This window comes from Choloepus didactylus, chromosome 8 (assembly GCF_015220235.1).
Source record: "Choloepus didactylus isolate mChoDid1 chromosome 8, mChoDid1.pri, whole genome shotgun sequence".
Taxonomy (NCBI): Eukaryota; Metazoa; Chordata; class Mammalia; order Pilosa; family Megalonychidae; genus Choloepus; species Choloepus didactylus.
Genome location: NC_051314.1, coordinates 111,104,009 through 111,392,366, shown reverse-complemented (window position 1 = coordinate 111,392,366; position 288,358 = coordinate 111,104,009). Strand labels below are relative to the sequence as shown.

Genomic DNA, 288,358 nt, shown 5'->3' with positions numbered 1-288,358 from the left:
AGCCCAATAACCAATTGTTCAATAATTAGAACTATTATGATTACAGTATAGAGATACTGAGAGAAAGGTCAGGGAACAAGTAAATCAAATTTTTTAAAAATGCACTTAGTGTAACAGCACGGATTTTTCTTTTATAGTTAGTGACCATCCCCAATTTATCTGTTTTATAAATTCCTATTTTCAAAAATTATTTTTTCTTAAAATTGAATACACTACCATGAGTATTATATTATCTCTAGTTCATTGTCTTTCTCTCTAGGGCACCTACACCTGTATAAATAGTAGCATTTGAGCATAGTACTTCCCAGTACATTTATCTATATCTTCTATGTCAAGCTAATCTTTCTATCCAGTTGGGAAAATTTCTCTTGCATTAAATTTACCATGGCAAAATATATTTTAAACAATTGCTCACATGCCAACATTTTTATTAGTGAACTTTTATTATTCAAGGATTATAAATTTTGAAACACACAGAATCTGTTGTCTTCCACTATTGCTTTCTAAACAGATATACTCATGGCCTAAGTGATAGATTCCTGGATCTGAGATTCTTGTCAAAACTTCTTTGATATCTCAGACACCAGCTGGCAAATTTTTGGGCACTAAGTGGTTTCCCCAGTCCCTGAAATAATATGGATAGCAATTTTAGGAAGCTATGTTTATAACATGTAAATACTATGAATATAAATACTATGAATATAGAACATGAAATAGGACAACCCTTGCTTTTGAATGAATATCTGGCCTACCAAGAAAACACCACCTGCCTCTTGGTCCACCCCTTTGTGGTTGGAGAGGTGCTGCACTTTTCTTATGGTTAAGCTTCTTTATTTTTCTTTCTGGTCATGAGAAAGTGAGGCTTGTTCTCATTCTCCCTCCCCCACCCCCAGGTTCCAGTAAGAACGTGTCGAGCAAATTTTCCAAGGCAATGAAGCATTACAAGATATTTCCTCCCTTTGGAACTGGTTCTTTGTTTTGTACTCTTTCTAGAGTTCGTGTCTTGGATATCTTAAAAGTGATTAGGGAAGGTTAGTTCTGTGGATCTGGCCATAGAGCTTTATAAGGTTGTCTTTGAGTCTCTGTTCTCACTTTTCTACTTCTGCCCTGTAATTGACGAAAGCTGAAGGAGCATCTCTGAGTCTGGTATCCCTGACAGGTTATAGTTTTCCAGCCTAGGCTACTTTACCTGACACCCAAATCTAGTCATCTTGAGAATCTCATTAAAGAATCTGTTCTCATATTTCTAGACAAGTTGTTGTGTATTAAGGTATCCTCAGTAAGTGTCCTGGTCAAAGTGATTTTTGCATGACCTCAAAAGGAGGCTAAGATTGTATTTGCAGAGACTAGCACTGGAAGGCTGGCCATCAGAAACAGAGTGACTATAAAGTGTCAGCTTGGTGGTCTGCATGGTGTACCCTAGGTAAGATGAGACCTAGTCTAATTTTGTCTTCAACGTTTTCTTATTCACCCTTCTCCCTCTTTCTTTTATTCTGGAATTGTCTTTCTTTGTCTTCCCCTTCCCCTCCTGCTCTCTAGGCACATGGATTTCTGGGGATGGTGAGACCATGGCTTACATCCATGTTTTGAAATCCTCCCCCTAAACCTTTTAAGGAGTATCAAGCCAAATGCTCCAAAGTTGTCCCTCTGGTTAGCTACCCATCTAAGAAAAAGTTGTAAAATTAAATAATGCAGAGAATTGTGTTGATGAGTGAGATAGCATAATGTGCTGTCGTCCCAGCAGCGTATGCTGGCTAGAAGTGTGTGCTGGGAGAGGCTTGGTTCCTAGCTAAAGGCACCCATTTGCAAACGCCTGTTTAAACTCAGAAGCAGGAGGGGGCATTCCATAGTGAAGAAAGGCTCCGCGTTCACATAGATCAACTGAAACCTGCTTTCTGCCAAATGCCCTCATTGTTTATAGTGGGCCTCATTCTCACATTGCTTCACACCCACTCAGGATTCATGTACACACTTCGCTTTCCTTTACTGGGGTTGTTACCCATATTATATCTGGGACACAAAAAATACAAATGAATGCAGAAATGCGGGTAACATTGAGCAGTTCTCAGCTGTGATTTAGGACTGGGGAGGGGGCAGGGTTAAATTTTTCCAATCTTCTTTTTTTAAAAAAAATTGAAAGTTCTGTTAATAAAGTGAGTGAGATGATAGTAGCTGAGTAAAGGCTGTAACTGTTGTTTTTCCAGACACACTCTAGAATAAGATTCCACAGTATAAGGAGCTTCCCTTGGGCCTGAGATGAAAACAAGGTCATTTTCCCAGGGGAGTAACCCAGCGAGCAAGTGTTTAAAATAAACAAACTGCCTGGCTCTGGCTTGAAGTGAGCAGTAGTTATCAAGATTTACTGCAACTGACTTTGGTCGTCATCCAAATGTCAAATTAATTCAAACTTCTTATTAACCAAAATGGAGTCTCACTTTTGCCAGATGCAAGAGAAAAGCTCCTTTTCTCAGATGCCAGGAGATTCAATTGTCCTCTCACCCCCAACCTGGGTCACTCAATCCCATAACAGAAGCAGCACGTACTTCCTGTTTGCATTGCATAAGAGGTCTGATTTCAGTACTCACAAAACAAAGTAGCACAATTCATTTATAATGTGCAGCATTAGGACAGCCTTTCAAGTAAGTTTAAAAATATGTAGCAACTCACAGTTAAAATCATACCATAAATATAGTGTGATTTAAATATTTTTGTCTTTTCCCAATAACTCTGTTTTACAGTTGAAAGAGAAGCGTACTGGAAACCAGGAGAACAGGTTTGTTCATCTCCTGAACAATTTGTCCTTTAGGATCCTCACCAGTAAAATAAAGAGGGCTGGCCAAGAAAACCTCAGCTTTCTTTTAAGCTTGACATTCTAAGAATCTATAATTCTTCATTCTTTAGATGAGAAATGGCTCAGCACTTCTAAGGAGCCATGGTTCTATTCCTGCACTACTAGTGAGCATCTGAAAAGAGGGATATAAAGATGAACATATGATCTGGGCTTGCGGCTTGGGTTTCACAGTCATCTAACAAGTGAGGCCTTTGGAAGTGGGTGACATTGCTTTGGGAGAATGAACAGATGCAGGATAGAGAAGGAATAACAGAGTGCAAAGCCTAAAGCTCACTGGAACAATGAACAGAGTGCCTGCTTTTTTTGTTTTGTTTTGTTTTTCTCAATGTCAATTAAAGAAGGGGTATGGTAAAATGCAGTTGAAGTGGGACTAGTACTTGGAAGGATTACAGGGGTTCCAGATTACAGAATGATGGTATGAGGAAGATTCTGGAATATCCTCACCTAGTGTTCTCAGTCTTGCTTGTGTAAAAGGATAATTAGAGGGACTTTTCTGTTACCCCAGAATTGGCAACTAGGGGTCAATTCTTGCATCAAACACAGGGTATCACACATTTTATAGAGTGATATAAACTCTGTAGACACTTTCCCTTCCCCTTCCCCAACATTTATAAGAGATGACAGGACCTGCTTCCCACCATTAGCCACAGCCTTGACCTTTCCTGTACTTTCTGTGCTTAATTAAGAACAGGGTTAATGGTTGGTGGCAGATGTCATCAGCCTAGTGGGGATTTCTGTGGCTTCCCACCCCTCTCCACCCTTCTATGAGACAGGTCTCCAAGGAAATCAATCCCTATGCCTGAAAAACATAGTGACTGCCATCTCATTCCTGGATGGATGTTTGCCAAGTTCCAGAGCTTACAGCTTCTCAGAATGGGACAGGTGATAACTTTTTGACATAGATTTACTTGTGCCTCCTGGAGCCTGCAAGGCCTATATGAATATAAAGTCTAGTATCTGCTTGTGATTCAGAGATGTCTGAATGTATGAGGCTTGCTGGAATTGATTGTGACAGTAGAGAGAGAAGAGATTGTAGTACAAGGTCCCTGGGAAAATGGGGACAATTCCTCACCCCAGACAGACTCTCTTTACTGTTTGGGGGATGCAGAAAGGGACTTCAGCTCTTTCTGAGGCTCCAAGTGAAGGAACAGGGAGGATAGAAGATGTGCCAAGAAAATGGGAGCGATTCAGGGAGACCATGGCATGTTGGTTCTAGGGTGGCCCCAATGACCTTAGCCTTCTAGTATTCACACCCAGAGACTCAATCAATAGAATATGGCAAAGGTGTTATGTTTCTAAGATTGAATTTATTCTTACTAGATGACTCTCTCTATTGCCTTCTTGGCTTGTACACTGTGATGAAACTAACAGCCATGTTTGGGAGACCCATGTGGCAAGGAACTAAGGTTAGCCTCTGGCCAACAACCAACTAGTAACTGAGGCCCTCAGTCCTACAGGCTCCAAGGGACTGGATCTTGCCTACAACCACTCAAGTCAGGAAGTAGATGCTACCTAGCAGATCCTTCTGTATTGGCTGACATCTCGCCTCATGAGAGACCCTGAAGCAGAGGACTGAGCTAAGCTACGTCTGGTTTCCTGACCCATAGAAACTGTGAGATAATAAGTGTGTTATTTTAAGCTATTAGGTTTCTGTAATGTGTTGTACAGCAATAGATAGTTAATACTGAGACAGTGAGGACAGACCACTGGCAAAGGATGAAGGGAGACTGGGCAGCTTCTCACTGAAGGGGATACTCAGGAATGTAATAGCAGAGCTGAAATCACCCCAAGAAAAGTCATATACATCTTGTGGGTAGAGCATGACCTTGGCAGAGGCTACTAGCCACAGGTAGAAACATACTGGGCACCAGTTACATAAGATATTTTCTATCATCTCTTGTATTCCCTCTTGTCTCTACAATATCCAGAGTGTCAAAAATGAAGAAAGAAGAGATGCCTCAGTGACAGACCATTCCTTCAAGGTGAGGAGGGGGAGAAGGATGAAACAAGCAGGCTCCATTCCCCAATCACTTCAAACCCCCAGGGCACCATGCCTTTCCAAAGATATGGGAGTAGAAAGCTTTCTATCTGATATGTGATTGGAATTTTTATTAGGACAGAATTTCTGGAAGTAGCCCAAGAAATCATTAAGGCAACCAGGAAGGGAGATTTGACATAGTACACATATGACTGTGCTTGTAGAAAAAGGAATCTGCTTCATGTTTTTATTCCCACCAAGTAAACTTTTCATTAAATAAATTACACGTGACTATAGCTTAAAAGGAGTTTGAGTCTCTGAAAGCTGTAGGATGCCTTAGGGAAAAATGTGTAGAAATTGCTTCAACACCTGAGAGGCACCACAAAATACCAAGTCCACTAATATGCAATTAATTATTTAACATAGAAATTCCCAAATATTTGACAGCACAGTTTGTCTATAACTCTTGTATATGCCTGCCTAGAACATCTCTTGAGTCATATACACTCAGTCAGATCAGGATGTTGAATCATCTTTAAAGAGGACTTGGAAATAACCGTAATGACAAATGCAGATTTATTTTCCTTAACTCTGTCACTTAAATACTATCGATCACTCCCATCCCTTCGGGAAGTTCTCGTCTTTTAGGGCTTCTGCAGTACTTTTCCCAGGTTTTTTTCTTACCTTCCTTATTTCTTTTTCATCTTTGCAGACTTTTCCCTCTTCTTGTCTGTTTAAAGTTCAGCAAATTTCTTGCCTGGGTCTGCTTCACTTTCTTTTCTCTTCCCTGGCAAGCCTGTCCATTTCTGTGGTTTCCTTTGAGCTGTCTATTCAGATGCCTCCTAAATACACACACACAAACATACATCAACATATGCACATATGTATATACATACATGCACATACACATACGATGTATATATGTATATATGTGTGTATTATTTATATCAGTTCCTACTATAAAAATCTCTGTTGGAGATCACATTTAATATATCCAAAACCAAATTTACTATACTTCCTAGTACTCTGCTCCTTATCCTGAATCCTTTGAATGATGAAATGGCATCAAATTATGGTTACTCTTCTTTGATCCCTTGTTGTTCCTTGCCTTCTCTTCAATAAATCAGTTTTCACATTGTATAGATTTCCTCTCCCACAATGTCCTCTGCTTTGTTCTCCTGCCCACTCTCTTTCTTGAGGCATAAAAAGAGGAAGTTTATAAAAATGGGACCATACTTTACATACTGTTTGGCCATTTTTTTTTCCCCTTCACAGGGTATCTTGGATATTATTTTCTACCAGTTTACATAATTTTATCTCATTCTGTCTAGTGGCTGCATTATATTTTATAGCATGGCATACTTAATCATTCTGCTCTAGAAAGGCATTTATTTTTTTCTAATTAACAGATTTTATTTTTAAAGCTGTTTTAGTTTTACAGAAAATTGAGAAGTACAGAGAATTCCCTTATTACCCACCATCACCACCACCACACCCACAAGCATAGAGTTCCCCTATTATTAACATCTTGCATTAGTGTAGCACATTTGTTGCAACTGAGCCAATATTAATACATTATTATTAAGTCAAGTCCATAGTTTACTTTAGGGTTCACTCTTTGTGATGTAAAGTTCTATGGGTTTTGACAATGTCACCATTATAATATCATACAGAATAGTTTTTGCTCCCCTGAAGATGCTCCGTGCTCCACCTGTTCATCCCTCTCCTCCTTCTCCCTGAACCTCCAGCAACTACTGATATTTTTACTGTCTCTATAGTTTTCACTTTAGCAGAATGACATATACCTGGGATCATACAGTCTGTAACCTTTTCAGACTGTCTTCTTTCATTTAGCAAGATGCATTTAAGGTTCCTCCATGTCTTTTTGTAGCCTGATAGCTCAGTTCTTTTTATCTTAGAACAATATTCTCTTTTATGGAAGTACCACAGTTTTGTTTACCCATTCACCTATTGAAGGACATCTTGATTGTTTCCCACTTTTGGAGATTATGAATAAAAGTGCTATAAACTTTTGTGTGCAGGTTTTTATGTGGGTGTACGTTTTCAACTCATTTGAGTAAATTCCTAGAAGCATGATTGCTGGGTTGTGTGGTAAGACTATGTTTAGTTTTGTAAAAAACTGCCAAACTGTTTTCCAAAGTAGCTGAACCATTTTGCATTCTCACCAGAACAAATGTGAGTTCCTGTGGCTCCACATCCTCACCAGGATTTGGTGTTGTCAGTGTTTTGGATTTGAATCATTCTAATAAGCGTGTGGTGATAGCTCATTGTTGTTTAATTTGCAATTCCCTAATGACATACGATGTTGTGCATCTTTTATATGCTTGTCATCTATATATCTTTTATGGTGAGGTATCTGTTCAGATCTTTTACCCACTTTTTAATTGGGTAGTTTTTCCATTGTTGAGTTTTAAGAGTTCTTTTTATATTTTAGATACAAGTTCTGTATCAGATATGTGTTTTTCAAATAGTTCTCCTAGTCTACGTCTTGTTCTTCATTCTCTCAACAGATCTTCCACGGAGCAGAATTTTAAAAATATTAATGAACAACAACTATTTTATTCTTTCTTGGGTCATGCTTTTGTTGTTATATCTAAAAACTTGCTTCAAACTCATGATCACCTTGATTTTCTCCTGTGTTATTTTCTACAATTTTTATGATTTTTGCATTCTACATTTAGGTTCTGGATATATTTTGAGTCAATTTTTGTGAAAGGTGCAAGATCAGTGTTAGATTATTATTATTATTATTATTATTTTGCATGCAGATGTCCGGTTCTTTCAACACCATTTTTTTTTTTCTATTAAAGAAGTTGTGGGTTTACGGAGCAATCATACATAAAATACAGGATTCCCATACACTGCCCCACAATCAACACCTTGCATTAGTGTGGAACATTTGTTACAATTGATGACAGCACTTTTTATAATTGTAATTTTTTTAAAAATAGTAGTTACCTTTGCTACAATTCGTGAAAGATTATAAAAATAGTACTATTAATTATCATCCATAGTTTACATTAGTTGTATTTTTCCCATATACCACCCTTTTATTAACACCTTGTAGTAGTGTCATACATTTTTTATAATCCGTGAGAGAACATTCTTATACTCATACTATTAACTATAGTCTGTCATCTATAATAGGGTTCACTGTGTTATACAGTCCTATGTTCTATCATTTAAGTTTTACTCTAGTGACAAATACGACCTAAAGTTTCCCTTTTAACCACATGCATCTATATAATTTGGTGCTGTTAATTACACTCCTAATATTATGTTACCATCATCACCATCATTTCCAAACTGTTAAAATCAACCCAAACAGAAATTTTGTACAATTAAGCATCAGCCCCCCAATTCTCCAAATCCAATCTATACCCTGGTATACCTTAATCTAGATTATAACTCAATGAATTTCCTTATTATAGTAAGTTCATATCATTGAGATCACACAGTATTTGTCCTTTTGTGTCTGGCTTGTTTCACTCAGCATAATATCCTCAAGGTTCATCCATGTTGTTGCATGCATCAGAACGTCATTCCTTTACACAGCTGAATTACATTGTATCATATGTATATGCCATATTTTGTTTATCCATTCATCAACTGATGGACACTTGGGTTGATTCCTTATTTTGGCAATTGTGAATAATGCCACTTTGAACATCGGGAAGCAAACATCTATTCAAGTCACTACTTCAATTCTTCTGGATATATACCAAGAACTGAGATTGCAGGGTCATATGGTAATTCTAAACTCAGCTTTCTGAGAAACTAACAAACTGTCTTCCGCAGCAGCTGCCCTGTTTTACACTCCCACCAGCAATGAATGAGTGTTTGTTTGTATTTCTCCACATCCTCGCCAACACTTGTAGTTTTGTTTTTTGAATAGTAGTCATTCTGATGAGTGTGAAATGATATCTCATTGCAGTTTTCATTTGCATTTCCCTAATAGCTAGTGATGTTGAGCATCTTTTCATGTGTTTTTTAACCATTTGCATATCTGCTTTGGAGAAATGTCCATTTTTAAATTGGGTTGTTTGTCTTTTTATTGTTGAGTTGTAGGATTTCTTTATATATTCTGGATATTAAACCCTTATTGGATATGTGATTTCCAAATATTTTCTCCCATCATGTAGGTTATCATTTTACTTTGATAAAGTCCTTTGAGGAACAAAAGTTTTTAATTCTGATGAGGTCCCATTTATCTATTTCTTTTGTGCTTGTGCTTCTGTTGTAAAATCTAACAATCCATTGCCTAACACAAGGCCCTGAAGATGCTTCCCTAAGTCTTCTAGGAGTTTGATAGTTCTAGCTGTTATATTAAGGTCTTCGGTCTATTTTGAGTTGATTTTTGAATATGGTGTGAGATAGGAGTTCTCCTCCTCTCTCCCCCACTTTTTTTTGCAAACGGAGATCCAGTTTTCCCAGCGCAATTTGTTGAAGAGACTATTCTTATCCAGTTGAGTGGTCTTGCCACCTTGTCAAAAATCAATTGTCGATAAATGTGAGGGTTGATTTTTGGGCTCTCAATTCTATTCCATTGGTCTATATGTCTGTCCTTGTGCCAGTACCATGCTGTTTAGATTACTGTGGATTTGTAATAAGTTTTAAGGTCGGGAAGTGTGAGTCTTTCAACTTCGTTTTTCTTTCTCAAGGTGCCTTTAGGTATTTGGGGCCCCTTACCCTTCCATATAAATTTGATGATTGGCTTTTCCATTTCTGCAAAGAAGGTTGTTTGAATTTTTGTTGGAATTGCATTGAATCTGCAAATTGCTTTGGGTAATATTGACATCTTAGTGATATTTAGACCTCTAATCCATGAACACAGAATATCCTTCATTCATTTCGGTCTTTAATTTCTTTAAATGATGTTTTATAGTTTTCTTTGTACAGTCCCTTTACATCCTTATATTCCTAGATATTTGATTCTTTTAGTTGCTATTGTGAATGGAATTTTCTTCTTGATTTCTTCTTCCAATTGTTCATTGTTTGTGTATAGAAACTACTGAATTTCGGATGTTGATCTTTAGCCCTGACACTTTTCTGAATTCATTTATTAGCTCTAGGAGCATTGTTATGGATTTTTCAGGATTTTCTATATATGGAGGATAATGTCATCTGCAAATATAGAAAGTATTACTTCTTCCTTTCCAATTTGGATGCCTTTAATTTCTTTTCCTTGCCTAATTGTTCTGGCAAGAAGTTCAATACATGTTGAATAACAGTGGTAATAGTGGGCATCCTAGTCTTGTTCCTGGTCTTAAAGAGAAAGGTTTCGGTCTTTCACCAATCAGTAGAATGTTAGCTGTGGGTTTTCATATATGCCCTTTATCATGTTGAGGAAGTTTCCTTCTATTTCTAGTGTAGGAGGTGTTTCTAAGAAGAAAGGGTGCTGTATTTTTTATAATGCCTTTTCTGCATCAATTGAGTTGATCACTTGGGTTTTTTTCTTTCATTCTGTTAATGTGGTGTATTACATTAATTGATTTTCTTATGTTGAACCAGGATAAATCCAATTTGATCATGGTGTATAATTGTTTCAATGTGCAGTTGGATTTGGTTTGCTAGTATGTTGTTGAAGATTTTTTAATCTTCATTTGTAAGAGATATTGGTCTGTAGTTTTCTTGTATCTTTTTCTGGCTTTGGTCTGAGGGTGATGTTGGTCTCATAGAATGATTTAGGGGGTGTTTCCTCCTCTCCAATTTTTTGAAAGAGCTTGAGCAAATATGGACTTAAATATTCTTGGAATGTTTAGTAGAAATCCCCTGTGAAGCCATCTGGTTCTGGGCTTTTCTTTGTTGGGAGTTTCTTTTATTCCTGATTCAATCTCTTTACTAGTAATTGATTTATTGAGATCTTCTATTTCTTCTTGAGTCAATGTAGGTAGTTTGTATGCTTCTAAGAATTTGTCTGTTTAATCTAAGCTATTTAATGTATTGGCATACAGTTGTTTATAGCATCCTGATATTGTCCTTTTTATGTCAGCAGTATCCGTAGTAATGTCCCTCTTTTCATTTCTGGTTTTCATTATATGTATCGTCCACCCCCTGTTTGTCAGTCTAGCTAAAGGTTGTTGATTTTGTTGATCTTTTCAGAGAACCAACTTTTGGTCTTGTTGATTCTCTGTATTGTCCCCGTGCCCCCCCCCCCATTTCATTTATCTCCCCTCTGTTCTTGTTATTTCCTTCCTTCTTCTCACTTTGGGTTTAGTTTACCCTTCTTTTTCTAATTCTTCCAGTTTTGGGGTTAGGTCGCTGAATTGAAGTCTTTCTTCTTTTTTAATGTAAGCATGTAGAGCTATAAATTTCCCTCTCAGTACTGCCTTCACTGAATCCCATAAGTTTTGGTATGTTATATTTTCATTTTCATTTGCCTCAAGATATTTCCTAATTTAGCTTCTGCTTTCCTCTTTAACCCATTGGTTGTTTAGAATATGATGTTTAATTTCTACAAATTTTTGAATATTCCATTTCTCCCTCTGTTATTGATTTGTAGCTACATTCTGATCTGGTTAAAGAGAATACATTGTATGATTTCAATATTTTTGAATTACTGACATTCGTTATGTGATCCAACATACTAATAATGTGGAACTGTCAATTTCTGCTTTCAACTCTGTCAGTATTTGCTTTATATATTTTAGGGTTCTGTTGTTAGGCGCATATGTATTTATAATTGTTACATCTTCCTGTTGCATTGTCCCCTTTATCATTATATAATGTCTATCTTTGTTCCTCATTACTGTTTTTTACTTAAAGTCTATTTTATCCAATATTTGTATAGGCAACCCTGCTCTCTTCTGGTTACTACTTGCATGGTATATTTTCTCCCATCCTTTCATTGTCAACCTAGTTGTATTTGTGACTTTATGATGAGTCTGTTGCAGGCAGAATATAGTGGGTCATGCTTTCTTATCTATTCTGCTAATCTCTACCTTTTGACGGAGTTTAATCTATTTACATTTAAAGTTGATACTGATAATACAGGACTTTCTTCTGCCATTTTGCTATTTAGCCTTTTCTTTATAAGTCTTTTACGTTTTTTGTCCCTCACTTCCACTAAAGCCTACTTTTATATTTATTTGCTTTTTTGTGTTGTTACATATTGATTGCCTTATCATTTCTATCTAGATACATTTTTCATCTATTTTCCTTGTGGTTACCATAGTGTTAAAATTTAACATCCTATTGTTGCTGATATTCTCACAAACATTGAGGACTGACGGCTTGGTATGCTGAGCCCTCTATCTTGGGGCTTGCCCTTATGAAGATCGTTACTGAAAAGGAGAGGCTAAACCTGCCTATAATTGTGCCTAAGAGTCTTCCCCTGAGTGCCTCTTTGTTGCTCAGATGTGGTCCTCTCCCCAGCTAAGCCACCTCAGCAGGTGAACTCACTGCTCTCCCCGCTATGTGGGACGTGACTCCCAGGGGTGTAAATCTCCTTGGCAACACAGGATGTGACATCTGGGGATGAATCTGGACCTGGCATCTTGGGATTGAGAATATCTTCTTGACCAAAAGTGGGATGTGAAATGAAATGAACTAAAGTTTCAGTGGCTGAGAGATTTCAGATGGAGTCGAGAGGTCACTCTGGTGGGCATCCTTATGCACTATATAGATAACACTTTTTAGGTTTTAATGTATTGGAATAGCTAGAAGTAAATACCTGAAACTATCAAACTGCAACCCAGTAGCCTTGACTCTTGAAGACGATTGTAAAACAATGTAGATTACAAGGGATGACAGTGTGATTGTGAAAATCTGCTGGATCGCACTCCCTTTATCCAGTGTATGGATGGATGAGTAGAAAAATGGGGACAAAAACTAAATGAAAAATAGGGTGGGATGGGGGGATGATTTGGGTGTTCTTTTTTAACTTTTATTTTTTATTCTTAGTCTGATTCTTTCTGGTGTAAGGAAAATGTTCAAAAATAGAGTAAGGTGATGAATGCATAACTATATGGTGGTACTGTGAACAGTTGATTGTACACCATGGATGATTGTATAGTATGTGAACATATCTCAATAAAACTGAATTTAATTTAAAAAAATTTAACATCCTAAATATATACTAATCATAGTTGGTTTATTACCAACTTAACTTCAATTGCATGCATATATGCTTTTCCTATACCACTTCTCTCTCCTGCCATCATTTCTACCACTTATTTCTTTGTACATTGTATGTCCAAAAACCTAGATTTATCATTTTTATGCATTTGTATTTCAGCACCTATAGGAAGTAAGAAGTGGAGCTCCGTACCAAACAATACCATACAATAATATGTCATTTATAATACCCAAATGGTGACCTGAACTGCAGAGCTTTATTTCTTTATGCTGCTTTGAACCACTGTTGAGTGTACTTTCCTTTCAGTCTGAAGAACTTTCTTTTAGCATTACTTGTAGGGCAGGTCTAGTGGTCATGATCTCCCTCAGCTTTGTTTATCTGAGAATGTCTTAATCTCTCCTTCATTTTTCAAATAGTCTTGCTGGATATAAAATAAATTCTTGTCTGGCATTTGCTTTCCTTCAGTCCTTTAAGTATCTCAGCACATTGCCCTTTTGCTCCATGGTTTCTGATGATAAATTGGGACTTAATCTTATTGGGATTCCCTTATATGTAAAACATTACTTTTCTCTTGCAGGTTTCAGAACTCTCTTCCTGTCCTTTGCATTTGGTAGTGTAATCAATATAGGCTGAGGTATGTTTTTCTTCATGTTTACCCTGTTTGGTGTTCTCTGAGCTTCTTGGATGTGCATATACACATCTTTTACTAAGTTTGGCAAGTTCTCTGTCATTATTTCTTTGACTATTCCTTCTGCCCCTTTCTTTCTTCTCCTTCTGGGACTCCCATAATGTATATAGCTTGATGGTATCCCATAGCTATCTTAGGTTAGTTTCACTTTTAAGGTTTCTTTTTTCTTCTGTTCCTCAGCCTGTCTCATTTCAAGTGTCTTATCTTCAAGTTCACTGATTCTTCTTCTGCCAGCTTCAATCTGCTCTTGAAACCCCTGTGGGCATTTTTTATTTCAGTTATTGTGGTCTTCAACTCTGGTAGTTCTGTTTTGTTCCTTTTTAAAAATTCTATTTCTTTACCAAGTTTTTCATATCGCTTGTTCATTTTTTTCCTGATAGCCTTTAGTCCTTTTTCTGTGCTCTCCTTCATCTCCTCAAGCATTTTAAAGATTCTTAAAAGGCTTTGTTTGGTATGTCCGCATTCTCTTCTTCTTCACTGGTATTTTCTGTATTTTTATCCTCTTCCTTTGGATGTGCCATCATTTCCTGTTTCTTAGTTTGTCTTGTACTCTTTTGTTGCACACTGTACATTTTAATATTTTAAGATGTTAACTCTGGGATTTACTCCTGGAGATGTCTATTTCACCAGCTGGGGATGAGAAAGATTTTCTTGAGCTTCAACCCTCCTATCAGGAAGGACTGCTTAAGGTGAATGCAGTGTTCAGGGTTTTCCCTGTCTTTCTGGGCCTCTGTCTTGTTTGGGCTTTTGCTTGTTAGTTGTTTGAGTTCCCCCATTTACAAGAGTTTGGTTGTCCACCCTGCTTCCCAGGAGACAGAATCCCTTTCCCAAGCAGTTGAAACTGGCAGGCCTTTTTGTCCCAGACTTTCTGCCTCTTTAGTTTTTTACAGTCCATTTGTTGTTTCATGCTGCTTTTGCCTGGAGGGAAAATTCTGGGAGGAGGGTAACTCTGGAGAGAACTTTCCTGAGTCAGTCTTTCACAGCCAATACAAGGTCAGGGACCCTTGAAGGGGGTGCAGACCGTCTCCAAAGTGCCTTGGGAAAGGGATAAGGAAGGGCACCAAATTCTTCCCTGATAGCTCCCCAAAGCTCAGTTTTCCTGGCCTGCTCTGCAAAAGCAGCCCTCCAGCTAACTGTCCCCAACAGCCCTGAGGAAGTACTAAGTGTTTAAATGTCCTCTGCCTCCTCCCCTGTCCAGAAAGGGTTGAAACAATGGCTGTTGTCACCTTTTTCAGAGCAGATTGAAACAATAGCTGCCCTTAGAGCCAGGACCCAGGAATCTGAATTCATTAATCAAAAGCCAAGATCAGTGATCAGCCATTCCCACCCCTTTTCTTGGGTAAGAGGATATTTATGTCCTTTTCTGACACTAGCAACTAGCCAGGGACTGGACCCTGAAGTGGCCTGCCCCAAGTGTGGAGAAACTGTGCTGATAGCCACTGTGCAAAAAGAGAAATTTACGGGTTTTTTGTTTTGTTTTATTTTTAACCATAATTTATCAGTCGCGTCCTCCCATTCTTCCCTGGATGCCGTACAGTGTTCTTCTGTCCTCTGGGTTTCACGATGTTTGTTAGTTACTGTCTGTTTGATAGTTGCTTGGTGGAAGGACTGAGTCCTGAAGATCCCTGCTCCACCATCTTCCCTGGAAGTTGATGTGGTATTTCTTGTTTGTTTGTTTTTATCCTGGTAACATATACAACCTAAAATCTCATATGTTAGCAACTTCCAAATATACAATTCAATGGTGTTGATTACATTCATAATATTATGCTACCATCACCACTATCCATAACCAAAACCTTTCCATTACCCCAGACAGAAACACTCCATTCTCTACCCCCACCCCAGAACATTAATTGATTTTTAAATTGATTTTTGAATAATCAAACCCAGCATCAAATCATGGTTATTCATCTTTGACTGCCAGTTTTCCCTTGCCTTCTCTTCAGTAAGCCAGATTCCAAATTCCATAGATTTCTTCCCCACAATGTGCTTGGCATCTATCTTTTTCAACACTCGTCTTCCTCTAATGCTAGTCCAAGCTCTCCTTATGTGTTGCTTAAGCTATACTGGAACTTCATATCTGATCTTTGTGCCTCTCCTTTCTCTGACCCATTCAACATATTGTTAATGAAATAATTTTCATTTCAGGGAAACCATGATCATGTCTTTGCTTTAAAAAGTTCAAGGGCTTTCTCTTACCAACTAAATCAAATTCAAACTCCCCATCTTGTTCATCAAAGCCTTCTATATGACTCCGGATTGATCTCACTCTCTCCACTCAATTTTTTTCTAATCAGACATCATCATATTTTACCCCTTTGCTGTCTCAAGCAGACTACTTCCTTTTCTACTTTGTTCACAGCTGCCAGGATGGGAAATATATATATTAATATAGATAGATAAATTAGATCAGGATAATCTCTATTTAATTCTTTTCAGTAGCATCCCATTGCTCCTAGAATAAAAGAGTCCTACGTGCTCTGACTGTCCACTCTTCTCCTCAGGTACGATGGCTTTGTCCTGTTCCTGAACAGTGTCTGTCTCAGGCTTTTGCATTTCTCATCTCACAACCCTGGCAACTTCTTGTTCTACAGACTTAAATTAAAATTACACCTTTTCAGAGTGGCTTTCCCACATCATCTCCCATAAAATATTGCCCATTAACACCTGCCTCACCCAATCAATCACATTACCCTCATAATTTCTTTCATCATTTTTTATTTCTATCGAAAATTATCTTATGTTTAAAAATTATTTTCTTTTTTGTTCTTTGCCCTACTTCACAAAAATATAAGCTTTGTGAGCCCTTGTTCAAGCCCCGTTCCCTACATTTAAACACAGGTCATTCCTTGCTTAATAAATAATATTGCATGAATGAATCAATGCCATTTATACCATTTTGGTTATCCTCTTGCCCCTCTTTGCCTGTTGAAAATTCCTCCTGTCTTTCTCCAGATCTTCCCATTCTTTGGTCTTGATATCTGAATGTTATTCCCATCCTAAAATTTACATAGAATTTTTTTTTTCACATCGCTTTAGGTCCTTGCCAGTTCTACCTTATTTTTTTAATAGACTTTATTTTTTATAGCAGTTTTAGATTTACAGAAAAGTTGTGCAGAAAATACACAGAGTTCCCATATGTGCTTTGTTATTTGTAACCTCTGTCATCCTTTCTTTAGATCACAATTTTCTTTAGCAATAAGGGTTTGGTTATGTTCATCTTTACATCTACTTGCATACCAAAAATATGGCAGTTAAATAAATAGTTGATAAATCGAACCGAACACCAAGAAATAATGCTAAGATTTCAAAAATGAATTAATAGTTTTGTTGGTTTTTGGGCTTAAAGGATGTGTTTGTCTCTAGAACTAATTATTGATAAAGGAATTTATTTTGTGATGTTCAGGGTACCAGTTAATAGTTGTAAAAGACATAATATAAATTGCAATCATTCCAAGGAAAAATCAGTGGTAAAGATTTACTTGAATTTTTAAAATAAAGTAAGCAGCTCCATGCAGGTGAACATCTAATAAGGGAACCATAAAGTGAACTTGATTTGAATCTAAAAATTAGACGTGAATAAATAGGATCTGACCATAATTTGTTAGAATCCAATCAGTGCCTGTTTCTACAGGTGTCTCTTATGCAGATATGACATGTTCTATTTCTGCCATTTCCTATTCTTTTTTATGCAGTTATTTTATTTTTCCCTTTCTTGACTTTCACTGGATTTATTGACTAGTCTTTATTCTCTCAATGTCTTTTTTTGGTCTGGACATTTTGCATTCTGTTTCTATTCTAATCTACTAGTTGCTACCTTACAGTTTAATCAAATATTAAACTTTTGTGTTCTATCAATATTTCTAATTACCACTAAGGGTGGGCAATACCCTGGCTGTGGTGATAATAACTCTCAGAGCATATTAATGACATTAAAATGTTGTTGTTAGATTTGTTTGGGTATGACAATTTTTAAAAAGATTTTGTATCTTTTGGAATGTAGTAACATATTTAGAAATGAAAGAGTATAATGGCCTGGAACAGCTTCAGAATCATCAGAGAAGGAAATAGGAAATTGATTGGAATTGAGATGAAAAAAGATTGGCACACATTGGTCATCATTAAAGCTGGGAAACTGATACCTGGATTTCATTATAATCTCTCTACTTTTGTAAATGTTTGTCATTATACTCTCTCTACTTTTGTATATGTTTGATATTTTTCTCTTATAAAAGGTTAAAAAAAAGTCACATTTTCCCCCAATGAAATATAATTGGCTTTAAATTGGTGATTTGCAAAAGAAATTCAGTGACAGAAATAATTTTAGTTTGGATAGTCACACAGAAAATATTTTATCCAAATGTCAGATATTTTATTTATATTTGATAAGCTCCCCATGTTACTGAACACTTGTTCCTTAGTGATATTGACTATATTTGCCGTTCCAGCACTCCAGCTTAGCTTCACTATGTTCACACTTTTCTGTACACTCCCTCCATTATGGTGCACATTTCCACAGCTACTGCATTGTCCTGCCCTTTCTTCCAAATCCAGAGTAATCACATTCAACTACAAGGACTAAAGGCATGCCAGAATTCATTTCTTTTTAATGTCAGTTCTACCTGTGATGGAAATATTGTAAATGGAATATATTCCTAGGTGGTTTTAAAGATTTTATGCCTGTGTCAAATTTAGATCTTTGAAGAAGGCTAAAATTGTGATTTGTCAAAATATATGAACACATAATTTCAAATCATAAATTATGGTTCACTGTTAAGATACTTCAAAGGGCACTGAATAAACCTTAATTCAAATGCTATGCTCAACTGAGATCCACCTCTTTTTCTCTATCACTTTTGGTAGCCCAAGTTATCAGTGGGGTCCAAAGCCCTCTTGGCCTCACTAGAAGCCTCAGGCAGTAGATCCCTACTGTTCTGGTTTGCTAATGCTGCCATTATGCAAAATACCAGAAATAGATTGGCTTTTAAAAAGGGGGTTCATTTGGTTACAAATTTACAGTTCTAAGGCCATAAAAGTGTCTAAACTAAGGCATCAACGAGAGGATACCTTCACTGAAGAAAGGTTGATGGCGTCCAGAACACCTCTGTCAGCTGGGAAGGCACATGGCTGGCATCTGCTGGTCCTTTAGCTTCTCCAAGGGCACACCCTGGGATTTATCTCTGAGCTTAGCATCTCTAAGCATTTCTAAGCATCAGTGTCAACATGCGTCTGGGCCTGGAGCCCTCTTAAGTAGTCCAGTGAACTAACCAAGACCTACCCTGAATGGGCAGGGTCAAATCTCCATGGAAACATTCAACCAAGAGGTTGCACCCTAAACAAAAAGGTTAATACAACTGCCCCGACAAGATTGCATTAAAGAATATGGCTTTTGGGGGGACATAACATATCCAAATCAGCATACCTATTATAAGCTGTTCTCATCAGACACAGCCCTGGGGCAAATCCCAGAGACAATGATTGCCAATTGCAGAGCAGGTCATTTGCAAAGCCCCCATAGCCCTTCAGTTTCTCTGCATTAAAGTTGTCTCCTGCTTCTGTTCCCAGTCCCTATGATCTCTGAACTTTGGGTATTTCCTGACCTTTATTGCAAAACCACTTATCTAGCCACTCTCTACCTCCTTTTGAGTGAATCTGGGTAATAGGTTTTTCAGCTCTGATTGGTTTTCCCAGCAACTCAATTCCATTTTTCTTTTATTTCCCAGAAATTCCTCAGAGTTTTATTCCCACTGATGAAAACCTTTCTTGTTTACTGGGGCTGCTGTAGATTAACCCTGATGTTAATTTTTTTGATTGTTGTTACTTCAGTGACCAGGAAGCCAGCTAAAGGTGAGGACAGAGCTTGCTTTTCTGAGCTGGAAATCCTACTCCCAACTGGTTTTCAATTTACTAATGATTCTCTGATTCTAAGTGTTTAACCGTTCAATGTGTGTGCGTGACTTCTACTATAAAAGAGAATGGTAATATCAAAGAAGAGGGGTTTAAGAGCTTCTTTATCTTCTTTTTTGCCTGAAAATATACCATTCTAAGATATTCGTGTTGTTTGTGAAATTAGAACATGATATGGTGAGAAGGAAGACTTTGGGAGCTGATAACCTGGTAGCAGTCACCCAGGTCTTTGCTAGAAGGGTGAGGTCCACCCTTTATCATCTTCCTGTTGAAGTCCAGTAGTAGTTTTAGGAACCTAGAGCAAATCCACTGGTTCTTCCCATTTTCACTGGTGTCTGGGTGGACCTTCTCAGTTAAAGAAACTTTTTATTCTCTGCTCTTTAGTTGGCAGTGCTGTAAGAACACCACCGTGATGCTCCTCTTGTAGCTGCTGCTAAAAATAACAATAATAGTCGTTACAGTGATGAGAGTTAAGATTTATTGAGAACTTACTATGTTCAACATGCTGTGCTGAACACAAATTCTCACTAAATCCTCAAAATAATGCTAATATCCTAATATAATAAGTAAACTGAGGTTCAGTAAAGTTAGGAGCTTATTTAGGGCTCCCCATCCCCAGCCCCCACCCCCGCCTCCCCGCTGTAAGCGGCGAAACTGGGGCTACTAGTAGCCACTAAGTTGTAAGTCTCTCCGCAGGCATTGTATAATAAATGTCTGTCTGTGATAGCTCTGCTAGGCTTGTAGGCACTTTGCGGGGTTATAGTTTATAATTTGTACTCCCAGCGTTTAGCACTTTGCCTGGCACAAAGTGGTTGTTAAATAAATAACTATCAAATGAATGATTTTACTCATGTGTCAGCATAAATTATAAATCTAATAGACTGTGAGACTAATGGGAATAAATGTATTTTAAAATAATATATTAACTTCATAGGGTCTTTCAATAGCCAACCAATCTAGTAAAATTTACTGCAGTTAAAACATGATTAGAAAAGTGATTTTTCATCAATGTTCATCAGTGTTAAGGGATTCATTTTTTACCCCTGATTTTGTTTCTCTTTAAATTTTGTTTGCTTAAATGCTTTTTAAATTTTATGTAAGGACACTATGCATATAAAAAAGTACACAAACAGCTCAATGAATTTTCCAAAGGTGAATCTGCCTAAGTAGTTAGCACTCAATTCAAGAAAGAGAACATTACCAGAACCACAGAAGCTCCCTCATGCTGCCCTCCAATTTCTATCTTTTGCCTTCCAAGGATAAAGGATTCCCTAATAGGTAACTCCACAGAGTTGTATTGCCTATTTTTATCTTTATATAAATAGAACCATATATTATATACTCTTTTGGTTCTGGTTTCTGTTAACATTTTGTTGTGAGATATATCAGAGTTAAATTATTATTTCTCATTGTTTTATGATATTTTGTCATATAAATATATCACAATTTATATATCCCATTTTACTGCAGATGAATGTTTGGGTTGTTTCCAGTTTGGGTCTAAAAGAAAAGTGCTACTATAAACATTCTTAAGTATAGACCTAGGAGTGGAATTGCTGAGTCATAGGGTTTGCGAATATTTTATTTTCAAAGACCCTGCCAAACAGTTTTTCAAAGTGGTTACAGCAACATACCCTCCCACTAGCAATAGATGAGCGTTCCAGTTGCGCCTCATCCTCTCCAACACCTGTCTTGTTGCTGTTTTCAGTTTAACCATTTAGATGGTAAATAATGGTATTGCATTATGGTTTTAATTATTTGCAGTTCTTGGGTAACCAGTGAAATTGAGCACATTTTGATATGTGTGTTTTCCTTTTGGATTCTCCCTTTCATGAGGTGCTTTTTCATGTCATTTGCTAATAATTTTCTATGTGGTTGTCTGCATATTTCTTACTGATTTGTAAGAATTCTTTACATATTGATGACACAAATCTTTTGTAAGGTATATGGATGGTAAATATCTTCTGCCACTCCTCAGCTTGCCCTTCTTTTTTATTTAATTTAGCACTGTATTAGGATATAGGTTAAGCTGTAGTATAATAACAAAACATTCAAATGAATAATCACAAACACTGAAATAAAACAGAAGTTTATTTCTCTCTCATGTAATTGTCTAGAGGTGGGCAGTCCAGGCTACGTGGCTATACGCCACAAAGTCACACAGGGTTCTGGTTATTTCTTTTTGCTCCATGGGTTTTGTCCTCATCAGCCTGGTCAAAGCTAGGTCTCTGTCACATGTTTTCCATCCATGAGAGGGGAAAGGAGATGGAGGAATACAAGCTTAAAATTTTAAAACCAAGAATTGGAAGTGATCTATTTTGGCTATAGATTTAGGCACAACCCCTCAGGTAAGCATGTGGCTACATCTAACTGCAGCAGAGCTAGGAAAATGTAATAGTATCCCTAGCTAAATGTTCATGTCCCCAGCTTAAAACTCTGTTGATATGAAAGAAAGGAAGAATGGACTTGGGAGGATAACTGACAGCTTACTATGATCATTTATTTTAGGCAAGCTCTGCACTAAATCTTTTGCGGAAAAGACAATCTTTTGAGAAGATATATATATGATACCAAACATTTATATAATATGAGTATTATGAAATAACCAATAAATAAAAGTACACCTTGAGGATGAGGAAGGAGTGATTGATTTAGGTGGGGGGTTTGGGAAGGTTTTTGTAGAAGCAGTAGTTTTGGTAGTTAAAGCACAGAATTGCAAGCTCAGTGACTTGCATGGGAGGATATATATGAATGAAGCATTCAATGAACTTGAAGTAGTGTAAGGTGATGGGAGGAGAGTTGAAAATCAGACTGCAAAAGTATGTTGGAATCAAACCATAGAGAGCCTTGACTATCATCCTTAAAGAACGTGGACTTTTTTCCAACAGTCCATGGTAATAATTGGAAGCTTTTTAAAAATCTGTTAATCTGTACAGTTTCAGGGAAAAGTATATTTTAACTTCAATTTACAGATAATTATTTTAACCTCCACTTTTTCAACATTTATTCAGTGAACACTGAAGCAGTCCAAGAGTATGTGGGAATCCAGCCTTAATGTTTCTTGTTTTGTAAAGTAATTAAAATAATTGTTGTGCAAAGTAATAGTTTCATTTAATTCACCCTGGGGAATATTGGAGTGGGGGGAGGGGTACCATATGGAACAGCCAAAAAAATCTTCATGAGAACTGGGACAATTGAAAAAGAGTACCAATGAAGACATAAATAATCTAAAAGGAAATCAGGCTCCACCAACGTGATAGTTTGATCTGAAGTTAAAAGCCAATTAAGGTTTTTATGAACTTAAACTTGACTGTGCAGTAAATTATCAAGGGGTGTAACTGGAACCACATCCTTTGCTCGGTCTGTGGGGAATTTCCCATCACTATTGATGAGAATTATTCCTAAAGATCATGGGAAGAGCATGGCCCTTGGGTTTCCTCTTAAACAGCCTGTAGGATTTGTTATGGTTAGTTTAATGCACTAGTCCTTAGAGACTCTAATTTCAGTTCTGCCTCTACCTTCCACATGCTGAAAATAACAAAAGCTGGGGGTGGAAGCCCTGGGAGATGGTGATATCTTTTCATTCTTTCTTCTTTATCTACAATTGATTTATTATCAAAGAGAAGACTTCTTGCTCCATAAATGCCAAATCATTAAAAAAAAAAAAAAAAGAAAAGCAAACAGCAACAACAATAACAATTGCAACTAATGGAGGGGGAAATGCTGCCCCGTATCTCCTAAGCGGCTAACTTCTTCTCTGGGAGTTCAGCTTTCTTTGGGAACTAGGGTCATTTCCTTAGGGCACTGTCGGTTCTGAGACACATGCAAGTTTCAGAACTCTGGGCCAGACATATTTATTGGAGTCAGTGGCTAACAGGATTTTTACTCAGAGAAAGTCTTAAGCCAAATGACAAATGATGAGGAATTGTAGGAGAAAACTTCAGGGGTTAGTATAAAGTAAAGTGGGGAGATGACTGTGCTAGGATGACTAGAACCCAGGCCTGGCAAAGCTAGATGCTCGTCCGTTCTGAGTCTCCCGCTGTCTTCCCATGCTCGCTCAGGAGCTGGGGTAGGGGAGCTTTTGATTTGATTTTGAGGTTGAAGTGTCTCTCTTCAATTCTATCTCAGATTACTCGGAAACTGCATCAGCACCTAGCCTGGCAAGCAATTTTGGTTTTTCTTTAAAGAAAAGTATCAAATCTAGTAACTATTGGCAGATGGTAAATGTTCAGACTTAGTAGATGTTTAATGTATATTATTGAGTAAAAAAATAGACATATGAAACTAGAAATGTCCTTTGTATCCAAAATATTTCCTCTTACACACTATAGTTCACTGTTTGAAGAAAGGCAAGTGGCAGGTGTCAAAGAATCAGGGAAAGCAACCAAAAAGTAAGTGGAGGATAGAATGTCTTAGCTGCAATTTTTGAGAAATTAGATTCAAGTTGCAGTTGTCTTTTACCTCTGTCCTAGAGAATAAATCTAATACATAGAATCAGGCATTAACTAAGAATCTAATTTATTTTAAAGCAGTTCTTTATTTCAAGTTTTCATTCTGTATCATCTGAACTCAGAAATCCTGCATCTCAGCTCATTAACTAAGTGCCAACATTGCCTGCCCTGCAGCCGGTACCTCCACAACTTCTGGGCTGCCACTGAGCAGCAGGCAGGCACTGACATGTTGTCATTGCCGCTGTGGCGGTTGCCTTCTACGTCTGCTGTGCTGCCATGTGGGGCCCTCACCCCATCTGTGCCAGGCTGCTGAGAGGTTATCACCTCTGTGGTTGCTGTTGGGTTAAATCTCATTAAGATTGATTTTTCTCTGTCAACTCCTACTGAAATGTTTCCATGTGCTAACACTTGGTATAGCTGCATCACAGTATACTGTGTCATGAGCAGTTCTGCTTGGCCTTCAGAGGAAGTGGTGGAGGTGGAGAGAATTGGTCATACTTTGGATATATTTTGATGGCTGAGCCAACAGATTTTGCTAATGAATGGGGTGTGAAATGTGAAAGAGAGGTATCACATAAGACTTCCAAGCTTTCGCCTGTGATTGGAAGAAAAACTTGGGGTAGGGGAGAAATAGGTTTTGTGAGTGTGAATGGAGCATTTGATTTTAGACATGTTTTAAACTGTTATTAGAAATGCAAGTGGAGCTCCAAGTTCCTGTTTGATATGAGTTTGGAGTCCAAAGGAGTGGCTAGGAATTTATCAGGAGTGATTAACTCTCTCATTAACCTGATAAACAATTTCCAATTCTGGTTAGAATCATAAGTCTTCTGTTTAAGACAGGAATTGAAAATATTCATGATTACCTGTCTATTGCAGTGTTCATAACTGAATAAAATAAAAAACAAACCCCAAAACCCTGTGTTAACTTCCTGGCATTCAACTATGTGAAATGTAGGAGTAAAGCCATTAGCTTGTCAACTTACTACTTCTCTCTACACCCATCCCTTCCTTGAAGAAGTAAGGATAAGTCAAGCTTTGAAAGCAAGTTTCCCTTTGGCAATTGAGATAACACTAAACCTAGGTATGCCAGGTTTGAAGTCACTATGAAGGAAGGAAGTGAAAATCTGGAAGGTGGGAGATTTAAAGAAAAAAATTTACAGGATGTTCATGATACATCAGGCTCAGGTAGAAAACTTAAGAGAATGATTAAAAGCCTGGAATGAAATTAACTCAAAACAAAAAATAATGTAGTTCTTTTGGAGCAACAGATCTTAGAAAGATGGAGACCCTCAGGGAGCAGAATCTCAGAAGTGAGCGCTCTCTCTTTGGGTTGTAGGACATCTCTTTCACTTGCCTCCAAAAAGGTTTTTTTTTCCTTGAGTTTTAACTAGGGATGATTTTGTGAAAGAGAAATCACAAAACTACAGTGCATACAAATGAAATGTTTTAATAAAACATTCAATACAGTATTTCCCTCTGGGAACTCTTAAGAAGTGAAAAGCTTAAAGCAGCAACTGTTACTGTTGGGAATCCATTCCTAATTGAGACAGGAATGTTCTTACCTTGTCTCTAACCGTCTTCAGTCTCCAAAGACTCCTTGCCCGATTCGGCCCAACTGGCTGCCATGAGCAGGACCAGAAAGCCACTGGGAGGTAATGATGAAAAACCAGGTGAACAAAGAGGATCCCATTATGAGCAGTTAGAGCTAAGCAGTTTTTGCCTCCAGCTTCTTACCAGGTAGCCCTGTCAGGGGCAGTATCATGGAGAAAGGAGAAGGCAGCACACTGGTTGATATACAAAAGGTGTAAGTAATACAATTTTTCCCCCTTCCTATTCCATTTGCATTTCCAGAGTGAATAATAGAAACAAGTGAGATCTGTGGTTTTATCAACTAAGCATTTTAAACAGATCATTCCTTGGCCAACTTTTTCTATCCAAGGTCTATTACTATCAATGTAATTCTTGTGTTTCAAATGGACGGATATGAGAGGATATGGTTTCCTCTATATAACTTAAGCATGTCCCAGAAAATACTGTATATATGAAACAAGTGTGAGCATGATTCCTCCATCTTATGTGTTATTGTTTATTGATACAGAAAGTGCTACTGTCTGAGTACGAATATCATTTAGTGCATTAAAAAGTAGGACACTTTATGTTCCAGCTCTTGTTCATTCTAAGAGTTTCCAACGTGAACCTCCCAAACTTGATAAAAGACTCTCTTGGGGTTGTCTTCCTGTCATGATTCCGATGTGTTCTGATTTCCTTCTGGAGTCATAAATTGTACCTTTGGCACAATGAGAGAAGAGTTGTTTCTTCGGATAGAGTTGCTCCTCCTCATGGAATTGTTTCTTCTCATGGAATTGCGCTTCCTCAATGAATTTTGATGGGACAGTTCACTCTTCTGGAGGGTCTGAATAAGGATGGAAGGCTTCTCATCCAGCTCTCGGGCACTGCACCGTGGGGCAGCTACCTTGACAGTGTTGCCAAATTTGGAGTAATCTACAGAATATACTCCTTCCTCCTCAGTCACAATAGACACAAAACGGTGGCCCCACTGGATCTCCTCAGCGATGTAGGAGGTTCTTGCTTGTGTGGTAATGCCAGTGGTTTCGACCACTCCTTCCAGAATTACTATGACCTCCAGGTCTTGGTTGACGATGTCAGCTGCTGAGATATCATACAGGGGGCTGCGCTTGTCAATCACATGGCAGATGATCAAAGGGGCCACCAGGAAAATGTTATTGCTGTCGATTGGGTTATCAACAGGAATGTCCAGTTGGTGAATAGGCACCACCTCCCCCTCAGGCGTGGTGGTTTTCTTGACCACCTGGATGCGTACTGAGGCGCTGATGATCATGCTTTTCCTTAGGTCACCGACTCGGAACATGAAGCACAGCTTGCCATTTCGGACAGCAATCACAGCATGGCGGCTGAAAATTAAAGTCTCTGCCCTTCTGTGAGCCTGAGCTGTTTTCATGAAAATGCAGCCCAACATGACTGCATTGATGATTAAACCCACAATGTTCTGGAGAATCAGAACTGTGATGGCCAGAGGGCATTCCTCTGTCATCATTCTCCCTCCAAATCCAATGGTCACTTGAACCTCAATGGAGAAGAGAAAAGCAGAGGTAAAAGACCTGTAAGGAATGATATTAGAAAACAATGCCATCAGAGCAAATTTTGAATACTGAAATAGTATCCTAGATGAGTGTTTCATTTTCTTCCCTTCAAGGCTACCCAAAGCTTTTACCAATACTTGCCAACTTAACCTGCCAAATGTCTAATTACCTGCACAAGCAATTCCACCCACCCCCCATATGTGCACTACCTCTAGACTTCCAGGGTTTAATTCTATTAGTTTTTCTAGGTCTTTAAGTGATGGGCCTACTCATATGAGCACTAACACAATAAAATAATATGCATTTCCCTGGCAGAAAATTCCACAAAGTAAAAGTTAAACATGCCTGTTCCTTGAAGAATAGAAACCTAATGACATTTTCATTATCAGCTTGAAAAATTATTTGTCAATGTAAATAAAAATCCATAATACAGAGACTTTACCAAAAAGCACTTACTCTTGTATATTTGTGTTTAAGTGACTTGAGTCATATTGAAGGTACTGAGTAATGAGTGAACTTTATGTTATTTATAGCTGTTTAAATCATGTTCATTAGCTAACCCTTACTGTGTAGCTTATATAGTCAATGCACAGCACTATAAAGTGGTACAAAACACATCATTCAAAAATAATAGTATTTTTAAAAATAAAATTTTGCATTGGAAAAAAAAGTATTTTCTAGTAGATTGTCTCGTTTTGTCCTCTAAGTGATCTAGAGAATACTGAAGCTGCTAAAGGGAGAATTTCAGGCAGACATTAGTAAATGACTGTGACAAGATCATATAAGAACCCAAGTCTTCCCAATTCTAGCCTAGTACTCTGAAAGAGGTAAAAGGAAGGGGCCAAAAGTGTTAGGATTTTCTTGGGGAGTCAGAGGATTGACAATGATTTGGTGGGACCTGGGTAAGCTTCTTTCTGTAATTCCAATTCACCTTCTGGTTGAGAGGTACCACATTTGGTTATTAATATCATTAATTGATTGACTTTCTATATTCCTGATACTGCTGCAGCTTCTTAATAGAAACACTTTTGGTCCCCTCTTCCTCTCCACACCCTCAATTTCAGACTTCTCTAATTTTACAGAAGACAAGCCATGCATAGGCCATCTGTCAAAAATATCATCAAAAGATAGCATATATTCATGCCACACACAATGAGTGAGAAAAATATTTAAACATCTGAGTTCTTAATATATGCAGTGCACTTTGCTGGGACAGCATGAGGAGTAGGCAAGCATGCATAAGTGACGCTCTCTATAACTTTTTAAATGAAGTGTATAAAAGTTGACATTTTTTCTCTTTCTGCTGTAAGGATTCATGGAAAACCACATTAATTATTTCTTGCACTAGCTACACAAAACAAGATATCTCGCATGGTCAAAAAACTTGACAAAGAAAAGGAATGGAATAGAAGATGGAGTGGGGGTGGGGGATGAGATATTTTGGGTGTTCTTTTTTACTTTTATTCTTATTTTTATTTTTTTGGAGTTAGGAAAATGTTTAAAAATTGATTGTGGTGATGAATGCACAACTATGAGCATTCTGTGAACAGTTGATTGAACACTGTGGATGACTGTATGGTATGTGAATATATGTCATTAAAACTGAATTAAAAAAAAAGAATGGATCTTGGGCATGGAAACAACAGTGATTTCTAATAATACATCCATACTTCATGGAACAGTATAATGATGAATATGCCAAAATGTTTTGTTTTAATGGCTTGAGAATATTCATATGCCATATTTCATATATTTTTTATTGTATAAAAATTCAATTCTAAACATTAGATGGTGCAAGATCCAGTCTTTAATGGGCTCCTATCGTACTAAACAACCTCAACAGATGAAAATGTTTAGCTGCTTTTTTGTTTTGCCAAAGAATCATACAGATAAAGGAAAATATGCTGGTTTCTTTTCAGATACATATTAGAAAATCTATATGAAGGCGAAAGTGAGCCACCCTGAAATGAGAGTGGTAAAACATTATTTAGAAAATCTGGTGAATAACCACTGAAAAAATTGTTTCTGATTCTGACAATGCAACAGGACACTGAAGTGAAGAAAGGAAAGGGAATACAAAGAAATATTACCAGTCATATTTTAAATTCCCTTTGGAAGTGAATAGTGATTTTTTTTGTTTCTATATTTTTGGTGGAATTATTTTTATTATGTGAGATTAAACTGTATATTGAAATTAAAGTGTAAGTGGTACCAGACCATGAAAATAAAATCACTAGGAATAGAACAACCTTAAAAGATGTCAAATAAGTTTTCTTAGATAGGAAGTGCAATTTAAAATACTGACACTGTTATACTGATAAGGTCAACTTTGTCCAATTGTATTTTCAGGATCATTTCTCATAGTTGATTTAATATTCACACCAGGAGGAATACATCAGGGGAACAGACATGCTTCAGACAACACGTTAGATGACAAACATGAGCTAGCAGTAAAACAGCTTTTAATAAATAATGGAACCTCTAAATTTCTTTTTAAAAATCCTTGAAAGGATATCACTTTTGATGATATATCTTTAATGAAGTGCTTAATGAATTCATTTTCATGGAAGAAGGCAATATATTTATCTTCTGAATAAAATCTGTCATTTATTTTCAAGGATTATCAGTTCCTTTAATCTCTTTTTATGATTGGCTACTACATATTTATTGAAAACTTCTCTTGTTATGAATATGACTGTCCAATAGCAGGGCCAATGAATTTCTTAAAAAGAAATATGATAGAAAATGATTTTCACCTTTAAATACCTGTTACACACAGTATTTTAATTGTTTCCTTTATATCTAGTGCTCTGATGATCACCTACATTTTTCACTTACATTGTTCTTTGAGATAAATTTTGTGTCGAAAATACAAGAATATCCACTCAATTGTAAAGACAATGGGTTAATTCAACATAGTCTTCCCTTCTCAAAATCTGAGCTGAAATCCGTGGTGTACTGTCTCTGCACACAAATGCAGCATCCTTCTTTGAGGTACTAGCATTGCAGTTACTTAGGAAATAGAAGGATGGACAAGTTCACAGCCTTGCTTTCTGCTTCTTTCAGTGGTGCTAATTTCATAGGATTCCAGGGCCAGTAAAGGTCTCATTCTTTACAATTCCCTGGCAGTATGTTGCTTGTTCAAGTTTCTTTGTAAGCAAGGGATATATATATATTTATTATATATAATATATGCAGTATGTAATATAGTATATAATGAAATATATAATATAATATTCTAATAATTTGGAATGTTCAGAAAATGTTCTGGAAAATTTTCCATTATTATTGTATTGTTTTGCTTCAGAGTGAACGTTTTGCAATTAATATAAATGATCTCTTTCTATCTGCCAACAAAACAAATACACTTCACGCCAACTAAATGTTCTTAGGCCATCTGAAAATATGAGAAGAGAATCACTGAAAACAAATTTACTTTACTGAACTTTGAAATACTTATGAATAAGAAAAAGAAGCAAAATTTAGGTAATCTAGCAACTGTCTTGTTCCTATTCTATCAAGACGTAGAAAGAAGACTGCAACATTAAGTCTCGTCTACATAATTTCTTCCACAAAAATTTTGGAAGAATTTCCATTAAAAATGAATTGTTTTATAGTTCTGAATCTTAGTGTACTTTTAATTTTGGAATCCAATGCAGGCAATCAGGTTTGTTAAGATAGTCTTAATAAAGAAAGTTTTATATTTACTACACTTATTTCATTTTTAGTGAATTTTTAATTGATCCCTCCTCAAAAGTGACTTCACATTTTTCTCATTATTTCTGAACATTTTATGGGTAATGTAAGTCATAGGAAAATATTACTAAACATTTGCATAATATTTTTTGATGATCAGAGATATTTATTTGTGGACATTGGAACTATGGACAGCAGCTTTTCTTAATGAAAACTAAATGTGTGCTTTTTTTTTTTTTTTTGAGTAAGACATTCTGTGGAATTCTCTCCAACCACAACAATTTTTTAATAACTTGTGCTATTTTAAAGTCTAGCCCATGGACTGAAGCTCCACATTTTCAGAAACTCATCATCTATAAAGCGGCATTTAAAAAGATTTGTAATATCTTAGATTAGTGGTGTGTGTGTGTGTGTGTGTGTGTGTGTGTGTGTGTGTGTGTGTGTGTGTGTGCTTTGTTTCTGAAGGTTCAAAGCAAAGCTTTCGACAAAATTGAGAGACGGGAGAATCAGCAGTTTAATGTTTTTCTATATTACTTTCAATCTCTGCCTCATTCCACTGCATCCTTACCTGACATTGGTCACACACACTGTGGACTCCAAACCACTTTTCTCCATTCCACTTTTTTCCATGTAAGCATAAATGTCCCCATGGGCAAACGCCACCAGCCACCACATGATGGCGAAGAGTAGCCAGCTGCAGAGGAAGGACATGGTAAAGATGACCAGAGTGTGGCGCCATTTCAGGTCCACCAACGTGGTGAAGATGTCCTGCAGGAAGCGTCCTTGCTCGCGGATGTTCTTGTGTGCCAGGTTGCAGGCCCCGCTCTTGGCGATGAAGCGGGCTTTAGGGAGTCGGTCTCGGACGCGCGGTTTGCGCAGGTTCTCCGCGGCGATGCGCGCCAGCACATACTCCTCGGGGATAATGCTCTTTCTGGCCAACATCCTCCTGTCACCATAGCCAGCCTATCTGCCGACCTCTGACCTGCCTCTTCTTCCTCCCAGACCCGTCCTCCTGCGTGGAATAAACGATGGTTAAAACCATATTTAAAAGAAGAAAAACAAAAAGAAAACACATTTCCTCACCTCTTCAGTCCTTGATTCAGGAGCATATGTGTACATGCAAGGTGGCAAGCAAAGCTAAAGTATGATTTTTATTAATCTAAACACGAATTCAGCTTTTGTTTGAGTTCTGGGATCCCAGAGAAATTATTTGGTCTGAATCAGGAGAACCGTTTCAATTTTCTTATCATTCTAAACACAAATGGACATAACCTTAAACACCACCAGGAGCCGTCATGTAAGCAGCAGGCTAAAAAATAATTCTCTGATATCAACCGCGACTGTAGATCAGTGCGAGGATACAAACACGCAGTGAGGAAAATAAGGCCAGCTTGGTATCACGATCTATCTATTAAAATATTTAAATGATAGAGCAATAGTAAAAATAAAAAGGGAAAATTCTTTCTCCGTTATTTTTAGAAGTAGGCAAAGAAAAGGCCTTGATCTCTTGAGCTGTTTAGTGTAATCTGACAAAGTAATAAGCGCTGTGCTATGTAACTTGAATTATTTTAAATTGGAAGGAAGTTTGAGTTGCTTTAAAGAGAAAAGCGAGAGTTTCCCATGGAACTCATAATATTATAAATTGAAAACTTTATGATGAAGGGCTCAAGCACACACACTGAAGGAAAATCCTAGGCAGTAACCTGCAGGCAGCAAAGAGAATCAAAGGAGATTGCCCCGAAGAGTCTACCAGACACTGCAGATCTTTGCTGTGTTTTAAATTTTAAATCATTTGCTAGGACGTGGAAAGCTCGCCCTCCCCTATCCTGCTGTTGCTTTGAAACTTACAGGCTCCGGGCAGCGGGCGCCTGGGCTGGACCTTCCCGCACACGCCGGCTGACCGCGGGCAGGTCCCTTGCTCTCCCATTCCGCATGCGAAGCTGGGGCCGCCAATGCCGAATGCTGGAGGGACTGATTCAGGGGCCGAGTGGCCTGAAGAGAAGAGTTAAAATAATAAAAAGGTACAATTGAATCTAAAGGCGGGGAGGGCTAGGAGAAGGGGGATGGGTGTAGATCCTCCCCCTCCCCCTGCTCAACCCAACTCCCTTGGCAGATGCAGTGGGCGGAGGAGGGGCTGGGGGGAGAGGAGTTTGGGGTTGATGCTCCACAAATCAACCTCCCAGTTAGGTTTTGACGCGCGCCAGACGTCTGAGTGCCGTGGTGGAGGCTGGAGCGAGAGTGGTGGGGCTGCAGAGTCGCGTTCTAGGGAGCTGGGGAGGGCGGGACCTGTAAGAGCTAGCTCTTTTCCCAGTAGCGGCGACCCTCCGCTGCAGAGTGACACAGCCGTCTTTAAAAGGCTCGCTGCTCTGGGAGAGAACCTTCTGAGTCCAAGTTCACTGACGTAAAGAGGATTTATTTTATTTTATTATTATTTTTTTAGTAACCTGAATAGATAACTGGGTTGTTTCAGATTTTTTTTTTCAGATTGAATAAAACCAGATACCATAGGCGTGCAAACTGTATCTGCCCACATATTTATTTATATTAAAGTTCCGTCTAGTGGTGACGACACAGGTGGAAGATGTCTTGCAACCCACTAGAGTAAGCTGTGTCTTCGTCAGTCAAAGTCAGTTCTCGTAAATGAAACACATACACACCGCAACAAAAACAACAATAAAAAATCCTGCAGTCTTTTTCGACGAAGGAAGTTTACCCCCAAACAGGGACCCTGTCAATACTTCAGCACCCAAAGGGCCACTCCTCAGCAATCGTTTGCTTTCTGAAAGGCTGCAGCTTCTCTGTCTTGTCTAGATTGTCTGAATGATAAAACAGAGCAGTTAACGCACGAGGAAGGTTATACAGTAAATATTTTTCTATAGCTTTTTGAAAAGGAGCCAGCAAAGACAAATGTGCTTTCTCCCTCAGGTCAAGCCTTGTGATTTTTGGCACTTGAGTTAATGGAAACTTTAATTCTTGGAAATTTCATATCTTTTCCAAGACTCAGGGGTGAAAGTGTATGGAGAATAAACAATATGTTCATTTAATTACCAAAAGACCTAATATTAGCTGTAAATGAAGACAAACACATTTTTTTTTTTTCTCTCGTGGATAGATATGCTTTGCCCCTTCAAGTCTGGGGGATCTACTGTGTTAATGACAGCTCTCCTCTCTACTGTTCTTAATTTGTGCAGTAACTTGTGTAGTAGTTTGGCCACAAATATGACAGGATCAATTTTTGTCATTTCCCTCCTTGTTCTATTTTGCAGTTGTGATTGGAGTGCTATTTATGATCTATTATTTTAGCGCAGAGAGCATTCATGGGACACCTGTTTGGGAAGGAGTTTTTTTAAAGGTTTATATCTAGAGATTTAAAAGTATTTAAATCATGGTCGCTGCCCTTAAAAGGTCTACATGTGTAATAAAACATAAGGCATTGGTAATAAATTCTAATACAAGCAATTATGTGATGAAAATGAGAAAGGAAATACAACTAAAGTGCCATGGGAATTCAAATGAGAGATATTAGGGGACTAAGGAAGGCTTCATGAGTTGTTTGGAATCTGATCTGGTTTTTATTAGAGAAGTTTTAAGTTTACAGAAAAATTAAGCAGAAATTAGAGTTCCTGTATACAACCCCGCCCCACAAACACATTTTTCCATATTATTAAAATTTTGTATGAGTGTGGACCTTTGTTACAATTGATAAAGCAATATTATTTTAATTATACTATTAACTGTAGTTGACATTAGGGAAAATTGTGTTGTACAGTCATATAATTTTTAAATTTTTATTTTAGCATAATATGCCACATAAAATTTCCACCTTAACCATGTTCAAATATATAATTCAGTAGTGTAAATTATATTCATGATGTTGTGCTATCATCACTGCCATCCATTACAAAATTCTTCCATCACCCCAAACAAATTCTATACCAGTTAGGCATTAACTCCCCATTCCCACCCCACCCTGGCCTCTGGTAACCTGAATTCTAGTTTCTGGCTCTATCAATTTGCTTATTCTAATTACCTCATATCAGTGAGATCATAAAATATTTCACTCAACATGATTTCTTCTAGGTCCATCAGTGTTGTTGCATGTGTCAGAACTTCATTCCTTTTTATGGCTGAATAATATACCATTGTACATATATACCAGTTTGTTTATCCATTCATTTTGATGGACATTTGGGTTGCTTCCACCTTTTGGCAATTGTGCATATAGTCACTATGAACAGCAGTGTACAAATGTCTTTCTGAATCCCTGCCTTCAGTTCTATTGGGTTTATTCCTAGAAATGGGATATCTGGATCATTTAGTAATTCTAGACTTTCTGAGGAATCACTAAACTCTTTTCCACATAGCTGCACCATTTTACATTCTTACCAGCAGTGAATAAGTGTTCCTATTTTTCCACATCTTTGTCAACACTTGTAATTTTCCATGTTTTTTTTTTAAATAGTCAATCCACTGTGTGCAGAAGGGTATCTCATTATAGTTTTGATTTGCGTTTCTCTAATGGTTAACAATGTTGAACGTCTTTTCATGTGTTTATTGGCCATTTGTATATCTTCTTTGAGAAATGTTTATCAAGTTTTTTGCCCATTTTTTTAGTTGGTTTGTTTGTCTTCTCCTTATTGAGTTGTAGAATTTCTTTATATATTCTGTATAAACCCCCAGCAGATATGCAGTTTCCAAATCTTTTCTCCCATTCTGTAGGTAGTCTTTTCTCTTTCATGATGAAGTCCTTTGATGTAAAAAGGTTTGAATTTTGATGATGTGCAATTCATCTATTTTTTTGTTGTTGCTGATACTTTTGGTGTGAAGTCTGAGAAACCATTGCTAAACAAAAGGTCCTGAAGAGGCTTCTCTTTTTTTTTTCCCTAGGAGTTTATAGCTCTAGTTCTTGTATTTAGGTCTTTGATACATTTTGAGTTAATTTTTGGATATGGTATGAGTTATGAGTACATCTCACACAAGGATATCCAGTTGTTGAAGAGTCTTTTCTTTCCCCATTGAGTGAACTTGGCACCTTTGTCAAAAATCAATTGGCCATAATGTGAGCGTTTATTTCTGAACTCTTAATTTGACTCTATTGATCTATATTTCTGTCTTTGTGCCAGTAGCATGCTGTTTTGATTACTATAACTTGTAATAAGATTTAAAATTGGGAAGTATGAGTCCTCCAACTCTTTGTACTTTTTCAAGATGTTTTTGACTATTTGGGGCTCCTTACAATTCCTATAAATGTGATGATTGGCTTTTCTATTTCTGCAGAAAAGACTATTGGAATTTTGCATGGGATTGTGTTGAATCTGTATACTGTTTTGGGTAGAACTGACATGTTAAAGATATTTAGCCTTCCAATCCATAACATGGAATGTCCATCCATTTATTTAGCTCATCTTTGATTTCTTTTAGCAGTATTTTATGGTTTTCCTTGTGTAAGACCTTTACATCATTGGTTTGTTGATATTGAATTATTTTAGTTGCTATTGTATATAGAATTTTTCTCTTGATTTATCTTGAAATTGTTCATTACTAGTGTATAGAAACACTGCTGAGTTTTGCATGTTGATCTTGTACCCCACCACTTTGCTGAATTTGTTTATTAGATTTAGTAGTTTCATTGTGGATGTCTCCGGATTTTCTATATTCAATATATTGTCTATATATAACTAACATGTCAGTTCTATATATAGAATCATGTCATCTGGAAAAGGGAAAGTATTATTTCTTTCATTCCAGTTTTTATGCCTTTTGTATCTTTTTCTTGCCTAATTGCTCTGGATAGAACTTCTAGTACAATGTTGGGTAACAGTGGTGACAGGCATCTTTGTCATGTTCCGGATCTTCGAGAGAAAGCTTTCAGTCTTTCACCATTGAGTTCGATGTTAGTAACGGGTTTTTCATACATGACCTTTACCACGTTGAGGACATTTCCAGGTATTCCTATTGTTCTAAAGTGTTTTTATGAGGAAGGGTGCTGGATTTGGTCACATGCCCTTTATGCATCAATTGTGATGATCATGTGCTTTTTCCCTTTGTTCTACTAATGTGGTATATTACAGTAATTGATTTTCTTATGTTGAACCACCCTTGCATATCAGGGATAAATCCCACCTGATCATGACATATAAATAATTTAACATGCTGTTGGCTTCAGTTTGCAAGTGTTGTGTTGAGGATATTTTGCATCCATAGTCATAAGAGACAGTGTTCTATAATTTTCTTTTCTGTGGAATCTTTATCTGGCTTTGGTATTAGGGTGATGCTGACTTTATAGAATAAGTTAAGGAATCTTCCTTCCTCTTCAATTTTTTGGAACACTTTGAGAAGGACTGGAATTAATTCTTCCATGAATGTTTGGTAAAATTCACCATTGAAGCCATTTGATCCTGTGCTTTTCTTTGTTGGGAGATTTTTGATTTGATTCAAGTTTTTCTTTTGCTTGTTATTGCTCTGTTGAGATCTTCTATTTCTTCTTGAGTCAGCATAATTAGTTTTTGGGTTTCTAGGAATTTGTCCATTTCATTTGGTTATCAGATGTTTTTGTGCACAATTGTTCTTATGATCCACTTACAATCCTTTTTATTTCTGTGGGGTCAATAGTAAAATTTCCCCCTGCCCCTTTTTTTTTTTTTTTTTTTAGTTATTTGTGTCCTCTTTCTTTTGTTCTTTGTCATTCTAGCTAAAGGTTGGTCAATTGTGTTAATCTTCACAAAGAACCAATTTTTGGTTTTGTTGATTCTCTTTTTTTTTTTTAATTTCTGCTCTAATCTTTATTTCTTCTTTATGCATACTTCAGGTTTAGTTTGCTCTCCTTTTTCTAGATCCTCCAGTTGTGAGTTTATGTCTCTGATTGGAGATTTTTCTTGTTTTTTAATGTAAGCACTTAAGAGGTATAAATTTCCCTGTCAGCAGTAACTTTGCTTTATCACATGTCTTTTGGTTTACAGTGATTTCATTTTTCTTTGCTTAAAGATACTTCCTAATTTCTTCTTTGACCCATTGATTGTTTAAGAGTGTGTCGTTTAATTTTCATACATTTGTGGATTTTCCAGTTCTCCATGTTATTGATTTCTAGTTTCATTCCACTGTGGTTGGAGAAGATCCATTGCATGATTTCAATATATATATTTTTTAATTTATTGAGGCTTGTTTTGTCACCTACCATATGGTCTATTCTGGAGAATGATCTATGTACTCTGGAAGAGTACGTATTCTGCTGCTGTTGGGTGAAATGTTTTACATATGTCTGTTAAGTCTAGTTGGTTTATACTATTGTTCAAGACCTCTATTTCCTTATTGATCTTTGCTCTAGCTGTTCTATCCATTATTGAAAGTTGTGTATTAAAGTATCCTACTATTGATGTAGAATCTTCTGTTTCTCCCTTCAAATCTGTCAATATTTGCTTCATCTATGTTGGGGCTCTGCCATTAGGTGCATATATATATTTACAATTGTTATGTCGTTTTGTTGAATTGACTCCTTTTCCAATACATAGTATCCTTCTTTGTCCCTTGTAGCAGTTTTTGACTTAAAGTCTATTTTACAAGATATTTTTATAGCTACTTCAACTCCCTTTTGGTTACTAATTGCATGGTATATATTTTTCCGTCCTTTCACTTTCAATCTACATGTGTCCTTGAATTTAAGGTGGGTCTCTTGTAAACAGCATACAGTTGGGTCATTGTACACATTCTGCCAATCTGACTTTTAACTGGATAGTTTAATCCATTATCCATTAACATAACTACTGATGATACAGTTCTTTCTTCTGCCATTTTGTTTTTGTAAGTCTTATACCTTTTTTGTCTCTCAATTCTTCTGTTAATGCCTACTTTTATATTTACTTGATTTCTTTTTTTTTTGCATTGTTCCATTTTGAGTCCCCTTTCATTTCTTTCCACATATATATTTCACATATTTTCTTTATGGTTATGGGGCTTAAATGTAACATCCTAAATCTATAACAATCACATTTGATTTGATACAAATTTAATTCTATGGCATATGTATACACTGTTCCTCTACCACTCCATCCTGCCCACCTTTTTTTGTTAAAAATTATATAGATTTATAATTACCTTTTATGCATTTGCATTTTAGAAGCTGTAAGAAGTAAAAAGGGGAATTACATACCAAAAAATACAGTACAGTAGGGTTGGCACTTATCATTACCCATATAATTAACTTTTTCTGGAGGTCTTTATTTCTTTAGGCCACTTTGATCCACTCTCTAATGTTCCTTCCAGTCTGAAGAACTCCCTTTAGCACTGCTTCAGCAAAGGTCTAGTAGTGACAGTCCTCTCAGCTTTTGTTTATCTGGAAATGTCTTAAGCTCTGCCTCATTTTTTTTTTTTTATTAAATTCAGTTTTATTGAAATACATTCACACACCATACAGTCATCCATGGTATACAATCCACTGTCCACAGTATGATAACATAGTTATGCGTTCATCCCCACAATCTATCTCTGAACATTTTCCTTACATCAGAAAGAACCAGAACAAGTATAAAAAATAAAAGTGAAAAAAGAACACCCAAATCATCCCCCCATCCCACCCCATTTGTCCTTTAGTTTTTATCCCCATTCCTCCACTCATCCATACACTAGCTAAAGGGGGTGTGATCCACAAGGTCTTCACAATCACACTGTCACCCCTTGTAATCTACATTATTATATAATTGTCTTCAGGAGTCCAGACTGCTGGGTTGGAGTTTGGTAGTTTCAGGTATTTACTTCTAGCTATTCCAATACATTAAAGCCTAAGAGGTGTTATCTATATAGTGCATAAGAATGTCCACCAGAGTGACCTCTCAACTCCACTTGAAATTTCTCAGCCACTGAAACTATTTTGTCTCATTTTGCAGCCCCCTTTTGGTCAAGAAGATACTCTCAGTCCCACGATGCCAGGTCCACATTCATCCCCGGGAGTCATATTCTGCACTGCCAGGGAGATTTACACCCCTGGAAGTCGGGTCCCACGTAACGGGGAGGGCAGCAAGTTCACCTGTCGAGATGGCTCAGTTAGAGAGAGAGAGGGCTACATCTGAGCAACAAAGAGGTACTCAGGGGGAGACTCTTAGGCACAGTTATATGCAAGTTTAGCCTCTCCTTTGCAGTAACGAGCTTCATAAGGGCAAGTCCCACGATAGAGGGCTCAGCACATCAAACCACCAGTCCCAATGCTTGTGACAACATTAACACCAGTGCAGGTGAGGATGTCCAACACATCTGCACCTTCCCCCAGATCCTTGGGGCTGGGGAGGGGGAGGCTGTAAATATATTTTTTATTATCTGCCCAAATTAATCTGGATGTGTCACTATTTCACTCCAGCCTATACTAACCTACCGTATCTCACTTCCTATTCAAAGTTCCATGCAATTGTTGTGTTTGAACAAATCGACTGTAGAGTTGTACCGTTTAGAAAATTTAGATCCTGTACCAAATAGATATCTATTCCCTTGGTCTCATATGGAAGTTGAAGTTTTAAAACACAATCAGTTTCAACCTTTACCCTTTGGCCTGGCTTGCCCTGGTCTTAACCAGACCCGCTTCACTCATATCACTAATTGAAGTCTGGGCTCTTTTTCAGTTTTTTTTTTTTTGTTGTTTTGTTTTTTTTTTAAAGTGGCTGTATGCACTAATACTGACATTCATATCTGCCGAGCTCTAGCTCTGAGTTTCAGGTGTCTCAGAGATATGCATTGTTCCAGAGACCAATCAGGTTATACACTAGGGGATCAGCATCTCAAAGTTTAGAGACAGGCATTACAATTCAGGGATAGAGTTAACTGCTGTAAGAGCTTACAATCTAGGGACTATTACAATTATTGTGTCCACGTTAGGCTATGTTCTAAGATTCAATTCTGAGTTTACACATTGTAGTTAGTCCATATTGGTGAGGCATCATCCCTCTCACCATGTTTTCTCCAACACTTTTACTCCTATATATATATTTTCCTACAATTTTATAGAGTTACATTCACATACCATACATTTATCCACAGTGTACAATCAGTTGTTCATGGTATCATCATAAAGTTGTACATTTATCACCACAATCAGCACTTGAACATATTGATTACTACAAGAAAAATTGTTTTTTTTAGCAATAAGAAAAAAATGATAAAAAGAAAAATAACATGTCATACAATACAATATACTAGTAAGGACAGCAAATAACACCACTACCAAGAATCCCATATTCCTCCCCTATATTCCCCTCTCATATACATTTAGCATTGGCATATTGCCTTGTTACATTTAATGGAGGTATATTACAATGTTACTGTTGACCATAGACTCCAGTTTGCTTTGATTATGTTTTTTCCTGAATACCATCCCCTTTTCAACTCTCTACATGGTTGACATTCATTTGCTTTCCCACCTGCAAAAACGTTTTTATATTTGTATATTTAGTAACAGTCATTGACCACTCCAGTTTTTGCCACATTATACAGTCCCAGTCTTTATCATCTATCTTTACCTCTGGTGTCATACATTCTCCTATCCCACCTCTTTCAGCTTTACTCACAGACATCTTTGTTCAGTGTACTTACAATACTGTGCTACCATCACACAGTATTATGCTATCTATTTCTGGATCTATGCAACCAATCCTAAACATTCTGTAGTCCTTCAGCATCAAATGGCTGGTCTCTGCCCTCTTTCTATCTCCTGGTCACTTGTGTTGTCAGCTTTTAACTCCCAAAGTTTGTTCATTAATGTCTGTTCATATTAGTGAGACCATACAGAATGTGTCCTTTCGTTTCTGGCTAACTTCACTCAACATAATGTCCTCAAGGTTCATCCACATTATTACATGATCCATGTCTTTGTTCTGTCTTACAGCTGCATAATATTCCATCATGTGTATATACCACAGTTTGCTTATCCACTCGTCCTTTGATGGACATTTGGGCTGTTTCCATCTCTTGGCAATTGTGAATAATGCTGCAATAAACATCGGTTTACAATGTCTGTTTGTGTGTTAAGTTTCAGTTCCTCTGAGTACATACCTAGCAATGGAATAGCTGGGTCATATGGCAAATCTATATGTAGCTTCCTGAGGAACCTCCATACTGTCTTCCAGAGAGGCTGCACCATTCTACATTCCCACTAACAATGAATAAGTGTGCCTCTTTCTCCACATCCTCTCCAGTACTTGTCATTTTCTGTTTTTTGGATAATGGCCATTCTGGTAGGTGTGAGATGATATCTCATTGTGGTTTTGATTTGCATTTCCTTAATAGCCAGTGAAGTTGAGCATTTTTTCATATGCTTTTGAGCCATTTGTATTTCCTCTTCAGAAAAATGTCTGTTCATGTCTTTTGCCCATTTTTTAATTGGATTGTTTGTCTTTCTGTTATTGAGATGCAGGATTCATTTATATATTCGGGATATTAAACCCTTATCTGATATGTGGTTTCCAAATATCATCTCCCATTGTGTAGGTTGCCTTTTTACTTTTCTGACAAAGTCCTTTGATGTACAAAAGTGTTTAATTTTGAGGAGATCCCATTTGTCTATTTGTTCTTTGGTTGCTCACGCCTTGAGTGTGAGGTCTAAGAAACCACCTCCTATCACAAGATCTTTAAGATATTGCCCTACATTTTCTTCTAAGAGTTTTATGGTCTTGGTGCTAATGTTTAGGTCTTTGATCCACTTTGAGTTAATTTTGGTATAAGGTGTGAGATGGACATCCTCTTTCATTCTTTTTGGAAATGGATATCCAGTTCTCCAAGCACCATTTATTGAACAGGCTGCTCTTTCCCAGTTGCTTCAGCTTCACTGCCTTATCAAAGATCAGTTGTCCTTAGATGTGAGGGTCTACTTCTGATCACTCAATTTGATTCCATTGATCACTATATCTGTCCTTATGCCAGTACCATGCTGTTTTGAGCACTGTAGCTTTGTAATATGCTTCAAAGTCAGGTAGTGTGAGACCTCCCACTTCATTCCTCTCTCTCAAGATATTTTTGTCTGCCTCATTTTTGAAAGACTGTTTCACCAGATATAAAATTCTTAGTTGTCATATGTTTTCCTTCAGCACTTTAAATATTTCTTCCCACTGTCTTTTTGCCTCCTTAGTTGCTGATGAGAAATCAGAACTTAATCTTATTGGGACTCCCTTGTACTTAAAACATTACTTTTCATTGCAGCTTTCAGAACTTTCTCCTTCTCCTTGGCATATGACAGTTTGACTACTATGTGTCTGGGAGTGGTTCTTTTCAAATTTATCTATTTAGGGTTCCTTGGGATTCTTGAATGTGCATATGTATGTTTTGTTTAAATTTAGGCCATTTTCTGCCATTATTTCTTTGATTATTGTTCTGCCCCTTTCTCTCTTTCTTCTCCTCTGGGACTCCCATAATGAGTATATCAGTATGCTTGATGGTGTCTGTGCTGGTTTGGATGTATTTTGTCCCCCAAAATGCCATTATCTTTGATGCAGTCTTGTGTGAACAGGAAACATATTGGTGTTGATTGGGTTGGAGACTTTTGATTGGATGTTTCCATGGAGATGTGATCACTGAACTGTGGGTGAGATCTTTCATTGGATAATTTCCATGGAGATGTGGCCCCGCCCATTCAGCATGGGCCTTGATTAGTTTACTGGGGCACTATATAAGCTCAGACAGAAGGAGTGAGCTTGCTACAGCCAAGAGGGACACTTTGAAGAATGCACAGAAGCTGAGAGAGTAGCTGCAGATAAGCGACAGTTTGAAGATGGCTGTTGAAAATAGACTCTTGCTCTGGAGAAGCTAAGAGAGGACAAACACCCCAAGAGCAACTAAGAGTCACATTTTTGAGGAACTGCAGCCTAGAGAAGAACTGCAGCCTAAAGAGGAACGTCCTGGGAGAAAGCCATTTTGAAACCAGAACTTTGGAGCAGATGCCAGCCACGTGCCTTCCCAGCTAACAGAGGTTTTCTGGACGCCATTGGCCATCCTCCAGTGAAGGTACCCGATTGCTGATGTGTTACCTTGGACACTTTATGGCCTTAAGACTGTAACTGTGTAACCAAATAAACCCCCTTTTATGAAGTCAATCCATCTCTGGTGTTTTGCATTCTGGCAGCATTAGCAAACTAGAACAGTGTCCCATAGGTCTCTAAGACCGTTCACTTTTTAAAATTCTTTATTATTTCTGTTCCTTAGCCTGAATCGTTTCAATTGTCTTTGATTTGAGGTCACTGATTCTTTCTTCTGAAAGCTCCAAATCTGCTGTTGAAACTGTGTAGGGATTTTTTTTTTTTTTTTTTTCATTTCAATTATTGTTGTCTTCAACTTCAGTTTGTTTCCTTTTAAAAATTTCTCTCTTATTGTTCATTCATTGTTTTCCTGATACCCTTAGTCCTTTCTCTGTGTTTATTTCCTTGAGTATATTGTTGATCTTTTTTAAAAGTCTTTGTCCTATATGTCCAAATTCTTGTCTTCTTTGTTTACGGGTTCTGGATTTTTATTTTGTTACTTTGGATGGGCCACATTTCCTCTTTATTTGTTTGTCTTATAATCTTTTGTCGCACACTGTACTTTTTTTTTTTTTTTTTTTTTTTTTTTGATTTTAAAGTCTTAACTCTGGGATATACTCCCTGAGTTATCTGTTGTTTAAGTTTGTATCCAGCTACTGATGTGACGGAGATTTCCTTGAGTGCCAGAGCTAACAAAAACAAACAAACCAATGATAATGAGTTTAGCCCTCTTATCCAGAAGATCAGCCCAAGGCAAAATGAATTGCAGGATATTCCTCTAGTTTTCTGAGCCTGTGTCTATCCTGAGCTTGTCCTTATTGCTTTTGGAATTCCCCAAGTACAGAAATTTGAATGCCCCCTAAGGTACTCTCTATGAAATAGACTTTCTCCCCATCCTGAGTGCTCTATTGTTTGATTTAATGCAGGTAATCCTTTGCATCAGATCACTTTGACTTAATTGTTTCTGATACTGCTTCAACTGTCTGCAAGCTGCTTCTGCCTGTTGGGGCAAGTTCTAGGGGAGTGAGCTAGAGATGTGCTTCCTGGTTCACCTTTTCAGGCTGCCACCAGATAGATTGGCACTGCTCTACAGGCACCCCATTATGTGCATAGGGATTACTCTGCTCCCTCTGGAACAGGACCAGGAACCAACACTGGGAGCACAGGCTGCTCCACTGCACACTCGGACTGAGTGGGAGAAGGGCCAGCAAGACTACCTCAAGCTTCTCATACCTTTTTTAAAATCTGCATTGTTTTGATTTGGCAGTTGGGCAATTACTGAAACTTTTAAATTGTTTTACCGAGTTCTAAGGAAGATGGCTGTGCTGGTTTGAATCTATAATGTACCCCACAAAAGCCATGTTCTTTAATGCAATCTTGTGGGGGCAGACTTATTAGTCTTTTGATTAGGTTAGAATCTTTTGATTGTGTTTCCATGGAGATGTGACTCACCCAACTGTGGGTGAGACCTTTGATTAGATTATTTCCTTGGAGGTACCCTACCCATTCAGGGTGGGTCTTGATTAGTTCACTGGAATACTTAAGACAGTTCAAGAGCTGCCATAGATGCTGATACTTGGAGGTACTTGGAGATGCAGACAGAAGGACATTTGGAGATGTTAAGCTAAGAGATGAAGCCCAGAGTTTGCCCCAGAGAAGCTAAGAGAGGACCCCATACACTTAGAGAGAAATGCTCTGGGAGAAAGAAGCGGGACACACACAGGAGCTGAGAGAGCAGAGCAAAGACAGAAGCCCAGAGACATTTTGTAGAAAGCCATTTTGAAACACAGCCTGCAAAGGACCAGCAGGTGCAGTCACGTGCCTTCCCAGCTGACAGAGGTGTTCCGGATGCCATCAGCCTTTCCTCAGTTAAGGTGACCTCTTATTGAAGCCTTAGTTTGAAAACTTGTGACCTTAGAACTATAAATTTGTAACCTAATAAATCCTTTTTATAAAAGCCAATCCATTTCTGGTATTTTGCGTATCAGCAGCTTTAGCAAACCGGAAAATGGCTCTGCCAGTTTTTCCTAGGTTCTGTGGGAAAATGGTATCCTGGCCTGGAGTGTTTTACAATGTTATCTTGGTCCTGACTTGCTACGACATACTTTATATTAGTCAATTATTTAAATTGATTAAATATTCAAAATAATTGCACTGAGTATCATAATAAAGATCAAATTTTAAGAAGTTACTAAGTAAACTATTTGATAATAATATGCCTGAAAAGAAATAGTGGCTTTTAGAGAAAAAATGTGAAAAATATGTACTATGAAATTGCACAGATTTTCATTTTCTTTTCTTTTTCTCTTTCCATCCTGATCTTTTTCCTTAATCAACAGTGTGTGTCTTTGCCATTAACTAGGTTTTCTGTACTGAGCGGAACCCATGAAGGCACATTGTTGTTATCTTTACACACTTGTAATTGTTCCTAGCAGCCAGTAGTAGACATTCAATAAATATACAGAGAATGAGAGAGAAGGACTAATGCCCACAACACTGTTTCTCTTTCTTTCATTTATTCTATCTCTCATCTTTCCTCTCTTCTTGTATTTGCAACCATTTCTCACAATTCACATAGGCGATCACAAGTTTGGAGTGCTCGGTGAAGTCTATGGCCATACCTGTCTGCAGAGATTCCCTTACTCACCACCTTCCCTTCTGTCTTTCCCTGTCAGTCTCCCTTCCCCTTCCAACTGTTCACATCCTCCCCTAACCACTCCAGGCCAGTAATACTTAAACTTGTTTGGCATTTGCTAGCTATGTTTCTCTTTACAACTGGATTTTGAATTCAGTAGGGACATACCTAAATCCCCAAAAGGTCTTTCTGGCACATGGAAAGTGTTTAAAGAATATTTATTTATTGATTGATATCTAGATTCCCTTTTTGGACTGTCCTCTTCTCATCTTATGGTTCAAATAATGAGCATTTAAATTTACCTCTGATGAAGTAATTGGCTAAGAAAATTTATTAATTTTCAAGAGCACTTAAGCCTTATTTTATTGGTATTCTTATTTAATCACAATTTTGCTTTTGTCTACTAAAAAGTTACCTGTGTTTTCTTAATTGCCCTAGAATTTTCCTAATTGTACTTGTAGAGGAGACCAGCAATAAGTTGGAACAGAGTTGCCTTTTTGAACTATTATGAGTTTGCTTGATTATTTAGGAATCCTGTTAGAATCTGCTCATTTTCCAAAGCAGAGATATTTATGCAATTGGGAAGCAATCCAGGGATATCTGTTCACTTGTAAATTAAGAATCAGTCTGGTTCCCCTTAGGCCCTATGGCCATTTTATTTTGGGTTAAAGGAATTTCCACAACTCTCATTCTCCTAAGACACAAAGTTTAGCAGGTGCCTTCAAACAGTTGCAGAAAGAATCACGCTGATGTTTTCCCAAACTATCTGGGCTACTTTGATTGCCAAACACAAATCGGTGAAGTCCTTGAAAGTACTCTTGAGATAAAGGTTGAATTCCTTGCATTTGATGACCTTGCCTTTCACTCTACTTGGGAATATTGAACTCTGAGATTTCCTGAGCCATATTAGGCTTTAAGAATTTGGAGAGTCTTCAAAAAGACAGTGGAAATGATTCCTGATAGCAGCCCAAATAATGGTTGGTCTGTTTGCTTGGTATGCTGCTTTATTTGTGTCCTCATATAACCACTTTGGAACATATTGCTTTGGGATCAGCTTAATAAAACTGTTATATAAACTAGTAATCAAAACAGCATGTTATAAATTCACTTTTATGGCGTTATCATGAAATGGGAATGACAAATATAACTATTCTCAGTTATCTGTTCCAATGAGTTCAGAGAACATTTCTTTTTTAAGATATTTATCTATTTATGTGGGGAAAATAATCCTTACTCTCCTTTAAATTAGATCACCCTATTTCTTTAAAGATATCCATCAAAACTATTAATGAAAAAGACCTCCATTCAGCTCACATTCTCAAATCCTCAAACTTGTGCTAGCACATGGGTGTGAGTCAGCAATGTCAGGAAGGGTGGTATTAATAACAGTCACTACCTTTTAATTTGCATTCAGGTGAACCAACCAAGTCCCTGCTCCCTTGGAGGAGGTATTCTTGGGGAGGAAGCTGATAGCAAACCCGTAGCTGAGTAATATATAACGTGATTATCAAGAGTGATAAGAGCTATAAAGAAAATAAAATAGGATAAAGTTTGAAAGTAACTGGGGTCAGGGACTGGCAATTTTGGACAGAGGGTTTAGAAAAGACTCTTTGAGAAGGTGAAATTTAAGTAAAGAATCAGGCAGGTGATCAACTGGGGAAAGAGTGCATCAGGTAGCACAAGAGCAAGTTGTAAAGCTTCTGCAGCAGGAAAAACCTTAGTGTATTGGAACAGCAGCAACAGAGTCAGTATAGTGGATGGACAGGAGGAAAGACAGGGGTTAAAGTTGGAAAGGTGGGAAGTGCATTCATGGATCCATCTGTCTCTCAGTTCTACCTAGTGAACTTCGATTGGGAATCTGCCATGTAGGAGGCTATGAAAAACATTGACCTAATCTTCAGGGCAGCGATGTGAGAATTAGGTTATTTTCCTCCTCTTACACATGAGTCAATTTGACTGTAACAAAATGACTTATCCAAAATTCACATACCTACTAAGTAGGGAGCTATGACAAACTCAGAATATCTGATTCCGAATTCTGTGCTTTCCTCACTGGACAGCATCTTTAAGGGATGGTTTTTAATCCATGGCCCAGCTATATCAGTTAACACCTGGTGACATTTTTTCTGCCCCTCCAGGTTTTTATGGAGCAAAGATAGCATAAGACATAAAATTTGGGCCCAGAAATTAAAATATCGCTAATGAGAAGGTGTAAATGCTCCCAAATTTAACAATTCCCCTGGAGATTCTCTTGCCCACCCAGGTATGAGAGCCTCATAAAGTTGGTATGAGGACAAGATAAGATAATCCATATAAAGTGCTCAGAATAGTGTCTGGCTAATGTCAGGTCTATTAATATATTAGGGCTGGTTTTGGTTTGGTGACGGTCAAAAAGAATCACAGTGAAGGGTGTGGGGTGGGAAAATGGGTAAGTATAGGCCCACAGATTCATTTACTAGTACTTAACTCTGTTTCTTACTCTAAGACTAGGAAAGTAAAACACCATATCATTCTATAAACTTGTGTTTTTTTTTTGTTTGTTTGTTTGTTTTTTGAGACCTTATAAACCTCTGAGCACTAACGAATACTTGTACTGGCATCGCTTCAACTCTTGCATTTAACCAAGGCACTGGGGACTGAAAGGGAGCCAACCAACGTACTGGTGATAAAACAAGGACCCGGGAAATCTATCCATGTGTTTCACTGTAATAGTGTCTCCAAGAGAAAAGTGTTCCTTCAGTCAAGTAGAGAGTATCTGTGGTAATTATTTTCTGCTAGTAGGCTGCAGGAGGCTAGTAATAAATAAAGCTGGTAAGTTCTTTCTCAAGGGAAGATAAGGATTAGCTGCTGCCACTGTTGATTTTTCCAGGCTCTGAAATTATGTCTTAATATTCTCGTGCCAAAGAAAGGCAGGTTCATATAAGCCTGGGATCTGTCCTGCTGTAGGAATGCTGCACAAACTTTTCTGAAGCTCTTATAGAAAGAGCCCTGATCCATTGCTACGCTTTAACGTCACTGTTTTGCAAAATCAGTGACTCATGCAGTGCTTGGAAAGAGAAATCTGACATTTTCCAGAATTCTCTGTAGGGTAGCTCCTTATTGCCACCTTTCAAAAATGCCAGATGCAGAAGGCATTATAGAGATTGAAAGTTTTTAAGTGTTATTTAAACTCATTGGACCCAATGAGGCCAGGATTTTTTCCTGCTGTAAAATGATCTTGTTTTTCCTTTAAGTAAAAAGTATCTGTGACGGAAAAGCTTTTACCAGGTCATTTTTCTAAACAGATTCACACTGGAATTAAATATATGATATTTGTCACAAATTTGAAATGCCCAATTACCTCATTTATTTTAGAATAAATGGGCAATAAAATAATCTCTCCCTGAAAACCTACAGAAATTTATTATGCATCTAAAAGTCAATTTTTTTAAAAAAAATTGAGAAATTGTGGGAGATAAATGGTATATACCATAACCTTCTGTTTAAGTTCACAAAGCTTTAGAGTGAAAAAATCGGGGATCAAGTACCAGTTCTGCCATTTACTTGGTGGGCAACATTGAGCAACATAAATCTCTCTAAGCCTCAATTTCCTCTTCTGAAAAATAGAGACATTAATATCTATGTCTCAGAGCTGTATGGATTAAATGAGGTGTGAAAAAGATTTAACACAGTGCCTGCTAGGGAAGGGACAGCTATAATTCTTATCATGATGAAGTTTGACATTTCCCAAGGGCAGGAAAGTTCTCTTTGAGTCACAATAATTAACCTGTCTGCCTTAGAAACAAAGCCCTTTAACCGGTTCTGTTCATTGTTATATTTGTTACGTATTATTGCCTAACAAATTACCCCAAAATTTAGTGACTTAAAACATGTTTTATCTCACTGGTCAAAAATAATAATTCCTGTGTCAGGAATCTGGGAGTGGCTTAGCTGGGTTCTGGCTGCGATCAAGGCATCAGCAGCTGGACTTGGGGAGGGTCTGCATCCAAGCTCACTCGTGTGGTTGTTCGCACGATTCAGTTCCTCATGGATGCTGGACTGAGGAGATCCCCGGCCAGCATCACCATCCATTTCCAAACTCTTCAATCACCTAAAACAGAAACTGGACCAATCAAGCATCAACTCCACATTCCCTACACCCACCCAGGCTCCTGGGAACCTGGATTCATTTGCTTATTCTAATTATCTCATATCAGTGAGATCATGTGATATTTGTCCTTTTGTGTCTGGCTTCTTTCACTCAACACAGCATCTTCACGTTTCATCCATGTTGTCACCACAGGTATTAGACATTTTTATGACTGGCTGAATAATCCATTGAATATTTGTAACACACTTTGTTTTTCTGTTCATCTGTTTATGGGCACTTGGGCTGCTTCCACCTTTTGCAATTGTGAATAACAGTGCTATGAATATGAGTGTGCAAATATATGTTCATGTTTCTGCTTTTGGTTCTTTTGGGTATGCCCCCGAAAGTGGGATTGCCAGGTCATATGGTAATTCTGTTCTTAACTTTCTGGAACCGCCAAACTTTTCCACAGCAGATGCACCATTTTACATTCCCACCAACAGTGAACGAGTGTTCCTATTTCTGCACATCTTCTCCATCACTTTTTATTTTTTTCTTAATAGTAATAGCCATTCAAGTGACTAATTATGTTGATCATCTTTTCATATACTTATTGGCCATTTGTATATCTTCTTTGGAGAAAGATCTATTCAAGTCTTGCCCATTTTTTAGTAGGTTTGTTTGTCTTTTTGTTGTTGAGTTGTAGAATTTCTTTATATATTCTGGATATTAAACACTTATCAGATATGTGGTTTCCAAATATTTTCTCCCATTCTGTAGGTTGCCTTTTATATATATATATATATATATATATATATATATATATATTTATTTATTAAGATATATTCACACAACATACAATCATCCAAAATATACAATCAGTTGTTCACATTACCATCATACAGTTGTTCATTCATCACCCCAATCTATTTTTTGAACATTTTCCTTGTACCAGAAAAAGTGAAAATAATAATTAAAAAAAAAAAGAGTAAAAAAAGAACACCCAAATCATACCCCACTGCCTGCCATATTTTTCCTTTAGTTTTTTTGTCCCCATTTTTCTACTCATCCGTCCATACACTGGATAAAGGGGAGTGTGATCCACAAGTTTTTCACAGTCACACTGTCACCCCTTGTAAGCTACATTGTTACACATACATCTTCAAGAGTCAAGGCTACTGGGTTGGAGTTTGGTAGTTGCAGGTGTTTGCTTCTAGTTGTTCCAATACATTAAAACCTAAAAAGGGTTATCTATATAGTGCATAAGAGTGCCCACTAGAGTGACTTCTTGACTCTATTTGGAATCTCTCAGCCACCAAAACTCCATTTCATTTCATTTTGCATTGCCCTTTTGGTCAAGAAGATGTTCTCGATCCCATGATGCCAGGTCCAGATTCATCCCCCAGGAGTCATATCCTGCATTGCCAGGGAGATTCACTCCCCTGGGTGTCAGATCCCATGTAGTGGGGAGGGCAGTGAGTTCACCCGCCGAGTAGGCTTAGCTAGAGAGAGAGGGCCACATCTGAGCAACAAAGAGGCATTTGGGAGGAGACTCTTCGGCACAATTATAAGCAGGCCTAGCCTCTCCTTTGCAGTAACAACCTTCCCAAGGGCAAGTCCCGTGATAGAGGGTTCAGCACATTAAACCGCCAGTCCTCAGTGTTTGTGAGAACATCAGCAACCATTCATGTGAGGAAGCCCAACATGTAGGTTGCCTTTTTACTTTCATGATGAAGTCCTTTAATGCACACAAGATTTTAATTTTGATGAAATTCCATTTATCTGTTTTTTCATTGTTACTCAGGCTTTGGGGGTGAAGTCTAAGAATCTATTGCTTAAAACAAGGTCCTGAAAATACTTCTCTGTTTTCTTCTAGGAATTTTATAGTCCTCCTTCTTATATTTAGGTCTTGATCCATTTGAGTTAATTTTGGTATATGGTATGAGGTAGGGATTCACCTTCATTCTTTTGCAAGTGGATTTCCACTTTTCCCAGCACCATTTGTTAAAGAGACGGTTATTTCTCCAATGAGTTGACTTGGCACTCTTGTCAAAAATCAATTGGTCATAGACGTGAGGGTCTGTTTCTAAACTCTCAGTTCAATTCCATTGGTTTTTATGTCTGCCCTTGTGCCAGTACCGTGCTGTTTGACCAGTGTAGCTTTGTAATAATTTTAGAATTGGGAAATGTGAGTCATCCAACTTTGGTATTCTTTTTCAAGATGCTTTTGGCTATTTGGGACCCCTTAACTTTCCTTATACATTTGATGATTGGCTATCCCATTTCTGTAAAGTAGGCTGTTGGAATTTTTATTGAGATTGCATTGGATGTGTAAATAATTTGGGGTAGAATTAACACCTTAATGACATTTAGTCTTCTAGTCCATGAAAATGGAATGTCCTTCCATTTATTTGAGCCTTTTTTTTTTTCTTCAGTGTTTTGTAGTTTTCCATGTCTAAGTCCTTTATATCCTTGGTTAAGTTTATTCCTATATACTTGATTCTTTTAGTTGCTATTATAAAATTATTTTTCTTATTTTCTTTTCAGATTGTTCATTAGCAGTGTCTTGAAACACTGTTCACTTTTGCATGTTAATCTTGTACCCCACCAACTTGCTGAATTTGTTCATTAGCTCTACTAGCTTTGTTGTGGATTTTTCAGGATTTTATATATATAGGATCATGTCATCTGCAAAAATGGAAAGTTTTACTTCTTCCTTTCCAATTTGGATGCCTATTTTTCTTTTTTTTTCTTTTTTTTTTTTTTTTTTTGCCTAATTTATCTGGCCAGAACTTCAGTACAAGGTTGAGTAACAGTAATGACAGTGGGCATCCTTTTCTATTTCCTCATCATAGAGAGAATGCTTTCGGTGTTTCACCATTGAGAATGATGTTAACTGTGAGTTGATATGCCCTTTATTATGTTGAGGAGTTTTCCTTCTATTCCTAGTTTTCTAATTGTTTTAATGGGGAAGGGGTGCTAGATTTTGTCAAATGCCTTCTTTGTATCAGTTGATACGGGGCTTTTTTCTTTCATCCTTTCATAGTATATACATTATTTTCTTATATGAAGCTACCCTTGCTTACCTGGGATAAATTCCACTTGATCATGGTTTATAATTATTTTAATGTGATGGATTTGGTTTGCTAATATTTTGTTGAAGACTTTTGCATCTATATTTATAAGGGATATTGGTAATATTCTTTTCTTGTGGTATCTTTGTCTGGCTTTGGTATTAGGATGATGTTGGCCTCATAGAATGAGTTACGGAGTTTGGTCTTCAATTTTGGGGTAGATTTTGAACAGATTGGTGTCAATTCTTGGAATGTCTCTTCAAATTCAGCAGAGAAGCCATCTGGTACTGGGACTTTATTTGTTGGGAGGTTTTTGATTACTGATTCAATACCTTAATTTGTTATTTGTGTGTTTAGATCTTCTATTTCTTCTTGAGTCAACATAGGTAGTTTGTGTAATTCTAGGAATTTGTCCATATCATAATTATATAGGGTATATAATTTGTTGGCCTTTGGTTGTGCTTAGTATCCTCTTGCAATCCTTTTTATTTCTGTGAGGTCAGTAGTAAGCTTCCCCTTCATTTTTTATTTTAGTTATTTGCATCCTCCTTTTTCGTTGTGAATCTAGCTAAAGGTTTGTTGATTTTACCGATCAACGTTTGGTTTCTTTGATGTCTCTTTTGTTTGTATTCTCTATTTCCTTTTTCTTCACTCTAATCCTTCTGCCAATTTTGGGTTTAGTTTGCTCTTCTTTTTTTTTTATATCCTCCAATTGTGAGGCTAGATCTCTTATTTGAGATGTTTCTTCTTTTTCAATGTAAGCCTTTAGAAGTATAAATTTCCCTCTCAGCTCTTCCTTTGCTGCATTCTCATTAGTTGTGATATCTTGTGTTTTCATTTGCCTCAGGATATTTTCTAATTTCCTTTGTGATTTCTTTTTTGACCTATTGGTTATTTAAGAGTACATTGTTTAATTTTCACATATTTGTGAATTTTTCATTTTATTGATCTCTAGCTTTGTCCTATTATGGTCCAAGAAAATAGAGTGGATGATTTCAATATTTTAAAATTTATTGAGACATGTTTTGTGGCCTAACATATAGTCTATCCTAGAGAATGACCCATGTGCACTAGAGAAGAATGTGTATTCTGCTTCCATTGGGTGAAGTGTTTTATGCATGTCTGTTAGGTCTAGCTGGTTTATGGTATCATTCATTCTTTAATTACCTTATTGATCATCTGAAAGTGGTGTATTGAAAGTGGTGTAATGAAGTTTGTTACTATTAATGTAAAATCTTCTGTTTCTCCTTGCAAATATTTTGATATTGGCTTCACCTATTTGGAGCTCTGCCATTAGGCACATATATATTTACAAGTGTTAGGTCTTGTTGAACTGATCCCTTTATCAGTAATAGTGACCTTTTTCGTCCTTTGTAACAAAGTCTATTTTGTGTGATGTTAGCATACCTCCAAGTTCTCTTTTGTTTACTATTTGCATGGTATATATTTTTTCCATCCTTACATTTTCAGTCCACATGTGCCTTTGAATTTAAGGTGTCTTATAAATAGCATGGGATTGGGATATGCTTTTTTGTCCATTCTGCCATTTTTTACCTTTTCATTGGACAGTTTTATTCATTTACATTTAACATAATTACTGATAATGCAGATGCTGGGCTTTCTTCTGCCATTTTGATACATGGTCTTTTTTTTTTTTTTGTCCCTGACTTCCTCCATTAATGCCTGCTTTCATATTTATTTCTTTTTTTGTGGTGTACCATTTTGAGTCCTTTCTTATTTCTCTCTGTATATATATATTTTCTTTGTGATTACTATGGCACTTAAATTTAACATCCCATATCTATAACAGTTGTTTGATTTTATCCCAATGTAAATTTGAGAGCATACACCTACACTATATTCCACTGTCCCCTTTTTTGTTGTTCTTGTTACAAATTATACATTGTATGTCTAGAACTATATATTTATCATTACTTTTTATGCATTTTAGAACCTGTAAGAAGTAAAAAGTGGAGTTACACATAAAAAATACAATATGATCGTTTTGGCATTTATAATTAACCCTACGGTTTACCTTTACCAGAGGTTTTTATTTCTTTATGAGACTTTAATCAACTGTCTAGTGTACTTTTCTTTCCCACTGAAGAATTCCCTTTAGCGTTGCCTATAGGGCAGATCTAGTGGTGACAAATTTTCTTAGCCTTTTTTAATGTAGAAATTTCTTGATCTCTTCCTCATTTTTGAAAGACAGTCTCACAGGATATAAAATTCCTGGTTGGCAGTTGTTTACTTTCAGTACTTTAAATATTTCTTCCCACTATCTTCTTGCCTCCATAGTTTCTGATGAGCACTTAATCTTATTGGGACTCCCTTGTCCCTAACATGTTACTTTTCACTTGAAGCTTTCAGAACTCTCTCCTCATCCTTGGCGTTTGACATTTTGACTTCTATGTATCTGGGTGTGGTTCTTTTCAAGTTTATCCTGTTTGTGGTTTGTTGGGATTCTGAAATGTACATATTCATGAATTTTGTTAAACTGGGAAAGTTTTCTGCAATTATTTGAATATTCCTTCTACTCCTTCTGTCTTTCTTCTCCTTCTAGGACTCCCATAATGCGTATTATTGGTATACTTGATGGTGTCCCATAGGTCTCTTAGACTCTATCTGCTTTTGTGTGTACGTGTGTGTACATGAATGTTCATATCAACTTTATTTGCAAAAGCTAAAATATAAAAATGACCTAAATACTCACCAATAACAGGATAAACAAATTGTGGTTATATCCAAACAATGGAATATGCCTCAGAAATGAAAAGAAGTGAATTCTTCATATAGGCAAAAATATGGATGAATCTCAAAATATTAATGCTCAGTGAAATAAATTACTTCATACTGTATGAATCCATTTATAAAAATTTTATGAAACACAAACTATTTCAGATTTTTCCCAAGTACTTGATTATACTTATAAAGCTCTTAGAATAAATATGATCTAGAATATCATGACTGTTCAATATGTGTTAGTTATTATCTTTTCATCAAATGTTTAATGAGATTCTGCCTGCAATACATATTCTAATGCTATCTGAATTGATTTTGCATTGCTTTACTCTTCCCCAGTGATTTCACCTCTCTTATGTTGTTTTATATAAGATGGTACTAGACATTACAGATATTATATACTATTTAAATCATAAATCATTATATCATTGCCATGATTTATTAGCACATATAGTTAAGTTTTATTAAAATATTATTTAAGCCAAAATTTCCCATGAAATATTAGGCTTGCTAATTTTTTTCCCTATGTGTTTTGGCCAAAAGCTGAGATGACTTGTGTTTCCAATATAATATTTTACTGCATTTCTTATATGCTAGAAGTTTAGTCAAGTAGGGATAAAGAAAAGCAGCTCATATTTTCAAGTGAAATCTTGTCATCCTAACTCACTGGCTTTTGCCATCCTCTCCTTCTTGTTTGCCAAGACATAGCAAATGCAGTGACTGGTGTCAAATACTTGGCAATTGTAAGGGCCTGAGAGTGAGAAGTCACTGGAAAAATGAATGCCTCTATCTGAGTTATGCTTGTAATTGTCTTATGAGTTAGAGATCCTAAAATGGATTGGATTGTACATTTCTAGGTGGGGATTACTGCTTGTTTTGAGTGGGCAGTTGTGAGGAAATGTCTCATAGGCTGTGTGTGTTACATAGTCATTTTCACAGGGAAATAAAACTTGGGCTTGAAAAGTCAGTCTTTGGAGGTGATTACTTATGAGAGAAAACTTCGCTTTGTTTTGTTGTTTTAAAAGAAAATTACATCCCTTTTTGAACTTTCCCTCCCTCTGGAGCAAAGGTAGGTAGTGAAACATGTTAAAAAATGGCCAAGGGTTTTAGTCATCCAGCTCATTTCAATGCTCATAGGTTGAGGAATGGTTTCCCCACCACCTTGATTTTTTTTTTTTTTTTTTTAAGGAAAATAATCAGTAGCCATCTGTCTCAGTCTCATCACTCATTTTCTGGAACTAACAGTTGTGTTTTGGATTTGTAATCTTGCTTTCATTTCACTCTTCAGGCTGTTTTAGGTTCCTTGGCATAAGACATCCCTTCCCTTTAACATATGCTACCTGGCCACAGTTTTTGGGCCAGTAGTAGATGCCTGACCCAAAGCAAGACAATGCAAACATTGTCCAGCCATGTGTAAGGTATAAAAGATGAGCTGGACAAAGCAGATTCTTTCTTTGATACTTTGAAATAGATAATCTGAGAAATGGATGGTTAGCTGTGGGCCCAGGAGCTTGAAGATAAAGCCTCAGAGACAGGAGTAGCTCTTAAAAGTTGCATGCAAGACGAGAAAGAAGTGGACAAAAGGATAGAAATTGGCCAGAAGCGGGGAAGGAAACTAAGAAAGTAGAGACAGACAGACGGAGTAGACGGAGTGGTCTGTCTCTAGCCCTGCCCCGGTCCCTGCTTTTCCTGAGGGATGATAGTTCTGCCTTCCTAGATTCCAAAGCAGCTGTCTCCTTCAGCACCACCACCATACCTCCACTTCCACCACCTCTCCTGGCCTTTATCTCAAGGGTTAAGTGGACCATGTCCTTGCAACCAAATAACCTTTGTTGTTTGCCTTCTACGTGCCAAGAACCTTATGTACACATAAGGTGTCACAATCACATTTATGATTTATATAACAGTCCTATGAGGCAAGTAGTATTCCCATTTTCCAGATGAGATAACTGATGTTCAGAGAAGTTAAATCACTAACAACTAGTAAGTGGAGTCATTGGAATTAAACCCTATCTTTTCTATCTGTAAAGTGAATGCCTTTTTCGCTATATCTCATTGCTTTCCAAATCTTTGGTTTCACATGCCCTCTCTTCCCATTCGGGTGAAGTTGCTATTTACTGGAGCATTCCATCTTGCATGGCTTGGGGTCCTACTTTCCTTTTTTTCATTTTGTGCCCACAGAAAGCACAGTAGTTTCTGTAAAGTTCTACTTAAAGGTAGTTAAGTTTTCAGTTCACGTCCCTTCTTCAAACCCTATGAAAGACAATCACCACAAAACATTAGAAATTTGAGGGAAGAAGCCAGCATCTTAAACAAAACAAGAAAGTGTAACAGCCACTATCCATGAACTCTGAAACACACTGGCCAGGCACTGGAAAGGTAGACCAAACTAGGGTGGGTCAGGAGAGCCCTCGACTCCTCAAACTCTGAGCCCATGTATCCTGTGATTTCCCTAAAAGTGTCACCATCCTGAAAGGCATGTCCAAAGGTTATTTGATCAGAGGTCTCAGTTAAGGAGGGGCCCTGGGAAAATGGACAATGCTCGTGTAAATAAGAAATGCTAGAAAGTGAGGGATGAGGAAGAGGGTCATAGAAGGCAAATCCACAGTGAGAAACCATTTTGGTTTCTCAATATGTAACCTCCTAGTCCAGGACACTGCCCGAAGAGAAGGCTGACAAAGGGAGAAGAGGCGCTGGATGCCAGATCTCAGACCTGAGAGCCTGACTTAAAGGGTTTCACTATGGAGACATAGGAGACCTCTTGCACTGTGGCCAACTAAGGCAGGCATGCCGCCAGAGTAAAGGACCTAACAGAGACACCACCAACTCATTCAGTACTCCCCTCTCCACCCTGAACATCAGTACTCTGATACTGCTAGAAACCAAAGCAGCATAAGGTAGTATGATAGAGAAATTCAGGAAAGGGATTATTTGGTACAGACTTTACAAAGCACATTCTTCTTGCACTATAGTAAAGATGAATAGGATTCTTTAGGCAAATAAAGCTTTCCAATGGTTATTATGTGTAAGGATAACCACAGACTTGCCAACCTTTGCTAAATATTGAACTAAGAGCCTGCTCACTGTAACCAAGTGACTTGTTTCCAGTGTTATCTTAGAAACTGGCAGAAAATAATGGTGCTGAACATTCTATCACTGGAAGCACATTTTTGTTATCTATTTAGAAGTGAAATTTCTTTCCAAGGTAGCTGTAGGTCTGGAATATATACTTATAAATTACTGTGATTGTAAGAAGCATCCTCTTTGTGCCAACCATTCTAATCACCTGCATTATATTAATTATGTATTATATTAAAATGTAATGTAAAATATAAACTATACAATTATTTAAGGCAGAAAGCTAAGTTAAAATGTGAATGTACACTTGTGAGGGGTGTGTGCACACACTGAGGAATTTGAAGATAGGTTTTAATCTGTGAAAAAGGATTAGCAGTACAATTTAATGGAGTCAAACATTTGGAGATTCTGGTTATGTCTAAATTCAAGGAATGAATGAACATTTTGGGTATCTAAAAGAAAGAGATTAAGAATTTTAAAAATTACTCTTTACTCATCTAGAGTTGGAACAAAGCCCAAACTTCTATGAGTGGAAGAGCAAATACCTAGATATGGAAGGGCTGGCCTAAATCCATTTTGCTCTGATAATATTAAATGTCATTAGTCTTTCAGTTAATAACTGATAATTTGTATAAACAGTACATTCTGTAGTCTTCTCTTAGAGAAAAACTGGAATGAAGTAGAATTGAGTAGTGTTGCATGGTTGCTATATATGAACAAGTAACCATTTTTTGCACTGGGCAGATGAAGTAATAATCTGAAAACTAAGCTCTTCATAATTCATATGTAGTGTATAATTTGTCATGGTCTGTGTTAGTTGGCATGCATTCTCATTAGAGCCATTTAATTTATTTAGCCAGGTATGGCTCCCTTGATCTTTGTCACTTTAGAAATGGGTCAATGGTGATGAGATTGGGAATGGCTTAAGGGCATTTTGGTATTGCCCAGAGAAAAAGAAATAGTTTAAATTCCATGTAATATATATAGAGAATGAATATATCACCCTTCATATATCAGCAATGACATAGAAGAAAGGTGACTAATCATCACAGATAGTTACCTTCCTTCCATATTTTGAAATATCAGTAGTGAAATCTACCTAAAATGGTCATATTTATATACTTCTAATATTTGTAAGTGTGAACTCAGATTCAGCAGAATAATATACAAATATTTCAACAACTAATTCAGATGTGGAAACAAAAGCTTTTTATCTTTGTGAAAAAGTTTCATTCTTGGCTTACTTTTGCTGATTAAGCCACAAAACAAACAAAAATAGTGTTCAGAGTCCCTGGTGATATCTTGTTAGCTATGTGACTTTTGTGATGGAACCAAGACAGCTAGCTCATCCAATGGCACCGAGAGGCTTGTTTTAGCAGTTAAGGATAAGGTAATGCCAGCAAAGACAGGAGCATGTGAAAATCAGTGTTCTGTGGCTACATTTTCATGCACAGCAGAGAGAAACTGGGATGATGACCGAGGTAGATCAGTATTTGCCAAACTTGCCTAGTTAGGTGTCTCATGAGGAGGTAATTGTTAGAAATACAGATTCTCAAGTCATTTCATTGGAGAGTGTGATCCAGGTGAATCTACTAATGCTTGAGCAACTGGATGTAAATTATGCATAATTGCTAAAGAAAGAAAAACAAACATAACTTACAGAAAACATGCCCTTGGCTGCTGTTTCTTATGCCCAAAGGCTAAGTAAGATTAGAAAATTCCAATTAATCTTGGATAATGGGCCAATAAGGGAATTGCCATAGTACTATAAATCACAGACTTACAACCGAGGAGAGTGAAGTGATAAAAGATACACTGGAAGGCAACCAATGAGCAATTAAACCTTGGGAAATAATCGAGACATCTAGTTATTTAATTAGAGATGTAATAAAATTTACTGATATAGCTGTTCCACTTAGTGGAAAACTACCCTGGAGTCTCTATATAAAACTAATGAAGTGCATGACTCGGCTTTGATGAATTTGTATCTATTGACTAGTCCTGGGTACCCACTGGTATTATATATGAAAGAATAATCATTCTCTTTAATCAAGCAGAGTAATTTATTCTATAATAGCAAGCCAGCATATTTTCAGAGTAGACTAAACAGAACACAGAAATGGGAAGAAAATAACCCAGAGTTACATGTGCATAGCTAGTGGTAAAGCTAATGAATGGACCAAATGACTATATTTATTAGGCCTGTTATGAACCCAAGCACTTGTATTTAAAAGCCAAGGGGTCAAAGACAAGCAAGATATGGTCCCAGATGTCAAGTCTCAGTTACTAAGGAGGGTTTCCTGATATCTACTCTAGAGCTAAGCAGATTGTAAATGGGTCATTAGTAGTTTAAATATAGAGGATGCACAATCCTTTAAGAGAAATATTTTTTAATACATCAATAACCCTGGGATTTTAACATAAAGCTTTATGCATTTATTGCTTTTTATAAATATTAAGGAATTAAAAAGGGAAATGACTGGTTTGGTTAAATTTTTTTTGTAGATATACATACCTATTTAGAAAAATTCTTACAAAATGAATAATCTCTGTATTCAATAAGTAATAAATAGTACATAAAAATGGTTAATTGATTTAAAAAAAATCACTGACTTTTTCCTGTCAATTTAGTTTTGTAAACAATTATGCATTTATTCAAATTGAGTGTCTAAAAAGTTATGAGGGGACCAATGATCACTTGGGTGCAAGACTGGTAAATTTACTTTGAGAATTTAGTGTAATTAGACTTGCTTCTGCTGATGTTGGTTTTATAGCAATTTTAAAACATTGTAAGGGATTATTTCTGTCAAGAAGTATTATTCAAATTCAGCACTACAAAGCATTTGCATGCCTGCCATACCTATAGAGGACTGAGTACATTTTAAGAAAATATTTGCAACATCGAATTAATGGTTATTGATTCCATTCTGTTTAGCTGTCAGGAAACAATAAGAGGATTATTTTTTCCCAATGATTTTTTTTTTGAGCATTAAGAAAAATACTTTTTTAAAATATATTTTTTATTGTGAAATTTAACATATATACATAACAGTGAAATCTGCTCCCTCCCAGTCCCCTTCTCTGTAGAAGACAGGTTCAAGTCCTGACTCTGAGGCTTGAGACTGTTAATGTATTTTTCATTTTTTAAATATATTTTTTATTGTGAAATATAACACGTACATAACAGTGATAAGTTTCAAAGTACGATTTAACAAGTAGACAGCAAATTTCAAAAGACTGCTATGGGTTATAGTTCCATAATTTCAGTTATTTCTTTATTGTGAAATCTAACATATATACAGAAAAGTGATAACTTCCAAAGTACAATATAACAAGTAGTTATATATGTAATTTCAAAGAATGTTATGTGTTATAGTTCCACAGTTTCAGTTATTTCCTTATTGTGAAATATAAGACATACAAAGAAAGGTGATAACTTTTTAAAATACAATTTAACAAGTAGGTATAGAGCAAATTTCAAAAATGTTATGGGTTACAGTTCCACCATTTCAGTTATTTCCTTCTAGCTTTCTAATACCTTAGCATCTAAATGAAATATTTATCTAAAGATTCAGTATTCGTAATCCTTGGTTAAATCATATCTTGCCTGTTGCTACCCCTTCCTCTGGTTTAATCACTTTCTCCATCTTCAGGGGTGTCTAGGCAGTGAAGACCTTAACTTGATCATATTGGAAAGGGTGTCAATATTATGGAGAAGGGGGCTGCTCTGGTGGTTGTTCTTAAAGAGGCTGTTGCCTCTGGGTTTTAGGACTTGTCTGGCATAGGAACACTCTGGAGGATTTAAGTTTCTGAAAAAATAAATTTAGTAGGACTACTGTTTGTTAGGGCTTGGCATACTGTGGCCATTTGGGATGTCTAGCTGGAGCCTGAATAACAGTAACCTCCAGGTTACCTTATTTTGTTACCTTTCTTTTCCTCCTTTTGGTCAAGAAGCCATTTTCAATCCCTCAATGCCAGGGCCAGGCTCATTCCTGGGAGTCATGTCCCATATAGAGGGGGAGGTTAATAAATTTATTTGCTGAGTTGGGCTTACAGAGAAAAACGCCACATCTAAGCAATAAAAGGTTCTCTGGAGGTGCCTCTTAGGCATAATTATTGGAAGACTTAGTCTCTCATTTACAGCCCCAAGATTCACAAGAGTAAGCCTCAAGATCAAGGGCTTCACTTGTTAAGTAGGGGGTTTCTAATTCCACATAGCATATATTCTGTCCAAGATAAACAGTGTCTCACATTATCTTCACTTAGTTATGCAGTCATCATCACTCTCAATTTTAAACAATTATCATAACACAAAACATCTGAGCTCTTATCAGCCACTATTTATTCAACCCTAGTATTAGTGTAGTGCTGGGAAAGTATTCCTATTAAATATAGTCTATAATATGTAATGGGGAGTTTTTCCATATAAACTGTTGTTAACTCTTTGTACCAGTGTCATGCCTTAGAAGTGTATCATGCAAACACTTATATATTTAGTATTTCTCTGTGGGTTACATGCCTTTAAACAACCACTTTGATCATGTTCACCTTCAATGCAGCACTGATACTTATAGTCCTATTAGCGAATCATCATTGCCCCGTCCCTTCCCATACCATTAAGTTCCTCTTCATTATCATGTACATATTAGGTTATCATGCCCCCCTCACTAGCTTCTGTCTCTCTCTAGTCCCCTATATTCTACATCACAAAACACTGATTTTACATTGTTCAGGGAGTTCTTATTAGTGAAAACATACAATATCTCTCTTTTTGTGTCTGACTTATTTCACTCAGCATTATGTCTCCTTTAGTGTCTGACTTATTTCACTCAGCATCCGTGTTGTCATACATTTCAGAACCTTGTTCCTTCTTGCTGCTGTGTAGTATTCCAGCGTTATATACCACAGTTTGTTTATCCACTCTTCTGTTGAAGGACACTTGGATTGTTTCCATCTCTTGGCAATTATGAACAATGCCACTATGAACACTGGTGTGCAAATGTCTGTTCGTGTCACTGCTTTCAGATCTTCTGGGTATATACTGAGAAGTGAAATTGCCAGATTGTAGGTTAAATAGATGTTGAGTTTTCTTAGGAACTCCAAACTGTCTTCCACAGCAGCTGTACCATTATACAGTCCAACCAGCAATGAGTAAGAGCTCCAATTTCTCCACATCCTCTCCAGCATTTGTAGTTTCCTGTTTGTTTAATGGCAGCCATTCGTATTGGTGTGAGATGGTATCTAATTGTGGTTTTGATTTGCATTTCCCTAATAGGTAGTGAATATGAACTTTCTCCATGTTTTTTTTAGCCGTTTGTATTTCCTCTTCAGAAAGTTATCTTTTCATATCTTTTGCCCATTTTATAATTGGGCTGTTTGTTCTATTGTCATTGAGTTGTAGGATTGCTTTATATAAGCAGGATAGCAGTCTCTTATCAAATAAATGGTTTCCAAGTATTTTCTCACATTGCGTTGGCTGCCTCTTCATCTTTTCGACAAATTCCTTTGAGGTAAAGAAGCTTTTGATTTTGAGGAGTTTCATTTATCTAGTTTTTTCTTTCATTGCTTGTGCTTTGGGTGTAAGGTCTAAGAAGCTTTATATGTACAATGAAGTTTTATATGTACAACAAAGGGTGACAATTTTAGCTAAATAACAGCATTTCTGTCCATGTGGAACTTTATTTTTTATAAGTATGACGAGTCTATATTCAGGTTATATATGGATTGTAGAGGACTGCTAGAGCCTTGTACAAGTATTATCTATTTTACAAGAGTGACTACACAATAATAACCTGAATATAAGGAGGGAGCATAATTTCTGTTTTTCTATCCATCTTAAGTCTTCACAATCTTACAATGCCTGGGGGTGCTCATATGTAGATCAATGAGATTTATACTGGATGGCATAGATCTGAGGTGGCAAGTCTTAGTGGCTAGCATGCCAATGAAGTAACTTTTACTATTTGTGAAGTTATTAATGTACAGTTAAGCAAAACATAACACTGAAATCTAATTTTTGAAGCACTCTTCACATACAAATTAAAATTAGAATAACATTTTTTTATATATTGTTTGCATTCAGTTCAAATTAGAACTGAAGCAGATGGACATGTGTGAGCATAAATGTCTAGAAGCAAATTCTTCCCCTTGAAAGTAGACACTTGTTACATATATATCCTGTGACCAGTAAGGTCATTTGCTCTGAACCTTGTATAATGTGGCACTTAAGACCTGAGACTCACAGCCACAGCCAATGATGACTTAACCTATAGAAAGCTTAGTTGGCTTACCACTGAAGGAATGAACCCAGTCTCTCACTGAACTTCAGTCTGGAAAGGGCATATTATCCCTGACATCTTGAGAACTCTCTCCATACTAGCCATCGAATAAATGGAAGCTTGAGTATAACTTTTCAGATAGCCAAACTCTTTTCATGATCTTTCTAGTCTCTGGCTTTATAGAACCACCATAAATGTGGTAACTTCTTGGCAACAGGAAACACTTTAGAGGAAAAATGAGACTATTAGAAGAAACTGTGGTAATACTAATGTTAATGAATGCCAAATAGTTTCTCATACAGTAGATAATGAATTTGAGTGTTTTATTTACCAACTAGTTAGAAAACCTGTTCTTCATCTAATCTTTCCCCAATAATATCTGAGGACATCAACAAAAATGAAAATATATTCTTACAAATAAGAGTATCATAATACTGAATATTCATTGCAACTTCTATGGCTGCAAAATATTTACCAGACTTAAAGTTAGAAGAGAGTATACGTGTTGATCTACCACTTAAAATACCTTACATGTTTTAATACAGCCTGCTATTCTTAAAGATAAAGCAGCTTAATCACTAGAAAAAATCAGTAAAAACATATTATGCAGGAATATCTGGGAAAACTGTAAAAAAAAAAAGAGAATATATCAAAATGTGCATAGGAAATATATTATTCATTGGTAAACTGAAATTGTTATTAATTACAAAGTTCCACAACATAATGAATAAACATTACAAAAATGTATAAAAGCTTAAGATGCCACTTTCAAAGGCAAAACCAAAGTTGTTCCATTGAGTAGGTTATGACTTTTAAATACACATATTCTATTAAGATAACCCTTCACATGTCTGCACGAACAAAAGAAGCAAATATTCCATCTTCCTGAGCCAAGAGGCTTTCTGGAGTGTCGTACTCTAAAATGTTTCCTCGCTTCATCACAATAACCAGGTCTGCTGTCAGAATAGTGTGAACCCGATGCTGTGAGTGAAAAGAATACATGTAAGCATTAAAAACTTCAGAGCACAAGTCAAAGCAATGCAATAGGCACACTTCATGGATTATTTAGGGACATGTCCTCATCTTGGGGTGGCAGAAGATGAAAGAGGCACAAAATTTTTATTTTTTTACTTATTTAAAATATCATTTGTTTTTAATATCATTACATACTTTTACATACTGGCACATTTGGCCAGGTCTCGTAAGAGGTATATGAACTTGAGTGTTGCTAGTGTAACAGTTTTATCACTTTTATGGAACCTTAAGTATAAGGCTAAGAAATGTACGCCAAACGATTAAATGATAAGATGAGCCATCATGAACCAGTTGGGCCATATTTTAGTCTCAACTACAATGGTCACTTGTGTAGAGTCAACTAATTCCAAAGGCTGACAACCTGAACCCTGGAAAACAGTTGAATTCTGGGAAGAGGCAACATGGGGAAGTCCATTCTGCATGCAACATTAGAATGTATTATCCAGGATTTTAGACATGCATAGTCTCTTAGTCTGTAGAAATCACTGCCACTCATTCATTCTCTACTTCCACGTGTTCCCCTTTGGAGACAGGCTTTGGTGTTAGAAATTAATAATAATAAAGACTAGAACTTATTGAGCAATACCACACACAGTCATTCATACATACTTGTTAATCATCAGAACATTCCTTGAATGTGGCTGTTATCTCTTTCCATTTTATAGGTGAGACACTGGGATGCGTAATGATAAAGTAAAATCGAGCAATCACATAGACAGTAGGTAGCAGAAGCAGAATCAAAACCAGGCTTATTGGAAATGAGAGATATTTCCACTTTGCTAGGTAGTATCTAGGACCAAAGGGAATGATCACCTGCCATTCTTAGCTTTATGGTTAAGAGTGCAGGCTCTGAAGTTAGACTGGGCTTGTATTTCAGCCTCACCATCTGTTAGTTATGCAATCTTGAGCAACATACATAACTTCTGTATGCCTCAAGTTTCATATCTGCCAAATGATGGTCATAATAATACCTGTCTCAGACGATGGTGGTGAGGATCAAATGAGATAATCCATGTAGAAGAACTGAGTACTTTGTCTGGTACATACACGCAAATAATATCAACTACTATTTTTTATTTTTATAATTGAAACAGGAAAAATGGTGCTGTAGGCCTGTTCTCTACCCTTGCTAAGATCAGGGCTCTCCAAAAGAAATGTAATCTATATAATGTGAGCCACAATATGAGACATATACAATTTAAAATTTTCTAGTAGCCACATTAAAAAGTACAAATAGGTGAAATTAACTTTAATAATATATTTTAACCCAATATATCCAAAATAGCAGTTTTTTTATGTAACTGATGATATACAATTATTGAGATATTTTACATTCTTCTATTAATATTAAGTCTTGGAAACCCTGTGTGTATTTCCCATGAAAAGCACCACTCAACTTGGACCAGCCACATTGCAAGTGCTTCAGTAGCTGTGTGTGGCTTGGGGCTACCAAACTGGACTGCACAAGTGACGAGCTCAGCATGCTGAAGGAAGTTACCCTCCAGAGGCCAAATTTAGAAATTCTATCCTGTTAGTTGATACAGTTTTCTAAAACGCCCTCTCGAACAATTACAGCCATCCCCAGGGACAAAGGCCTATCTTGCGCCCTGGGCCATGGAGGTGGTATAGTTTCAATGTTACATGCTTTCAGAAAAGCAAGCAGTCATAATTATACCTCACAATTACAGGGGAGAGAAATCTGTATATGGAGTGTGCCAATGATGCCAGCTTAGAACATACACCACTATTTTAAAAATCCACAGACAAGTCCATCATTTACTGAATATTGGTAACAAATAATATATATTTTAAAATCAGAATTTGGGGAAAATGTTTATCTTTCAGAAAGAACCAGATCTTCTAGTATACCCATGTATTTAGAAAAAAATAAACTTGAACTTCTGTGCATTCTCCATCCAGAAAAATATTAATTCTTCAATAACCATATCACAGATGTTTAAAAAAAAAAGAATTCGGCCTCCAAATCCATAAATAGATTATTGAAACACTGCCTTGATATATTAAAAGAATGTTTATTTTATAAGTAAAAATAATAACGTAGAAAAATCTTTGCCAACAGAAATAAATATAGCTGGTATTTACTCAATTATTCGAAATTACTTTTTTTCTTGAAAAAGTATGGCATCAACTGTAATAGTGTTGATGAAATTTTCAAAATGCTCCAGAGGAATTAATCTAATCAACAGTGAAAATAACTCACTTTCATACATAAATACCATTGACTATTTGGTGCTTGAGGAAGCCAGACAAAGTATCTTTTTAAGATTTCCACAATTTTCACTGCCGCTTAACAAAATTAAGAAAATAACTTTTAGGCAGGGAAGGAAACATAGTTAGGCTTAACAGAGCTGGAAATCATTCTACAGCGTCTGCCACAAGTGTGGAGGGTGTCTTCTCTCTTATGAACCTGTTAGGACAAGGTGGTCCCATGTGACACTCCCTCCCCCCACAGCTTTATGTGTTTTGGGGGGAGAAGCCCAGGTATGCTAGAGCCCCAACACTAGTGGTCTTGAAATGCAGAATGAGTAAAAGATACTTGAGTCTATGGAGACTATTCAGTGAATGTAATTGAATGGCAGTCAGGTAAGAGAACATAATTTTTGATTAAATGAGTAAATATGCTCAAGTGATCTTTCAAGTGTAGACTAAATAGGGCCACACCAAAAACGCCATGCTTCATGCAGAGCGGAGGACTAGTCTTTTTCAGTAGGCAAGGAAAATCTCTCTCCACCTTCTCCAGTGTGAAAATTCTTGAAAATATTAGAGAACTACTTTCCAAGTTAGCTAATTCTCTCACCTGTTAAAGCATTAACACCTTGTTTATGTGTGTGTGTGTTTCCCTTAGGCAGTTTGCAGAAGGTGAGCCCTGATGAGGTACCATTTCCTGCTTTCTTGAAAAAGCTGCACTTTAAAGCCTGCACTTAAAAAGAACTTATGAAGCACTCCATACATGCAATTCCCATTATTCAACAGTTAAATTTAACTAATTATTGAAATTAAGCAATGCAGTTTTCAGGACAGTATTTTTAAGGTTACCTACAAAACATCCCCAAGGAATAGTGAAATTGGTTCTTAAGATGGAGGTAAATCTGGCTCTTGGGATCTCTAAATATCATCTCTTGCATGGATACCTTAAAAAATACATGCATGTGCCTCATTTGGTATTGAACGTATCTAAAGAACATTTCTAAAATGTTCAAATGTTCAATTGACCTGAATTGTGTACTAGTACCCCCAGGGTGGGTTTCCTCATTCCCCACTTCCCCTTTGATCCGAACATTAGCCTTGTTTTACTGAGGGGGTCCCCTAAGATAACTACCAGAGAATGGGATACTTGGCAGAGTGGAGCATGGCGGTTTACTTGTTGGTCTTCACCAAAGTGAAAAAGAGGCCATTCTTGTGGGCGAGCAAGTTTGGAACTGTATCACACTCCACTAAAATACCCTCAGAAAAGACTAAAACAAGGCCTGCATCCATAATAGAAGAAACACGATGCTGGAGAGAAAACACAAACGGAAAGAAGAAGAGAGAGAAGAATCAGCGAGAAGGAAAATGGCGAAGTGTTTCATTTAAAAATAGTTTTTGTTAAGTAGTAAGCCTAAATGCGAGCAAGGATTGTTTCCATCCATCCACAAAGTGGAAGGGACAGAAAACCATGCCTTATTTTAAGTAAGCAATAATATGAATTACAAAGATTTAAACAATTCTTCAACCTGATCGGCACTACCTAAAATCAAAGTATCTGACTCTGCTGCAAGGCATCTCACTGTTTGTTTCTATTTGCTTATGTGTGTTTACACATAATTTCTATTTTTTTTTTTTTAAAACAGTAGTAGATTTGGCAATCAAATTTTGGCATTTTGCTTCTGAAACTGCTCATCAGGCCATTTGGTAATACTTCTGGGAAAGCTAGTAGAGAATTATTAAATGAACGACCATCTGCATGGGTGAGAAAGCAAAGGCCATACATAACCTGCTTGGATCCTGAGATTTAAGACATCTCATAACTGTAATTTAGGAGAGGTAGGGGGAAGTAGACAGTTTGGAAAAGGACACACATAGCTGCTTCCTCCACCCCCAACCCCTGCTTTTTTGCACAGATATAGAAACACTGGTAGAGAAATACATAAATCAACATGAGTGTATTTTATTTGCTCACATATAAAGAATATTGAATCTTGGAACAAAAACCAAAAAGTAAATTAACTCCATCTCACATACTTACAGCTATTGTAACAACAGTGCGGTCTGCGAAGGCCGTCATAACCACTTTCTGCAAAATGTTTTCCTGTCAAAAAAATAACAATCTGAATTTTCTCTGGACGACTTTCTGTTGCCATAATATTTTGTCCCTAAGCACCATGTTCTACTGTGCCTAATCCATTCTGAAAACTCTCACACCTGAATCTTCTGCAGAAAGTCTCTATCAGGGAGCAGTCTCCAGCAGCAGGTCACACTAGATTCTGCAGTGATCTTCAAAATGCAAATAACACTAAGTGATCAACTGGCAGGATGAAATATTTATTGCCAGGAAACTCAAAGAGGAAAGTGAAATCAAATGAGTATCAAAACTCATTTGTGTTATACCACAAACAGCATGTTTTCAAAACTAACAAAACCCTAAAATGATGCTAACCTTCGAGTCAGAAAAGGGAAAAAAACTGAAATCCACGCCACAAATTTGGATTTTGACCCATTAAAAGACGTTCCACGTAGGAACCATTTTTATTCCCATCACAAACCTCTGCTGTCATCATCGTTCTAAAGATGCTCATGGGTAAGGAGTCTATCTCTCTGCTTGGGAAATGCTGGAGATGACCTAAGTTTTAATGCGAAGAAGTTCTTTCTTCCAATCAAATGGCTACTTGCCACTTAATTCATATTCATACCCCCCATCTCTGTGGAGTTTATGAATCTCAGTGGTGTAAAACCTTAGTAATTGATACTGATTTTGATGTAGTTACGGTTACATAGTCTTTAATCAAGCCATTTTACTATTTTATTGCTTTAAAATAAGAAACTTTGAGAAGGCTACATAACTGACAACAGGTTCTTTGATTAGTCTAATTTAATAGAAATGGTGTCAAACTAGCATGTCCGTATCTTAATAGTCTTGAAACTATTTCATTTTTTGGGTAGTCTACCCAGTCTGAAGTGTGGTGTGGAACAAGAAAGTAACATGAGGTTGTGGGTGTCTTTCTGTTTTTGTCCTTTCTGATATCAAAATTTTAATATCAAGTTAACTTTTTAAAAAGCTTCCTTCATTGCTAGCTCATACACAGTTTGTGATTAAATGTGACATTTTCTTCACTGAATCACAGCCTTATAGATGGATTTTTCTTGAATATATCTGACACTTTTTAATAATTTCTTTCAAAAAGCAAAGTTTCTGGTTTGTTGCCATGAACACACTGTGATGGCCATTAGTAATCCTAGCCATTACTAATTCTAGTGAATCCTTCTTCAAACTGCTTTATAAAATGATTGGTTTTAGTTATCAAGAGATTCTATTAAATAGTGATTTGTATCCTTCATTTTTAGAACTTCCATGGATTAATATTTGAAATCCAGGACCATACTCTCATCAACTACACTCTGAAATTTTACTATTTTGAGAGCTTATGGGAAATAATTGTGAATTTAATTCATTTTTACTGGTAACAGAAACTACTTTAATGTAGGCATTGTGTCTCAGTTATTGTGAGTCTCAGTGTGCTCTCACATGTTGATCAGGAAAACAAACGAGAAAACACTCAAGAGTACTGAGGATTCAGAACCCAATCAGGAAAACAGAAAGTATTTTCTTTCAAATTTCTCATCCTTGGCAATTTTAAAAGCTCAGTGCCTGCACTCACCGTGGCCATGTCAATGGAAGCTGTAGCTTCATCCATGATGAGAATGCTGCTCTTGCGAACAAAAGCCCGAGCGAGGCAGAACAGCTGTCTCTGTCCAACGCTAAAATTCTCCCCACCTTCGGTGACAACCGCATCTAAATCAGAGGAAGAAGCGTGGATTTCACTGGAGAAACGCTACGAACAGTTTCCTTTGGCAAAGTCATGAAAAATACATCATTTTGTCTTTTAACAGTGTGCTGGACATCATTTTGTGGTGATGCCATGACTTCATTTTGGAAAGGTGAAGAGGAGCTTTACTTCAGGAAAATGAAGGTGAACCTGGGCCTTCCTATTTTTGACAACAGATGGTGAATTACTTCCTTTTAGTAGGATATAAAATTTGCTAAATATTTTAAGACCTGGAAGACCATGGAGATTACTTAATGTAATTTTCTAGAGCCCAAAGAGATCACATAGCTAATTCGTAGTAGAGCTTGGTAAGAAACAGACTCTCTCAACTCTAATTCCAGTTCTCTTCCTATTATACTATCTCACTAGACCATAAGCTCCAACAACATGTTTGTTTTTGTTCATCAACATATCCTAAGCATTTAGTATGATATCTGACATAGTGGTAGAATAAAATGTTGCTGCCCAGATAAATGAATGCTATATCCTCATTATCCTTTCCTTTTTTTGGTTTCTATCCACATTCATAACCTATACTATTGTGAGTTTAAGGTATATTCTTTCTTCAAATGTCTCTTTTATTAGAATTCTAACACTTTTTAGTAGGGTCCTTAGGGAAATTTCTGATTATATTCTCACAGCATCAAATCATTTCTTATAATTTTTCATGTTTATGGACTATGCATTTATTTTCCAAATTTTAATTTGAATAATAAATAACAGGGATGCTGGTGATAAATATTTTTCATCACAGTTAGCCTGAACCAGAGCTTCATCAAGCAATTGGTGTGATCTTCATTAACTATGAACGGTGTTCCATCAGTACAAGCTTAAATACAATCCCCTGTTGCTTTACTATCTGCACTATATTCTTACATTATAGTCCAAACATTATGCACACAATTCATGTTAGTGAAGAGAGAGATTATAAAGATGTATTGACTGTCTTTGCAACCATTAATGGGGTCTCTTAGTGCCAAAGGCAGGTATCAATTTCTCAGGTAGACTTGCTGGGCTCTCCAGAGGAGACATCAAAAATTATTATATGAACAAGTTCACCCAGACCTCTGTTACTCTCTCAGTCTGACACTGGCAACATCAATAAAATTATACCTAAAAACATGCTCTCTCACTTTTTGTTTGTATGATGCCTTCTCCTTAAGACTTAATTAAAATCCTAACAAGATAATTGTTTTTGAGTAGGTTCCCCTTTCCAAATAAACTAACAAATAAACATTATTTTAACTAGATGCCAAAACAACACCATGTGGCAACTACATATTGTGTGTTGAAATTAGCCTATCAAAAACTATTATCTTTCATATTGCTTTCTTAAATGAAGTCAGATTTTAAGGAAGTGAAAGTCCAAAACTTTGGATGTTCATTTCTGTGAATTAAGGATTATATCATGAATGTTTTGTTATACATATGACTCTTTTATTCTGTCATTTATCAGAAATTGTACTACTTCTGGGACTGAATTTATGTCAGTTATCATTTGAGTACATGTTTAATCTTTTATGCAGGTGGCCCAAACTTACATTACAGCAAGCAATAGAAAATAATGTCTTCAACAAACTGACATTTATATTATACAAATGAAAGAAATATGCCCTCCTCACAGAGAAGAAATGGCTGCCCTGGTGGAGAGCTGCCTGCTCTGAATGGTTCCAAGTACTCTTTGAGCCTAACAGCCTTGCAGTCTTCTTATCCACCCACTGAGAGTGAGTGATCACGTAGGCCATGCAAACAGGGATGACTATGAGGAAATATTCTGATTCAATTCCCTACCAATGATGAGAAGGCTGAAGAGACAAATCTACTGATTGGACTATTTCAAAGTGCTCACATGGAACAGAATTTGTTTGTAGGCTCATCCTCTTGCACCTGATGAAAAAGCATTAGCTTTACAAATACTCCAATAATGTTTAGGAGAGTATTTTAAATACAAGGGGATTTGATGCTAGAATTATGTGATTCTAGCATAAAATGTAGGTAGAGATATGTAGAATTAACTGCATATGTAAAAAATAACTATTATTTAGAAAATTTACCTAGACCTCCTGGTAGGGATTTGACCATGTTCTTCAGCTGAGCAATTTCTAGAGCTTCCCAGAGTCTGTCATCTGTGCATTTACACTCCGGATCTAAATTAAATCTGTAGGGGAAAAAATTTAATTAGTCTGTAAGTAAAAATAGAGGAATTGTTATGTGCATTTACTCACTGTTTTTCTTTCTCTAGAATGTAAGTTCAATGAGAACAGAGACTGTTTTGATTACTGCTGTATCCCCAGCTCCTAGAACAGTGCTCAGGAAAAAGCAGGCACTCAATTCAGGTTTGATGGATAAATGAACGAGTGGATGACCTTAATAACCTTAGCAGCAATGTGGATCTATTTTAAAAAGTGCTTATTGATGGTATTGTTCATAAGTTTATATATATATATGAGATGATACAATCAAATTCAATACTAGGATTTATCCACTTCATATTATGGTTAGGAAACTTAAATAATATCTAGGAAAATATTTCTGCAGAACTGGTGCTAAATACACAAATCTATATGGCAATATATATTGCCATTTTAATGAGCTGTGCAGCATCAATGACAACAGAAGTATTCACAATGCTTCAGAGATATAAATTCACTATGGTCTTGCCAAATAACTTGATACACCTGGAACTTTCAGTTGAAGTTATCTGACGGCTGAAATAAGCAATCATACATGTATTTTCTCTTTGCTATAAGAAATAATTACTAAAAGGAGGTGTCAAATACTTAGATATCAAATGGGAGCAAGAGAGAACAAATTAGATGGATGACAGGGATGATCTGGTGGATACTGGAGTCAGACAAACTTCCAGTTGAAATCACAGTTGTACCACAATCTAGGTTTGTGAACTTGAGCAAGTTGAAGGTTCTCTGAATTTTGATATCCTCATCTGTAATATGGATATATTAATATGTATCCCAGAGAAATTCTGTGAAGATTTAATGAGATACCATATTTAAAGCACCTAAAAGCTAGTACATAAATCCATTCATTTTTAGAAGAAACCATGAACCAGGCATGGAGAAGATTGTGGCAGCTTCTTAAAGGCAATTTTGGCTAATGAAAGGTTGTGAAAGATGGGGAGATAATTAAAGGTATTAAGCAAACTCAATATCTGCTGAGGCAAGGCCAGAAACACTAGAGTTCGGAAGGACAGTTGTAGGGTGGAACACCTCAGGAATGTCTGCCAAGAAACACTGCTCCCCAAGTACAGAAAAAAAGTGGCTTTTGTAGGATCAACAGAAAGGGAGGAGTTCCTGGAGATATAACAGGATTTCCCAATGCAAATCATTGGACGAAATATTTGATCTTACCATTTTGATAATGTCATTTCACACTCCGCTGGAAAACGATTGAGTAAAACCCTCCTATAAGCCAAAGGGTAAAACCCTCACACAAGTTTTTCCTGATACCATCACCTACCTAATAGAACCACTGAATAGTATTGGGTCTTGCAGAATGATTGAAAGTCTAGAACGTAGCGTGTGCAGTGGTAGTTTAGAAATGTCTATCCCATCAATGACAATCTTTCCTGTTAAAGAGAAATAAAAATTACAGGCATGTAGTAAAATCACAAGAAAAATAATATTTGTTTACAAATTGTAAGTATTTAGCTAGTTCAGGCTTGGAATCCAGAAGAGGAAGATTTCCATTTAAGTACCAAAAACATGCCTACATGTCTCTAAGAAAAATATGCATTTTGGTGATAGTTTGTCTCTTTCATGTATTTTCTTCTAGAGGAGTTTTCAGTTGGTATTCAATTTATGTGGCTCTCATAATCCCAAAGTAAATTTTCCCCTTAATAGGTCTTCTTCCTTCTAATATTTCTTTATCTTCCTTTCCTTTTTTTTTTTCTTCATAGGTATTGTCATATTTGACATTCAATATACTTTTACTTATTTGTTTTATTGTCCTCCCCCAACTGGCATATAAGCTCCTTGAAGACAAGAGATTTTTGTCTGTCTTTTCATTGCTGTATTGATTGAATAGTATAGTGCATTAAAACAGGAATGTAAATTCTGATATGGTTTATCAAAGTTTAATAATTTTCCCTATACTCTGTGTAGACTTATGCAATCTTTAGGTCCTTTTCCAAACTTGTGAATTTCACTGTATCATATCACTTTTGTGCAAGGGCATCATTGCCCCGTAAGTAAAGTGTGCCAGGCTCGGAATGGCATCTGCAGTCCCTTTTACCAGCTAGACTTAGATTCCAGAGCAGGCAAGCATGGTTAGCTTAAACTGTCTTTTAGGAATAAGGTATTATCTATTAAAATTTTGATAGCCTAATGCTATTAAAAAAAGAATAGATCTTTGATAGTTCACATGGGCCTGAAAACATGTGCTTGGACCCATGAAGATCAAACTAACCTAATATGATCAGTTGTAACTACAGTTATTTAATGGAAAGTGTCAATCAGTTAACTTTGGATCATGTAATTGCTTTATAACACAATCCCATTGAAAATCGTTAACATTTCTGTGTGTTATATATTTAGCCATGGAAAGAGTAAGCTGCTAACCCAGTGGTAGATGCTTATCCTGTTCCTAAATCTAAACCCCATAGGTACTTTGTTGTTGATAAACTGACCTCTTTTATCTCACAGAGCTGTTGGGTAGATTAAATTAAATTATATAAACTGTCAAGCACAAGAAAAATGCAAAATATCATAATAGTCATAATCACTACAGATAATAATTGTAAGCACTTTCTTGAGCTGCTGGTCAGATACTTGGCTGTGGATCCCCTTTCATTCAAGATTGCTTATATGCTGGCCTATTTATAGACCATTTGATAGAACTAAATAATGTGACTGTTTTTCTTTGCAAAGATTCAATTATTTCCATGCTTTTATGTATAATATTATTAATAATTTTGCAGATGGATACATATTTTTCCATATTGTTAACATGTGCTTGGCACTTTACACCAAATATTGGCTCTTTGTAAAATGTTCAATGTCATTATGCCATGATAAGATAAAACTTAAGGGTCATGCATCAAAATTAAGAATGTAGATTACTCATCTCCTTGTAGTACTTTATTTGATGGGAAGAAATATATTTTTAGCATGAGGGAAGCAAGGCAGTCTAGGAATTCCTCTCTCTTCCTTCCTCTTAAAATGCCACCTCCATCTGCTGCTATTCAAAGTGGGTGGCCTTGTTTCCATTTTACCTGTTTATTAGGATTCTTTAGCAACAATCTCTAGAGCTGAGTTTAGGGCTCAGAATTTTATTCCTCCAGTTCTATATTCTGTCTTTACTTCCAGGTTGTTTATTTGGGATACTTGCCTCAAACCATGCCAAAGTTCTTAAAAATATTTGCTTTTTATTTCTGCAAAATTTGGTAAATTGGTGGTGGTATATTTTTTAAGGAAAAAAAATTTAGTTCGTAACTCACCATCAAATATATCAACCATCCTGAAGAAAGCCAGAGATAAAGATGATTTCCCACTGCCTGTGCGACCACATATGCCCACCTAGAAGAGCAACTGGGACTCAGAGAGGAGAGGACTCAGACAAAGGATAGAGACGGGCAGAAGAATTTTTAACTCAGACCAGATGCCATGATAGAACCACAATTCTATTTAACTAGTCACATTAAAATCACCACACAGAGATAGCCCTTTCTTGTCAGATCATCCTTAATAAATGACCATTTTAAGATAAAAGCATGAAATCTTCAATTATTTCATTCTAACTCTTCTGATTTCCATGTGTTGTTTTTCTTTTGTGGCTTACTTTTTGCATGTAGGTTATTGTCAGTCTCATAAGTAAGAACTCCACTTTATCTTAGTAGTGACAATTTTGTAACAAAAACCAGAAAGAATACATTTTTTTCTGCACACTTTTTCTTTTTCAATAACTAAAAATAAATCATTTTGGGACTCGAACTAGTAAGGATGCAAAAGTTCCCAAGAGCATGTCAGGTATGGCCGTGAGCCAGAATTCAGAAATTTAAAAAAAAAACAAACATGCATGCTGTTGACTTTTCTGATCTTTAGGGGAGACTAATGAATGGCAGTCAGACCTAGAGAGAAAGTATTTTACTCTGATCCATCTTTTCCTTTTCTCATTTATGTAGATAATTTGACCTGTAAAGCGTAGGGAATATTACATAAGCCCAGTGAAAATACACTTGGCAAGATGTCTGAAGAGCTTAGGTGGCAGCAGAATGGATCAATCAGAGCTTTCGTGCATGAAATAAATCAAATGACAGTGAATTCCATACCTTTTGTCCTGGTTTGATGTAGGCCTTGACATGTTTAAGAACGGGTTTCAAATTATTTTCATATCTAACACACAGATCATGAATCTTGATCTCCCCTTCCTGTGGCCAATGTTCTGGAACTTGAGAAGGATCTGAGGGGTGGGGTGGTGATACATAGATAGATAGATAGGTTCATTGATAGATAAATAGACAGAAAACATGCATGCTTATATACATATGTGCATACATATATTTAAATCTTTTCTAAATTTAAACTCTGATGTTTTTTATTTAAATCATATTCAAAGTGAGAGCCTCTTGATTCAAAACCATTATCTTTCTGTTTTAGGAACATTAACTAGTATCATATCTCTTCTGTATTCCATTGCTAACTTCTCTTCAAGGTGAACCCAGTTCATTTGTTAGTTGATTCATTTGTTCGGTCAAATATTTAGGTGTTTAAAATGTGAGAGATACAGGGCTGTGCTGCTGGGAGCCCTCCAGGTGCCCACTGTCTTGGAGGAAGCATACAAGTAAATCAGCATCTACAGGGCTGTGTGGCAGTCACGTGTTGGAGGAGAACCCACCATGCTCTGGGTGCACAGATAGTAGTAACCTGGGACTTCAAGGAGAATTTAAAGAGGAAATGGGGCCTGAGGTGAATTTTAAAGGATGAGAGACGGGGAAGTTCGTTTCAGATATATATGGAGAGAGGAATGGAGATGAATGCATAGCACGTTAGTGTGGCCAGAGTAAAAGTTGTGTGGTGGGTGATAAGAAATGAGACAATGTGGTCGGCAAGGGTTGACTAATGAGGGGTCTCATAGTCTTAGCAAAGGAATTTGAATTTTGTCCTTGAAGGCTAGAAAGCTGTTAAAGGATTTAAGCAAAGGAATGCATTTTTTTAGCATGAGGTTTGCATTTAAGAAAGATTACTTTGTTCTCAGTATTGAATTTTATGCGAAGATGAGACACTCAGTATTTTAAGACGTAAGTTTCTCGACTTCTATGTTAATAAGGTCTTGAGAATGAGAATACAATACAGTTCAGAGTTTAAGTCAGTATTTAATAAAGCCCAAATATCTTCATAATTATCATTAAATATTATTAATTAATATCCCCTTGGACACTGTATCCAAGACTGTTCAGGCCTCCATAATCATATCTTTTCAGGTATACATTATCAAGCAAAATCAAGATGAGTGGGGATATTCTCTAGATAGTGAAGTGGAAAACAAAAGCAATGTGCTTGACACATAACAGATATTGGTTTAAAAATAAACATATAAACAAAGTAATATTCAGAACAATACCCATGGTGCCTTCATAGTTCTCAGACTCCATTGTCAAGAAACTGTTCACTTTCTTCACTGCACCCATCTGGACCTCCAAGTCTGCCAAATTCCTCACAACCCAATTCAAATAATTGGTTATCTGTATCAGGTGATAAGAAAATCAATGCACTTAAAATTAGGTAGTGTTTATATAATCAGCAGATATTTTTGGATAAGATGACACTTGGACAGTAAGTATACAGCATTATGTACAATTCGAAAGTGCTACAGGAGATCAGAGACCAGAGAGAATATCATGGGATAAAGTTGGCAGAGGTGTCTGCTCATCTTCAAGGGTTGCTAAGTTTCAGTTTTGAGAACTGTCCTCTGATTTGCCTGCAAAATGAGTATTTGAATTCACTTTTGTTCTTGCACTTATTTCATTTACATTCACATTTATTTTAGTGAATTTAATGTTCCCAACTGGGTTGTCAGGACAGGGATTCCAAACAGCCTTGGGAGTGCTCTGAGCATGTGATCTGAAGTTTTTAAAATTTGTTCACAATATCAGAAATGAATAGAAGCTGTCCTAAAATGTTGGGTTTGGGCCCAAATCTACTATTACTTGAAGGATTATCTTGTTATGAATTTCAAACTTCTCTCCCAACATCCATGAATAAAAATTGTAACTATGGAAAGTACCTCCACCACTGCACAGAAAGTGAGATATTTTCATTCATACTTACTGTAAGTGCATACAGAAGACCTAAGCCCACCAATCCTGAATTGGAAGACCCACTAATGGATGCAATAGATGCAGTGAGGACAATGCAAGCTCCCAGATAATCCTAAAAGGGAGCAAGAGAAAAAGTTAGTAAATTATTCCCAAGTGCTTAAGCCAAAGATCACAATCAACTCAGCGAAGAGGCTATTGAGAATGCATGTCATTCCATGTGTGTCCCATAAAGTTTCAGAGGAAGGCTACCTAAGATATTGAAGAATGACAACTCACAATATTAGATGTGGAATGGAGACTGATGCAGTGCTCTCATTATATACATCAAGATATGGGTTCAGAGAAGTTAAAGGCTTTGCCAGAAATTAAGCTGCAATTTGTGGCAACCAGGATCCGACGTAGGGTCCTCCCACACACACACCTTTTACAGCATTGTGTTGTCTACAGTATGGATCACACAAGTAATTACTTTTGGACATAGTTTTCTGGTTTAGATTTCATGGGTGCTTATGTCTAGGTTGTAATTAGCTCCCCTGAGTGCTGTGGCAAGGCTCTTGCAGGAATCCGACACTGGTTAACTTGATGAGATTTGGATCTGTAAGAAAGGAAACTGCTGAACTTATTGTTAACTATCTGGATTCAGAGTCTGGGACATTAAATCTACAGATTTCACGTAAAGAAGAATGAAGGTTATATTTGTTAATAAATTATAACTAGGCATAACTTGGAGTATCTGAATTGTCTGTGACTCAATGAGAAACTCTCTTGCAAAATTTTAAAAACTCATCAAGGCCAGGCTTAGACTCAAATAAGAGGTAAGGGCCATCTGTCCATTTTCTAACTGAGGGGTAGGGAACACTTGCCCATTTCCTAACACCTATTTTTCTCTTCCATTTTCCAGCATTCATAGATTACTGCTTTAATCTTAAAATGCTTCATGCTGATGTGTTATATGTCCCAGAAGCAGATAGAATTTCAGGCATTGGCACTTTCTAGAATTACTTCAAGTCTCACCTCTTCTCCACCTAGATACATCTCTGGTCCCTCAGATAAACAGGTGCTAAACAAATGATGAGACTTTACTCACATCAATGGAGTTTAATATGCTGAAGTAAAAGAATAAAATTTCTCAAATTAGTTCACGTACATATATTCCTGCCTTTTCAAAAAATAACTCCGAAGATCAAACTGTTAGAACAATCAATGAACTCTGCTTTGGAGGCAGAGATCCACATTCAAAGGCAGCTTTGCCACATACTAGGTACTGAGCTTGGGCAAATAATTTATCCCTGTTGAGACTCAGTTTCCTCTGCAAAACAGAAATATCTAATTCACAGGGGTGTTCAAGGAAATGCAAAATTAAATGCTTCCATGTGTTAGGATGTATTTTTTTCCTCCTAGATGACTTTCACATGTTTGAAGCAAGCTTAAAAATTTGTGTACATCATAAAACATGAAAGGTTGAAAAAAAGCCATAAAAGTTAATTCTGTATTAATTCCCATGATCTTGGAAAAAAAAAAAATCATGTATTCCCTCGAAGCAATAAATTGTATGGAGGTAGTAAAAACTTCTTTGATTGCTTCTTCTGATGTATACATTTGTTAAGAACTGGCATGTCCCAATCAGACAGTCCCTCTTCCTCCTTTATTTGAAGCAACTGCTACACAGATATAAAATCTAACCAGTCTGGGCTGCTCATTTGTAGTTGATAAATGCCAACATGCTCCCAAATACTTCTAAAATATTTACAGCAATATCAAATTTTCCTTTCACCCCTCTTGTATAAAGTTAATAATTTATTTAGTTGTTTTTATAAAATTTATTCTCCATCTTTTCTAAAATGACTCATAAAGAGTTTCTGTGCTAAGTCCCAGGAAGTACATTAATAACAAGATAGTTCCAGCATGGTTGTTCCTGGCTTGATCCAAAAGAATATGCCTTTTAGCTTTGGTGAAATTTATATGGGCAACATATATGTAAGGCTTTGAAGCAAGGCACCTCATTTATCAATTTCTATTCTCTGCTTCCTCCCACAAATGACCTCATTGGGAAGAAGAGCTTCATTCATTATTTATTTTAAAACTACAAATCAGGTCATATACCTTCACTGTTTAAAATTATCAATGCTTTCCTATTGCACTTAATCATAAATTCAAACTGGTAGCTGACAAGGCCTTATATGATCTAGAGTCTAGATTCTAGATCCTGTCTACTCTGACCTTATGCGAGATTCCTTTCTTGCTTCTTCACTCTGCTCTGTCCATCTGGGCTCCTTCCTGTTCTTGGCAACACCCCAACTTTGTTTATGCCAATGATTCTGCCTGAAATTCTTGTCCCACAGATCTCTGAACCCCTGGAACCTTCTCATCATTTAAGGGTCAACTCAAGTATCACCTCTGGAGGCCTTGTTTTCTGGATTCCCATTCCCAGCCCTGGAACTGTTCCCTATCTGTTATCCTTTTTAATTTTCTTCAAGGTTCTTAAAGCTTCTGAAGTGATCTAGTCTTCTTATTTGTTTACATGTTCATGGTCTATCTACTTATTCTCACTAGACTCTAAGTCCCATGGGGTCAGAGTCCTTGTTTGAGCTTTTACCACTACTATTTCCGGGACCAAGAATAATAAAGCTAAGTACGTTGCAAAGGCTCAGTAATTCTCTATTGAATAATAGATTGGATAAATTCAGCCCTTCAGAAAACATTCCCGGAGTTTTACTGTGGGCCAAAAAGCTCCTAAATCAGGACTTCTCCTGACTTTGCTTTTAGGATTCCTATGAATCATTTAATTCTCTACCAATCCTTTTTCCACAGACTTGAAGAGTTGAACATGTAAAAACATTACAAGGATGCATGTTTGATAAGGTGGGAAGTCCATACCAAGTTTTATGATCTTTTTTAGCCCCCACTGTTTTTTATTTAGGGCACTTTTCTTCTCTAAAGTGAAGCCAAATTATGTTGGCTGTTATTATTTTTTTACTATTTCAATTATAAGGAGAAAAACCTCATAAAACTGTTTTCCTTTACAAAAAGCAAATCTGAATAGGATGAGAAGAAAACAAGCCCATATCTGAGCTACCAAACAACAGAATAATCATTGGGTCTAAATAAACAAGAGATTAGGCAGCAGACATAATAAAAATGTTATGTGGGAAATGTACACTCGTTTTCTCTTTTTTCTCCCTCTCTCTCTCTTTAGTTGAATTTAGCTTACGATGGAAGTCTTTGTATTTTATGTTGGGCTCCTGGATTCACCAGTTGTATAGAACTAAATTGTAGGTTATAATTAGATGATAATTTTCACCATTTTCTATTGAATTAAACTGCTCAAATCAGTGGTGATTCTGGTAACATGCAGACAGTGTTTTCCTAGCAGTAGACCCATCAATAGAAGTGAAAACAGATGAAGTGAGGTAAGGATAAAAGTTGATCAATAAGTTGAAATCAATGTAACTTTCTTGGCTTATTTCATGTGGCTAATGTTTTCAGAACTACTCATTGATTTTTCAATTTGATCATCCAACATAATTAATTAATAAATTAATAATTAACCCAGTAATTAAAACATGCCAAAATTCATATATATAGAGGTGACTTTATAGTCATAATATTTTGACAAATCAGCAATAAGGCATAGCTTTTTAAGTACACTTATAGCAATTTTTATACACAATCCTCCTTTTGGAGATGTACTGATTTTCAAAATGAAGTACAATCTAGTAAATTCAAAAAGACATGAGAACTTAAATGCCAATGTCTGTACTTGAGTATAACAAATCTATTTATCATAAAAATGTTATTTTATCCTTTTTTTGTTGTATTTTAGAAAGTGTTATTCATGCTGTCTTTTAGTTATACCAACTAAATACTTTTCAATTCATTCCTGGATTATTACCTCTGCTCAAATTTTTTTTCCTAGAAACTGGAAATTTCTTGGAGGCATTTCATCAAAATTTTACCTTGATCTGCATGAGGGAAAAAGTTCCTTTTTGCACAATATTTATCATGAAATTTCATAGCAAAATCACTAAATTCCAATTATTTCCCTTCAAATAGTACAGTAGAGAAGTGTGAAATTGATAGTATAAAAATTTCATGTTACCTCCTCAATTTCTACATTCCTTACCATTCAACTCAACAAGTTTAGTGAATTATACCTGTTCCTGTAGTTACACCTTCTTTCTTTTCCTCTGCAAATAAGTACATAGCAAAATGGTTTAAACATAAAGCAAATTAACACAGAAGCAGATAGTCTGAATAACTCACACACAGGGGTCACTAACCACACTTATTCTACTGCTAGGGCCTCACATACCTTAACTGATAGACTCAATCATGAAAGACTTCATCCAGAATGACACAGTAGAATAGAAGATTCAATTCAGGAAACAGAAGTTAATACATATATGACTTACTCTCTTTCAAAAAGGGCCCAAACACAGGACTTTTCATCTATATAATGCTGAATTTTAACTTCCATCAACTTTGTGAATTAAAAACCCTCCCGTAGAAGAAAAGCGTTTGATTCCCAAGTCAAGCTATGTATAAAACAAAAGAGAGGCCTCTTATCAGACTTCTAGTGATTCAATGATTCTATCTTTATGTGGGATTACAATGAAAACTGTAATTCTCTATAAAACAGACTTAGAAAGAGTTAATGGCAACCAAAATATACAGGGCCCCTTTCCTTCACATAGCCCCAGGAGTACATATTTATGTTACCACCGAGTATCTTGGAGAATATACTAGGGCTTCTAAAGTTATGAGATCAGCGTACACCTGTTTATTGTGGCATTATGGATGCAATCAGGGTTGTCGACAGTGCCAGTTTAGATGTACTATGTCTCCCAAAATGCCATTATCTTTGATGCAATCTTGTGGGGGCAGGCTTATTAGTGTTGATTAGATTGAAATCTGTTGGGTCAGTGTTTCCATGGAGATACTGCTCAATCAACTGTGGGCGAGACCTTTCATTGGATAATTTCCATGGAGGTGTTGCCCCACCCATTCAGGGTGGGTCTTTATTGGATCACTGGAGTATTTTATAAAGAGCCACACAGGCCCAGACACAATGCAGCTGTGAATGACATTTTGGAGAGCAACTGAGAGTGACATTTTGAAGAGGAGCTGCAGCTAAGAGAGGACAAAACGCCCCAAGGCAACTTTCTGGAGAATGCCATTTTTGGAACACAACCTGGGAGCAAGCGGACACCAGCCACATGCCTTCCCAGATGACAGAGGTTTTCCGGATGCCAATGGCCATCCTCCAGTGAAGGTACCCTTTGTTGATGCCTTACCTTGGACACTTTATGGCCTTAAGACTGTAACTTTGTAACCAAATAAACCCCCTTTATAAAAGCCAGTCCATTTCTGGTATTTTGCAAAAGGGCAGCATTAGCAAACCGGAACACCGACAAATGTGCTTACAAGGTAAACTCTTGTATAGTCTCACTTTTAGGACTATTTTCACTATAGCCTGTTGACTCTAAAGACTTTTTTTTTTTTTTTTGGCTTCATATGTGAATTTCCTTTTATCCTTTTACCACACAGCAAGACAAAGCCTTGGAAACAGTCTTTATATAGCGTTACACAAGTTTTGCAAATGGGAACACTGATGCCAAAGAACTGGAATTGGTTAGTGCCGAGGGATGAAGAGAAAACACAGTGCTGAAGAAAAAGGAACATAAGCAGCATTCAAGGGTTAGCTGTAGTGACACACTGCACACTATCTCAGCCCACTTCACTTGGCACCCAGAAGGAAAACACTCCCCATTGCTGCCAAAGCAATTTGGGTGGTCACAGGCTAGCTCCTTTCCTACCAGCCAAATTAGTTTATTCTTTTGAACTCTTATCCTTTTTTTTGATTTGAGCTTGTTATGACCTTTATTTATTTATTTATTTTTGTCTCAAAATGAAAAGAATATGGTGGGCAAAGCTAAATCTTCCATAGGGAAAACTGTTTACCCGGAGAAAGGGGGTAACTCTTGATTGTCTTAACTCTTACTTAACATGACTAGGAAAGAAGCAAGAGCCATATATTAAAAAAAAATGATAAAAATTGGGATGGGGCTCAGAGACCTCTCTAAATTCAACAAATGGTGTTTTAAATTCTAGTTTCCCTCCTTTCCTTCTCCTTGGGATTTTCTGTCAGTGGAAGTCAGTGGCATCACTTTGGAGAGTTAGAATTGGGAATGAAGAGAAAGGGAAGGGAAGAAGAGCCATAGAAAGCTATGATCTCAAGTCTTCTCCTCTTTCTCTTCATTACGGTGCTGAGTCCATGAATCAGAGTTGGTGAGATTCCCCTGTGCCTGCCTCTGCTGATTTATGCCCAATGTATTGACTTCCTTGTACCATGTCTGTTGTGTTTCTGTTCTGGAAACTCTAAGAATATTTGTGATAAGAAGATACTTATGTTACTTAGTAAAATATGGCACAGAACACGGAAAAGAGCTAACTGTGTTGATAACTGTGAATAAGATCCATGCAGATTTTGGAAGCCAAATAGAAGGTTTCATTGTTTTTAAAAGTGATGTAGAAGGCAGAATATGTATGGCTCTGGGATTCAGAGGGCAGTTCACCCTCATCTCCAAGATCCTGTACCTCAACCTATATATTTCTGACACAAGATCCAGTTATTTGAAACTGAAATTGGGCCTCCAGTGATGTGGACACATCCACAGAAGTACAGTGGCAGTGAGGTCATTTATGTGTACAACTGAGAGAAAAGAGCAGCCAATTGCTTAATTTACTTAACAATCATACTGCTGCATATACACTTGGATTACAGAATTTACATTCAAATATACATGGTTCTAATGAATACTCAATGTACTCAGAAGAACAGATGAGAGTGACTCTGACTGGCCTTCAGTTGGGTCCCTGGGAGTGTCTAGAAACACGCATCTGTGCATGTGTGTGTGTCTATGTGTGAATGCTCACCAACTTAATGATTCACAAACAGAATAGATGGAGGAGACAGATCACACACAAAGGGCTTAGACTTGACTTCTGTCAACAGATAGGTCTGGAACTCTGCAATAAATTTTAAAAAGCTTCACACCAAAATTCACATCTACCCACCAGAAATAGAAACAAACGACTAATATTTTGTATTAGTTTTAAGGGAGAGTTTCATAATAGGACTAGAGCCAATTTCGGAAGGATTACAATGCACAGAAAACAAACAGAAGATGTAATAACAAAATGTCAGTATTTTCTTTAGGTTACTGCTTGGAACTGGGATTCTTTTATAGCCAGGTAGTAGGTCTGACTGACTTTTTATGTGGGGGTTAAAATCTTGGGTTGTGAGTCAAAGTAAACCCAAGCCCATTCTGAGTTTGGCTGCTGTTTCTTTCTAATTTTTCCTGACCTTCCCTTTCTTGGCAGTCTAAAGGCTCTAATATCTTGTCTTCTGGCTATGAGAACAGAACACGTGGTTTGCTTGAAGATTCGTGTTAAACACTTGTCCATTAACCTGACAGGAAGTGCTAAAGAGCAGAAACAGCAGTTACCAACCAGACACTCACCTCAGATCCAAAGCAAACACACTTAACCCCTAAAAAATATACTTGATCCTCAAGTGCAGGGAAATCAGATACAAGGTAACTACTAACATGTTTTTCCTTGTGGCTTTAGGACATGCTTTCATTAAGTTATTTGTTCATTAATTTTGTCACCCAGATATAAGATTTTTTCTTCTTAGAGAAAATAGAAATTTAAAACAAATCCTGCAGTTTACAACAAGGATTTGTAATCTAGATAGGGACAAAGAATAATGCTTTGGTTTTATTATAAATCCAGAGTAACAGTTCAACTGCTTTTATATTATATATAGGTAATTCAAGAGAAACACCACCCTGCCCCATCTCAAATTCCACAGCTACCTGGAAGGAATTTCATATCAGCAGTCAAGTCTTATATCTAAAATATGTGAAATATAATTCTGTTATGCTGTTGAATAATTTCTACATAATAAATAATACAGTTGTAGAGAATCTCTGTAAGCCAATGAGAAAGCATGATGACAAAAGTTCACAGGGATATCCAAGATTCCATACTGATCTGAATCCACCAATCAGCAACTCAGATTCTAACTAGAGCTCCTTCATTTCAACTTTATTAAATTCCCTTTACCACCTACCCTCTCTGGTCTGTTAAGTTTTGGAGAGAAAGCCTGCATATGGCAGTGATGCTTAATCCATGGGAGTGATCTGATAATAAGTGCAGGTAAACCTACTTTTTCTTTTTACAAACTGATAGATAATTATTAGGAAAAAAAAAAAAAAGATTCCAGTCAACTCCTCATTATAGAGATTACACAGACCAGGCTACAAACTATGTTCCCTTCCCTTGAAAACTTCTGTTTCATCTATCTCCTATATTTTCTTCCAGTTTATAAACCAATTACCAGGGCAGGTACTTTTTCCACTTATTTATTCATTCATCCATTCAAAAGACATTTATTGAGCACATTTGCTAATTACTATACTGGGTGTTTTTAATTAAAATTTTAATCCTAACATATCTCTGAGATACATATTCTTTTTCCGATTTTGTAGATGAAAAGCTGGGACTCAAAGAAATTAATTAACTTGCTGGACCAAGTGTGATGCCAAAACTTTTGCTTGTTCTCCTACATCATACCAGAGAAAAGAGGGCAATAGATGGTTAATTGTAGTCTTGACATTTTGTGCTATGTAATCCTTCATTGGCTTAAAACATAGAAAAGTCACCATCTCTTCCAGGCCTGTCCAGCTTAGAGGAGGAAATGAATACATCTGTTCACTTGTCAAATTTGCTCTTTTGAAAAAAAAAATATTGAAGTTATACAAATATTTACCATTCCATTAACTTATGTAATCTAGAGACTAATGAACGCAAAATGACTTTATGCTTTTTGGGCTATTTGTCTTGCCATTAGTTAAAACATTATGACAAATTCATCTGTAACTAACAAACCTGTGCTATTTTAAAGTCCAGAAAATGTGAAGTTAGTGCTGAATCTCTGTGGAAATCTGATTTTTACAACTGTCTCCCTCTTTGCATCAGGCCTCTATTTGGTTTCCATTTCGAAATCATGAAATGAACGTACCGTCCTGACCTCCAGCCATCTGTTGGCAGCTGAGAGAAATAAGTAGGCAATGTTGTTTGTGTCCGTCAGTTCCAGCATACGTTGCTTAAATCTGGATTCATGCCTGCAGAAAACAAAAATATTATGTTAGGCACACAAAAGCAGAAATAATAAAAAACAGTCACGCTTACTACTACACTATTTACTCAACATAGTGACAAATTGATGAGATGGAATGAATAGTAAATGAACTCCTACTTCAAAATAAAGGTCAGCTGCTACCGCTCAGCTGCATTTTCAGTGCAGATGTGAGAGAGTGCTTCCTTCCTGTCTCACACCACTGCTAGCAAAAGGAATCTTTCTGAAGACAGTCCTATTAAAAACCATTTCATAAATTTCCAAATAATGATTGTAGCCATGAAAACAAGGCATGGCCCATGTTGAAAGAACCTCACAAAAATCAGAGTGAACTGTACCAAAACGCAAAACACTTCACTTCCTATTTACTGCATTTATTTCCCTTTTCCAAATGACATTGTAAAGTTAGGGGGAAGGGGTTGATGAGAACTAGGAAAGACAGGAAACTATGCATTTGTAGCAAGCATATATGTGTGTGTGTGTGTGTGTCTCTCTCTCTCTCTCTCTCTATATATATATATATATATATATTTAAAAGCCTCTGTTTCTGGGAACCAAAGAAGAAAATTGAGATGGCAAGGAGTTAGAGGATGGGGAACCATGGGGATGGCAAATGTTGTTCAATAATATGTATTTTATGCCCGGAAGTTCTAAACTATTTGTAAGGATGATTGTTGCACAAAAGGAACTATATTCTAATTATTTGGAAATTTATAAAATGGTTTTTAATAGGACTGTCTTCAGAAAGATTCCTTTTGCTAGCAGTGGTGTGAGACAGGAAGGAAGCACTCTCTCACATCTGCACTGAAAATGCAGCTGAGCGGTAGCAGCTGACCTTTATTTTGAAGTAGGAGTTCATTTACTCTTTTACTTATTTACTCTTCGTCTTCGGCACATACAGTTAAACTATTGATCCTTGACAAAATTAATTCTCATTGCTCACCATAGTCAGACCAATTTCTGTGCAACCTGTTTTACATTTATAAATGAATCTAATGAAAACCTTATCCACGTGAAAATATAAGCTGCTCTCACAGAATGTCATGTTATATGGTAATAAATCTTCTCTAAACTGAGATCTAATTTAAATCCAAATCTTTTCATCTTCTAATTATTTTCCCCAAAAGACAAAACCATGGAAAGCTGGATAATATAATCAGAACAACTAATTTAGAGCTTTGGGAAAATGCCAAATCAAAATGTGATTTAATCCTCTGAGGAATAATGCCTCTGAGGGAGGTATTATTGTTTTGCCCTTTTTGCATATGAGTAAACTGAGATACAAAGAGGTAAAGTAACTTGCCCAGGTGCACAAGGCCAATAAATGACAAAGTTAGGACTTGAGCTCAGGCAGTCTGAAAATAAATGTGGTTTATTTAATCCCCGTAGCCACGACTTGTTTAACACAGACCTCCCAACTAAGTGTCGTGATTGCAACAAACAGCCAGATTTCATTTGACAGCTTGGCAGTGTTTCCTGTTTGATGAGAGTGCCCCAAATCCTCAAATCTCTTTAAAAAATTTGCAAAACTTTAGAATAAACCGTCAGTTGTGTTAAATAATGAAGTAGTCCTAGGTGGAGAGCTGACTTGGCCCACCGCAGCAATCCATACAGACCCATGTGAAGCAGATACTTGATATCTTTCCAATCAATTTGATCATTCCAATATAACAAAGCATGTAAATCAGGATAATTCAGCCAGGCAGCAACATCTGATGTTTGATAATCAAATGACCTGGCAAACAGCCAAATGCTGACCTCACTTTTTGTTTCATAGTTTGACCCAAATGCCATGCACAGGCGAGCCTGTGCTGAATGGCAACACATGGGTGTGGGATAAGCAGACCTAGGAGCAGCCTAACCTCCTGATGGCCCTTTGAGAGATGGGCAAAGTGAATAATTAGAAGGAGGACCACAGGACCTCAGGTCTTACTGAGATGCTGTGCATGAACTATAAAGAGATATATGCATGTAAGTTAACTTTCTCTACTTACATGTTAGGCAGATTTTCTTCCATCTATTCAAAAACATTTAGTAAGTATCAAGTAAGAGACTATGCTAGACAGTGGGCATACACATTTGAATAAGATATGATCTCTGCCGTTGAGGAGCTCATTGTCTAGTGAAAGAGATAAATGTATTCATGAGTAAGGATGGTGCAACATAGTACTGATGGCCATATGCACAAAATGCTACATGAAAATAAACGGAGGGGATGCTTTGCACTGACCTGAGGATCAGGACGGTGGGAATGGGGTAGATGTTGGAAAAAGAAGAAGGGTGAAGCAAAAGTTTCACAGATGGTGGGGAGGATGGTCTGAATAAGGATTTTAGAGATGACCTAAATTTTTCAGGTTATAAAGGAGGAAACAGCTTTCTAAATAGAGGAAGCAGTAGGAGCAAAGGCATGGAAATGAGAAAGCTCAACATGTTCAGGGGCTGGAAACAGGTTCCTCTCTCTAGAGGACTGTGGTGATAGAGAGGTTGGGGAAGAGATCAGTTGGACCAAAGCCAGTGGACTATGTTTGAGATGAACATCAAACCCTTGAGTCTCACGAAGTGCTTTTTCTGGGACTCTTCTTACTGTTTGTCAGAGTCTGGGGCTGTTGTTTCAGATACACTCTTAAAGAGTTTGTAAATGGAGTTGGTGATGTCCTGGAGCAGCAGTGAGTGGGGAGGGGTGAAAATGCAGTGAACATTCTTTCTGTGTGTTTCTATTTGGCAAGAAACCTCCTGTTTTCCTAATGGAAACTTTGACACACTCAGTCTGTATCTTTTCATCCACATCCAGCTCATCTTCTGAACATTCTTAGACCTTTATTCTGTCAGACGAAAAAATAGAAAAGGTCACTGAAATCTCAGTCTATTTAACTGTGACACTTCAGTGGTAAACTACTTGAGGGAATTCATTGCTTCATCTGAGTACACCATGAACCCTGAATGCAGGGGAGGAAAAGCAGTCTAATTAGTAAATACTAGCTTTCCAAAAGAGCCTGAGACTCTGGAGACTCTGGGTAGCTGAAAGAAAGGAACAGATGGATGGAAAAGCACGTGTTTGCGTCTTGACCACAAGTGCCAAAATGTAAAGTGTCTAAAAGTGTGTCATGGCAACAGGGCTAGCCCCCCAAAGAGACTTTCTTTTCCTTTGGTTTAAAAATGCTGATATTCGTGGTATTTATATTTACTTTAAAAAATCACCCTGGAAGAGCTAAATCTGGATGACTATGATGCAGGTGCTTCTAGATAGAAGTTGGGTTGTCTTTTGTTCCAGTCATAATTCAATCAATGAAACTAACACTTACTATTTTGCCCTTCTTAGAGCAAACTAGGGTTTTTCCTAATTTAAAATTGGGGATAGCAATGATAAATTCTGCTCATGCGTCTAGTGAAGGAGGTAAATGAGAAATCTCAACATTGATTCTTGGTCAATTCCTTCTTTCATTCTAATGCTTCCTCATTTCCTTAAAGATTATTTTCCAATCTTATACTTCAGGGAAGAAAACAAAGTTTGTCTTATCAAATTCCATCAACTTCCTGCTGTACCACCTCCACCTACCAGCCATCCTGAATCCATGCACATTCTTTCTTTACCTTCAGAGAGAGGCTGGGAACCAAATCCTCTTCATGATGAGCTGATCTCTCCACCTGAGCAGTTGAACTCATCCCAGATGATCTTTCATAAAAACTTGTTTCACCAGTTGTCCCAGCCTGCCTATATCTCCATTTCTTCCCCTTAGCCTTTGAAAATGTCTAGCTCATTACCCTCTTTCAAACAGAAAAGACAATAAAAAACTCCCTCTAATTAGCCCCAGAATATCTGCCTACTTGAGAGACCTTTTTTTGAGAGTGTAGCCTGTCCTTGCCAACTCAACATTCTCATTTCAAGTTAATTCTTCAATACACCGAATTCCGACTTCAACCCTCTCCATTCCATGATAACCGCTCTTGCAAAGTTTACTAACAGCTTCATGGTTGCCATACCTGATGGGCAATTTTAATTTCTTATTTATTGTATTTCTTTTCTGTTTTCAGTACCACAAACCATTCAATTTCTTCTTTAAATGCTCGCTTGATTTAACTTCAATGACAGTACTATCCTGATCCTTTTCCTACTACTCAGATGGCTTATTTTTTCAGTCGGTCTGGATTCTTCTCCCTTGGTAGGGAGATTATGTCTGCCCTAGCAAGTGAGAACATTTGTCACTATTACGCTGTTCTAGTCTTGAGAAGAAGAGGGCAGACTAAAATAAGGTCCATTACAACAACCCTGTCTAGGGGATATATGGATCAAACGTAAGTATGGCAGTCCCTTAGCCCTTCTAAACCCATCCTTGACATTTTAAAACTATCAGAGGTAAATGTTTGCTTAATAGAAGGCGTCATATAGAGGAGGGACAATCAAAACTCTCAGCTGACCACACTTAAGGGGCTCTGATGGCCACTAGGGTGGCATAATGCTGGGTGCCGGCCTCTTCTATCTGGATATATATGCATCGTGAGGGGAAGCCTCAGGTAATGTGACCTACACAACCATTTAGTTCTTTTTACTCATGGGACTGCTGATCTTTGCAAGGACAAACTTGATAAACCAGTGGGCACAAGAAGAAGGTGACCAAGGCCTGGATCCCCCTGGGACTTGGTTTGGCTTTGGTAGCATTAGGGGGGCCTGTGTCAGCGTTAGCCAGGATTAAGGGGAACTCAATAAGATTTTTAGTTGGAAGACTGAAGCCAGGATAAGGGGCAAGACCAATTCTGTTCCCTTTATGGAAGAAGTTGACTGGAGAACAGTTCAAACATGGTGCCCAAATGATGAAGTTGAAGTGAAGAGTCAAGGAGACAATTAGCAGAAAGTAACAGATACAATTAGCAGAAAGTAATGGAGTGTCTTTTGAACCTCTGAGCATCTATGTGTCTGACTCTGTTAGTATTCTAAAAATAAGTGGCTTCCAGTCTTGTGGGGAATAAAGACACAAAAACAGATGATGATGATGATGATGATGCAGTGTGATAAGTTTAGGATACAAGTTAATATCGAGAGCTTAAGAAGAACATGGAGTCTACATTCTGATAGTCAGGTAAGGCTTCCCACAGTAGGTAACAATCATGGGCTAATACCTGAGCAATGAGATAAACAATGGTTAGTCAAATGTAAGAGGAGATTGGGGAGGACCAGGTAACATAGCCTAGCTTACTCTGTGGCATGAACTTAAGAGGATCAGCTTTGTTTAAAGAGTCAGCAATTGATGGATCATATCTTCCACTCAATCTTTTTGTCTGACCTTTCCTAAAGTGACAGTAGCCTGCAGATTTTGTCCAAACCTATGGCTAAAACTTTAAATAATTTCCTTAAGAGAATGATTCGCAAACCTGTTATCTTCTGCCCTGAGATACTTCTTAAACACCAGATTTATATACCCAACTGACCACATAAAATCCCCACCTGAATCTCATAAACACCTCAGTCTGTTCATAACTAAACTCATCATCTCCTTCTCCAATTCTCTGCTTCACCTTGAATTCCGTAAATTGGAAGATAGTACTGACCCATGGAAATCAGAAACCTAGATGTCATTTTCAACTTTTACTCCAACCTTATTCCTTACATTCAGTTGTTCCCTAAATCTTATTGGTCCCACTTCCTAACTATCCCTTAAATCTGCACTTCTCTCTGCAGTTCCTCAGTTCTTGCTTTAGCCAGCCTTGGTCACCGCTCACCTGCTCTACTGCAACAGCCTCCTGGCATCTTCTTGCCATTACCTTCAATCACCCCCCAATTCATTTTTCACAGCACACCAGCGTTATCCTGATGAATACAGCTCTGATCATGTCACATACCTTTTCAAAATCCTTCAGTGACTCCCCAGCATAGGAATAATTAAGTCCAAGTTCCTAAAAGGCACATCCAATGCCCTTCATGTCCTGGCCACTTTTACTTTTACAAGCTTCACTCCTAAAACCCCACTCTTTGTACTCTATGTTCCAACAATACTGGAGTCTGTTAATATCTTTATAAAATAGAAATATTCATGCTTTTGAATGTACATTACAACCAATTTGAATATTCAATCCTTTATCTCCCATGTGACCTATTCATCATTCAATGATTTGTTCAATAATTATCCCTCATTCCTTTGTGACAGAGTACTACCCTGCTCCCTGTTATAACTGGAATTTGTGATACATACAACAGACTATGTATCATATTGTATGTTCATTATTTTTTTCAAGCCCACTCTCCTACTAGGCTGTGAGCCTTTAGACAGAACCCACATTAACCAGTCAGTCCATGTAAATTTCTTGAGCACTTACTAGGTGCCAGGCCACAGTGCCTGGTGATACAACAATGAATAAAGGCCTGCACACATAGTACGTACACTAATACTAAAAAGAAAATACTCAAATATTCCTTACACTTGAAAGAACTGCTTAGACAAAAAGAAGAGTATATATGAGTACTACTGATCATTGCTGGGTACTATTAGAATGTAAATTTTATCTTAATATCAACATTCAATGCCAGCAAATAGTTTTGACATCCCCAATAGAACAGCACACTATGATGGGAAAGCATCTCATTACATAAAGTATGTACTCTTCATGATGAAACTTACATAGTTTTATGTAGAAACAATGTTATGGATGATTGGATCTTACTTAATATTCTACTTTTGGACCCAATTCTATGTTTTTAATATATTCCCTAGGTTAGAAAAATTTCTGACTGAAATCAATATACATTTGCACTTGGGGTTACACAAAGATGTAACAGCTTGAAATGTCAATCTTCGAGTTTAAATTAAATATTCCATAATACCGGACTCTTATTCTGATCTTCTGAACAGGGAAAACAGGGAAAGATAATTTTTATGAGTGTTAAGTAAACACTCTTGGTCAAAGGCTTGGGTTATTACTTTGTTTACCAACCCTGAAGGAAGCTGATGAAATTCTAAAATCACTGTTGTAATCGTATTCCTTTTATTATTATTGCCATTATTATTATTATTATATTATTAATGTATTTATTTTAACTTGGCTATTTGGTGCTTATTTTAACTTGGCTATTTGGTGCTTATTTGCTAGTCATTGTGGTTAGTGCTTTACATACATTATCTCAATTAGGCCAATGACCAGAAGAAGCAAGACTGATTTCCCCGTTTTACAGATGGAAACTGAGGCTGGGAATTTACAGGTCTTGTGCTGGTACCTTTCCAACATGGTGCTTCATCCTTTCTTTACTCTTGGTAAAATCTGAGATGAATAAACTCTAACTGGCCACAGTTTTTCTGACTCCTGGTTTAACACACCACCAGGCACACAGTGGTCATCTGAAAAATGGTAGCAATTATCAATTTTTTATAGATAAACGTTTGTTGATGAGGTGATCAGCAATATGAAAACCTTACTGACCTAAATGCCCGAATGGTGGTGAGTCCTTCAGCTGTTTCTGAGAAGTGGCAAAGCAGAGGGAGCTGAGTACTGTCATCAAGTTCCTGGAGATCCCTGTGACAAGAGAGAAATGCAAAGATAAACTTCACTTGCCTTCAGGATTAATCATTCTAAATTAACGTTACTATTTTTCATTTTAATCATTTTTTTCCTAGCTCTCAATTAACAAAGACTTCAACAGCTTACAGACTAAAGAGGAAGGGAAAGATGGGTACCTAACAGACACAGGTCTAGGCTGAAAGTAAAGTGTTGTACAAAGCTAGGGGCTTTGCAGGCCAATAAAGTAAACCACTGTGGGGGCACAGAGGAAGGAGTGGTTAATTCATACCTAGGACATGGTTGGAATATTCTTTGAGCAGGTGGAATTTAGGTCAAATCCTAAGCATGAGGAGGGCTTTAATGAAAGAGACAAGAAAAAGTGCATTCCAGCTCAGAAAACAAAAAAAAGCAAGCACAGAAGTGTAAAGAACATGGCAAGTCCAATCAGAATGGTGCCCAGAACCCTTTGGGGAAAAGATTATATAAAGGATGGGTGAGGGATTCTAGGAAGATGGCGGCATAGAAAGAAGTGGAAGACTTAGTCTCCCCCAGAACAATTCATAAATGAACAAAAAAAACAGTAAATAACCTGGAATAACAGTAGGGAGACAAACGTGACTGTACACTCAACATCCACCGACATGAATTGGGAGGAATCCCTGAGATCACAGCATAAAATCTGTAAGTAAAACTGCGGACCCGCGCTGAGAGTCGAGAACCTAGAGCCGGGAGCCCCTCCCCCACGGAAGCCGCGCCGTGCACTTTCTCAGCTCAGCTCCAAGTGAGGTTTTAATATTAACTGCTCAATACAGACAGCGAATCCTCAACAAGCAGACAGAGGCTTTTGGTGACAACTGACCTTGGGAGAATCACAGGATAGGGAGCCCAGAGGATCGGGTGCTATATCTGGCTGACGGGAGAACCTGGGAACTTTTCTGTCTCTCGCTCTCTCTCTGTGGAGAAAACCTCAGCCCACAAGACGTTGCAGTAAAGACAGCCTCACACATTCTGCATTCTGAAACGAGCTGAGAGCCCCGTGGCGCGGCCCGGCGGCCCAGGGCTTCCCTTGGGGGACGGCGCACACTGATGACGTAGCACGGCATTTTCTCTCGGCTGAGGGAGGATCGCGGCTGGGAGGGGGGATCCGCTCGGAGAGCCCGGGGGCGCTGCGCTGAGTCCGGTGGTTTGTGGGACACCAAGAGAGAACTGCCCTTCCTCCCTGGCCACCCGTGCACGCGCCCCACATCCAGGGCGGACAGCTCCAGCGACATACCCAGGCTGAGTTCTCCAACTGAACATACGGGAATCGTTTACCCACACTCCGTGGAAAAAAGGTTCAGAACTGACTTGAGGGATATAGGTGACTCACAGATGCCGTCTGCTGGTTAGTTAGAGAAAGTGTATGTCACCAAACTGTGTCTCTGAAAAATTAGATCGATATCCTTTTTTTTTGATACAACTTGAAAGAACCCTATCAAGTAAAACAAATGCCAAGAGGCCAAAAACAACAGAAAATCTTAATGCATATGATAAAACCAGACGATACGGAGAATCCAGCTCCAAACACACAAATCAAGATTTCTGAAGAAACGTTATACCTCGCAAATTTAATTAAAGAACTACTATCAAAGAATGAAAATATGGCAAAGGATTTAAAGGACATCAAGAGGACCTTGGCCCAGGATATAAGTGCCATAAAGAAGACCCTAGAAGAACATAAAGAAGACATTGCAAGAGTAAATAAAAAAATAGAAAATCTTAAGGAAATAAAAGAAACTTCTGGCCAAATTAAAAAGACTCTGGATATTCACAATACAAGACTAGAGGAAGCTGAACAACATCTCAGTGTCCTAGAAATCCACATAACAGAAAATGAAAGAACAAAAGAAAGAATGGAGAAAAAAATTGAAAAAATCGCAATGGATCTCAGGGATATGATAGATAAAATAAAACGTCCAAACTTAAGACTCATTGGTGTCCCGGAAGGGGAAGAGAAGGGTAAAGGTCTAGAAAGAGTATTCAAAGAAATTGTTGGGGAAAACTTCCCCAACCTTCTACACAATATAAACACACAAAGCATAAATGCCCAGCAAACTCCAAACAGAATAAATCCAAATAAACCCATCCCCCAGAGATATTCTGATCAGACTGTCAAATACTGAAGAGAAGGAGCAAGTTCTGAAAGCAGCAAGAGAAGCAATTCACCACATACAAAGGAAACAATGTAAGACTAAGTAGTGACTACTCAGTGGCCACTATGGAGGCGAGAAGGCAGTGGCATGACATATTTAAAATTCTGAGAGAGAAAAATTTCCAGCCAAGAATACTTTATCCAGCAAAACTCTCCTTCACATTTGAGGGAGAGCTTAAATTTTTCACAGACAAACAAATGCTGAGAGACTTTGCCAGTAAAAGACCTGCCCTACTTCAGATTCTAAAGGAAGCCCTACCAACAGAGAGACAAAGAAAGGAGAAAGAGATATAGAGAATTTTAACAGACACACATAGTACCTTACATCCCAAATCACCAGGACACTCATTTTTCTCTAGTGATCACAGATCTTTCTCCATAAGGGACCATAAGTTGGGACATAAAACAAGCCTCAAGAAATTAAAAAAAAAAAAAATTGAATATACTCAAAGAACATTCTCCAAACACAATGGAATACAAATAGAAGTCAATAATTTTTGAACTGTAACTCCACTATTTACTTCCTACATGATAAAAAATACACAAACTCTAATGACAAATCAGTGGTTTTGAACTCAATGTAAAATATGTAATTTTAGACAACTATATAAAAGTGGGGGACTGAAGGAGTATAGAAACATAGTTTATGTGCCCTATTGAAGTGAAGGTGGTATCAAAGAAAAACAAGATTGATAGGGATTTAAGAGGTTAATTTTAAGCCCCACAGTAAACACAAAGAAATTATCAGAGAATATAACCATAGAGATGAAAAGTAGAGTCTGGATTAAGAGAAATGGGGGTAGGGGCAATGGGAAGTTAAGAAAGGAGTGTAGGGTTGTTGTTTGAGGTGAAGGGAAATTTCTAGTAATGGATGGTGGGAAAGAGCATAACATCATTCTAAATGTGATTAATCCCACTAATGGAAGGCTAGAGAGGGGGTGGAATGGGAAGATTTAGGCAGTATATATGTTTCCACAATTGAAAAAAGAAAAAAAAAATAGTCTAACTAGACGACAATTGAATGCTAAGGATGAACTTGGATGGGATTGGAGGGTGGAGGACAGGTGGCTTGAAGGGACACAGTTGAGACATAAGGAAAAGGAAATATAGAATGTAAGCTTTGTATCATTGTTGAATCTCTTATACTTCTTAGCTTTGCTTAATGGAATTACATAAAAGAATGTTCTTGTTCATGGGAAGTGTATACGTGAATTATAGTGTATGTTCAAGGATGTGTGCAGCTAACTCTCATATGTTCAGAAGACAGAGAAATAGATGATGGATGATAGGGAGGGAGGGAGGGAAAGAAATAGTGATGTGACAGTATGTTAAAGCTGGTGGATTGAGCTATCGGGATGGGGGTCAGGGTATGATGGAATTCTGTGTATGGGGCTAGTATTGTTTTTGCAACTATTCATGTAACTTTGAATTTATTTCAAAATAAAAAAGAAAAAGGATGGGTGCACTAGATTGTAGAGGATACTGAATGGGCTGAAAAAAAAAATCACTGAAGACTAGAAATGAAGTGATCAGAGCTCTATTTAAGCTACAGAACTTGGGAGACAGTGTAAAGGGTGAAACAGAAAGGGTAAATGAGTTAACATAGTCCATATAAAAGATTTTGCAAAAGTCCTGAATTAGTGTAAGGCCAATGAGATTTAAGATAAGGGAGGAAATTGTGAGATAGTCAACTGGAGGTAGCCTTTCAAGCTGTAATGATCAATTAATTCTAACAGGATTAATAATGATGACAAGTCAAATACAACTTGGCTGATTATAGTTTGGCAGACTTGAAAAGTGACAGTGCTATCTACTAAGGTGGGGACACTGAAAGAGATTTGAAGAGAGAAGATAGTCATGGCTTTGTTCTCACTGTGTTTGAATCCCTGCCTTCAAGGTATTCCATTCTAGTTCCTCCAAGGAACTATATATGTACATAAATCTTTGATGGACAAATGCCAGAACCTTATCCTTTTCAAAAAGGTAAGTAATCATTGACAGCTTTCCTTGAAACTATGTAAGCTACCCTTCTAGGAGATAAGCTGAGAGTTATACCACATGTTTCAAAATATTTCTCTTTTTTCTTTTCTGTATTTTTTTCTTCCCTTCTCTAGGTCTCTAGGGTTGAGGGAATTTGAGTAACAGCATTGATAGTCACCTGACAGTCAACTGAACTGATAAACACTGTCACATAATCTTGAACAATTATCTTAGGCTGTTCTTGACTGCCTGTGTAGTCCCACAAACAAATGGAAAGTCTTCCCAATTTGAGTTTCTAAAGTGGATTCTCTCACTTCAGAAGTTACAGATCAGGGAGAGAAAGAGAGAATACGAATATGATAGAATGTGAAGGAATGTGCGTAGTCTGTTACTTTTGAAAAATAATTTTTTAAGCAACACTGATCAAGTGGCTATTTGTAAACTTGACACTGGCAACAAGTGGTCACTACACTGAGGTTGTGATAAAGTAAAATACACAAATTTGGAAAGAGAAACCTTTGTTTATAGAACTGAATATGTAAAACCAAAAAAGTAAGGACCCAGCATGATCTTGTATTTAGGAAACAGAGCTGACCACGTGTTAGTTCTTTGATTTTTGATATTAATAACTTCATGGTATTTCCTGTCATTAGTCCCCCACTTAACATTTATTTGGCATTTACAAATATAGTCCTTTAAGCTGCCTGAGCTTTTCAACATTGGTGAGTCCTGCTGAGCCACAGCATCCAAAGGGGGTATTTTGTCTGCGAGATTTAATATCTATCATGAGGTCATACTTGCTAACTTTCATAAAATTTCAAACTAGAATAGTATGCAATCCATTATCAAGTGTAAATTCCGTAAGCATAATCATCCCCTCCCTATTTTACTTATAATCAACACAAGTGGTTCATTCTCACGTATAATGAACAGAATTCACAATTCACATTTGTAATGGAATAGGAATATTTACCTCAGCTTTGCACTCTGATGGAATTACTAAAGGGTGAAAATAGGCCCAAATGAATAAGTAATTGAAGTAGAATATGACTTTTTGATATTAGTAGCAAAGAGGCAAGGATAGGTTTGGAGATAGCCAGAAGTAATGAAGTAACGCCAAACTTCTTTGCCTCCAACAAGCAGCATTAGCAATAATACCAGAGAAAAGGATGAGGTGACTGTGATGGCTAGCTTTTCCCTTTGGGTCTGAATTTGCTACATTAAAAGAGGATGACTGGGGATGAAAATCACTGTAGATTTAATCTGGATCCCTAATATTTGAAGAACCCTGAGGCATAGCCATGAGGGAGAAACATTTTAAAAATTATGAAATATTATATGGAAAGTTCAGAGGGTCCCTGCCTTCTCTTCTTACTTCCCCTTTCTTTCATGTTCTCTGCTTTTCTTTCATGTTCTCTGCACTCCTGTCACAATAAATACTTTCAATTTCCTTAATAAATGCAGTATCAACCCTTTTATTCCAGCACTTAATCCACATATTAGGGTTACTTTGTGTATATGTTTTATCTCTCCAAGGAACTAAGTTTCTTGAGAAAAGGTTCTTGTCATATTGATGTCTTCATTGCCACATGGCTCAACACAATTATTTGCAGCATAATAAGCACTTAATAAGCGATTGTTGCAAAGACATGAAACTTACTGTACTATCTATAGCAGAACTTCAAAGTTAAACTGGAAATTTCAAAATGACTGGTTATCATATTTAACTATTCAATATCTCAGAAATGACAAATCCCATATTAAAAGAAGAATTTAATATTCATGGTCATATTTTATTTCTCTGGCTAGATACTCAAATGCATGTTACTTGATCTGATCTGAAGTTTTCCAGTCTCTGAAAATTATAGCACTCCTATCACACACTCAAGATTATCTTCTTTTATAGTCATCTTTCTGATTTCTCTTCAACCTTTTGTACTTTCACAAATTTTATTAAAATTATTTTAAGGATTTTAAAATATTTTACCTTTTTTCTATTTGTGGGATATAATGATATTAAATCACTTACCCTTTGGGGGCTAAGTTTTGTGCCAGTATCATGTTCAGAAAAGGAACATGAAATAAAAAATTTGGTACAGTATGTGGACTCAGAACTCAACACATCAATCTATATGTCCAGAGCTATGTAAGGCCTGGACAAACAATTACAGAAACAATTATAATAGATCTCCAAATGAAACATGCTATCAGTGTAGGTTTCATCATGTTAAAAAATAAGGTATGGAATTGGGAAATAAGAAACATTACAGTAGGTATAGATCAGTCAATAAAACATAAAGACTTTTTAAAATTAATGGAAATTGTTTTTACTTACTTAGAGGCCACTCGGAAGTACTTCTGGATAAAATAAAAGGCGACCCCAAGGGGCACAAGGGCGATCAGGAACACAGGGGTAGCATAAGAAATCATCCCAATGGCAGACAGGCAGAGCAGTGTTGAGCGAGTTAGAGATTCCAAAGTGGGAGGGATATGCTATTCAAAAGGAAGTTTGAAGGTAAAACATGTTCTAGCTCAAATGAAACAGCAATTACAATGCAACAGAAATACTCATTTTATATTAATGTTAAGTTATATCATTAGTTATAACAGAAGTATGTAAACATGCACATTATTCATCCTGGGTATTTTATATAAATGATACTATACTATAAATCTTATTCATCCATGTGTTTGCTTTATTTTACTGAACAAGATAGACTGTAAATCTTCCCATGTCAGTACATATAAATCTCCATCTTTTTGTAACGGTTGCATAGTATTCATTGTATTCAACTATTGTATAGTTTACTCCTCTACTGAAAGACATTTAAATTAATTTTCTGTAATTGTTCACATCTATTGCCTGTTTTTGAATGGATTTTTACCTTTTTCCTTATTGATTTTTAGATGTTCTTTATATTTTGTGTCTGTCTATCCTCCTTCTTTAATGCTTGTTGCAAGTTTTTCTCCCAGCTTATCTATTCTTACTTAATTTTATCTTTGGTGCTTTTAGCTCTATTGAAGTTTAAAACGTTATATAGTCATTCCTGTTAGTCTTTTCTTTGTTGTTTCTGAGTTTTGTATCTTAAAATGACCTTTCCCACCTTAAGAGTCTAAAACTACTCTCCTACATTTTATCTTATTGTTTTGTTTTTATATGACTATCTTTATTCCACACGAATCTGTTTTGTATTTTATGGATAGCTAGTTGTCTCAATATCCTTTATTGAAAAACTAATTCTTTTCTTACTGATTCAAGTGGCCACATTTATCCTATGTTAAATTTTTATTTATGCTGATGTGTTTGAATTCTCCATTCTATTCTTCTGATCTACTTGTTTGTGATAACCAGAATGTTTTAATTTTACAGTGTTTTAGATATCTGATGGGGCAATTCCCTTTATTTATACAAGATTTTTATGACTTTTAGGATCACTGGATAAATTTTTTCATAATAGGTTTATTTCTACTTTCATGGTTTTTTTGTTATTATGAATGGAGTTTTGTTTTTTTTTTTTACTACATTTTAATTAGCATAGCAGAAGTAACTGACTTTCATATGATATGTCTTATCAGATTCTCTGTTGAATTTAATAATTGGTTGTTTTACTAATTGTTTTTGGATTCTCTGGGTCACATCACCTTTATCATATACATTCTTTATGAATGTTTTAGGTGCAGTGTGACCTGGCACCAATTCTGTGAAAACAGCATCAAAATTTCTCAGCAAATGTTTTACTCAGCTGGATACATCAAGCAATCTTCTAAATTTGAGGGTAATTTAGGTCCTAAGACCACTCTGGAGTGCCAAAAAAGAGGCAAGGGGTGGATTTGACAAATTCTTTTCTCAATTACTCTAAGGGTTCTGCTCTTGGATTGATTCTATTTTGGAGTTTTTAATTTCAGGATAACTGAAATTTAATTCTGAGGTCTTTAATGTCAGGACAAACTGCTAGAGGCCTAAAGGTCTTAGACTAAAATAGGAATCCTTGGAATATACCCCCAAATATCACACCATCTAACGTGTCTCTTGAGTCAAAAGCCAACCTAATAAAAGTAAAGGATATCCAGGATAGCTTGCCAGCCCACCTGGTCCTGATCCTGGCAGATTCACTCCTGGTAGACAGCCAGCATCAATGATAAACTACAAATGGAAATACTACTTTGATTAAAGTCGTTCTTTTTTAAAATTAAAATTTTTAATGTTAGTTCATTCTTTGCTATTTTTCTTTATTTTATGCTGATTCTCTAAGTATCCTCTTCTACATATATGAATTAGTTTGAATTAAGGTTTTCCCTTAGGATTTTATTCTATAAGTCATTTGGGTGTATAGTGTTCATACATGAATACAAATAGGCTTTCATTTAAATTTTAACAGCAGCTCAGATACTCACCTGATCAATAATATTTGTATCAGCTGAAAAGCGATTGAGAATCAGTCCCAAGGGTGTTGTATCAAAGAATCTAAACAATAAACATATGGAAGTTTATGATAATATTGAACTATCTAAGCAGTTAATACACATCTTAGTCATAAAAGTGAGAAAGTCTCTGTTCATTTGCTCAAATACCGCAGCAATTCTTTCAAATTTCATTTAAACTTAAAAATGTACAATTTTTATGGTTTTGTGTGTGGAAGGGAGAAAGAACTGCTTTTACCTTATTGGTCCAAGAATTATCTTATTAAGGAGATTGTGGTGAAGATTTTTGGCAGCTGTGAGACCCATCCATTCCACAGTTAGAGATGTCACAAGGCAAAGGAAAATACCTGCTCCGCAAAGTATGCTGAATCCAGCCACGTAGTAGGTCTAAAAAGCAATCGATGGGAAAAGCACATATGATATTATCAATTGAGCTTTTTCTTAGTAGAAAAACAAAACTGAAAGTCAGACAAGATCATTGGCTTCATTATCTTTGTATCCATTTAGACAGCTACAAGAAGGCAGTTCCTGGAGACCCATGGGGAGATGCCTAACATATAGGCCATAGTCCCACAGGTCAAGCCCCTATTTGTTTCCTTCACTCTCTTTCAAGGTTTGCCAAAGAGCAGTCGAAGCGTTTTGAAGAGAGTTTTGAGGAGCAGTGAAGAGTCTGTTCAGTGTGGGGCATATTCTTGGCTTTCTACACCTTAAAGCTCATTCTTCCCACCCTTACTCTCAAAGTGAATGGCTAACACTGGGATAGGCAGTGATAATCAAATACTATTAAAACAACAGCAAAAAACCTATGTGTTTATATATGTGTGTATTTAACTTACTGAGTCATCACAAAAGTACTAAGACATTGTCTTATTAATCTTATTTTACAGATGAAGAAATTGAGGCAAAGATAAGTTAACTAATTTGCCTTAAGCTCGTAGGTGGAAGATCCATGATCTTGATCTTATCTAGATCAAGTGACCCTCTGAATCCCTTACATTATGCAGACCATTGCAGAAATTTTACAACATCTAAAAAAAAAAAAACTAGTATAAAAATGATGGGAGGCACAGTTGCAAGTCTAACACCCACAGATAGGCACTATAACATTTTTTGTTGTGCTTCTTTCAGATATGTAAATATCTCTAGCTTTCACAATATAATCCTTCTCTTCTACTATATACTATCACCTCCCATAAAGTTTTCCTCTTTATAAAGAAAGAAGCTATGACAGTCAACAACCTGAGGTACTGTCTCATCAAAGGAGAGCATTTAGAATCCAAGGAATCTCAAAGTGACTGCAGTACTAAGCTTGCCATCCATCTGGGATATTAGTACCTACCTAGGTAAGGATATATCACTGTTCATCTCAACATTTGCTTGATGACATACAAAAGAAACCGACATACCTCATCAGCTTTTCCAGTGTTGTTTATATTGTCTTCTGATGTCCATGTGGCCAACCAGTAGTCTATAGCTACAATGACTGAATGCTTCAGAAGCTTAGAAAAAATCATCAGGAAGAGCAAAATGAATCCTCCAGAAGTGAGGTACCGCCAACAGGTCTTCCATGGCATTTTAGTCCTGAGCCTCATTACGGTAGACATGTTGTCATCCTCCTCTTCCTCTTCTTCTTCCTCTACATACCAAAAACTTGTTTAAGCTTCATACTGGCAACAGGTAGAAGGAATTTGTATTTTCTCACAAAAAAAGCATATAAAAACCCCTCTCAAATTTATAGAAATACAGTATTAGTCACAGGAATGTTAAATGGTGTTAGTAGGGCAAAATCTCTTTTTTTAATGGAAAATGAGGTGAAAAATGAATGATGAGTGAATGAATGAATGAACTAATGAATGGTCAATCAAATAAAATCTGTTTGGATGAGATCCTTTGTTGATTTATTTGTGCATCAAATTGGAAGTAAAATGCAAAACTATAAAACTTCTAGAAGATAATAGAAGATCTAGGTGACCCATTTATTGTTTTATTTCTGAAGGATTCACATTTTATTCATAACCTGATTTGGTCATTAGGCTAGAATTTTCCAAGTTGTCTCAACAAGAGTCTAGATCAATTCACAAATTACTGCCTTTTCCTTTCAGCTATCTCACACAGCACAAATACACTAAGACACGCTATGTGAAGCCCCCTAAAATGCCTTTGGATTGATTACATGCACATTTCATTGATTCCTAGTCTTTTAATTTCATTTAGTTGTTTTTTTTTTTTTCTTTAACTCTGCAAAATGCCTTGATATTTCTCACTAAGACACTAAGACATCAATTGCCATGATAAACCCCCACATCCTATTTGTCCCATTTCAATGTTTCAGATACAAGAAAAAGAGCTACCTTCATCTTCATCCTCCATTTGGGCTTTGGCCTCTCTTGAATACATAGCTCTTCGGAGAGTTTTCCTCTCTAAAGTTGTCTGGTCAGCTTCCATATCCTATAGTAAACATTATGCTGAGATTCAAGGAGCTCATAGCCACAGGAAGTTTTTGATTTACCAAAGACCCACATTTACAAATGGTTAGTTACCCTTAGCTCCTCACTCCAGAGCCCCACAAATCCGACCACAGGATCAGTTTTGGGTTTTAAGAAGTGCTTCAGAGATCAGAGGTGCAGGGCAGTAAGAAGCTGAAAAGCAGAAATGCGATGGAACTGACCCCCAGGGCAGGGGGAATTCCTGTATCCCTAAAGCATAGCTCCACCACTGCTAATTATTTTAGTTTTACCTCACTTTCAGATACTCCTAAACTTTTTTAAACTAGAGATTCATTCACGTTAATAAATATCTTTCTTCAAAAATGCACACAGTAGTGGTTTAGTTAAGGTGCTATCGTCATCCATTATTATGAATTATTGCATCAGAATGAGTTTCCTTCACTAAGGAAGCTGCACAAAATAAAGGGACTTCAACTGGAATTGAAAGAAGGTATGTAATTTTGAAGGAAAGGGGCAATAAGCATCCCTAGATGGCTATCATCTTGGAAGAAAATTCTAGAAGGGGGAAACATGCAGAAAGAGAAGGGAAAGGGGTCAAACATGAACTTTAAAAACATTTTGCCCATAATCAAAACCAGAGAGGAGCATTTAGTTTTCTCCACTCCCCTGCTTCCAACAACCTACCCCCTTGGCCTCAAAACTGTACTAGTATGAGTTCAGTTAAACATTGTGGGTTAAATCAGGTTCTGAGGACTAGTCTGGAAAACTAACCATGACTCCATGTCTGTGGGGAAATGCATTCTGTGTTCCAAACAACTGAGCCACAATCTTTTGGAATCTATGGTAAACTGGGGGCTTTCTGTATATGCTGATACAAAATCAAAAAAAAAAAAAAAAAATTAAAAACCACAGAGTTTGTTGCATCAATAAGCCTTTGGTAATCAGTCCCTAGGTAGTGATCTTGGGTTTCCTGGCCTCATAAAACATGTCTGATTTAGGAAACTTGCTATTCTAGAAGGTTGATTGCTTCCAGATCATTGGTCAAAAGAGAAAATGTGGAAGTGTCACTTGAATATCACTTTTACAGAGGCAATTTCACTTCAGCTTTTAATTTTGCCTAAGTTAATATGAAAACCAACATCTGTACATGAGGCTAAATAAAACACAAAATTAAAGAGGATCTTTGTTCCTTATATATAGCTTAATGGACTGAAATAAACCTGTATTTTGCAAGATAGAACATTTTAGTTCTGGTTCAACTCCCAATGCTGTGTGAGCAAAAGATTTAACATCTCTGAGATTTTTTTTTAAATCATTAAAGTCATTTTTCTTACTAGTAAATGCTCCTATTAAGCTCATTATAGGCTAAATATTTAAAATTGTGTTGATATTTGGATTCAGTAAATACAAATTTTGTTTCATTTAGCCAACAAATATTTACTGAATGTCTATTCTAGGCCAGGGTAAGGTGAAGGGCAGGGCATGGGGGAAGAGTGTTAAACCATCCTACTATACTTTGCTTAATAATATTTAGAAGATAATGGTTAATGCCAGCCAAGCTATAATTTTTAAAAATCATATTTAAATCAGCTAAAAATGTTATCTGTTTCTCCTTGTAGCTTCCACTGCTATCCTTTTAACATATCCTATCCCATTTACCCCTTAACCCTTTAACTGGCAATCCTCTCTATAGCCCTGTGAAAGGTTATTTTGCATGTCCCTTGGTTTCTTCTTCCTTCTCTACTGGCTTGATCTGTTCTGGTTCTAAGCCAAGCTTTCTCAAACTCAGCACTATTAACATTTGGGGCCTGATGATCCCTCCTTCTGGGGGGCTGCCCTGTGCACTATAGAACGTTTAGGAGCATCCCTGTCCTCTACTCACTACGTCAGTAGCACATGCCTGTCCCCAGCTGTGATAACCACAGATGTCTGCAGACATTGCCAGACGTCCTTTGGAAGGCAAAATTGCCCTTGGTTGAAAAACACTGCTTAGGTAAACTCCCTGTGTGGCCGCATTGAACAGAAAGACTTAAACAAAACAAAACACCTCCCTAAGGTGCCCTAGAGGTCTTGCTCCACACAGTGTGACTCTCTGGATTCGGATGGATTCGGATGGATTCTGCTCTCATTATGAGCAGAAACCTACCTCCCCACCCGCCTCAGGTGAGGATTCTGGGCAGGTGCTTGGTTCATCCTGGCTTCCATTGACCACTGTTCCACCTCACAACTGGATTCACCCGATCCCCACCCTAACTTGCTCCATATTCCCCATGCTGATTTATAACCCTGTAATATGTCTTTAATTATAGAACTATGCTATCACAAGTGATCACTTCATTTCTAAATACAGCTTAATGGACTTTCTTCCTGGCTTGCCTAACAGGATTACTATAAAATAGAGCCAACAGCCTTTTTTTTTACCCCCAGATCTTCTTTCCAAAGTAAACCATAAATTGTCCCTCTCCTTAAGTTTACGTCATAATCTTTTGTCCCTGGCATCTAAATCACTGGAAAAAAAAAAGTCATTTGGAAACATCCCCAGTAAGTTTATAATCAAGCTTCCCACAGTATAATTCCTAAGTGGGCACATGCTGATTGTACCTTGTAATCTTTTTTTACGAATATCCTCATTCCAATGGTTCTGTGGTTTGTCCTATTCTACTCACAGATTTTTACATATATCTTTTCTTTTTCATGTGGCTTGCTTTTGAGATCTTAGGAAATTCACAGAAGACAGAGCAATCCCAGAATTTGACGTTTTTTCTTCCTCTCTATTGAAGCATAGATTTTTTTTCCTTTCTAAAATAATACATTTTAATTTTTCAGTATTTTTCAAAAATTTGTTGATACAAGGTGTTTTTGTTTTTGTTCTTTAATAATGTCCACTCTTGGCCAGAGATACCAAAATTTGGATAATTCCTAGTCCCAACCCAAGAGAAAACATTTAGAAAATTTGTGAATTCAATTTAAATTTCACCTCTCTACCACAAGTTGTTCTTCTTTTGTTGCATTCAATCTGGTTTCCAACTCTGATATCACTTCATTCAGTGTTATACTACATCACAGATAGCATCAAACTGTAAATACTTTCAATTTGGACCTGGGTTTAAGTCACACTGATACCACTTATTATATGTACTGTACAACTTTAGGCAATTTACTTAACCTCTTTGTGTCTCAGTTTTCATATCTGTAAAAGTAACATAATATTCTTTGCTTCTTTCTCAGGGGTTTTGTGAGAATCGAATGAGATCATGTTAAAAAGGGGTTTGTAGCTTTAAAAAAAACTGAACAAATGTAAAATTTTATTATTATTTCCTTATCATCAGCCTTCTCCCTCCCTGCCCCTCCATTCCATTCTATACGACTTCACCCATAGCTCACAGCACTTCCTTCTTTCAAAATTATCTAGGCTTTTATCCTCTTTGAACCTTTGTTTGTAGATGATGAGTGAAAGTATTCTCGTTATTACGGATGAGAAAATGAGATACAGAAGTTAAACACCTTACTTCAGCAAGTGGTTTGTCTAAGTTCTAAAAGCATATATGGGGGGCAAGATGGCGGACTGGTGAGCTGTATGTTTTAGTTACTCCTCCAGGAAAGTAGGTAGAAAGCCAGGAACTGCGTGGACTGGACACCACACAGCAATCTGACTTTGGGCATACTTCATACAACACTCATGAAAACGTGGAACTGCTGAGATCAGCGAAATCTGTAAGTTTTTGTGGCCAGGGGACCCGCACCCCTCGCTGCCAGGCTCAGTCCCGTGGGAGGAGGGGCTGTCAGCTCCGGGAAGGAGAAGGGAGAACTGCAGTGGCAGCCCTTATCGGAAACTCATTCTACTGATCCAAACTCCAACCATAGATAGACTGAGACCAGACACCAGAGAATCTGAGAGCAGCCAGCCCAGCAGAGAGGAGACAGGCATAGAAAAAAACAACACGAAAAACTCCAAAATAAAAGCGGAGGATTTTTGGAGTTCTGGTGAACATAGAAAGGGGAAGGGCAGAGCTCAGGCCCTGAGGCTCATATGCAAATCCCGAAGAAAAGCTGATCTCTCTGCCCTGTGGACCTTTCCTTAATGGCCCTGGTTGCTTTGTCTCTTAGCATTTCAACAGCCCATTAGATCTCTGAGGAGGGCCCTTTTTTTTTTTAATCCTTTTTTCTTTTTCTAAAACAATTACTCTAAGAAGCCCAATACAGAAAGCTTCAAAGACTTGCAATTTTGGCAGGTCAAGACAAGAGCAGAACTAAGAGAGCTCTGAGACAAAAGGCAATAATCCAGTGGCTGAGAAAATTCACTAAACACCACAACTTCCCAAGAAAAGGGGGGTGTCCGCTCACAGCCATCATCCTGGTGGACAGGAAACACTCCTGCCCATCGCCAGCCCCATAGCCCAGAGCTGCCCCAGACAACCCAGTGTGACAGAAGTGCTTCAAATAACAGGCACACACCACAAAACTGGGCGTGGACATTAGCCTTCCCTGCAAACGCAGCTGATTGTCCCAGAGTTGGGAAGGTGGAGCAGTGTAAATTAACAAAGCCCCATTCAGTCATCATTTCAGCAGACTGGGAGCCTCCCTACACAGCCCAGCAGCCCAGAACTGCCCTGGGGGGACGGCACTCACCTGTGACATAGCACAGTCATCCCTTAACAGAGGACCCGGGGTGCACAGCCTGGAAGAGGGGCCCACTTGCAAGTCTCAGGAGCCATACACCAATACCAAGGACTTGTGGGTCAGTGGCAGAGACAAACTGTGGCAGGACTGAACTGAAGGATTAGACTATTGCAGCAGCTTTAAAACTCTAGGATCACCAGGGAGATTTGATTGTTAGAGCCACTCCCCCCTCCCTGACTGCCCAGAAACACGCCCCATATACAGGGCGGGCAACACAAACTACACACGCAAGCTTGGTACACCAATTGGACCCCACAAGACTCACTCCCCCACTCACCAAAAAGGCTAAGCAGGGGAGAACTGGCTTGTGGAGAACAGGTGGCTCGTGGACGCCACCTGCTGGTTAGTTAGAGAAAGTGTACTCCACAAAGCTGTAGATCTGATAAATTAGAGATAAGGACTTCAATTGGTCTACAAATCCTAAAAGAACCCTATCAAGTTTAGCAAATGCCAAAAGGCCAAAAACAACAGAAAATTATAAAGCATATGAAAAAACCAGACGATACGGATAACCCAAGCCCAAGCACCCAAATCAAAAGATCAGAAGAGACACAGCACATAGAGCAGCTAATCAAAGAACTAAAGATGAACAATGAGACCATAGGACAGGATACAAAGGATATCAAGAAGACCCTAGAAGAGCATAAAGAAGACACTGCAAGACTAAATAAAAAAATGGATGATCTTATGGAAATTAAAGAAACTGTTGACCAAATTAAAAAGATTCTGGACACTCATAGTACAAGACTAGAGGAAGTTGAACAATGAATCAGTGACCTGGAAGATGACAGAATGGAAAATGAAAGCATAAAAGAAAGAATGGGGAAAAAAATTGAAAAAATCAAAATGGACCTCAGGGATATGATAGATAATATGAAACATCTGAATATAAGACTCATTGGTGTTCCAGAAGGGGAAGAAAAGGGTAAAGGTCTAGGAAGAGTATTCAAAGAAATTGTTGGGGAAAACTTCCCAAATCTTCTAAACAACATAAATACACAAATCATAAATGCTCAGCGAACTCCAAATAGAATAAATCCAAATAAACCCACTCCAAGACATATTCTGATCACACTGTCAAACACAGAAGAGAAGAAGCAAGTTCTGAAAGCAGCAAGAGAAAAGCAATTCACCACACACAAAGGAAACAGCATAAGACTAAGTAGTGACTACTCAGCAGCCACCATGGAGGCAAGAAGGCAGTGGCATGATATATTTAAAATTCTGAGTGAGAAAAATTTCCAGCCAAGAATACTTTATCCAGCAAAGCTCTCCTTCAAATTTGAGGGAGAGCTTAAATTTTTCACAGACAAACAAATGCTGAGAGAATTTGCTAACAAGAGACCTGCCCTACTGGAGATACTGAAGGGAGCCCTACAGACAGAGAAACAAAGAAAGGACAGAGAGACTTGGAGAAAGGTTCAGTACTAGAGAGATTCGGTATGGGTACAATAAAGGATATTAATAGAGAGAGGGGAAAAATATGACAAACATATACCAAAGGATAAGATGGCTGATTCAAGAAATGCCTTCACGGTTATAACGTTGAATGTAAATGGATTAAACTCCCCAATTAAAAGATATAGATTCGCAGAATGGATCAAAAAAAATGAACCATCAATATGTTGCATACAAGAGACTCATCTTAGACACAGGGACACAAAGAAACTGAAAGTGAAAGGATGGAAAAAAATATTTCATGCAAGCTACAGCCAAAAGAAAGCAGGTGTAGCAATATTAATCTCAGATAAAATAGACTTCAAATGCAGGGATGTTTTGAGAGACAAAGAAGGCCACTACATACTAATAAAAGGGGCAATTCAGCAAGAAGAAATAACAATCGTAAATGTCTATGCACCCAATCAAGGTGCCACAAAATACATGAGAGAAACACTGGCAAAACTAAAGGAAGCAACTGATGTTTCCACAATAATTGTGGGAGACTTCAACACATCACTCTCTCCTATAGATAGATCACCAGACAGAAGACCAATAAGGAAATTGAAAACCTAAACAATCTGATAAATGAATTAGATTTAACAGACATATACAGGACATTACATCCCAAATCACCAGGATACACATACTTTTCTAGTGCTCATGGAATTTTCTCCAGAATAGATCATATGCTGGGACATAAAACAAGCCTCAATAAATTTAAAAAGATTGAAATTATTCAAAGCACATTCTCTGACCACAATGGAATACAATTAGAAGTCAATAACCATCAGAGACTTAGAAAATTCACAAATACCTGGAGGTTAAACAACACACTCCTAAACAATCAGTGGGTTAAAGAAGAAATAGCAAGAGAAATTGCTAAATATATAGAGACGAATGAAAATGAGAACACAACATACCAAAACCTATGGGATGCAGCAAAAGGAGTGCTAAGGGGGAAATTTATAGCACTAAACGCATATATTAAAAAGGAAGAAAGAGCCAAAATCAAAGAAATAATAGATCAACTGAAGAAGCAAGAAAATGAACAGCAAACCAATCCTAAACCAAGTACAAGAAAAGAAATAACAAGGATTAAAGCAGAAATAAATGACATAGAGAACAAAAAAACAATAGAGAGGATAAATATCACCAAAAGTTGGTTCTTTGAGAAGATCAACAAGATTGACAAGCCCCTAGCTAGACTGACAAAATCAAAAAGAGAGAAGACCCATATAAACAAAATAATGAATGAAAAAGGTGACATAACTGCAGATTCTGAAGAAATTAAAAAAATTATAAGAGGATACTATGAACAACTGTATGGCAACAAACTGGATAATGTAGAAGAAATGGACAATTTCCTGGAAACATATGAACAACCTAGACTGACCAGAGAGGAAATAGAAGACCTCAACCAACCTATCACAAGCAAAGAGATCCAATCAGTCATCAAAAATCTTCCCACAAATAAATGCCCAGGGCCAGATGGCTTCACAGGGGAATTCTACCAAACTTTCCAGAAAGAACTGACACCAATCTTACTCAAACTCTTTCAAAACATTGAAGAAAATGGAACACTACCTAACTCATTTTATGAAGCTAACATCAATCTAATACCAAAACCAGGCAAAGATGCTACAAAAAAGGAAAACTACCGGCCAATCTCCCTAATGAATATAGATGCAAAAATCCTCAACAAAATACTTGCAAATCGAATCCAAAGACACATTAAAAAAATCATACACCATGACCAAGTGGGGTTCATTCCAGGCATGCAAGGATGGTTCAACATAAGAAAATCAATCAATGTACTACAACACATTAACAAGTCAAAAGGGAAAAATCAACTGATCATCTCAATAGATGCTGAAAAAGCATTTGACAAAATCCAACATCCCTTTTTGATAAAAACACTTCAAAAGGTAGGAATTGAAGGAAACTTCCTCAACATGATAAAGAGCATATATGAAAAACCCACAGCCAGCATAGTACTCAATGGTGAGAGACTGAAAGCCTTCCCTCTAAGATCAGGAACAAGACAAGGATGCCCGCTATCACCACTGTTATTCAACATTGTGCTGGAAGTGCTAGCCAGGGCAATCCGGCAAGACAAAGAAATAAAAGGCATCCAAATTGGAAAAGAAGAAGTAAAACTGTCATTGTTTGCAGATGATATGATCTTATATCCAGAAAACCCTGAGAAATCAACGATACAGCTACTAGAGCTAATAAACAAATTTAGCAAAGTAGCGGGATACAAGATTAATGCACATAAGTCAGTAATGTTTCTATATGCTAGAAATGAACAAACTGAAGAGACACTCAAGAAAAAGATACCATTTTCAATAGCAACTAAAAAAATCAAGTACCTAGGAATAAACTTAACCAAAGATGTAAAAGACCTATACAAAGAAAACTACATAACTCTACTAAAAGAAATAGAAGGGGACCTTAAAAGATGGAAAAATATTCCATGTTCATGGATAGGGAGACTAAATGTCATTAAGATGTCAATTCTACCCAAACTCATCTACAGACTCAATGCAATCCCAATCAAAATTCCAACAACCTACTTTGCAGACTTGGAAAAGCTACTTATCAAATTTATTTGGAAAGGGAAGATGCCTCGAATTGGTAAAGACACTCTAAAAAAGAAAAACGAAGTGGGAGGACTTACACTCCCTGACTTTGAAGCTTATTATAAAGCCACAGTTGCCAAAACAGCATGGTACTGGCACAAAGATAGACATATAGATCAATGGATTCGAACTGAGAATTCAGAGATAGACCCTCAGATCTATGGCCGACTGATCTTTGATAAGGCCCCCAAAGTCACTGAACTGAGTCATAATGGTCTTTTCAACAAATGGGGCTGGGAGAGTTGAATATCCATATCCAAAAGAATGAAAGAGGACCCCTACCTCACCCCCTACATAAAAATTAACTCAAAATGGACCAAAGATCTCAATATAAAAGAAAGTACCATAAAACTCCTAGAAGATAATGTAGGAAAACATCTTCAAGACCTTGTATTAGGCGGCCACTTCCTAGACTTTACACCCAAAGCACAAGCAACAAAAGAAAAAATAGATAAATGGGAACTCCTCAAGCTTAAAAGTTTCTGCACCTCAAAAGAATTTCTCAAAAAGGTAAAGAGGCAGCCAACTCAATGGGAAAAAATTTTTGGAAACCATGTATCTGACAAAAGACTGGTATCTTGCATATATAAAGAAATCCTACAACTCAATGACAATAGTACAGACAGGCCAATTATAAAATGGGCAAAAGATATGAAAAGACAGTTCTCTGAAGAGGAAATACAAATGGCCAAGAAACACATGAAAAAAGGTTCAGCTTCACTAGCTATTAGAGAGATGCAAATTAAGACCACAATGACATACCATGTCACACCGATTAGAATGGCTGCCATTAAACGAACAGGAAACTACAAATGCTGGAGGGGATGTGGAGAAATTGGAACTCTTATTCATTGTTGGTGGGACTGTATAATGGTTCAGCCACTCTGGAAGTCAGTCTGGCAGTTCCTTAGAAAACTAGATATAGAGTTACCATTCGATCCAGCAATTGCACTTCTCGGTATATACCCGGAAGATCGGAAAGCAGTGACACGAACAGATATCTGCACGCCAATGTTCATAGCAGCATTATTCACAATTGCCAAGAGATGGAAACAACCCAAATGTCCTTCAACAGATGAGTGGATAAATAAAATGTGGTATATACACACGATGGAATACTACGCGGCAGTAAGAAGGAACGATCTCGTGAAACATATGACAACATGGATGAACCTTGAAGACGTAATGCTGAGCGAAATAAGCCAGGCACAAAAAGAGAAATATTATATGCTACCACTAATGTGAACTTTGAAAAATGTAAAACAAATGGTTTATAATGTAGAATATAGGGGAACTAGCAATAGAGAGCAATTAAGGAAGGGGGAACAATAATCCAAGAAGAACAGATAAGCTATTTAACGTTCTGGGGATGCCCAGGAATGACTATGGTCTGTTAATTTCTGATGGATATAGTAGGAACAAGTTCACAGAAATGTTGCTATATTATGTAACTTTCTTGGGGTAAAGTAGGAACATGTTGGAAGTTAAGCAGTTATCTTAGGTTAGTTGTCTTTTTCTTACTCCCTTGTTATGGTCTCTTTGAAATGTTCTTTTATTGTATGTTTGTTTTCTTTTTAACTTTTTTTTCATACAGTTGATTTAAAAAAGAAGGGAAAGTTAAAAAAAAAAAAAAAAAAAGAAAGAAAAACAAGGAAAAAAAAAGATGTAGTGCCCCCTTGAGGAGCCTGTGGAGAATGCAGGGGTATTCGCCTACCCCACCTCCATGGTTGCTAACATGACCACAGACATAGGGGACTGGTGGTTTGATGGGTTGAGCCCTCTACCATAAGTTTTACCCTTGGGAAGACGGTTGCTGCAAAGGAGAGGCTAGGCCTCCCTATGGTTGTGCCTAAGAGCCTCCTCCCGAATGCCTCTTTGTTGCTCAGATGTGGCCCTCTCTCTCTGGCTAAGCCAACTTGAAAGGTGAAATCACTGCCCTCCCCCCTACGTGGGATCAGACACCCAGGGGAGTGAATCTCCCTGGCAACGTGGAATATGACTCCCAGGGAGGAATGTAGACCCGGCATCGTGGGACGGAGAACATCTTCTTGACCAAAAGGGGGATGTGAAAAGAAATGAAATAAGCTTCAGTGGCAGAGAGATTCCAAAAGGAGCCGAGAGGTCACTCTGGTGGGCATTCTTATGCACACTTTAGACAACCCTTTTTAGGTTCCAAAGAATTGGGGTAGCTGGTGGTGGATACCTGAAACTATCAAACTACAACCCAGAACCCATGAATCTCGAAGACAGTTGTATAAAAATGTAGCTTATGAGGGGTGACAATGGGATTGGGAAAGCCATAAGGACCACACTCCACTTTGTCTAGTTTATGGATGGATGAGTAGAAAAATAGGGGAAGGAAACAAACAGACAAAGGTACCCAGTGTTCTTTTTTACTTCAATTGCTCTTTTTCACTCTAATTATTATTCTTGTTATTTTTGTCTGTGTGCTAATGAAGGTGTCAGGGATTGATTTAGGTGATGAATGTACAACTATGTAATGGTACTGTGAAGAATCGAAAGTACAATTTGTTTTGTATGACTGTGTGGTATGTGAATATATCTCAATAAAATGAAGATAAAAAAATTAAAAAAAATTTTTTTTTAAAAAAAGATAAAAAAAAAAAGCATATATGACTGCAGTATTGTTCAAATTCAAATAAAAATTCTCAGAAAACCTAACAGTATTTCATCCAGAGGATATCATTAGAATTTTATAGTTTCAAAGTAGCCCGTCTATTAACAATGTACTCAGATACAATTATTCTGGTTTTCAGGCGAGGACCATTATATTTTCAAACATTAAGTGATAATACTTTTTTAAATGCATTTTTATCAATTATACAGTACATTTCTGACTATTCTGAACTGGACCTTGGACTCTTCTGAACTATGAGCAATTACCTTTTCTAATTCTTGATCTTGCCGATTCATAAGTGTCTTCCAGTGTTCATAAAGTTCAACATCTTTGGTTTGAATGTCCTTCAATGTCCCTTCTCTTAGCACACTTCCATCCTTCATGGCTATGATCTAAGGAAAGCACACAGTCACAGAACTGTAACAAACACTCTTAGTTAGCAAAATTGAATTACCTTTATTTCAGAAAGCATTTATTATTATCCCTATTTATTTATATGACTATAATACAGAAACTGAAGAAAATATATTCTGAACTCTTACCCAGTCAGCATGTGTAAGATACTGTAATTTGTGAGTCACAAGAACAAGTGTCCTTTTGTCATCTTGGAGAAATTTCAAAATCCCTTCCTGCATTAAGTGATCACTCAAGTGGATGTCCAGGGCAGAGAAGGGGTCATCCTGCAATTAGCAGAATGGGGAGAAGATAAAAAAGTTCTGTACATTTTATGTAACTCAATTCCTCTGGAAAGCAGAAATAAAAATTACTAAGGGAAAATTATCCATTAAATGTAATTTATAGAACAGATTTTTTATCACTTTAAATTTTCAGAAAAAGCTGTTAATTGAAAAATGAAGCTTTTATTTGCTCTTTCAACTTAAAAATTTTATAATAAATAACAATATTCAAAGTGGTTTGAATTCTTAAATAGAGTCTTCAAATTCAAACACCTACCATCAATATGACATTGGTCATAGCCATTTCAGTCTGCTTAGTATACTTTTCTAACATATCTGAATTTTTACCAATGTGAGGAAAGAGCAGATAACCCTAGATCATTTACTAAGAGGAGATTTCCCATTAAACAAGCTTGAGTAAGCTAAGTAATTATTCACTGAAATCTTTTCAAATGAGAATGTGGTAAGTATAATTGGTACTTTTTGGCAAAAGTCTATTTTACTTCCTAGGATAAAGTTTATTAGTTATTGATAAGTAATATGATTAGCAATCCAATTTTACATACAAAGAAACTGGACACAAGGTGGTGAATAAACGTACTTTAAATAAGAATGAGAGAAAGTTAAAAGTGTAGCCAAGAACAGAATTCAAGTTTCAAAATTCTCTTTCAAGAGTTTCACTTTAATTAACTGAAAAGTCTCTTATTATATAATCAGTAACATGTATGTGGAAAACGTCAATAAATATTTCTATAGGCACCGTCTATTAAACATTACTCAGCAACCTATAATAGACCAAAAGAAAGCATGAGAAGATAATAAGATGCAGCTGAACTCTAGATAATAAAAACAGGTATAGAAAATTTTAATTGGATAATAATGGGACTTATTTAATGGGAATGATCTGTGGATTAAATAAGGTAATATATGTAAAGTGCTTGGTACAGTGCCAGGTGCATAAGGTACTAGAAAATGTTAGCTCTTTTATTGTTGTTCTTGTTATGTATACGAAACACACACCTAACACTGGACTAACTCCAATTGTTCTTCAATGGCTTTTATGGAAATACATTTAACAACAGAGACATACCTATAGTTATCTAATTTATTTAGACTATTTAGATAATGGGATAGTCTGCTTAATGGAATATTTCATTTGACAAAATTATATCATTATACATATACATATGCATACAACATGATAAGGAAACAAAATAAGCTTAATGACCATTTTCTTGACTGTCATGAAATTTCTTTTAAAACCTTGAAGAGCCTCTGCATCATCTTAATAAACATCATTCTGTCACTGCTAAAATGTTTTTCAATTTCAATTGCAATGAAATAAGTATAATATTTAGATCACAAGTTCCAGTAGTTTTAAGGTTATCAAGTTGGTTAGAGTGTATCCAGTACACACGTTTCCAAGGGGCTCTGGGAAACACTATTACATCCAGGATAAAGAAAAGTTAAAGTTTAAAAAATTATGTCATTTGCGAAAGAATTGAAGATACTAACCTTGCTAAGCCTAGAGAAAAGAAAAGTAGGGTAAGTTATGATGACATTAAAATATTGAGCATGGCTGCATCAAAATAATGAATTTGATTTTGTTGCTGCAGAAGCAGAATGAAGACCAGTGAATGGAAAATACACAGAAGCAGATTTTGATTACAGTAACTTTCCAATAAGAGCTATCTGTCATAGGCAGAACAGTGCTCCACCAAAGATGTCCACGTCATATTCCCTGCACCTGTGACTAAGTTACCTTTCAGAGCAAAAGGGACTCCAGAGATGTGATTAAGGTGAAGGAGCTTGGGGGGGGGGGGTTATCCTGTGTTTTCTTGGTGGGCCTGACCTAATCATGTGACTCCTTAAAAGCAGAGAACTTTTCCAGCTGCAGAAAGAGGTAGATGTGAATACAAAAGACTGATCAAAAAATGAGAGAAGGTGATGATGAGCCAAGGCACGTGGGAGGTCTCAAGAAGAAAAAGCAAGGAAATGGATTCTCCCCTAGAGCCTCCTGAAAGAAACACAGCTGATACTCTGATTTTAGCCCAGTGAGACCCATGTCAGACTCCTAACCCACAGTACTGAAAGATAATAAAACTGTATTGTCTAAGCCACCAATTGCAGTAATTTATCACAGCAGCAACAGGAATTTGATATACTGTGCGACAAGGAAAAAGCTGTGTTAAAGGTAAGCGATCGGTCTTCAGCATCAGGGAAGCTGTTAAGAGATGCTGAAAGTAATCCTATAATGGGGAATACACAATAAATTAACCCTGAAATGCCTCTGAATTCCATGATTCTACAACTGAAATACATCAGTCATGAAATTGCAGGCAGGACACTGAACTGAGACAGGAAAGCCACACCCAGGGACCTGGGTCCCTTCAGGTTTCCAAGTCACTTATTCCACTGGTGATTCAGTTATTAATGGAACTTGGGGTTCAAGAAGTTAATTCTAATTGTGGGTTCATCCATTATGATAAAAGATTTACAATTACGTGGGTTATAGCTAGATCCTGCTATGGGTTTTATGATTTTTTTTGGCAAATTTGAAGGAATGATATTCTTAGGGAGATGAACCCAAAGTGAATTTCCAGTATGTCCAACTTCTTCTCCCACTCCCAATAATGGATACAAATTCAGTGAGATACTTTAAAATCTGTTCTTGGAAAGGTTCTAGAGATTAGATGAATTATAGACTCTAAAGGAGGTCTAGGAACCACATTTATAAGTGACTAATAATTGCATAGGAGGAGAAGACAGAGGAAGGGCATGTTTTCATAGTCTTCTGGTTTCCAATATACATTGTCTTCTTATAAGTTATTTTGGCTGCCTCCTGCCAGAGGAACTAAAATAGAGCAAATTCATAAACAACGTCATCAAACATAATTCTTATACCCACAGGTAGAGCCAAGTTATTAATCCAGAATATGCAGGACACTCATTTATGGACCTCTTTTTGACAGATTCTGGACCCTGTCCTTACAGATTATGATTCAGAAGAAAGCGTCACAGATAAATCTTCTGCACAGTCTAAGTTGTATACCACCAGAATGGTGTACACTGTGTGTACTTACCCCATGTCCACCACAAGTATGTTCTCAGACCCATCTTTCTTTGCCAAAAAATATAAATGGGAAGAGCATGATCCTTCCCATTCAAGACATAGCACCATCTGCTATGTCTTAATAATCCTCACAGTTCAGAAATTCAGACAAGCAAGAGTTCAGTCTCTTGGATGCCAGTCTGGATTCCCCAACTATCAATCTATATACTGATCTTTTATTGATCTGTTCAGTGAGGGTTTGTTACCCTACATTGTCTATGACTTGGCAAGTTAGACCATCTTTCCATGAGTTACTTGAATTGTCTCTTTAAAGACTCATTTGTTTGAAGGAAAAAAGAAATAGATAAAAGTAAAGGCCATATTCTTACCAAGAAGACTATGTTGGTGTTTTGATAGAGAGCTCGCGCCACACAGATTCTCTGCCTCTGCCCCCCACTCAGGTTGATGCCCTAGAGAAGAAATATCCATAAACACCCGCATTTTCCATTGACAAATCTGTGGCAAAAATTCCCTTTAAAAGGATAAGGCTATGGTAGCACTGGTAAGATAAAATGAAAACCATGTCTGCTGGTCAACAGTTGAATTAAATTAAGATAATTTTTTACTGATAAATAATATTAATCCTCCTTTCACTCTAAACAGATAGCTCTGCCATGCAAAATAATTAATAACCAGAACACATGATGAGACTTGTAACAATTCCAAGAATTTTTCTAGTTCCCCAAACTGTGCCTGTACTTTATTTAATATGTATCTCTTAAATTTGATAAGTTGTGTCTCAATAGAACTCTAGACAAACATGCATTCACAGTAAATTACTAATTATAATTTTTAAACTAGTATTTATTGAGCACATAGTATGTGCCAGGCTTGTGTAGATGGCTTTACATCCTTCATCTCTTTTATTCCTCATAATTCCAATATGTAGGTGTTGTTCTTATTTTACATATGAGGAAACTGAGGCTCAGAGAAGTTTGTGCTCTTAAGCACTATACTGTAGTGCAATAAAGAATAACCATGAAGAACACCAGCTACAGAGCCAGAATAATACAAGCTGCACCACTAACTCTATATTTGGGCAAGTTCCTCCACCTCTTTTAGCCTTGGTTTTCTCGGCCATAATATGTGATAATAGTAACACCAATATAATGGATTTGTTGTAAAGAATGAAGCAGATAATGCATATAAAGCCTTTTACCCTGTACTTGACACATAAAAGAGTTAAAAAAAATTAGCCACCATTGTTGTAAAGATTACAGGTATAAATGTTTTTCAGCTGGTCAGAATTGTATGACACCAATGTTTGACATGTTTACATAAAGGAATAAGAACATTTTAACAAGAATAAATAGAGGTTGACAATAAAGGAATAGCTGTTAGAAGCAGTCTCAATTCCCAAACCAATTTAAAGTAAGCTCCAAGTGGGCAAAAAATAAATTTTTCAAAGCCAGGAATTATATTTTATTTTCCTTGAAAACTCCTGTGTGGCTAGCTTGATGTTAAGTATACAGTTGTTACTCTACAATTACTTAACAGAGAGTGGCATCAAAATGTTCCTGCTCTCTTGCTTCTAGAACTTGACACTAGAACAACATACAACTCTTAAAGTCAGATTTCACTACAGTCCACTAAATATTAAATATTAAAGCCAACCAGCAAACCTTTCTAGATTTTTGTTCATTATTTAATTAAATCATATATAACTCACCCTTTCTCCAATTTCAGTTTGGTCTCCAAAAGGTAGTAAGTCAATATCTGGCTGAAGAGAACAGGCATCTGTGACTGCTTTATACCTTTAGGAAAAATGATTTTGAACTTTTAGACCATTACTAACATACTCCCCATAAATTAAGTCCCAGGCCCTTTATCCTGGAAGATTAAATAGAACACTTACTGAACAATTAATGTAAACTAGACTCTACACTAATGTTTGGGTACAAAGATAAATAGGTATTGGTTTCCACTCTACAAAAGCAAGCATAAAGATTTCTGGGGAAGATGGCAGAGCAGGAAGAGCTCCAGGACTCAGTCCTTCCACCAAAACAGCTATTAACCAGGCAAGAGCTGTGAGACACAACTGTTCAGAGGCTCCGAAAGTCATAAGAACAATGTACAGCATCCAAGGAAGAGCGGGAAGAGGAGGCTGATAAACTGCAGTAAAGAACTGTGAATAGCTCTCTCTGTGCAGCAAATCCTAGTGCCCATCACCCACTCTTGTGGCAGGCTGCCTTAGGGTCCAGTCCCTGGCTAGTCTGGGGACATAAAAATAGACTTTCCCAAGAACAGGGGTCGGCACATCAGATCACTGATCACGGCTTTTGATTACTGAATTCGGATTGCTGGGTCCTGGCTCTGAGCTAGTGTTTCAGTCCACCCCAGAAGAAGGTGGTACCAGCTATTGTTTCAACCCTGCTCCACACAGCAGCAGAGGTGGTGGAGGTTTAAAGATGCAGTGCTTCCCTGGGGCTCAAACAGACAGCTGAAGGGCTGCTCTTGCTGGGCATGCAGGAAAGCACAGATATGACTTTTGGCATCCTTCCTGATCCTCTCCCCAGGGCACTTTTGAAGCCAGTATGCAAATACTTCATTGGTCTCTGGCCCTATTTTGGCAGGGAAATGCTGACTGGGGAAAATCCTCTCTGGGGTGATCATCCTCCAAGAATTTTCCCTCCAGGCAAAAGCAGGCGGAGACAATGAAAGGAGGGTAAAACATCTTAGAGGCTGTGCCAGTTTGAATGTATTATGTTCCCCAAAATGCCATTCTCTTTGATGCAATCTTGTGTGGGCAGAAGTACTGTTGTTTATTAGATTGTAATTCTTTGAGTATTTCCATGGAGATGCAGCCCATCCAAATGTAGGTGATAACTCTGATTAGATAATTTCCATGGAGGTGTGGCCCCACCCATTCAGCATGGCCTTGATTAGTTTACTGAGCACTATATAAGCTTAGACAGAAGGAGTGAGCTTGCTACAGCCAAGAGGGACACTTTGAAGAACGCGCAGGAGCTGAGAGAGGAGCTGCAACTTGCAGAGACATTTTGGAGATGGCCTTTGAAAGCAGACTTCTGCTCCTGAGAAGCTAAGAGAGGAAAAACACCCCAAGAGCAACTAAGAGTGACATTTTGGAGGAGCTGCATCCTAGAGAGGAACATCCTGGGAGAAAGCCATGTTGAATCCCGAATTCTGGAGGAGACACCAGCCACATGCCTTCCCAGCTAACAGAGGTTTTCCGGACGCCATTGACCAACCAGTGAAGGTACCCAATTATTGATGACTTACCTTGGACACTTTATGGCCTTAAGACTAACTTTGTAACCAAATAAACCCCCTTTATAAAAGCTGATCCATTTCTGGTCTTTTGAGAAAAGGCAGCATTAGCAAACGCAAACAGAGGCCAAAAACAAATATAACAGATAAAGATTCCCAGAGAAAGAACAGAGGAAAGGAAGCTTCTCCTGGAGGTGAAATAATTGTACAAAAAGTACAGTCTTAAAAATTGTACTGTATGTCCAGGGTAAGAATCAGATGAAGAGAGCTGAAAAAAATCTAATCAGTTAAACATGGCCTACTCTAAAGGTCCACAATAAGTTGGATGAAGCATCAAAGAACAGCCTTAACACAAAATCAATCAATAATGAAACCCCAGGCAAGAGAGAGAAATCAGCCTTCAGAGTAAACTCATCAAGATAATCAGATGCTTAGATAGCAGCAAAAAATAGCAAGCCATACTAAGAAACAAGAAGATATGGCCCACTCAAGGGAACAAATTAAAACCTCAGAGGAGACAGAATTTAGAACAACTAATCAAAGATGTTCAAACAAATCTAAATCAATTCAAGGAAATGAAGGAAAATACGGCTACATGGATAAAGCATATTGAAGACAATGTGTGAGCATAAATAAGAATTTGAAAGTATAAAAAGAAACTTAACAGAAATCATGGGGATGAGAGGCACAACAAAAGACATTAAAAATGGACTAAAGGTATACAACAGCAGATATGAATAGGCAGACAAAAGAATCAGTGCAACAGAAGACAGGACAACCTAAATCATACAGAGCAAAGAGCAGATAGAGAAAAGAATGGAAAAAAATTGAGCAGTGTGTCTCAGGGATTTGAGTGGCAGCATGAAGCATACAAACATACACACCATGGGTGTCCCAGAAGGAGAAGAAAAGGGAAAGGGGGCAGAAAGAATATTTGAGGAAATAATGGCTGAAAATTTCCCACCTCTTATGAAAGGCATAAATATACATGTACAGAAAGCACGCAAAAAAAGAATAAATCCTAACAGACCTGCTCTGAGACACATACTAATCAGAATGTCAAATGCCAAAGATAAAGAGAGAATTCTGACAGCAGCAAGAGAAAAATGTATTCATCAAAAACAAGGGATCCACAATAGACTAAGTGCTAATTTCTCATGAGAAATCAGAGGTAGGAAGGCAGTGGTGTCACATTTAAGGTACTGAAAGAGAAAATCTGCCAGCAAAGAATTCTTTATCCAGTTTAACTGTCCTTTGAAAATGAGAGAGAGTTTAAAATAGTCATAGAAGAGAAACCGAGAAAGTTCATCAACATGAGACTTGCCCTACAAGAAATCTAAAGTGAGTCCTGCAGGCTGAAAGGAAAAGACAGGAAAGAGTGGCCTGGAGTACTATGAAGAAATGAAGATTATAAGTAAGGGTAACTAAAAAGGTAAAAGGAGGGACAAAAAAAAAAAAAAGTTATGATGGATAAAAACCAAAGGACAAAATGACTAAAATGAATACTGCCTTTACAGAAGTAAAACTGAATAATAATGAATTAAATTCCCCAGTCAAAAGACACAGATTGGCAGAATGGATAAAATAAAAAGCATGATCTAACTCTATGCTGTTTTTAAGAGACTCACCTTAGACACAACTAGGTTGAAAGTGAAAGGTTGGAAAAAGATATTCTATGCAAACAGTAACCAAAAAGAACTGGGGTAGCTATACTAATATTGGACAAAACAGACTTTAAATGCAAAACTGTTATAAGCGACAAAGAAGGACATTATACATTAACAAAATGGGCAATACAACAGGAAGAAATAGGAATTATAAATATTTATGCACCTAACCATGGTGCCCCACGATATATGAGGCAAACTCTGGCAAAACTGAAGGAAGAGATATACATCTCTACAATAGGGGTTGGAGCCTTCAATACACCACTCTCATCAATAAATAGAACATCTAGACAGAGGATCAATAAGGAAACACAGATCATGAACAATATGATAAATGAACTAGACCTAACAGACATATATAAAATCAGAACTTTGCACCCCAAACAGCATGTCATACATTCTTCTCAAATGTGCATGGATTGTTCTCCAGCATGGACCATATGCAGGTCACAAAACAAGTCTCAATAGATTTTAAAAGACTGAAATCATACAAAACACTTTCTCTGGCCATAATGTAATGAAATTTGAAATTAGTAACAGAGAACTGGAAAATTCACATATACGGGAATTAACATATTCTTAAGCGATCAGTGGGTCAAAGAAGAAACTGCAAGGTAAGTCAGTAAATATCTCGAGACCAATGAAAATGAGGACCCAACATATCAAAACTTACAGGATGAAGTGAAGGCAGTGCTGAGAGGGAAATTTATAGTCCTAAATGCTTACAGTAAGAAAGAAGAAAGAGTTAAAATAAAAGACCAAATTGTATACTTGGAGGAACCAGAAAAAGCATACCAAACTAATTCCACAACAAGCAGAAGGAAAGAAAGAAACTCTAGAGCAGAAAAATGAAATTAAGAATAAAAAAGAAATAGAACTAGCAAAACCAAAAGTTGGTTCTTGGAGAAGATCAAGAAAATTGACAAACCCTTACCCAGACTGTCAAAGAAGAAAAGAGAGAAGATGCAAATAAAATCAGAAATGAGAGAAGGGATCCCTTGGAAATAAAAACAACCATAAGAGGATACAATGAATAACTGTATGTCAACAAAGTAGACAACCTAGATGAAATGGACAAATTCCTAAAAACACAGGAACAGTCCCCACAGACTCAAAAAGAAATTGAAGACCTCAACAGACCCATCATAAGTATAGAGATTGACTCAATCATCAAAAACTTCCGAACAAAGAAAAGCCCAGGGCCAGAGGGCTTCACAGGTGAATTCTTCCAATCATTTGAAGAAGAATTAATATTAATACTGCTCAAATTCTTCAAAACAATTGAAGAGGAGGGAACACAATGTAACTCATTCTGTGAGGCCAACATCATCCTAATACCAAAGCCAGAAAAAGATAGTACAAGAAAAGTAAATTTCAGACCAATTTCTCTTATAAATATAGATGCAAAAATCCTCATAAAAATACCTGCAAATCGAATCCAACAGCACATTAAAGTAATTAGACACCATGATCAAGTGGGTTTTATCCCAGGTATGCAAGGGTGGGTCAAATAAGAAAATAAGTTACTGTAATATACCACATTAGCAAAATGAAGGGGAAAAACACATGATCTTCTTGATTGTGGCAGAGAAGGCATTTAACAAAATCCAACATTCTTTCTTGATAAAAACACTTAGAAATATAGGAATGAAGGAAACTTCCTCAACATGATTAAAGGGCATATATGAAAAACCCAAGTTAACATCATACTCAGTGGGGAAAGACTGAAAGCTTTCCCTCTAAGATCAGGAACAAGACAACAATGTCCACTGTTACCACTTTTATTCAGCATTGTGCTAGAAGTTCTGGCCAGAGCAGTTAGGCAAGGAAAAAAAAAATAATAAAATAAATTAAAAAATAAAAGACATCCAGATTGGAAAGGAAGAAATAAAACTTTCACTATTTTCAGATGACATGATTCTATATTTAGAAAGTCCTGAAAAATCTACAAAAAAGATACTAGGGTGAATAAACGAGTTCAGCCAAGTGGTAGGTTACAAAATCAACATGCAAATATCAGTGGAGTTTCTATACACTAGTAATGAAGTATCTTAGGAGGATATCATGAAAAATCCATGCACAACAGCAACTACAAGAATCAAATATCTAAGAATAAATTTAATCAAGGATACAAAAGACTTGTACACAGGAAACTATAAAACATTGCTAAAAGGAATCAAAGAAGACCTAAATAAGTGGAAGAACATTCTGTGTTCATGGACTAGAAAACAAAATATCGTTAAGATGTCAGTTTTATCCAAATTGATTTACAAATTCAATGAAATCCCAATCAAAATTCCAACTTCTTTGTAGAAATGGAAAAGGCAATTATCAAATGTATTTGGAACAGTAAGAGGCCCCAAATAACCAAAAACATCTCAAAAAAGAAGAACAAAGTCGGAGGACTCACACTTCCTGACTTTCAAACATATTAGAAAGCTACAGTGGTCAAAACAGTATGATATTGGTACAGGGATATATATATTTACCAATGGAATTGAATTGAGAATTTAGTGATAGACATTCACATCTATGCCCAACTGATATTTGACAAGGCTGCCAAGTCCACTCAACTGGGCAAGAATAGTCACTTCAACAACTGGTGCTGGGAGAACTGAATATCCATATGCAAAAGATTGAAAGAGGACTCCTATGTCACACGGTATACAAAATAAGGAGCAGGAGTATAAAACTCCTAGAAGAAAATGGAGGGAAGCATTTTCAAGATCTGTGGTAAGCAATGGTTTTTTAGACTTTACATCCAAAGCACAAGCAATGAGAGAATAAATTGATAAATGGGACCTCCTAAAAATTAAAAAATTTTGTGCTTCAAAAGACTTTGCCAAGAAAGTAAAAAGCAAACCTACTCAATAGGAGAAAATTTTTGGAAACCACATATCCAATAAGGGATTAATATCCAGAATATATAAAGAAATCCTATAAATCAACAATAAAAAGACAAGTAACCCAATTAAAAAATGGGTAAACAACTTGAAGACACTTCCCCCAAAAGGAAATACAAATGGCTAAAAAACACATGAAAAAATGCTCAATATCACTAGCGATTAGAGAAATGCAAATCAAAACCACAATGAGATATCATTTCATGCCCACTAAAAAAAAAACAGAAAACTACAAACATTGGAGAGGATGTGGAGAAATAAGAACACTTATTCACTGCTGGTGGGAATGTAAATTTGTGCAGCCACTGTGGAAGACAATTTGGCAGCTCCTCAGGAGGCTAAGTATAGAACTACCATATGGCCCAGCAATCTTGCTACTAGGTATATACCCAGAAGAATTGAAAGCAGGAACTCACATATTTGTACAATGATGTTCATAGAGGCATTATTCACATTTTCCAAAATATGGAAAGAACCCAAGTGTTCATCAGTCGATGAATGGATAAACAAAATGTGGTATATACATATGATGGAGTAGTATTCAGCTGTAAAAAGGAATGAAGTCCTGATATATGCAACAACATGGATGAACCTTGAGGACATTATGTTGCGTGAAATAAGCCAGACACAAAATGACACTTATTGTATGATCTTACTGTTATGAATTAATTATAACAAGGAAACTCAAAGAGCCAAAATGTAGAATATAAGTTACCAGGAATAATTCAGGGTCAGAGAATGAGGAGTTGATGCTTAACTTCCACACAATTTCTATTCAGATTTATGGTAAAGGTACAGAAATGGTTGATGGTGATAGAAGCACATTATTGTGAATGTAATCAACAGCGCTGATCTGTAGAAGTGAACGTGGTTAAAATGGGAAACTTTAGGATGTATACATTACTAGAATAAAAACAGAAAACATAGGACTGTACAATACAGTGAACCCTATTGTAGACGATGGAGTACAGTTAATAGTACAAGTATAAGAATGTTCTTTCGTGAATTATAATAAATGTGAGATACTAATACAAGGTGTTAAGAATAGGGTAGTATATGGTAAAAAACACATGTAATGTAAATTAATGTTGATAGATAATAGTATGACTTTAGTAATTTTTCATCACTTGTAATAAAGGTAACTACTGTTAAAAAAAATAGTACCATTATTAGAAAAAAAATGCTGCTATCAATTGTAACAAATATTCCACATTAATGCAATGTGTTGGGGCGGGGGGAGATGGCGTGGTTTGTGGGAATTATGCATTTTATGTGTGATTGTTTTGTAAACCCAAAACCTCTTTAATAAACAAAAAGTTAGCACATAATGCAGAATACTGTTACAGTAACATACAATAAAAAATATCTTCTTAGGTCCTAGACAGGAGAGTTAGGTACTAAATTGCCTCTGGAATACAGAGGAAGGAATGAACGGATGCCTCTGAGAAGTTGGAACATTGTTACAGAGGAGGCAATGATTAAGCTGCGTCTAGAAAGGTGTGTTGTGATTTGCCAGGAAGAAAATGAGAGAAAAGAAGCTTAAGGAATCATATGAAGGTAAAATAGTTCATGGTGCATATAAGGGACAACCCAGACTCTCACTGTGGCTAAAGCACAGGTTGTGTGTGGCTGTCTGTGCATATTATCACACATGCTGAAGGGAGGAGAAATGCAGGACATTGAGGACTGACAATACTCAACTTTAAGTCTAGGACTAGAAATCAGATGAATTAGAAGTACAGGGAAGCAGGGAGTTGGCAGTGCTGGGTAAAGTGACCATGGTTTCATTTTCTCACTCTTGAAATATTTAAGTCATTCTTGATTCTTCCCTGCTCTTTTTTTGTCCATTCTTATTCTTTTCCATTTTTACTATCACTCACAAACAAACTCCTAAACTCTTTGCTCCCAATTTCAATTCATCCTATACGCAACTGTAAGATTAACTTCCAGATGAAACATCACCTTTACACTGTATTTGCCTTTCTAAAACTTGCTGTGACTCCCTATAATGCACAGAATTATGCCATATTGTCTTCCAAAGTCCCCCACTCTCTATTCTCAAGATAATCTACTGCCAAAGCTCACAAATCCCTTTCTGTCTAGTTTGTTCCCAGGCCCCAAACAATCCTGTGTAATTTAGGTTCTTCCTCCCACACTGTATACTTGCCTCCTCCTACCCTCTTCCCTCATCCCTCTCCCTTACCTAATTCTCCTTAATGTTCAGGACCTAGTTTAGAGTTGTTTTTTTTAATACAATAAAATTGAGCTATATTCCTACACCATACAAACCATCTGAAGTAAACAATCACTGGCTCACAGTATCATCACCAGGTTGTGCAGACATCCCCAAGATCAATTTTAGAACATTTTCATTACTCCAGAAAAGAAATAAAAATAAAACAGAAAACTCAAATCCTCCCATAACCCTTATCACCCCCTATTAATGACCCACAGTGTTGGTGTGGTACATTTGTTACTGTTGATGAAAGAATCTTAAAATATTACTATTAACTCTAGTCAGTAGCCTGCAATAGGTATATTTTCCCCATATACCCCTCCTATTATTAACTCCATGTAAAAGCGTCATACATTTGTTCTAGTTCATGAAAGAATTTTTATATTTGTACAGTTAATCACAGACATTTTCAACAAGATTCACTGTTATACATTCCCATGTTTTAACTTCCAACTTCTTCTAATGATATACATGACTCTAAACTTCCCCTTTCCACCACTCTCACATACCATTCAGTACTGTCAGTTATTCTCACAATAATGTGCTACCATCACCTCTATCCATTTCCAAATGTTTAAGTTCAATCTAGTTAAACATTCTACACATAATAAGCAATCACTCCCTATTCTTTAGCATCAATCTATATCCTGGTGACCTGTATTCTGTATTTTATGTCTATGAGTTTACACATTATAATTAGCTCATATCAGTGAGATCATACAATATTTGTCCTTTTGCATGTAACTTATTTCACTTAACATAAAGTCCTCAAGGTTCACCCATGTTGTCGCATGCTTCAGGACCTCATTCCTTCTTACTGCTGAATAATATTCCATCATATGTAAACCACACTTTGTTTATCCATTCCTCTGCTGATGGACACTTCCAGCTTAGGGTTTTAAGACCCAAGTTTGTAAGGGTGGCTCAAGGAAAATGTCATGCCTTCCTACACTCCAGCATTATTTAAAAGATGGCTGAGAGAAGGCACATTCTGGTTGCTCCCAGTCTCTGGGCCCCTCAGATCACACGCTTTTCCTCTCCTTCCCACAATTAACCTTACTTCTACTCCTGACTTGGATTTCTCCTCCACCTCCCACCAATAACTTCATCAAGCCTCCTCTCTGCTAACCGCCATCATACACATACACACTTCAGTTTGCTGCTGTTCATTCTTGGTAAACAAATTGTTCTCAATAAATGTACACCATGGGCTGAAAATTCTGTTGAGACTTCTTTTAAAAGAGTTGACTCAAAAGACCTTGGTGATTAGTACGGAAGCAAGGCAAACAGGGAAGAAAGGAAGATCCAGATGTAAAGGTTTCATAAACCATGGACAAAATGCATGGATTAAAAACAGCTGCTTGTTTCAGTTCTAAATTTTATGAAAAGTTTAAAATTACCTCTGTTTGTTGAAAGGACTCCCAAAGGTAATATTTTCTTCTACTGTAGCATTTAATAGCCAAGGCTTCTGAGCTGCATAAGCCACAGAATATCTGCTCCTACTGGAAAATGAAGAAGTAAAATAAACCACTGGAAATATGCAAGGGTGCTATGATGGGTATATATTTTATTATAGCTAAGGAAAATTAAAACAGATAAAATATCTCATACACAGAAACAGGGAATGTCTAAAAAGCAAATTTTAATAACCACCAACCTTATTAACTAATGGTTAGATGTCCCACCTAATTTAAAGGGATTAAAATTTAAGGTAACGCAATGTGCAAAATTTAATTTTGCTATGCTGAATGTTTTAAAATATAAAATATTAACCAAAATTTCATTTTCTAAAATAACTACAGTTTAAAAAATAATTAATAGATTAATAGCAATGAACTATCTCCTATAGCCATAGAAATTTTATGTTATATTAAGAACATGTTATGTAACTATCAATTTTATATGCAGAACTTAAAAAATGAAGACCTGAGATATGTTTATGGCTTGATCACATTAACATATTTTAAGGTAATAGATAACATAATTATTTCAAAACAAAGAATAATGTTTTGAGGACCCCTTTCAATATGGAAATAAACTACACATTTAAAACCTCCTTATTTCAATACATATTGAAATAATTTATTAAAAAAAAAATGTTAACCTCCCTCCTCATTTTTTGGCTTTTAAATTGTACCAGATGTCTATACATCAGAATTTAATTTGCAATAATTAGGAAAATGCATGTGAGCTGAAAATAAAGATGATTGGATTGGGGCAGGGGGAGAGGTTGGTCAGCATAAACGTCAGCCTTCCATAGATAGTTCATGATCTGTACATACTAATTAAGGTTAAAAGAGAGTGAGGAAAGAGAATAGTTAGAAATGCTCAGTTATCCTGAAACATTATGTCTTAGGAATTTAGAAGACATGGGAATGTATATAATATGCTAGTCACCCTCTTAGATAACCATATCTGTAGGAAAACAGTGGTTCCCAACCTCTGACTTATCTGCTCCTTACCCTTCCCCTGGTCTTTAATTTTTTTTTTTTTCTTAAATAAATGAAGCATTTGGTTTTCCGTCTCTACCTTAAAGGCAGATCCCATCACTGTTTAGCACAGAATCTATACACATATTACCTACTATATTTTTATTTTGTCAGATCTCAAATTCAGTTTGCTGAGGACAGTTTGAATTTCAACCTCACGAGGCAAGTGTGACTCACTGAGAAGAAAAAAGTTAACACAATGAGCCATTTCATTTGGCAAATAACTCTTTTGGCAGCCTGCAAAGATTGAGAACCACTGCTATTTGAAATATGCTAGCACATTTTAAGAAATAACTTTGTACAATATCAGAATGGACAAAAAAACTAAGAGTAAGAGATTAAGCATGAAGTAAAGTCTGAGGAAGGAAGTTATTCTTATTAAACGCAGGTTAAAATAGAAATAATACCTTCTGGTTGCTTCAAAAGAAGGTTCAGATTCATTTACACTGCAAGTATGGCAAACAATGTTCATTAATTATGAAATAGAAATATAGAATGAATGTGTACACATATCAGGTAAGAGATTAAAAAAACATTGGACACATTAAATATCTGGATTTCCCAAATGGTTTTTGATATTAATTTCAAAGACAAACCAGATAGAACATATTCCTTTGCATCTTCATCAGCAGGGGAATAATTACTTAGACAGCTTTCAAAAGATAGATAGCACTGTCCTCTCTCACAAAATCTCGGTTCATATGATGACCTGGGTTCTAATCTCAACTGTAGCTATGTCACCTTGGGTAATTTCTCTAGCACACAGTTACCTAGACTTTAAAGGAGGAGATATCTGCAGGGATCCCCTATGTTTAAAATTTGAATTTAATCTACTTAAATTCCTAATTGGTAACCCTAAGACATCAGAGGAAGAAATACTACATGGGCTTAAATATGAAAGTACACAAAACACAGTGAGGCCCTGAAGGAGCTAGTAAGCAGTCCAGACATGGCAAGTAAGACAAACCATGACATTTAGATATAATTAATTACTGACTGATATGATTTATACAAAGGGGGTTTGAATAATTAAATTTCATTTATACTAATATTATGGGGAAAAACACCTAAAAATGTACTCTATTTTACTGGTCCAATTTTTAATAATTTAAGTTTAATTGAAGTCCATCATTCTGAAAGACCTGAATTCAAAAACTTAACACATAATTAAAGCCTACAAAAACTCTAAAAATAATTTTTTTATCTAATTTTGGAAGGTATCTTATGCTTTTTGGGAGAAAACTAAATGTTACCTAGTGATACTTTGCTTAGAGTTATTAATGATACGATTTTCACCATTGCACATTGCTAATGACATTTTGGGATGGCTACTAGAGGCAGGAAAAACCAAACTCAGACTAAAAATTCCTTCTCAATAATGATTATTACCTGATTTAAGTCACTCATAGAATACACCAATGATATGCACAGTCTCCTAAGTGATATTTTCCCCACAATATGCTTTAGACACCAAGAAATTTGGATTTTTTTCTAAGCAAATTGCTAATAAATAATTTTATATAATAATTTTATATAATCTAAGGAAGAGAGAAAACAAAGGAGGAAGAGCAGATGTATGGCAGAAACTAATAGGTTCAGTTGCCTATGGGCCACCCATTTGGAAATGCCCACCCCAGATGGAGATACCGATTTGAAAGATATCAATCTATTCAGTGACTATTTATTGAATCCCAACTATGTTTGGTCAATATCTATTCAAAATTATTTATTGATATCTTCTAGTGCCAAGAATACCAGTGATACAGTGAAGAAGGAAGACCCATTACTTCCTTCACTTTGCTTTCTTTCCATTTTGTAGGAGTGTGACAAGTTGGGGATAAATGCTATGACAGGTGAGGTAAAGCAAGATATCAGAGCACAGAGAAAGAGTATATAGGCTATCCTTGGGAAATCAGGGAAAGTAACAGAGTTGATGCCAAAGGGTTAAGGAAGAGTTGGCTAGATGAAGAAAGGCAGAGAGTACTTCAGGTCAGGGAAAATACATATTGGATGGCCTTGAGGTATTGTGGCGATACAAGGAACTTACATAAATTCAGTATGGCTGAAATGTGGGGTGCAAATTGAAAAGATAATGAAAAATCTCATATTCCATTTTATAAAATTTTAACTTTCCTCAGAATAAAGAAAGCCAATGAAAGGGTTTAAAAAAGAGACAGAGAATCCGTTTAGCACTATCATCTGGTTGCAGAATGCAACAAATGAATTGGAAGGAGAAAGACTGGAGGCTGTCACAATAATGGAGATGAGAGGGAAGTGCCCTGACTTAAGGTAATGGTGGATGAATGAAGAGAAGTGGGCACATTCAGTGTTACCCAGGATTGTGTGATTGATGGCATGGAAGGGAATGACGGAAAGATAGGAATCAAAGACAGGGAACATAGACAAGGAAGTGTATATGGTGGGAGAAGATACTAAATTCAGCATCAGATGTGTAAGTTTGAGAAACCTAAGGGATTTCCAAATGACCAGGTTAAGGGAGCAGAATTTGAAGCTCAGGAAAGAGTTCTAGGCAACAGATGAAGACTTGGGGGTGATTTTCCCCCATATGCCTTATATAACAATAAGTTTGGATTACATCCTGTATCAGTGAAAAGTCAATAAATTACTTCAACAGTTCTACTGGTTCATAAGAGAAAGGAGGGGGAGAACTTAGAGGAAACTAAAGTCATGGGAAGGGATGTGACTGCCCGGGCAGGATGTATAGAAGCAGAAAAGAAGGGAGCAAGGACAGAACCCTGAAGAATATCACTTTTTAAGAAATGAGCTAAGGAAGAGAAACCTGCACAAGCGACAAAGCACAGCAGACAAAAAGGTAAGAGGTAAACTAGTCTGTCAGTTTTACTGGAAGCTAAGCAAGGACACATTCCGAAGAAGAAATGTATGAGCAACAATGTCAAGTGGCCAGGAGGTCAAGTAACGTAATGACTAAAAAGTGCCCAGTGAATTTAATAAAGAGTATGCCACTGATGGATTTGATAAGAATAGTTTCAGTGTTGTGGCAGGGGTAGATATCAGATTCAAGTGGACTAAGGTGGGAGTATAATATAAGGAATTTGAGACAAAGAATGAAGACAATGTTTTGTTTATCGACAAAAGGAAAGAGATAGTACGGCAGTTGGAGGGAGCTGTGGGTTGAGGAGAAATAGAGGGAAAAAGAGAGGTGAAGAGGGATTGAGGGAAGGGGAGCCAGAGGGAGAGGGAGAGAGGAAGGGAGGGGAGACGATAGATAAATAGGAGAGTGCTAATTGTCTTCACAGAGCCATGGAAAAGAGCAGGGACAAGGCTAGGTGTGAAGGAGATAAAAAGGCAAAATGCTTTGCTCTAGGGTCTTACTGTCAAGTGAAGAGACCAATTCATGTTAATGATTTGTACAAAGTACAGAAGCATTTCAAGAGAAGGAGCATTTAAGTCCAGCTGGACTAATAAGAGAAGGCTTTTCCAAAGAGCTAACATCTGAGTTGACACTAGAAGGAAAAGTGAGCCCATCTGTCTTGGGTAGGGCATTACAGAGAGAGTACGTACATTTGAGAACTATCTAAAGTTCAGTGTTTATGGAGCACAATGTAAAGGGTGGGTGGATGGCAGGAGATGAGTTGAGACAGAGACCAGAGCAGGTCCTTATGTAGTGTACAAAGGTCTTTGGAATTCTGCCTATATGCTTTGGTCAGTCAATTAAAAAAGTGGTAAGCAACAGAGAAGTAATTAGGTTTTCATGCTAGAAAGGTAAATCTGACAACAGTGTACAGAATGATGAGGGAGCTATTAGAGTAGTCCATCTAAGTGCGAAGACCTGAACTAGGGAAATTAAAGTGGACATAGAAATGAAAGGACATAAAATCAACACGACTGATATAGTGATTGATTAGATGTTGAGGGTAAGGGAGAAAGAAGAATTTAGATTTGATTCTTTGAACTCTGAAGTGGGCATCCACCAACTGGGTTTGGAGGTAGGGAGGTATGGGAGACACCTGTACCAAGATACAGGAGAAGCTGGTTTGGGAGACATGAAGGATATGAATTCAATTTGGAATGTATTGGATTTGCAGAATGTATTAAGACTTCTGGGTGGAGCTGTTCAGGTCTTCAGGAGAAAAATCTTGGCCAGAGATGTACACTAGGGAGCCATCAGTACTTATAGAGTAGCTGAAGCCAAAGGGGATCCTACAGTAGACAGAGGAAGAGCATTCAGAAAGACTGAAGGAAAATTAGAATATTCTTCCCCAACATCCATCTCTACTTCTAGTGTAGCTCCTGACTTCTTAAACAGTTAATTTCTGCTAATCCATACATATGATCAATTCAAGTATCATTAATCATTCCCATAGGAAAGGCTTTGTTGCCCCCACAGACTCAACTTGGTCAGGTCATCTATCATTTGTTCTTATAAAACCCTGAACTTCTCTTTCCTGATATTTATGATAATTTAACAAAATAGTTAATTATGACATTATTTTCTACTTCCTCTTGGTCTCCACTGGTAAACAGTCAGCTTCATGAAAATGGGAACCAAGCTTCCTTTGCTCACTTATTTATCCCCCAAAATTAATACAATGGTTTATACATAATAGGTGTGCAGTGAATATTTTTAATGACTGAATAGATGACAGGGTCACAGAAACCAAGAAAAGAGTAGGATTCAAGAAGTCATCAATGGTGAAAAGTTTCAAATGCTATAGAGAAGTTAGGTACCATGAGATTGAGAACAAATTATTGGGGTGTGGCACTGAGGCAGTCATTAGTGAGAAACTCTCAGACAGATTGCAGTACTCTGAGGAGTGAAAGAAAAGTAAGGAAGTGGAGTGTAGTCACACTACCCTTTTAAAAAGACAAATATTTCAGTTGCTTGAGAGATAAGCAAGTAAATCCATTTTTAAAATGGAGGATATTGGATCATGGAAAGCAAGAAATTAAAGACATACAATAAAGAAGGGCTGACTAACAGAATAAGGTCCTGAAGGAGGCAGGGGGATCTTTACTTCTAAAGGACATCTTTGCAGGACATATGTGTATTTTCCTTCAAGCGTAAGAGTTAAATATCATATACTAGAGCTTCAGAGGAAGAAAGAAAAGCTACATAAAAATCCACTTGTAGGTAGCCATCTTCCATAAAAAAATTAAAAATTATCCTACTCTTTCATTTACATTTTCCATGAATAATGTTACAGTCCTTAATTTTTAAGGACCACTTACTCCAACTCTCTCATATAACGGTATGTTTATCCAAATTCAATTGTGAAGGTTCTTCCAAAATAAATAAATAGTTGGCTCTGAATCCCAGCATGAGATCTTATTTGATTCATATCTAGACTCATCCTCTGCCATTCAATATAGTAGTAAACAGGGCTAAAGGAAACAAGAGAAAGTAAAGAGAGCAAGTGCAAAATACCCTTCTGGAAAATGGCATAAGATTTCACTTCTGAAGTCCTCTTCATGCAGGATTTGTTTGTATTTTCCTTCAAGAGTAAGAGTTAAATTTCATATACTAGCAACTTCCAAGTATTATGCCTCATACATTATGGAATGGGGAACAGTGACTTTTGCCAGCTTTAAATCCTGACCAATATTTGGAAAAAGGGAAGTAAGTACATATCAGAATAAAAATGCTATATTACATCTGACCCAGAAAAGATGACTCAATGTGTTTATTCCTTTATGCCAGAAAAAATCACACAAAAAGGGAAAACTCCTTGATTTACCTATCTTAGAGTAATTGAACCATGTTATAAAACTGGCTAAACCAAGACATTAGAAGACAGAATGTCAGGACAGACAGAGCCCAAAGAGTAGTATGATTGATGGCACAAACAAGAGGGAAAGGAAAAGAAAGGGAAACCAAAGATAAATGACAGCTATTTCTCATGACCGCCTTAATTATGACACATTCCAAACTCCCTCCCTGCAGCCATCCATCAGGCAAAACAGTTTAGTTCTAGCTCCTAAGGAATTGGTAAAAATTACTGTTTATCATGACAACTAGGAAAGGACAACTTTAGTCAAGTAAGCTGTTTGCTTGCTGCTTTTGGACAAAGAAAGCACACCCAGATGTAGGAATAAGAATCCTGGCACTCTGACAGTTTCGGAGATCGTCATAGTCTACCCCACCTCTCTCTCTCTCACTTTTCTCTTCTGGAGCTGTTCATGTGTCAGACTAGGTGAAAGGTAGCACTTCTCAAGGAAACATCTACCAAAGTCTTTGTGTACCAGTTTCTACTCACGTCGGGCTGTCCCGGATGAGCCTTCTCTCCCACCCAAAGTAAATACTTCTCACTGCAATAAGGCAAAGTACTTTTCTGGATTTTGTTCATGCTCGTCTATGAGGACTCATTTAAAAATAAAATTCATGCATCCAGAGATGCATGCAATGGTGAAAGAATGATAGCAAGGCATTCCGTGCCTAACCATTACATTTACTTTATTGTTTTATTTAAGTTTGAGTTAAAATTTCAAATAATTCAACCTTTTGAAGTAAAGGACTTTTTAGTATTTTCACATCATCAACTTAGCAATATAGATAATTTCTAAATTAGCTCTAATTAAGTTTTATACGCCTTTCTGTATTGGACAGGACGCAACAGCTTTTTTCTAGAATAAAAAGAGTAATTACAAATCACTCTTGAAGAGAATGTCAGTATCTTCTGAACATTCCTGATCTGAAAACATGTTTTATCAGATATCGAGGAACCTTGGGAAGAAATTTTAGTAATTCTTGTAATTAAAGAAAAATAGAATTTGTGTTATCTTATCCAATCCCTCAAGGGCTTAGTTTTTCATTTGTGTATTAGAGCCAACCCAAACATTTTCTGAGGGAAATCTTAATCTTTTCTGCCATGCAGAGATGAGTTGTTATCTGTTAAGGTAAATGTTCGTCAAAGGATGATTTTTAAATTACAAAGATTTTATAAATCCTCAGAATCATCTTAATTCCTCTCTCACATCTTTATCCTACTGACTGTGACTCCAAGATATATCTTAAGTCTGATCCCTTCGGTCCATTTCCATAGCTACCATGCTACTCCAAAGCTGCTTTAATCTCTCAACTGAAGTACCGAAATAAACATGTCCGAAGTGCTTCCCCTGTTTCCTTTCTTGTTTCTCTCTACTTCACTTTCCACTAGCAGTCAGACCATCTTTTTCAACATGAATCATATCTTCCCAAAATGAAAAATCACTCCACAACTTAAACCTCTTCAGTGGCTTCCAGCTGAACTTATGATGCATCTTAACTCTTTATCATAACCATAAAGCCTGCCTCCCACTCCAGCCTCAGACTGCATCTCCCACAGTCACTATTCACCAGCCATTCTGGTCCCTTTCTTGATCCTCAAGCACCCACGCTCGTTCCTGCCTTAGGAACTCTGTACTGGTCAATCCCTCTACCCCTAGTTTTTCCTGAACCAGCCGTATCAAGTCATTCAAGACTCAGCTGAAATGTCATTTCATCAAAGACCTTTTCTGAACACCTGTTCTGAAGTGTCCTCTGTCCCCTACCTCCTACTATATCACCTTGTCTTGTTGTCTTCACAGCATCTATCACAGTCCAATATTATCTATTTTGTTATTGCTGTTTACTTGTATTGAATGCAGACCACGTTCTACAATGTAAGTCTGTGAAATCAGGGACTTGATCTCTCTTGCTCACTTCTAAATCCTCCATACCTAGATCAGTATCTGGCGCAAAGGAAGTATTTAGCAAACGTTTGTTGAACCCAAAAAATGGTTAAGTAACAAAATATATAATTTTCAGGCTAAAATACTAAACATAGAAGATCATCCAAAGGATATGCAATTTACTCCTGTCCTCAAATGTAGTTAATTTCATTCCTGGATCCATGCAGATGTTGAAGATCTACATACTAAGGCCCACATTGTTTTGATCCTATCTATACCATATTTGTCACCACATCCCACATTACCTCCAAACCCTCACATAACATCTACTAAATAATATTTATTATTTTTAACTTGATTTGTAGTAATTGACACATGAAACTTGCTTTTGAATAAATTATAGGAATATTCAGGACATTATCAATTATATAACTTTTTATATATGTTGTTTTAATTAGGACCTATGGGAGAGATTTCAAAAAAAAAATCTTAATCTCTATTGAACAAATGTGTTTTGTATCTCTTACTTCCTTCTTCCTAGCTGAATGTGGGCCCATGTTTTATAATTATGCAGTACCCTACTACATGCATGTCTGCCTACTAACTCCCCACATTATGATTTAACCTTATTTCCTTCTTGATTTCTTACCTTTATTTTTCAAGCTTTACTATACTATGTTTTTTTCAAAAAAAAAAACCTCATAACCTTTATTAAATGAGATAGAACATAAATGACATAGATGTTTAGGAAAGCAAGAAAATTAATAACTAGATTGTTTAAATCCTATTTTTTCTCATTCCCGTATCATTTATCCCTTAATAAAATGATAATGATCATTAATGATAATATTGGGAGTCAACTTGGCCCAAGCAGAACAAGGGCCTTGAATCTTAAGTAATGCTGGAGAAGATCAGATAGGAGAACTTGTACTGGCATGAAAATAAAATCCCAAGCTTTTTAAGTCTCTATCTCTCGTTCTTTCCCTCTGTTTCAACAATGGTAAAATAGGGTGAGAACAAAACTCAACTCAATAAGTGATGTACAAGTCAGACAACATAACTGAATCCACTAGGGCCTGTTTCTCCAAATCCGCATTCATCCATGATGGAAAGGGAGGGGACAGGGTGTGCACCGCCTAGTGCCTGATCTTAGTGATCTACAGGAACCTGCTGTGAAGCAAACTGCAGACAGAAACTATTTATCACGCTCACTGCAGGATATGCACTAAAGCAGTTTCATGGCTCCTATCTGCTAGATTTTCCCAGCAGAGATAAAATGTACAGACAACAGTTCTCAGGCTTCTTTTGCCAGTGACACTGAAAATAGGATTTCCAGCTCAAATTTCACATCCAGGCAGTTCCTTCTCCTAATTAGAGTTTAAAATAGAATCTATCTAAACATGCCCGTAAATACTTATTACTCATTCTTGAGAGATGTCTGTGTACACAAACAGCAGACTAACCTACAATGGAAATAATGATGGTAGGTAACATTAAAGACTAAATAAATAATAACATTAATAAATAAAATCAAGAATAAAAATTATCTGTCAGTCTAGGGGCAAGGTTCCCCAAGCCTGGCACTACTGACATTTGGGGCCAGTTAATTCTTTGTTGCAGTCAGCTATCCTGTGCACTGTAGGGTGTTTAGCAGTATTCTTATCCTCTACCAGCTACATCAGTTATAGCCCACTTCCCTGGTGTGACAATCAAAAACGTCTCCTGATATTGTCAAATGTCTCCAGGAGGTGGAAAATCATGCCCAGTTGAGAACAGGTGGTCTGCAGTCTTATTTTTTGGATAAACTATAGCCAATTTACTCATAAACTTCTTATGCTGAGTTCCCTAGGCAGGTCAAACAAAATAAATATGATTTACTCATTATTGTACAACTATGTAACACTACGGTTCTGAGTCACTTTGTTACTGCAATGTGCTTTGAAGACCCCAAGACAACCATTCAAAATCCTAGAAGACACACCATGCTATGTACCTCCTTGCTCATGTCTTCAAAGTTACACAACACACTAGTCTGACCTGTTTCCATATTTCTAACTAGATACATCTAATATCTAGTTTAAATTAAGTGTGAAGAGAAATGGCTTATTTCTTAGCCTCTTATAGAGATTTTGTGAAAGATTTGATATTTTCTCTCTGAACACTGACCCATTAAAGCTTTGTTCGGGGCTTTATAAATAATGCAAATTTCCTATATTCTCTTTTATTATAGAATGAATTTTTTAAGTTGAGCATTACCCATTTAATCTTAAAAATCTATTTTTACAATCCTAACCTTACTTTTATTAGTTTGTGCTATTATAATCCTTTATAATAAATTGTTTTGCAATTTTCACTTGTGACATTTAACGTTTTCACTAATTAAAAAATAAATAAAGAGCTGTGCTTATTCCTGAGGGGTCCTCAAATTCATAACATGGGAATCTTCTCCCTAACTTATTTCCTGGAAGCTCATCAGATGTATGATGGAGCAATAGAAACCAATTAAAAATATACATACTTGGTCCAGTAAACTTTTCCTTCCAGTGTCTGCATCTCACCAAGGATGGCAAGGAGAAGAGAAGACTTCCCACATCCCACTTGGCCCACAATCATGGTTAACTGACCTAGAGAACCGAAACAAAGGGCAATAACAGATTAAATTCTCTTAGTAAAATAAAATCAAAACACATTTTGAAAAGGCTAATGTTTCACAATCAAGAGCCTGGTTTTAGTCTCCAGTAATAAGGAGTTTTAGGCAGTTCCTTTCCCCAGAACAGAAGCCTTTCTGGAAAAGGAAAGAAAATTTAAAATATAGGTCTTGATTAATTATTTTCAAACTATGCAAATAGATGACATAAATAAAGATAGCATTGAGCTAACTAGATTAGCTTTGGTTTTATTATTCAATTCATTCAGAACAAAAGGCAGTTTAAACTAGATCATCGGAATGAAAGTGATTTGCTTAGTTTATTCAGATGTCTTCTTCAAGTTTTGATCTGCATTTATAATAGAAAATCCCAAGCTAATGACCTCTGGGCAAGACCAAAAATATTTCTATTCAATTATCCATACATTTTGAAATTATTAACAAAAATCTGGGGGAATTTGAACCTTAAATGTTGTGCCGGTTTGAGTGTATTGTGTCCCCCAAATGCCATTATCTTTGTGGTCTTGTGTGGGGCAGAAGTTTTGGTGTTGGTTAGATTTCCTTGGAGTGTGCTCCCCACCCAGCTGTAAGTGATGATTTTGATGAGATGTTCCCATGGAGGCGTGGCCCCGCCGATTCGGGGTGGGCCTTGATCGGTGGAGCTATATAGACACCATTGGCCATCCTCCGGTGAAGGTACCCGATTGCTGAGTTGTTACCTTGGATGCTTTGTGGCCTTAAGACTGCTACTGTGTAGCGAAATAAACCCCCGTTTTATAAAAGCCTGTCCATCTCTGGTGTTTTACATTCTGCAGCATTAGCAAACTAGGACAAATGTCTTGAAAAGTTCAGTCTTTTGAGACAGAAAATTTTCTTATATACCCTTTCTTTAAATCCTTTCTCAAGCAAAAGGGGAAATCATCTACCCTATTATTAAAATGGCACAGATCAGTAAATGAACAGTAAATAACTTGTTGGGAAATATTTTTAAAGCAGTTTTATTGAGATAAAGTCACGTACCAAACAATCCATCTAAAGTGTACAATCCCTGTCTTCTAGTACATTCACAGAGTTCTGCATATATCACCACAATCAATTCTAGAACATTTTCACCCTGAAGACGGTTCACTATATTATACAGTCCGGCTTCATACTCTGGCTTTCCTTCTATTAGCATACACAAGCCTAAACTTTCCCTTTCAACCACAATTATACCCACATATCACTGTTAGTTACACTCACTGTAATGTGCTACCATCACCTCCATCCATTTTTGTTGGAAAATTCTGAGTTGATATATGTTACCAAAATAAAAAATTTATTTAAAAAATGAATTAAAAATCACTTTTACCTGTTGGAATTCGGATATCTATATTGGACAATGTTGCTAAACCACTGCCCCATGAAAAGTATCCATTTGTGACCTATAAAATAAAAATACAGAAATTAAATAAAATTATGCATAAAGGTGATATTAGAGAATAATTCCAATTAAAATAAATTTTTTAATGTGCTGAAAAACTTTCAATATAAGGTAGAGCACACAATGATTAGACTGTAATTAGTTATAAGAATTTAGTGATATAAATAAAAAATAAGAATGGAAGTGGAAGAAGATAAAAATTATGAAACTTTGGGATTATTGGATAATTTACATGTGATTATTTCTAAAAGCAATCATCCCAAATATTTCCAGTATAATCCTTCATTGATTATTTTCTCACTGTTAGGCAATTCTGAGACTCCTGTTGGTGTATGTATAAAATATAAATAACTGCGTGTTATTCTAACAAAATCACTCCTTAGCTAAGGAGGAGGGTTTTGTAATGAATGAGTTTCTTGAGCTATGTGGATTTCTCTCTATTCACTGATCTTAGAAGAAAAAATAAAGGGGAAAATAAAGCACAGAAGTTGTGGTATAACCTGAGCAACCAGGAAAGTTCACAAGATCCTCTAATTGTCCAAAGTAATTTATTTGATATAACAGGCTTCAAGTGGACTCAATAGTGTTAACAGTTACAAAACTGGGAAATGGAAGGAGATACAACAGAATCCTAGGGCTTGAAAGATGAGATAGAGGTAGATAAACAGGAAGAAGGGCACCTGAAAAAATCAGTGGAAACAAAAGTAAAGATACACCTTGTTCACAAATTAAGATTTTATTTCAAAACTACAAGTAATTAAATTTCTAAGAACATTATTGTTTGGGAGTTTTGTGGTATAGATTTGTGACATCTAAATTGTATCTAAATGTCACCCTAAAACATTCTTCATAAAATTCATAACTTAAAGAATAAAAATATCTGCTTGCAAAGCCTTGATTGTGTTTTTCCATGTGATTTTTCTATAGTATTTAAAATGTATGGCACAGCATTTACTCATATCCATTGCATAAATATGCATGAATTAGTCATGGAAGGAGGGTGGCTTGGAAGGGCCGAATTACTGGTTGCTTTGCAAATATTTGCTTAACACCTGTACCAGTTTGTATATATTATGTCCCCCAGAAAAAGCCATGTTCTTTGATGCAATCTTTTGGGGGCAGACATATCAGTGGGGATTAAGTTGGAACATTTGGATTAGGTTGTTTCCATGGAAATGCGCCCCACCCAACTGTAGGTGATAACTCTGATTGGATAATTTCCATGGAGGTGTGGTCCTATCCATTCAGCGTGGGCCTTGACTAGTTTATTGGAGCACTAGATAAGTTCAGACAGAAGGAGTGAGCTTGCTACAGCCAAGAGGGACACTTTGAAGAATGTACAGAAGCTGAGACAGTGGCTGCAGATGAGAGACAGTTTGAAGACGGTGTTGGAAGTAGACTCTTGCTCCAGAGAAGCCAAGAGAGGACAAACACGCCAAGAGCAACTAAGAGTGACATTTTTGAGGAACTCCAGCCTAGAGAGGAATGTCCTGGGAGAAAGCCATTTTGAAGCCAGAACCTTGAAGCAGAAGCCAGCCATGTGCCTTCCCAGCTAACAGAGGTTTTTCGGATGCCACTGGCCATCCTTCAGTGAAGATACCCAATTGTTGATGTCTTACCTCGGACACCTTATGGCCTTCAGACTGTAACTTTGTAACCAAATAAACCCCCTTTTTAAAAGCCAATCCATTTCTGGTGTTTTGCATTCCGGCAGCATTAGCAAACTAGAACACCACCCAGTCTGCATGAGGCACTGTGTTAGGATTGGTGTGGGCTACAAAGAAGGTATATTATGTCCTCCCTGCTCCCTAGGCGCTTGCCATCAGTTGAGTAACTAAACCATGAACACAAATAAGAACAATGCAAGACAGTATGGGCTAAGTAACAAATAGAGGAGACAGATAACATTAAGTGCAATAGCAATTCAGAAAGGAAATCATTTGTGTCAGGTATGAGTCAGAAGACTTCTTGGAAGAGGAAGCCTTTAAGCTAGTTTTAGAAAATATACTGAATTTCAATTAAGGAATTTTGAGTAAAGAATCAGAGTAAGAAAAGGCCAAGGACTAGAAAACTATAAATGATGTTGTGGGAAACGATGAACAGAGTTGGCTGGGGCAGAGTTTTACCATACTTTGGCTAAGCCTCTCTCAAAGAGATGATACAGCATCACAGACTGAGGGATGTTTTTTTCCTCTGAGACAGTAGGCAAGGAGCCAAGACGAGATGAAAATATCGATGAGTTTGAAAGGTTCAGCATGGAGTTGAGACTATTCCCACATGATGACCTCTAGGTGTGAACTGGGAACTTAGGTTATCTGCAGAAGAAGGACACTAAAGGAGAAATAAGAGCAGGTAGGGAAAGAGTGATGACATTTGAAAAGGTTATGGAAAATAACGCTGATGAGAGGCATATAAAAGGAATGCCAAGAACTACTGAGGGTCAGCTGAGGTTGGAGATAATAAATCCGTCACCATACAAACTGTACCATTGTATCATTTTCTCCAAAGCACTCAGCAGCCCGGTTATAGAAGTAGAAAAGGCACAGGGTTGGGTTGTTTACAAAGTTACTAATAAACTAGGAGAAAAGGAAGGTGCTCAAGCTAACGAAGTTTCAATGAGGTCACAGAAAAGTGATGCTGAAGGTGCATACCCGAGAAAGCTGGAGGGTCAGGGTTTTGTCATCAGTAACCAACTTTTTCATTAGACTTGAAGATTTCAGAGGGGGAGGAGTTTCGGGTGATGACTAAGAATGAAAACAAATGAAGTTGTAGGGATGGAGTGATGGAAGACTGAAGGATTTCCGGGCTGGGCTGCTAGACTGGCTGTGCACCTAGAAGTCGAAATCACATCCAAGGGTGGCACATTCTATGGTAGTAGAAAGGTAGACTAGGAAACAGGTACCAAAATGTTCAGTGAAGGTGGAGGAGTGATTATGAGGTCTTCTGACAACAGACATGAGAAAAAGTAAAAAATACCATGGCTGCACAAAAATGTGAGAGGGGAAAGACATAGTCTGAAAGCAGCAGGGAGAACTAGAAGAATGTAATGTCACCTCCCAATTTGGCACAACACATATCAAAGAAGGAACAACCTCCACTCAAGAGTAATGGAGATGTGCTTTTATTGATTGTAACAAATACACCATACCAATGTAAGGTGTAAATAACAGGGTGGTATATGGGAATCCTGTATTTTACACGATTGTTCTGTGAACCCACGATTTCTCTAATTAAAAAACAATACAAATGGAAGAGAGCTAAAGTTAATTTCTGTCTGCGATTTATACTTCCATTCCCTCCTGCCATTTACAAAAGAGTTTTACATCTCAACCCATCTGAATTAAAATACTGGCTTCCCTAACTAACTGTTTGACCTTGCCACCCAACAAATAAATAAGCAAGGAACTATGAAGTCAAAACAGAAGGAAAAATTCAGAGCCCCTGAAGCCCAGAGCCCCTGAGCCTCTTTTCCCCAAAAGACCAAAGCTAGCTAAAATACTTAGGAAAAACAACAAGGTTTGAAAACTTATTCTAAGAGATATCAACATTTATTATAAAGTTATAATAACTATGGAAGGAGATATTGGACAGACAAATAAACCAAAGAAAAACGCCTATGGAACTACTGGGGCTATTTAAAAAAGTGATGCCCAGGCCTCACACACACACACATATATTTTTTAAAAGCTTTCTAGGGGATTCTCATGTACAGCCAAGTTTGAGAACCACCACAGCACTTTAAAATTCGTATGTGATATGTCATTTTATCCATCAAATTAAGACTGCTAAAATGGCGTCTCCACTTTAAGATAGGAAAATCATGGCTCAGAGAGGTAAAATAATTGGCCAAAATGTCACACTTCAAATTAATAGCAGAGGTAGGGCTAGCATTAGCTTATTCCATTCAGTAACACCTTTTTTTCCAAATAGTAGGCACCTTTTATGGGGCAGGGATTGGGGCAGGCATCAAGGAGAGAGAGAATTAAATGTGGCTCATGGCTCTACACTCCACCCCACCAAGTCTCCCTCTGATTAGAATGGGCAGAGCAGTGTAAACTCAATAGCCTGAAGCAGCCAATGCAGCTAGTTTTCTAGAAGGGCTAGTTCCCAGCACTCAGGAGGCCTCCTTGTCCAGAGGCCCTTGACTGCTGAAGGCATCTGTCCCAGGCCCTGGGCAGCACTGTCCCTTCCCTGGGGCCTATCCCTGCCATCAATCCCCAGCAGGTGTTCCTGTGGTGTCCCACACATACCTGGGAAGGGTACAAAGACTGTTTGAAATTAGATCAGAGGCAATATTGGGAAGCTGGGTGAATGCATGCGACACTGGTCTAAGCCTTTACTGCTTGCAGACAATTACTGATCTGCTTTATTTCCTTAAGAATTGGATTTATAATATGGTGACCTCTATAAATCAATTTACTTGGTAGGGAAACATAAAAGTATCAGAAAAATACATTGGCTACTGCTAACGCAGGTTCAAAAGAAAGGCTTGTTCGCCAGCTATCAAAATGTACTGCTGTAGCAAAAACTGTGGTTGGGAGATAAGGAAGAACAGAGAATTATACACTCATCAGAATATTTTAAAAACATTATTAGGATTAATGATCACTGTAAAGAGATTTTTTGAGACACAATTTAGGACACTCTTCTCAGAACTTCACTATAATATAGTAACGTAAATGTTTCTATTCACGTAAGAATCCATGAAATAAAATAACCTTTATTGCAATATCCTCTGTCTCCACAGGACGTAGACGTCGTGTTGATTGCTCATAGCTGTCCAGGTGATATCTTCCAGGCTGCTTCCTGTTTATAGTTTTTGACTGTTGCATTCCAAGAGAAAAAGAACACAAGTTGAAGCATTACGGAAAAACAGGTTTTAACTCACGCTGCTACTTCTTAACTTGAATTCCAAGAAAAATGAAATATAAAAAGCGAATGTCATATTTTAATTATTTCAATGGCTTTTCCCCAAAAAAGAACAAGTAATAATGAAAAAATGTTAAACTATTATTTTAAACCTAATTCACAAGCCTCTAAAGAAAAATGAAAATATGAAGATGTGATACCTACAAATGAAGAAAGTTAAAGTACTGGGACCCAAGCTAGGTGGTGGATATTCTTTCTTCAGCGATATGGCTAAATTTACCCAGATAATAATAAAAAAAAATGTGTGTCATATAGAAAGGCAATCAGATTAACTCAGGTCAAGATAGAGTCCCCTGTGAGGCCATCACGCTTGTAAATATCCCAACAGAACATTACCGATCATCCTCTGAATCATGGGGATTTTCAATCTTCTAAACGGACATAAATCAGATTGAGCTACACATCACCCAGGATGTTTGGGGAGTGAGAAAGTATCAGGATTGAGGATGTTTTGCCCAAAAGTATGTATTTTTCATAAGGAGATTCATAAATATTATAGAATGATCTAGTCTATCTGAAATGTTACAGAGCTGTTCTTAGTGCAAGGACTAAAGCATCCTTTAAAAAGAGATGCCAGAGGAGGTTTGATAGTCTTGACATATTTAAAGGAAACCTGAGTTAGGTAATACCTAGAAATGTACTCATTCACTCATGTTGAGCTCTATTCCACATATGGCTAGAGAAAAGTTAGAAAATTTGCCTCTGTAAACCTCTAATTTAGAAAGAAAATCATAAGCTCAAAATTTGTTCTAAGAACCTAGTGAGCAAGCATTTCAACATAAATAATAATCTGCCTTAATTAACACTTTATAGAGCTTATGAAAGCTAAAAGGATTTCAGCACTGTGAAGCTTCTTTTTTTTTTTTTTTTTTTTTCTGCCTGGAATTAGCTTTTTTGAAAAACCCATTGAGTTTTACTATGGGAATTAGGAATGTACTGAAATTATCAGTAATTTAGATCTGAACAAGATATTGCTCTTCCAATTTCCATCATTTGGTGTATCAACACAATATCAAACTATCAAATAGTTCATTGCTAGGCTACAAGCAAATAAATACACAGATTAAAAAGCCACTGAGATTTAAAGTAAAGCACTAGCAGCTGTTTCTGTCACATAGGTTATACTCGATACATTTTAACTAAAAGACAAAGGAGAGAGACTTCAGTTTTGTTTATTTCCCACAGCCCTCACAGATGACTCTGAAAGTGCATTCCATGAGATGTTTTAGAAAACCACTAACCTTTAAGATAAGTGTGTTTTCCTCACAAAACAGTTCTATATCTATAGTAAGATTCACTGTCTTCTAAAGTCCTTAATTCCATAGTAGTATTCCCCTAGAGGTCCAAAAGGAATGACTTCATACTCCACAAAATTAAGGAGAGGGTGGGAAGAGGAGATGTGTTGACAGAGATTTGAGTCGAAGTTCCACAGATGTAATTTGAAGAGACTTTGGCTCTAGGATGTCACTAATTCTCCATGGAGATTCTATAGCCAAAACCACTTAACTCTAAGCTTTTACAGAATACACAGCATCTCAAGCTCTCTCAAGAAGGAGTTTCCGTTAGTGTTCTTTTAAAACACACAGCTTTTTTCACTCTGTTTTAAAGTTTGTCTTTTTGTAGTCTGGCCTATCAGCAGTGATGAATGGCACCAGAGGTACAGTCTGGTTTCAATAACCCTAAGATATCGGATGCTTTTGAAAAGGGGATTCTTTTTTCCTTGCAAAAACCTTTTCTCTGTTGAATTTTTCTTCTATCCCTCATCTAATACAAAAGATTCTTCAAATTTCCCTAACTCCACGAACATGACCTCCTACATCTTTCTCTGCCCATTCACACATCTTGGAAAGATGACCTAATAAGCTCTTTGGTAGTTTTGGATCATCCAAAGTATGATGAGGCTGGTTCTAACGAAACACTTGACTTTCCTGCTGTCTAAATGTGCAGATACTCTAATGTATTGTGTCCATGTCCAGACAACAGAAAAGCATTTTGAGGCAAGGTTATTACAGTGTTTATAAGCATGGGAGATAGTACCTTCTCAGACAAAATCACACCTGCTCAATAAAACAACTTAGCAGAAAATAAAATAAATAAAAAACCATAAAAGCAGAAGAGAACAGTATTCCGCCATATGTATATATACCATTTTGTTTATTCAGCAGTAAGAAGGAATTAGGTCCTGAAGCATGCAACAACATGGATGAACCTGACAACATAATGCTGAGTGAAACATCAGGCACAAAAGGACAGCTATTGTATGATTTCACTAATATTAACTAACTAGAATACGTAAACTCACAGTCATAAAACTTAGAATATAGGTTACCTAGAGACTGACAGTAGCCAGGGAATGGGGAGAGTTGCCTAACATGTACAGAATTTTTAATGAGGTTGAACTTAAATGTTTGGAAACGGATAATGAGATGTAATTTGAAGAGACGTTGGCTATAGGATGTCACTAATTCTCCATGGAGATTCTACAGCCAAAATTGTTGAGATTATTAAGTAACAGTGCTGGATTCTAGGTGAACTTGGTTGAAAGGGATTGTTTAAGAATCATGTATGTCACTGATTAACACTACAAATATAAATAAGTTCTTGCATGAACTAGTACAAATGTATGACATTTGTACAAAGAGTTAATAATAGAGTAGCATATGGTGAAGAATTACCTACTGCAAGTCACAGACTACAGTAAACAGTAATATTTTAATATTCTTTCATCAACAGTAACAGGTGTAGCACACTAATACTAGGGGTCAATAATAGGGGTAGACAGGGTATTGGGGTTTTCTTTTTTATGTCTATCTTATTTTTCTTCCTTGAGCAATGAAAATGGTCTAAAATTGAGTATGATGATTGTGCAACCAAGTGATGATACTGTGAGACACTGTATACTTTGGATGGATTATATGGTATGTGAGTATTTCTCAATAAAATTTGCGGTTTAAAATTTTTTTAAAAAAGCAGAAGAAAACAGTAAATATAGCCAAATGCTCATCTTAACTATTTTAGCAGTTTTAAAACTGCTAAAATTCACATCATGTTTAAACATGATGTAAATAAAAATTTACTATAGGTTGACTCCCTCAAAGATTTCCTGAGGCCCAATCCATTCCAGTCAGATTACCTATATGTTTTTGTTTGGTCCACATAAAGGGTAAAATAAATTCATATTTTTCAATGATACTGATATGGATAACTAATATTAGCTTATAGCTTATTTTGGAATAACATTTTTCTACTTTACTGTTATGAAATATACATATTAATTTTAAAGACTTTCTTCAGAATTTTTGAGAAAGTGGATTATAATCCAGTCTCGAATTAAAATATCAAGTAAAGGCTGATGACTCCTAAATGTTTATCTCCAACACTGACTCCTACTTTCTTGGATGTCAAATAAATATCTCAAAATTATCAAGAGTAAAATATACCTCTTGAGTCTACCTCAACACCAGCCTGCTCATTTCTCAGCCTCCTGATTTCCATTAATGATCTGTCATCTACCCAACAATGAAGTCAATAATGTAGAATTCAGCCTTGAATCCTCTTTCTCCTTCACCCCCTACATCCAATATCAGCAAGTCTTGACCAGCTCAGCCTCAACAATGTATACGGAATTTGATCACTTCTCTCCACATCCACTACAACTGAAATGAAAACTCCTCTTAACCACCATTATTTCTTGCCTACATCATTACAATGACCTCTTTACTGATCTGATTCCACTCTTGCCCCCAGACTTCTCTCCACCTAGTAGCCAGAGTGATATTTTAAAAATATGAACAAAATTATATTAGTTTCTACTTTAAAACCCTCTGCTGATTTCCTATTGCATGTGAATACTATCTAAACTCTTTCCATGTTCTACAAGACCCTTGGTCATTGTCCTTTCCTTGTTACCGCTCTTCACTGGACCCCAACCACAGTGCCCCCAGTTGCTTGAACACACCAAATTAACTCCCACCTCAGGGCCTTGCATTTGCTAGCTCCTCTGCCTAGAATCTCTTTTCCAGATCTCTGCAAGGAAGGTCCCTGCTCTTCCTTTGGGTCTCAGCTCGTTAAATGCCAACTCTTCAGAGAGGCCTTCTGGAAAATGACCACCCTGCTTCGAGCACCCCAGTCCCTCTTTAATCCCCTGATTTATTTTCATCACTAACAAAAATTATTTCATTTGTTGACTTGTTTGTCATCTGATCCCTGCCTCTGTAAGCTCTGTGAGAAAGGATCTTGCCTGCCTTGTTCACAGCTACATCCCACAAAGTACAGGACAGTCTACAAGTCTGGAAACCCAGACAAATACATAATAAATGGCTTACTGATATAACATTCAATACATGACAAAAGAATATTCACTATGTTTCCAGGCTTTATGTAGATACTGCGTAAATATTTGTGACATGGATGAATAAATAGGTTCAAGAGTTACAAAACACACTTAATTTCAGCTATGGCACTCACTAATCTTATGCCCTTATTTATGTTACACAACCTGCAAACTTAATATATTCATCTGGAAAATTAAAATATTAGGTAATAAAATGGAAAAGTCATAATGCATCAGAAAGCAGTTTTAAACCATCAATTACAATATAGCTAAAAGGTATTATAAGAATATGCTATGAGAGTAGTAATCTATTTCGTATTATTTTTGTAGTAAGCTTGGATTAAATAACCTCTCAATTTCCTTTTGAATCGAATGTATGCTGTCTTTCTTGGGATGATCCTTTCATTTTTGTACATTTGTTTATTGATTTTAGACTTGTAAGGCTTGTTGTATAAGTAAGTGGTAATTTTTCTTTATATACAGTAAAAAATAATAGCTTACAATTTTCCTGATTGCACCCATAATGAACCATCCATTCTGTTGGGGTGGTTTCCATTTAAAGCTTACATAACAAGAAAAGTACTTACAACTCCTGTGTGTTTTTTACAGGATTCAAAAGGAAGAGAACCTTCCCCAGTTCGCCAGCTGTCATCACCAATCTCATCACTCAAGAGAAACTCATTCAGCTTTTGAACACTGCAAAAAGCAAACACACACAAATAAGTGTTAAAAAGAAAACCACCATTTACAAAGTTCTATTAAAATAAACTTAATTTTATTCCCCACTCATTATCATGTTCAGTGAACTGCCTCTGAGTCATTTCTAAAGACCAACTGGGAATTCAGTGAGAACAACCAAATGTCCTTAACTGCTTGGGACTGAGGAATCCTTGGGGCATGGAACTTTTGGTGCTACAACCAGAAAAGTCCCAGCAACCACAGTGAGCTGGTCACCCTAAATTCATTTGACCTAACTGCAAATTTTTTTTACAACTGTATTCTTTGTCAGAGACAGTAAAGTTGGAGAGGAAGTTGGAACAGGTTGGGTAAAAATGACAATATCAATGAGGGAGGTAATCTTATTCCAATTTTACAAATTTGCAAAATGAGGAGAAGCAAGGTACAGAGAGGTTAAGTAACCTGCCAAAAACCACTTAGTATATAAATCACAGATCTGGGATTAAAACCCAGCTGTCTGACCAGAGTTCAGGTGGTACTTGCTTAAGTACTCTCCTCGCGTAAGTACTATATATGACAAACACATATTTTCTGAACCTGGTAAGGAGACATTCACTAGAGTTTTATTACTCAACATGTCGTTCAAGCACCAGATGCATCAGCATCACCTGACAGTTTATTAGAAATGGAGATTCTCAGTCCCCATCCCAGACCACTGAGTCAAAATGTGCATTTCAACAAGATTCACATTAAAGTTTGATGCTTTAGTGGTTCCTAAGCACTTTAAAGTTTGAGAAGCCCTGTTCTAGAAGAACGGTTTGCAATCATTTTCTACCGTGGACTCCTTACATTAGGCAAAAGAAACTTAGGCCCACTTACCCCTCCCATTCTAATTTTCTCCAACCAGTATCACAGGTTCAAAAGCAAAGCTAAAGGAAAAATATGAACAACGTCTCCAGGAACTTAAAGACAAAATGAAATACAAGAATGTATGTGTCATGGGTGTTCCAGAAGGAGAAGAGAAAGGAAAAAGGGCAGGAGCAATAATAGAGGAAATAATCAATGACACTTTCCTATCTCTTATGAAAGACATAAAATTATGGATCCAAGAAGCGCAGCATACCCCAAACAGAATAGATTCAAATAGGCCTATGCCAAGACACTTAATAATCAGATTATCAAATGTCAAAGATAAAGAGAGAATCCTGAAAGCAGCAAGAGAAAAGCAATCCATCACATACAAAGGAAGCTTGATAAGACTATGTGCAGATTTCTCAATAGAAACCATGGAGGCAAGAAGGAAGCGGGGTGATATATTCAAGATACTTAAAGAGGAAAACTACCAACCAAGAATCCTATATCTGGCAAAACTGTCCTTCAAATATGAGGGAGCGCTTAAAATATTCTCTGACAGACAATGACAGAGTTTGTGAACAAGATACCTGCACTACAGGAAATACTAAAGGGAGCACTACAGACAGATAGGAAAAGACAGGATAAGAGGTTTGGAACACAATTTTGGGAGATAGTAGCACAGCAATGTAAGTACACTGAAGAAAGATGACTGTGAGTATGGTTGAAAGAGGAAGGGTAGGAGCATGTGGGACACCAGAGGTAAGAGGAAAGATAAAGACTGGGACTGTGTAACTCCATGAAACCTAGGGTGCTCGACGATTCTGATAAAAGGTACAAATATGTTTTTACATGAGGTAGAAGAAATGAATGTCAACACTGCAAGGTGTTAAAAATGGGGCGGGATTGGGGGAAAATACAATCAATGCAAACTGAGACTATAGTTAACAGAAACATTGTATTATGCTTCCTTTAAAATAACATAGGCAATATATCAAAGCTAAATGCATATGGGGTGGGGGGACATAGGGGAAGGGTACAGGACTCCTGGCGATGTTGTCATCTGACTCTTTATTCTACTTTAGTTTAATGCTGTCTTTCCTTTTGTTGCTTCCTAGATGTCATTTCTCTCTCTGTCTCTCTCTCTCTCTCTCTCTCTCTCTCTCTCTCTCTCTCTCTCTCTCTTTCTCCTGTCTCTCTGCTTTCTTGACTCTTCCTCCTCCTTTGTGGAAGAAATGGAGATGTCCTTATACAGACAGTGGCAACGGTGGTGAATATATAAATACGTGACTATACAGGTAACCATCAATTGTTTACTTAGGATGGAATGTATGGTGTGTGCACAAAACCGTCTTAAAAAAATGGGTTGACAGAAACCTTGAGGGCACTATATTGAGTGAAATAAGACAGACACATAAGGACAAATATTGCAAGGTCTCACTGACATGAACTAATTATATTATGTAAACTCATAGACATGTAATGTTAGTTATTAGGATATAGAACAAGGCTAAAGAATGGGGAGCGATTGCTTATTATGAGCAGAATGTTCAACTAGGGTGAACTTAAATGTTTGGAAATGGACAGAGGTGATGATAGCACATTGTAAGAATAACTAAGAGTGCTGAATGGTGTGTGAAGGTGGTGGAAAGGGGAAGCTCAGAGTCATGTATGTCACCAGAAGGAAAGCTGGATGTTAGAAGACGGGAATGTATAAAACAGTGAATCTTGTAGTGGACAATGTCCATGACTAAATATACAAATATTAGAAATCTCTTCCTGAACAAGAACAAATGTATGACACTATAACTATAAGTTAATAATAGAGGAGCATATATGAAAAATATATATACCTATTGCAAACTATATACCACAGTTAGTAGTATTTTAACTTTCTTTCATCAACAGTAACAAATGTACTATATCAATACTACGAATCAATAATGGAGGGGCGGTGGTTAGGGTATGGGAGGATTTGAGTTTCCTTTTTTTGGGTGTCTTTATTTTCTGGAGTAATGAAAATGTTATAAAAATTGAAAAAAAATTAACTATGATGATGGATGTACAGCTGTATGATGGTACTATGGGCAATTGATTGTACATTTTGGATCTGTAGATAATTGTATGGTATGTAAACAATCTCAATTAAAAAAAAGCAAAGCTAAACAAATAAAACAATAGCATGATTTGAAAACTGCTTCCTATAAATAAAAATAATACACCAAAGAAAAGTTCCTTGAAGTTGTAGGGGAAAATAAATGTGCCTATTAGCATGCTAGGATGATGACAGTGGACAAATTAGCTTGGTAGATGTGGCATCATCTACAGGGGAAGTAACACCTTTGATAGGGAACTATAAACTGTATGTTCAAAATTAAAGATAATATTTAAATTTCATGTGTGCTTGTAGTCAAGTTAAGTGCCTCCAGATAGGTCTACACGGTTTGTTTTGTGTGTGTGTGTGTGTGTGTGACAGACTAATCAAATGAAGAAACTGCATGCCCCAGAAACTGCTTCCCTTCATCAGAAACATAAAAGTAGACAGAATCCATTAGGGCAGTCTGATTATTAGCTTCCAAGTTGCACTTTCAGGGAACTAGAAGAGATCACTATTTAAGGACTTTGGTTTGGACACTCCCTGTGGGTCTTTGTCAGTAAAGCCTGACTGTATAGACTTGAAAGAAAGGGTTAGAAATGCCTCATGAAATGGCATTTTACTCATCTTAAACAGTCATTAACCCCTCTTTACATCTATAGATTTTAATTGTTATTCTGTTCTTGTATTTTGAAGAGATTTGATTTTAAGGAGCACATCTTTATAACCAAGGAACTACGTTTTAAACAATCTTGTCTTTGCACACAAGGCGATGTGCAGGAACCAGGCCCATTTGCCTTTGTAACTCAAAGTCTAGCAGCACCTGGTACACAATGCTCAATGAACGTCTGCTGAATAAATCAAGGAAGGAATAAACCAATGATGCAGACATTTAAGTAAAGTCTGTTGGTTCGATTCTCCTTTTCACTTTTCTAGTATATACACAAATCTTACTGAAGCTTTTATGGGAGGTGAGTGAGTCCTATTCTCCCCGAACATCAGGAAGCAGTGCTCCTGGCATAATTTTGGGGTGCGGGCTTTTCTCCCCTTCATGAAACCTTTGGAACTCCAATTACAATGAACACCAGTGGACCCCAAAACACTAACTCTTCTCTGAGCCTTCCCCTTCCCTTTCATTACCCTCCCCTGCTCCCAATCATTGTAGGCTCTCTGGCTAAGGAACCCTCCTTGAACCACTATTTTGTTATTTGGTTACTGCTGATTCCATGCCCATCTCTACCACTAGACAGAACTTCTTAAACGCAAATATTTTCATCTTCAGAATCCAATCCAATGACTAAAATATCACATAGTAATTCCACAATAAAATGCCTGATAAATGAATAAATACATATTACTAAAAGCATTTCTTGTACATATGAAGTCCTTTCAGAAATCACAGAGGTAAAACAGTTAAAGTAGAAAATGCACAATTCCTGACCAGGTTGAAGCAATTTCCATTACACTATCATGGTCATATTTTTAAAATGTAAATCTATTCATGTAACAATCCTCTACCTGAAATAATAAATGGTATCCCTTTGTCTGTCACATCCTAAGCATCATTAACAAGCTCATCAGGATTTTACTCTCCAGCATCATCCCTGAAACTCTCCACAACAGAACCTTGTCTCCAGTATACTCGACGACTTTTAGTTGCCTGATGTCTCACATACTTACTCCTCCCTTTCCCATATATTGCTCCCTCTGCTAGAATGTTTCTGTTTTTCTTCAACTGGCCAAATTCTACCAATTTTTTAGTGTTCTATAAAGAAACCACCACCTCCTTTAAACTTTCACTGACAGGCTGTCTCCCTTCTCTCTCAGTAAGTTTCAAAGAGCCTCACCTCTGGGCCCATGGCATTCTGAGTATAGCTCTGTAAGAGCACAAAAAAACAGGCTATAATGAGTTTCCCTTCCCTGGGTCTCCAATGAGACTGTGGACTCCTGGCAGATTTCCCCTGCCTTTCATCTCTACAATCCCTAATGCCTAACGATGTGCCTGAAGTGTTAATAAATGAACGCAGACCGGCAGAGGACTTCTCTCTGAGGCATGGGATGGCAATTAGTAAAATGGTGGAAAATTAGTAAAATAGGGATTTGTAAAATGCTAAAAATATTTAGGCAACATGCTGGCTACTTTTAATGTATTCTCACAACCACCAAAAGAAGGAGGTATTATTGTGCTAATATGACAAGGAGGAAATTGAACTATAGAAAGGCTAAGAAAAGTGCTAAAGATCAACAATGAGAATCTCACAGCAATGCCAGAATTTGAAAGCAGGTATATTTGATAGCAACCAATTTGCTATCCTGCCTCCACCATCTTCCTAGTTCAGTATTTTACTAATTTTTCATTTGTTTAGATAATTCACAAAAATATTTAAGGTTTTAGTTACACGTATTATTTTTTTCACTTCTCAAATTTCACCTTGAGTGTTTAAACACAGCTTGAGAAACTTGGAGAGGTGCTATATTAAATGGGAATAACTGATTTTGTTACTGGCAGCTACATGTTTTTCTTACAGAAATTTTGTAAACTGAAATACTGGGACTAGGCCAAAATGTAAGCATGCTCTATGATAAATTTCAGTAAAAAAATTTTTTTTAATTGAAGGTAAATGTAGTAGATCAGCAAAGCATACATTTCTTTGAGAGGTTCATGAGAGAAAGGACACAAATTAATTTTCCAACAAAGCAAAGGATTTGTATTTCCCTTTTTCCCTTGGCAAATCACAACTTTGGACACAGATATTGCATTATACATCAAATATCAGAAAACCTAAACTCAAGTTATTTATAAAGGATACAACGTATCAACTGCAGATTATCCTTAGGTTCTCCTTCAGAAAAGCAAAACACATAAATTATTTCCTTACGAATAAAGCAAAGTGCAGAAATATGGCAAGCATCCTGAAAAATCACTCTTACTTCAAATATTTTAATAATTTAGATAATAGGAACATTTTCTTCAATTCTTCACTCTACTTTGCAAATGTAGACTGGATTACTTCAACATAAAATGTTCAAAAATCTCAAATGGTGCAGGGCGCTGGGGTAGGAGGAGAAAACCTGCATCTCTCCTCCATTCCACTCTGTGTACCTACTGAGAGCTCCATGATGAGAACTTTTACTCACATTTTAAAAAGGAAGCAAAGAATGTTCCTATAGCAGAGAATTTTGCATGGCACTGGATTCTCCTCTGGTAGAAAAGATTCTGAGTCTCTTACATGCACATATAACGGGAGTTTGGGAATACGCCCTACCCCATTCTAACCCACCAAACTTCTGAATGTACCGAAAAATGCAGCAAAGAACTTATGACTTCCACAGCCCTGAGGAGGAGGTTTCAAAATCAGCTGACCAAGGTCCCCGATTATAAACAGGCTGCTCAACTGGTTTCAGGCCAACTGGCATCCGAGACCGATCACGGATTCCACACAGAAGAAAACGCCGAGTCCAGTCCACAGTGAGAAACTGCTCATCTGGGATCCCAGAACCAGCACACAAGCGGTTGACCAACCATCTCTCTAAGACCCACAGATCAACCACGGAAACTCATTTTAGCAAAGCAAGTTTTTATAAGCAGATTCTGTATGGCCTACGGCTTGGGAAATTGGGATCAGAGCCCTGAAAACAGACTGGTCTTTATCAAACTGGCAAAAGCCTTTTCCCTGGGATGTACGGAAGGAGAGTGCTATGCAGAAACATAAAGGGAATTTTATCCACTCACTATAGCAGAATTAAATACTATGGATTTGGGTGACAACCATGGATGTTATAATTTTTTTTCAACTTTTAAAGCTCTTTTGATGCTTGATCACCTCCTGCCTGCAAAGGAATTCTCCTTTATAAGTCATCAACTGCTTTCCATTTCCATTTGTAGCACAAAGTCAAATTCCAATTAAAAGTGCAACCATGAGAGACACTGCTGTCAAATGGAGAAAATGAAAATGAGGACCAAACTAGGAGGCTCTGGACATTTATTAATTTTATTGTTTAAAGTAGCTTCTCTTCCACAGCACTGCCTAACTGGGAAGACGTGCTACAAAAGTCAGTTAGTAAACGGTACATTTTTCAGAAGGCCAGAGGGCCTGAGCTTTAAACTCTGCTCCAGAATTGGTTATTAATGACACATCTTAAAGAATAGGATTGAAACCATGTTATAGTATCATATTCTATCAGAACTTTATAATAAGATAATTTATATGTACTTTAATGCTATTTGGTTTTAAGCTATTGTTAAGCCAATATAAATTATTGCCTAAAGTTGGAGATTCAGGTGTTCTGAATATCTGCATTGCTGTCAATGGAAAAACCATACTTCAAATTTTAAACCGATTTTCCAATTTTCCTTCAGTATTGGTATTCCTTTCAAGGATTACATTTCATTATAAATATAATATTGACTGCTTATGCAAAAAGGGAGGTTTTATTAGATCTTGCGGCAAAAAACAAAATACCACTGTAAGACTGTCTTGTTTTATAATAGAGTATAACATTCTGCAGACAATGGTATATACAATACAGAATAATGTAGTTTAGTACCTATTTATTTATATAATACAAGCAGAAACTGTGGGGAAACAGTCATCCCCTTAGCACTTCTCTTTTACTCTTGTGGGTAACTGTAAGTCTGAGACAAAATTCACACTGGTTGGAAACACTATAGAAGCATATTTTAAATGAGCAAAATACTGGGTGGTTTTGTAAGTCTTCCCATTTTCAGAGAATATAAACCTGGGTGTGTTTTTTTTTTGCCAGATTAAAACTAAAATTAAAATAGGAATGTGTGTTGATGTGAATACTCTCTGTTACTGTTGGTGCAAGTATACATTAGCACAGATTCCGTGGAAAACATTATGACCATATTCATAAAAATTTCTAAAAAATACTAGAATTTGATCTGTCACAGTGGAAAGCAATATGTCATATTCATCAAGGACCTTAAAGGTGGTATATACCTTTTTGGTTAACAGTACACGATCACCTTGTATCCCTGTTAAAAATTTCTAAACAAGCATAAAATGTAGTCAATTTTGGAATGCCCTCACTCACTTTCTCTTAAGAGAAATTGAAATCAACTAGCCTGTGAGATGAGTCCATGAAATGGGATCTCTCTTTCTCCTTATAGATATTAGAGGAGCAGTGTTATTTACATCTCTTCTGAAACTGAGCTTTGGTGATGTATCTTGATTAATTAATATCCAATAAAGAAAATGACATCAGTTGAGAAAGAAAAAAACTTTATAGTAAGTTTCTTATTATATCACATTATTAGAACTAATCTATTTTACGAAAATAATCAGAGAAAAGTTCAAAGAAACAAAGAGATGTTTACCTTAATGTCATTTATGTTAGTGGGTGTGTCAGTTTGAATGTATTGTGGCCCCCAAAACGCCATTATCTTTGATGCAATCTTGTGTGGGCAGACATATTAGTGTTGATTAGATTGTAATTCTTTGAGTGTTTCCACAGAGATGCAACCCACCCAACTGTAGGAGATAACTCTGATTGGATAATTTCCATGGAGGTGTGGCCCCGCCCATTCAGCGTGGGCCTTGATTAGTTTACTAGAGCACTATATAAGCTCAGACAGAATCAATGAGCTTGCTATAGCCAAGAGGGACACTTTGAAGAATGCACAGGAGCTGACAGAGGAGCTGCAGATGAGAGACAGCTTGAAGATGGCCCTTGAAAGCAGACTTTTGTTCTGGAGAAGCTAAGAGAGGAAAAATGCCCCAAGAGCAACTGAGAGTGACATTTTTTGAGGAACTGCAGCCTAGAGAGGAACATCCTGTGAGAAAGCCATTTTGAAACCAGAACTTGGAGCAGACGCCAGCCACGTGCCTTCCCAGTTAAGAGAGGTTTTCCGGGTGCCAGTGGCCTTTCTCCAGTGAAGGTACTCTTTGTTGATGGACGCTTTATGGCCTTAAGACTGTAACCGTGTAACCAAATAAACCCCCTTTTATAAAAGCCAATCCATTTCTGGTGTTTTGCATCCTGGCAGCATTAGCAAACTAGAACAGTGGGAAAATAGAAACATTCTAAATGTCCAACAAAAAGCATATCATTAAATAAATTAGAGTACTTCCAAACAATGGAATATCGCAAAATCTTTAACAATCATGTATTATAAGATTTTAATGACAGAAAAATGGCAAAAATAAGTGAAACTGAGTCAAAAGTTTTCTTTTTAAAATAATCACTTTGTGTGTGAAGTAAATAAAAAACTGAAAAAATACCATACCAGAATTTTTAACAATTGTTATCTCTGCACCATTCTTTTTATACTCTTCCAAATTTACTACTGTGAGCACATATTCTTTCTATAACCAAGCAAGGAATTCCAGACACTTCATTGCATACCTTATGATGGCTTTGACTGCAAATCTGACCACTGTAGAGAGCAGGAACAGCGGCGTGACCAGGATATGAAAGAGGGACAGTGAAGCAAAGGCCTCTGCAGGTTTTAGATTGTTCCCACTGGCATATGCATGGGTCACAAACGTCTGTGCAAAGAAAGCATTTCTTTAGAGAAACTGACAAAAGCTTCACAAATGCTGACATTTACTTTTACAAGCCTAACATTCTGCTATGCTAGTATGCCCAATAAAACTAGGAAAACAATTCATCCAAATTACTCTCTAAGTAAACAATACCCGTTCTTAATGGTTTACATGTCATCCTAACAGTAAATTTGTAAGAAGGGCAGGATAGATTCAATTTACAGATTAGGAAAGCAATTTCTATAAAATTACTGGATAGGGGGATTAACTGGAAGGAGAATCCAGTGTTCCTACCAACCAGTCAGACTCTTTCCAAACAATACTAAATTTTCCAAAAGCACATGGATCTTTACTACAACTGTCTACACTCGTGTCCAATGAAGACTTATTCATATTGCTAAAAATAATACTAGTTGCTGGGTTTGTCATTTTGGTGTGAAATGTAATGTGATCATATAACATATTCTGGTTGCTGATCCAGCACCACCCTGCTTTAAGAATGATTGATCATTGAGATTAGAAGAGTGGTTCTCAAACACTGCTAATTTGGCTCCCCAGGGAACATGTGGCAATGTCTGGAGATATTTTTGACCGTCATGACTGAGGGTGCTACTAGCAATCCTACAAGTAAAAGCCAGGGATGCTGTGTAATATCCTAATGCACAGGACATCCCCCCTACAACTAGTTAATAGTACATTATGAAAATGTTCTTTCATGGATTGTAACAAATGAACCATACTAATGCAAGGTGTTAATAATATGGTAGTATATGCGGAATTCTGTATTTTATATTTTATGAGGGAGGGAAGGAGGGAGGGAGGGAGGAAGGAAGAAAAGATATGGTTCAAAATGTCCATAGTGCTGTGGTTAAGAAACACTGGGTTTCAGCAGCCTTGATTCTTGAAGACGCTTGCATAACTATGTAGCTTACACAGTGTGACTGTGTGACTGTGAAAACCCTGTAGCTCACACTTCCTTTATCCAGTGTATGGATAGATGAGTAGCAAAATGAGGATAAAAACTAAATGGGGTAGGATGGGGGAGTGGAATGCTTTGGGTGTTCTTTTTCGCTTTTATTTTTATTCTCATTTTTATTCTTTTTGGAGTAAGGAAAATGTTCAAAAATTTGAATGGGGTGATGAATGCAAAAATTATGTGATGGTACTGTGAGCAGCTGATTGTACACCATGGATGATCATATGGTACGTGAATATATCTCAATAAACCTGAATTTTTTAAAAAAAAGGATTTGTAAAAAAAAAAAAAAAACAAAAAACTGGGTTAGAACTACTGTGATGGAGACTGCAAGGAGGAAAGTGGCAGAGGTGGCCTAATGTGTATGACCACCCACACTTTCGTGTTCATAAATCATTCATAAACACTGACTTGGCTCCATTTCTAAAAGCAAGAAAAAGTTTCTTACAGCAAGAACAGCTGCTATGGGAATTGCTGCATTCATGAAGACTGTGGAAAGAAATCAAATATGTTAGTTCCACTGAACTGTGAAAACATTTTCAGTAACTTTAATTCATCATCTATTATTACTTTAACTTTCCGTGGAGACAGAACGGACCATGTGAGTTAAATAGCATTTATCTAGAGTCCACAAACATTTCCCAGTTGGTGTTTCCTCGTCCATAGTCATATGAATGCCTACATGTTACTCGTAACCAGAAAATGTTTTTCTTTATTGAAAAATTGTTTTTTCTCATGAAATATTACAAACAACAAAATTCAGATAAAGTAACCATTTAATGATGCAAATTATTAGAACCATAACAAGTGAGCACTCTCAAGTGGTTTTCATGTTTACAGTCTATAGTCTGAATGTTTGGTCCATTCAGCTAACTTCAGATGAAAATTGGGTTACTGGGTTATTACACAGATTAAAAACATGAAGCTGACATAATGGAAAGTTCTCTTTCCAACAATGATATTAATTTTCACTTATAGACCTTTCACTTACTAAAATAACTCCATATCCTAGGCCCTCTACTTGTTTAGATACTTCTCCAGGAATATATTTCACTATAATTTGATGAGCATGACATGCATAACTGAAACAAAGAAAACTCACATTTTAGGCTACAATACTAGCATTTGGAAGTCATAATAAAAAGAAAAAGCCAAGTTGATGGTTTGTAGTTACATTTTTCATAAAACCACAGAATGTTATAGACTAAGGGCCCAAATGATTACGTGAATTGTTGGTAACAGAGCAAGGAAACAATGGAGCGAGTGCTAGAACCTGGTTTTCGTGACACTCAGAGGGCTCCATCCAAAAATCGTCATCTGTTCTTGTGAACGATCCCTACCACTGCACACAGAGCGCAATGACATTATGCTTTTGCAGGTCCAGATGGGACTTAAATTACCAAATTCAAATTCTTTTACGGTACTGGGAATCCAAACACTGATCTGAGCTTCATAACAGCACAGATAAAAAGCTGCACTCCTGCCTCAGTCTTCATTCTCTGGCCATCATCACCATATTTTCTAAGTTTATTTTTTTTTCCCCCCTCAATATTATTTATTATTCATTTCCTATTCTGCATCCTCAGGTAGGCAATCTCCTCTTGATGAGAAAGAATGAGGACAACACTGTATTTTATCTTTTAAAAAAATCCTATAGCAGTCTGTATGCCAGGCACGGTAGCAGGTACTCTTACTATCTCATTATAAAGATGAGACTGAGAAGCTCATGGCCACACAAGTGGGATTCCAACCCGGGCAGTCTGGCTCCTCTGTGCTCTCTGCCACTTTGCTCTGCTACTACCTGACAACTGACACTTATTTAATGTTAGTACTTTCCATACATTATCACATTTAATGATTACAATAGCCCCGCACAATAATGAGGAAACAGCTTGAAAAGGGTAAGTAGCATGCAAGACTGGAGGTGAGGAAGCTTGGATTAGAACCCAAATCTTTCTGCCCCCAAACCTCATGCTGTTTCCACTTCTCCATCTGAAACTCTATCAAACTGAAGGGTGAAAAATAAAATACTATGGTTTTGTCCCATATCAGTGAATTACACCACTAACTGCACATGACCATTTGGCAATGGAAACTAGGAAATTCTCTAATAGACTATCTATTCCCTCCCTCCAGATATTATCTCAAGTGGCAAGAACACTAATTTATAGAAAGCAGAGATAGATCTCCAATTTTACTAGTATTTAATTTTACTTTTTAATATTTCCAGTACCATCAATTGAGTACTTTTATGTTCCAGGTGCTTTTCTAAACATTTTACCTATTTTACCTCATTTAATCCCCCAAGGAATACCCCCAGTTTAAGATGAGGGGGAAACTGCGACTCACTCAAGTTAACTCATTGAGATTGCACAGCTGACAAGTCGCTGAGCCAGGTTTTGAATCCAGGTTGGCTTACCCTGTGAGACCCAATAGTAACCACTATGCTATACAGAGCTGATTTTTTTCTTTCAGAAAAGCAAAGATTAACTCTCCTCTTGACCCTGACCATGCATAGTCTGTACTCCCTGTTTATGCAAAGATACCCAAACCTTGGTTTTCCAGTTTCATTTCACAGCATTTCCCTACTCTCTACCTGAATAGGGCTTGTCTTCTGTCTTCTCGTGGTGTCCTACAAATACCATTCATAAAATATTTAAACAGTTACTAAGCAGTGTCACCTTCACTGCCTCATTTGATTCTCACAGCATAACTGTGATAAAGATATTATTATTATTACACTACTTTTTAGTTGGGGAAACTGAGGTTTGGCGGTAACTGGGCATGAAACAATGTGACAGTGCTTTATATGAGATAAGAAGTATGAAGCACTTGACACAGTGCCTGGAGTAGAGTTTGCACTTAATAAACATTTGTATCATTAACTATTTTAATCTTTAATACAATCCTATACAGTAGATACTCTTACTGTCCCATGTTGTAGATAAGGAAGCTGAGACTTGGAGGATTTAAGCAACTTGCCCAAGACCATACCCACTAGAAAGTGGCAGAGCTGGAATTCATGGCCAGCTCTATTCAACTCACAATTTGACCTCTTAACCACCAAGAACGCCACACTTAACCACAACATAAAAAAACCTGGAAGTGGTTAACTGGAATTTTATTCCATTAACTCAAGAATTCCTGCTGCCTGTCATAAAGGTACCTTGATCATGCTACCATCATGACTGCTTACTGTTCTCCCTTAGCCTCCTTGTTGGCCTCCTCTGTCCTCTTATATCTGCCTTTCAAAGACCAACTCAATTCTCACCTCTGGAGACAAACTGTGTTAACATTCCACCTCTGCCATTAGCAGCCAGATGACTTTGAGGAAGTTTAAGTTAGTTACACCTCAATCTTGTAATTTCTAAAGTGAAGTTAATAACAGAATCTAAATCATTGGGCTGTTATGAGGATTAAATGAAATGATATATGTAAAGCCATTTATGGCAATAATTAACTACGAGTATACTCTCAATATATTTTAGTTAAAATTATTATTATGTCTGGCTGCATGCATCCTCCTTATAAGAATTTCAGCTCAGCGTAGAGAAGGATATAGCGCAGGGGCCACTTGCTTAGAGTAATGCAGTATAAGGCAGGTAGATCTCAATCATTTTGTCTTCAGGCATTTTGACACCTTGTTAGCAGTGGTGCACAGCTGGAAGATAAACTCCTCCCCATTTCATTTTTAATGCATCCAAGCATTAGGGATAGAATAAACTGGCTTTATAAGTCAAGTATTTTCCCTAAATCCATCTCACGAAGGAAGTGTTTATAATTGCTAAGATCTAAAGTAGTTAAGAATTCATGAGGCAACAAAATCTAAATCTCCAAAACCTTAAGTTGTCAACGGTCTTGGAAACAATAGAGATGAGCAAAACCAACGCACAAATCAAATCAAACATTAGTAGGAGTGGTTTGGCTAAGTTTGTTCATATGAATCGCACTAACATGAACTCATGATTCTCGAAAGATCTCAGTGTTACACTTGGAGGGGAAAAAAGCTTGTAAGAATTGCTATTTAAAAATTAGGGTTGGGGATAAAAGTGTTCTGTACTAACAACAAATCTTGAAATTACACAGAGGGGGAGGGTTTTATATAAATGTAGTTCAGCTTTTTTCCCCTGGAAAAGATGATTTTTTTTTTCTCATCAATTTTCAAAAATGCCATTTTGAGTGCAATTTTCAAGAAAATAAAAAATCACAAACTCCCAGAGACACAGGTAAGTTTGAAGCATATCTCTGGAGATGAAAAGAACAATAGTAATGCAGTCAAATCAAATAAATTTTTTACAGAAAACCAATTATCCATCCCAATGCAACCAACAAGCAGGTTTCAACCACAGGTACTAATGTCCTCGTTTTACAAATGTAGAAACCAAGGATTTCAGAGTTAAAATAACTTGGCAATGCGCACACCTCTTATAAGGAATCAAATTCCCAACTGCTCGACTCTAAGTCTGAGCTTACCATATTCTTCAATTTAAACATGTGGCTCGTGACTATTGGACAATGCATATCCAGAAAGTAAATGGGCTTCCTTTAATGATTCTAATGTCTCACTGAATAGAAGACATGATTTTAGGTTGCTTTTAAAATCACCTATCCTTAGAGCAATAGCAACTTACTGGAGAGTGATGTATAAAGTGCAAAGGTTTTGAGACTGGATAGTTCTTTCATTCTTGTTTCTTCCACACTTTTGCAGAAAATGTGCTCCCAGGCATATAACTTTAGAAGTTTGATGCCTTTCAGTATTTCATTTGTTTTCTTCAATCTCTCAGTGGAATAATCCTATGAAACAATGGAAAAAAAAGAAAGTTCAAGCTGCATTGAAGTGAATGAGAGACAGCCTGTGTAATGGACAGGAATTATCTTGATTTCTGATTGGCTCTGCCATTAACTGTAGCTGTGAGCTTCCCAGAAGAAGTGCTCAACTCTGTGTTTTGGTCTCCTCAACCTCCAAATGAAGAGTTGATTGAGATGGTGTAAAAATTTCTTTCCCCCTTAAAACTTTTATGTCTCTGTTGCTTTTGTTTAAATAAAGGCAGTTGTTTTCATAGATTAAAAATAGGGTGGGGGAGGGTGATTTGGGTGTTCATCTTTAATTTTTTATTCTTATTTTCATTTTTTTTGCTACAAGGAAAATGTTCAAAAACTAGATTGGGGTGATGAATGCACAACTATATGATGGTACTGTGAACAGTTGATTGTACACTTTGGATGAATGTTTGGTATGTGAATATATCTCAATAAAATTGAATTTAAAAAAAAGCAGTTGTTTTCAGTTTCATGATTTCCTTGAATATTGTCTGCAGATAATATAAACATAAATATAGGGACAAAAGAAAAATTTCCCACAGGTCTTTCCAACATCTAAATAATTTTATTCTCCCCTCTGCACTATCACTCATACTTACAAGAGAAAAATTTAAGAAAAGCTACTTTGCTTCTCATTTGGGAATCTGAGAGTACTGTGTTCTGCATGTTCACACAGTGACTTCATAATATAGTTATTGAAATCATGCTTATCATCTTTAGCTTTGAGAGATTCTACACACAGCTTTATAAGCTCTTAAGACCAAAATTTGATTTACTGAATATTAACAACTTGATTAATTGTAGAGAGATTTATAGCGGACATACAAGCCCTAATTCTACCAATTGTTTCAGCTTCCTCCACCACCAAATATTATACAAGAATTACTAACCAGGTACACTTTGACCTGCTACATATCAAAAGCAGCAGTAGTTCAGCAACGATGCAAATGGGAGGAAAGTAACAATAGGCCTATGTTTTGTTTATCTTTTTGTCTCTACACTCTTAGATGCCTATTAAATGGTTGTTAAATGAGTGAATGAATACAATATGAATGGGCAAATGGAAGACAGATGTTTGAAGGTAGTCATGTCTCCACTTTAAACCCCACTTCCACACCTTTCTGCATTTGTTTGCTGGAATAAAAAGGATAGATGGCTTAGAGATTTAATGAACAACCCACTAGAAGCAGCAGCAAAGTGATAAAACCACTTGCATGACAAGCCTCTCTTGCCACAGGGGAAATACCAATTTGGGAAACAAATCCATTAGTGGCAACATCTCTACATTTTATATCTGATTTACAGACAATCTTGCTCATATTTAATCAAACTTTATTTCTAAACACGCTGTCAACAATTTGTTATTTGCAGATATTTCTTCAAAAGCAGCCAATTCTTGTTCAAATAAATGATTTCATGGCCAAGTGAAGCCAGAAAGGGTAAACAATTGGGCTTTTCCTTGCTTGCCAAGTTGACCAAGAGCACATTCAATCAGAGCAGCTGCTACTGAAACATTTCTCTGTATTTACACAGATCATCACATGGTTCAATTTGACCCTAAGAAAATTTAATTTCAGAAGCAGCACCAAACCTGGACCCTTTATTTGTCCCTTGATCATTTCTTTCATGTCATTAGCTGACATCCAATGACCTCAAAGTACACTTAAGTTTTTTATTCTTCGGGCAAGTGATCTAGAAGAGAATCCAAAGCCTCATCAGGCTGTGGCACTTAAAAACAGCAAGAACTGTGACTGTGGCTTTTGAGAGTCTAAGATTAGCTAGTGTTAGATTTCTCTTCCACTTTAAAAAATTGTTTTGCATTTGCTGCCTAAGAATTAAAATGAAACATAAGAAATATAAGCTTTCCAAAGTATCCTGGGTGGTATGTATTAACTTCCTAAATTTCAAAAATAAAACAGCATTACTAGATTTTCCTAAAAAAGATTCCAAAAGATTCTTACAAGAGTGCTCTTCTGAGCCTCTGCCAACTTTGTAGCGATGAAGTACTGAATTGGCGCAAGGAGGACAATGACAGCCGCACCAACCAATGCACTTGATCCAAGCAAATTATAGAGCAGGATCACTCCCATTATGATCTAAGAAGAAAAACACACGGAAACAGAAAAAATGAAAGGGGATGTTGGGGCCAATGCATTAAAGGAAATGGTTTTAGTGAAAATGTAGTACTTCTTAATTATTACATTAAGTTTATTTGGAAGTCACCTCAACTGTGACAGGCAGGTTTTACTATGAAAAATCTAAGTAACAGGAATTTATTTTTAGTGTGACAATCTGTACACTGGGTGCCAAAACAGTTTCTTGCATGAAGTTGCAGAGTGGTCCTGTGGTGCTTTCCACTTTCGAAAACAGTCTTCAAATTTTTAAAAGAACATGCCAATATTTTTGAAGGTGCTCTCCCATTATAAATTTGACATTTTGTATTCTATTCTCCCTCTTGAAATTGCACTAGCTTTTCAAGGCTGGGAGGATGGAAAATAGGAGGCTGCATCATAACATAAATGCATATAGGAATGATCAAAGGAATGACCTGAGATCCTTCCCTCCTTAATGACTCTGGAGTTACTAATGACAAGCAGCTTAGCCCTTAACTAAAATTATGAAGCAGCTTAATAGATGTTCAATATTATGTCACACACCCCTTTTTTTAAACAAGCATTTTGATTTTTATTATTCAAAAAAAGCTTCATTTTTTAAAACTTAGCTTTCTGACTTTGTGCCTACAACACTTTTCACAGTGATTTCTTGTTCTTCAGTAAGAAAAGCCTGTCATGGAGACGTTTAGCACACATGGGACCATCACAGGCTCCGCTGACCTGTTTTTTTGTTTGTTTTGTTTTAGGTAACCCCATGAGAACTTTACGTGTTACAACATGAACCCCTCATAGTCAGCCTGGGCACATGCTACAGCAGATTTTGGAGCTTTCCCATACCTTCTTACTATAAAGGTAAACAATTCCATTACAGGAGACTGGGACAGCCTAGTTTTGTTAGAAATCGCATGGTAGGATTGCTTACGATGGTATGTCAAGCGCTGGACCACTGTGAATGCCTCTAGGCACTGCCCCTGGAAGAGGAAAAACGTCTTCACTTCCCTCTTTAAATGTATTTCCCCAAAGCACAGGTTGAACCATTTAGGGCTTCCCTCTCTGGTTTGCCATTTTCTTCTTCTTACTGCAAATATCTGGATTTAACCTTGCTATTCTTCTCTCTACTGCGAACCTTTTTCCAGTAGCTCAACTAATCATGACCCAAAATGTCAACTAATGATCTCTAGTAACTAATCCAAATTTATATCCCAACGATAACAGCTTAACAATGGCTTTCTGAAGGCAATGGCACATTTGTTTTGGGAATTTCCAATCAAAACAGAAAATTCCTTAAGGCCACCTATGATGCAGTCATTCACAGGCAGCCTGGGATATTTGGTGCACTTTAAATTATGCCATGTAGGCATCTACTTACTTAACCTCATAAGTACGTTTAGAGAAAACAAGGTAGAGCTTACTTTAACTCTTACTTTGTGCCAAGAACTGTGCATGATATACACTTCCACTTGACTTGGATTTCCATAAAAAAATTTAAAAGGCAAATAAAAAATTTGAACACTAACATATATTCTTTATTATTTTATGTAGTATAAAAAATATAGGACACAAGGGCACAGGTGACAGACTACAGTGAATAAGATGTACAGTCTAAATTCTAAAGTATGGAAAACTTAAGATGATTTAAAATATTCAGCATCACCTACAGGAAAAAACTGAATACATTTCATTTGCAATTTTTACCCAATGGGGGAATAAAGTGTCTTTTACTAAAATGCTATTTTCTATGGGAAATAGCTAAATACCCCTTAGCTTTCCAATGTTCCTGCAATCTTATAAGGTTTCTCGTTTTATAAACCAGCTATTGAAACTATGGGATGAATTAAAGAAATGCTCTAGTTTGGAAATGCTGTAAGAGTTTGTCACAGTGGAAAAACTCAAATCTCAGCTCAATGACTTGTATGAATTTGGGCAACAATAAAAACAACTAACAATTACTGAGTACCCACAAAATGGAGAGCACGGTGCTAAATATTTTTGAATGTATTTATTTAACCTTAAAAATTCTCACAACTCTATGAGGCAGACACTAGTATTATCCCCACTTTATATTTAAGAATAGCTCTGAGGAGTTAAGTGACTTGTGCAAGCATGTGGGACAGCCTATATCTGAATCTAAGCAGTATAATTCACTGCTGTAACCCGTTTTCTTAACTTATGCCATAGTATCTCTAAGTCTAAGCTTTCTTGTCTATGAAAGGGTTTAACAATGTTAGCACATTCCAAACATATTTTACCCTTGGCTGAATTAAATTTTACAGTTTCTTTTACTCGCCGTTCTCTGCAAATCAGAATTTTACTTAGGTTGATCTACCTGAACAGGCATAGCCCATAGATTGGGACACAGGAACAAGAACCACATGAGTTGATTGGTTTCAATGGCAACCAAGTTATTGATCTGTCCCAGGGTCATCTCACCCATGGATAAGTTAGATGTAGAGAGTCTAAGGATTTTATTGTATATCATGGCCTGCAAAGGGGAAAAAAAAAAAGGATGTACTTGAGGCTCTAAACTAATCAACACTATGCACATGAATTTTCATTGAAAAAAATTTTTTAATTTTTGAAAAAAGTTAAAAAAAATACCACCTATAATGTCATATTCTTAAAGCAACCAGTATTTTCCATTTAGCATGGTAACCGAAAATCCTCAACTAAATAAGAACTTATTTTTTCTAGTGATACAATCAAAATACACGTTAATGTTAAAGATAAGCCCAAGACCAAATAATAATAGACCTAAGTAATGCAAGATTTCAAAAACATTTTTCTTATTATAAAAGTCACTTTTAACTAAACGGGTTTATTAAAGAGCTCTGCTTTTCTTTCTTTAAGTAAATTCCCCATAATCATACCCTCAATATTAAACATGAATTGCCATTTTGAATACAAAATGCTTTATAATGAAAAGTAAAATTTCACATTTTTCAGTACAGCTTATCTTTATTAACTTTTCCTGGAAGTGTTGATATTGTAATAGCAAAGTAAAAATTAAATGGAAAACAAAACAAAACAAACAAACAAACAAAAAACCACTGAAGCCACTACCAACTCTACCACTTGTTGGTATATGACATTTTCAAGAAACAGAGATCAAAGCTTGTACATACCAGCAAGGCTCCTCGGAGGTTAATGCCAGTTTCTGTGGTTACATAGTATGAAGCCTGCAAAAATGTCCTTTGCAGAATAAGGGCCAAGAAGAGAAGAACTGCTAGGACATAAGCATTTTCAAGAAATTCCTTTGATGAAAGGGTTTCTGAAGTCTTGTACCAAAAGGGGAAAAAAAAAAAGATTTAAAGCTAGTCTTTTCATATACCAGAAATACAGTTCACATGTATTAAAGATTACATGGTGTTTAAATATAAAAACTCAATATCTATATAATACAGCAGTAGAATAAGCCACAGCCAGGCAAATTTCACTTTCCTCTATGACATCCACAGATATAAATCCAAACCAGTTCAAAGCATAAAATGCAAAACTGATCTTTAAGATTGCTGGAAATACCTAACTGTAGCAAAACGGTGAATTTTAGTTAAGATTAGTTTAGTTGGATGGAAACTAGTAAAAGAAGATAGAGGTCAGTTTAGATTCTAATTTAGAAGCAGAAACCACAAAACTGGTAGCAGGGCAGCAAGACAAATGGAACAAAAATGCAATTTCTGTAGACTTGTTAATTTTTAAATAATTATACACAGTTGACCTTTTCTTATATTCATATACCTTAATTTTTAAGAAAATAAATTCTAAATTACAAACTAGGAAATTTGGCTATTGACTTCTCCCATGTGACACTTGTAGAGACTCAACACAACAATGAGAAACAATTTTTAGTAGGGATATGACTGAAGTCATCATTAGGATATATAAAAATGTTTGTTTTTTTTTTTTAATCTATGGCACACAGTAACTTGTTTGTTAGAAAAGACAGAAAGGTAACACTCTACTAAATACATTATATTTCAATTTGGGAACTCCTCAATTTTTAGGGTTTCCATCCAAATTCTACTTCCAGTTCCTTCCTCTTCTCTCATAGGGTTCACACAAATACACAAGTCCTTCTCAGAAAACCTAAGGCTAACATGTGTAAGAAAGATCATAAAGCATTGTATGTGGAATTTAGATATCTATATGTAATTTGGCTAGTAGGGACAAACATCACAGAAGTGCATTCAATGGTTTACTTCAATAATAACTGAGCATCAGAGCGTGCAAGGGTGTGGGATAAGCACCGTGCATGCAGATACGAACAGTTCACAGTCGTCAACTGTTCAAATGGCTTAGAACTTAGAAAGAAAAGCATATCCATAAATAGCATGTTTCATTATAAATAGCATATGGAGTAAATGCCAACATGAAGCAAACAATGTGTTAGAGGAATACCAAGGAGAGCCCAAATCCAACCAAGAGGATCAGAAAAAGCTTCACTGGAAAGACGCCACTTAATGTAGGCTTAAATAATGAATACAGTTGCAACAGGGTGAAGAAAAGAGGACATGAAATCAGGCTGAGAGAATAGAAAAGGAAAATTGATTCACATGGACTAGAGTTTTGTGGGGACCCAGGGCCTGGGCCCTTCCCCTCCACAGTGATTTCACGTAACCGCCTACTTGACCAGGACAGACCTTAAAAGGCATCGGACCTCCCCAGGGGAGGAAAAAATGTAAATGCAGCATTAAAACTCCCCTCCCCTGATCACTGCTGATAACAAATCTCCACACCCTTGTGTCATAAGACCCTGCTGAAACTCTGTTCTCACACCCTCCTTGCCCTAACCCTTATAAACCACCCCCTGGCACCCCCTTCTTTTGAGGAGCGCTAACTTCCATCTTTCCTGGCTGGCTGCTGCCATGGAACAACCATATCTGCTGGAAGTAAGTCCTATTAAACTCATGTCTAACTTCATGCCTGGCATTTTCTTCAGTCTTGGGGCTAAGCTGGGTTGGAACTAGCTTCTGTCTGTGAATCTATGGCAATCAATTCTTTTCATCACAAGGTTCACAATGCAGACTTAAGAACTGCAAATAAAAGATTATGTAATTACAACACAGTACATAAAATTTCTAAAAATATCATAATGTGACTTGCACTGATCATTGTGAAACAAGGTGATGGCTTTTATTATCTAAGAAAACAGAAGTATACATATTAAAATTTGCATTGCTAATATTTGTCACAGGCCTCTAAAAAGTGACTCAGCCAATCATCATGTAGTCATGCTTGAAAACTCTTTAAAGGATCACTATAAAAGTCAAATAATTAATGTAAAATTTCTGAGCATAATTTATGGCACAAAGTAGACGCTTACTAAATGTTCAAAGGCTCTGAATCTGAGAAATAATTTTCATAGCCAGACCATTCAACGAACACATAACCACATGATTTTTTTCCTATAAGGACACTTATTTTCTTTCTTTTAAAAACATTCAATTCTCTGTAGGTAAGCCTGTTTGGACTTCTCATAAAACTGCATTAATAAGAAGAAGACAATTAAGATGAAATCTGCCATGACATGTTTTCTTTCAATAGCACCACGAACTTACTTCTTTTGCATTATTTGTCCAATTCTGAGTTTCATTCACACGCTGAACTATTCCAGAAATACAGAGAGGTCCCGCAAAACCCAGCAAGTCAGCCAGATAACGGAACGTGCTACTAAGTAGAATTGGTCGCCCAAAAGCACTGTACATTGCTAGCCAGATAGATGGAGTCCGGTTGGGATGATCTGCTACTTTTTTCTGAAAGAACAACCAGATGGACCAAAATAAAATCTACTAGAGTAGTAATTAATTCCAGCAACAATGAAAATTCTTTCTGATACTTCTAACTATATTTTATAAGTTTAAAAATGAATGTGAATGAATCCTTTTCTTTACAATATGCATAATTCTATATCTTTAGCATTCTGTGCAAACGTAGCTAATCAATACATTTTAACAAAATCGAGAGAATGAGGGGTAAACAGGCCAGTCTTTCTAACACTCTGTGTTGTTTGCAGTTGTCAAAAGGCGGACACAAAATTCTTAAGGCATAATTAATTGTAATTCCTTTTGGTTTAGAAAATGTGTATCTGTCATGCATATTACCAAATAGCAGTACGTGGAAAAGAAGGTCATAAAGTTACAAAGATTAAGGTCATTGATAGATTAGTCAAGATTTCTGTGATTACTAAATCATAAGAAATTTACCTCTCAAATTACTACAAAAGTTTTGGTTAAAAAAGGATCACACATATGATGATACTGTGAACAAATGACAGTACACTTTGGATGATTTTATGGTATATAAATATATCTCGGTAAAATTGTATTAAAAAAAGGGGACCACCAAATTTCAAATTGTTTCTCCTCCAGGTATTTTCAATAGTCATGAGTGGCAGTGAATGCTTTTTAAAATTATGATATACTTGTTTTTCCTAGCTAGATCTCAGAGAAATGCAAAATGAAAAATGGCATATATACTCACACTAACTCATTGCTTTATCCATCTATAGTTGTTTGTTGTAAATATTTTAAGACCTGCACAATCATTATAATTAAGTCCTGGGGAGGGGGATGATAAAGTTTTTAATTGTGGCAAAGATGCCAACTCAATAGAAAATAGTTTGTGCTTTATATTCAGGTCCCTGTTAGAATGAATAATTTGATTCTTTACAAAGATTATTGATAAAACACATTAACACACCAATTCAAGCTAATCTATGCTGTAAAGAGCACTCAGAAAACTTAAGCTAGGCTATATCATTAATCTTTACTTTAGCAGAGAATTTTAAAAAATATATTATGCAATACTTTTCCCAGAGGAAAAACCAAGGATATGACTCACGTTCATTTGTAGTAACCATTTCCTGCAATATTAATTTCATAACTCACATGTCTGACACAAAACAAAGGTCATTTTCATCATTTACCATAAATGCTTTGCTGATCTGGATTTAGAACAGCCAAAAAGAATTTAACTGGTTTACCATACCCTACTCTTTTCAGTGTTGTGAATATTAATATTTTAAGTTATACCAATTTTTGGAAATAATTGCAACGTAAAATACTTCTACCACTGTGGAACGGATACACAATTATTCAGAATGATAATAAGATAAATTGAAAATACCGCAAAGATTCCCATATTTACATTTTTAAAGCAATTATAAATACTCAAAGAAAGTACCAGAAGAAACCAATTTTGGCCTACATATAAGATGATAATGAAGTAGGTAGATGATGCCCCTTTATTTAATTTAGGATTCCAAGTAAGAAATACAGAATCTATTTTAATCAATAATTTAAAGCTTTTAATTTATTAAAGTGCTTATTAATGCAAGTGATCTATTTTACCTTTATATTTAAAAAATGACAAGAAACTTGAGGAAAGTCTTAACACTTGTAAAACTTGCATTAATTATTAATATTACATGGTAACAAGCATTGGATATATATGGCCACAGAACCTAATTCTCATCCATCCTTCATAATGTACTGATGGGCAACGAAAGCAACATAACCATATTTCATTGGCTCTTCCCGTCTTTTCTCAGTAGCTCATTTACCATGGCTCAAAATTACTGGGAAAGATGAATGGAGGAAATCTGTCCATCCTTAACTATAAACATTTTTTAAGCTTTGTGCCTTTATATTTAATAGAGCCATTCTCAACAACTATGGACATGGACAACAAATACTAAATTACCTTTTGTTCTTCATATGCATCTTTCAGGCAAACATAATTCGTTACTGCCCTCATTGCTATTGGTAATTTTCCAATTGCCTTCAGATCAATAGGCTTTTTATGAGCTGATATGATAAGTGTGTTCATCCACCAGTATGTTGCTTTCGACAGTAAATTCACAAATGGTTGAAGAAATCTCACACCAAGATCCTGAAGGTCTTCAGGAGGCTTTACTTTCTGAGGATTCATGAAGAATACGTATCTCTATGACAGGAAAATTCCACAGAATAAAAATTAACCCAATTCTTCATTCATGTATTTCAAATAAAAAATTTTTAACCTTTTTTAAATTTTCAATACAGGGAACCCAAATTCATATTTTAATATCTCCTTCCATCATTCTCTGAAATATTCTTTTGAATATCTTCCTTTTGTTGCGACTAGATTAACATCAAGTGCCAGAATTTCACGTTTAATTCACTTGGGACCAATTCTAAAAAAACAATTATCCTTTTAAAAGACAATTATTAAGAATAATCAACCTTTCTTCATATCCTATGATAGGATCTAAAGGAGGATTTTTACAGTATCTTTACTTTAAATGCATTATCAATACCATCACTGAATCACACTCGGTTAATGTATGATTTCGATGATATTAAACTATTCCCCAATATTCACTGCAGTACATATACTGCCACTCAGAGCAAATTCGAAGTGCTCTGATAGGAAAATGAATATTGGAAAATCACTCACCAGTAACTCATTTAACATATAACTCAAATAACTGACACCATCCTTCTAACCATCCATTAAGTACATTAGATTTGTAATCACAAGACCAAGCATGAGTCTTGACCATCTTAGTTTGGACACAGCTTAACTTCTCTCTACAGAAGTTTTTTCATCAGTGAATTGGGTAAACTGGAGTACATTATCTTCTCTTCAGTTCTAAATTTTTGGGACATGGTATTTTGCTTGACCCAGGTATATGGGAAACAATCACAGATAATGAAATGTCCTGATGAGAGTAAATTCATCTATAATATGAACTGAGCACCTAGCAAGCATTCAATCGATATTTATGAATAAATAGATTCTGGGGTTACATTGAAATTTCAGGAAAATTAAGGTCCTGAAGCTTTGTGGTTAGATCTTTTTATTTGCATAAAGAGATCACACACACGTGTTCAACCCCTTATATACTAATGATTTCTGGCTGACTATAATCTTTACAAACTGTGGTCTTGAATCTCAGTAATTAAACAGAAATCACTTGATACCTACTCGGACCCGAATGACATTGATCTCCACAGCCATGAGGAGTCCATTCAAGATGACCATTATGCCTGTGATGCAGAAACGCAGGTTGGACACCCCCAAGCCAAACTGCCAGTACTTGACCAATTTTATGGTCTTTGTAATAAAGGCCATTACCCAATACAGAAACAGAGCTGGAAAAATAAAAAGCAAAAGGAAGATTATGAGATATGTCCCTCATATGGATAAAACTCAAAAAACTATGCTGAGAGAAAGAAACCTTATACAAAAGAGTTTATACTGTATCATTCAATCTACAGGAAGTTCCAGAATTGGCAAAACTAGCCTGTAGTGTAAAAATGTCAAAATCAATGCTGTCCTAATAGAGTGAAGATGAGGATTGACTGGGAAGTAACACAAGAAAACTTCCATGGCTGATAGTATTGTTCTATATAGTGATAGGTGTTTGGGATATACAAGTATATGTAACTGGCAAATTAAGGTTTTTGTATTTCATGGATATAAATTTTATCTCACAAAAGAACCATAAAAAAGTACTGAACTCCAGTTATTATATACATGAAGTATACTAATGTCTACAACTTACTTTGAAATGCATCAAAAACTAAGAAGGATTAATAGATGGTGTGCTGGTTTGAGTGTATTGTGTCCCCCAAATGCCATTATCTTTGTGGTCTTGTGTGGGGCAGAAGTTTTGGTGCTGGTTGGATTTGCTTGGAATGTGCCCCACCCAGCTGTGGGAGATGATTCTGATGAGATGTTCCCATGGAGGCGTGGCCCCGCCCATTTGGGGTGGGCCTTGATCGGTGGAGCTATATAAATGAGCTGACTCAGGGGGAGGAAACGAGTGCAGCTGGGAGTGATGTTTTGAAAAGAAGCAAGCTTGCTAGAAAGGAACATCCTGGGAGAAAGCCGTTTTGAGGCCAGAGCTTTGGAGCAGATGCCAGCTGCTTTCCAAGCTAGCAGAGGTTTTCTGGATGCCATTCGCCATCCTCCGGTGAAGGTACCCGATTGCTGAGGTGTTACCTTGGACGCTTTGTGGCCTTAAGACTGTAACTGTGTAGTGAAATAAACCCCCGTTTTATAAAAGCCTATCCATCTCTGGTGTTTTGCATTCTGCAGCATTAGCAAACTAGAACAGATGGTTAGAAGGATGGAAAGATGTAGATATGTGATAAAGCAAATAAAGTAAAATTTAAATTGATAATCTAGGTAGGGATCAAGACATTGCAGGACTCCATCCCCCCATAGAAGCTTTGAACAACAAGCAAGATTTGACAGAATCCTCTTTCTCAAAGCTCAAGAAAACAGTTAAAGGATTGCAGTAACAGGAAAAGTGCCAAATCAAGAAACACACAATTTAAAAGCAGATCTCCTGGTGCCTGGCTGACCCCTCCCTCACTGCTCACAGGCTCAGTGCATGTGATCCCTGGTCCCAATTCCAGAGGAAGCAGCATACCTTCATACACACACGAGAACATGTATATCTGGCCCAATCTGTCCAGTGGTGGCCTAAGCAACTCACTGTCCAGAACTTGCCATGTGTGTAGAAGGCAGCTACAGAGCTCTCTTACAGAATGTTAAGTAGCCAAGTTGCAGCTGCCCAGGGCAAGGTTTGCTGTCTCTAGGACATACACTGCAGTGCCAGAGACCATGAAGAAACTTTCCTAGGAAAGATGAGCCACTCTATTGTGTACAGAAGGGCATTCCTAGGACAGCTCTTAGGCTTTGGCCTGGAGCTATTCTCTAAACTCGTTGTGTGAATAAGCCCTGAAGGAAAGCATTGGCATGGGTCAATCTGCAAATACTGCAAAAGGTGTTTTCTTATTCTTCTCCTCCTCCTCCTCTTTCTCTTCCTCCTCCTCCTTTTTTGTTAGAACCTGCCATTAAAGGAAAGCTCTGTAATAAAAATAGCTGGATACAAGCTTAAGGAATAGATGACTCAGTCTAAATTCTGACAATAACACATTAAAATATTAAAATATCTAGGTTTCAACAAAAGACTACAACACACAAAGAAATAGGAAGTGATGGCCCAAGCAAAAGAGAAGAAGATTAATGCATTAGAAACCATCAGTGAGGAGGATCAGACCTAGAACATACCAAAGACTTTAAAAACTGGTCCTAAATACACTCAAAAAGCTAAAGGAAAATACTGATAACGAACTAAAGGAAACTGGGAAAATTACAGATGAAACACAAAGAGAATATCAATAGAGGGATGGAAATTATAAAAAGGAAACAAAGAGAGCTGAAGACCACAGCATCAGAAACTAAAACTTTCAACAGCAAAGAGGAATAGGCAGAAGAGTCAATGAACCTGTAGATAAGACAATGAAATCATCCGGTCTGAGGAGCAGAAAGAAGAAAAAATGAAGGAAAGTGAACAGAGCTTGAGAAACCTATGGGACACCACTAAGCATACCAATATATGTATTGTGAGAATCCCAGAAGGAAAGAGAGAAAGGGGCAGAGAGGCAATTCAGAGAAATGATGGCTGAAAACTTCCCAAATTAAACAAAACAGACACGAACATACACATGCAAGATGCTCAACAAATACCAAACAGGATAAACCCAAGAACACTCATGCCAAGGTATTTATAATCAAATGTTTGAATGCCAAAGATAAAGAGAGGATTCTGAAAGCTACCAGAGAGAAGTAACACATCATGTACAAGGGAGCCTCTATATGATTAAGTGCTGCTTTCTCCCTGGAAACCATGGAGGCATGAAGGCAGTGGGGTGACATACTTCAAACTGCCTAAAGAAAAAAACTGCCAACCAAGAATTCTATATCCAGCAAAATTGTATTTCAAAAATGAGGGAGAGATTAAGACAGTCCCAGATAAACAAAAGCTGAGGTAATCTATCATCAATAGACCAGTCCTATAAGAGAGGCTAGAGAGTTCTGCAGGTTGAAATGAAAGAACAAAAGACAGTAGATAAAAGCTGCATGAATAAATAATGATCTCTGTTAAGGATAATAACAGGAGTAAACAAATTCCAGTAGCAGTGTATTTGGCTTGTAACTCCACTTTTTACTTCCTACAAGATCTGAAAGGCAAATACATAAAATGCAAAGATAAATCAGTGGTTTGGGGTTCATAATGTATAAGCATGTAATCTGTGACAAGAACAACATAAAGGTAGAGGGATGGAGGGATTAGGAACATAGTTTGTGAATACTACTGAAGTTAAGTTTGTACCATAGCAACAAGATTGTTTCAGACTGAGGATGTTAAATTTATGCCCTGTGGTAACTACAAAGAACATACCAGAGAATAAGCAAGTGCTCAGAGACAGTAAGTAGAGTATAGGTTGCCAGGCCCGTGGGATAGGGGGGATGAGAAGTAAATGAAAATGGGTCTAGATTTCTGTTTAGTAAGATAGGAATGTTTTAGTAATGGAAGGTGATAAGGGTACTGCAATATTGTCAATGTGATTAATCCCACTGATGTATTCTTGGGAGTGGCTGAGATGGGAAAGTTTATGTTGTATATATGTTCCTACAAGAAAAAATATATAGAAAGAGCAACAAAAGAGACAGTGACAACTAAAGGCAATACATGATCCTGGATGGGATTTAACAAGGGAGGAGAGAAGGCTAGAAAGGATGTTATTGGGACATATGAGCATACTGAAATATGATTGTAAGCTTTAAATCAATGTTAAATTTCTTCAACTTGATAACTGCACTTAAGGTGGATACATAAGTGATTATCTTTGTTCTTAGGAAATGTACAGCAGTATTAAGTGTTCAAGGAACATGATGTATACAACCTATACTAAAGTGTTCAGAAAAATGGATTGACAAATAGACGAATTACAGAGTTACAGATTGATGAATAGATAGGTAGAATGATTTGACAAATGTAGCAAAAGGTTAGACTGGTGGATGAGGTTATCTGAGATGTCGGGTATGTTGGAGTTCTCTGTATGTGGTTTGTATTATTTTTGTAATTGTCCTCTAAGTTTGAAAGTATATAAAAATTCAAAAGCCTAACATTTTTTAAATGGATGGATAAAAGGATGGAAAGATGTAGATACATAAAAGCAAATACGGTAAAATGTCAATTGGAGAATCAAGGTGGGGTTTTATATGGTTATTCACACAATTCTTTCAACTTTTCTATACGTTTAGTAATTTTCATAATAAAATAGTGAGACAATAGTTTTGTGATCTTAAAATAAGAAATGATATTTTTCCAGGTCCAAATGTCCTCTCCTAATAAGAAAATCAGACTATCTTTTCCTTCAAATAGCATTTCCTCGTAATATTATCAAATTATACCTTCTGACTTAAATCTACATAAAAAGTATAGCCAGATTCTGATTACATTTCCTTCAAAATATTAGTGAAATCTCATTTCCTTTATACTTAAATCTTATAACTTTTAAATCATCATCTGTTTTCCAGTAACTTGTATGTAGCTTATAAAATTCCTCATGTCATTTTTTCTTGCTGTTGCCTGTTAGAAATTTCCATTTTTGGCATCTTCATCTAAAGATTTCTGTGATAACATTTGCCTGCCATTTTGCACTGAATAGTTTTCCATTAACATAATTTAGACTTTGTCAGGCCTTTTAAATTAATACTTAAACCTGTCTACTTTTTTTAGATTGTTTTTTGCCTAATATAGAATTAAATTATCAGTATTTTAACCCATTCGTTTTAAATTAAAACATCCTCTGGTCAAAGAAAAAGGCTAAAAAGCTATTTGTGTGGATTAGCTATTTCTTATCCTAATTCCTATTATCAATAATTTCTTTTTCATCATAATACTGACAACAAAATGAAATCTATGAACCTTAAAAATTGCAGATGTTCAACCACTGAATTGTATACTCAAAAAGGGATTAAAAGGGAAATTTTAGGTTGTATAAGTTACCACACATACACATACAAAATCCATAGAATTGTGCAATATACAGCGTGGACACCAACGTAAACGGTAGGCTAAAGTTAAACCCATAATTTTAATAACATTGTTTTACAAGTGTAACAAAGGTAACACGCTATTGAAAAATGTTAATAGGGAAAACTGTTTGGGGTGGGGGGGGATACATGGGAACTCTGTTTTTTCTGCATGATGTTTCTGTAAACCTACAACTGCTCTAAAAAAAAAAATAGAAAAGAAAAAATTGTAGGTGTTCACTCACACAGACACACAGTTCTACCTAAAACTTCAGGAGACTCAAGGTCCTGGGATACTATCCATGTTCCATCTTCTATACCCTCATCTCAGCTCTCTTCATGAAACTGCACACCCAGGCATAGAATAGATGGGTCAGAGCATTTAATATAACAAATTGAGATGACTGTATTAATTCTGCCTATGTGAGAGAGAAAATTAGCAACCCTTTAGAGTCTCTGATTTCCACAGCACAAGGAAGCAAGAGGGCCTTAATGACACACTTGGGCCGGGTGAAGATGTGATGGGCTGTGCTCTGTGGGCAGCTGCTTCACAGAAGAGCACATTTTTCAGCTTGCTACGAAGAACCTTCTGCTTCCGAGAGACCCCTGCTACCCAGGCAGAAGTCCCAGGACGAGTATGGCACTCCCACAGCAGCAGCTAAGGGACTGGACCTCTGGGGAAAGCCTCAGGTCTCCAAGCCAGAGGCAGACACACATGGAAACGGAGACTGCACGTTCCTTACAAGAGCTCTGTTTCTTAGAGCACAGCTTCTGCAAGCCAGAGGGGAGCACATGTCCTCCTCTTTCTCCCCACCACACTCCGACACTCCACAAGGACCATTTGTGGAGAACGGATTCCAGGAGGGAATGCAGTTTTCAGAGCATAGAGTAACTCAGTTTATCTTCATCCCCACATTTAGTAGGCAATTACAGATGAATTAACTAATGTGTATTCACCACACTTCCCACTCCCAACTGACTCTAATAGTATTTACCATGAGGAAAAACAAAACAGAACAAAACAGAGGTTTTCAGGAAAAAACTTGGTCTTACTTACCTAAAAGTAATTTGGGAAAATTTGAAGTTTCGATATTATGATAATATACTATGGATGTCGTAGTGGCAACAAACCCCATCACTGCTGGCATGAACAGGTGGAGATGCCGTGACGCCCGCCGTCTACAGAAAATGGTGCAGTGTCAGTGGCTAAAGATGATGGTTTCAGATAGTTTCTCATTTTGTTTCCATTTATCCATCACTACTCTTTCTTAGAAATAAGATGTTTAAAATGGAGAATATACTAGTAGTTGCTAACACAATAGAAAAAAGACTATATTGGGAGACACAATTCAGCTGAAAAGATTTAGCCTAATGTGGAGGGCTGTGTAAATACAGCAAAACAATACCTTAAAATGCTTACAACAAAAACAAATATACAAGTGACAACATCAACACGGCAGCCTAAGACATCCCCTGAAAAAACCTCCCCAGAAATTCAGGGAATGATAGGACAAATTCTGCTTGCTTAGAACTCTGGAGGACATTAGAGACTGGAGAAGGACTCCAAAAATGCTGAATCAAAGAAAAAAAAATATCAGGTGGGAAACTTCCATACTGGACCTGTTGGTCCTCTTCCCTCCCCCACACTCAGTGGCTCAGAGGCAGTGACCCAGACCCTTCCCACTTCCCACAGACTATAGAGGCACTCACAGCAGCGAGTGAGAACCCCACACACATCCAGGCACAGGGACCAAGGGCAGAACACAAGCTGCTGAGGAGTGCTGCATACAAAAGGACCCCCAGGGAGAAAGAAAAACAAAGGAGACCATGGTAGAAAGGTTGGCAAGTGTTGTATTCACTCAATCCAGTGTCAGCTGGCTGGACCACCTAAATGCAAAACAAACTTTTCTGAAGTGACCCGTCTTTCTGAATTGACCCTTTCTGTCTGTCTGGGGTGGGTTACTCTAATGGGGAAGAAACTGGAGCCAGAAATGCCTTACAGAGTAAAAAAAAAAAAAACGAGGGAGGAAAAACAGGTTAAACTGAACTTCTCTAAGATGGGAGAGTCCCAGAACTGCAGACCGTAAGGAAAATGGAATAATGAGAGTAAGAGAGAAAATTTAAAAAAATCATAGGAGCTGGGGAGAAAATTCTGCACAAAAACAAACAGAACTGATCGAGATTCTAAGAGACAGAACACAGAGGAAAGGAAACTTTCTCTGGGAGGTGAAACAATTACACAAAAGTGCAATCTTAAAATTTGTACTGCATATCCAGGGCAAGAATCGGGTGAAGAACAGCTGAAAATATCTGACCACTTAAACATGGGCTAATCCAAAGATCTAAAATAAGTTGGACAAAGCATCAAAGAAGAGCCTTAACACAAAGTCAATCAAAAATAAAACCCTAGACAAGAGGGAGAAACTGGCCATCAGAGTCAACTCATCAAAATAATCAGATGTTTAAACATCAGCAAAAAATTACAAGCCATCTTAAGAAACAGGAAGATATGACTCAGTCAAGGGAACAAATTAAAACTTCAGAGGAGTTTGGGACAGAACTTGGAGCAATGAATAAAAGAAGTTCAAACAAATCTCCTAAATGAATTCAAGGAGATGAAGGCAAGTATACACAAGGGCAACCACAAGTATATTAAGAAGATAATGTGTGAGCATAAAGAATTTGGAAGTTTAAAGAGAAACAAAATGGAAATTATGGCAAAATAATAGAGATTAAAATACCCTAGAGGCATACAATAGATTTGAACAGGCAGAAGAAAGAATCAGTAAACTAGAGGACAGAACAATCAAAATCATACAGTCAGATAAACAGAGAAAAGAAGAGAAAAAATTGAGCAGTGTCTCAGGGATCCAGTTACAGCATGAAGTGTACAAACACACACATTGTGGGTATCCCAGAAGGAGAAGAGAAGGGAAATGGGAGAAAAAGAATATCAGAGGAAATAACAGCCCAAAATTTCCCAACACTTCTGAAAGACATAAATACACATGTACAAGAAACACAATGTAATCCAAACAGAATAAATCCTAATAGACCTACTCCCAGACACATACTAATCACAATGTCAAATGCCAAAGATAAAGAGAGAGTTCTGAAAGCAGCAAGAGAGAAGTGATTCACCCATATCAGGGATCCTCAATAACACTAGGTACTGATTTCTTATGAGAAAACATGGAGGCAAGAAAGCCATGGTATGATATATTTAAGGTACTGAAAAAGGAAAAATTGCCAGCACAAAATTCTTTATCCAGAAAAACCTTCAAAAATGAGGGGAAGTTTAAAATATTCACAGATAAACACACACTGAGTTTCAACAAAAGACCTGCCTACAAGAATTACTAAAGAGAGTTCTGCAGATTGAAAGGAAAAGACAGGAGAGAGTTAGCTTGGAGTACTGTGAAGAAATGCAGATTATCAGTAAAGGTAATGGTAACTAAAAAGGCAAATGCAATAGTACTGTAACCTCAACATAGAACACTACTCTTTAATTCCTATCAGTATCAGAACACAATTGAACAAGAAAAAAAGCACACTTCTTTTATTGAACATGCAAAATATAAAGTGGTAAAGTGGAAAAAAACAATGTAAAGAGGAGAAACAGAAGGATATGGAAACCGAAAATGTGTATGCTATTGAAGCTAAGTGGTACCTTTCAAATTAGTAGGTTATAGATGTAGGTTGTATAATACAAATGGCAGAGTAACCACAAAGAAAATATTTTAAAGATATGCAGAAAGAGAAATGAAAAAGGGATCAGTCAGATACATCACAAAACATCAACAATACATAAAAGGCGGTTAGTCGCAACAAAAGAAAAGTGAGACAAAAGAAAGGATATGACATATAAAAACTAAAGGACAAAATGGCTGAAGTAAGTACTGCCTTTACAGTAATACCATTGAATGTTAACGGATTAAACTCCCCATTCAAAAGACACTTTGCTGGACTGGATAAAAAAGCATGATCTACCTACATGTTGTTTACAAGCCATTCACCTTAGATCCAAAGACACAAATATGTTGAAAGAAAGGTTGGAGAAGAGGTATTCCATGCAAACAGAAACCAAAACAGGTGCTGGGATAGCTATACCAATATCAGACAAAATAGATTTTAAGTCAAAAGCTATTATAATAGACAAAGAAACACTATATATTAATAAAAGGTGTACTTCACAAAGAAGAATAAAAATCACAAATATTTATTCATCTAACCACGGTGTCCCAAAATACATGAGGCAAATACTGGTAAAACTGAAGGGAGAAATAATAATTGGAGACTTCAAAACACCACTCTCATCAATAGACAGAACAACTAGAAAGAAGATTCATAAGGGAAACAGAGAACTTGTATAATATGATAAATGAACTAAACTGAACACACATACAGAGAACACTACACCACAAAACAGCAGGATACATATTATTCTCATATGAACATGGATCACTTTCCAGGATAGACCACATGTTGGGTCACAAAACAAGGCTCAATAAATATTAAAAGATTGAAATCATACAAAGCACTTTCTCTAACCATGAGGGAATGAAGCTGGAAATCAATAACAGATAGAGAACTGGAAAATCCACAAATATAAGGAAGTTAAATAACAAACACTTAAACAATCACTGGGTCAAAGAAGAAATTTCAAGGGAAATCAGTAAATATCTTCAGATGAATGAAAACGAGAACAGCACATATCAAAACTTATGGGAAGGAGGAAAGGCAGTGCTGAGATGGAAATTTATGGCCCTAACCCCTTACATTAAAAAAGAAGAAAGAGCTCAAAACAAGACCTAACTGCAACCTGGAGGATCTAGAAAAAAGAACAGCAAACTAATCCCGCAAACAAGCAGAAAGATAGAAATAACAAATATTTGAGCATAAATAAATAAAATTGAGAATAAAAAAGTCACAAAGCAATAACAAAACCAACAGTTGGTTCTTTGAAAAGATCAACGAAATTGACAAACCCTTAACCAGGCTGGTAATGAAAAAAAAAGAAAAGAAAAGATGAAAAAAAAAAAAAATCAGAAATGGGAGGGGTGGTAACTCCAACAGAAATAGAAACAATCAAAGGGGATACTATGAACAACTGTTTACAACAACTTAAGACAACCTAGATGAAATGAACAAATTCCTAAAAACACTGGAACAACCCACACAGACTCAAGAAGAAATTAAAGACCTCAAGAGACCCATTACAAGTAAAGAGATTGAATAAGTCATCAAAAACTTCTAAACACAGAAAAGCCCAAAACCAATACGGCTTCATAGGTGAATTCTTCCAATCATTCGAAGAAGAATTAATACTAATACTGCTCAAATTCTTCCAAAAACATAGAAGAGGAGGGAACACTACATAACTCATTCTGAGGCCAACATCACCCTAATACCAAAGACAGACGACACTACAAGAAAAGAAAATTACATACCAATTTCTCTTAGGAAAATAGATGTAAAAATTTTCAACAAAATACTTGTAAATCGAATCCAACAGCACACTGAAAGAATTATACATTATGATCAAGTGGGTTTTATTCCAGGTACACAAGGGTGATTCAACATAAGAAAATCACATTAACAAACAGAAGGGAAAAAAATACACGATTATCCCAATTAATGCAGAAAAGGGATTTGACAAAATCCAGTATCCTTTCTTGATAAAAACACTTTGAAAGACAGGAATAGAAGGAAACTTCCTCAACATGATAAAGTGAATATATGAAAAACCCACAGTAAACATCATACTCAATGGTGAAAGACTGAAATGTTTCCCTCTATGTTCCAGTTTGCTAATTCTGCTGGAACGCAAAACACCAGAAATGGATTGGCTTTTATAAAAGGGGGTTTATGTAGTTACACAGCTACAGTATTAAGCCCATAAAATGTCCAAGGTAACACATCAGCAATCAGGTACCTTCACTGGAGGATGGCCAATGGTGTCCAGAAAACCTCTGTTAGCCAGGAAGGCATGTGGCTGACGTATGCTCCAAAGTTCTGGTTGCAAAATGGCTTTCTCCCTAGGTTCCTCTCTAGGCTGCAGTTCCTCAAAAATGTCACTCTTGGTTGCACTTGGGGTATTCATTCTCTCTTAGCTTCTCTAGAGCAAGAGTCTGCTTTCAACGGCCGTCTTCAAACTGTCTCTCATCTGCAGCCCCTGTGCTTTCTTCAAAGTGTCCCTCTTGGCTGTTGCTCCTCTTCAAAATGTCACTCACAGCTGCACTCAGTTCCTTCTGTTTGTCAGCTCATTTATTAGGCTCCAGTGATTTAACTTCGATCCACCCTGAAAGGGTGGACCAACACCTCCATGGAAATTATCCAATCAGAGTCATCACCCACAGTTGGGTGGGGCACATCTCCATGGAAACACTCAAAGAACTACAAACTAATCAACACTGATACCTCTGCCCACACAAGATTACATCAAAGATAATGGAGTTGTGGGGGACATAATACATTCAAACTGGCACATTCCACCCCTGGACCCCAAAATGACATTATCTTTCCATATACAAAATGCATTCACCCCATCACAATATCACAAAAACATAAATCATTTCAGTAACATTAGATAAGTACAAAATTCCATCAAAATCAATTACAGGCATGGTCAGTCCTAAGGCATAATTCTCCTTTAGCTGTGGATCTGTGAACTTAGAACAAATTATGTGCTTCCAATATACAAAGGAGGGACATTCATAGGATAAACATTCCCATTGCCATAAGGAGAAACAATAAGGAAAACAGGGTTAAGAGGACCAAAACAGTTCCTAAAACCTGCAGGACAAACTCCATTACATTTCAAAGTCTGAGAGTCATTTACAGAACAACATTGCATCCTTGGGGCTTGAGAGAGCAGGATTCTAACCCTTCCTAAGGGCCTTTTTGGCAGCCCTTTCCTCTCCAAATGCTGGGGTGAGTTCTCCAACACATCCACACATTGGGGATACCACCTTCTTGGCCCCACACTCCTCAAACATCGGGGCAGCTCCCAGATTCCCTTCCATCTCCGGGGCACATGCTCAACCCCTTCAGAACAGTGTGGTGGCAGCCAGGCTCTCCCCAATTCCCTGGGAATGTGCTCCACCCTCTTTGCGGCTTGGGGTGGCAGGACATTTCCTGAGCATCGAGGCGGAAGGCCCGCCCTTGACCTCCAGGGCAAACTCACCCTTTCCATGCATGTGGGCTGCTCTGTGCTCCCAGCCCAAGACCTCTTGACTCCAGACCTCAACCTCCATAGCTGTCTTTGAAGAAATTTTTCCTTCAGTTTGTCCCTTGTCTGTCTCCTCCAGTCCAGACTGGCAATGGCTCTGTCTATAAAGATCTCGCAAAAATTCTGTTGGCTTCGCATGAAGCACACAGGGGTCAAAGCCATCAGACAATAGGACTTCCCACAAATCCTTTCTGCTTAACTCCTTTTCCAATCTTGGCTTGTACTGAAATGGCTGCTGAGTTCCATATCTGGTTGCATCCTCATGTTGGGCTGTAGCTTCTGGGGTTTTCCCCACAGGAAGTTCAGAATTTTTCAGGCCACCAATTTCTGGTTTCTCTGAAACCAAGAGTTCACTTCTCAGCTTACCTCTGTCCGCTCGCATTTTACTATAAGCTGCAAGGAGAAGCCAGGGTACATCCTCCACATGTAGCCTGGAGATCTCCTCAGCTAAGTATTCCAGGTTGTCACTTTCAAATTCTTCCTTCCATCTGACACCAGGACTCAATTTTGCCAAATTCTCTGCCACTTTAAAACAAGGATCACCTTTCTTCCAATTCACAACAACACATTCATCATCTCTGTTCAAGGCCTCATCAGAAGTATCTTTAGAGTCCATATTTCCACAAACAGTCTCTTCAAAGCAGTTTAGGTCTTTTCTGTCAAGGTCCTCACAATTCTTCCGGAATCTTCCCCTTATCCATTTAAAAAGCGATTCCAACATGTTTGGTATTTGCAAACACAGCAGCACCAGCACCCCGCTTCTCTGGTACCAAAATCTGTTCGGGTTTGGTAATGCTGCTGGAATTCAAAACACCAGAAATGGATTGGCTTTTATAAAACGGGGTTTATGTGGTTACACAGCTACAGTATTAAGCCCATAAAGTGTCCAAGGTAACACACTAACAATCAGGTACCTTCACTGGAGGATGGCCAATGGTGTCCAGAAAACCACTGTTAGCCAGGAAGGCACGTGGCTGGCGTCTGCTCCAAAGTTCTGGTTTCAAAATGGCTTTCTCCCAGGATGTTCCTCTCTAGGCTGCAGTTCCTCAAAAATGTCACTCTTGTTGCACTTGGGGTATCTGTCCTCTCTTAGCTCCTCCGGAGCAAGAGTCTGTTTTCAACGGCCGTCTTCAAACTGTCTCTCATCTGCAGCCCCTGTGCTTTCTTCAAAGCGTCCCTCTTGGCTGTTGCTCCTCTTCAAAATGTCACTCACAGCTGCACTCAGTTCCTTCTGTTTGTCAGCTTATTTATATGGCTCCTGTGATTTAATTTAGATCCACCTTAAAAGGGTGGGCCAACACCTCCATGGAAATTATCCAATGAGAGTCATCACCCACAACTGGGTGGGGCACATCTCCATGGAAACACTCAAAGAATTACAATCTAATCAACACTGATACCTCTGCCCACACAAGATTACATCAAAGATAATGGAGTTTGGGGGGACATAATACATTCAAACCAGCGCACTCTAATATCCGGAACAAGACAAGGATGCCCACTGTCACCACTGTTATTCTACATTGAACTGGATATTCTAGCCAAAGAAGTTAGGCAAGAAAAAGAAATAAAAGGCATCCAAGTTGGAAAGGAAGAAATAAAACTTTCCCTATTTGCAGATGACTTGATCCTACACAGAGATCTCTAGAGCTCTGAAAAACCACCAACAAAATATTAGGGCTAATCAACAAACTCAGCAAAGTGGCTGGGTACAAGATCAACACACAAAAATCAGTAGTGTTTCTATACACTAATAATGAACAATCTGAAAAGGAAGGCAAGAAAAAAAATCTATTTACAATAGCAACTAAAAGAATCAAACCAAGGGATAAATCTAACCAAGGATGTAAAGGACTTGTACACAGAAAACTACAAAACTATTTCCTAAAAGAAATCAAAGAAGACCTAAATAAATAGAAGGACATTCTGTGTTCATGGACTGGAAGACTAAATACTGTTAAGATGTTAATTCTGGGACTTCTGGAAAATGGCAGTTAGGAGAGACAGGGCAAAAAACACATCCATGAAAAATACTAGATAAAAGCCAGAAAGTCACCCAGAACACCAGTTCCAGCGATGCACCAGCTGGACAAAATCTGCTAAATCCACAGGGACCGTGCACTTGGTGAAACCCAGAGTCTGCGTTCTGGAATGAGTGAGTAAGCCTGCTGAATATCCTGCAGCCATGCTGCAGTGTGGGGAAACCATGGGTTGGTGTTTGGAGTCAGACTAGTTCTTTTATAAAAACCCAAAAGTGGATGCGGATATGGTAGTGAGAACCGCACAGTGAAGCGCAGCAGGAAAAGAATCTCCGCAACCTGTGGGTTCGCCTCAATATCTAGTGTGGATAATAGCCTTTTGCATACCCGCTGCTAATTGTCTTGCAGCAAGGAAGGCAGAGGTTAGCCAAAGGGGGGAAAAACACACACCCCTTACAGCCATCTTCCCAGTGGGCTGGGAACGCTCCTGCCCGGTGCCAGCGCCACAGCCCAGAGCCATACCAAAAAACCCAGTACCGCGGGAAGTGTTTCTAGCATCACGTGCACACGCCACAATATCAGGCATGGACAATAGCCTTTTGCAAACCCATAGCTAATTTTCCCAGAGCTAGGAAGGCAGAGCTGTGCAGAAAGGGGGAAATTAATGTGTCCCATACAGCCATCCTTTCAGCAGGGTGGGAACATCCCTACATGGCCTGGCGGCCCAGAACTTCCCTTGAGGGTCAGCGCACACTTGTGATGTAGCACAGCCTTCCCTCAGCAGAGGCCCTAGGAGGGCACAGCTTGGAAGATGGACCCACTCAAAGCCCCAGGAACCATATGCCAATATCAAAGACTTGTGGGTCAGCAGCAGAGACAATTTGCAGCAAGACTGAACTGAAGGTTTAGACTCTTGCAACAGCCTTAAATCTCCAGGAAAACCTGGGAGGTTTGATTATTAAACTCGCCCTCCCTCCCTAACCACTCAGATACATGCCCCACATTCAGGGTGGACAGCACCAACTACACACACAAACTTGGTGCACCAATTGGACCCCACAAGAATCAGGCCCCCCGAGGACGCCACCTGCTGGTTAGAGAAAGTGTATGCCACTAAGTTGTAGATCTCACAAATTAGAGATAAATATTTGAATTAGCCTACATTTCCTAAAAGAACCCTATCAAGTTAAGCAAATGCTAAGAGGCCAAAAACAACAGAAAATTTTAAAGCATATAAAAAAACCAGACAATATGGATAACCCAAACCCAAACACCCAAATCAAAAGCTCAGAGGAGATATAGTACTTGGAGCAATTAATCACAGAAATAAAGACAAACAATGAGAGCATGGCACAGGATACAAAAGGACATGAAGAAGACCCTAGAAGAACATAAAGAAGAAATTGCAAGAGTAAATAAAAAAGTAGATGATCTTATGGAAATGAAAGAAAGTGTAGACCGAATTAAAAGGTTCTGGATATTCATAGTACAAGACTAAAGGAAGCTAAACAACAAATCAGCGACTTGGAGGATGACAAAACAGAAAATTAAAGAACAAAAGAAAGAATGCGGAAAAAATTGAAGAAATCGAAATGGATCTCAGGGATAAGATAGATAAAATAAAATATCCAAATATAAGACTTATTGGTGTCCCAGAAGGGGAAGAGAAGGGTAAAGGTCTAGAAAGAGTTTTCAAAGAAATTGTTGGGGACAACTTCCCAAATCTTCTACACAACATAAATACACAAAGCATAAATGTCCAGTGAACTCCAAACAGAATAAACCCAAATAAACCCACTCCGAGACACATTCTGATCAGACTGTCAAATACTGAAGAGAAGGAGCAAGTATGAAAGCAGCAAGAGAAAAGCAATTCACCACTTAAAAAGGAAACAGCATAAGACTAAGTAGTGACTACTCAGAAGCCACCATGGAGGCAAGAAGGCAGTGGCAGGACATATTTAAAATTCTGAGAAAGAAAAATTTCCAACCAAGAATACTTTATCCAGCAAAGCTCTCCTTCAAATTTGAGGGACAGCTTCAATTTTTCACAGACAAACAAATGCTGAGAGAATTTGCTAACAGGAGACCTACCCTACATGAGATACTAAAGGGAGCCCTACTGACAGAGAAACAAGGAAAGGAGGGAGAGACATGGAGAAAGGTTCAGTAATAAAGAGATTCAATATTGGTTCATTAAAGGACATTAAGAGAGAGAGGGAAAAAATATATCTGAAAAACATAAACCAAAGGATTGGATGGCTGATTCAAGAAATGCTTTCACAGTAATAACACTGAATGTAAATGGATTGAACTCCCTAATTAAAAGATATAGATTGGCAGAATGGACCAAAAAAAAATGAATCATCAATATGTTGCATACAAGAGACTCATCTTAGACACAGGGATAGAAAGAAACTGAAAGTGAAAGGATGGAAAAAAATATTTCATTCAAGCTACAGCCAAAAGAAAGCAGGAGTAGCAATATTAATCCCAGATAAAACAGATCTCAAATGCAAGGATGTTATGAGAGACAAAGAAGGCCACTACATACTAATAAAAGGGGCAATTCAACAAGAAGAAATAACTATCATAAATGTTTATGCACCCAATCAAGGTGCCACAAAATACATGAGAGAAACACTGGCAAAACTAAAGGAAGCAATGGATGTTTCCACAATAATTGTGGAATTCTATCTCTCCTATAGATAGATCAACCAGACAGAAGACCAATAAGGAAACTGAAAAAACAATTGGATAAATGAATTTGATTTAACAGACGTATAGAATTTTACATCCCAAATCACCAGGATACACATTCTTCTCTAGTGCTCACGGAACTTTCTCCAGAATAGATCATATACTGGGACATAAAACAAGCCTCAATAAATTTAAAAAAAAAGAAATTATACAAAGCACATTCTCTGAACACAATAGAATACAATTAGATATCAATAACCATCAGAGACTTAGAAAATTCACAAGTACCTGGAGGTTAAACAACATGCTCCTAAACAATCAGTGGGTTAAAGAAGAAATAGCAAAAGAAATTGCTAAATATATAGAAACTAATGAAAATGAGAACACAACATATCAAAACCTATGGGAAGCAGCAAAAGCAGTACTGAGGGGGGAGTTTATAGCCCTAAATGCATACATCAAAAAGGAAGAGCTAAAATCAAAGAACTAATGGAGCAACTGATGAAGCTAGAAAATGAACAGCAAACTAATCCTATACCAAGTAGAAGAAAATAGCAAGGATTAAAGCAGAAATAAATGACACAGAGAACAAAAAAACAATAGGGAGAATGAATAACACCACGAGTTGGTTCTTGGAGAAGATCAACAAGATTGTCAAGCCCCTAGCTAGACTGACAAAATCAAAAAGAGAGAAGACCCATATGAACAAAATATTGAATGAGAAAGGTGACATTACTGAGGATCCCAAAGAAATTAAAAAATTTATAAGAGGGTACTACGAACAACTGTATGCCAACAAACTGGATAATGTAGAGGAAATGGACAATTTCCGGGAAACATATGAACAACCTAGACTAACCAGAGAAGAAATAGAAGACCTCAACCAACCCATCACAAGCAAAGAGATCCAATCAGTCATCAAAAAACTTCCCACAAATAAATGCCCAGGGCCAGATGGCTTCACAGGGGAATTCTACCAAACTTTCCAAAAAGAAATGACACCAATCTTACTTAAACTCTTTCAAAATGTTGAAGAAAATGGAACACTACCTAACAAATTTTGTGACGCTAACATCAATCTAATACCAAACTAGGCAAAGATGCCACAAAAAAAGGAAAACTACAGGCCTATCTCCCTAATGAACATAAATGCAAAAATTCTCAACAAAATACTTGCAAATAGAATCCAAACCCACATTAAAAAAATCATATGCCATGACCAAGTGGGGTTCATTCTAGGCATGCAAGGATGGTTCAACATAAAATCAATCAATGTATTACAACACATTAACAAATGAAGAGAGAAAAATCAAATGATCATCTCAATAGATGCTGAAGAAGCATTCAACAAAATCCAATATCCCTTTTTGATAAAAACACTTCAAAAGGTAGGAATTGAAGGAAACTTCCTCAATATGATAAAGAGCATATATGAGAAACCCACAGCCAGCATAGTACTCAGTGGTGAGAGACTGAAAGCCTTCCCTCTAAGATCAGGAATGAGACAAGGATGCCCACTATCACCACTGTTGAATATTCAACATTGTCCTAGAAGTGCTAGCCAGGGCAATCTGGCAAGACAAAGAAATAAAAGGCATCCAAATTGGAAAGGAAGAAGTAAAACTGTCATTATTTGCAGATGATATGATCTTACATTTGGAAAACCCTGAGAAATCAACAATACAGCTACTAGACCTAATAAACAAATTTAGCAAAGTAGCAGGATACAAGATTAATGCACATAAATCAGTAATGTTTCCATATGCTAGAAATGAACAAACTGAAGAGACACTCAAGAAAAAGATGCCATTTTCAATAGCAACTAAAAAAATTAAGTACCTAGGAATAAACTTAACCAAAGATGTAAAAGACCTATACAAAGAAAACTTACATAACTCTACTAAAAGAAATAGAAAGGGACTTTAAAAGATGGAAAAATATTCCATATTCATGGATAGGAAGGCTAAATGTCATTAAGATGTCAATTCTACCCAAACTCATCTACAGACTCAATGCAATCCCAATCAAAATTCCAACAACCTACTTTGAAGACTTGGAAAAGCTACTTATCAAATTTATTTGGAAAGGGAAGATGCCTCAAATTGCTAAAGACACTAAAAAAGAAAAACAAAGTTGGAGGACTTACACTCCCTGACTTTGAAGCTTATTATAAAGCCACAGTAGTCAAAACAGCATGGTACTGGCACAAAGATAGACATATAGATCAATGGAATCGAATTGAGAATTCGGAGATAGACCCTCATATCTATGGCCGACTGATCTTTGATAAGGCCCCCAAAGTCACTGAACTGAGTCATAATGGTCTTTTCAACAAATGGGGCTGGGAGAGTTGGATATCCATATCCAAAAGAATGAAAGAGGACCCCTACCTCACCCCCTACACAAAAATTAACTCAAAATGGATGAAAGATCTCAATATAAAAGAAAGTACCATAAAACTCCTAGAAGATAATGTAGGAAAACATCTTCAAGACCTTGTATTAGGCGGCCACTTCCTAGACTTTACACCCAAAGCACAAGCAACAAAAGATAAAATAGATAAATGGGAACTCCTCAAGCTTAAAAGTTTCTGCACCTCAAAGGAATTTCTCAAAAAGGTAAAGAGGCAGCCAACTCAATGGGAAAAAATTTTGGGAAACCATGTATCTGACAAAAGACTGATATCTTGCATATATAAAGAAATCCTACGACTCAACGACAATAGTACAAACAGCGCAATTATAAAATGGGCAAAAGATACGAAAAGACAGTTCTCTGAAGGGGAAATACAAGTGGTCATGAAACACATGAAAAAATGTTCAGCTTCACTAGCTATTAGAAAGGTGCAAATGAAGACCATAACGAGATACCATCTCACACCAATTAGAATGGCTGCCATTAAACAAACAGGAAACTACAAATGCTGGAGAGGATGTGGAGAAATTGGAACTCATATTCATTGATGATGGGACTGCATAATGGTTCAGCAACTCTGGAAGACAGTCTGGCAGTTCCTTAGAAAACTAGATATAGAGTTACCCTTTGATGCAGCAATTTCATTTCTCAGTATATACCCGGAAGATCTAAAAGCAGTGGCACAAACAGATATCTGCACACCAATGTTCACAGCAGCATTATTCACAATTGCCAAGAGATGGAAACAACCCAAATGTCCTTCAACAGATGAGTGGATAAATAAAATGTGGTATATACACATGATGGAATACTACACAGCAGTAAGAAGGAACGAAGTTGTGAAACATATGACAACATGGATGAACCTTGAAGACATAATGCTGAGCAAAATAAGCCAGGCACAAAAAGAGAAATATTATATGCTACCACTTAAGTGAACATAGCTGGGGGAGAATGCAGGGGTTTTGGGCTTCCCCACCTCAATGTTTGGTGATGGGCTCACAGACACTGGGGACTGGTGGTTTAATGGGCTGAGCCCTCAATCATGGGACTTGCCCTTGGAAGACTGTTACTACAAAGGAGAGGCTAGGCCTGCTTATAATTGTGCCTAAGTGTCCCCTCCTGAACGCCTTTGTTACTCAGATGTGGCCCTCTCTCTCTAGCTAAGCCAACTTGGCAGGTGAAAACACTGCCCTCCCCCCATGTGGGATCTGACACCCAGGGGTGTAAATCCCCCTGGCAACATGGAATATGTCTCCCAGGGGGGAATCTGGACCTGGCATCGTGGGATAGAGAACATCTTCTTGACCAAAAGGGGGATGTGAAATGAAATAAGTTTCAATGGCTGAGAGATTCCAAAAGGGGCTGAGAGGTCACTCTGGTGGGCACTCTTAACACTCAATATAGACAACTCTTTTTAGGTTCTAAGAAATTGGAATAGGTAGCAGTGAATACCTGAAACTATCAAACTACAACACAGATTCCGTGTATCTTGAAGACGATTGTATAACAATGTAGCTTATGAGGGGTGACAATGTGATTGGGAAAGCATGTGGATCACACTCTCCTTTGTCCAGTGTATGGATTGATGAGTAGAAAAACGGGCAAAAAAAAAAAAGGCACCCAGTGTTCTTTTTACTTTAATTGTTCTTTTTCACTTTAATTTTTATTCTTATTACTTTTGTGTGTGTGGTAATGAAAATGTTCAAAAATTAAGTTTGGTGATGGATGCACAACTATATGGTGATTCTGTGAACAAATGATTGTACACTTTGTATGACTGCATGGTATGTGAATATACCTCAATAAAATTGAATTATTAGAAAAAAAGATGTTAATTCTAACCAAATATTTACAGTTTCAATGCAATCCCAATCAAAATTCCAGCAGCCTTCTTTGCAAAAATGAAAAAGCCAATTATCAAATTTATTTTGAAGGGCAAGGGCCCCCAAATAGCCGAAAACATCTTTGAAAAGAAGAACAAAGTTGGAAGACTTACACTTCCATACTATAAAGCATATTAGAAACTACAGTGGTCAAAACAGCTTGGTATTTGCATAAGAAATTATATTGAGAGTTCAGAAACAGACCTTCACATCTATGGCCAATTGATTTTTGACAAGGCTGCCAAGTCCACACAATTGGGAAAAATAATCTATTCAGCAGCCAGGAGAATTTGAAATCCATATGCAAAAGAATTAAAGAGGACCTCTAGCTCACACCATATACAAAAATTAACTCAAAATGGATCAAAGTCCTTATTATAAGAACCAGGACCATAAAACTCTTAGAAGAAAATACAGGAAGCCTCCTCAGGATCTTGTTTTAGGCAATGGTTTCTTAGACTTTATACCCAAAGCACAAGCAACAAAAGAAAAAAAATAGATAAATGTGACCTCATCAAAATTAAAAACATATGCACATCAAAAGACTTTGTCAAAATAGTAAAAAGACAACCTCAATAAGAGAAAATATTTGGAAACCACATATCTAATAATATTCAGAATATATAAACAAATCCTACAACTCAACAATAAAAAGACAAACAACCTAATTTAAAAATGGGCAAGACTTGAATAGACATTTCTCCAAAGAAGAAATACAAATGGCTGAAAGCACATGAAAAGATGCGCAACATCCCTAGCTATTAGGGCAACGCAAATCAAAACCATAATGAGAGATCATTTCTCACCCACATTAAAAAAAATAAAAAAACAGAAAACTACAAGTGTTGGAGAGTATGTGGAGAAACAGGAACACTCATTGACTGCTGGTAGCAACATAAAAATGGCTCAGCTGCTAGGAAGACAGTCTGGCAGTTTCTCAAGAAGCTAAGTATAGAATTACCATATAACCCAACAATCCCACTACTAGCTATATACCCAGATGACATATTATCCAGCTGTAAATAGGAATGAAGTTCTGATACATATGACAACCTGGATGAACCTTGAGGACATTTTGCTGAGTGAAATATGCCAGACACAAACAGATAGTATGACCTCACTGATACCAACTAATAATAATAAGCAAACTCACAGAGTTATAATCTAGAATATAGGTTACCAGAGGATAGGGTTAGAGAAAGGGGAGCAGATGCCTAAATTGTACATAATTTCTATTTAGGTTAATGGTAAAGGTGGGGAAATGAAGAGTGAAGATGGTAGCACATTATTGTGAGTAATTAACAGCACTAACTTATATGGGTGAATGTGGTTAAAAAGGGCAACATTAGGTCATGTATGTTACTAGAATAAAAATTAAAAGATAAAACATAGGACTGTTTAACACAGTGAATTCTAGTGTAGATGATGAACTACAGTTAACAGTACACATATAAGAATGTTCTTTCATGAATTACAACAAATTTATGACTCTAATACAAGGTGTTTATAATATGGTGGTATATGGGAAAATATATCTAATATAAACTATGGATGATAGTTAATAGGACTATCTTAATAATTTTTCAAGTATAACAAAGGCAACTACTGTTTAAAAAAAATAGTGCAATTACAAAAAAGCGCTATCATCAATTATAACAAACGTTCCCCACCAACACAAAGTGTTGCTGATTGGGTGGTGTAAGGGAATCCTGTATTTTATGCATGTTTGTTCTATAAACCCAAAAGTTCTTGAATAAAAGATTTAAAAAATAAATCAATAGGGAAATGACATTTTATTTAATGATATTAGGAAAACTATTTGGAAAAAAGAAATGAAACTAAAAATCCAGATTGATTGAAGACTTAAACATGAAACCTAAAAATACAGAACACATATGCAGATGAATGTTCACTGATCATAGGAGGGGGGGAGAAAAATTTCTCAGCATATAAACAATGGAAGTCAAATAGAGACCTGACTCCCATAAAGCAAAAAGCTTCAGTGTGTCCAAACAAAAAATGAAACCAAATTAAATGACAAAAGACAAACTCTGAAAAGTATTCATGTCTAATGTCAGACAGGAAATTATCATCCTTAGTATTTGAAGAGCCTGTTATGGATTGACTCATGTCCCCACAAAAGACTGTTCAAGTCCTAACCTGGGGTCCAATGGATGTGAACTCATTTGTAAACAGGAACTTCAAAGATCCTATTATGATGAGGCCAAACCAAATCAGGGTGGGCCTTAATCCAGCATGACTGCAGTCCTTAAAAGTAGAGGAGTAGGAGTGAAGAAGAGACAGAAGGAAATAGATGGCCATGGGAGGGAGGCAGAGACTGAGGTACAGATCGCTGGCAAGCCACCACCAGAATGCCACAGACTTTCAGAGAAAGCATGGCTGCCAACACTTTGATGTTGGATGTCTAGTCTCCAAATCTTGGTGAAAATAAATTTGTTATTTAATACAAAAAAAAAAAAAAAAGCCCACAAATATATATAACTACTCCCATACTGAAAGGCAGAACTGCTGAAATAATTTAATAACTAAAGCAAGTAAGAAGCAATGACCATGAAATCTAATGAATGTGAAAAATACAATTATTCCTTTGGCAGCTTTCCTAAAAATTGTGGTCTTCAGTGATTTCCCCATCTTCATTAATTTATCCAACACATACATATTTCTTGGTACAGACACCGCATTAGGGTTAGGGATGCAGCCATGAACAAGACCACATGTCTGTAGTCATGAAGTCTACAGTGTGTTGGGACAACCAGCAGCAAAGAGGAATCTATAACATGTGGGAGCATACAGAGGCAGTGTTTAAGACAGAGAAAGCTTTATGAAGGAACTGAATTTTAAACTGAGACCTTAAGAATGAGAACCTACTACCTAGAGGAAGGAAAGAGGGGAGAGTGTTCCAGGACAGGGTCCAGCACGTGCAAAGGCCATTGGACGAGCTGGAAGTAAGACATGGTCAAGGATATCACAAGCAATTCAGTATGGCTGCAAGGCCAAGCTTCATGCTGAGGGCAGCAAAGAGCTTCCAGCGGATCACAGACATGACAGGGTCAGAGCCACATGGTAGGTAGGCCTCAATTCCATTTGCACAACCAATACCACATAGTAAAGCCTCTGACATTCCTCACATTACTTAAATATATTAGTATAGAAATGGTTTAGTTCAAGACTAGGGGGAAGGGGGCATTTGGGAAAGTCATTTCAGAAGCTGCATAGTTGACAGTGGGAAATGAAATATAAAATGAGTCCACCAGTCAGAAAAGTGGTGGAAGGGCATTTTAAAGGGAGGGAACAGAATGGAAAACACACAGGAGCATGAAACAATGTAATGTATTCAAACTTGCAAGCAGTTAAATATCCTTAAAATAGAAAAGTTCAGGTAAGATTTATCATGAATGGCTTTGTATAATAAGGAGACAGAATCAGATCTTGTGGAAAACGGAAATACTTTAAATTGTTAAGGAGCATGGTCAGATTTGGGTTTTAAACAAATCACTGACAATAACCTGTTTAATGAATTTGATGATCAGTATATGGGTTTGTGTGGGAGGAGAGAAAGTGGAAGGAAGAAAAGCAGTTAGAAAATGATTGGTATAGTTCACATGAGAGAGGATCAAGGCCTGACTTAAGCTTTGGCAGCAGTAAAGTGGAGGAATTAATAAAGTTGTAAAAGATTAATTGTTAAAAATGGAGAAGACTTTAACAGTGTTAGGGTGTAAAGATGATGGAGGAGTAGAGAATAATCCCAGGGAGCCTGGATGGACAGTGGTATGGCTGAATGAGAAATTTAGAGGAAGAGGAGATTGGGGATAGGAAGTTTCAGTAGGACTGTGTGGATCGTGAAGGTGCCTAATAAAAATGCAGAGGCAGTTGTCTAATAGGCAGTTGTATATAGAGATTTGGAACATATGATAAAGTTTGGAATCATTAACATAGACATGGTAATGAAAACTCAAAAGTACTATGTAGCATAAAAGCTGACTTAAAAACTACCTGTAACCTCCCAGAAATAGCTCAAAATGGTCAAACAGAAAAAGTAGGAAATAAATATTTCATCAGTATAGAAATTTGGGAATGCTTCTAATACTCTCTGATATGTGAATCAAAGAAAGATTTTAAAAAAACACTTCATAAATATTTAGAAAATTTTTTAAAATGAGTACATTATTTATAAAGTCTATAAAATGTGGTCAAAACCATACCCAGAATTTATAACCTAAACACATTCAATAAGAAATAATTATAATAAATGAATTACATAGTTAATTCAAGAATTTAGAAAAAGAATGACAAAACCTCAGTAAGAGACACAATAATAAAGAATTAATAGAGATAGCAGCTAAGGGAAGGTTTTATGTCTACAGTGACATTTCTTTATTAGGAATTGTACATGTCTGTAAACCAAGCTAGTATATTTCTTAGGATTGCTATTGTCTTGTTAGTGATCTAGTTACAAAGATGCCTAGGTTGTGTGTGGTGTCCCAAGCCTGTTATTAGCACTGCTATTTTTAGAGTATGATTTATAGACCCTCATGGTAGGAGCACATCTATCCCATTACGGCAGAAAATCTTTAGTCAGAAAATTAGGAAGAAAATCAAGAAAGGATTGTATCTTAGAGTACAAAAGAATACTTTTTAAAAGAGAGAAAAGAATTTAAAAAAATAGCCTGGAGCGATTATTTCCCACCCTGATCAAAAGGGCAAAGTGAGAAGCTTCAGGGCTCCATCCTGACACAGGCTTTGAACAACCAGCAAGAACTAGAAGAAACATCTTTCTCAAAGCTCCAGAAAATGTTTAAAGGACTGCAATAACAGGGCAAGTGCTGAATCAAGTAAAAGGACACTTAAAAGCTGTAGGCTCTCATGATGCCACAGCTGGCCCCTCCCCCACCCCCGCTGGTCAGCATGGAGCCAGGCCACACTCCCAGTGTGCAGTTCAGGAAGGAGCAGAGAAACCCTTATGGATATACTAGGAATATGGATATCTGGCCTGATCTCTCTGGTGGCAGCCTGAGGGACTGAACCAGGACACTGGTTGCAGGCTTGCCATCCCAGAACTTGCCCTGCATGTAGAAGGCAGTTCTCAGAACACTCCTACAAGATGCTGTAGGAGACCAGTCAAGTTGTGGCTGCCTGGGGCAAGGGTCTGTTGGCTACAGGGCACACAGTGCAGTGCCCAGGGCCATGAGAAAACTATTTCCTAGAGAAGAGGGGACACTCTCATCGGCATAGACATGGAAATTCCTAGGACCATACATGCATGCCCAAGAGATGCTTCACACACAGAAAGGACCAGGGAAGTCCCTATACTTTGGCCTCAAGCTAGTATCTAAACTCATTGTATGAATATGCTCTGAAGGAGAACACTTCCATAGGTTCAGTCTGCAAAGACTGGGAAAGGTGTTCTCTCTTTTCCTTTTTTTTCTTTGCTTTTGTTGTTGTTGTTGTTGTTGTTAGCTCCTGGCAATCAAGGAAAGCTTTGCTGTAACATTAATTGGTTACAAGCTTAAGGAACAGATGCCTCAGAGTCTAAATTCCAGCAATAACACATTAAAATAATAAAAAGACCAGGTTTCAACAAAAGATTACAAAACATACAAAGAAATAAGAAGCAATGGCCTAGGCAAAGGAGAAAGCTTAAAGCATTAGAAACCATCAATAAGGAAGATCAGAACTGGAACATTCCAGACTAAGACTTTATTTAAATGGTCCTAAATAGACTCAAAGAGCTAAAGGAAAACATGGACAAAGAAATAAAAGAAATCAGGAAAATGACAGACAAACACAAAGAGAATATCAATATAGAGATGGAAATTAGGAAAAGGAACCAAACAGAGCTGAAGACGATGGAAATTAAAAATTCTCTAGAGGGGTACCACAGCAGATTGGAGTTGGCAGAAAAGGAAACAGTGAACTTGAAGATAAGGCAACTGAAATCATCCAGTTTGAGAAGGAGGAAGAAAGAAGAAAGAAAAATGAACAGCACCTGAAGAAACCATGGGACACTATCAAGCATATCAATATAAGCATTCTGGGAGTCTCAGAGGAGAAGAAAGAGAGAGGGGACAGAGAGGATATTCAAAGAAATAATGGCTTAAAACTTCCTGAATTTAACAAAAGACATGAATATACACATCTAAGAAAATGAATGAACTCCAAACAGGATAAACTCAAATTGACCCATGCCCTGGCATATTATAATCAAACTGTGGAATGCCAATGATAAAGAATTCCAAAAGCTATAAGAGAAGCAATACGTCATTTACAAGGGGAGCTCAGTAAGATTAAGTGCCAATTTTCATCAGAAACCATGGAGGCATGAAGGCAATGGGATGACATATTGAAAGTTCTGAAAGCAAAATATTTCCAACTAAGAATTCTACATATGGCTAAACTGTCTTTCAAAAATGAGGGAGAGAATAAGACAATAAACAAAAGCTAGGGGAGCCAACAGACCAGCCCTACAAGAGATGCTAAAAGAGAGTTCTGCAGGTTGAAAGGAAAGGACAATAGAAAATAGATACAAACCACATTACCTCTGGTAAGGATAATGAGGGGTAAATATAAATGCCAGTACTATTCTATTTTTGGTTGTAATTCCAATTTTTACTTCCTAAAGGCTCTAAAAGGCAAATGCATAAATTGAGAAATCAGTGGTTTGGTAACCATAGTATATAAACATGTAATTGGTCACAAGATCTACATAAGGGAAGGGGACAGAGAGGTATAGGAACAGAGTTTGTGTATACTACTGAAGTAGGGTTGGAATCAAAGCAAATGAGGTTATTATAGGTTCAAGATTTTAAATGCAGGCCCCATGGTAACTATGAAGAAATATCAGAGAATATGCAAGCTCATAGAGACAGAAAGCAGAGTATAGACTGCCAGGAGTGGGGGACAGAGGCAATGGAGAGTTAATGCAAAATGCATGCAGGGTTTCTGTTCAGGAAGATCGGCAAGTTTTAGTAAAGGAAGGTAGTAAGGATACCACAACATAGTTAATGTGATTAATCTTGCTGAATGGTATGCTTGGGAGTTGTTGAAATGGCAAAGTTCATATTGTATAAACACATATATTCTAACAATTTTTTTTTAAAAGAGGAGCTAAAGAGAAAATGAAAGTGAAAAGCAGTACATGGTCATGGGTAGGATCTAATAAAGGAGGAGAAAAAGCTCCTGAGGACATTATTGAGACATATGAAAAAATTGGCATATAGACTGAATGCTCTGTATCAATGTTAAATTTCTTAAAATTTATAACTCCATTTAAGGCGGTTACATAATGAATATCCTTTTTCTTAGGAAATGTACATGGCAGTATTAAGTGTTCAAGGAGCATGATGTATACAACACACTAAAGAGTTCAGAAAATGGATTGATAAACACATAGGCAGACAGATAGGAAAGGTAAATGGATTGATAGAAATATACAGCAAATGTGGCAAAATCTTAATATTGGTGGATCTAGGTATCTAGGGGATAAGGGCATGTTGGAGTTCTCTCTATGGTATTTGTACTGTTTTTGTAACAGTCCTGTAAGTTTGAAAGTGTTTAAAAATAAAAAGTTCTTTAAAAAAAAGAAGCCTGAATAGACAAAGTAATAGTCGAAGACTTTAATTCACTTATTTGATGGATTAAACAGTATAAAATAATTAAGAATATACAGGATTTTGATAATCCAATCAGCAAGCTAAATTTGTTTTTTCTCATGCAGAGTATATATTATTTTCTTATACTCATGAAATATTTATAAAATTAATCAAATATTTAACTATAATGAAAACTGTAAAAAATTATGATAAATTCTTTTACAAACTATATTCTCTAATAATAAGCCAATCAAATTAGAACTAAAGAGCAAATTGAAAATGACTCCTAGACATAGGAGAGTATCCTAACTGGAATCACAAATCACTTAGGTTCAAATAAAAAGAAAACTTATAAAAACCTGTGCATCATAGATAAGGATTATTAAAGGAAAAACTCAACGGCTCTAAATGTATTACTAATAAAGAAAACCAAATATTAAATTAAGAAATTCTATAAGATCAAACAAAACAAAATTAATTAGGCTAAAAGTTGAAAGTATTGAAGCAGTTTCCAAAATAGGACAGGGCAAGAGAGAGAGCAAAGTAAATTCTGGAGTTCAGAAATAACTGGAAGATGAATTTTGAGAAGCTTCACTAAAATGGGTAAGGGGCAGACCTCTGTAGCTAAAGAGCCGAAGAGGGCAATATAAGATCAAGGGTGTATCTTGATTTATTGTTTTTTCGTCTTCCTACCACTATAAAACAAGTTTCTGACATTAGCATATGTCATTTTTAGCTCAGGCCTCTATTCAAAGTCTCTGTATCTACATATTAACCATGAGGCTGGAAGAAAAAAAAGCACCCTTGCCCACATGATGCCAAGTTTCTCAGAAATATTGGGCTGATCTTCTTCCAGTTTTTACATGCACATAGTAACATGTATTCAGCCTATTTGTTAAGGGAAGAAAAAATTAAGACTAGAATCAGTTATGCTAATACAACAATAAAGGCTTGTGCCAAGGGGTTTTAAACAGTTATCAATAAGATAATAATAGTCCATTAAGTCTCTAAATACTTGGAGGAGTGGTATATCTTTCTCTTTGTCAGAAACTAAGATGTGCTCATATATGCAAATAGCCATCATATAGGCATTGCAAAATGCATGGATCCATAACAAATGCTTAAAAGTCTCATTCCTTGTTAAACGCAACAGAAAAACATAAACAGAAATCAGGGGAGGTTCTTGGATAAGAAAGAAGGTGATTCCTGGAGCTTTCTTTTAAGAACTTTAAAGATCTCATATCAATTCTTTAATAACATGTGTACTATTTTAGCGTAATGTAACAAATTTTCCTTTTACTTGAGTTTATTTTTGTTACTATGTGATAAAAAAATTTCTCCTAATTTCTCAGGTTTATAAATAGAATTAATTATATTTTAACTGTCTAATACAAACTTCTGTTATAAAAATAACAAAATTCCCTCAAAAATATGGGTTTTATGACAAATCCTTATTTAAAATTATTTCATACTTTGCCTCAATTTGTTGCTATAACCTCACTGGTTCTCAGGCTTCTTAAGGACCTGCTTCATCTATCTATGGTTCTTTACAAAATAAATTTAAATGTCTGAGAAGTTAGTAATATACTTATATAGAGACATATAGCTATTAGATCTATATATCAATACAGACAATGTCTCTATTTATACCTATTTTTAAGGATAAGGTAAACAGCAAAGTGTTTAAAAGGAGACAGGAAATTTCTGCAAAGGCTACACAGATCAGGGAGCAAAGAAGTGTAAAGTGCATTAAGGAGAACAAGTCACTGATCTGAATTTGGGTTACCAGAGAAATTAGGCAGCAACACGAAAATATAGGCAAAACCCCTGATTATGGTATAACATGGCTGACAGCTATTATCCCCACTGTGCTATGTCCACGGCCCCACTTGATATGCTCTTAGCTCTTCTCCATATCAATATACCTGCTACTATAGTGTAATCACATTAGCTGAATCAAGTGACTTACGAATCTGAAACAATGCCTTCAGCTATTTCACAAACATGCACAAACAGGAGAGCAAAGGTGAGAATCCATCTCAAGTTATGTCCAGGAAAATGGAGCCAGGTATTGTGATGAATTTGTACTTTTGAGCTTTGGCTCCCCCACCCTGAAAAAGAGAGAGAGAAAAAAAGGATCAATTATAATCATGGAAATATTTTACATTTGTTTGGCTGGGGATGCCTGAAACTTTAGGGCTTTCTCAGGAGCAATGGAAGACCCGGTCTATTTTCATTATATCAAAAAAAAAAGAATAATTTCAATTGATTTTTACAAGACTGCCTAGGCTAACTAACACATTAGTGTGTGTGACATTACTCAGGAATAATGGCAATTCTGGGTGATAACATGGTTATCTTACAGTAATCATATGCTTTTACCAGCAAGCCTCTGATTAACTCAAAGGAAAATCAAATTAAAGATAACAATAAAAGCAATGTGGCATCTTTGGGATCTGTAGGAGAACCAACCAAAAATAAGACCTATTTGGTGATGAAATATGGGATTCGTTGTTGAGCCAACTCTTAATCATATGCATATCATATGAGAAAAATGACTACTTATCACTCAGCCTGCATTATTCAACAAGTGAAAGTTAAAGCTTCATACAATTGATGAGCTTAAAAGCAAGCTCAGAGGCAGGGCAAGATGGCAGAGTGGTGAGGTGTAGGTTTTAGTTACTCCTCCAGCGCAGTAGGTAGAAAGCCAGGAACTGCGTGGACCGGACACCGGAGAGCAATTTGACTTTAGCATACTTCATACAACACTCATGAATGCATGGAACAACTGAGATCTGCGAAATCTGTAAGTTCTCATGGCCAGGGGACCCGCACCCCTCCCTGCCAGACACAGTTGCGTGGGCGGAGGGCTTGTCTGTGCTGGGAACGAGGAGGGATAACCACAGTTGCGGTTCTTATTGAAATCTCACACTGCTGATCGAAACTCCAAACATAGATAGACTGAGACCAGACACCAGAGAATCCGGGAGCAGTCAACCCAGCAGGAAGGAGATAGGGTTAGCAAAAACAGGAAAAAGAAAAAAAAAACAAAACAAAAATAAAAACAGAGACTTTATGGAGTTCCTGGTGAACATAAAATGGAGAAGGGCAGGACTCAGGCAGAGTCAGGCTCATATGCAAATCCAGAGGGTGAGGTCCCTGGTCTGAAGAGCTGGTTTTTCTGCTTTCTCCTTAGGCCTTAATCTCCTTGTCTCTTAGCATTTCAATAGCCCATTAGATCTGCAAGGAGGGCCCTTCTTTCTTTCTTTCTTTTAATCTTTTTCTCTTTTTCTAAAACAATTACTCTAAGAAGCCCATTACAGAAAGCCTCAAAGACTTGCATTTTGGGCCCAGGCAAGAACAGAGCTAAGATAGCTCTGAGAGACAAAGCAATAAGTCTAGTGGCTGAGAAAATTGGCTAAAAGCCACAACGCCCCAAGAAAAGGGAGGCGTCCCCTTATAGCCGTCTTCCCGGAGGGCTGGGAACACTCCTGCCTGGTGCCAGCGCCACAGCCCAGAGCTGCCCCAAACAATCCAGCATGACAGGAAGTGTTTCCAACAACACACGCACACACCACAACATAGGGCATGGACAATAGCCTTTCGAGCACCCTCAGCTAATTGTCCCGGAGCCTGGAAGGCAGAGCTGTGTGAAAAGGCGGAAATTAACACGCCCCATTCAGCCATCCTTTCAGCAGATTGGGAACACCCCTACACAGCCCTGTGGTACAAAACTTCCCTTGGGGAATGGTGCTCACCTGTGACGTAGCACAGTCTTCCCTCAGCAGAGGCCCTAGAAGGGCACAGCTTGGAAGAAGGGCCCACTCACAAGTCCCAGGGACCATAGGCCAATACCAAGGACTTATGGGTCAAAGGCAGAGACAAACTGTGGTGAGACTGAAATAAAGGATGAGACTATTGCAACAGCCTTAAATCTCCAGGAACACCTGGGAGATTTGATTATTAAAGCCACTCTCCTTCCCTAACCGCTCAGAAACACGCCCCACATTCATGGGGGGATGCACCAACTACACACGCAAACTTGGTGCACCACAAGACTCACACCCCCATTCACCACAAAGACAAAGTTGGGGAGAACTGGCTTGAGGAGAATAGGTGGCTCACAGACACCACCTGCTGGTTAGTTAGAGAAAGTGTACTCTACGAAGCTATAGATTTGACAAATTGGAGACACATGTTTGAAACAGCAAACAAATCCTAAAAGAATCCTATCAAGTTAAGCAAATGCCAAGAGGCCAAAAACAACAGAAAAATTTAAAGCATATGAAAAAAACAGACAATATGGATAACCCAAGCCCAAACACCCAAATCAAAAGAACAGAAGAGACACAGTACTTGCAGCAATTAATCAAGGAGCTAAAGACAAACAACAAGAGCAAGGCACAGGATATAAAGGACATGGAGAAGACCCTAGAAGAGCATAAAGAAGAAATTGCAAGAGTAAATAAAAAAAATAGATGACCTTACGGAAATAAAAGAAACTATCAACAAAATTAAAAAGATTCTGGATACTCATAGTACAAGACTAAAGGAAGCTGAACAGTGAATCACTGACCTAGAGGACCAAAGAAAGGAGAATGAAAGAACAAAAGAAAGAATGGTGAGAAAAACTGAAAAAATTGAAATGGACCTCAGGGATATGATAGATAATATAAAATGTCCAAATATAAGACTCATTGGTGTTCCAGAAGGGGAAGAGAAGGGTAAAGGTCTAGGAAGCGTATTCAAAGAAATTGTTGGGGAAAACTTCCCAAATCTTCTAAACACCATAAATACACAAAGCATAAATGCCCAGCAAACTCCAAATAGAATAAATCCAAATAAACCCACTCCAAGACATATTCTGATCAGATTGTCAAATACTGAAGAGAAGGAACAAGTTCTGAAAGCAGCAAGAGAAAAGCAATTCACCACATACAAAGGAAACAGCATAAGACTAAGTAGTGACTACTCAGCAGCCACCATGGAGGCAAAAAGGCAGTGGCATAACATACTTAAAATTCTGAGAGAGAAAAATTGCGAACCAAGAATACTTTATCCAGCAAAGCTCTCCTTCAAATTTGAGGGAGAGCTAAAATTTTTCACAGACAAACAAATGCTGAGAGAATTTGCTAACAGGAGACCTGCTCTATGTGAGATACTAAAGAGACCCCTACTGACAGAGAAACAAAGAAAGGAGAGAGAGAGATGGAGAAAGGTTCAGTACTAAAGATATTCAATATTGGTTCATTAAAGAACATTAACAGAGAGAGGGAAAAAATATATCTGACAACATAAACCAAAGGATAAGATGGCTGATTCAAGAAATGCCTTCACAGTAATAACATTGAATGTAAATGGATTAAACTCCCCAATTAAAAGATATAGATTGGCAGAATGGATAAAAAAAAAATGAAACATCAATATGTTGCATATAAGAGACTCACCTTAGACACAGGGACACAAAGAAATTGAAAGGATGGAAAAAAATATTTCATGCAAGCTACAGCCAAAAGAAAGCAGGTGTAGCAATATTAATCTCAGATAAAATAGACTTCAAATGCAGGGATGTTTTGAGAGACAAAGAAGGCCACTACATACTAATAAAAGGGACAATTCAACAAGAAGAAATAACAATCATAAATGTTTATGCACCCAATCAAGGTGCCACAAAATAAATGAGACAAACACTGGCAAAACTAAAGGAAGTAATGGATGTTTCCACAATAATTGTGGGAGACTTCAACACATCACTCTCTCCTTTAGATGGATCAACCAGACTGAAGACAAATAAGGAAAGTGAAAACCTAAACAATCTGATAAACGAATTGGATTTAATAGACATTTATAGAACTTTACATCCCAAATCACCAGGATACACATTCTTCTCTAGTGCTCACGGAACTTTCTCCAGAATAGATCATATGCTGGGACATAAAACAAGCCTCAATAAATTTTAAAAAATTGAAATTCTTCCAAGCACATTCTCTGATTACAATGGAATACAATTAGATGTCAATAACCATCAGAGACTTAGAAAAGTCACAAATACCTGGAGGTTAAAAAACACGCTCCTAAACAATCAGTGGGTTAAAGAAGAAATAACAGGAGAAATTGCTAAATATACAGAGATGAATGAAAATAAGATCACAACATATCAAAACCTGTGGGATGCAGCAAAAGCAGTATTGAGGGGGAAATTTATAGCACTAAACGCATTCATTAAAAAGGAAGAAAGAGCTAAAATCAAAGAACTAATGGAGCAACTGAAGAAGCTAGAAAATGAACAGCAAACCAATCCTAAACCAAGTACAAGAAAAGAAATAACAAGGATTAAACAGAAATAAATCACATAGAGAACAAAAAAACTAGAATAAATAACACCAAAAGTTGGTTCTTTGAGATCAACAAGATTGACAAGCCCCTAGCTAGACTGGCAAAATCAAAAAGAGAGAAGACCCATATAAACAAAATAATGAGAAAGGTGACATTACTGTGGATCCTGAAGAAATTAAAAAAAATCATAAGACGATACTATGAACAACCATATGCCAACAAACTGGATAATGTAGAGGAAATGGAAAATTTCCTGGAAACATACGAACAACCTAGACTGACCAGGGAAGAAACAGAAGACTTCAACAAACCAATCACAAGCACAGAGATCTAATCAGTCATCAAAAAACTTCCCACAAATAAATGCCCAGGGCCAGATGGCTTCACAGGGGAATTCAACCAAACTTTCCAGAAAGAAATGACACTAATCTTACTCAACTCTTTCAAAACATCAAAGAAAATGGAACACTACCTAACTCATTTTATGAGGCTAACATCAATCTAATACCAAAACCAGGCAAAGAAGCCACAAAAAAGGAAAACTACAGGCCTATCTCCCTAATAAATATAGATGCAAAAATTCTCAACAAAATACTTGCAAATCAAATCCAAACACACATTAAAAAAATCATACACCATGACCAAGTGGGGTTCATTCCAGGCATGCAAGGATGGTTCAACATAAGAAAATCAATGTATTACAGCACATTAACAAAACAAAAGAGAAAAATCAAATGATCATCTCAATAGATGCTGAAAAGGCATTCAACAAAATCCAACATCCCTTTTTGATAAAAACACTTCAAAAGGTAGGAATTGAAGAAAACTTCCTTAATATGATAAACAGCATATATGAAAAACCCACAGCCAGCATAGTACTCAAGGGTGAGAGACTGAAAGCCTTCCCTCTAAGATCAGGAATGAGACAAGGATGCCCCCTGTCACCACTGTTATTCAACATTGTGCTAGAAGTGCTAGCCAGGGCAATCCGGCAAGACAAAGAAATAAAAGGCATCTAAATTGGAAAAGAAGAAGCAAAACTGTCATTATTTGCAGATGATATGATCTTATATTTGGAAAACCCTGATAATAGCTACTAGAGCTAATTAAACAAATTTAGCAAAGTAGCGGGATACAAGATTAATGCACATAAGTCAGTAATGTTTCTATATGCTAGAAATGAACAAAGTGAAGAGACACTCAAGAAAAAGATACCATTTTCAATAGCAACTAAAAAAATCAAGTACCTAGGAATAAACTTAACCAAAGATGTAAAAGACCTGTACAAAGAAAACTACATAACTCTACCATAAACAAATAGAAAGGGACCTTAAAAGATGAAAAAATATTCCATGTTCATGCATGGGAAGGCTAAATGTCATTAAGATGTCAATTCTACCCAAACTCTACAGATTCAATGCAATCCCAACCTACTTTGCAGATGTGGGAAAGCTAGTTATCAAATTTATTTGGAAAGGGAAGATGCCTCGAATTGCTAAAAACGCTCTAAAAAAAGAAAAATGAAGTGGGAGGGCTTACAGTCCCTAACTTTGAAGTTTATTATAAAGCCAAAGTAGTCAAAACAGCATGGTACTGGCACAAAGACAGACATATTGATCAATGGAATCGAACTGAGAATTCAGAGATAGACCTACCCAGATCTACGGCCGACTGATCTTTGATAGGGCCCCCAAAGCCACCTAACTGGGACATAACAGTCTTTTCAACAAATGGGTTTGGGAGAGTTGGATGTCCATATCTAAAAGAATGAAAGAGGACCCCTACCTTACACCCTACACAAAAATGAACTCAAAGTGGACCAAAATCTCAATATAAAAGACAGTACCATAAAACTCCTAGAAGATAATGTAGGGAAACATCTTCAAGACCTAGTATTAGGAGGTTGCTTCTTAGACCTTACACCCAAAGCACAAGCAACAAAAGAAAAAATAGTAAGTGGGAACTCTTAAGGCTTAGAAGTTTCTGTACCTCAAAGGAATTTAGCAAAAAGGTGAAGAGGCAGCCAACAAAATGGGAAAAAATTTTTGGAAACCATGTATCTGACAAAAGACTGAAATCTTGCATATATAAAAAAATCCTACAACTCAATGACAATAGTACAGACAGCCCGATTATAAAATGGGCAAAAGATATGAAGAGATAGTTCTCTGAAGGGGAAATACAAGTGGCCAAGAAACACATGAAAAAATATTCAGCTTCACTAGCTATTAGAGAGATGCAAATTAAGACCACAATGAGATACCATCTCACACCAATTAGAATGGCTGCCATTAAACAAACAGGAAACTACAAATACTGGAGAGGAAGTGGAGAAATTGGAACTCATTCATTGCTGGTGGGACTGTATAATGGTTCAGCCACTCTGGAAGTCAGTCTGGCAGTTTCTTAGAAAACTAGATATAGAGTTACCCTTAGATCCAGCAATTTCAGTTCTCAGTATATACCTGGAAGATCTGAAAGCAGTGACACGAACAGATTATCTGCACGCTAATGTTCGTAGCAGCATTATTCACAATTGCCAAGAGATGGAAACCACCCAAATGTCCTTCAACAGATGAGTGGATAAATAAAATGTGGTATATACACACGATGGAATACTATGCGGCAGTAAGAAGGAACGATCTCATGGAACATATGACAACATGGATTAACCTTGAAGACATAATGCTGAGCGAAATAAGCCAGCCACAAAAAGAGAAATATTATATGCTACCACTAATGTGAACATTGAAAAAAGTAAAATAAATGGTTTTTAATGTAGAATGTAAGGGAACTAGAGACAGAGAGCAATTAATGGAGGGGGAATGATCACCAGTAAGAACAGATAAGCCATTGTGGGTAAATTTAACGTTCTGGGAATGCTCAGTAATGACTATGGTCTGTTAATTTCTGATGGGTATAGCAGGAATAAGTTCACAGAAATGTTGCCATATTAGGTTATTTTCTTGGGGTAGAGTAGGAACATGTTGGAAGTAAAGTAGTTATTTTAGGTTAGTAGTCTTTTTCTTACTCCCTTGTTATGTTATGGTTTGTATGAAATGGTTTTTTACTGTATTTTTAAATTTTTTTTTGATATAGTTAATTAAAAAAAAAGTTAATTAAAAAACAAACAAAAGAAAACAATGAAAAACACAAGCAGAGCTCCCTTGAGGAGCTTGTGGAGAATTCAGGGGTGTTGGGCTTCCCCACCTCGATGGTTGCTGATGTGCTCACAGACATAGGGGACTAGTGGTTTGATGGGCTGGGCCCTCTACCATGGGACTCGCCCTTGGGAAGACCATTCCTGCAAAGGAAAGGCTAGGCCTGCCTATAATTGTGCCTAAGAGCCTCCTCCAGAATGCCTCTTTGTTGCTCAGATGTGGCCCTCTCTCTCTAGCTAAGCCAACTTGGCAGATGAAATCACTCCCCTTCCATGTGGGATCTGACACCAGGGGAGTGAATCTCCCTGGCAATGCGGAATATGACTCCTGGGGAGGAATCTGGACCCAGCATCGTGGGATGGAGAACATCTTCTTGACTAAAAGGGGGATGTGAAAGGAAATGAAATAAGTTTCAGTGGCTGATTCCAAAAGGAGCCGAGAGGTCACTCTGGTGGGCACTCTTATGCACAAAACAATATAGACAACCCTTTCTAGGTTCTAATAAATTGGAATAGCTAGCAGTAAATACCTGAAACTATCAAACTACAACCCAGAATCCATGAATCTTAAAGACGATTGTATAAAAATGTAGCTTATGAGGGGTGACAATGTGATTGGGAAAGCCATATGGACCACACTCCCCTTTGTCCAGTGTATGGATGAAAGAGTAGAAAAATGGGGCAAAAAAAAAAAAGGCACCCAGTGTTCTTTTTTACTTTAATTGTTCTTTTTCACTGTAATTTTTATTCTTATTATTTTTGTGAGTGTGGTAATGAAAATGTTCAAAAATTAATTTTGGTGATAGATGCACTACTATATAATGGTACTGTGAACAACTGAATGTATGCTTTGTATGACTGCATGGTATGTGAATATATCTCAATAAAAATGAATTTAAAAAAAAGAAAAAAGCAAGCTCAAGAACATTATAGCTTCATGTTTCGCTCAACACTGAAGAAAATATTGACGTTCACATTTAGTAAAATTGTAATGGCTTCCTCCCCAAATTACAGAGTAATGGCAATTCATATGCAGCATGCCAGGAACAAGCTACTTTGTCTCCTTTCTTTGCCCTTTTTTCTCATTTTCAGCAGTAGAGAAGCCCAAAATACTTCAAGAATGAATGTGGGTTTGTTTTTGAAATATTGCAGGAAGGACTTTCTGTATATATAAAAGGAACCCCTCATATATTTTTCAAAAAAAAAAACTGATTCATGTCTTGTTACCAAACGTATTTCATTATTGGAAGGTAAGTTACATTTAACATATTCTAACAGAATTTACATTGTAAACTCCTGCAGACAAGGTGTGTCTTTTATGCAGCGCTATAATTTTCCTTGTACCTGATACTTCCTTGAGATTTTAAGTATTCATGGTCCCTCACTGACTCAAGTATGCAATGTTACAAATGAACAGAATGCGCTTTTCTCCATAATTTCCTTTTGACAATCTCCACTCTGATTCGACTCTATTCAAATACCATTGTTGCCAGCCTCTGTGCTGGGATACAAAAATGAGTAGCACAGTCTTTGCTCATCAGTTAACTGAATGTCCAAAAAAAAAAAAGAATTATTAACTGTAGAATTATGGTCAAAATGCAGGTTCAACTTTTGGCCAAAGGGCATTTGTAATGCCCTACTAATAATGCCATACATACAACCAGAACTTCTACATATGGCTATTGTGGTACCAATACATTTAGAGTGTTTACACATTTGTTTAATCTGAATAACTATGTATAAAAAGTTATGGTGGACTCTGTTAAGAATATGATACACCATTTGACAGAAATTCTTTGATCAATGTAAAAAATGACAGGAACATAGCTGGCTTTCAGTAAATTTGTTAAAAGAAACAAAAGTATTCACATTATTTTTAAATCTTTCTTTAAAGCATAATCCTAAATTATGCTGTTTTTCTTAAGAAAATAAGTCTGGTGACTCTTTTCATATATTTCATATACTTTTATGGGCAATAAAATCACAGATACGAATATTAATCATCAAATCCTAATTTGTGGGAAGAGTAACAGAATCAGGAGGTGGTATGCAGAAGGATACACCTGTATTCTTACTGTCACATTTCATAAGATGAGTGGTGGATGAAAATATTTTATGACTTTTTAAAAAGTTAAATGGTCTATTTTGGTAATTGGAGGGGGTAGGGTCATACAAATTATACATAATTGCTCTGAATAACTGAATTCTAAACATATATAAACTACAAAAGGTTAGAGAAAACTGTTTCCAATTCCTTGCAAGTACGTTCTTTTCAAAACACACCCATATCATTCCCACTTTAACTTGCACATTTTGTAACCTTAGTTCCCAAACGTGTCACTCTCTGGGCAATCTCCTCCACCAACCCCAAGAAGAGTTAGTTTTCCTAGAGGATTAATGCCCAGGATAACCTGTTCCTATATCTGCACCTGGGCTTACAATGTGGTTCTGTAAGTTCTCCTGACTTTAACACATCTGCATCTCTGGACTATTCCCTGAAGGCAAGCATACTGTCTTACCCATTTGCCATTCTTTTCACCTAACACAAAGCAAGTGCTCAATAAATGCTTTAGACTTATCCCATATAATTATCTCTTCCCATCTTTTTAAAAAACTACTGAAGATACCTCAAAGTATCCTTTAGCAGACACGCATCCTCTATTTCACCTGCAGAATATCGTACACTAAAAATGTAAGTCACTAGAAAACAGAAAAAAACTTGCTGCTTCTTTTCTCATAGACTTTCACATCCACTTGCATACTGGAGAAATTAAGTCAACATTATACCAAATCTCAGCTACTAAAATGACATAGAAACATTACATTACTTACCAATAAACAATATTGGAAAAGTGATAAACAACAGGAAAACATGAGGGACCAGGTTGAGGGCATCCACAAAGCAAGAATTTTGTAATACACCTTCATCGATCTTATATGAAGAAATGTTGTTGCCACAAAATGAAAGGCTCATTTCTTCTCATATGATTTACTCTAAAAGTGAGAGAAAAGAGAAAGAAAAGCGCCTCTTGTAATTAAATTCTCTTTCATAAAATTATGACCTTATAGATATAGGGAGTTATATCATATGGTTAATCCCCCCCCCTTACTCTTACAGTTTAAGAAATAGGTAAATGCATGACAAAGTCCTATTTTCTATAGTTTTTTTAAAGAGAAAAAAATATTCTAATTCGAAAATTTTTTTTTATTTTAATTTGTAAAATGTATAATAATTAATACCTATCTATAGTGGTTCTTCAAAGGAGTATATGTCTGATTAAAATGATTTCAAAGAATAAAATAGGTGCTATGTTAAGAAAAATGAGGAGAAAAAAGTAAAATTAACGACTGAAAAGTCAAAATTTATAATGTCAAATCCTTTTCCATTTTTATTCATTGAAAATGCATTAACAAATAACTTGGACACAATTTCCTGAAAATTTCTTTAATTGCAGAAAATAGTAATACACAGAAACCAATGTGTCTGCAAATAGCCTTTCTCTGAAGAATATTAAAACTAAGTAATTTGGACAAATTAAACAGAACTCTAGTGACAAGTTAATGAAACTTTTCAGGTCCCATTGTCAGAGACTATTCTTACATGAAATGCAAGCTACTCGGGTTTTGAAATGAAGGATGTTTGTTAATTGGAAACCAGCATTCATTAGAAGGAGATGAGTTTAGAGAGACAAGAGAGGACAAGATCTTGTAGAGCTTTGTAAACCAGGGTTGGGATTTCAGCTTTTATACTGAGTGAAATGGAAAGCCACTGGGAATTTTGGGCAGAGTGACATGCTCTGACTTACATTTTAAATGGATCCCTCTCATTGATGTGCTGAAACAGATGGTAGAGGAACAAGAATCTGCTCCATCAAAATACTACTGTGAAATTCCAGTAAGAGTTTAGCAATAGTCATGAACAATATTTTTCCTAGGGGGGGGAAGAAAAAAACAGCGTTACATAGAAAAGATTGGCAATAGTAGGTAAACTCCTGGAGAAATTAAATTTCAAGAGAAGGTTTTAGAAAGCATTATATAAATAGAACTAGTTAGCAAGTCTGAGTATCTACAGTTTGAAAATGCTTATAATGAATCCCTTTCACATATTATTTCAATAAATCCTTTTATAGATAAATCAATTATATACTTTCTAGTTGAGACCATTTCTCATTTTTTTAAAAAGTTATATATTTTTTAAAACTCAGGATAAAGTTTACACTTGGTAAATCCTTACACACTATTGAGAGTATATGCTTATTTACATCTACTAAACTGTGGGAACAGAAATCCTTCACGAAACAATCATGTAAATAAGCATGATAAGATTACTTAAGGTGCTGCCACTTTGGGGGTCACCAGCTAGCCTGCTGCCTCAGGAAGCCTTAGCTGCAGGACGAATGATTACGTCTGTCCATTTCTTTTCACTGATTTGTTGACTTGTTGAAGATTAACTGTTGCCTTACAATGTTACAGAAATAAACTTTTAACATAAAAAATAAAGAGTATAAGCTGATAGCATTAGCATGGACTTGAGGTTTTTTTAAAATAATAGTAAAATGGAAGTTATGAGTTCATATGAGTTGCATATTAGATGTATTTCTGGTAAAGATGGGAAAATGGAAACTAAAAAAATTGCTAATAAAAATTTTCAGCCTACTTTCTTTACTTAGTAGCAACACAAAGGAAAATTTAAGCCCACTCTTAACTTAGACACATGCATAAACCGTTTCCTAGCATGAACCAGAAAACAGTTCTCACTTTACCTACTTTTATACTTTTACCCAAAATTGTAATATTCCAATTATCCACATTGGCAAACCTTGATATTTAATAATCATCAAACCAGTTAACCTAAATTTGCATTCTCTGTTAGCTAGCATTGCCTGCTTAATACTTTAATCAATCCTAAAACCTAACATCAAAGTAACCTTTGGATAAATGTTCTGTAGCTGTGAAAAGAAACTAGCAGAAAAGTACAACCACCTGAAAACGTTTAAGAACATTTTCAGCCATGTACCAGCTGTCAGGGATTCTAGGACATCTAATTAATTAACTGTAAAACACTTACTGGATGCTGACCACGTGCTAGGCACTGGGAATCCAATGGTGACAAGTCAGAAAGAGTGCCTGTAGTCTTATACTGTATAAATAAGAACACGATATTTACAACAGTTCTTGGTATAATGTAAAGGTACATGATCCAAAGGATGGACAAATACACAATGATGTAACCACACTAAGGCGTAAACTGCAAACTGTTAAGATAAAATTCTTGGAATGATTTCTTCCTTCTCGTCATTTCTAACCTCACATTTTCTCCTAGCTCCAAACCTGTCCACCACCTCTCACCCCCTTTTTCCTTCTGCTTTTTCTTCTGCCTTCTCCTCCTCCATTCTCTTCCCCTTGACCCTCCCTTCTCTAACAACCAGCGTGCACATTCTACCAGCCAGCCCAGATTACAACCATAGTCAATAAAAGGAAGGCGTAAACAATGCAGACATGTTGATAATTGGTAGTGGTAATCAAAGGCATTTTACTCAATATGAGTTTCTAATTCTTACACTTCCAAATGTCACTCAGTGTTTCCCTCCCAGAACTCCATCAAGGCAGGAAGGCCTTGGGAAGGGTAACAGCTGCTCTTGTTGGCTAAGCTCAGTCATCTGACATCCTTCAGACATGCCCCTTCTTGATGCTGTCTGTGCAGCTGAGCCCTGATAGTGGCCCACACAGAAAGGAGGCGGGAGAGAGAAGAAAGTCCAGGTAGGAAGACTCAACTCCTTCCTCCTCACAAAACCCACTAAAGTTCAAGTGTTTATGGTAGTCCATAAGGTTTGAAAGAACTTGACTGAATGAACTTCACTGACAAAGATCAAAAGTGAAACTCTGATTATAGGGATGTTCTGGAGAGCAGAAAACACAAAACACAAAATTAAAATATTCTTTCATGACCAGGCTTATGATTGCATGGCCGAAAGAATACTACCTTCAGTATTTTTATTCCTTGAAATGAAGTTCTTATGTCCCTAGGACTTACACAATTTGGATTTAGTTGCTGGATATAATTATTGATTTATCAGTTCTGTTGGTTCCTCTGTGAAAGAAGAATAGTTATGTGATTGAATTGTAAAAATATGGCAAAAGTGATCATGTATATCAGGTACCAGCCTCTCCTTCAGCAATTTATTTTTGCCAGCCCTCTATTCTGGAATTAGACTGTAAGTTAAATAAGTGAAAACTAGCACTCTTTTCTGTTCATCCAGCATAGAGTGTCAATTCTAATGGAAGAACAATCTCAGAGAGCTTAAAATGCTTGGAAACACTTGAAGAAACATGCTAAAAGCAATAGAAAAGATTTCATTCTAACATGAAACAACTCATTATTTATTTATTCAGAGACTAGCCAAATTTATGTCATGATAGAGAACCATGGCATTTTAAGAAATTTACTCAGGGCTTTATCATTATCTAGGGCATTTTCAGGACGGAGGTCACTTACAAAAACTCATGTTTTAAAAACTTCTTTGAAAGAACCATCAGTTGATGGTTCATAAAATATAAAAACTAGAAGATATCCATATGTTCATCAACTGTCTATCTGTCCCTATCTATCTATCTATCATCTATCTGTCTATCTAGTCTCTCTTCATCTCTATCCCGGATCCAAGTTAGAAAATTACTAGCAAAATGACCACTGACTTCTGATTTAGTGCCTGATCTGAATCCACAAATTTACTCTTCAGTGGTTGTGAAGTTCTATCGTACAGCAAAGGAAATAGAACTCCTCAGCAAGTATGATTCCTTGGACAGTCATTGCAGTGGGATTTTTTTTTAATCCCAAACTGAACAAATAAAGCAAAAAATAAATACCTCGGGCAATCGCTCGATGCTGCTTCAAAACCCTACGCGTGCATTTGTGCTACTTTCAAAACACCGGCTTCCTAGACTGTCTTAAGATGTAAATTTCAAACCCGGACGCAGGACTCCTATAAAGCGAAGCATAACCAGAATTAAGTACATAGAAAGCTACTTGATGAACAATACAAGAAAAGCCTGAGAGAAAAAAAATTAACAGTAACCCCTTGCAATGTTTCCAGTTGGTTTAAGCAGGAGCCGGCAGAGTTTTTTAAGTAGAGCTGGAAACCTGATCCCCACCCCCTCTCCTCTCCGGTCCGGGCTGTTGCTTAGTCCTAGAAATAGCTATCCCGTAAGGCAAAGCGCAGAGAGCGAGCTTGCGTATTTTGGTTACCGAAATGTTAAATCAAAATCGGCAGTTTACAGTTATTCTTAAAATTTTTAATGATATTTATGTAAAAGACATGGACTCACTCACTCCGAAGGCAGAGTTTCCTTCCCTAGCCGAAACACGCCGTGCGCCGGGGTGGATTATTTTTAGGGTGGTGGGAGATCAGCTGCTGCCTCCTATCGAGTTTCTAAATTGCACAAACTGCTCTCGGGCCGGGGCGGACACCGCGACTCCGAGGCAGGAAACTGGGCAGAAGCCCCGCGCGCAACGCCTTGGACTGAAGACCCTCCCCACCCCACTCGGCCCAGCTATCCTCGCTAGAGCGGCAAACTGCGGGCGCGCAACGCGAAGATTTTTACAACCCGAATAATACGCGTCCCCCAAACTTCATTAGACACCGAATCTTGCAATGTATAACTAAGTGATTTCACCCAAGTTGGGTTTTCAACGTCAAAACATGCAAGATACTAACTTGTATTATTTTTTTCCTATGCTGTATGTATACGCTTATTATTAGCCACATAAGGAAGTGGATTTGGAGGGGTTCACTGTTTTTACCCTGAGCGGAACGGGGGCATGAGGGCTCACTTACAGGCAGCGAAATCCGTTGCAGGGCTTTACTAGCGCGTGAGAATGTTTTCTGTGAGTAACACAAGTCAAGCTGAGTCCCAGTCTCCCCCACTCCCCACCTCCCGCCTGCGACCCGAAAAATTTGGCTACTCCTGCGCAGCGTCTTCGCGCTACCGAAGGGCGACACTTACCCAAGCTCCCCGAAAGTGGATCTTTGGCTTCCACGAGCCTCATAAAGTTCCCCCGTTTTCCCGCTCCGGGCCAGAGAGATAATTAACTCTCCAGGAGATAACGTTTTTAAAATCTACTATCCCCACCCCAAGTCCCCTCCCCCCTCCTGGTTCTCAAGCCCTAATTTTGGGCCTCGCCAGATTTAATTTACACTCGAGATTTTCACCGGCCAGTTCTGAGTCAGCCTGAAATCATTACTGTTTTCAGCAACTGTCCTAATCAAAGAAAGGCTAGTCAGCCGGGTGGGCTGGTGCCGCCGGCATCCGAGCGTGACCACAGGCAGCACGCTCCAGGGCCGTGGGCAGCCGGAGCTGATCCCGGGCCCTGAAGCGGAAACACCCGTGGATCGCTGTCTGCTATCGCAGGTGCGGAGCGGGGATCTCCGCCTCGCGCTCCTGGTGAACTGGGGGCCCGCACCGGTCCTGCAATCCCGGAGGGGGTTTCCCCGCCAGCGCGCCCCACCCCCGGGAAGGCTACTGAGTTCCCCGGAGAGTGCCTGGCATAGGCTGGGACTGGGACGTCAGCCCGCGCCCACAAGAAGCCTGCGGGGACGGACACGTGGGGCGGCTCCCTGAAAAGTCCAGAAAACGCCTGTGGCGGCCTTTGAGCGCTGGGCAACTGCAACCTGGAGCCGCTTGCCGCGCGCAGGTGCAGGAGAAAGGAGCCATCTCCAGAGCGGGGATCCTGAAACCTGATAAAAGAAACACCCAGATCACAGGCTCCCCAAGGGCCTCTGGGGGGAGGGTACAGGGAAGAGGTGGTGCAGGTAATCTCTACGTACGCTGAATGAGACTACACAAAATGAAGTTGATGTGGGTTTTTTTTTTTTTTTTTATGTGACTGTTATTAAGGTCGTTTATAAGGATAAAAATTTAGCTTAATGTAGAAACTTTGAAAGAGATGAAAAACTGTAATTACTGTTGGGGATTGCCTCGTGACCTCCACAGAAGGCTTCTACAGGTCCCAACCCCTCGTCCTGTGGGTGTGAACCCATTGGTAAACAGGAGCTTTGAAGATGTTGTTAGTTAAGCTGTGCCCAAACTGCATAAGGGTGACCTTAATACAATATGGAAAGGAATAAGCAAAGGAAATTGGGCAGAGAAGCCAGGGGGAGCAGCCAGAAGATGGAAGTCAGGGAACAGGAGAGAAAAAGAAGATGCCATTATGTGCATTGCCTTGTGGATTGAAAAGCCAAGGAACCCCAAAAGATACCTATCTAGGAAAGAAGCAGAGAGCCAATAAATTCCTGTCATTAAGCCAACCCATCCTATGGTAATTCTTTTGGAAGTCAGGGAGCTAATACAACTACTGAAAATACAATTTTAACAAAAACACGTGGTATAGTGCAGTGATTAAGAACCTGGACAGAGCCAGCCTGTATGATACCACATCCTGCTACTCCACTCATTAGCTTATGCTTTGGACTATCAGTTTCCTCATCTGTTCAGTGGGACAAATAAAGGTATGTGCTTGTTAGGGTTAGTGAGAAGGTAAATGAGGTAGTATCTGTGAAGTACTGAGAGTGTCCTCCTTCAGTAACCACTGAGTATTACTGATATTCTATTTTTCTATGCAAATTTTATATTGGCAATTACAGCGTAAGTTGTCTCCTCATAATATCATTTAAAATAATTATTTTCCAATGGTATTTTTAAATCCTCATAGAAGTCATTTAAATGGCTGTATAATATCACTTTGTGTAGATATACCATAATTTTAAACCTGTTTTCCTATTGTTGGACATGTAGTTACCACAAATTCACTATCAGATGAAATCTTATGATGGGCTTTTTGCATAAAGTTTTTTTTTTTCTCCTGTGTGGCAGATTATTTCTTTAAGGCATATTCTCTAAAAAGTAATTACAGGGTCAAAAGGGTACTTATTTTTAAGGCTACAGATACAGAATGCAAAATTACTTTTCTAAAAAGTTTATATTAACTCCCCTGAACTGTATGAGATGGCCTATTACAATTACATGCAAACCAGTTTTAAATATTATTTAAAGAAAACAAAATTCTTGTAATTTGACAGATAACAGGCATTTCTTTATTTTGGATAGACAATGTTTTTTCAAACATTCATTGATCTTTGTATTTCTTCTTTTGTCAATGACTTTCTCACAGACTTGTCCATCTGATGGGTCTTGTTTCTTACCATTTGTGTGAACTTTTAATAAGAGCATATTAAACTTGTATCATATTTGGCAAATATTTTCCCAATTTTCCATTTAAAAATGAGAATGATGCTGCCCTTTATAAAATAACAATTGTTTTCATACATTCTGTACCCATGTATTGGAGCATATATCCTGTGCTAGGTCTCATACCAGACACAGAAGTCAAAGATGAATCAGCCCTCCAGGTTTTCTGCATTCGTGGCACTTGTCTTCTAAGTGATAGTTTTTTGTTTTTGTTTTTTTGTTTTTGTTTTTTAGTTTTTAATTTTTATTGAGATTGTTCACATACCATACAGTTATCCAAAGATCCAAAGTGTACAATGAATTGCCACCGGTACCCTCAAACAACTGTGCCTCCATCACCGCACTAAATTTTTGTTCAAATTTTAGAAACTTTTCATTACTCCAGATAAGAAATAGAGCGAAAGAAGAAAAAAAAAAAAAAAAAAAAAAAGAAAAGAAAAAGAAAACTCAAATTCTCCCGTATCCCTAACCAACCCCACTCCATTGTTGACTCATAGTATTGGTATAGTACATTTGTTACTGTTTATGAAAGAACGTTGAAATACTACTAACTGTAGTATATAGTTTGCAATAGGTATATATTTTTTCTCTATATGCCTCTCTATTATTAACTTCTAGTTGTATTGTCATACATTTGTTCTGGTTCATGGAAGAGATTTCTAACATTTGTACAGTTAATCACGGACATTGCCCACCATAGGATTCAGTTTTATACATTCCCATCTTTTGACCTCCAGCTTTCCTTCTGGTGACATATATGACTCTGAGCTTCCCCTTTCTACCTCATTCATGCACCATTGGGCACTGTTAGTTATTCTCACATCTTGCTACCGACACCTCTGTTCATTTCCAAACATTTAAATTCATCCTAGTTGAACATTCTGCTCATACTAAGCAACCGCTCCCCATTCTTTAGCCTTGTTCTATATCTTGGTACCTTATATTTCATGTCTATGAGTTTACATATTATAATTAGTTCCTATCAGTGAGACCCTGCAATATTTGTCCTTATGTGTCTGGCTTATTTCACTCAGTATATTGCCCTCATGGTTTCGTCATCAACCCATTTTTTTTTTTAAGATGGTTTTGGTCACACACCATACATTCCATCCTAAGTAAACAATCAATGGTTCCCTGAATAGTCACATATTTATGTGTTCACCACCCTTACCATTATCTATATAAGGGCATCTGCATTTCTTCCACAAGGCAGGAGGGAAAGTCAAAGAAGGTAGAAAGGCAAAACAAAAAGAAAAAAGAAAGAGGAAGAAAAAAATGACAGCTAGGAAGCAGCAAAAAAAAGGAAAACCTTAAAGTAGAATAAAGAGTCAGACACCACCACCAATGTTAAGTGTCTCACACCCCTCCCGTATCCCCCCCTCTTATCTGCATTTACCTTGGAATATCACTTTTGTTACATTAAAGGTAGAATAATACAATGATTCTGTTACAGTCTCTAGTTTACGTTGATTGCATCCCTCCCCCAATGCCTCCCCATTTTTAACACCTTGCAAGGTTGACATTCACTTGTTCTCCCTCGTGAGAGAATATATTTGTTCATTTTATCACAATTGTTGAACACTCTAGATTTCACCAAGTTACACAGTCCCAGTCTTTATCTTTCCTCCTTCTTCTGGTGTCTCACATGCTCCCAACCTTCCTCTCTCAAACGTATTCATAGTTATCTTTGTTCAGTGTACATACCTTGCTGTGCTACCATCTCCCAAAAAAACTATGTTCCAAACCTCTCATTCCTGTCTTCTCCTATCACTCTATAGTGCTCCCTTTAGTATTTCCTGTAGGGCAGGTGTCTTGTTCACAAAGTCTCTCATTGTCTGTTTGTTGGAAAATATTTTGAGCTCTCCCTCATATTTGAAGGGCAGTTTTGCTAGATATAGGATTTTTGGTTGGCAGTTTTTCTCTTTCAGTATCAAATATATCACACCACTTCCTTCTTGCCTCCACGGTTTCTGCTGACAGACCCACACATAGTCTTATTAAGCTTCCTTTGTATGTGATGGATCACTTTTCTCTTGCTCCTTTCAGAATTCTCTTTTTGTCTTTGATGTTTGATAATCTGATTATTAAGTATCTTGGTGTAGGCCTATTCAGATCTATTCTGTTTGGAGTACGCTGCACTTCTTGGATCCATAATTTTATGTCTTTCATAAGCGATGGGAAATTTTCATTGATTATTTCCTCTATTATTGCTTCTGCCCCTTTTCCCTTCTCTTCTCCTTCTGGGACACCAATGATACGTACATTCTTGTATTTCATTTCATTCTTAAGTTCCCGGAAACGTTGCTCATATTTTTTCATTCTTTTCTCCATCTGCTCCTTTGCGTGTAGGCTTTCAGGTCTTTTCTTCTGCCTCTTGAGATCTGCTGTTGTATATTTCCACTGTGTCTTTCGTCTCTTGTGTTGTGCCTTTCATTTCCATAGACTCTGCTAGTTGTTTTTTTGAGCTTTTGATTTCTGCCTTATGTATGCCCAGTGTTTTCTTTATAGCCTTTATCTCTTTTGCCATATCTTCTCTAAACTTTTTGAATTGATTTAGCATTAGTTGTTTAAATTCCTGTATCTCAGTTGAAGTGTACATTTGTTCCTTTGCCTGGGCCATAACTTCATTTTTTCTAGTATAGGTTGTAGTTTTCTGTTGTCTAGGCATCTGACCTCCTAGGCCACCCCAGTCAGGTTTTCCCAGAGGAGAACAGGCTCAGGTCACAAAAGGAGGAAATATTCAGTGTCCGGTTTCCCTGATGGTTTTTCTTAGAGGATTGACACACCTTGTGTTTTTCTGCCCAGCAGGTGCACTGGTCAGCCTGCTCTCCTCCCCCAGACTTTGGGGTCTGGTTCTGGTAAGGCAGGTAGTAGAGCTGGGCCCCTCCCTTTCCTCTTGGGAAGCTATGCCCCCTCTAGAGAGGTCATTTGCATATAAATAGATTTTTTGTTTCTCTGACTCAGAGTGCTAAGATTTTAAAAAGGCTGAGGCTTTCTCTACTGGGAAGAGTGGGTGAGCTGAAAATGGCTGCAGCTTTCTCCTCTGAGCTGCCCAGGTTGAGAGAGAGAGAAAGGGACAGAAAGCTCCCAGATTCACCCATCAGACTGGGATCCCCGTCCTGAGACAGATACATCCCCTGACTTTCCCAAGGTCAGTCATCACCAAAAGCCTCTGTCTGCTTGTTGGGATTCACTGTCTGTATTGAGCAGTTAACTTTAAAATCCCAGTTGGAGCTGGACTGAAGTACACTCGCTTGTTCAGAGAGTGCTGCTCTCTAGCACCGCGAGGCTTCCGTGAGGGAGGGGCTCTCAGCTCTCGGCTCTCCGCTTGGGTCCGCAGTTTTTACTTACAGATTTTATGCTGTGATCTCAGGCATTTCTCCCAATTCAGGTTGGTGTATGATGAGTGGACAGTCACGTTTGTCTCCCTGCAGTTATTCCAGGTTATTTACTAGCTTTTCAGTCATTTATGAATTGTTCCAGGGGGACTAACAGTCTTTCACTCCTCTCTATGCTGCCATCTTAGCTCCTCTCCCTAAGTGATAGTTTTTGCAAGCTTATATGTTGCTTTTTACTTTCACAAGGTATCCCAATGCTTTCATTTGATAAATGCTAAAATTTATTTTTATTTGTTTAAGGGGTTTTTTAAAATTTGATTCTGGAATTTATTGTGGCATATGCCATGGAATGAGAAAATACATTCATACGTTCATTACATCAGCACCACTTATTGAATAACCATTTCTTGCCTTGCTGTATGATACCACATTTGTTGTATACATCTAATTATTTATAATAATATCTGTTTCTGCACTCTCTCTTCTGTTCAGTTGATCTGTTTTTTCCATTTTTTCTATTATATTGCTTTTGATTATTATATATTTAAAGTACATCTTAACTCTGGTATTGATAGTCCATTTCTTATTCTTTTCAAATTTTTCTTAACTTTTTTCTTTTGGCAGATTTTATTGGAAATTCATTAAATCTAGGAAATAATTTATAAAGATATGTCACATTTAGAGTGTTCTCTCTTTCCATTAGAAACACGGTTTCCCATTTATTCAAGTCTTTTTCACCCAATATTAAACTTATAAAGGACTCTGCAGTTCTTTACAATTTCTTATGAATTTCATAGTTTTGTTTTCATATTTTGTACTGCTATTAAGAATGCAGTATCTGTTCATATTATATTTTCTAACAGATTATGTATTTATCTTATATCTAGCCTCTTTACCAAGTTTTCTCAATAATTCCAGTATTGTTTCACCCATGTTGTCTTGGATTTCTAGAAAAATATGGTTTTATATGTAAATGATGGTATATTTGCCTACTTTCAAATACTTACATCCTATTTGTATTTTATTTTATCACAAAATTCTTGAATGATGTTTAATAAAAAGAAAAAGCATCCTTGTTTTCATCAGAAATAAATTCAATATATTTTTACATCAACTTTGTTGAAGTACAATCTTCATAAAATGCATCAGTTCTGCATGTAAAGTTCAAAGAGTTCTGATTTAGAATATAGAATATTTCTGTCACCCCAGGAAGTTCTATTCATTGCCATTCCTAGTCAGTCTCCTCATTGCCTACCTACGATAACCATTGATTTCAGTTCTGTCACTAGAGATTAGTTTTCCTGTTCAAGAATGTCAAATAAATGGAGTCATAAAGTATATACTTTTTGTGTCTGACTTCTTGGATTAAGCATAATATTTTTGAGAGTCATCCACATTGCTGCATGTATCAGTAGTTCAGTTAATTTAGTTCTGAAAAGGATTCCATTGTATGCTATACCACCATTTGTTTATTCATTCATCAGTTGATATATATTTGGGCTATTTCCAGTTTTTGACAATGATGAATAAAGCTTCAATGCACAGTTTTGTCATTATAGGATTTTATTTCTCTTGGGTGAATACCAATAAATGGATTTGTTTGGTCATATGGTAAGCATGCATTTAACTTTATAGAAATTGACAAAATGTTCTCCAGGTGTAGTTGAAACATTTTACATACCCTCCAAAAAGTATAAGGGTTCCAGTCTTGCCAATATTTGGTATTGTTTTTTTATTATTATTATTATTTTAGTCACTCTATTGAGTATTGAATGGTTTCTTGATGTGGTTTTATTTTTGTTTTTCCCTTAAGACTAGTTAATCTTAAAATAGGGAGATTATTAAGGTGTGCCTAATTTAATCACAGGAGTCCTTTAAAAGCAGAGTGTTTTCTCTGATTAATTACAGAAGTCAGATGGATTTGAAGAGTGAGACGAATTTGACTTGAGAGAGATTCTCCATTGCTGAGATGAAGGGGACCATGGGGCAAGGACCTGTGAGCAACCTGGAGTTGCTGAGAGCAGTCCCTGCCAATAGCCAAGAAGAAAACGGAGACTTCATTCCTACAACTGTAAAGGATTGAATTCTCCAACAACCTGAATGAGCCTGAAAGTGGCTTCTTCTCCAGAACCTCCAAATGAGAACCTGGCCCAGGTTCTTGCAAGAACCTGGCTTGCAAGACCCTAAACAAAGCACCCAGTCAAGCCCACCAGGACTTATGATCTACAGAACCACTAAGTTTGTGGAAATTTGTTATGCAGCAATAGAAAACTAATACACTTTTGTGTAGTGGCTGTTCAAACTTTTGCCCATTTTAAAAATTAGGTTGCTTATCTTATTATTATTGAGTTGTAATTTTCTTTATATATTCTGGATAAGTCATTGTCAGCTATATGTATTAAGAATATGTTTTGCCCATTGATGGCTTGCTCTTTTTTATTAATGATGTTTTCAAAGAATGTTTAATTTTCATCAAGTCCAATTATAAATTTTTTTTGTTTGCTTTCTGGTTATTGCTTTGAATTTCCTCTCTAAGAAATCTTTGTCTCTGCCATATGTCTTCTTCTAGAAATTATGGAGTTAGAGCTTACGTGTTTAGGTCTATGAGTTTTGTTGTTATTTATAATGTGAGGTAGAGGTTGTGGTTTATTTTCTTCATATAGAAATTTAGTTGTTGGAGAGAGAGTCTGAATTACCCCACTGAATTACCTTGAAATCTTTGTCAAAAAACACTTAATCATTTATGTAGGTCTGCTTTCATACATGTGATCTACATGTCTATCCTTCTGCCATCACCGCTCTGCCTCAATTACTGTAGCACTATGGTAACTCTTGAAATCAGGTAGGTATGTTCTCCAAATTTGTTCTTCTTTTTCAAGATTATTTGGACTATTATATGCCCTTTGTATTTCTGTATGAGTTTTAAAATTAGCTTGTCATTTTCTACAAAAGAAAAGCACCTGCTGATATTTTGATTGTGAATTTTTTGGATCTGTAAGTCAATTTGAGGATAACTTGCATCTTAATGACATTGAGCCTTCCAATTCATGAACATGATACATCTCTCTACTTAACTAGCTCTTCTTTTATATTTTTCAACCATGTGTTTAACTTTTAAATATATAGATCTTGTACATAGTCTATTAAATTATTCAAATGCTTTATTATTTTATTATTTTGATGCTATAGTAAATTATTCTTTAAAATTTTCATTTTCTAATTATTCATTGCTAATATATACAAATACAATTGTTATGTTGACTCTGTAACTTGCAATATTGCTAAATTCACTTATGAGTCCTAGCATTTTTTGTGGAGTCCTTAAGATTTTCTGTGTTCATGATTATATCATTTAACAATAAAGACAGCATGGTTATTTCTTCCTTTTTGAAAGTTTTGCTTCATTTACTTTTAACACATTAAACTCTGCTTCCTCTCTGATAGTTTGCATCTCTTCAGTCCCTTGTCAGTGACCTCTCTTGCATTGTTTGATCCCTAAATGTGGGTTCCACTCTGGGCTCTCTTTGTTACATCATTCACTCTCCTATTCGCTCCCATGAGATCTTATTCCCTCCCATGGCCTTTGCTAAAATATGGTTGTTATGGTAAAAAGTATAGACTTCTCTGAAAGATTTGTCACTACTTGCTCTGTAACCTCAGGCAATTTATTTCCCAGAGAGTCCATTTCTTCAACACAAAATAGGCATGACACTGTTGAATCTAACTCTGAGGATTGTTGGGAACTTAATGAAATGAGACACATACCTAACAAAGTATTTAGCATGCAGAAGGCACTCAAAAAATAGCACTTCCCTTGTTTACTCTCCTCTCAAATTTAGACTTCCTAAATGGATGCCCCATAAGCACCTTTCATTAATACTACAGTATTATCTTTGCCGTGGTTTACCCCCTCTCTTGATCTACACAATTATAGTAGGAGCTGCAATGTTAGTTTATGACCCCAGCTAACCAACCACAGTTCATTTGACATGGAATGAGCACATGGTAAAACTCAAAGATCAAAGGATCTTGCCCCAGTATTTTGAAATTGGAACTGAGAAGCAAAAAGAGAGAGCAAAGAGATCTCAATCTCTCCCTAGGTAATTGAATCTGATAGAAATAGAGAAAGAGGGGAATAAGAAATGCAGAGTGCAAAGACCAAAGACAGGAAGAAAGTCTGGATGGCATTTGGGTCCCTTAATCTCTGTGGACAGAATTCCTCTTCTCAGATTCTTTAAGTTGTCCCAGAATCCTCGGGAATTCATCATTTTGCTTAAACTAACCAGACAGGGACTCTGCTACCTCTAATGGAAGAAAAATGCCCTAATGTGCACCTCAAACTCTCTGTGTCTTTAATTGAACTTCTTATTCCCACCACCCCAAACAACTCTGATTTCTCATCTCTGCTCATGCTGCCACTTGCCCTGTAGTCCTACAATCTGGAAACCTCAGAACCAGCTATCCAGTACCCACAGTCAATTGCTGATGAGCTCCAATCAGATTTACCTCATAAGTTATCTCTTGTTTCCCTTGTCTCTTCTTCCATCTTTACTTCTACTGCCTTAATTCATGTACTCATTTCTCTTGCTGAGGCTATTTTGATACTTCCTAACTAGTGTTTCCGTGGTGAACTGGCCTCCAATGTTCTTCCACAAGACTGCCAGGCTTATCTTTGAAAACACTATCATGTCACTCCTCCCCAATCCCTCAGAATGTGGTTCACCACCAACCTGCACCAGAATCTGCTCAGGTGTTTGTTAAAAATGCAGATTCTTGGGCCAACTCTGCTCAGAACTTCTGTATCTGGGAAGAGATTTGGGGAAAAAAGGGCCCCTCCAACCAGAAATTTATATATTTGTACAAACATCCTAGGTGATTCTAAAACAGTTAAATTTTGAGGCAGAGTGACCTCATAAAGGCCCAATGCCTTAGTCTGCATTCAGTTTAATTTTTCAAGGCATATTTTTCAGTATCTTCCAATTACCTTATTCTAGGCATACTGCACACTCATTATCCATCAATAAATCATATTTATTTATGTCCTCTGGGTCTCTGGCCATTATTTTACTCCCTTTGTCTGAAATGCTCTTCTCCTTCTAATCCAGCATTAAGCATAACTTATTAATTGCATTTTTCTGCTCCCATTGATTGATGGTTGCCTCTTTTATTGAACTACATGTTGAATTATACTTATTGTCTCTCCCCATGAGGTTTTGAAGTTTTTTGAAAGCTGGGATCATGTCTTCTTCAACCCTGTAGATTCAATATCTTTTGCATTATCTGGCAAACAATACACAACCAATAACTGTGTTAAAGGGAATCTGAGTTTTCCATATAATTGTCCTCTTTCTACTTTATTTTGCTCAAGTGTTACTATGGACAAAGTGATGCAGAAAGGAATAGAATGCAGAAGTATGTTCCCGTGATATGGGAAGGAATTGCCTTGCATGGCTCTAACGGGCCTCCTAGGCCTAATGGCATGTATGCCTTGGAGTCTAAGGCTCTTTGCCCCTCTAAACTGGATGGTTTCTTAGTCCAGGCCATATTGACCACCAAAGTTCAGGTGCATCTCTGGGAACAATCAGGAAGCTGCAGTATGCACTCACTACTGTTCATATTTAAAACATATGACACTACCTTTTCACTGGTTTGACAGGAAGTCTAAGCTGGAAGTAACTTCATGAGCAATGGTTTCTTTGAACTGGCCCAGCAAATTTAGATATGCTATTTATTTCTTGGTGAAAATTTGACATTGACTTGGTGAAATAGCAAAAAAAAAAAAAAAAAAAAAAAAACTGAAAATGGAAATAAAGAATTTAAAAATCCATTTGTGTAGAAAAATCCAGTACCATACCTCTTTTTAGGGTAATATGAAGGGATGTAGCATCAAAGACATCAGGTATTTTAAGCCACATAGATGGAGAATAAGACAGAGAGCTTAGGTCCCTATTTGTGAAAATAAAGGGGGCTAGGCTGGCTCCAATAGTCTTCAAATTTAGTAAAGACTTTCAGTTTTGGCAAATCTAAATATTTCCAAAATTAGTGGCTCAGACCTTTGTCATTAAGAAACTATAAATTTTTACTTATATAAACCAAAAATAATAGAACTATTTTTATTTCTAATATATAAGAAGAATAAATTATTTTAGATTTTGCTAATTTGGGCAGTGCACTAATTTTGATTAGACTATTTACAATTGGAATATTTATGGATTTAGTTCAGCAAATTTATTATTATGGGGGGAGTGGAGTAAGATGGCAGCATAGAGAGGTGTGGAATTCAGTTAGTCCTCTAGAGCAACTAGTAAAGAACCAGGAGCAACTAGTAAATAATCTGGAACAACTGTTGGGAAACATCCGTGAATGGACACACATTGTACACCAGCCTGGAATGTGTGGAGCAGCTGAGATTGTAGCACAGAATCATAAGTAAAGCTCTGCAACTTGGAGGGTTTGAAGCCCCTCCCCCCTTGGACAGGACAGGCAGAGGTGAAACACTGCTGTGTGGAAAAAAATAAAAACAGTTTACAGGGAAAGTAACTTAACCAAGCTCCAATTGCGGTTTAATTAACACATCTGGACTACTGAATACAAGCTATAAGCATGGAGCAGGAAGGGAAGCAGATTCCTTCCAGCAGAGAGGAGGCAGGCTGACAGGAAAAAAATACATAAATAAATAAAAACAGAGACTTTTCAGAATACTGGAAGATGGCTGTGTCCCAAGAAAACTCAGATACTGGAGATTGGCTCTGAAGAAGGGCTTTTGCTCTTTTCCCATTTTTTTTTCTCTCATTATAAGCAGCCCATCAGAGAAAGCCTCAGGCATCCTCAATTCCCTGCTGACCCAGAAAGTATGGAGTTAACAGAGACAGAAAGACAAAGGAGGAATTCAAATGGAGAAGATAACTCCCATGGGGTTGTATCTTCCCTAAGAGAAGGGGGATGGGACCAGCTCTAGTGGCTGCCCTCCCTCAGAGAATTCAAACCCCAGAGCCTGGGGGAAAATAAACAGACAAACTGGAAACTTAAGCTTGGCTTCTGACACTCTCCACCCCTCACCAGGTCAGGGTCCAATGGGAATTAAAGGGACTGCACCTCTTTATGCTGGTGGGGAGCCATAGGCTCACAAGTGCCACCTGCTGGGCTGGATAGGGAAAGCACAGAGTCTAGAGGCTTCACAGGAAAGTCTGTCAATCTTCTAGGACCCACTCTCAGGGAACTAATTCTGAGTACACAGCCTCCTCCTGAGACCTGAGACCCTCTGGTCTGGGAAAATCTTATTGGGGCATTCAAGGAAATCAGATGCCTAGGAAGAAGAAATCACACTAGGAAAAAATGAAGATATGGCCCAGTCAAAGGAACAAACACTTCAACTGAGATACAGGAATTGAAACAACCAATTATTAATCAAACAAATCTCCTAAAACAATTAAAAAATCAATGCAAAAATAAGTTAAATGAGTTGAGGGAAGATATGGCAAAAGTGATGAAGGATATGAACAAGACATTGGGTGAACACAAGGAAGAAACTGAAAGTTTGAAAAAGCAATTGGCAGAACTTATGGGAATGAAAAACATAACACAAGAGATGAGGGACATAATGGTGACATACAGAAACAGATTTCAAGAGGAAGAAGAAAAGATTCATGAACTAGAGAACAGGACATCTGAAACTCTACACACAAAAGAACAGATGGACAAAAGAATAGAGAGATATGAGCAATGTCTCAGGGAACTGAGTGACAACATGAAGCACATGAATGTACATGTCATGGGTGTCCAAGAAGGGAAAAGAGACAGAGGAAACAATGGAGGAAATAGTCACTGAAAATTTCCCATCCCTTATGAAAGACATAAAACTACAGATCCAAGAAGTGCAGTGAACTCCAAACAGAAAAGATTTGAATAGACTTACACCAAGACACTTAATAATCAGATTATCAAATTTCAAAGACAAAGAGAGAATTCTTGAACCAGCAAAAGAAAAGTGATCCATCACAGACAAGGGAAGATCATTAAGACTATGTGCCGATTTCTCGGCAGAAACCATGGAGGCAAGAAGGCAATGGTATGATATATTTAAGATACTGAAAGAAAAAAACTACCAACCAAGAATTTTAGATCCAGCAAAACTGTCCTTTAAAAATGAGAGAGAGTTTAAAATATTCTCAGACAAACAGACATTGAGAGAGTTTGTGAACAAGACACCAGCTCTACAGGAAATACTAAAGGGAGTGCTACAGACAGATACAAAAAGACAGGAGAGAGAGGTTTGGAACACAATGTTGGGAGATGGTAGCACAATAATGTAAGTACACTGAACAAAAATGACTATGAGTATAGTTGAAAGAGAAAGATTAGGTGCATGTAGGACACCGAAAGGAAAGATAGAAGATAAAGACTGGGACTGTGTGGCTTAGTGAAACCTACGGTGGTCAATAATCGTGGTAAAATGTACAAATACATTTTTGCATGATGGAGAACAAACAAATGTCAACTTCACAAGGTGTTAAAAAGGGGGTGGTATTGGGGAAAAAATATTATCAATGCAAACCAGAGTCTATAGTTAACAGAAACATTGTATTATGCTTCCTTTAATGTAACAAAGGCAATATACCAAAGCTAAATGCCTATTAGAGGGGGCATAAGGGAGGGTTATGGGATTCTTGGCATTAATGTTGTTGTCTGACTTTTTTATGGTACTTTATTTTATTTTAACCTTTTCTTTTGTGGCTTTTTAGTCGCCATTTTTTCTCATTCTTTTTCTTTTTCTTTTGTCTTTTTTTTTTTTGCCTCTTCTTTCTTTGTGGCTGTATTTTATCTTATTTTTAATTTTCTTTTTATCCTTTTTATTACTGACCTTATTGCTACATTTTATTTTATTTTTATTTTTACTATTATTTATTTTTATTACTCTTTTGTGTCAATTCTCTTTTTTTGAGTAATGAACATGTGTAAGTGCCAATTGTGGTGATAAATGCACAACCATATGGTGATACTGTTAAACAACTGATTGTACACTGTGGATGATTGTATGGTATTTGAATATATCCCTATAAAATTGCAGGGGAAAAAAATAAAGAGAGGGACACAAATACTGGAGAGAAGTTGGAGAGAGAGATGTATGTATTCACTGTTGGTAGGGAAGTAGAATGGTGTAGCCTGTTTGGAGGACAGTATGGTGATCCCACAAGAAGTTAGGTTTGTGTGGGTTTCAAGATCCTGCAACCTCAATATGGGGTATGCATTTGGAAGATCGGAGAGCAGGGACACAAATGGACATTTACACACCAGTATATATAGCAGCAGAATTCACTATTTGCAATACACAGAGGTGGCCCAAGAGTATATTGACTGATGAACAGAATGGTGAACTGTAGTGTATGCATACAATAGAATATTCAGTGGCTACAAGAAGAAATGAAGCTGTGAGACACACAACTAGGTGAATGGATCTTGAGTACAACATTTTGACTGAAGCATGCCAGAAATGAGAGGACAAATATTATATTACCTCACTAATATGGACTAACTATAATGTGTAAACTCTGAGAACTGAATCTTAGAGCACAGCTTATCAGGGAAATGCTTATTGTAATGGACTCTTACAGCAGTCACATCTATTCCTGAGTTGTAATGGTTATCTCTAAATCCTGAAATGCTGAGCTCCTTGTGTATAATCTGGTTGGTCTCTGGAACTTTGGGTATTTGTGACACATGAGACTCAGAGCTAGAGCTTGGCAGCTATGAATGTCAGTATTACCCCATACATCAACTGTTGAAAGAGCTGAAAAAGAGTTCAGAATTTAATTAGAGATATGAATGAAGAGGATCTAGTTAGGACTAAGGCAAATCAGGTCCAAGGGTAGAGGGTGATACTGACTGGGTTTTAAAACTACAACTTATGCATGAGACCAAGGGAGGAGATGTTTATCTGGTGCAGGATCTATATTTTCTGTAGCGCACTAGATAATTTAACTTGAATGATCAGTTTGTTTGAACACCATAGGTGCATGGAGCTTTGAATGTGAAGTGGGATTTGGTGAATTTGTACAGGCTAGGGTGAAATCCTGACACACTCCAGAATGATATGGGCAGAGTACACACATATTTGTGCCCCGCCCTCCAGTGGCTGGTGAGAAATGTGGAAGTGTTGGACTTCCCCACCTGGGCTATTGCTGATTTTCCCACAAACATGGAGGACTGCCAATATGGTGGGCGGAGTTCTCAATCAGGGGGTTTTCCCCCATGAGGCTAGTCGCTGCAGGGAGAGGTTAAGCCCACTTATACTTGTGCCTAGGAGTCTCCCCCAGGGAGCCTCTTTGTTGCTCAGATGTGGTCCTCTCTCTCACCAAGCCCACTCGGCAGGTGAACTCACTGTCCTTCCCTCTACGTGGGACGTGACTCCCAGGGGGTGTGAATCCCCCTGGCAACGCGGGAAATGGATTCTGGAGATGAGCCTGGACCCAGCACTGTGGGATTGAGAGGATCTTCTTGACCAAAAGGGGGAGGAGAGATGAAGCAAAGTAGAGTTCCAGTGGCTGAGAGATTTCAAATGGAGTTAAGAGATCACTCTGGAGGTTATTCTTATGCGATATATAGGTATCACCTTTTAGTCTTTAGTGTGTTAGAATGGTTAGAGGGAAATACCTGAAGCTGTCAAACTCCAACCCAGTGACCTTGATTCTTGAAGACAATTGTATAACTATGAAGACTGCATAGCGTGACTTTGTGACTGTGGAAACCTTGTGGCTCACACTCCCTTTATCCAGTGTATGGACAGATGGGTAGAAAAATGGGGACAAAAAAGTAGATGGAGAATAGGGTGGGATGCAGGGGAAAGATTTAGGTGTTCTTTTTTGTTTTTATTTTTATTTTGGAGCAAGGAAAAGGTTCAAAAATTGATTCTGGTGATAAACGTACAACTGTATGATGGTGCTGTGAATACTTGTACACTGTGGAAGACTGTAGGGTATGTGAATATATCTCAATTAAACGGTATTAAAAAAAGTAAATTAACATTGGGGGGAGGAGGGGAATGGGATGTTTTGGATGTTTTTTATTTTAATTTTTATTTTACTTTTTGGAGTAATGAAAATGTTCAAAGTTTGATTGTGGTGATGAAAGCACAATTATATGACGATACTGTGAACAACTGATTGTACACTTGGAATGATTGTATGTTATGTGATTATATCTCAATACAATTTCATTAAAATTTATTATTGTAAACATTTCAAGGGTATTAACTGCTTGATTCAAAAAGTAAATTGTTTTAGGTATTTAAAAAGGAATCTATTAACACTTTATATGCTGTTTATAAGTTTTCCTGTATGATTGTTTATACACACAACCAGAGATCCTGTATTACATTACTCAGAGAGCATTGATTTTCCTTTGTGAATTCTATAATCAGTTATTTTTATTAAAACTAGCCTCCTCTTTAATATGTTTAAGTTTCTAAAAATTTAGTAGATAAAATTCTAGCAGTAATTTCTCACTGATGTTTTATGGCATCTTAGATTTGCCTAAGTTTTGGAGAACATATTTAAACAAGTCTAATTTTAATGCTTCTCTAGATTCATCTAGGTAAATGTAAAACTCCAGATGTGTATTTTTGTGTGTGTCTGGAAAGGGAGAGTAGAAAACTTTCTTATCTTTATGAGCCTGTGCCCAGACAGCCACAACGATTTGCTTCTCTATTCATGAAGAGTAACAATAATGATAGGTAATTTGAGCAATCACTATATGCCAGGCACTTGGCTAAGCATCTCAGTCACTTTCACAACTATTCTATCAGGTAAGTATTTTATAATCCCTTTTTTGTTGATGAAGAAACTAATGAAAAAGCAAATAATTACATTGCTTCCAATCCCCACAACCAAGCCCATGGCAGTGGGAATATAATCAGGATTTTCCCTGCTGCATTTAAGGAGCTTAGAATACTTTGTAAAGTAGAGATAAGTAAATAGGCAATTACAGTATGTTTGCCTCACAATTATAATAGAAATGAGACATAATTTTGGAGGGCAATAGGGAAAACCCAGAACATTGATACTGGTCAGGAAAAATTTCTCCATATCTTTATGACTGTGGTAAAATCCAAACATTTTTTCTGAAATAAAACATATATCATCAGAGTGCCCTGTAGGCATAATAAATTCCTAAACTATGAATATTAAATTCTTTCTCTATCTCTTCCTGTTCCTTCAGCCACTCCTAAACTACTTCTGCTACCAGTACTAGTTGCACTGGTAACTCAGACTTGAAGTCTTGAATTCACAGCCTTCTCTCACACTTTTCCTCTCTAGCTCTATACAGTTATTAAATAATTTATCTTATGTTCAGCAATGTCTTCCCACTACCTATTCCTTTCCTTTCTCTCTGCCACCTTCTCACTAGGCTTCTCATTAGTTATTACAGGATTGTATATTATAATCTCTTAACTGTTTTCTCTCTGCCTGACACAGTTTACATGCACATATTACATTAATCTTCCTAAAATGCATCTCCAATCATAGCTCTACCTCACTCGCAAACCTTTCATGATTCGCTGTGTTCTCACTCTGTCATTTAAGGTCCTCCCAGTGCTTGCCTCATCCTCACTGTCCCTTTGTATTCCATCCAAACCCTACTACTTTCATCCCCTATACATCCCCTGCTCTAACTACCTCAAAAGACTGTCTGCTTTTTCCTCTCTGAATCTTGTCCTGTTTAAAGACACTTCCCAAACACCTCCATTTCTGTTTCATCCAGCTGCACGTCCGCATGCCCTGCTTGGAAACTGTGGGCCACTTGTAGTCTCTTTGTATTGGTATTTGCTCTCTCTGTCCACATGTTTTAAAGCTTTTTGAGACAATGTCTTATTATTCACCCTTCTAACTGTTGAAGTCTGGTCTTTAAGATCATAGCAGCGATTCAAGGGGAGGTGGGGAAGGTGGCAGAGTTCAGAGCAAACAGTGCAGAGGTTAAGAGCATAGAGCTGTGTTGTGGCAGAGGTTATCAGTGAGAATGCAGGTACACATGAGCCCAGTAGGATGCTGAGCCAGGTAAATTGTTTTTAAAACAATGTATTCGGTTCAGAATCATGCTGTAGTTACATGAGCAGAGCAACGAAAATCAGAGAGCAGTTTCCCTAAGGATGATAGTTTGTGGGAATGAAGGAAAGATACTTAACGTTTTTTGTTTGTGTAAGTATTATAGCTAAGACCTGTAAATCCATTACACATTTGATGAATCTGGAAATACAGATTCATATAAATGCACTTAAATACTGAATATTTAAAAGATCCTGTTGAGCATGTGAATACGCATGAACTTCCTGAGGAAATGCTATAAAAGGATATAAGGTTAGAGTCAAATAAAAAAAAGAACACGATGTTGTTCCTGGAACAGCAGATCACAGAGGCTAATCTGGGAAACAGATCCTGAGGGCATTTAATAAGTTTAGATAAGCACTAAAGATTACATTGGCTCAGACACATAAAAACAATTTTTCATTTTTTTGCAAATGTGAATATTTCAAGAGTGCATTTCCTTCCTTTATGAATCATTTGGAAAACAGATTTCTGTCTAAAGCCAGAGCAACTACAGTCAGTTTATTAAATCTTGATGAAAATAAAGTAGTGAAAATCAACAGGTTGACGTTCTTGGTTCCATCAGCCACAAAACCTCATGGAGCAACTATTTCTTGAAACAAAGAGTGTTAAGGCTTGGATTAATTCATTCTTTCAACAAATATTTATTGAGTGCTGACTATGTGTCTCACATTTGATACGAAAAAAATAGCATTTAACAGGATAGACATATACATCTTTCTAGAACTTTAAATCTAGCCAGGAAGAAAATTTTAAAAAAATTATAGCAAACACTTTTAAAATTAAACTTGTGATAAGTTCTACAAGGGGACAGCACAGTGTGCTATGAGAGTATATTATTGAAACACCAGACCTAGTCCGAGAAATTTTCCTATGTAAGTGACATGCAGCCTCATGGATGAAAAGGAGTAAGTCAGGTGAACGGTAAGAGGGGTTGGAGAAGATAATGATGACCTAAACCTTCAGAACATGTGCAAAGGCCCTGCGGTGGAAGGAGATGCATGTCTTTGAGGCACAGATAAAAGACCAGTGGCTGATAGAGTAAGTGCAGAGAAGAGTGAAACACGATGAGACAAAACAGGCAGGGCCTTGGAATGCCATAATAAAGAGGTTTGATTTTACTCTAAGATCAATAGGAAGCCAGTCAGCAGGTGAACATGAGGTTGTTTCCTCTTTGTTTTCTACTGTATATAAGCTCACATCGCCATCTTTTGTACTCATCTACTCTCTTGTGTTAAATTATTTTCTTTTGATACATTACTAAGAATAGAGTTACTGATTTAAATGGTGGGAAATATCTTCATTTCTCATCCAATATATTAAAATATCTATATACTAAAATATAGCTTTTCAAAAGGAAAAGCAGTGCAAACAACTGCACATGAGTAAACTACTTGCACAGCAACCTCCAGCCTTATGATTTTTCCTTTGTACATGTTGCTAATTGTTGCTGACAGGGCGGCGCAGGAATGAGACACAGACACAATGTTAAGAATTAAGGGAGCAGGGGGCCCACTGCATCTCGTGCTAAGTGGACGATAATGCACCTTTGCTCCAGCTATTTATTTCAGAAGATAAGGGAGTATATGCTAAATGTCCTCAGGCACGGGAAAGCCCACCAGATACCTATGTTTACATCCTGTTGCATATCAGAAGGAACAATCTAGGTTTAGGACAATGGTAAACGTTGTCGTCATAGTTACAAGACACATATCTTTACAGGGCAGGCCCGCACGGCATTCCATGCAGGCTTACAGCTTATCATTCCAAGCCACCACCCTAGATACGGCTCAGGCAACATGGAAGACTCGGTTTCCCACAGCTAATTTATTAAATGTATTAATTGGAGTAAAGCTAGCTGCTCTGTCAAAAAGATCCCAGAAGCTTATTCCTTATTTATTATAGTTCAAGGCGTATGCTCCTAATGGACAGATGGCTTTCCTCTAGGTGGTGACTCAAGACCTCAGGTTTCAAACTTCCAGCTGGTGGCTCTGCTTTCCCCCAAGACAGCTATTCCCAAACTTTTTTGCACAGTAGAATCACCTGAGAGCTTTTAAAAATCCTGATGCTGAGTTGCACCCTATATAAATTAAATCGTAATATCTGGGGGCAGGAGCAAGGCATCCAGCTAACAGAAGGGAAAAATAAAGTGTGGAAAATGTGCATGTGCTCCCTAACAGCCTTGTCATAGAAGTGGCACACATTCCATTAGTTAAAACTAAGAACACAATCACGCATATCTGCAAATGAGACCAGCAAATAGAATCAGCTGTGTGTCCCAGAAGAGAAAGAAAATAGACTCAGTGAACAGCTAACAGCCTTTGTCACAGAAAGTACAAAAACAGCTCACGTGTTACTGGTGGGTGTGTTAAGTCTCATTGCTGTGGCTGCTGTTGAATATGGCTAATAGTTTTTCAAATATTTGAAAATATATAAAGTACTTTTTGTTTTTGGCTAGAATTGGCATCTAGAAAATCATAACTGAATGTGGAATTTTATCATATTAATTCATATTAAAGTAGGCACTCAAAAATGTTATGTGATGATCTTATGATATGTGAAGCTATTTATTTGAAATTTGAAGTTGGGGCTATTGATTTTGATAGATGACCAGATACTGCAGCATACATTTCTCAATACAATCTATGCATATGTGCCATGGTTTTTCAAAAATTTATTTGTAAAGCACTGTCAGAACAGAAGCTTTGGCTGAGACCAACTGATGCCAGATACCAAAGTGAACACCCTGCAGGACTTGCAAAAACTAGGTGGCCAAAACCAGTTAGATAGTTCCTAAAGCCTCCTTGCCCACATCATGAGTAGAAAAGAGTCAGGAGTTGGAGAGGGGATTTTTGGAGAAGAATCTTTAAATAGAGCTGTGCTAACCATCCTCCCCCTAAGCAAAACCTATGAGAAGTGTTTCCTCCTAACTCCAAAGCATGAGAAAAGGCATTTAAGGAAACCACTTGGTGAGCTTAATGTGTCCCCGGCAATTTGAGGGACGAAATGGACAAATATTACATCATGCCTGATAAATCTAAAGGGTGAAAGGTTAGATGAAGCAGTCTGTGGTGCCAAAATAGAGAGGCGAAGTTTGGGGGAAGTACTGAAACTGCCCTCCCATCAGTTATGCCAATTCACCTCTGCCAGGACTGCTGTCAGATCTCCCAGCCATGCAGAGTGGGGGAGGGCTGCCCCATGTGTGACTGGTATCTTTGGGTTTTATTGCCTTAAGTTCTCAAACAAGACTTTCATTTTTAATAGTCTATCACACATTTCTTCCAGTCTTTGTATTTTGTGTTGTATACAAAAGACTGAAAGCTCAGAAAGGAACAGTTCAGCCTTTCCAGTGTTTTCACACAAGATTAAAATAAGATAAAGTGAGAGCCATTGGCAAACTGAGAACCTACATACATTTGTTAAGACATGAGTATTATTTGGTGTTTGTTTATTACACATACTTATTACATTAAAAAAAAATCCCTTCTCAAAATATAGTATATTAATATGTAATCACATCTAAACCAGATTGTGTTTCTTTGGGGCTTTCCTGTACTTACTGCCTAGTCAAGAATTCATGGGTTTAAACTTGGCAAGGAATGTGAAAAGCATAAAAAAAACTGAAGTTCACTTAAAACATTTTCCATAATTCTTCTTCTCTTCCTGTCCCTTACCCATTTTTTTGTTTCTACGGAAAAACACCAGAAAAATAGTTCAAGTAATTATTTTAAAAGACAAAGAGGAAGTTAAATGGAGTGAAACGTCTCTTTAGAAAGCAGTGAATAATTTAATGGACATGATCCACATCTAAAAATTGACTTGTTAGAAAGACCAAGCAGAAACACCTCTCTTCATTGAAAGAAAAAAATGGCAACAGCAAAAAAAGTCAAAGGATAGGAAAAATATATAACTTTAAGGAAGAACAGACTTACTTCAAGGGAGACAAGATGAGGTATGGTTAAAAATAGGAACTCCAAGGGAAAGGGAAAAATGTGCATGCAAATTAAACAGTTCAGGGAATTTCTTTTTAATGAGAAGAAGAATAATAACATCTTCCTTCATTTTACACGTTAGTGGTAAATTCTTTTTCTTACAAAAAAAAGTAAAGCATAAAGAAAATGCAATTGTAAATTCACACAGTCCTCAGTGAGTATGAAATGGGAGCACTGTCACCGAAACTGTTAGGGAGGATGTTTACTTGTGTTGCACTGCAGTTGTCATGCATCCACATTTCTCTCCAGTGAAGTGTGCTGGTTTGTATATATTATGTCCCCCAGAAAGAGCTATATTCTTTAATGCATTCCTGTAGGGGCAGACGTATTAGTATTGATTAAGTTGGAACCTTTAGATTAGGTTGTGTCCATGGAGATGTGAACCACACAACTGTAGGTGATAACTCTGATTGGATAATTTCCATGGAGGTGTGGCCCCGCCCATTCAGCGTGGGCCTTGATTAGTTCACTGGGGCTATATAAAAGTTCAGACAGAAGGAGCTCACAGCTAGCTGTAGCTGAGACAGACATTTTGAAGATGGCCATTGGAAGCTGATGCAGACATTTTGGAGAATGCCATTTTGAAATGCAACCTGGGAGCAAGCAGATGCCGGCCACGTGCCTTCCCAGCTAACAGAGGTTTTCCGGATGCCAATGGCCTTTCTCCAGGGAAGGTACCCTTTGCTGAAGGATACTTTATGGCCTTAAGACTGTGACTGTGTAACCAAATAAACCCCCTTTATAAAAGCCAGTCCCTTTCTGGTGTTTTGCATTCTGGCAGCATTAGCAAACCAGGACATCGAATATCTGTTTCTAACTTAGGCTCACATTGGTAGGTGAAAAAATTGGGGCTCATAGAAATTAACAACTAAATCAAGTTCATATTGCTAGTATGAGGCAGAGTTGGGATTCAAACCCAGAATTGTTGGGTCTCTTTCACAGAGCCAACTTGACTTCCTGCATAAGAAATAATTAAGAACAAAGGTCCTAGAAAACAAGGGTATTGTAACACAGAACTGTATGGAACAGGGAGAGTGTGGGATAATTTCCCCATTTTACTCTTTAGGAAGCAGATGCCAAGATGAGTTAGTACAAACAGTTTACTGGGGAGCAATACCAATAAAAGGAAAGAGGAGGAAATATGTTTGGGCAGGGGGAGATGTCAGACCATGATACCAACCCGACAAAGTCTCTGCAAAGATTGCCCCAAACTAAGCCCTTTTACCACCACCTTATACTACCACTTTGCTTAGTCATCGGCTGAGACACACTGAAAAGAATTTGCCATCTGTTCCAAAGTTGACGCAGATCCAAAGGGAGCCAGTTGCTGGAAACTGGCAGCTACCACAGTCCTCACAGCTGGGTCACAGGCCCTTCTTGAAGAGGGATATGAGTGACACATCTTAGTGACTGCCATAGATACAGAGATTAACAGGAGCTTGGACAACTCAAGAAGACAAAGCAGAACAGATATAATTCTGATCCTACACATGTAACCTATGTTTTCTGAGTCACAGTAGTTTGGATTTAAGAACAAAGTTATAAAAACAGCTCAAAAAAGAAGAAGAAGAAGAAAAAACTGTCTGCAAACCTGCTTAATTCATTAAGAAGTATATTCCCTAAAAGCTCTCCCCAAATAAATTTAAGGATATCCAGCAGATGCCTCACATAAGTTCTAATAACTAATTCTGTTGACTACCAAGGGGGTCCTGTCATTTTTCTTGTCTCCTGATCTAGATCACTGAGATAATGTCTCTAATTGCCCCCTAAGTTAAGAGTGGAAGGTTCGCCATGTTACCAATGACAAAGTCCCTGCCCATACACTGCCCTTCAGAAGGCACCACTGATGATGATTAGTAGCCCAATACCGAAATATTGATTTGTAGTTAGGGGTTCAGATGTCTGATATTCAGAGAATAGAAGGTGCTGAAACCAGCACTTTATCATTATTCAATACCACCACTCACTTGCTCTCAGACTAAAGACGACTGGGTTGATCTATAAAAGCTCAGACAGAAGGAGCTCACAGCCAGCTGTAGCTGAGACAGACATTTTGAAGACGGCCATTGGAAGCTGATGCAGACATTTTGGAGAATGCCATTTTGAAATGCAACTTGGGAGCAAATGCAAATATGTTTCCTTCTAACATTGAACTTGAACCAAAACTCCTAGTAAGCGGTGATAGAAAGGTAAAGCTGGTGATTTTTTATAGCATACTCTTGTTTAACTATCTCTATAAGAAACTAAATATAACCATCATCCACAATGTGGATAGAGTCACTCTCAACAAATCCTTTCCTGTCTTTTTAAAGAACTGAAGAATATTGGACCCCACTTGACAAGTCTGTTGCCCAAACTGGACAGAAAAGCATATAGCTCTCCTTGTAAATAATCTTCAGTCTTCTTTCTATTTGGTTTTGTCATGTGATACATTAATACTAGCATAGAATGTTTTCAGTCCAGTTTTACAAAAAAAAAAAAATAGCTTAATATTTTGGAACTATAGATTGACAAGTTCAGTCTCGGTCTGAGTTCACATTTGAATCATTTGTTAAGTTTTACTTCCCTGAATCCTAAATGCTCCTAACCCATCTTTATTTAGGCTGTTACTTTATAAAACAGTTTTCATTTTTCCTAACAATTAGGAGGGGTAATATTTTGTCAGTACTTGTGGGAAACTGTTAAAAAAAGAAAATCAGAATTCAAGATTTTAGTCTCATTTCCAGTCATTCATTCAGCAAACAGGAATTTTCAATTTATTTGGGATGATATAAAAATAGAGGAATTTTGCATTACAGTTGTTCCTACAGCTATCTCAGAAACCTAATATTATTTTCTGGGACAAAGAGTTAAAAAGATTTTCCCTACCATTTCCTCTCTTGCTACAAAAATAAAATACATCTGTAGACCATAGAGCATACACATATTGTTCATCATATCTTCTGGTTAGAGTGATGATATATTCTTCCTGTTTATCCTTCTCAAGAATATCAGCTTTTCCCCCACTTCAGTTTCAGAAATTCTTTGATCTTACAGCATTCTCTACACCCTCTCTCCAATTTTTCTCTATCACTGATCTTAACAATCAGGGACCATTTACATTCCCCATCCAAAACCACTGGGGTCCAAACCAAGAGTAAAAGGCAAGAGTCTTCTAGTTTGAATTTTATCTCCCTCTCAAAAAACTCAACTGAAGGAGAAAAGAGAAGGTTCAAATGTGAAGGATTAAGTAAGCAGAAAACTAAAGTAGCAGGAAGAAGAGCCCTTTCATAGACATAACCCAAAGTCTCCAACTAGCTTAATGTGCAAATGTATGTGGCCTCAGACTCATAATTTCCTGGGCTTTTCTTAATGTAGAAAGGATGAAAGAGAGGAGCTTGTTGTTTTGGTGTTAATGGCATTTAACAATCTCCAATCATAGTGACTCACTGAATATAGTAAAACCCTAAGAGCTTCGAAAACATCAAATATTATTCACATGAATGGCTAGAGTGAAATACCTGAAGGTGTCAAACTGCAACCCAGTGACCTTGGTTCTTGAAGACAATTGTATAACTATGTCACTTGCATAGTGTCACTGTGATTGTGAAAACCTTGTGGCTTGCACTCCCTTTATCAGTGCATGGACAGATGAGTGGAAAATGGGGACAAAAATTAGATGGAGAATAGGGTGGGATGGAGGATATGGCAAGTTTTGGGTGTTCTTTTTTGCTTTTATTTTTATTTTTTTGGAGTAAGGGAAAGGTTCAGAAATTGATTCTGGTGATGAATGCACAACTGTATGATGGTGCTGTGAATAACTGATTGTACTCTGTGGAAGACCATGGGGGTGTGCGAATATATCTCAATAAAACTGTATTTTAAAAAAAGTAAATGAACATTGAGGGGAGGAGGGGAATGGGATGTTTAGGATGTTCTTTTTTATTTCAATTTTTATTTCATTTTTTGGAGTAATGAAAATGTTTAAAGATTGCAGTGATGAATGCAAAACTACATGATGATACTGTGAACAACTGATTGTACACTTTGGATGACTGTATGTTATGTGAACATATCTCAGTAAAATTGCATTTAAAAAAAACAAAACAAATTCACATGGAATTCAAGAATTTCACTTAATTCAATAAAGAGTTAATACCAAAAATACTTATTCAACTACCACCATTACAAAGCAGAGCATAACTGAAACATTTGGTTAAACAAAGAGCATTCACAGTGGAAGACTAACATAAGCAAAACTGAAGAGTCCTTAGAAACAGTTTGACCGGAGTTTAGGGGATCTACAAAGGAGAGGTTGAAAAGATGGAAAGAAAATAGGGAGAACTTTAAATGGCAGTTTAAGGAATTTATTTTTTCATTAGGAAATGGGAAATAAAGATTCTCAAGCAAAAAAAAGGACATGAGCATGGCTGAGTTTTAGGTAGATTAAGCCAGTGCTAACCGGCAAGCTGGAAGGTGAGAAACAGGCATCTCCAGCTCTGAGATTGCTACTTAATTCTCTGATCAGGTTAGGGGAAGTAAGAACAAAGATGAGAGAAGAATGGAGATGACAAACAGGCTAAGCCGTGAAATCTGCACCTTGAGGTGGCTAATCGACCTTAGAGATGAGGGAGAAGCAGGAGGGAAATATTTCTCAGGTCTCAGGGCAAAATTTCTGAGGTGGAGCTATTAATAGATAAATGTAGATTTTGAAGAAGGCAATCACTGCATTTGGTTATTTAAAGTAACATGTTGATGACTAAGGAGTTTATGAGAAATGAATTTATTTGGTCATAGAGTATATAACAAAGTACTAAGGCACTTTTACCTTTAACTCATTTTTTAACTAGTGACTGAGAAATAACAGCTCTGAGTTCTTATACTGTACAAGGGACTAGGCCATTATTACTAATATGAGCTGGCATTATTCTTTCACATGTATACATTTAAAAAAATTATGGGCTACTAACAAAACATATAATGTTCACTTCCTCAGGATAGATGTTTTCTTAGTCACTTAGTCAATTATTTGACAAATTTATCAAAGTCTTAACAATTTACTTGGCTCAGGTTGTGGAGATGGAAGCACATAATACCTGCCCTCAAGGAGCTTATATGCTCATAATGAGATGGACAGGCAAAAATTACACTACGATTTCTAGTTTCTGTAAGATGGCAGATAATCGTGGAAAACCTTTACCCTACAAATTCCTAGAAAGCCTGACTTAAAAAAAAAAAAAAAAAGCTGAGCTTTCACCCCAAAGGAAATATCTAGGTTCCAGAATCAAAAAGGTGCTATGTGGATGAGATTATATTGAGGTAGCCCCAGAGGGGGATGAGGGGTGCAGTGCATGAGGGATAATTAGACCAGTTAACACGTGGATTGGATTTTTTTTTTTATTGCTGAACTTCATTTTTTATTTAAATATAGTGATCTATTTTAAAGAAAAAAAAAAACAATTTTACACAGCAAATATTTCACACAAATGTAAACATGCATGTCTATGTCATAATTAAGCAAAATAAACTTTTAGGCATAAGATTTTAAAAATCATTAAGGAACAAATGAACCCAAGACAGAAATAAAAGGAGCAACAAAAACACACCATTTCTTAAGGCTTCAATTGGTCTTGTCTTCCAACCTACTGGTTAAGGCCTGAGTTGCAAAAATCCTACCTCCTTGCCAAATCGAAACAATTTGGCTGTACCTAATATGCATCCTCATAACAGACTATTTCTCTTTCAAAATAATGTAATAAATACACCACACATATACAGACATCCTATCGAACCAGCCTCTCAAATAGGGAAGTAAGGACTTTGGAATTTTCAAGGTTTCCTACCACCAAAGCACATACACATTAACACCACACATAGAAACAAGTGATTCTGCTACAGAAATAAAATAATTAATAAGTGGCATTTTTACAAATCTCTAGTTTATGTGTACTACAATTCCCCCCAAATCACATCTTTACTGTGGCTTGCCATGGCCCCTCGGACACTTTGGACCTAAACCTTCACACCTCACCTAATGAATCCACAGTATGGTAGACACTGTTTGGCACAAATAACAGTAATTTTAACATTTCAGTTAGACTTCAAAATCATGAATAACAACATGGATAGTTTTCAGCTGTCTCTAAGTGCCTGGAATGTTTTCTCTGTCTGTGCCTAACCTCTGGACTTCACGGTCAGTGTTCTGAATCTTCCCCTGCCAGGCTTTAACACTCTGAATATCTATTCCTGTGGACAGCTGAGGGGACAGAGGTGAGAATGATAATCCCTCCTTTTAGGAGGTTCACACCAACCAGAGTTCAAGCAAGAGGAAGGTCAGTCCATACATAGGCCACTCCATGTGGACTGAAATGAACAAAGGAAGGGCCCCTGAAGATGACACCTATGGAGTCTCGGGAGTGGGATTTGGAGGGGGAGAGGAGGAGAGCCCTGCAGACTGAGGAGGTAACCGGAAAGAAGGCACAGAGGCAGGAAGACCAAGAAGTCCAGTTTGACTGGCTTAAGGGTACCCATGAGAAGTAGTCTTTGAGGCCAAATTCTTGATTTTCAAGAAGAAAAAATTCCTTACTCTGGTGGGTAAAGCTGGGCGATGGGAGAAAAGAGTACCACTAAAGGATTTGTGCAGAGACCAAAACTGAGCTGTGTTGAGACTAACTGTGGAGTTAAGCAGGATGGATGCAAAGGGAGAGGGTCTGAAGCTTGGAGCTTGACTCACCAAGCCCAGTGCCACACGCAGACACTTCCTATACAAAAAAACATCTTGACCTGACATGCCAAAATCAAGACTTTGGGAGAAAATAAAAAATAAAAATAAAAATAAAAGAGAGGTTTAAATAGATACTTTTAGTTCAAGTTCCTAGAACCTGTCCCAGCTTGAGCAAGTGAAGAGCAGTGAAACAATTTCCACACCCAGTAACAATTCAAGTCTCCCAATCATGACCTTCACCTTCCCTGAGCTGATGTCATTACCAAGGAATTGCAAGTCAATTATTAATTCAACATGTAAAAGTTCCTACATACCATTAAATCCACTGAAACCTCCTGATGGGCTAAGAATCCCACAAAGGGCACTGGGTAGAGTGGTGTGAGTGTGCTGCTGGGAGATGGGTCTCCACATCCTGCCCACATCTCCAACTTACTGGGGTCACCATGTGGATGAAACAGAGTTGACTTTATATGGCCCAACTCTAACCAAAGCCCCCACGTTGGATCATCTATTTCCTTTCTAGGTCCAGAAAGCCCCACCCACCCCCACCCTTGCAATAGCTGGACAGGGAGGGGCCATGTGTATAGAGGGACCTGGGGAAGGAAAACCATTTTGTTACCCATTGAACCAAAGAAGTTGGAAATGTTTCAAGACACAGTCATTCAAACTACTGACACAGGCTACTCCACACTAATTATGGGACAATTTATCACACATTCACTCAATATGGGAACATTTACTAGGGACCTGCAACAACAGATTCATTCAGAAACTGCACACTGCGGAAGGCAATCTTGTGATTTTCTTCTAGTTTTATACAAAAATACAAATAAATCTGGAAGTCAGGCACAAACAATGGTACAAAAGCATGAACACATTAAAGAATGTGCTCATTTCATACCACAGCACTCCTATCTAGATTCTAGTTTTCAGAAAGTTACTGCTGGTTCACTTGCTCAGAGAGGTTTCTTCACTACACCTCTTTTCCACTCCCCACTGCCCCCACTAAAGAATAAATAAACTTAGACTGCATCTACATAGAACTAAAAGCCCCAATATAATTGAGTCACACGTGTCAGCACAGTGGCTGCTGGTTTAATCTGCTCATCCAGCCTCAAGTATTTAGGGACTGTCTGGATCTGAATTTGAGCTGGAAGCACCTAACACTTTGGTCTTTTGGAACCCAGTAAAAATTCCAATATACCTTTAAAGTTCCATGTATAAGAATCTCTGGTTCCAACAAATGAGATTCAAAGGAGAGAGTAGTGGGTAAAGCCTGGACTGAAGGCAGGAAGCCTGCCACAAAACCAGCTGTGTGCTTCAATTTCCTGTAAGGCAGTTAAACTAGCAGTTGGCTGGGGCCCCACCCAGCTGGCACTCTAGGACCACAGCTTGAAATGTTCTATCCAGGTTTGTCAGGCAGGGTCAGATAAAACTTTCCTACCACTTTGCATCAACAGTTTAAAGTGGTTTTAACATTTTTCTGTGCTATAGTTGAAGGTTTCCCTTCTTCTATCCCTCAAAGATTGTCTCATTTCACTCGTACAGACCCACTTGAGCAAACAGAGCTTAAAACTGAATCACTAGCTTGGTGAAGACATGGCCTTTGAGTAACCTAGACCAGTGCACATTTGTCTGTTTTTCATTAACAATGTCAACCAGATAGGACTAAAATTCTGTTAGGTCTTCTACAGATCTACTTAAAACTTTGAAATATGAGACTGTTCAAAAACACATGAGAAAACCACCCATCACCTCCAGGTTAAATATTCGAGTATCAGAGCTGCAGAGCGTCAAACTTCTACTACAGTCCCTGATTCACAACATTTTCTTCTTGACCAAGGACTCCATGCTAAAGTAGCCCCGGTCTTGCAGCAAATTTGTGCACCAAAAAGTAGATTTTGAAAGATCTGGGTCTAGTCATCACTGTCACTGCCAGACTCACTCAACTGCAAGTCATTTCTGAGGGTGTTCAAGCTGGTTGCTTCCTTGTGGCCGGCTGGTTCTGCTGGCGACGGTGGACCTACTGTTGTAGGGCTGCTGGTGTGAAGGCTATGGAGGAGAGGCTGGGGCACTGTCCTGGCCTCCACTGCTGGAGCTGTCGTCATCACCGCCCGAGGAGCCCTCAGAGTCTGAGGAGCTGCTCCCACTGCTCTGCTCATCTGCTCAATAAGGTCAACTTCAGCCCTCAGCTCTCTTTTGATGTCATCCAGCTGAGGTTCAGGTGAGGGGTTATCTTTCAAGGGAGAAGTTTTGGGTCCAACTGGAGGCTTCGTTGGAGCTCTGAAAGGCATGGGTGGTGGAGGCGGTGGTGGCTGCAGTGACTGTGGGGCATGAGTGGACCGCTGTTCCATTCGGGCCTGGATTTTACTGCTCCCCTCAGCTCTTGTTTTCTTGACCTGAATGCTGCTACTGAGTTTTTCTAGCACATATTCACCAGTGTCATGATTAATAAGAAGCACACAGTCTTTCTGATACGGTTGTTTGTTCCCTTTGAACAGTCATTGGCAGTGTAGATCCAGGGATATGTGGCAGTGTAATTGTGACTTCATCTTCTTTGCCAACCTGACGCTCTCCTTCACAGGAAGTGTCTATAGACGCTGGCTTAAAATCATAGCAAATGGTGTGGAAGGAGGCCCACGGTCGCTTTTTGAAGCTCTCCCCGAGTCGCAGGCAGTGCTCCTCACGGTCTGGTAGCAGGTTTGCAGTCCCGTTCATGGCCCCATGCAGGAGACACGCCAGGCTTGGCACTCTCCCACGTGGATTGGATTTTAATACCTTCATAAGACAGGTGAGGATTTGGAAATAAAATCTTGCTTAAAAAGGCTCTCCTGGAAGAGCTGCACCCTTAATGTAAAGAGGAACTAAGAAGGAACAAAAATGGCTCTGCAGCCCAGAGAGCTGGCATGAAAGCTGGTCTTAGCCTGGCCTTTGGATTAAAACAAATCTTAAATGAGAAATCGGCTCTTTGGTCTGTACTTTTCACAAGTTAAGAATAGAAAAACCACATGGTTTCAGGGAATCCCCGAGCTGAAACACAGACATAAATATTGGTCCTCAGCCAGTTACACTCTTGAGTGCCTGGCAGGATCAAATGCAAAATCACTCTTTAGAGACATCATAGTAGATAATCAGTGTCAATGTTTCATCCAGATTCCTCCAGATACATTTTTACTTTTTTTTTTTTTTTCTTTTTCTTTTTGGAGGTGAGGCTCCCTCTTTGGTGTGCTTTCCCATCCAATAGCCAACACCAGCTCAGACTCCTTTCCCAGGAAACTGCCCTACAAGACACATCCCTCACCCCACTGTTTTAATCAACTCTCTTGCCCCAGTTGTAAAAACTCTTGCGATATAACGAACTCTGGAGTCCCCTACAGGATCAGCCTAGGATCATTTTCTATAGGACTTTACCTGAGATTGCACCCTTCCTTGACTTCCTCTCCTTTCTTGTCCTGTTTGCCCCAGCTCCCTTACAAGTTTCCCCTGAAGCACTTGCTGATAGACACTACTACCAGAATCCTTATCTCAAGTATCTGCTACGGAAGAGTTCAACCCAACACACTCCCATAAGATCCCAAGGGAAAATAAATAAGCTCCTCTAAATGTAAGTTCTCAATAAAATATTACAAAACACACAAGGAAAAAATCCATTTGACACAGAGTCTGCAGAAACAGTAATGGAAATGTTAGCACTACTAAGAACTACAACTTTGCAGAATTTATAAATTTCCCAGGAAATAATCCAGGATACAGAGAGAACAAACTAGAAGTAGACAGTATGACAGAGAATTTGAGACATACAGGGATATCATCAATGAGAAGGTCAAATAAAGTTTTATTAGTGGTTCTGGAAGGGAAAAAAGGAGAGGTGATATCTAAAGCAATAATGTTCAAGTAGTTTACAGAAGTCCTGAAAGACAAGAAAAAACATGATTCCTATGTAAGATAAACAAAAACTAAATGCATATGAAAGAGACACTGCACAACACAAAGGCAAAGAGAATAACTTAAAAGCAACCGGAGAGAAGACACAAATTATTTGTAAAGAAATAATAATTAGACTGCCAGGAATATGTTATCTATAGCAACAATAGAGTCCAGAAGGCAGCAATATAATGTCTTCAAAGAGGGAAAATAACTGTCAACCTAAACTAAACTATCACCCAAGAAGGAATTTAAAATAAAGATATGTCAGAAAATGACTGGGAGACTAATAACTAAAACTTTTTACCTCAGAAAGAAATTGGTGATTTCCGGAAGATGGAGGTTAGGTGAGACAGGGCAAAAAAACACCTCCATGAAAAATACTAGATAAAAGCCAGAAAGTCACCCAGAACACTATTTCCAGCAATGCACCAGCTGGACAAGGTCTGCTAAATCCACAGGGACTGTGCACTTGGTGAAACCGGGAGTCTGCATTCTGAAATGAGTAAGCCTGCTGAATATCTGGCAGCCACACTGAGGTGTGGGGAAATCGTGGGTTGGCCTTTGGAGTCAGACTAGTTCTTTTTAAAAACCCAGAATTGGCTGTGGTTATGGCAGTGAGAACTGCACAGCGTCAACACAACCTGTGAGTACACCTCAATATCTGGCATGGACGATAGCCTTTTGCACACCTGCTGCTAATTGTCTCAGAGCTAGCAAGGCAGAGGTTAGCCAAAAGGGGAAAAAAAACCATACCCCTTACAGCCATCTTCCCAGCGAGCTGGGAATGCTCCTGCCTGGCACCAGTGCCACAGCCCAGAGCTCTGCCAAAAAACGGGAAGTGTTTCTGGCAATGTGTGCACACACCACAATATCTGGCATGGACAGTAACCTTTCGCACACCTGCAGCTAATTGTCCCAGAGCTAGGAAGGCGGAGTGGTGCAAAAAAGGGGAATTTAACATGCCCCATTCAGCCATCATTTCAGCAGGCTGGGAACTCCCCTACACGGCTCTGTGGCCCAGAACTTCCCTTGAGGGCTGGCACGCACTTGTGACGTAGCACAGCCTTCCCTCAGCAGAGGCCCTAGAAGGGCACAGCTTGGAAGAGGGACCCACTCAGAAATCCCAGGGACCATATACCAATACCAAGGACTTGTGGGTCAGCGATAGAGACAATCTGTTTTGGGACCGAACTGAAGGTTAAGACTCTTGAAACAGCCTTAAATCTCCAGGAACACCTGGGAGGTTTGATTCTTAAAGCCACCCTTGCTCCCTAACCACTCAGACACACACCCCACATTCAGGGTGAACAGCACCAACTACACATGCAAAACTGGTGCACCTATTGGACCCCACAAGAATCAGATCCCCACACACCATGAAGACAAAGTTGGGGAGAATTGGCTTGAGGGGAATAGGTGACTCGCGGACACCATCTGCTGGTTAGTTAGAGAAAGTGTATGCCACCAAGTTGTAGGTCTGACAAATTAGAGAGGTCTTTGAATTAGCATACATATCCTAAAAGAATCCTATAAAGTCATGCAAATGCCAAGAGGCCAAAAACAACAGAAAATTTTAAAGCATATGAAAAAACCGGATGGTATGGATAACCCAAACCCAAACACCCAAATCAAAAAGATCAGAGGAGATGCAGTACTTGGAGCAATTAATCAAAGAACTAAAGACAAACAATGAGAGCATGGCACAGGATATAAAGGACATGAAGAAGAGCATAAAGAAGAAATTATAAGAGTAAATTTAAAAAATGGATGATCTTATGGAAATAAAAGAAACTGTTGACCAAATTTAAAAGATTCTGGATACTCATAGTACAAGACTAGAGGAAGCTGAACAATGAATCAGCAACCTGGAGTACGACAAAATGGAAAATGAAAGAACAAAAGAAAGAATGGGGAAAAAAATTGAAAAAATCAAAATGGACTCAGGGATATGATAGATAAAATAAAACATCCAAATATAAGACTTATTGGTGTCCCAGAAGGGGAAGAGAAAGGTAAAGGTCTAGAAAGAGTTTTCAAAGAAATTGTTGGGGAAAATTTCCCAAACCTACACAACATAAATACACAAAGCATAAATGCCCAGCAAACTCCAAATGGAATAAATCCAAGTAAACCCACTCTGAGACATATTCTGATCAGACTGTCAAATACTGAAGAGAAGGAGCAAGTTCTGAAAGCAGCAAGAGAAAAGCAATTCACCACACACACAGGAAAAAGCATAAGACAAAGTAGTCACTACTCAGCAGAAACAATGGAGGTGAGATGGCAGTGGAACGACATATTTAAAATTCCGAGAGAGAAAAATTGCCAACCAAGAATTCTTTATCCAGCAAAGCTCTCCTTCAAACTTGAGGTAGAGCTTAAATTCTTCACAAACAAATGCTGAGAGATTTTGCTAATAAAAGATCTGCCCTACTTGAGATACTAAAGAGAGCCCTACCAACAGAGAAACAAAGAAAGGAGAGAGAGAGATGGAGAAAGGTTCCATAATATTAGATGAAGATGCATTTTTTAAGCCATATAGTGACCATGGAATATAAGTTTGGCTTTATTATCATCATAGTCATCATAAGACACAACCCTATATTAAATTATTTTTAATTCTGTATTTCAGAGAGGAATAAACAGACATTGCAGAATGGTGACATTATGAAGGAGAAAACATACTTGGTATCACATCCTATTCCATGCTACCATTTCTTTCACTCTATTGCAAATGGATAACTCAGGTTTATGGTATGGCATTCTTTCTGAAACACTAGAAGTCAGAAGATGAAGATACTTGCCTCACTTTTCTGACTTGTTGATTGTAAATATGGTCATCTCACTTAACTTGTAAGATGACTCCTAGTTTCCTAATTGATAAAACAGGAATTAGATTAAGAATAATTAAAAACAATTAAATTTAAGTCTGAAAATACAGACTTCTTTTGAAAATCCAAAGGAATACTCTTATACTTTTTGAGAGCATTGAAAAATGTGTATTCTCACTTATGTTTTATTGGTTGGTATAGATTAGATGCCATTGTCTGGAGATAGGCATGGGATATATAGAGCAAAGGCATATAGGGAGCAGTGTTGGTGAAAATGTCTATTTATGTATGGAGAGACATCTGTTATTGTAGTCATTGAACCACTAAATTTAAGTGGCAATTATTAACTTCTATTTCATACACTGAAACAAAACAACATTAATTGTGGACCCAAGATTCGCTATTTATTGCATAGTTAATGGAAAATACTGAACCATTTTAGCTTCTGAGTTCAGATAGAGGGTTTGGAAAAAAAAAAAATCTATTTACTCTCTGATCCCTAAGCTTGGGCTCAGAGAATTCCTATAAACAAAACAAACAAAATTATCTCAATGCATTTAGTTCCTTGGTTCAGATAAAAATAATTTGAATAGCAAGGGTTATGTGTAGGCATGTTTGTAAATATACAGAGGAGGAAGAAGAGGAAGTATTGATCTGTATTCCGATTTATTCTGCAACCTATGTATGGTGAGAATAGTGCAACAATATCCTCTAGAGGAAGCTGAACAACGAATCAGTGACCTGGAAGATGACAGAATGGAAAATGAAAGCATAAAAGAAAGAATGGGGAAAAAAATTGAAAAAATCGAAATGGACCTCAGGGATATGATAGATAATATGAAACGTCTGAATATAAGACTCATTGGTGTTCCAGAAGGGGAAGAAAAGGGTAAAGGTCTAGGAAGAGTATTCAAAGAAATTGTTGGGGAAAACTTCCCAAATCTTCTAAACAACATAAATACACAAATCATAAATGCTCAGCGAACTCCAAATAGAATAAATCCAAATAAACCCACTCCGAGATATATTCTGATCACACTGTCAAACAGGGAAGAGAAGGAACAAGTTCTGAAAGCAGCAAGAGAAAAGCAATTCACCACATACAAAGGAAACAGCATAAGACTAAGTAGTGACTGCTCAGCAGCCACCATGGAGGCGAGAAGGCAGTGGCACGACATATTTAAAATTCTGAGTGAGAAAAATTTCCAGCCAAGAATACTTTATCCAGCAAAGCTCTCCTTCAAATTTGAGGGAGAGCTTAAATTTTTCCCAGACAAACAAATGCTGAGAGAATTTGCTAACAAGAGACCTGCCCTACTGGAGATACTCAAGGGAGCCCTACAGACAGAGAAACAAAGACAGGACAGAGAGACTTGGAGAAAGGTTCAGTACTAAAGAGATTTGGTATGGGTACAATAAAGGATATTAATAGAGAGAGGGGAAAAATATGACAAACATAAACCAAAGGATAAGATGGCTGATTCAAGAAATGCCTTCACGGTTATAACGTTGAATGTAAATGGATTAAACTCCCCAATTAAAAGATACAGATTCGCAGAATGGATCAAAAAAAATGAACCATCAATATGTTGCATACAAGAGACTCATCTTAGACACAGGGACACAAAGAAACTGAAAGTGAAAGGATGGAAAAAATATTTCATGCAAGCTACAGCCAAAAGAAAGCAGGTGTAGCAATATTAATCTCAGATAAAATAGACTTCAAATGCAGGGATGTTTTGAGAGACAAAGAAGGCCACTACATACTAATAAAAGGGGCAATTCAACAAGAAGAAATAACAATCGTAAATGTCTATGCACCCAATGAAGGTGCCACAAAATACATGAGAGAAACACTGGCAAAACTAAAGGAAGCAATTAATGTTTCCACAATAATTGTGGGAGACTTCAACACATCACTCTCTCCTATAGATAGATCAACCAGACAGAAGAACAATAAGGAAATTGAAAACCTAAACAATCTGATAAATGAATTAGATTTAACAGACATATACAGGACATTACATCCCAAATCACCAGGATACACATACTTTTCTAGTGCTCATGGAACTTTCTCCAGAATAGATCATATGCTGGGACATAAAACAAGCCTCAATAAATTTAAAAAGATTGAAATTATTCAAAGCACATTCTCTGACCACAATGGAATACAATTAGAAGTCAATAACCATCAGAGACTTAGAAAATTCACAAATACCTGGAGGTTAAACAACACACTCCTAAACAATCAGTGGGTTAAAGAAGAAATAGCAAGAGAAATTGCTAAATATATAGAGACGAATGAAAATGAGAACACAACATACCAAAACCTATGGGATGCAGCAAAAGCAGTGCTGAGGGGGAAATTTATAGCACTAAATGCATATATTAAAAAGGAAGAAAGAGCCAAAATCAAAGAAATAATGGATCAACTGAAGAAGCTAGAAAATGAACAGCAAACCAATCCTAAACCAAGTAGAAGAAAAGAAATAACAAGGATTAAAGCAGAAATAAATTACATAGAGAACAAAAAAACAATAGAGAGGACAAATATCACCAAAAGTTGGTTCTTTGAGAAGATCAACAAGATTGACAAGCCTCTAGCTAGACTGACAAAATCAAAAAGAGACAAGACCCATATAAACAAAATAATGAATGAAAAAGGTGACATAACTGCAGATCCTGAAGAAATTAAAAAAATTATAAGAGGATACTATGAACAACTGTATGGCAACAAACTGGATAATGTAGAAGAAATGGACAATTTCCTGGAAACATATGAACAACCTAGACTGACCAGAGAAGAAATAGAAGACCTCAACCAACCCATCACAAGCAAAGAGATCCAATCAGTCATCAAAAATCTTCCCACAAATAAATGCCCTGGGCCAGATGGCTTCACAGGGGAATTCTACCAAACTTTCCAGAAAGAACTGACACCAATCTTACTCAAACTCTTTCAAAACGTTGAAGAAAATGGAACACTACCTAACTCATTTTATGACGCTAACATCAATCTAATACCAAAACCAGGCAAAGATGCTACAAAAAGGGAAAACTACCGGCCAATCTCCCTAATGAATATAGATGCAAAAATCCTCAACAAAATACTTGCAAATCGAATCCAAAGACACATTAAAAAAATCATACACCATGACCAAGTGGGGTGCATTCCAGGCATGCAAAGATGGTTCAACATAAGAAAATCAATCAATGTATTACAACACATTAAAAATTCAAAAGGGAAAAATCAAATGATCATCTCAATAGACGCTGAAGAAGCATTTGACAAAATCCAACATCCCTTTTTGATAAAAACACTTCAAAAGGTAGGAATTGAAGGAAACTTCCTCAACATGATAAAGAGCATATATGAAAAACCCACAGCCAGCATAGTACTCAATGGTGAGAGACTGAAAGCCTTCCCTCTAAGATCAGGAACAAGACAAGGATGCCCGCTGTCACCACTGTTATTCAACATTGTGCTGGAAGTGCTAGCCAGGGCAATCCGGCAAGACAAAGAAATAAAAGGCATCCAAATTGGAAAAGAAGAAGTAAAACTGTCATTGTTTGCAGATGATATGATCTTATATCTAGAAAACCCTGAGAAATCGACGATACAGCTACTGGAGCTAATAAACAAATTTAGCAAAGTAGTGGGATACAAGATTAATGCACATAAGTCAGTTATGTTTCTATATGCTAGAAATGAACAAACTGAAGAGACACTCAAGAAAAAGATACCATTTTCAATAGCAACTAAAAAAATCAAGTACCTAGGAATAAACTTAACCAAAGATGTAAAAGACCTATACAAAGAAAACTACATAACTCTACTAAAAGAAATAGAAGGGGACCTTAAAAGATGGAAAAATATTCCATGTTCATGGATATTTTCATGTTCATGGAAGGCTAAATGTCATTAAGATGTCAATTCTACCCAAACTCATCTACAGATTCAATGCAATCCCAATCAAAATTCCAACAACCTACTTTGCAGACTTGAAAAAACTAGTTATCAAATTTATTTGGAAAGGGAAGATGCCTCGAATTGCTAAAGACACTCTAAAAAAGAAAAACGAAGTGGGAGGACTTACATTCCCTGTCTTTGAAGCTTATTATAAAGCCACAGTTGTCAAAACAGCATGGTACTGGCACAAAGAAACATATAGATCAATGGAATCGAATTGAGAATTCGGAGACAGACCCTCAGATCTATGGCCGACTGATCTTTGATAAGGCCCCCAAAGTCACTGAACTGAGTCATAATGGTCTTTTCAACAAATGGGGCTGGGAGAGTTGGATATCCATATCCAAAAGAATGAAAGAGGATCCCTACCTCACACCCTACACAAAAATTAACTCAAAATGGATGAAAGATCTCAATATAAAAGAGAGTACCATAAAACTCCTAGAAGATAATGTAGGAAAACATCTTCAAGACCTTGTATTAGGAGGCCACTTCCTAGACTTTACACCCAAAGCACAAGCAACAAAAGAAAAAATAGATAAATGGGAACTCCTCAAGCTTAGAAGTTTCTGCACCTCAAAGGAATTTCTCAAAAAGGTAAAGAGGCAGCCAACTCAATGGGAAAAAATTTTTGGAAACCATGTATCTGACAAAAGACTGATATCTTGCATATATAAAGAAATCCTACAACTCAATGACAATAGTACAGTTGGCCCAATTATAAAATGGGCAAAAGATATGAAAAGACAGTTCTCTGAAGAGGAAATACAAATGGCCAAGAAACACATGAAACAATGTTCAGCTTCACTAGCTATTAGAGAGATGCAAACTAAGACCACAATGACATACCATCTAACACCGGTTAGAATGGCTGCCATTAAACAAACAGGAAACTACAAATGCTGGAGGGGATGTGGAGAAATTGGAACTCTTATTCATTGTTGGTGGGACTGTATAATGGTTCAGCCACTCTGGAAGTCAGTCAGGCAGTTCCTTAGAAAACTAGATATAGAGTTACCATTCGATCCAGCGATTGCACTTCTCGGTATATACCCAGAAGATCGGAAAGCAGTGACACGAACAGATATCTGCACACCAATGTTCATAGCAGCATTATTCACAATTGCCAAGAGAGGGAAACAACCCAAATGTCCTTGAACAGATGAGTGGATAAATAAAATGTGTTATATACACACGATGGAATACTACACGGCAGTAAGAAGGAACGATCTCGTGAAGCATATGACAACATGGATGTACCATGAAGACATAATGCTGAGCGAAATAAGCCAGGCACAAAAAGAGAAATATTATATGCTACCACTAATGTGAACTTTGAAAAATGTAAAACAAATGGTTTATAATGTAGAATGTAGGGGAACTAGCAATAGAGAGCAATTAAGGAAGGGGGAGCAATAATCCAAGAAGAACAGATAAGGTATTTAACATTCTGGGGATGCCCAGGAATGACTATGGTCTGTTAATTTCTGATGGATATAGTAGGAACAAGTTCACAGAAATGTTGCTATATTAGGTAACTTTTTTGGGGTAAAGTAGGAACATGTTGGAAGTTAAGCAGTTATCTTAGGTTAGTTGTCTTTTTCTTACTCCCTTGTTATGGTCTCTTTGAAATGTTCTTTTATTGTATGCTTTTTTTTTTTAATTTTTTTTTTTCATACAGTTGATTTAAAAAAAGAAAGGAAAGTTAAAAAAAAAAAAAAAGAAAAGAAAAACAAGGAAAAAAAGATGTAGCGCCCCCTTGAGGAGCCTGTAGAGAATGCAGGGGTATTGGCCTACCCCACCTCGATGGTTGCTAACATGACCACAGACATAGGGGCCTGGTGGTTTGATGGGTTGAGCCCTCTACCATAGGTTTTACCCTTGGGAAGACGGTTGCTGCAAAGGAGAGGCTCGGCCTCCCTATGGTTGTGCCTAAGAGCCTCCTCCTGAATGCCTCTTTGTTGCTCAGATGTGGCCCTCTCTCTCTGGCTAAGCCAACTTGAAAGGTGAAATCACTGCCCTCCCCCCTATGTGGGATCAGACACCCAGGGGAGTGAATCTCCCTGGCAACGTGGAATATGACTCCCGGAGAGGAATGTAGACCTGGCATCGTGGGACGGAGAACATCTTCTTGACCAAAAGGGGGATGTGAAAGGAAATGAAATAAGCTTCGGTGGCAGAGAGATTCCAAAAGGAGCCGAGAGGTCACTCTGGTGGGCACTCTTACGCACACTTTAGACAACGCTTTTTAGGTTCTAAAGAATTGGGGTAGCTGGTGGTGGATACCTGAAACTATCAAACTACAACCCAGAACCCATGAATCTTGAAGACAATTGTATAAAAATGTAGCTTATGAGGGGTGACAATGGGTTTGGGAAAGCCATAAGGACCACACTCCACTTTGTCTAGTTTATGGATGGATGAGTAGAAAAATAGGAGAAGGAAACAAACAGACAAAGGTACCCAGTGTTCTTTTTCCTTCAATTGATCTTTTTCACTTTAATTATTATTCTTGTTATTTTCGTGTGTGTGCTAATGAAGGTGTCAGGGATTGATTTAGGTGATGAATGTACAACTATGTAATGGTACTGTGAACAATCGAATGTACGATTTGTTTGGTAAAAAAAAAAAAAAAATAGCTGAATCATTTGATTACAACAGATCATCCAGCTTGTATATAAAATTTTTAAATAAATTTAAAAATAAATAAAAAAAAAACATAGGCATGTACAATATAGTAGACTCTACTGTAAATGGCAGACTGAAGTTAATAGTACAATTTCAAAAATGTTCTTTCATTAATTATAACAAACACAACACACTAGTGCAAAGTGTTAATAATAATGTGATATATGGGGGAAATACACCTTAATATAAACTCTGGACCATAGTTAATAGTACAGTTATAGTATTCTGTCATCAATTGTAACAAAGGTACAACAATCATGGGAAGTGTTGATAATGGGGGAGTGGGAGTGAGAACACCATATTTTACATGATTTTTCTATAAACCTACAATTTCTCTAATGAAAAGAAAAAAAAGAAACTATAAGAGATTAGGATAATTTGAGATGAATGCATGTGCAATTTACCATCAGCTTCTTCCTGTCTTAGTTTTCCAGGCTGTTATGAAAAGTACCACACAGTGAGTTGGCTTAGAAACAGGAATTTATTGGCTCATGATTTAGAGGGTAGATGGCTTGCTTCCCCCCAGAGTCAGTCATCATCCTGACTGGCTGATGTCCTTGGGTTCCTTGGCTTTCCTGTCACATAGTGATGTCCTCTCCTTTATCTTCTGGGTTCCACTGACTTCCAGCTACTGGCTCCTTCCCAAGGCTTTCTCTTAAAAGCCTTCTAGTAAAAGGATTAAAACCCACCCTGATTCAGTTGGCCACATCTTAACTAAAAATAACATTTTCTAAAGTTCCTATTTACAGTGGGTTCACATCCACAGGAATGGGATCAAGATTAAGAACATGTTTTTTTCTCGGGTCTGTAGCTCAATCTACCACACTTCCTATTGTACTCCATTCCAGGATCTACAAAGTCCTGCCTTGCTCTTTTCCCCCACTTCCTACCACTCTTCTTGCTCTCTGGCCTTCTTTGTGTTTCTGAAAGATGCCAAATGCCTTCCACCTTTAAGATTTCTGTAATTGCTCGGTTCTCTGCCCCTAGGGCTTTACATGTATTCATGCATTCCAAAAATATTCACTGAGCATTTGTTATGTTCCCGGCTCCGTGTTGGTCACTGGAGATATAATAGTGAACAGAACAGACAAAAATCCCAGCTATTACAGAGTTCTGTTAGCTGGCCATTTTTATCCATCAGTGAAGTCTTTCTTGACCAGCTGATGTTAGCTTTTTTCTGTCTTCCTTTTTGTTCTGACTCTTCCCACTAGTGTGCCACTTCTTTGAGAGGAAGGACCTTGTTTATCTTTTCATCACTCTTCTCCAAGGGCATGGAAGGATGCCCGAAACAATTATGCCTTCAGTAAATATTTGTTGAAAATATGAATGCGTGAATAGAGGATGCATGGAGGTATCTTAGAGGAGAAATGGATTATGATCTTATTTGAGGGAAAAAGAAGAGGTTGCTTGAAGCAAACTGGTGTGCATATACATCAGTGTGGGTGTATGTGTGTCTCCAGGCAAAAATAAAGACCTCGTATACAGGCAAGAGAACAGATATTGTGGCAGAAGAAGTTAGGAAGACAGGCAGGGACCAGATCTAAAGAGTCTGTATGCCACGCAAAGGAGTTAACATTTAATCTTCCATCATGGTCATTTGTCTGATTTAAATTTACTTTAAAATTTAAAATCTACTTTTTAAGATCTTATTTTAAATATCTTTTTTGTTTGAAAAAAAATAACCTCTTTGGCTCTAAATATTTATTTTATGAGCTCTGTTTTAGTTAATATAACATGTTTTGACTGCATAAGCTATATAATCAGTAATGGATATTTTATTAATAACCAACTTAATATCAAGTTTCAAATAAATAACATTGAAATAGATGTGTACCAAGCACTGGAATCCAGCTATGTACAAACTTAGAAAGTATTCTCCCATGACCGTTGAGAACTTAACTTCCCACAAGCCCACTTGTGTTTGGGTGGTGAACTTGTTTGTCATCATCACATCTAACATTGATTGAGTGTTTTTATGTTCAAGGCACTCTTCTAACTTATTTAATCATCTCAAAGACCCTTGGTGCAATTAACTGCTTAATTAATTATTTAAGGCCATATAGGTAGTAAATGAAGTTGGCTACTGTTCCTTGCTGTTTCATTCATTTCTGATGAATTCAGTTGAGCCCGCTGAGTTTAGTAGCCTAATTTTTTATATATATAACAATGTGTACTGTCAGTTTTAAGTCATCTTCTTGTGGCATCCTTCTCAATCTCACTGATTTTCCCTGCCCACTCTCCAGTTCTGTTCCTCCTCACAGGCTTTTGCATCCAATGTCATCCCTTGGTTTGGCCCCTGGAACTGGAAAGCTGCCAGAGATAAATTCCCGTCAGGTTCTTTCAGGGGGTGGGAGGGGCCCTCTTCTTAGTCAAATTCAGTCTGACGTCAGTTACCTCCCCTAATGTGGGAGTCTTCATGTAGGTGGCACATGACGTTTACTTAGTTGATGTTCATCCTCCCCCTGACCCACACCAGGGCACACACACCCTTTATCTGAGTGGCTCCTGTCCCTCTGCTCAACTCTGGGCTCTCTCACATGTAGTCTTCAGAACTGGGAACCAGATATGGTCACCCCACCCTCCTCTTCTAGGTATACCATGATACCCCCATGCCCTGCCAGCCTCTGCCTCAGTGGGCTTCCTGCCCTCAGATATCTCCAGGTGAAAAGCCAGGGCCATTCCCCATTCCACGACCCCACAAATTTCAGAATATTTAAGTTTAGTGCCTCATCTAATTTGGAGGTTGGGGGGATAGTGAAATGCTCCAGGAACTGTGCTCTCAAAAAAGTGGCCACTTTTCTCTTTCCCTTTGGAGTTCTGCAGGAACCTACCATCTTGTAATGGTTGGATGTCCCAAAGTGCAGGAATAGAGAGTAGGAGACGGTCTTTGTGCTTAAAAGGTCAATTCGTCATGCTTTTAGTTTTCAGCTCTGAGTTTAATAATCTGTTCCAGTTTGCTACTGCTGCCATTATGCAAAATACCAGAAATGGATTGGTTTTTATAAGGGGGGTTTATTTGGTTATAAATTTACAGTCTGAAGACCATGAAAATGTCCAAATTAAGGCATCAACACAAGTATACTGGCCAATGGCATCTGGAAAAGCTCTGTTAGCTGGGAAGGCACGTGGCTGGCATCTGCTGATCCCAGGTTGTGTTCCAGCTCCTCCCTCAGCTCTTGTGCATTCTTCAAAATGTTGCTCTTGGGGCATTTGTCCTCTCTTAGCTTCTCCGGAGCAAACCCTGGGCTAGCATCTCCAAAGTTTCAGTAAAAGTCTGCTTTCAGTGAACATCTCCAAAATGTCTCTCTCAGTTGCTCTCCAAAATGTCACTCTCAGCTGCTCTGAGCTCTTTCTGTCTGTAAGATCTTTTATAGGACTCCAGTGATTAAAGGACCCATCTTGAATGGGTGGGGTCCATTTCACCATGGAAATCATTTAATCAACTGTTTCACCCACAACTGATTGAGTCACATCTCCATGGAAACACACAATCAAAGGATTCCAACCTAATCAACACTAATACGTCTGCCCCCACAAGATTGCATTAAAGAATATAGCTTTTGGCAGAACATAATATATCCAAACTAGCACATAATCCTACAGCCAGTTGGTAACACCAGGGGAGCTGGAAAGGATCTCAGTCAGTACATCTCATCTCCTTGTCTACCCCAATACATTCATGCTATGAAACCACCAAAAGAAAGCAAAATCAATGCCACCAGAATCGACACAAGGAATTACAAGGTCTTATAGGGTATTGGCGACTCCTAGTAATAAACACATATTTATAAACTCAGCTCAAATGAAAATTAAAATTAAAATCACCATCTTGAGGGAAGAACAATATGACGTGAACCTTTTCTTCTGATAGTAATAAAATATAGTTTACTTTTGAAGGATTAATTTTTCTTCTAAATGTCAAAAGCCAAACATGGCAATTTTAATCTAATATACACTTCCAGTGTTTATAGCAAATTAAAAAATCAATTCTACCATGTTTTATATTGGTTCTTACCATATTGATTACATAAATAATTAGAGTGCAGTCATCAAGTAAGTAAGTATAATGCTTGGTTCATATTGATCCTGTTTCTTCATTCAAAAAAAATATTGTTGGTTTAACCTATCTTATTAGGGTCATAGCAAAGATTAAATGACAACATATAAATCACAAGGATGGGAACTTAGTTACTTTTCTTTCCCCACTATGGCAATGTGTTTTCCAAAATTCTTTATCTTTCGTTAAATATTTATTGAATTTTTCAGAGAATTTTCTTATCAGAAAATAACTTAATATGCCCTCTGCATTTATATAACTATCATTCCCTTTAAATATACTTCATTTTCTGGGGTCTGCCTATTGAGAATGGGTCAAAATTGTATTGCTCTTTGCCCAAAACTGTTCTACTTCTCTATATAGTTACTCTCGCCTTATCCCTGCTGATTAAAGAAACGTGGCTGCAGAGGCTGTTCCCACGTCCAAGGTTCTTGAGAGTGATATATGCTAGTTTCCTGGATACTGTTTAATGTATGGACTTGAAATCCCAGTCTTATAATAAAATTCCCCCAAAGAAGACTTCAGCTATCCAAACAATACCCCAATTTCCATTATCTAGTCTAGAAGGTGCTTTCCTGACAGGTTACTGTTGCCTACCCTTACAGAATAGACATCCTACCACCTTTCAGCCTTTCTCCTCAAGATTTTGTAATGTTCAATATTCCTTTAATGATATGCAGCTCAGATTTACTCAGGTTTTATTCTGAAGTGTTGCTCCCTCTAGTGCTAAGTTAAATTACTGAATATTTGTGAGACAATGCATTTTGCTAATTTAACTAACAGAAAAGGTAACTGAAAAATGAATTATAACACTTAAACATTATTAAGTCAGAGATAGTGATTTACAGAATGAATTACCGTAAGATTCATTACCATATCTCTAGTTCACAGAGCAACATTGCAACAAATGTTTTCTGAGCCAAACTGCCAAGAGAATACATGGAAAGGGAAAAATTAAGACTCTGCCTCTATCTTAAATTTTTAAATTTAAGATGTGCCCTTTATAGTGTTTATAACTTAATTTTTAGTTATTTAGTTATTTGCTATTTAGTTTTTTAGTTATTTGCTATTTAGCTATTTAGTTATTTGCTAAAACAAATACCACACAATGGGTTGGCTGGAACAATAAGAATTTATTGGCTCATGGTTTTGAGGCTAGAAGTCCAAAATTAAGGCATCAGCAAGGCGATGCTTTCTCCCAGAAGACTGTGGCATTCTGGGGCCGGCTGCCTTGGACCCTTGGTCCTTGGCATTTCTGTCACATGGCAGTGCACACAGCAGCCTCTCCTGGCTTCCCTTTTCTTTCACAGGTTCCCTTGACTTCCAGCTTCTGGCTGCTCCTTCGTCTTTCTTCTCTGAGACCTTTCCTATAAGGACTTGAGTAATAGGATTAAGGCCTATCCTGATTCAGTTGGGCCACACCTTAATGAGGTGACATCATCAAAATGTCCAAGCGTTCATACCCACAGGAATGGATTAAGTTTAATAACATGTTTTTTGGGGGTATATAGCTCCAAACCACCACAGACATCCAATCATAAAACAGCAGTATTTTAATAGCTATGAGAAAATGGAATAATTAATTCCTTAAAACAGTTTCTTGTTGACATTTCAAAACACGAGGTACGTGATTCAAATAACTTTGAAAGAAGTAACTTACCAGCTTCCAACATAGCAATGATTCCGACATTTGGATGTTGTGCCCACAAGCTCCTGAGAATTCTATGTCTCACAAACTAGAGCTGTTGAACTGCCGCGGGGAGCTCTGCTAGCAAAGCTTACTTTGTCCCATGAGACCTCGGATCTTCTGCCGACTCTTTTCTCAATAGTTAGCCATTTGCTTCCAGTTGTTTATTTACTTTTCATCTCTCCTCCCCAATTCCCCAAAAACTATGGAGCAATGTCATTGAGTTGGCCATAGTTTACACTTTTGTGTGTGTGCATGTATTGAAATTTTCTTTTTTGTTAGAGAAGTTGCAGGTTTATAGAACAATCATGTATAAAATACAGGATTCCTGTATACCACACTGCCACCAACAGCTTGCTTTGGTGTGGAACATTTGTAGCAACTGACAGCACATTTTTATAATTGTGCTATTAACTAAAGCCTATGGTTTCATTTAGGGTTCACTGTGTAGTGTTGTTCCATGGTTGCTGTTTTTTTATTTTATTCTCTAACCATATATACAACCTAACATTTCCCCTTTTAATCATATTCAGATATATATTTCAGTGCTATTAATTGAGTTCACAAAGTTGTGCTATCATCACCACCATCCACTACCAAAACATTTCCATCATTCCAAATAGAAACCTTGTACATTTTAAGCCTTAACTTCCCATTCCCTATTCCCACCCAGTCTGTTGGTATATATTTTTTCCATCTTTTCACCCTCAACCTACTTGTAGGTGACATTTATACATTGCCCAGAGGTACCCTATATATAGTCCTTATCTTCTTTTCCATCTTTGTTTCTTCCATTTCACAGCCCTCATAATATATGTCCTGATTCAATCACTTTCTTCCTTACTCTGCAAGACAAACCTCAGAAAAACTCATCCAGCAAAGGTAGAATCGTCCTCAGAAGGTGAAGATGGAGAGGAAACCTGGCTTCTTAAGTGGACAAAAGGAAAAGAAAAACTAAGAACATTCATGTTTTAAATGCTTTGTCCCATCACATAAATGCATGTGTATTGGGGTTGGAGAAGAAAAAGCAGAAAAAAGCATTTGGGTCTCTAACACCCCTGAGGGAATAAAATGCATCTGATAATTTCTATTCTGATCATTCTCTACATGTTTACATAAGTTTTAAGAGACTCTTGATGCCTCTCTAAATTATGGAAACAAATAGCAGATTCTTTGCTTTCCCTTCAATATTTATAAATATTCTTTTGAGAATGAGCCAGGAAGTGGCAGAAGCAGTTGGCTTGCATGAGCCACTGGTCTACAGTTAGAAAATTTTATTATCAGATTGGTCACAAGAGCATGCAAAAAGATAAGGCAAAATGCAAATGTAATGAGGGTCTTCTACCTTTCAGGTTAGTTGTCTATCAAGGAGAATTAGATAAGATTATTTCTTTTTTTTTTTTTTTAATGTTTTTAAATATTTTTTTATTGTATAATACAACATATATACATAGAAATGATAATTTTCCAAGTGCAATTTAACAAGTAGAGAGCAAATTTCAAAGAATGTTATAGGTTACAGTTCCACAATTTCAGTTATTTCCTTATTGTGAAATATAATATATATACAAAAAGATAATATCTTTCAAAGTATGATTTAACAAGTAGTTAAATAGAAAATTTCCAAAAAATGTTATGAGTTATAGCACCATAGTTTCAATTATTTCCTTATTGTGAAATATAACATATATACAAAAATGTGATAACTTTCAAATTACAATTTAACAAGTAGCTATAGAACAAATTTCAAAGGATGCCATAGGTTACAGTTCCACCATTTCAATTCTTTCCTTCTAGCTATTCTAATACCCTAGCAACTAAGAAAAAGAAAATTATATAGAGACTCAGTATTCATAATCCTTTGTTGAATTCCTTCTTGTCTGTTGCTACCCCTTCCTTTAGTTTAATCACTTTCCCAAACTTCAGGGATGTCTAGGCAGTGGCCACTTTTTATTCTTTACTAGATTTTGAGCAGCTTCAGTTCAGGAAGTGTGTTGGATTTAGCTCTATATTCTCAAGTTCTTATAACTTAATAGCTACTCAATAAAATTTTTGACATGATGAACAAATATGCAACCCATCAATGACTTGTTAATAGCCACCAAAATGAATATGTGACAAAAATGATATAATTTCCATCAAGTAAAAAACATAGACTCAATTTTTGAAAGGACAAAAGTTTTGGATTATTTGCTAAATTGCTAAAATAAATTTCCTCAATTCTGGTTTAATGTGTTTAGAGATACATACATTCTTTCAGGCTGCTAGCATGCCTTTTAGTTAAACTAAATCTCTGATTTACTAATTGGTACCCTCGTGACCTTTATTTATTTATTTTTTTATCTTCATTTTATTGAGATATATTCACATACCACGCAGTCATACAAAACAAATCGTACTTTCGATTGTTTACAGTACCATTACATAGTTGTACATTCATCACCCAAATCAATCCCTGACACCTTCATTAGCACACACACAAAAATAACAAGAATAATAATTAGAGTGAAAAAGATCAATTGAAGTAAAAAAGAACACTGGATACCTTTGTCTGTTTGTTTCCTTCCCCTATTTTTCTACTCATCCATCCAGAAACTAGACAAAGTGGAGTGTGGTCCTTATGGCTTTCCCAATCCCATTGTCACCCCTCATAAGCTACATTTTTATACAATTGTCTTTGAGATTCATGGGTTCTGGGTTGTAGTTTGATAGTTTCAGGTATACACCACCAGCTACCCCAATTCTTTGGAACCTAAAAAGGGTTGTCTAAAGTGTGCGTAAGAGTGCCCACCAGAGTGACCTCTCGGCTCCTTTTGGAATCTCTCTGCCACTGAAGCTTATTTCATTTCCTTTCACATCCCCCTTTTGGTCAAGAAGATGTTCTCCGTCCCACGATGCCGGGTCTACATTCCTCCCCGGGAGTCATATTCCACGTTGCCAGGGAGATTCACTCCCCTGGGTGTCTGATCCCATGTAGGGGGGAGGGCAGTGATTTCACCTTTCAAGTTGGCTTAGCTAGAGAGAGAGGGCCACATCTGAGCAACAAAGAGGCATTCAGGACGAGGCTCTTAGGCACAATTATAGGGAGGCCTATCCTTTGCAGCAACAGTCTTCCCAAGGGTAAAACTTATGGTAGAGGGCTCAACCCATCAAACCACCAGTCCCCTATGTCTGTGGTCATCTTAGCAACCATGGAGGTGGGGTAGGCGAATACCCCTGCATTCTCCACAGGCTCCTCAAGGGGGCACTACATCTTTTTTTTTCCTTATTTTTCTTTTTTTTTTTTTTTAAATTTACGTTGTTTTTTTTTTTTTTTTTTTTTTTTTTTTTTTAAATCATCATTTTATTGAGATATATTCACATACCACGCAGTCATACAAAACAAATTGTACTTTCGATTGTTTACAGTACCATTACATAGTTGTACATTCATCACCTAAATCAATCCCTGACACCTTCATTAGCACACACACAAAAATAACAAGAATAATAATTAGAGTGAAAAAGAGCAATTGAAGTAAAAAAGAACACTGGGTACCTTTGTCTGTTTGTTTCCTTCCCCTACTTTTCTACACATCCATCCATAAACTAGACAAAGTGGTGTTTGGTCCTTATGGCTTTCCCAATCCCATTGTCACCCCTCATAAGCTACATTTTTATACAACTGTCTTCGAGATTCATGGGTTCTGGGTTGTAGTTTGATAGTTTCAGGTATCCACCACCAGCTACCCCAATTCTTTAGAACCTAAAAAGGGTTGTCTAAAGTGTGCATAAGAGTGCCCACCAGAGTGACCTCTCGGCTCCTTTTGGAATCTCTCTGCCACTGAAGCTTATTTCATTTCCTTTCACATCCCCCTTTTGGTCAAGAAGATGTTCTCCGTCCCACGGTGCCAGGTCTACATTCCTCCCTGGGAGTCATATTCCACGTTGCCAGGGAGATTCACTTCCCTGGGTGTCTGATCCCACGTAGGGGGGAGGGCAGTGATTTCACCTTTCAAGTTGGCTTAGCCAGAGAGAGAGGGCCACATCTGAGCAACAAAGAGGCATTCAGGAGGAGACTCTTAGGCACAAATACAGGGAGGCCTAGACTCTCCTTTGCAGCAACCGTCTTCCCAAGGGTAAAACTTATGGTAGAGGGCTCAACCCATCAAACCACCAGTCCCCTATGTCTGTGGTCATGTTAGCAACCATGGAGGTGGGGTAGGCGAATACCCCTGCATTCTCCACAGGCTCCTCAAGGGGGCACTACATCTTTTTTTTTTTTTTTTTCCCCTTGTTTGTCTTTTTTCTTTTTTTTTTTTTTTTTTTTTTTTTTAACTTTCCCTTCTTTTTTCAAATCACCTGTATGAAAAAAAAAGTTAAAAAGAAAACAAACATACAATAAAAGAACATTTCAAAGAGACCATAACAAAGGAGTAAGAAAAAGACAACTAACCTAAGATAACTGCTTAACTTCCAACATGTTCCTACTTTACCCCAAGAAAGTTACATAATATAGCAACATTTCTGTGAACTTGTTCCTACTATATCCATCAGAAATTAACAGACCATAGTCATTCCTGGGCATCCCCAGAATGTTAAATAGCTTATCTGTTCTTCTTGGATTATTGTTCCCCCTTCCTTAATTGCTCTCTATTGCTAGTTCCCCTACATTCTACGTTATAAACCATTTGTTTTACATTTTTCAAAGTTCACATTAGTGGTAGCATATAATATTTCTCTTTTTGTGCCTGGCTTATTTCGCTCAGCATTATGTCTTCAAGGTTCATCCATGTTGTCATATGTTTCACGAGATCGTTCCTTCTTACTGCCTCGTAGTATTCCATCGTGTGTATATACCACATTTTATTTATCCACTCATCTGTTGAAGGACATCTGGGTTGTTTCCATCTCTTGGCAATTGTGAATAATGCTGCTATGAACATTGGCGTGCAGATATCTGTTCGTGTCACTGCTTTCTGACCTTCCGGGTATATACCGAGAAGTGCAATCGCTGGATCGAATGGTAACTCTATATCTAGTTTTCTAAGGAACTGCCAGACTGACTTCCAGAGTGGCTGAACCATTATACAGTCCCACCAACAATGAGTAAGAGTTCCAATTTCTCCACATCCCCTCCAGCATTTGTAGTTTCCTGTTTGTTTAATGGCAGCCATTCTAACCGGTGTTAGATGGTATCTCATTGTGGTCTTAATTTGCATCTCTCTAATAGCTAATGAAGCTGAACATTTTTTCATGTGTTTCTTGGCCATTTGTATTTCCTCTTCAGAGAACTGTCTTTTCATATCTTTTGCCCATTTGATAATTGGGCTGTCTGTACTATTGTCATTGAGTTGTAGGATTTCTTTATATATGCAAGATATCAGTCTTTTGTCAGATACATGGTTTCCAAAAATTTTTTCCCATTGAGTTGGCTGCCTCTTTACCTTTTTGAGAAATTCCTTTGAGGTGTAGAAACTTCTAAGCTTGAGGAGTTCCCATTTATCTATTTTCTCTTTTGTTGCTTGTGCTTTGGGTGTAAAGTCTAGGAAGTGGCCGCCTAATACAAGGTCTTGAAGATGTTTTCCTACATTATCTTCTAGGAGTTTTATGGTACTTTCTTTTATATTGAGATCTTTGGTCCATTTTGAGTTAATTTTTGTGTAGGGGGTGAGGTAGGGGTCCTCTTTCATTCTTTTGGATATGGATATCCAACTCTCCCAGCCCCATTTGTTGAAAAGACCATTATGACTCAGTTCAGTGACTTTGGGAACCTAGATAAGATTATTTCTTGCATTAAATAACACAGAGTTTCAAAAATGTTGGTGAAGTGCAACATTTAGGAAAGGCATACTTCTCTGTGCCTGGCTGTTACATAGACAGTTTATGTGTCATCAAACATGCTTTCTGGATTGCATGTTTAACTATAATATTAATTAACCCCAGAGAATTTTGGTTTACTAATATTCCATTTGATATTTTTATATATAAAATTTTCTGTATATAGTGCTAGTGTAAAGAGCTCTAACTTTCTCAGATGGAAGAGGTTGATCTGGAAGAGGCAATTTTTCCTATTTGTAAGAAAATAATAGTAAAACACAATGATTGTGTTCCTGAGAGAATCCTCTCTCCTAATACACAGGACAAAATATTCTCCCCACCACTATCTTAAAGATCTGCATTAGAGTGTGGATTTCATGTCGCATTAGCATAGAACTACTACTGGTTTCCTATGGCTTCTGATTCTTAAAATTGCTCTACATAAAACTGAGACAAGGAAAGTATGACAAGACTGGATTCAGCTGCATGTAAAAGAGGCTCTACTACAGATGTTTCAATGCACAAGAGTTTATGCTCTCTTGTTAATGAAGATTAGAGTTGGATAGTCTGGGCCTGATAGAGTGGCTTCATGGAGCTATAGAGACCCACAGGGACCCTCCTGCTCTCTAATCCACCATGTTCACAAATAACATTACATCTGCATTTCTGGCAGCAGGAAGGAGGAAATGGCAGAAATGTCAAACGGCACACACCAGTTGTCTTTTTAAAATTTCCCAGAAGTTACACACTTCCAATTCCACCTCATTGATGGTAGTGAATAAGATCAAGGGGAAAGAGAGAGAGAAGATTGAGGTAGACAACCAACAGTCTCTGCAGCAGAAAGTGATGGTGATGCAATACAAAAAAAGGCACCCTGAAATCCCTAGATGATTCATGGGAAAGTGTAGTCAAAAAAGCACAGCACTGATCACCTTTCTTTACTGTAGAAGGGAAAATGACTCCCCTACCATTCTCCCCCAAATTTGCAAAGAATGTCACCCTTGGATCTATGACAGCATGGGTGTATGACTAGAATCTGGTTCCTCCTTCCAAGAAGCAAAATGCTTAATTAAAATGATGTTAGATGTTTTAATAATCTGGCACTGTACATTTTTTAAATTATTCCTCCTTTTCCCATTTTTCTTGGCTTCTTCCATCCCTTTATTTTTCCATATGAATTTTAGAGTTATTTTCAAATTTTAAAAAATTAGGATTTCAAATTGTACTTTCTTTTTTTTCTAAAATAGATTATAAACAAACCTTGGCTTATGACACACTTTTATTATTTTTTCATGCATGGTCAGCCTCTATATAATTATTAGTCAGTCAGATAACAATTTTAAATAATGAAATAAACACTTGTAAACCCATCATCCAAAACAAAAACTAGAACCTTAGCAACAATGCACTTCATCCTCAGACTTCTCCCACCCAAGACAACCGCTGTACTTCTAACATTGAAAGATAATTTTCATCTTTACAATATTTTCATTTATTCAAGTTTATTTTATATGCTCAAGAACACAGTCCCAATAGTTCTAAATTTATATTCTATTTGGTGTTGCTAGTTGTCAACCTGATGCTGGGACTGTGGGTGTGATGGCTGGAGCTCTAGCAGTCATTATAAACATAGGGCAAATCTGATGATACAAAAACTATTCTCTAAGGATGACAAAGCAGAAAGAGATAAGAAGCCTGATAATTGTGCAGCCATTCAAGCCCTGAACTGCCAATATCTAGATTTCTTTTTAATGAAAGGTGGAGATTTTTATCTTGCTTATGCAGCTTTTATTTTCAGTCTGTTATTACAAAAAAATGCATTTCACAAATGATACACTATTATAAGTGGGATGCTTAAAGGTTATATTTTATAGCTTGTAAATATAATATTTTATTTAATTTAAGAAAATTAATTTATTATTTTAAAATTCTACCTATTACTGAACTCTGTTATAGTCACAAGATGCAATTAATGCACGATAGATTGATATCAATAGGATGTTTTAAAGTTATATTTTTATAAATTGTGATTTTTACATTTGGGAAAATTGCTAGGTTTTGTTATTTGTTTCAAAACTGGAAAAATTACTGATTTTTAAAATTTTGGTTTCTAGTAATTTTGCTTTTGACTCCTTGGATGTTTTTAGTCGTCATATCATTTGGAAATAAAAATAATGCTCTTCCTTTCTAATGGCTATGCCTCATTTATTCTAAGGTTTTAAAAATTCTCTTCATTTGTACAGTTTCTACAAAACCAACTCTACTTTTTAGTAGTTTTTGTTACTGCTTTTGATTCTGTCAAGGCTACTTAAATTATGAGCTCTGCATTTTTGTGGATGGCAGAAAAAAAATTGACCTTGCCAATTTAAGGTAATGACATCATTGCTGATTTTAAAGTGATCAATTCATTATTTAAATTCATTTGTTCAAGATTCTTCCTCTCATGATTCTTCTTCCCTTTCCTTAGAGGAAACTTAAATTTCCAGAGAGCTTGCATATTACTCTTCTATCAGAATAGGGGTTTCTTGCCTTTGCTAGAGTGTTGTTGATCACATCTGGGCTTTTTATTGCCATCATGAGGCTACTAATTCTGCTGAAGTCCTTGCTTTTTCCATGGTCTTTGGTTATGAAGCCCGCATACTTAAATCCTCATTCCAACCTCAGGTCTCTTCTGGTTCTCCAGTCTTCTGGCATTTGAGAGCTTGGGAATTCTCATATACTTGCCCTATATATTGGCTAGGATAGGAGAGACTATGCTGCATTTAAAAAATGGACTATCCCCACATCTTTGGGATTGAGCACACAAGAATTATCTCTAACTCACCCTGCAAGTCCGGTGAGGTTTTTGCAGAGGCTCTGCTCCTGTAGTCAGGAGTCCATGCTGAAGAATGCTCCACCAACCATCTTCTGGCCATACCATTTAGACCATGTGGCATCCTCTGTCACTATGGTAGGAGAAGAGAGAGACCAGAGAATCAAGTTGGGTTTTGTTTACTTTTTACTACCTCAGCTCCCAAATTGGCAGACACCACTTCCAATCTGATTTTATGGGCCAAAAGAAGTCACATGGCTCCACCTAATTGGAAGAGGACTGGGAAATGTATCTTTCAAATGTCTGGGGGTATAAAAGAACTGTATATTAAATAGAATTAGTAATACCTATGCCTTGTGGATAGTGTAATCTATTCATTGGTGTCATGTCCTATGTTCATTAAATCTATTTCAAGTCTTACACTCTCAATCATGTCAGAATTCATTTATCCGTTTTCCTCTCTATAGATTCTTTGTCTTGTAAATGAAATCTTAGCTTTCAAGACTATTTTTTTTTTTTTAGATTTACAAACCACATGAAGTACTTTATTTGGCCTACTTGT

At 37.2% G+C, this 288,358-nt stretch overlaps 2 protein-coding genes and 1 pseudogene across 9 annotated transcripts; all 3 read right to left on the bottom strand.

The window, feature by feature from the left end:
• Nucleotides 1-25,407: 25,407 nt before the first annotated feature.
• On the bottom strand, nucleotides 25,408-33,105 carry KCNJ8 (potassium inwardly rectifying channel subfamily J member 8). 2 transcript variants are annotated; one of them, XM_037845663.1, is made up of 3 exons: nucleotides 32,643-33,105; nucleotides 31,363-31,806; nucleotides 25,408-27,116 (listed from the first exon to the last, which is right to left on the bottom strand). In XM_037845663.1, exons 2-3 carry the CDS (start codon nucleotides 31,734-31,736, stop codon nucleotides 26,216-26,218), a joined length of 1,275 nt encoding a protein of 424 aa, XP_037701591.1. In that variant the 5' UTR covers nucleotides 31,737-31,806; nucleotides 32,643-33,105; the 3' UTR covers nucleotides 25,408-26,215. The 2 variants fall into 2 exon arrangements, with proteins under 2 accessions (XP_037701591.1, XP_037701592.1); XM_037845664.1 differs by lacking the exon at nucleotides 32,643-33,105 and having other exon boundaries at nucleotides 25,408-27,082; nucleotides 31,363-31,674.
• Nucleotides 33,106-66,305: 33,200 nt separating this feature from the next.
• ABCC9 (ATP binding cassette subfamily C member 9) lies at nucleotides 66,306-230,760 on the bottom strand. Of its 7 annotated transcripts, none has more exons than XM_037845658.1 (42): nucleotides 230,655-230,760; nucleotides 229,518-229,633; nucleotides 227,719-227,790; nucleotides 226,457-226,581; nucleotides 225,483-225,644; nucleotides 215,124-215,265; nucleotides 190,391-190,512; nucleotides 184,423-184,589; nucleotides 183,157-183,399; nucleotides 181,014-181,208; nucleotides 178,581-178,733; nucleotides 177,785-177,940; nucleotides 175,306-175,440; nucleotides 173,155-173,317; nucleotides 168,972-169,012; nucleotides 167,408-167,550; nucleotides 158,001-158,109; nucleotides 152,870-152,974; nucleotides 148,080-148,152; nucleotides 146,600-146,705; nucleotides 136,860-136,898; nucleotides 135,364-135,465; nucleotides 125,599-125,683; nucleotides 124,259-124,339; nucleotides 120,683-120,820; nucleotides 120,407-120,532; nucleotides 108,645-108,741; nucleotides 107,700-107,929; nucleotides 106,532-106,680; nucleotides 106,267-106,336; nucleotides 104,207-104,364; nucleotides 97,623-97,715; nucleotides 90,099-90,201; nucleotides 81,021-81,122; nucleotides 80,314-80,434; nucleotides 79,022-79,152; nucleotides 78,191-78,269; nucleotides 76,213-76,321; nucleotides 74,790-74,893; nucleotides 72,568-72,701; nucleotides 70,938-71,000; nucleotides 66,306-66,637 (listed from the first exon to the last, which is right to left on the bottom strand). In XM_037845658.1, exons 5-42 carry the CDS (start codon nucleotides 225,622-225,624, stop codon nucleotides 66,500-66,502), a joined length of 4,647 nt encoding a protein of 1,548 aa, XP_037701586.1. In that variant the 5' UTR covers nucleotides 225,625-225,644; nucleotides 226,457-226,581; nucleotides 227,719-227,790; nucleotides 229,518-229,633; nucleotides 230,655-230,760; the 3' UTR covers nucleotides 66,306-66,499. The 7 variants fall into 7 exon arrangements, with proteins under 7 accessions (XP_037701586.1, XP_037701587.1, XP_037701585.1 ...); XM_037845659.1 differs by lacking the exon at nucleotides 230,655-230,760 and adding an exon at nucleotides 230,486-230,507; XM_037845657.1 differs by lacking the exon at nucleotides 230,655-230,760 and adding an exon at nucleotides 229,981-230,091.
• A 31,181-nt stretch (nucleotides 230,761-261,941) lies between these two features.
• LOC119543293 lies at nucleotides 261,942-262,743 on the bottom strand (annotated as a pseudogene).
• Between the last annotated feature and the right edge of the window lie 25,615 nt (nucleotides 262,744-288,358).

What these genes read in the sequence shown, in the direction of transcription:
- KCNJ8 (XM_037845663.1), bottom strand. Translation starts at nt 31,736, where the DNA reads ATGTTGGCCAGAAAGAGCATTATCCCCGAGGAGTATGTGCTGGCGCGC. An exon ending in GTGTGTGTGACCAATGTCAG is followed by an intron (nt 27,117 to 31,362) that starts GTAAGGATGCAG and finishes CATTCCTTACAG; the next exon opens with GTCTTTTACCTCTGCTTTTC.
- ABCC9 (XM_037845658.1), bottom strand. Translation starts at nt 225,624, where the DNA reads ATGAGCCTTTCATTTTGTGGCAACAACATTTCTTCATATAAGATCGAT. An exon ending in GCAGTCAAAGCCATCATAAG is followed by an intron (nt 158,110 to 167,407) that starts GTATGCAATGAA and finishes TGCTTTTTGCAG; the next exon opens with TGTTCAAAAGCTGAATGAGT. An exon ending in ATACAAATATTATTGATCAG is followed by an intron (nt 104,365 to 106,266) that starts GTGAGTATCTGA and finishes CCTTTTGAATAG; the next exon opens with CATATCCCTCCCACTTTGGA.